The 230158-nt window shown below is 39.2% G+C and overlaps 1 protein-coding gene across 1 annotated transcript; it reads right to left on the bottom strand.

The window, feature by feature from the left end:
- Positions 1 to 5381: 5381 nt before the first annotated feature.
- LDAH (lipid droplet associated hydrolase) lies at positions 5382 to 106404 on the bottom strand. Its single transcript, XM_072332916.1, has 7 exons — positions 106209 to 106404; positions 97533 to 97691; positions 78839 to 78973; positions 64272 to 64441; positions 42336 to 42576; positions 20463 to 20545; positions 5382 to 8648 (listed from the first exon to the last, which is right to left on the bottom strand). Exons 1-7 carry the CDS (start codon positions 106240 to 106242, stop codon positions 8457 to 8459), a joined length of 1014 nt encoding a protein of 337 aa, XP_072189017.1. The 5' UTR covers positions 106243 to 106404; the 3' UTR covers positions 5382 to 8456.
- Positions 106405 to 230158: the final 123754 nt, after the last annotated feature.

Here is a 230158-nt window from a genome sequence, read left to right as displayed (position 1 = left end):
GAGCTGAGCGCCAGCCGCTTCTGCGTGTGTTCGCACCATATGGATTTTAGCTCACATCTTGCTCGCGTGGCTCTCACTGCTGGGGAGAGCAGGGAAGGCCGGCAGTGATTTATTGGTCACACTCCCTTTGCAAAGCAAGCAGCCACTTCTGCTGCTGGCAGCTTCAGGGCCCTCTCCCATAGATCCTGAAGTGTGTGTTTAGTGGCAGCCACCCTGCCAGCTCCCCTAGAACCGCAGGCATAGGGAGCTCTCTGCCCCTCCTTTCCTTAAATGGGTCTTTGGTTGGCAAGAGTGATGTGTTGTACCAGCCTGGTGCGCCTACCATGCTGAATTTTGCCACAAGCTGGTTTATCTTCTCTGTGACAAAACCAGCTGCAGTCAGTGTTATGAAGCTCCTTGTGCCATTAATGCCTTGCTGCACACACGAGAATGTGCAGCACTCTGAGATATCCGTACTGCATCAACAGTTGTCCTGGGTGTTCAAGAAATGACCAAAATCTGGAGCTCCTGCTGGTGGAGGAGGACCGACCAAAGAGCCCAGCCTTCATTACTGAGGATGTTTTACAGCCTCAGGATGTGTAGGTTGTGCTGCTGCTCCCCCTTTTGCTGGTTACCACTATTAGAGCGGTCCTCCTGAATTGGCTGTGTTGGAAGGAGCCTGGGGGAAAGCACGGGCAGGGTGATGTACCTGTGTTCAGCTTCTGGCTGAGGCGCCCAGAGAGGTGGTGAATGTCCCATCCCTGGTGACACTCAAGGTCAGGCTGGATGGGGCTCTAAGCATTTGATGGAGCTGTAGGTGCCGCTGTTCATTGCAGAAGTGTTGGACTAGATGGCCTTTGAGGGTCCCTTCCAACTCAAATGATTCTATGATTCTATGACCAGGGTGGGCAGCAGAGCATTTTCAAGTGCATTGGTATTATACACCTTTAAACCAAAGCTTGATCTGTTCCCAGAAATGACACCAAATGAATCTCACCCACTCTTTGGGTTGTTGTTCTTGTTGTCTCCACTCTAGAGTTTGTTCTTGCATTGGTGAGCTTGCTTTTTAGTTTTGATACGTGCTCTTATTTTGGCTTTTCGGGATGAGGAGCTCTGGGATTTGTGATGGCTGGGGAACAGAGAGCAAGTGAGGAAGGGAATCATACCATATCATAGAACGGCTTAGGTTGGAGGATGCCTTAAAGCCCATCCAGTTCCAGCTCCTCTGACGTGGGCTGGTTGTGCCACAACAGATCAAGTCACTTAGAGACCCATCCAACCTGACCTTGAGTGCCTCCAGAGAGCATCCACAGCTTTTCTGGGCAGCCTGTTTCTGAAGGCTGAGGCCTACCAGCATGAGTTGTAGACATGGACCCTTCATGCCATGGGTCTTGCTGGGCTCAAGGTGGAGAGAGGAGAGGTCCTCCTCACACATTCAAGTATTTTCCCAATAGAAGGTGGTAGTGTTTGGGTCTTCTCACTGAACACTCTGGGTGCTGTGGAATTGGCTTTGATCTTAGCTATGGGATGAGATGGCTGTGTTCTCCATGGTGTTCTTCCATGGAGAAGCTTTTCTACTCTCTCAGTCCTACCTTGAAGAACCGCATCCCCGAGAAGAGAGAGGAAGGGAACAGGAGGAAGAGGCCAAGAGCCCCAGCTGAGGATTGAGTGCTCACACTGGCTGGGCTGGCAGCCCTGAGGTGTTAGAGAACTTCCATGGGGCAGGAGAAGGGATGGCACCAGGCTCTGGGCACTGGGGAGGTGCTGAAGTGATGTGGTCCTGTTGGCTGTGACCAACTGAGAGTGGGGCACCTTCCTTGGGTGTGGAGAGGTGATTGTGCTGGTTTTATTCACCCCATGTGCTGTGAGCAGGTTAACCTGTAGGATTAAATAGTGCATGAAAGAAAGATCTGAGCATTTGAAGAGCTGTACCTTTGTAAATCAAGCTCTTGGCCCTGTGGTTTATGGGCCTGACTCCGAAGGCCTTTCTGTGCATGGAAGAGCTGCTCTGTGGTGCTGCCCAGTTTAGATGCAGCCTGGGGCAGTGTCAGTCCTTGTTAATCCCATCTGCTAAACTACCACATATCTTACCCTTGCCCATTCTTTTTCTGAAGTCAAGTCAAGACTATCCGGAGCTCTTTTTGTGACAAAATGAGCCTCTCTGCTGGTCAGTCATGGTTTTATTTATGTCTTATTTTCTTTGGTTAGAAAGGAAAATACCAGTAAATGAAAAAGGACTCAAGTTTCCAATAGCCGTATCTCTAGTAGTTAATTTCTTTGAAGCAATACTTGTATCCCTACGCGTGCCTCTAACCTTTCCATGTATCTGTTCATCTTTGTCAGGTCTGAGTGTGGGATATCTCTGAAGAAGATTGCTCTGTAAGTGATGGTGTAAATGCCTTGTTTGTATGTATTCTAAAGTCTAAATAGATTGTACATATTGGATTGTAAATGAACTGTAAACAGCAATCTATATTTTCTTGAATATATTATATAGCAGTATATATTTGTTAAATAAGTATTCTTGTATACTCTTCAATAACCTTTTTAATATTTTGTACAGATAAGTTTATTAAATATTTTATTGATAAATAGATCTCGGCAATAGTTTTTCTTTCTAAGACTTGTATCTGTGTGCCAAAACCAGATGGTTCATTTCAGAGTACCTTTACTAAGTCATTTTGGCTTCCTGGGCTATTGAAGTTACTAAAGGAAACGTTGAAAAAGCTGGTCATTTTACAGCTCTTTCCTTGGTAAGCTCAGGTATTTTAGAAAGGGAAAAAGATGGGAGAACACTGAGTGTTTGCAATGCGTTTCTCATCAGAAGGTTCATCCCTTTTCTTCACTTCTCCTGCCTTGACTAGGAGCAAACCAGCTCCAGCCAACCAAGCAGAGTATTCTCCATTAACCTGAACATGAAACTGTAGAAGCTAAGGAACACTAAATTGAAGGGGTAAATATGACAACTGTAAGACTCTCCCCTGCTCACATTATGCTTGTGGACTTACAAAACCCTTTGGATGGGTTTGATTTGAGTCCAGGTCACTGCCCTGACAGGTGCAGAGGGAGCCTGAGGCGATGGCCTTCCTAAGGGAAGGAATGTACCCAGTCTATTCACACCTGGTGAAAACATCCCTGTAGGAAACGAGGAAGAAATGTTGCATTTAAAAACTTGGGGAATGAAAAGGTATGGGGAAAAATGTAGTAGAAAAGTATTTTCATTCGTGTTAGATATTCCTGGTACGCATGGTACACATCCTTCTGCTCTAGAGATTAGATATTACTACAGAAGTATCAGAAGTATTATTTCTATTATACAGCTTTTAATTAAATATATTTCTTTTTCTCACTCTCCTTTCCTGTTTCTTTTACCCATTCTTTCAATTAAATATATATATATATATATATATATGCATATATATAAATTTTATCTAAAAGCTTAATAAAGCACAATGGGATGTGAAACCCTTCTGCATTCTTAGGTGAACTTCAAAAGTTATGGGGCGTCCAGGACACGGGGCATCTGTAAGATCAGGCTGTCTTTGTGTGAAGTGCAGTGAGGGAAGGTCTTTAGCTGTAAGTGCTCTTCCTCATCCACTTTCATTCACAAGGACCTTCTAGCTGCAATGGCAGAAGTTTCAGGCCAAGCTGCTTTAGCAATGGTTCCTGCAGTGGACTTCACCAAAGTGACTTGGGGACAGCGAATGAATGTGATGGAGTTAAGACTGCCTCCGGTATGAACAGCACACAGTAGATGCAGATGTGTAGTAAGGCACATTTGGAAGCATGGAAGAAGTCTTCATGGCACCAGGTGTAGGTTTCAGCCAAAACAGAGCAACCTCTTCCCAAAACCAGGGGAAAAGTGGAGAACTGATGATGGAGGTTTGCCTAAAGGACTTTGGAGTTAATAACTACAGTGGTGGTATGTCCTAGGCTTTCCCTCCATCACAGACAGCACACCAGGGGTGCATGGGGTGACACACCAGGCACGAGTCCCCTTTTTGCACTCCTGTGTAATAATTTCCAGTGCACCTCTATGATGAGAGTTAATGATCTTAACACTTCAAAACAGATTCTGTCAATGTTTTTCTCAATTCCAAGCCACCTGGTCTTCATACAGAAGGATTTACTCAGGGTATGGTGAGACACTGGCACAGCTGCCCAGAGATATGTGGATATCCCATCGCTGAGGGGTACCCAAGGCCACGTGGGATGGGGTCCTGGGCAGCCTGAGCTGGTGGGCATCAACCAGCCCATGGCAGGGTGTTGGAACTGGGTGGGCTTTAAGATCTCTTCCAAACTCCACCATTCTGTCATTTCACTTAATAAAGGAAACACAGTATTTTAGAGCTGGGTGTTAAAGTGAGTTTGATCAAGTACTCGTCAGCCCCTCAACATCAAATGAAGGGCACTCCCCTGCTGCCTCTTCCATTGTCAGTTGTTTCAAATGGGATGGCCAAAATTCTCCAATATCTGACTGGCAAACACTGCGCTGCAGGATGAGTCAGATGCCTTAGACAACATTCTGTGTTTCATTAGCTACTGCAAACTGCTAAGAAACCACAACACAACTGCGTGTTCCTGCAGTACGTGGAATGGAAAAACCGAGCCCATTTACTATCAGCATAAGCACTTAAAAACAGTCTCCAATTAGATGTCCCCCTGCCTATGCCATCTGAGCATGCGTATTGTTTCATAACTTCTGTGTGATGCTACCGAGCAATGATTGCTCCTGGCAGCTGGATTGTATTTCTGATATTATCTTTTGCTTGCAATAAACCCTCTCAGCTGCTTCAGAAATCTCTGCTGTTTGTATATGGCTCCTGGTCACTTCTAAATGCTCTCAAGATTTTTATGTTGTAGAAGTGCCAGAAAAGAGAATGTTTACCTGTAAGCGATGAGCCTCAGCAGCGTACCCAGGTTGGTAGTATGAGCATGACCTGTGACATGGAATAACACGGGTCTGGCCGATAGCTAGACTAAATACAGGGCTGGGGGGTTGGGGAGTGGGTGCACAGACAAACACATTGTCTGTAAGACCAATACATACCAATACATGATCTGAACTGCAGGAAAGAGATGATCGCTGTGGCTCATGTATGCAATCTGTCTCCTGTGAGGCAAGAAACTGATGTTTAGCTTGGAGTCCAGCTCCAAATTCTTCACCGTAAACACTGGGAAAGCACTCACTCTCCTAAAGGAACAGCCCTTCCTGGCCTGCATGCACTGTAGCTCAGAGAAGCAAACACTGAATGGAGGGAGCAAGGGGAAAACACTGTTTTGGAGTGGCTCCGGATAAAAATGCTTCATTGTGTCAAGTGCCTCCCACCCACCCACTGACCTCTTGTGAGTTTGGGCACCTAAATGGCAGGTAAAATCTGGGCTTTGACAAGTATTTTGTTAAGTTGTATTTTTGTAAATGTCACGAGGGTGGTAAATAGCTAACCAAGTTATTAAAGACTTGACTTACATTTTACAACAAATTTCTTTATTTTTCTTACTGGATTTGTGTACTTATCACAAAAGGTATCGATCTAGCAAAACACGAGCATGAGTCCAAGTCATTGCAGCTAGCAGGTTTACTCACGTGGTGACAAAGCACGAAAGTGTGAACGACACAGATCAGATGCTACTGCATACGGTCAAATGCATGTGTGATAGGATTCCCAGTAACTCTAAAATAGCCTAAGACAGGCAGATTACACTGTGTTTTTATGGCGAGTTGGCGCATCTGGACCACAAGCACTTCTGACGCTCTTTGCCTCGGGTCATGGCAAACACCACCGGATTCCCATCGTGTGAGATCTACTGCTCTTAGGAAACACAGCTGTGACAATCAGGTCCATGCTTTTCTGTTTTTTGCAATGAACAGAGTAGCAAATTTTCTTCGCCTTATGATAACAGCTTCGAGGAGGAAGGACGCAACTGGATCGCTACGGTTTCAATCATTGCAGAGAAAACTCCCTTAAGGCATTATCCTGCGGTAGATCTGGTCATCGCTGACCAGGTCTCATCTCAGTTTAGGTGTTAATGCAGTCAGTAGGATTTATAACAGATTAGCATTTGTATAAAAGGAATACACAAGTATTGCTAAGTTAATTGCTCATACAAAGTATACGAATAATGCACTGTAAACAACCGCCTCTGATAGGTACTTCAGTTCCCAGGCTGTAATAGCTGCTTGTCGTCTTTGGTTAATGCAAGACTTTTTCTGTCCTCAGAAGATCCACTACAACAGCTGAATTTTTAGACTGATTCCTTGCTCAATTCCCGATTCCATGTACTGCAAAGAACAAATGTTTTCTCCAGCAGTATCAACGTGTAAACCAAAATGACCAAACTGACTGTATTCTTTCTGTTGCTGCCCTGCACACATGCATTACGCATGTGTATAAACACGTATACACAGATCTATACTCAGATCTATACGCACACACTTAGATGCAAACACACATCCTCACTCTGCCACAGGGAGCACCCAGGCCAGCCAATGCACTTTGCACCTGCCATTAAGGAGAACACTCAAGAGGACTGCATGCCAACATCCGGGGGCTGCTAGAACAGACACACAGACACACAGAACTGTGTATTTCCAAAGTGAGCACAGGAGTTGTCTCTATCACCACTGACTATGAGCCTCTGGAAAGAAGGAACGTTCCAGGGCTCCCCAATAACCTGAATCAGTTGCACAGGCACAGATCCTTCACTTTGGACACACTGATAGGGGTCTCAGCATTCCTGCCCCCAACATCACTACCTGTTTCGTTATGTGGCAGTGTAATCTGAAAAGCCACTGGCTGGTCTCCAAAGGCAAACTGCAAAAAAGGGCACTTAAATCCACTGGCTGTCAGCAGGTTTGAAAATTGGTCCACAATATCCAGAAACTGAATTCTACAAATTGCTCTGAATAACAGTAAAAGAGTTAAGTGGGATCTAGAGAGAAGTGGATGGTATGTATACAGTAGTGCAAGATAAGCTAGCAGTTAATCATTCAGTCCTACAGCATCAGAGAATGCTCTCTAGCACCGTTCTCAGTAGTACCACATTAATGCTGCTAATTACTTGTGTAAGGTAGATACTTCATGCATTATCTGAATTCATTTGGTTGTTAGGGCCGGACTTCCTGTGACTATGTTCTGTAGTGTTTCTATTTATTTATCTCTTTATAAATGTCTCTAGGGACTCTACAGGGAGACTATTTCACAGGTTCACAGCTAGAAAGCCTTTCCTGATTGCACTTGGCTCTGTTCCCCTTACTTAACGCTGTTTTCATTTCTAGCTTTAGGCTTTAACCTCTTGTATTATCACAACTTGTATTATCACAGCTCATAGGATATTTCTGCATATTTTTCCCTCCTATATGTTGAGGGTAGGGATGACGAAATGTAAGGAAGAGCATACTTGTCATCAGCGTGCTACAGATGGGATCTGGTCCTAAATACTAACATTTCATGCACTTCCATGGGTGCAACAATGGCAGAACAGCCATTTTCTCACTTATCTAATCCGTGGCTTGGCAGAAAAATTCATGCTTCAGTCCTTAGAGCAAAGAACTGAAATTTACGCATGCATCAAAAGTGATTTAACTCTTCAAAGCTGCTGAGCAAACACTGTTCCCATGGGCTTCATTGTGAGAATGACAGCTCAGAGAGCTAGGGCACTTACAAGTAGTTACACATGGATTCTGAATCGACTTCAACCTTGTAGCACTGGCACTTGTGACAAGGGTTCTTTACTTTCTTTACAATCACAAAATGAACCAAAGGCTCCAAATATATTCCCCAGCTGAGCAGCCACACTTACCTTATGTTAAGTTTAATGCACTGTGGAGTTCTGGTAGCACTCTGAACCCCACTCGAGACTTGGAGGATCTTGTCTTCACCTCATATTCACATCTCCCTCATAAAAAGCCCAACCTCAGCCTGATCTCTGAAGCCCAGCAGCCCTATCCCACCTGAAGGAGACAATGCTGGCCCTTGGGCTGTCCTGGCTGTCTATTATTCTCGTGCCAGGGAAACATAGAGATGAAATGGGTGGAGAGGGTCAGACCTTTCAGAGCATACCAAGATCAGTTGGCACAGAACAGCCTGATATTTCTTTCTAAACCAGGCCAAATGGGCTGCCCTAAATCCAGCCCTGACAGTTCTTCAGCGAGCAGCTGAGGTGACAGTAACTCAGTCAGTGAATCTACTATCAGTGTTGTCTAGAGTGCCAGAAGACAATAAATATTCCATACTTTTCTGAGTCCTTCAGAGTGCTGAAGACTTGGGATCAAAGTACATCGCTATCAATCGATAAAACTATAGTTTGGACCAGCCAGTCTCTCTTTAACTTTCTCTAAAACTTCTCATTAGAAAACAAGCCATAATCTGTAATAAACAGAAAAAAATAAAAAAAAAAAAAAATAGGACAGACTCTCTCACAAAAAATTACACGGTCACAAAATAATTACATCGTTTTCTTGTTAATCACTGGGTTTATAATTTGGTCAGATCATCCCGTAACCAGTCCGTAATCATGGCAGCCATCTCCTTGCTGGCATCCAGCACGAACGCGTGGCGGAGCCCTTTCTCACAAAGTCGAATGTCCCCATCTGGAAAATCCATTTTGATCTCATCGTAGTAGTTCTGCGGACACCAGCTGTCTCCAGTTCCATAGTAAAAAATCAGCTAGAAATCAAAGCATATCAAACCATTAACTTAAAAAGTTACTGATGAAGCAACAAACACCCAAGCAAAGAGCAGTGAATTATTTGGAAAGAAGTGACGCTTCACAACCCAACACATACTGTGAGAAGTAGCAGATTGGTAACTCTTACTTACTTCCAAGTCTACAATGACAGTTGAGTCAATCAAATGGATTCTAACTCAGTTTCCTCATCTGTAAAACCATGGATCGTGATATACGCTTACTTCCAGAAACAGAGGTCTGCTGAAGGCCCAGCTGTTCTGAGAAATCTGTTACCATGAACTAAGCATCTTGTTCATCACCTTCACCTCTCCACAGACATGCTATTGTGTTTTCACTAGCTATTTGCTATTTTTTTTCTATAATAGCCTTCTAACTTCTTAATGAAATAACAAAATTGAGGCCATATCCCAGCTGAGTGGACAAACCACTATGTTTCTTTCTTTTTTTCGGCGTATGAACAAAGTGAAAGCAAGAGGTTCCTCCATATTTGTGTAGCTCGTTTTGGCATGTCAGATGTGGTCTCAAAACATCTGCCTAGTTAGGGTATTAGGTGTTGGAACATCTGTGTTCCTGTTCTTAGTGTTAGACATAAACTAGAGGTGAATCACTCAGTCATGTCAGAATAATGGCAACTATCACAGTCATAGAAGGGTCTGGGTTGGAAAGGACCTCTAATTTGGGTCATTCTCAGAAGCAAAACTTTTTTTTGCTTGGAGCATTTTATCTTTCTGAAATACTGCGCATGTAAAGCACAGACAGGTTCCTTCAGATTGATGAGCCATTTTCTTTCATGAAAGAATGTGGAACTATAATTCTATCAAAGACCATTTTGTTCTGAACTTACTCCAATAAATTTGGTTAACAACAAGCCATCATTTTCCCCCTCAACTTTGTGTGCTAGCGCTATATTTTTGATTTCCATAAAGTAAATCAAGGGAGAGTGGTTGTCCAGGAGTGAGTAAAACTCATTCAAACCTATACAAGAACAAGATTAATTATGAGGATTCTTTATACTAGAATGCTTGACTGCAGGTACCAGAAGGATGTTGATTGCTCAACCCATCACACACACAGCTTGGCCCAATTCCATTACACTCATTTGTTTCATATTTCATTTCAGTACTTCAGTGAATAATTGAGCAACGCTAACATAAATTAGAGGTCAAGACTTTTTCCTTTAATCACAGAAATCTTCAGTTCCATCATTTTTGTAGCCACGTGAAATAGAAGTAAATGTACCCTACTGGCCCACTGGGGTAGAGGTGGGCTATGAGCCCAGACTGCATTTCACAAAATGTTACAAGTTTCTGTCTTGCTTTTCTCTTATTGAAGCCTACCCAAATCTTAGACATTACTATTGACTGTATCCAAAACACAACATCTCGGTTACATAGACACTAACCCAAGTTATACTTCCAAGTATACATGCATAAAACACAAGCCATCCCATGTTAGCAAACATCACTGCTTTTGTCACTAAGTAATTGCTGAAAACAAGGTATGTCATTTGTTTGAGCAGAAATTTTCCTTTGATCTTGCCTTCAATGGTGACTATTCATAAATCACACGGTGTCACATTGGCAAAAATTCTTCAAAAAAGCCAATGTGAAGTGGCCAGCTGCATTCAGATCTTCTGAAAGCCAAACATCTGACCAAGTTATGTTCAACCTTGGACTCTGTTACCAACAGATACAAAAATAAAGAATATGAAACTGACGAGAAAATTAAACTGGAGCAATTCCAGTTTAATGGAGTTCTCCTTGAAATCATTAGGCATTTTGATGGAGTACTCCTAGAATCTCATCACATGATTGTTTAGAAAAAAAAGATGAAAAGTCATTTACACTTACATAGGTGGATAATGTACTTGGCTTAGTCTGCGTGAACAGAGAAACGGGCTGTTCTCCAGATAGGGTTGTAACCTTGAGAACTCACAGCTTTGGAAATGCCTAAACAAAAGATTTATGTGCATTCTTAGTTTGCCTCTAGTATATTTGTATTATGGTTTAATCTTTCACGGCATGATCCAAAGGATCCTTGACTCATTCAGTCCACTGACAGGATGACATTCAGCTGATGAGCTGCTATTTGATAGTAGTTTTCTTTTTAAATTCTGTGTGTGGTCTCAGGATTTATTTACTACACATTTAAAGGTTTACAGGCAGAATTTATTTTCTTATGTGCATTCCCCCAACATGCACCATTTGTTAATTTATTTGCAAGCTCGCGTTTGTTAATTTATTTCTGCAACACCTTAGTGGCCATTTTAATCTCCATTCTGCAGATGCTAATGTCAGATTACATACATTAATACGAATGTGTTCTCTGTAACACCTACAAGCTGGTTTTCCAGTGTGCTCAACATTATTCTTTCAGGAGAAACTAAGTCAAAGCGTGCTCTTCAGGATCAAGTCTGAGCTCCATCCTCTACTGAGCATTCAGTCCATGGGAACAGGCAACTGTTGGTTAAAGTACTAACCCTCTGAAATGCTTACATCGGGAACATCAGGATCTCACAACCTACTACTCTGCTCTACAAATTCTCCTCTGTTGTGCTGCTCCTGCTGTGAACAGGAGCGATAAGACTTCACAAACTTAGGTTCCACTCAGCAAGAAAGGCCAGTACATTTACCAGCTGCAGGCCTTGTCCAGTCTTTTGTCCAGTCTTCCCAAGTGCCACTTCTGTTTCTCCCACCCAACCTTTCTGGTCTCAGCCTGTTCATCATTGGCTCATTGTTTTAGCCCTATCCTCCATACCATATCATTTCCAATTTCTAATAGTTCTGCTTCTTATCTGCTCTCAGTTTCTCACCCTGCAAGTTCAAATTATAGTCTTCTTACCTCTTCATCCCATTCTGAGTCTCAATTCCAACACTTCTTCTTTCCCATGGAATTCCCCGCTTTTTAAAATCAGTCTAGAACCTCTGCCCCCTTATTTTGTGTGCAGATGTTGGTGTGTGTGTTTTGTGTGTCTATGTATGTCTGCCAGTCTACAACTTAAATATGCATGTTTCTTAATTAGAAGCTGCCAACAGCATTCAAAATTGCTTTCAAAATGCTTTCCAATTAATGGATTACTCTATAAAATCTAACAGTGGAATTGTGACTAAAGTGGAAACTTTCAGTGATAGAGAATACAGTAGGAAAGCTGACAGAACTACACTGCCACTTGTGGCACTGTTGGGATTCCCAGTGACAAGTTCTCTGTTCATTGCCTACACCACACACACACACACACACACACAGAATCGATGTTAGGATGTTACCCATTTTCCTCATATATTACAGGATATTTGTTTTAGACATATTTGTACCAATGCATTCAGAACTCAAATGTTCTCATCTTCATTTTAACACCAGTAGCTTTGCTACCGCAGCACATAGGCAGACATACTTAATGAGCCATGTGTAACCAGAGGCACATGGAATCTTCATTAACGATAGGAAACACTGGCGTGCAGTATATGATTTGCATGGATCTGTATAGTACATATTTTCCTGTGGACTGTGCATGGCTGTAAAGACATCCTGAGTCAGCACAACCACTATACCAGCGATGATATACTGTTGCCAACCTAAGCATTCAGAAATGGTGAGTCAGGTCCCCAAAATAATGCAACTAGCTTAAAAATAATCAGATTTACAAAACAATAAATAGAAGGTTCTATTTTTCAACTGTGCTTGAAGCTTTCAGTATTTGTGGTTTTTAACTTTTCTGCCATCAGACCCGACTATGGGGTCAGAGTAAAGGGGATGTGTGTTATCTTTGCCATTCCAACACTGTGTTTTAAACAGGTAGGCAATTTCATATAGTTTAAAGTAACAGCAGAGTTCTTGTAAGCCTTTCTACAATTCAATTGTTCAGAACTACTTTCAGACTTTGCTTCTGTAAAATAAAACACAAGTCAGACTATGGCTCTGTCAGTTGTGTACCATGTAATACGGTATGTGTATGCAGACACTGCACAATGACGGCAGCTGTTAAGTAAACATCAGAAGAATCTGAGATTCGTATCAACAGGATGTTTACATTTTAAAGCGTTTCTAAGAAAATAATAAAGATTTCCTGCAGTTGACTCCATTGGCACTTGTTTTAGTATGTATGACATTTCACAGAAGTATAAATTACAGAGATATATATTTTTTTATGCCTCTTCTGTGGCCATCATAGGTCAACGCTGAAAAAGAAATCCAAAAAAGTTAAAAAAATATTAATTGAGTTTCCTCTATCTCTCTGGAATTTGGTATATGTTATAACATTAGGATCCTATTACTTTGGCAGGCACCAGTCCAGATGATGGCAAAGAGTGAAGGACTGATCACTGTGGATATGAACTGATGGTACATGTGCAACGGCAAGCAAGACTGGACCAGTGTCCTTGCTGAAATCCTTGTGTCTGAGGCAGTAATTTTTATCAGTGTCACCCTCACATGCATTCTGGAGAAGGCAGTAATTTCTCCCTGGTGACATCTCTCTGCAGTAACCAGTGAATAGTTTCATTTGCTCTTGAATTAAAACTAGTTGAAAAGGCATTAGCTCTGAATTAATTGTAGCTCCAGTCAAGGTTTATAAAAAATGACTTAGGTTCTCCGGACTTATGAAAGTGCCTCCACCTTATCCTGCTAAAAGAATAGTGTAAGTGACACTGGGACATCCTGATTTGGGACACACTGGGTTTTTTGTGTTTTGGGTTTATTTTTGTGTGTGTGGTTTTTTTTTTGTTTTTTTTTTGGACTTTTATCCTTTGTGCTTTAGCTTTACTTATCAGTTTCTGGTAAGAATTCAAAGAGCTGGCATTGCCTTAGGAAGCACTAAATGCTTTGGGATCTGGTTCTCCAAGACACCATCTCTCTCTCTTTGTGATCCTGCCATGGTTGAGATCAGTTGGTTTGACAGCACGGTCTTTGGAACTTGCTTCTCACCTTGTTTAACCAGAACTGGGGAAGCCAAACTTCTGATGGACCACTTTGAGTGGAGGAAGCTGACAACCTGGGGTGCATAATGGCATTTTTACATATTAACCTGTATGGTTAAGCTGTAATGGGGAGTTCAAGCACTGGTGGTGATTTTATTTAACATAAATATTGTGGCCAGTTTTGCTAGACTAACATAAATAATAGACAAAACCAGCTTCCTCACTGGAAAGCAGTGGATAAATATTTTGCTTTCATTGAAATTAAGATGCAAGGCCTTAGACGCAGCCAGGTAGAGTGGCTACTTTGCACATGAGTGCATGTTTATCATCTCCTCCCTGTCACGTACAGTGTTATACCAAATGGACTGAGCATAGGCTCCCTCCTCTCATGCTTTTGTCAGTGCCAACTGGAAATTCAGTAAACTGAGGAAGTGGATAGGGTTTCTCTGTTTGGCTACCTCCGTAACTTCTGTTAGCAATGTTACTGGCAGCTCTGCACGTAGGCCCAAGAGATCAAGCAAGCCAATTCTATTTCCACTTTCTTACAACCAACAGAAGTCCAAACTCTACGCAACGTAAAAATGCACTTTTAAGAAGGATGAAGAAGCCTTACCAACAAACCAGGGCGATTAACTTATTTATTTTGAAGACTTAGAAACCTTTCAAAGGTATATATTTAGATGTGTCAGCAACATGAATATTTCAGAAGTCAAGGCTGTATAGTTATGAAAATAAAAACAAACATACCTGAAACCACTATTTGGGCAATACTACTGCGAGGCCAGATTTTTCCAACCGTATTTACTGTAAAAAGTCTCTCTCTCTCAGCACCAACCTGACACTACCTACATGTTCTGGGAACTTTATCTCAAGTGACTCACTCAGATCTCTCTTGCATCAACAGGATCAGCAACGGGCCATAAATGACAGCTTTGTTCACTTCTGTGAAATGAGCTCTGTGACACAGTGAGGGATGGAAAGTATCTCCTTGGTGTTTAAGGTTGCCCAGAGAGCCGGTGGATTCCCCATTCCTGGGGACACCAAAGGTCGGGCCGGATGGGGCTCTGAGCACTGATGGAGCTATAGGTGTCCCTGCTCATTGCAGGGGAGTTGGACCAGATGGCCTTTAAAAGTCCCTTCCAACTCAAACAATTCTATGATTCAATGATAGTACCAGTCAGACGGTAACTTCTTTTTAGGTACTCTTCAGAAGGCTATGGAAATATTGCTGCCTTTGATAGTTTTGAGGGGCACACACTTTATGCCCATTACACTACAAGATCCTGGAAGTCCGTGTCACTGCCTTTTTATTGGAATACCACACAGCAAGAATGACGCTAAGAGAAGTTCAGCTATATGAAAAAATATAATATCACAGAAGAAGTACCCTGTGGCCCACTAAGCTTCTTGAAACTTCACTGAGATCCTTTTCCATTGAGCAGAGAAAGTGTTGATCCCTGATCAGGCATTCTGGGTGCTTCAAAGAGAAGGTTGTTTTTGTGGCTAAATGACACAGGCACCAAAATCCCCGAGCACTTGTGTAACTTCCTCAACTTCAACTCTGCACCTCCAGGGAGTGCAGGCCAAAGAGGATGTGAGTCCAGCCAAAGAAGAGGTGTTCTTGGCTCAGGAGAGCACTTTGCACCTATTCAAAAAAAGCGTTTGGAAGGTTTTTCACAAACGTAGGCAAGCAACTCATTGAAGCTGTCGGCGGGCAAAATATTTGTAGTATTCTTTTAACTGCTTATCTTCAGATCGTGCTTCTCTCACTGAGAATAATGATTAAACTCGCATGGATGCCTACTGAGATCAGACCAAAAACACTGAGCGACATCAAACCAAATGCTTTAGGCGTCAAAATAGTTCTTGGTTGCTCAGGTTTTTAAACTTTACTTAATAAATACAAGTTTTCCAAAAGAAAAACACAGCACTTCACATTTCTGTGGGGAGAAAATACCTCATATTTTGCTATTTTTACTTCTAATATCTGTGTATCGTTATCAGCTTAGTTCATACTCTTGGACAACGCTTTTTCTGTGGTTATGGTTGATGAGATATGAACTTGCATTACTTTGAATTCTAAATTCACCACAGAAATATGCAGGAAATGGTAAACATGCACTTCATTCCTTTATTTTTTCAAATGATAATTTCTTCCCCACCTAAACAAGCTAAGTTATTAGCCGCCCACAACACAAACTTCCTCAATGTGAGAGAAAATATTAATGTGTCCCTACATGTCCAGTATATATTTTTCCCATAAGATTAAAAATCATTCTTCTCAGACAACGTACTTTTCCACCTTTGTAACACAGCTTGAGATGTTTCCTGTCTTTTTCCTTACACAATCAATGTATCTGCGTCACCAAATCATTGTCAGAACTAATCTGAAGAAGCAGATTGACATTTTTGTCATTTCATAGAATCACAGAATCACAAGGTTGGAAAGGACCTACAAGATCATCTAGTCCCACTGCCCTCCCTTTACTGTACCTACAGCAAACCACTAAACCATCTCTCGTAGCTCCTGATCCAGATGCCTCTTGAACACTGCCAGGGATGGCGACTCCACCACCTCCCTGGGCAGCCATTCCAGTGCCTGACCACCCTCTGAGAGAAAAAGTTCTTTCTTATGTCTAGTCCAAACCTCATCTGATACCATATTATATGATATTATTTAATATGCTAATCGAAATAATGATTTTCAGTTGCTGGAGGAGATGACTTATGGTCTTAAGTAATTATGATCCACCATGGGAAGATCACTGCCTAACAGATCCATGACTTGATGAAGTCTGTTGGAGCTTCTGCATCGGTTTAGATGAGCTTTGGAATGGATCCTATCTTTCAAAGTAGGACTAATGTGTATTTTACACAGTGTAATGAATTAAAAAAAAAAAAAAATCACAATAAATAATCACTATAAAAGGTTTTAAAATAAAAAAATGTTTTAAAAATATCACAATAAAAGGTGATTTTCTTTTACAAAATGTCCTTTCCAAACACCCTTAATGCAATTCCTTTTTGATTACAACAGTATTACTGATTTACCTGCCCCAAAGAAAGGCAATAAAGCTGAGGCCTAAAATAAAGCAATCAGTGTGGCATAATGCAAAGTATGGAGCTCTTCAATAAAGATATCACTGTCTGCCCCAAGCATGCCAGTGAATGTCCAGTGTAACCATTCTCACTTCTAAAATTGTTATTCTATACGTAAGGCCTCAATGGTGCTCAGTGCTGACCCATTTTTTTTTTCAGAAATGCTGAATTACACCCACTTCCTTTTTGTGCAAGAAATACAATAAACTTCCTCTAGTACGTTAGTATCTTTCCCTCCAGTTTCTGTTAGGAAAGAGAGCTGGTGTTATTACAGCAAAAGAAAGAAGCTCTGCTGGTTTAGACATAATCAGCTAATTAGTTCTCATAGCTGAGCAAATCTTACATTAGCACCCCCTGCACTTTTTGTTTGGATTTTGTGATTGCTCACAACTCCCTGTGTTGGTAAGAAGCCCACTCTCACGCACTGCTTGATCCAGATGTGACTTTAGAGCCTGTATTTTAAATGCTCTATCATATATTATTTTGTCAGAAGATAGGTCTCAGTCCTCTTCATACAATTCCATTGCTATTTAATGTGCATACCATCTGTTTTTAGATTATAAGTGAAATACCTCAATTAACTTCCCCCCAAATATGCCAGCTCCTATTCTTTCAACACAAATCTGAGCAATTAGCATGGTTTGAATCTGGGATCTGAAGGTAATATTTCTCCCGGCTCCTAACTAGCAATAATTATAGTCAAACCTGGACACATGGAAAGACTGGAATAATTTAGTGTCTCTTCTTCTTTCTTCTTCAGATCACAGAATGCAAATATGATCCAGAAATAACTTTTCGATTCCACAGCAGCTGGCAAAGTCAGGTGTTAAGGTTGGCTTCTAGAGCATGATCACAGCGACCACTAAACAGTATAAATTTTTTGAAGTGACAGCTCGCCAGTTCTATAGCAACTTGGACTATAGTTCCTGTTTTTATAAACTTCCAACCTTCATAAGTGAAGCCCATTTTTATTGTCAATACACTTCAAATTTAACATAATGCCAACTCAAAAGAAAATTTTCCTTCATTCATACATTCCCTGAAACTGCTAGAAGAAAAAGAAGAGAAGTATTTTGCTTCCCTTTTAGACCTGCTTTCTCTTTGGTTTTCCAGCTGTTTGTAAGCTCGCTTCAGCGTCCTGTTTACTTGAATACGTTTGCCGCTTTTAAAGTATGAGGACACAGAAGAATCAATAAAGGAAAGTTAACACGGGTTTGAAAACGCTGCTGTGTGCCAAGGCTGTGCTTAAACTGACAGAGTCAACAACAGCACAGATGAAGCAGAGACACCTGCAAACTTTTACTGCTGGCTGCTGACCTTTATTCAGCAAAAGAAATAAGCATTTTGGTAATCCGGAGCATCTGAGCAGACCTTCTGAATTCACTGAAGCTACAGCGAATTGTTAGCTCTATCATCTTCATCCAGCCAAGCTTTTATGCTTAACTCTAAGCATCTGCTTGTGATTAAAATCTCCACAAGCACCCAAAGTCCTGACTTTGGAAACTCTTCACTTTTGTATCCTGACTAATCCCATGCCCTGAAACCCAGGGTTTCAGGGCCCTGAAAGTGCTATTAGGTCCTTAGTAGCCCCATGTGGCACCTTCACCCATAATCCCTGTCTGTGTGCCCAGGCTCTCCATCATTATACACCTCCATCACCATATCCCTGGGACTTCAGCCTTTACCTGAGCTTTGAACCTTTGCCCCGGGCCTTTAGCATTTGCCCATGCTACTAGTTCTGCTAAGATCTAGTTTCTACCCCTTTCTCCTACTGATAGTGGACCTACACTGTACACAGTTTGTTGCCTGGATGGCTCCCACCTCACAGCTTGCCTCCTGCCATAGAAAAGAACCACAGAATTATTTGAGCTGGAAGGGACTCTTAGAGGCCATTGATCAGGGATACCTACAGCTTGATCAGGTCACTCTAGCCTGACCAGGGATTGGGCTTCTACCACCTCTTTGAGCAACCTGACCCAGTATCTTTGGTCAGTTCTCCTGGACAGACTTCATACCCATGTTGTAGCCCTGTCTCTGGGGCTGCCATCTCTTGCTCCTGATTGGATTCTCTTCCTCATTGCTTTGCTTTGCCTGGGAGAGTTGATGGAATCTGTTGCCATCAGTGCACTCCCACTCTGTGGGAGAGCACCCTGTTTGGTTCAGGGTCACTCTCAGCTCTCAGAGCCACTCCCTTAACAAGCAGGCAGACCTTGCTGCTCCCTGACACTCAGAGAGGCAATTCAGTCAGTAAAATTAATAGTTTCCCTTGAGATCATTAGGCTTTGGATTGACCCATGGAAAGTTTTATTTAAGACAATGAGAATATTTGTCTTCTGCAAGATGAGCCTTTCAGTTTCTTCACTGAAATTTCTCCCTAGGTGCAGGAGAACTTCAAATACTCTGCAATAACAGTGCAAGGAAATATGAACGCCTAGTGCAGTGTCATGCTTCTTAGTCATGTGTGCTATTTTGACTTCTTTTTAAACAAATTAGAACTGAACCATCTGAACATACCTTTCAAATTGCAGAGAATGCAGTGGGATGTCAAAAATATATCAGTTCTTGGCCAAAAAAAGAAAGACTGATTTATTAAGTGAACTTTGTACCTTATCTACTTACAAGGCACAAAGTAATCTCATAGAGATCTAGGACCTCTGTTCCAGAGAACTGAATTCTCCAAGGAAAATCTCTGCCAGCGCAAGGAGCTGGAATCGTTCTCTCATTATAAAGTCAGGGATGATATAACAAAGAAGGGAAGGAAGGGGACACTACAGAGTAAGACATGTTATATCGATTATCTTATCACACAGCAGCTACACCAATAGTGTTTTATTAGATGTGTCAGTTTTCTGGCTTATCAGCCTTCTTGGAATGGTCTGGCTATTAAATTCTCTCAGCCTCAAAACAGGGTGACCACATCAAAACTGCAGATTAGGAACAGTTCCTGGCCTGTGTCAACCCCAGAAACGTGTCTGGGAATTGATTGAGAGAATGCTAATCGATGTAGACCAAAACTGTACCAGAACCTGTTTCAGTGATTAATCTGTACAGCTGAGAAAGTTCACTACAGGGGGAAAGGTCCTTGGAACTATTTTGTTTATAGCAGTAGCTTCAGTCTCCCAGCAATGCACTATTCGTCTTCACCTTTTACAGCTGAATGGCTGAACGGTGCACATTTTGCTGACCCCCCTCTTGTAAGTTTTGATACCACGGTAAAATCAAGCTTGTAGAATCCCTTGATATTAACTGATCACAAGTTGAAAATGTCACGGATCAGATTCTACTCTTGGTCACAGTGACCTAGATGACTTGAGCACACACCATGCAGTGTGACTGCATGACTACACACCATGCAGTGCAGGAGGTGCAAAGCAGAGGATCTGCTCAATCAGTCTGAACTTATGCTCTGGCCAGCTGTCTGCCTGTCTTATTAGAACCCACGTTAACTACTGGCCTCACTGCATACCACATCTCAGGCTTAGTCAGAACACGTGTGTACCTTCACCGAGGACACCATACAAGCAAGGACAGAAGGAGGAAGGAGTGCTGTGACATACTAGATGTACTGGTGGTGAATACTACATCTACAAATGTATAGATCAGTGATACTTCAATGACCTGCAATTCTTTGATGGTTTCTCCAAACCAATGGAAAGGGTTGAACATAAAATCAGAATCGATTCTAATGAAATTCTGGTTTTGCAATTATATATTAGGATATAACATTTTCCCATGCATGTGGGCTCCCCATGAAAACTCTGAGAATTAAGAAGTTACCTTCTTTAAGTTTTGCTTTATGGTTGTACTGTCTCTCTCCACAACCTTCATCATTTCTTGGCTGGCCATATACAAGATGTTGGCTGCAGAAAAAGAAACACACAGCAAAGCAATTACATGGCAAATCTTGTACAAAAAACTATGTGGGTCCAATCCTGCAAAAAGGTAAGGCAATTAGGGCAGTCCTCAACTTGACAATCCCACTGAAAAGAAGACCACTAACAGAAATGGCTGGATATACCTCACTTAACTTAATAGCCAAGAAAGAATACAGAAAACAAGTCACTCTGACTCCTTATTTAATTAATGGAAACAGAAAGCCAACATTGGAACGTGACTCCATCCACTTGTCTCACAGTCTTCTGAATCAGCCTGTGGTGATGGCTCTTTCCCGACTAGAGAAGGAACTTGGATGACTACCTGTCACTACATACTCTAGAGGGGTAAACACACGTATGACAAATCATCAGTTAAGTGTGGGCTTATAAATACAAAGCACATGTTAAACGACACTATTAATCACTATATTATTAAATCACTGACTTTTCCAAATGAAAGTCATTCAAATATTCAATGCAAAAAAACCAAACCAAACCAAACCAAACCAAAACAAAAACCATACTGAAAATAATGGTAAATAAAATATCATCAAAACTTGCCATTCTAAATAATATTGATGCTACTTACCCAAGCAGGACTAGACACAGTTTATAAAACCAAGGGAAGACTACTAAAGGATAAATAACTCTGAAGTATTTCTATTTTCAGGTCCCAGATTAACTGAAAGCATTCTAAACTACTGATCCATTTGCTGAAGAAAAAGGAGAAAATGGTCACACTCATGATTTCTTTAAATACAAACCAAAAAAGTTTTGTGTGCAAATAGTTAATGACAGCATTGGGCCCGAAATTGCTATGAGACAGGGGTAATACATTCTCAAAATGTGTCATAGCAAAGGAAATGGCAATTGTACAGTTCTTTGGTGGTGGTCAAAACATGGAGCTGGCTAACTTCCAGCAACGCTCTAAAGAAACAGAATGCCACTGGAGAGATGAGCGATGGCTCCAAAGAGCAAATGTTAAAAGAACAACACCAGTGCTCTCAAGTGAAAAACAACATCCTGGGAAGAACTATCCACTTCTGAGTCAGCCAAAGAAGATGCAATTCTGTTCTATGCCTGCAGAGTTCTGGCTTTTTCAATTAAATGCTGAATGCAGCTAATGTCAGACAAAAGGGTCGCAGATCTGACAGCATATAAACAATTCAGCAAATCATGCAAAAATATACTTATCCCGCTCTATTCTGCCAGGCAGAAGGACCTCAGTGTGGCTTTGTGTCCTGCAACCTTGTCATCTAACCCTGTGGTATGAGTGGCACAGTTGGTGTTCCCATCTACATCTAAGTTCAAGTCCTGATATTTGTCTTCTTTTTCCTAATTCAGCCCCAGACACTGCTCAAACAATTACACACCTTTGCACCTTTGTTTTTAGAACATCTTAGAGTGCGCCTTCAAAAATCACCTCAGAAAACCTTAAATAAGAGGTACAAAAGAACACCAAGAATTCCCAATGTATTTCATTAACTTCAGATTGATTCCTGTTTCTAATGTGTCAAATGTGACTTTAATGTTCAAAATTCTCACCTATAAATGAAGCTATCTGCCTGTTAAAAGCACTACTCTGTGCTAGAAAGAAAAGCAATACATCTAGTTCAGCTCCCCTGTGGTGAACAGAGACACCTAGAGCTTGACCAGGTGCTCAGAGCCCCATCCAGCCTGACTTTGAGTGTCTCCAGAGATGTGGCACCTACCACTGCACTGGGCAAGATGTTCAGAAAAAGGTTTTCATTAGTAGGACACAATGAACAGCCAGCTTACAGTCAGAACTTCTGCCATTACCTTGCAAAATCTGCAGTGAATGAAAGGCAAGGATGAACATCTTGTTTGTTTGGAGAACCTGGCACATATCAGTGTGCTCAGTGTTACTGGGATTCTGTATGTAGCTCTTGACTCCCAGATCAGGCATACAGCACAAATGGGAGCGTGGGCAATACATAAGTAAGTGCTCCTGTGCTCCCCATCCCTCATCTGACAAGTTCATATTCCTGCATTAAGAAAATAAGGAATGAAGCGGAATTCACACACTCAGTAAGTAATTAGTCAGAAAGATCCTAAAAGTAAACTTGCAGAATAGTAACTGCAAAGGTAATAATGACACTAATTGGAACTGCCTCTGAAGACTTGTGTAATGTGTAAGAAGAGGAACTGGGAAGGCAGGATTAAGCTGAACCGGATGAATGGCAACATTCAAGAGTCTCTTTCAACCAAATAGAAATCTTTAAAATTTGGGAAACCTGATCTCAGGGAAGCCAATAAACAGGAACTTAAACTTCAGCAGGCGTTAAGTAAGAGGAAATTGCAAAGAGTGAAAGTAGGTTTCGAAGAACAAACATCACAAGAATTAAAAATAAACAATAAAATATTCTTTAATCATATCAGAAACAAGAAGCCTGCAGCAGAACTGAGGAGTCTGACGGAGAGTCACAGGCTAAGGGAGCTGCCAAAGAGGATAGTTACACCGTTTGGAAGTTAAATGACTTTCCTTTTTATGCATCCATCCTTCTTGTTCAAAACATTCGGGTGGTTTCTACTCTGTACGCTCTATATGCTTTTCCTGGCCATAACAATGATTTCTCTTTGCATAACGAGGTACCATGAAGTATCAACAGTGGAGAATACAGAATACATTAGAAAAGTCAGGGTAAGACAGAACCTATCAAGAGTTTTAAAGAACCTTAAATACAGAATTGCTGAGTTCATGGCATTCCTACTGCATAAGAAAATAGCGTCCAATCCCTACTGATTTTACAAAGGAAAATAGCATTTTCCTGATCCATAATTTCTTGAACACTTCAGTAAACACAACCAGGCGACAATAATTATTGGTCTTCCAAATGCTCTCTGTTACAGTTTCACACCATAAACTGTAGATGAAGGTACTCAACTGTGAAGTGAAAGGATTAAGCGAATGGATTAAGGAATATTTTGGAAGCAAAGAAAAAAGATTAGATCATTTTAATCACAGAAAGGAATAAAGTCTAAATTCACCCCAAATGTGGTTAAGCAGTGATTACTACCAATACCTGTAAATAATCACTGAACACAACTAGTGAATCGATCATTTATGGGGTGGGTTAATTCACCTCCTCAGATGGCTTTTTACCCTTAGACCTTAACCATCTCGAGTTAAACGTCTGAACTAAGATGAGTCCTGGCCTGAGATTTAATCCAGCTTCATGTATAAAGTCATGGGCTACTTATTCCTTAATGATCTGATGTTTACTAACAGCATTTGTTCAGGTAATTTACGCTAGTCAGTTTGTGAGGCAGGCAGTGAGAAATGTGAAAGTGACCTAAAAAGCAGCGAGAAAACATCAACTCAGCAAACAAAATTCAAATTCATGAAATCTTAAGTAGTTTATGTGCATAAAACTATGCACGAACTACTCTTTTCCCTTAGAAGCTTCTAAATTAATGCAAGGAAGGAAATCAGAAATTCTGAGACCCATAAGATGAATGTTATTCGCTGTGCACATTTACTCAAAAATACAATGAAATTGTGCATTGTGTTCCATAAACAGCAGGAATTTGACAATAGAGAATTCTGCAGTAACATTACATATGCCCTATAACACGACTGCATCTGAAGCAGTGAGCACACTGAGTGTGCCACAACCGCTGCGGGATACGGCACAATGAAGAGCAGAGGTGTAGTCAGAGAAGCAAAGTTAAAGCCATGTTGTTACCAACAGAGTCACATTATTTATTATACAACTGTTTTTCCATGTCTCATGCCATTAAGTTGTATGCCTTTAACTATGAACCTTACTGCCACAGAAAGTGCTAAGCATGGATCTTTGCCATGGAGGCATTCTCATCCAAGCATGCTGCTGCCCTAAACTCATCTCACAGCAAATGAAATGAATGTAAGTAATCTTAGGGCAAATATATACGAAAAGGTGGTTAATTTACATTTCTAATCATCTTCCTCTTTCCTGATCCCTACTTAACAGTCACACAGTTGTCTGACAGTTGTTTCAGGTATGTCATACTTCTTGAATGTTGTTATAAGGATACTGTGGGAGACAATCTAAAAATCCTCACTAAAGTCAAAATATCTACTGCTTTCCTCTAAACCACATTACATCGTAAAGCTACACTGAAAGAGATACCGTTCCAGAGCACAAACAGTAACTCTCTTCTCTCTTGCTGATGCAACTTCTTCAGAAAAGCTATTTTTCTCATAAGCAAAAGTCACAAGTTCAGGGAGAAATCTCTCTGCTATTTCCTAAACTATACTCTGCTAACCTTGGCATTTTTTGAATATTTATCTCTTTCCTTAAAAAAAAAAAAGCTTTTCTGTTTCATTACTACATGAATTATTACCGAGATGCTTTTTCAAAGGAAATAATTGAAATAATTCAGAAGAATTCACTTCTTTTTTTGTGCCTAATTATAAAGCCATCTCAAAGGGCTTCCAGGGACTTTTACTTTGAGCAGCTCTGAAACTCAGGCTGTGTAGTGGCCACAGTAAGAGAAGACGAGACATATAAAAGGAATGACCTCAGAAATCTTTCCTTAGCCCGTGTGAAGGAAGGTTGCCTTGTGCGATCTCCTGGTCAGTGCCTGTTACCTGTTATACCGGCTCTTGAAAATTTCCCATCAAGTGCAAATGTTTGTCTTGGCTGCACGTCTGTTAAGATTCCCAGGATCATTATCAGGACTCCTACAGCCCCGAAAAATGTTCACTGGTTTTGACTGCCATGATTTCAAGGAAGACCTAAAATGCAACCCAGAGCCCGCGTGCTGAAATTCCTGAATGACAAAGCAGCCTCACCGAAACTTGCAGTATGAGTCACTGCACAAAATAAAGCCCATCCAGGAGCTTGCAGGAACCCGGTTCAAAATGCTAACATGGGAAATCCCCATAACTGATGATGTGGAAGTTGTATCATGGTTGTCACCTTGGCATCTGTGCTGAAACTTGGAGAAACATAGCTTTGGTGTTTTGGCATTTACTACTGTATCTCACCACTTGCTGAAGTGAGAAATGTATCAGCCTTAATAAAGGGAATCTAAGATTGAAATCAGTATTCTGAGAAATCATGTGAAAGATAAGACTGAATGTGGGATGCCATGACAACGTGGGTTTTGCAGACTTAACAATTCTTGATGTGAAAAGCGTTGTAAAATATAAGAACTATTAATTAGCCCTTAAAAAAATACATGTATTTATTATTTAACAGCAGTGAAATGTATAGAGCCAAACTGGTTATGTCCCTTTAGAGCAGCTCGTTACTACCTTTAGAGTTGCATTTTAAAATCATCAAAGAATAAAATCTTCAAAGTAACCTGATAAAGAATACATCAAAACCAGTGCTAATGCCTAAGTATCCAAAGTCAGGATACACCTTATGTTATTTAATTTGTAGGTCTTCAATCAAGCTATAATTGATATTTGGTTCAACTGTAATAAATTCATCTTGTCATAAAATGATGGTGTATACACCAGTGTTGGCATGAGCTTTACAGTGTTCTATATGAAGCAAGACAGTTCAACCTCCTTTCTGAAGGGCAAAACTAACTTATGATTAAGCATGAAAATATTTGTCACTTAGAGGACTCACTGAGGCACAGCAACAATGGGACGTGTGAAGATGATGATCACCAAACTCATCGGTTCCTTTGGAAACCTGGATATATAGATCTCAAAATGAGAACTGAGCTCTCACGGAAATGAAAGTGATCACTTCAGAACTCTACTAAAAAGCAAACATGAGGAATGGAAAGCACGTTACCCAGCAAAGACAGGTTGGAAGAATGAGGCCAGGGCTGAACCCTAAATCCTGGCTGACAGTGATGAATCATCTCCATCAACTGAGAATGCATGAACTCCAGTGCTCTTCTGAAGATAATCTGGAAGGAGCATTATTTTTGCATCCTTTGCATGAATGGCAAAAGCCCTTTACCTTTACGTTCTCTGTATAGGAAACAAGATCTTAAAGGGTTGGTCTTGAAGAAGTCTAAGACTTCTGAAGGCATAGAAGCTCTTCAGTTTCTCCTGCTGAAGTACTTTTGTTCATCAAGTTTCACAGCCTAAGGCCAATGTTATCAATTTTTTCTTCCCTTGAATTTTCTTGGTTTAATTCCATTCTTTTAAATCCTTATGCAGGTCTGATACATTACAACATGGCCTGGGTCACTGGAATAATCCAAAACACGGAAAGCAGAGAACATAACATCAGTCTCCACAGAGCTCAGGCGTCTGCAAATATCCACTCATGTGGGTATTTTACATAGTAATTAGGAAAGGAAAAGGAATTATCATGCACAAATGAAAGAAAAGAATGAAAAAGAAACAGAGGAAAGAAACATGTCAGTGTACTTGGAAAAGCTGTACAACCCCACATCATTTTTTATAGTCAATTTCACTTCAAGCTGCTGATGCCTCTTGTAATTTATAACCAAGTAATTAGAATTTAATAATGAAAAAAATCTATTGTTAATTATATATAATCATAAATAATAAGGTCTAACAAGTTAGAAGTGAAATCAACGTTTCAAAAGGCAAATACTATAGACACCATGATTTTAACTCATAATAACTTCTCAAAATAGCAGAACTTCTTTCTATGCAGATTTTTTATACAAGCCGCTTCACAGACTAACCTGAAATGGAAGACTTTCATTTATTCACAGGTCAGATTTAAGAAATTAACTGCCAACTTACTTTCTCCCCATGATCCTGCCAATGACCTTTCTCCTGCCCCAGTAGGATCATTCCCTCTCCATGGATTAAAGGTGATTAAGGATCAGTGTCAGTTTAGTCTCACACATTTGCTAAGCAGAGACGACAAACTGTGCCAAAACATGTTTGATTTATTTGTGGTGTTTTTGTGATAGAGGAACTCTGATTGGGCTCAAATCAAGGATCCAGAAAAGAAAAGAGTGCTTTATATCATTGGTAGCTCTTTAACCCAGGGTGTCACAGCAAGGATTTAATATCCTTCAACTAAATTATTAGTTTTCACAAACAATAATGACTGAAATCAATCAAGCTTTTCAGTGCTTAGAGTTATTTAACCACCAATTCAATTAGCCAGTTGTTAGGTGAATACCTGCATCTACTGAGCTCAAGCAGACTGATGTATCCACAATGCAGTCAAACAAATGGAATATGAAATAAAAGATTTCCTGATTCAGAAGAAACACGTGTTTAGCAGCATTGTTATTACTTTCTGAAGATTTTAGAACTAAACCCTGAGCTGATACATTGTCAGTTGTCTCTATGGATATGCTGGAAGCTGGAAAGCTGTGCTAAAGTGAAGAAACATGATTCCGACTTGGGAGAGATAAACTTTCTTTTTACATTTGAATCTTGAAGCGAGACAGAGATTTCCTGTTCTGGCACTGAGGTATGTGTTTTTTCCTCAAGACTTTGAACTTCTTGTTTACTGAATGTCCAAAGATCATTTGCTTGCTTATTTGCAAGAAAAAGATTAGATTAAGGCTAGATTAATTATAAACTCACACTGGAAACTGAGTGGTCACATAATGCTGTCTGTGGAAATGAAAGATATTCCATAAGGACAACTACGTTTCAACACAGAAAAAAATGACTTCCCCATGGTTGCACATATCAATAAAATATAAACTGGAGTTAACTATCAGACCTCGCCCTGATAAACTTTGAGGGACATACATGCCCCTAAACATTTAAATACTGAATCTGTGCTGTGGTGGCACGTCTATCTTCTTCTGTGTGGCTTCACACTCAGCATCTTAACTACGTAAAAACAATACTGCATTCTTTGCTATGCTAAGGAGGTGAATTTACTGTGACAGGAATAATAGACAGAAAGAGATGCCATACGAGTGAAACAGAAGAAACAATACAAAGGACAAAAAGATTGACTCAATTGGCTAAATACTTAAGGAAATAATCAGAACAGTTCCTTTTCCAACAAAAACGAGTGGTTATGAAGATAGCTCCAATCTAGACGCTTTAATGGATACACACACACATTCTTCAACAGCTTGTTCAACAGACTAATATAAATTTTACCCTACAAAGGGTTACACGAGCTCATTTCATTTCTCCACTGCTGCTGGCTTCAGATAATGTTGACTCTATCAACAAGATTGTGGCTGTAGGTGTAAATTTATTATGCCCCACACATCAAAATATTGCTCTATTTTGTAACTTAGTAGGAGCTATGCTCTGGAATGGATACAAGTTGAAACACGAAGCCAGATTTTTACTTCAAGGCCTTGATAGTGCAATTTCAACAGCATTAAATTTGGAAGAACGCTCTATGTGATTTTCCAAGATGGACAAATTCACTCACACGAATGGAGTGGAAAAGGACTTCATATGCCTCCTACTTCTGGCTTCCCCTGATTCTGTTCTTCACTTACAGAGAACATGTTTCAGATGTATTTTTTCCCCTCATTTTTCCAAGTTGAATGTCATTTAGCCATTGTAGTTTTCAAATACCACTTTCCAACTGGCTTCCGTCTTCCCTCATGTTTTAGGTATTCAATATGTACGATTAAAACCCATAAATCTGAAATGCAACCAGGCCCACATCAGATCCCTTTGGTTCTTCACAAATTTTGGCAACTCATTTGTAATATAAAGGAATATTAGAAGGTTGAAGTACCAGAGCCAGTAAAAGGACATCCATTTTACAACATGTATCATACAGCTGTAGAACCTTGTAGAACCTAAAAGCTTGTTAAGGCAAAGAATAAACAAGTGACAACAAAGACTTTCGAAATCAACAAATATTTAGAACTCTCTTAACGAACTAGAACCAAAATTTAAAGCTCCATATTATCGAAAAGGCCTCAGGCCTTTAAGGTTCTACCTCTAAGAACAATGCCTCTATTAACTGGCAGGATGTTTAATAGAACATTTAAGTCAGTGTGTTAATTCTTACGTTTGTCCAATTTCTAACTAATTTCTGCACACAACCTGTCACTGTGGATGAGAAAATTGCACCAGTTCCCCAGGAAATCCCATGAAGAATTCCATTCTTATAACTAACAGAAGTCTACTCTGAATCTACTCTTTTGCACTTTATTTCTTGCTAACACCGATATTAAGTTATTCTCCTTTATTTGAAGACTCTTACGTTCTTGACTTCTCTCCTGTTTAATAAAAAAAAATCTAATTTATTATTTTTTCAATATCTGTCATGGGATTCACATACAAGATGTGGATATCTGAAGTTTAATTTTTCTCCCTTCACATCTGTCCTATTCCCCTCTCTGAGCCTCTTGTTCCTGAGCGAGTTACATCTCTTCATATTGATAATCTGATTCTGTTAGTTAACCCATTTAGGTCTGCTATACCAATTAATAAATAGTATTGTATTTTATTAAGGCTTGCCACACTACTTCATTTTTCATACTTTAGTAATTTACATTACCCGCATACTACCTAGCTCAGCCACTATTTCTTCACAGCACTGCTTTGAACTCTTAGAAGACATAAGAGTCTACCTTAATTTCACAATGTCCAGGAGGGCACTTTTGCTCATAACTATATGCAAGTTTGTTTTTTATTATTTTATTTTTAATTTTTCCTGATAAATTCTTAATCAAGTATTATTTACTCAATATGTCATTGTGAGTAATATCTTTATACCTTAAGAAGCCAAAGCCCCCATGATGTTGGTCTCATTGACAGTGATCCAGCCTCTGTAAACCCATGCATACTTGCAAATATTCCTTTTAGGAAGTACAGTGGTTTTAATAACCACGTCTTGAGCCTTGTCAAGAACAAGAAATCTCATTCCATTGTGATTAGTTGTAACAATCTTTCACTACCTATAGTTTGTTTCCATGCATCTTTCTTTCTCACTCTGACTTTCCAGTTTCCCAGGACATTTATGATGCATTTATGCCTTGGAAAACCATCATTTACTGTCTTTATTATTACTATTATTATTATTATTATTTCACAGAACGCATCTGCTATTTCACCATTTGCCATTTAATTGCTTATTGCTGTTACTTTAGACTACTATTTGTGTTGGCCAAGGGCTGCAGTAAAGACTGGGGACACATTTTGTCAGGTACTGGCAGTGCTACACATAGAAAAGCCTGAAATGATGCTTTCTTATGTCACACAAGGGAATTCCAAAGAACCTCCAAAAATTCTTGGTTTCCCTCTCCCACAGTGCTTCACTGAGGCCTCCCTTAGTAAATCTGCCTGGCCGCAGTATAATTTCACAATAATCTGGTATTATGAAATGCCTGAGAAATAGTTTAAAGCACACAAAACATTGGCAAGTTTTAATCCCCATTCCTGGCTTCATCAAAGGTAAATTGTACAGCATTTAAGTAAATTTACAATTTGTTGGTAAATGTAGCAAAAGGGAAGAGTTCTTACTGAAAACTGACTGCCTGGTTATAATTATTTCTTAGTTAAGAATGAGGTGCACTGTGCGGGACTGCTTACTCTCAGAGTAAAGAACTTCCCTCTGACATCCAACCTAAATTTGCCCTCCTTCAAACCATTTCCCCTTGTCCTGCTGTTATCCACCCTTTCAAAGAGTTGACTCCCCTCCTGTCTGTAGGCTCCCTTTAGGTCCTGGAAGGCTACAATGAGGTCACCCTGCAGCCTTCTCTTCTCCAGGTCCCAGTCAGGAGTTTGGCTTTCAGTGTGTTAGAGGCTATTCAAGCTACCAGGAAAAACATCCTTTCTATCCCACAGATTTAACAGTCTACTTCTAAATCCGCGGCTGTACAGCACTGAACTGTAGATATGCAGGCAGAGGTTGGCTTGTTTTTCTGGGTGAGGGAAATGAGGTAGAAGAAGAAAATAGTTTAATTTCAATGGGAAGATTCTTGCCAAGGATTACTATTTTCATGTGCAACAGAAAATCTGCACCTTGAAGTGTTGTAATACGACTCTTTCAAATGTTCTCTCAACTCAAAAGTCAACTTGCTTAAATTGCAAAATGCTTAATCATTTCTAAGTTGGATTCTGATGCTAAACTGAAGTGCCTTGCATAAAGCAAACCGAGCTTCTGAAAATATTTTTCCTCAGGGACCGTACTACTATCTGGTTGGAGCTTTTTTCCTGGTCAGTTGCCTATCTTATTGTAAGGGTCTTCACAGGAGTGTGACACCAGTTTCCTTTCCAGCTGATCCTTTGCTCTTAAGGAAGCAATCTCTGTCATTCCTCAGACAGACTCAGAACACAGCGGTACAAACTAATAATACCAAACAGCAGTGTAATTTCCTATGGGGAAAACATATTTTCTGCTGGTAATTATTGCCAACAGCAATCTTGGAAATATCGTATAACATTGTTTAAAACATCAAACAGAAGGAACTGCTTAGTATCAAGGATGACTAAAGCAGGAACATGGGCATCCATGTATGCACACACACATTAGATAAAATGTTGATGTTTAGAGGCCTGAAGATGTAAACACTGACTTTCAGTGTTGGTTCAGTTTACACTTGAATTTAGAATGAAAATATACCAATTAATACAGAACGATTAAAACAAATAGGCAAAACTAGCTGCATTTGCTATGACAGACTTATTTAATCTGCTTGGTATTAAAGCTGCAGAAAGATCAGAACTACACAAGAAAACCAGTCAGCTGTGCTTGAGGAAGCATAGTAGCAGCTGATGGCAAAAAACAAACAGAAAGTAATTCAACAGTTACATCCAGGCGCTTTACCAACAATAGGTGCTTTGTTAAGGAGTGTGAAAAACACGAATTTACTTTGTGTGGTGAAGCATGTGCGCTAGAAGTGAGGTGTGTGACCGAAACCGAAATGTCTGTGGACTTAATCCTGCCCTGAATTACTTGGAAGCAACTCCCATTATCTTCAAATGAAAGAACTAGCCTTCAGCTGGGGAAATTAATCTTCGGTTTAAGTTTTCACACAGAGAACAGTTGGCTGGGATGGTGAGATTTGGTTGTGATGTGGTTGGACTCAATGATCTTCGAGGTCTTTTCCAACCTGGGTAGTTCTATGATTCTATGATTTCAGCTCTGATCCAGACTTTTGGTTGTAGCCAGTATCTGCTCACTTCTTCTGTAAGAGGGAAGGGACGGCAGTGGTGTTGGTGGTGCTTAGTCCTTCAGGGAGAGGACAGGATGGACAGTGCACAGCAAGTTAGCGTTGCCACACCGTGCCTTCTGCATGGGCTCCACTGGGAATAAATATGCCTTTCTAGACAAGTGTTGAAGCCATTGATTAGCGTTATGGAGATCTGTTTTAAGTGGCTTTCTGGATTAGAAGCTGATGCTGAACTCCCCTTGTGGATGCTGAATGGAGTTTTAAGAACTCCCTCCTATGAATGGGGTGAACTTCTCACAGGTGGAGTGGATTTTATTGTCATGAAAACTCATTGTAAATACATTTAACCATTGCTCTAACCAGTAAGCAATCTCCCACATCACTGGAATTGGTCAAGATAAACCAGCATTTCCTCTAAAAACCTATAACAGTGCAATACGGAGATATTCATCATGTCAAAGAGCTAGGAGAGCAGACAGTGAGCACTGGTGAACATTGTCCTGACAAAAAAAAGCAAAGCATGTCATGGATGGTTAGTCTTTTTCAGGAGAGACAGGCCAGCAAGGCCAGGCACTGGGGTTTCTTTTTATGAGACAGTAATAAAACTGTATTGAGCTCCACCTGGGCGTGAATGATAATGGAGTGGAGACCTTGTGGGTGAGAATTAAGGGGCAGGCTAATATGGGTGACACTGTTGTGGGTGCGTACTATAGGCCACCTGATCAGGAAGAGGAAGCTGATTAGACTTTCTACAAACAACTGGAAGCAGGCTTGTGATTCTGGGGACTGGTTCTTATGGGGGGACTTCAACCATCCTGATATTTGTAGGATTAGCAACACCGCCAGGTATGCACAGTCCAAGAGGCTCCTGCAATGTACTGAAGATAACTTTATAATGCAGGTGGTAAGTGAGCCAATAAGAAGAGGTGGGCTGCTGGACCTTGACCTTACAAACAAGGAAAGGCTATTTGGGGATATGAGTTAGCTGACATTCAAACACCACTTTTTCCACACTCAAGATCAATGCATCCCTCAGAGTTAGAAATCAGGGAAAAGGGGCAGGAGACCTGTATGGATAAGCAAGGAGCTTATGGAGAAACTCAAAGGGAAGAAGAAGGTCCACAAAATGTGGAAAAAGGGTCTGTCCACTTGGGAAAAATACAGGAATGTTGTCAGGGCGTGTAAGGATGCAATGAGGAAGGGTAAGGCTCACTGGGAATTTTATCTGGTGAAGGAGGTAAAGGATAACAAGAAAAGTGTTTTTTAAGCATGGCAACAATAAAAGGAAAACTAGAGAAAATGAGGTGGGTGCCCTGATAAGAGTTTGCTGAGACGGCAGAGATACTAAACACATTCTTTGCTTCTGACTTTACTACAAAGGCTACCTCTTGGGAATCCCAGACCCTGGAAATCAGAGAGGCAGTCAGAGGGCAAGGGAAGACTTCACTTTGGTTAAGCAGGACGTGGTCAGAGACCATCTAGCCAAAATCAGTGTGCACAAATCATGAGCCCCAATGGGATGCACCCACACTGCTGGATGAATCAGCAGAAGTGATCGCTGAACCTTTCTCAAACATCTTTGAAAGGTCATGGAGAATGGGAGAAGTGCTTGAGGATTGGAGAGCAGGCAATGATGCTCCAGTCTTCAAAAAGGGCAAGAAGGACAATGCAGGAAACTACATGCCAGTCAGCTTCACTGATATCCCTGGAAAGGTGATGGAACAGCTTGTTTCTGATACCATCTCCAAGCAACTGGAAAAGAAGAAGGTTATCAGGAGTAGTCAGCATGAATTCACAAAGGGAAAATTGTCCTTGACCAACCTGGTAGCCTTCTACAATGTCATCACTGGCTGGGTAGATGGGGAAAGAGCAGTGGATGTTGTGTACCTTGACTTCAGCAAAGCTTCTGACACTTTCTCACAGCATCCTTGTAATGAAGCTTGGAAAGTGTGGGACACATAAGTGGACAGTAAGGTGGGTTGAGAACTGGCAGACAGGCAAAGCTCAGAGACTTATGATTAGCGGCACAGAGTCTAGCTGAAGGTCTGTAACTAGTGGTGTTCCCCAGGGGTCAATGCTGTTCACCATCTTCATTAATGACCTGAATGGATGGTATCTATCCTCATAAAGTTTGGTGATGATACAGAGCTGGGAGGAATGGCTGACACACCTGAAGGCTGTGCTACCATTCAGCAAGACCTGGATAGACTGGAGAGCTGGGTGGAAAAGAACCTGATGAAGTTCAGCAAGAGCAAGTGTAGAATCCTGAAGCTGGGGAGAAATAACTGCATGCACCAGTACAGGTTAGAGGGATGACCTGCTGGAGGTGAGTTTGCAGAGAAGGATCTCAGTGTTCTGGTGGACAACAGATTGGCCATGAGCCAGTAGTGTGCTCTCATGGCCAGGAAGGCCAATGGTATCCTGGGATGCCTTAAAAAGAACATGGCCAGGAGGTCGAGGGAAGTGATCCTTCCCCTCTATTCTGCCTTGATGGGGCCACATCTGGAGTACTGTGGAGTACTTTAGGAAGAGTCCAGCAGAGGGTGACAGAAATGATTTAGGTCCTGGAGCACCTCCGATATGAGGGAAGGCTAAGAGACCTGAGTCTGTTTAGCCTAGAGAATACTGAGAGGGGACATGATCAATGTTTATAAATATCTTACGTGATGGAGGTAATTGGATGAGGCCAGACTCTTTTAAGTGGTGTGTAGTGATAGAATCATAGAACCATAGAATTGGTTCTATCATTGAACACAAGTTATGACAGAACTGTGAGCTCTACTTTCGATATTACTTGGAGAACTTCAGGGAGACACCTCTCAGGGAAGAAGCACGAGTCTCCCCTGGGATCTTTTATCTGAACTCAGGGAGCTTTGTACTGAGCCTTGGGAAAACAAGGTGACAACAGACAGATGACAGTGGATAACCAAAAGCAACTGCTGGCATTTAACTGGCACTTACTTATTTTCAACATCCTTTCCACTTCGCTGGTTACCCTTTCTTTTTAACTCCATTTGCAAGGTATTGCTAGACTCCTTGCAAGTCTGTGGGAATAAATCAGATCCCTAGGGATGAAACCCCACCAGGGGGTGAATAAACAATCTCCCCTTCCCAAGCCAAATCCCAAATGGGCCTCACATTTCACGGAAATTATCAGCAGTTCCGCTATCAAAACATTCACGCCTTATGAGTAATATTTATGATGGGAGTCTTTTACATTGAGTTCTTCCCCCCAAAAGAGGAATAATTAACAAAAATAAAACCAATGAGAAATTTCCACATTATTACTATTATTTTCATAAGATTTTCACAGGAAAGTAAAAGGTTTTGCAAGTAATAAAAGTCCTTGTTAAATGTCTTTCTTTCTTTTGGAAATAGGATAAATTATGAAGCAGATTGACTTTAAAAATAAATAGGACTATAAATATATAAAAGTCATTGCTTTCCTCCAGTAATTTAATATGAGCATCCTACTTCTAAATGAGGAAAACTTTAGTTCGCTCCCAGAAAGAATAAAGCAGATGTGAGCTTTTTCCATCGGCTGAAGTGCAGCCTTGGTAAGGTGAGTTGTCCGACAACATTAAACAAACATTTTAGTCAGGCATCACACAGGAAAATAAACAGTAGCAGAGGAAACATGAAAATATTAAAGACTGTTATTCTTTGGCCCCTTTTCCTGTGAAGCAGGTGATAAAATATTACTATGTTTCCACAGGTAAGGAAACACTCTTAAACACTTTGCAGAAATACATATTACGATCATCACTTAAAATGTCAGAAGTGGATAGGACTCAACTGTGACAGCACACAGGAGCCTGCAGAGAAACACGGCAGGAACAGATTTAGCACACTGGGTCAGAAATGTGGGCTGCCTACAGCAGCCTTCTCACCCTGGGCAGTGTGTGGTGGTTGTAAGTTCGGATACAGGCAAAAAGCATCTTGTCAGAGATGACTCCTGATTTCAGGAAATTCTTCTCCTGAATATTACTTAGAAGCCGGTGAGAAGGAGAGAGGTTGTCTGATGTGTTGTTTTGACCTCTTTATGCCTCATGGAGTATCAAGCAATGCATACAAGAAGAATGGAGATCTGCTGAGCTTCATCCTTGCGTGCACGCTATGCTACACTACACTGTCCAGATATAAACATATTTAGTTTACATAGATACAGTTTGCTCATCGTGCTGGCAACTTCTGCTCTTCTTGAAGTTCTATCTACCTATACATCATCTCTGAAAATCTATACAAATTTAGCTATATAAGTAGAACAAATATCCTTAGAATGATTTATTCACTTAGGCAGAAGTTTACCTGTCTAGCTGATGAGGTTTGTGCAAGTTGCTAATGACGAACATGTCTAAATATTTATTTATAAGGTTAGACTAATGGTCGAGAAGGCTTAAGATCTAAAACTGTTTCCTTGAGATATACCTCATTGTACATTTCTGCCTATGATCAGCTATGGGGTGCGGGGCAATAGCTCACTGCTTGTCTTGTGCGATGCTCCTTGATGCTCACTGGTTGCCTTGAATATCAAGTTATTTTTAAAATGGTTTTGAAATAAAATGGCATTACTAGTTCAATGTGAACTAAGAAGGTAAATTTGAATAACTCTGCATAAACTGCTGGTAATTAAAAACCCACAGATCCCACAGATGAAATTGTAGAATATAATATGCAATACCCCCTTGGCCTTACATGCCTCAATGGAGAGTTTAGTTCCATACATCTCCAACCAAAAGATCTCTGCCTTCTTTGCTGGAGTTAGAAGGGCTCATTGCATTCCCCATTCCTTTAAAAAGTTTGGGTTTAATTTCAGTGTGAGAAAACACCACTGTACATAGCTTTCTAAGGAATTCATTAGAGTGAGCAAAGCGCTCTTATTTCACCACTTCACATGAATCTGTTTATAAAATGCTTGCCTAATACTTTAAAAATAATATATATGGCTCTGAAAAATAACAACTGGATAACTGGAATGGCTCAGGAGTGTCAGAAAAGTAATGCCACGCTGCCCTTACCTATGTATTTTAGTTAGATAGATGCTTCTACTAGAGTTCTCAGAAAGTTTCCTGTTTTTCTTGTCAGGAAATGGAAGCAAAGATATGAAATGAGTTTTCAAATAAGGTAGGAAGCAAACAATAGGACTGTGCCACTATAAACCAGTATCTGTAAATTTTAATGCAGTCAAAGCTTAGGATATCTGGCTGTCCTTCCAACAGCAGGGATACAACTCAGATCACACTGTTTTCTGATGCCAGCAGCAAGATGAACAGCCGGTAGCTACAGAGAGGGATTTATCTCTTCTAAGTTCAGATAGTTTTGAGGCACCACAATTTCAGAAGGACATATAAATATTAGAGAGCATCCAAAGGAGGGCTATGAAGATGGCAATGGATTTGGAATGCAAGCTGTATGAGGGGAGCAGGTATGCCCGCACATGGGCAGATGAAGACCAATCATATCATATTTAACATCTCTTCTTTTAAGAAGAGAGAAATGGAATAGAAACAGATCTCAAGATATGGTAACTCCCGTGGTGGGGATAATTCAAACATAGTATTAAATTTGCCAGTTGGAGACGAAGTTTTATAACAGCTGAGTTAATGCAAAGGCTTACATTCCATCATCACAGAAGTAACTAGAAGCCTACATTTCACTGGCTTTTGATACAGATTTGTCTTCCAGAAGCTACTTGCTAGTTCAGAAAATTTTATCCTATGACAGAACTTCTTTCTCTGCGGCACTGCAGGCACTACTGTCCGGTATAGACAGGAACAGGAACAGAAGTAGCCTAGGTTCTCTCAGCTGGCCATCTAATTTACCAGACAGCACTGTGGGCTGTATGCAGTTCCCTAACTTAAGTTTCAGAGTAGTTTGCCTAACACTGCCTTAGCGCTTTTTTTTCTCTGTAAAATGAATGAAATACAAACACTTCGCATGAAATCCGAATGCCTTCACACCTGGCACAAGACAGGGTTTAAATCTAATCTCTGATGCTTAATCTTCACTCCCTGTCTTCTTACAACATCACTTGGACTCATAAAATAAAATGAAAATCTACCGTTTCCAGCTTTCATTTGTGTGACAGCTGAAGCCACTCTGAAACTTTCATATTTCTGAGTTACCCCTTCCCAACCTTCATGAATTCCACAAAGCAGACCTTTTCCCCCCTCCATTGCTCTCCAGAATTCTGTATTCCCCTGCTCAGTGAATAGGTTAAACAAACAGGGAGATTCCTCAAGGGAAGTCACAGGTTCAAGATCACAAAGGACGACCACGTTTGGGCCAGTTGGAGGTTTTTCTTGCTATTGTGCTTATCTGTATCTTCCCTGTCATCCAGACGTTAACCTCTGACCTGCGAGTCCGCCTCTCGAAAAAGCCTTGCGGTGTTTACCTATTATGTAATGTCTGTGCTTTTGTGGAAATTCTGCAGAAACAAATGGAGGAAGTTTGCCAGTCAAACTGGTGGACAATAAATCCTGTCCTATGTAGATAGAATGGTTTACTGTCACTGCAAGTCTGCTACTGGCATCTGTCATCAAAGAAATGTTTACAAATTTCAACAGGCTGGAATGCCAAAGCGTTCCAGTATTGAACAACTATACAATATTTGTGGAATAAGCATTGCTGTACAGTACAGGGGTATCCTTGTTTGGCCAGCATGAATACACAGAATGACATTTCAGATAACTCAAGGTCACTGATGTTCCATTTTTCTGCCTATTCATCCCAGTCATTCAGGAATGCAAGCATCCCAATTCCAGTTAGTTGTCATACTTCTTCTGCTCTAAAGTGTCTTTGCCAAATACTTAAAACCTCAAACCTTCAGACCCCTTTGCTTACTCTAATAGGTTCATTTTCATATATATATATTTTAAATGTGGTCTCCCTGTCCTACCCTACAATCACTTTTCTTTGCAATCCTTGCTATCTTTCCTCTTTCTGCATCATTTCCCCCTCGGGACTAGACTTTATATCCCGTTACCTTTCTGAACAGTGTAATCACGATGCTTCTGCTGCTTGACTGGGACTTCTCCATGCTGTCAGTTGCAAGGTTGGGTCAATGGAAAGCTTAATTTGCATAAGAAGACGGAGCAAACACAATCTGAAACAATGGGATGGGCAAATAATACAATTCTTCCTTCACAGCACCCTAACCTCTCTGTTTCACCTAAGGGCTCAATTTTGTTGCCAATGTAGAACTTCATCCCATTGGCCTCAGCCCAGCTATCCAGACTGTCCAATTCCCTCTGTATGGCCTTACTACCTCCAGGCAAATCGACACTTTCTCCATGCTTTTTGTCATCTTCAAACTTACTGAGGGAGCACTCAATGCCCTCATTCAGGTCATCAATAAAGATACCGAACAGGACAGGCCTGACCCTTGAGGAACACGACTTGTGACTGGGAACACCACTCATGACTCTTGATCTCAATGGGAGCAGCACTAGGTCTTATAGTTCCACTATAATTAAGTTTTCAAGCCTCATTTCCTTTCAGAGGAGAGAAAACATTGTTGTGACTAAGCTTTGGATGTAGTAACAAATCCCTGGCAGGTTGGTTTGTTTTAACGGACGTATTAGTTTTAAGGAAACTTTTACCATCTTTTCTGCCCTTAATCACAGCTTTTATTACAATTACAGCAATGCAACAGATGTACATGCCAAAGGCAATACGTGTATTTTTAATGAGTTGACATGCAACCTTTCTGGAGAGGAGGAACATCTTAATTTGCTCAACATTTCTCAACCATATCTAGCAGTTTATTAAGGTACAGGAAGCAAATCAGAAAAGTATTTATCACAAATTCAGGGGCTTCACTATGTCACAGATGGGCAGTTCTGTAGGACAGTCTCCATTTTTGTGCTAAGCTTAGCATAGTTTTGCTGAAGCGTTACACTATTGTCCACAAAGAATACAGGAGAAGGCCAACAGGCAATATCCAGAAAGCCCTAAGGTTATTAATCCATGCATGTGGTCCTGAGTCACTGGACTGTAAAATATCATCACTTTCCAAAGATGGAATTGAAGAAGAATTCTGCCTAACAGATGATATCACAAGCCCAGAGGAACTAGCTGCATCATAAGGCCTATTTATTCAAGTTTTACAAGACATTGGCTCATAGGGACTTTCATTCTGGTACAATGAATTCAGTCAATAAATTGAACATAAAGATCACATCCTATGAGAGCAAGCCCCTTTGGCCTGCCTTCTTGCTTCAATTTTCCTTGCAGTTTGGACACAGTGGTGCACCCAGAAAAATTACCTCTGGCTGTAATGCTAGGACAGATACACTTGGGGACTGAAAAGCTGAAGAGCTGGGCTCCAACAGCAGCACGTCAAATCCGCCCTCTTAAAATATTCCTGGCACTGCAGTGGTCTGTGCCAAACAGCACTCACAAACAATGACTGGCCACAATTTTCTGGAGGTTAATGCAGGCCAAGGACCATTTCCACCACAATCCTGGATGCTGCTACCTGCTTTGAGAGGTAGAATTTTATCAGTGTGGACCAGAGTATTCCTGGCTTGTAGCGATATGACCCCACAGACCTTCACATACCTTTCTCTGAGACTAAACTAGCAAAGGAAGAAGCCTGAATTCCTACTATACGTATGAACACAGGGATGTTTTCTCCTTCATCGTCACAAAATTTCCATAAATTAACGGGAACTCAAGCAGCAGACCATATGACTTCCATCAGGAGTTTACATTATCAACAAGCAGCCTGACTTTGTCAGGTACAGGGTGCTGCAACAGAGCCACTATTCTTAGGGTAGTTCTGTACAACATAAACAGCACTTTCTGGGTTTGTCAGCAAAAACCCTGACTGCCCATCCTGCTTGCAGCCTCTGTACAGCCCTACAGGCAAGTCTTTGGTACAGAGCAGCACATTCACAAATGAGGTTAAAGGGACTTGCTGCAAGCACAGAGTCACTCTGGCACATCTGTTTGGACGATTAGGAGGTAAAATTAACTGATAGAAGACAGAACACAACTGGAAATCTAGGAATGTGTTTTTACTACTATTAATGCAATCTAAACTTCCTCCTTGCTGTTATTACTGTGTTAGCATGTCAATTCTATTCCAAATTGTTTTCAACTGCTAACTTACTAAAATACCTGGAGTATAGCACAATCCACGTTCTGGTTTTCATTCTGAATGTAACATAATTTATCTGAAATTATTCCCTTTCTTAAAGCTGTTCCTGTTGTTAGAATGTGCAAACTATGCATACGGTGTGCCATATCAATGGAAGGACATTAATCTTCTGTCTTTGCCCAAAAAAAGCATTGAAATTCTTCTGTGCACAAAGTAACTTCTATGCAACTCTTTAGGCTGAAGGCTTTTTCCTAAATTCACCGGTGCTCCAATTCAGATTACAAAAGTGACAGAGAGTTAAATCACAGCTTAATGAAACTTATGTGGAACAACCTTCGTCAAACTGATAATTGATTTATTTCACTACCCAGAATGAGGGAAAAGCAAAAAGTAAGGAGGGATGAATGAAGAGATGCTGCTAACAGTACAGGTCAGGGTGTTCTTAACAAGTATAGATGCTTAGGGAAAGTATTTTATTTCTTATTTTCCTTTGAAGATTATTTTTTCTTTCTTAGTTGACAAATTGAGATTTTCCTGTACTCCTTAATTTTCCAATTTACAATTTATTTGTGCTTCAGTACTAAGCTTTTGTCTACAGAAAGCTCAATCTACATTCACTAAATGAGAAAAACACAAAAGCTGAGGCAATCAAGTGCTCACCGATGCAATCCACGCTGAAGAGATTTACTGAGGTCGTTATTGAAGATTCATCGCAGGTCTTCATGCCCCGCAGAGCAAAGCGCACGAGGGAGGCCTTGACGCCCTCGGGCAGGAAGGACAGCAGGTAGACGGGCATGTAGAGGGCGTAGCGCAGCTTGCACAGCAGTGGGGTCATCAGCTTGCCCTGCGGGGACTGGGCCATGCGTTCTATCGTGGGAAACAGCAGCACGGAGCGGAGGACCTGTGGGACAAGGAGAAAAGTCAGCAACACCTGAGGCACCCAACCAAGCCTTGTAGGCATTGTTACCCGGCTGTCACTTGGGTTTGCCACATGCAGAATATAGATAGGCTTTTTGTGTGCTCTCACCACAGAATCATAGCGTTACTTGAGTTGGAAGGGACCCTTAGAGGTCACCTGGTCCAACTCCCCTACAATGAACAGGAGCACCTACAGCTCCATCAGGTGCTCAGAGCCCCATCCAACTTGACCTTGGGTATCTCCAGAGCTGGGGCATCCACCACATCTCTGGGCAACCTGTTCCAGTGCCTCCCCACCCTTATTGTAATACACTTCTTCCTTATATCCATCCTCAATCTCCTGTCTTCACATTTGAAATCGTTTCTCCTTGTCCCATCTCAACAGACCCTGCTGAAGAGTCTGTCCTCTTCTTTCTTATGATAGATGCTGAAAGGTTGCTTCCATCTAAAGATGGCTATCAACTTAATGTTTTCCAAAGACAAAGTTGGGTTGGGAAATGTGGACAAAGAATAGGAGCACACAGTGGGGAGCCCATCTGGGACAGAAGGCGCCAGTGTCCAGCAGGCATTGCCCCACCAGAGGGCAGCAGGCAGCCCTACATCCAGCATCCGGACTGTCTGACAGCACACAGGATTGTCAATGGGCAGTTCCATATTGATACGCCTGGCAAGGACAGGAGCATGAGAGCACGACCCCACCACTGAGACGTACACAGTGATGCACATCACTGCTTTTAGCATGCTAAAGTGAAAGAGATGTGTTTTAAAGCAGTTACAGTATTTTATATTATGATAACAGAATACACGGCAGCCTTAAACTAGCATAAGAGTAATTAAAAATGCCGCCCACAGTAACTACAAGCAAATTAATGAATGCACTCTGCATTGTTCCTCCGCGTTAATATCAAACCAACATTCTCAAAGCATACCTGCCACTTTTTCCTGGATGTCAAACATGACTACAATAATTCCTATATGATAAAGCCTCAAAGATATACAACTACTGGACCTAATGAAGCATCAAGAAGGAGAAATAACAGAGATTTTGGATATTGCCTTTGCAGATAAGTAAGTATAAAGCACAGTGCTTTGTTGGCTACTACCACAGATAGATGCAGTTATACATGCAGTTATATGTATGTCTGTTCGCTGCATTTATCACAGATTGCTCAGGTTAGATTAATACATTAAAAATGTTCTAGATCTATTTCATAATGAATGTCTTTGCTCACCTGTCAGCCCCAGCTCATGCATGCCAGTGCACCTGTGAGCAGCATCATGCTTTCATAAGATGCTTACAAAATCTGGGCACTGTAACACAGCAAAGTAACTCAGGAAATATCAGTAACTTGCCTGACTGGACTTTCCGCAGTATTTTAAAAGCAGACTTTGGAAACATTATTTATAGCCAATACAGAACTATTTAAAGAAATCCTTCCACTTTCCAGCTGATACTACTTTGGTTTTAGACAAAGAAAAATATATTCTCAGAGAAATCAGTTCTGGGCCTCTTTTTATTAAAGGCAACCAGCAGCTGAAGTACAGCAATGCAAGACTTGTACTAAATTATATGGCAGTTTCGTGATATTTCAGCTAGGAGCTGAACTCCAGCTCTTGTGATCTAAAGCAGATTTGACCTGTGTTCCCAGGCACACATTAATCCTTTGACATTAGAGTTTACAGATACAGGATTAGTTGCTTGGAGTGCTCCACTAACCACTGGGGGAAGTCGCTAAACCTTGGAGGTAAAAGAAAGACAAACCAAGAAAGCTGTCAGAATGTCCCTTGCATTCCTGCATCTTTTAATGGCATATAAAGTTAAAAGATGGTGGTAATACGGAGCATAATTTAATTTAATTTCTTTCTTTAATCTCTGTCAGAGAATAACATAGAAACTCAAAATCTGTACTTATTCTTAGCAAATTTTAGCTTAGTGCTATTTCTTAGCTTAGTGCTATTCTATTTCTTAGCTTAGTGCTAGATTCTGAGCCAGGATTCTGAAACATGCATTTGCCTTCAGAATGGCTTAAAGATGTAGTTCAGCTTCTTTGCAAAACGACTGTGGATACAGCAGACTTAACATCTTTTGTTATAATAACACACATGTTTGTAAAAGTGGTATGCTATTTTTGTGCCTTGGAATAAGTGAATTAGAAACGAAGGAAAATGGTAGATTCAAACACCTGACATCAGTTAATCACTTTTGTCTTGTCAAATGCCAAGATCTCATCTTGCAATTGACACCAGCTGAAATCACGCAGTGGGCACTCAATTATATTCCCTGTTACAACTCCCAGAAATGTTATAAATGAGTAGTTCTGATAACAGAGGCCAGTACGTATTAAAGCACCAGGTATTGTCAGAGCTATAAATGCAACTGTAGATATCACTGACTAACCTGTAAGGCACAGCAATCCCTTTGTATACAGAAATTCTTCTCATATGTAATAATTCAAGTTTCTTGGGGTAACAATCAGTCAAAACATCACAAACATTACAGACATCTAGCCTGAGAAACCCGTATCTCCTGATTCAAGCTACCCCTCATTAAAAGTCTACTGAGGCTTATTGGTTAAGCACTGGCCAACTAGAGATACTGCTCATAGAGACTTGAATGGATACAGTGACTTCGGCAAGCTGACTGGTGAACCTTCTGAGGGCAAACATGCCCTGTGCTCATCATGGTCTGAGAGCTATAGGTCACACCACAGCCTTGTCTGTGCTTTGGTCAACCTGCCAAAAACCATGCTTACCTTCTTGCATGATACCGAAATAGTCACTGCTGATTGTTGTCATGATACACAGTATCTGTGAAGCTTTTTTTTTTACTTGCTTGACAGTTATTTATTTAAAATGCTATTTAAGTGCAAGATTTCAGCCCTCAGGATGACACATACATTCACAGTTAAAGTTCAAGGTGCTCCTCTTCGGTTTTGTCACCAGGCAGCTTCTTGTGCTTTCATTATCTATTTTTAACTCTTCAAATTACACAGGGCTCAAGACCTGAAAGGTTAGAAGGACTGAAATATGATGCAGCATCTCACAAATTTTAGTGTTTTAGCCTTTGTTAACAACAGAAACCTAACATTATCTGCAAGCACATCTCATAATTTAATGTGGGTGTCAAGGCAGCTCCTAGTCACTTGTCACACTGTATTATCTATCACTGGAAGAATGCAGAGGATACAGCTGGGGTCTGCATTCAGTGAACAAACTGCCTTAAGTCCTCAGTACATTTTACCTTACAATGCACATCACAGTAGGAAGGTGTACAGACTTCTGGAGCTTTATTTTTGTCCCTCTTCATGTATTTCAGTGTCTAGAACTATCAGTCTGTCAACTCCAGGTGTGTATAATCTACACAACTTCTACAAGACATAGAGATGAGAAACTACTTGAGTAAAGTGAGCCCTCAAGAACACAATGATGGCCAAGGAGCGCTGGTTAGGCAGAACCACTAAGTGAGTATGATTCACCTTACGCCATCACTGCTTCATGCAAACATTAAATAGTAAAACAAAGGTTTCCTCCAAGCTACCTACAGAAAGAACTCATACATTCCTGTATGTTTGGACAGTCTATCCACATTTTCATCTCTTTAAATCAAGACAGTGATACGAAAACTAAGAGCAATCCCAGTGGGAGGACATCCCCTTTGCTAACTATGATGGGAACTCAGGCAGTTCATTTGTACTCTACCACCCAGCATTTTCTCTTGTAAAACACAAAAAATCCTACCCTCTTAGCAGAGGTGAGTACATAAGCATAGGACAGGACATCCAAATCCAGACACCTGCTATGACTCTCAGAGCCCACTGTTTCCTACATTCAGTTTTCAGTGCATAATGGTTACTTCCACATTTTTGGATCTGTGAAAACAGTCGGAAGGTTTTTCTTCTGATTAAAATGAGAACAGAGAACAAAACATCCAACCATTATATTTACAACAAAATGGTTTTTATCACTGCACAATTTATTAGTCCTGAACACAGTATCGTGGGATTTTTGTAAGATGTTTAAATAGTTTCTATATAAAGACACTGAAAGCACGAAGATCGGATCCAGCCAACAAAACACATCCCTATTTTTCATTAGTGTCTCTTGTTGTAAGAGTTGAAATGCACCTGTCAGCTATGATTTCACATTTAAAAAAATGGGATGTCACTTCACAATCGGTGTTCAAAAAAGTGCCATGATTTTCAGAGCTGTTAACTCCTGTGATGTCAATGAGAGGAGTTCAACACCTCTGAAACTGAACAGTTTTGACTACGCATAAGAAATGCAGGCTGAAAATTCAGGCAGCTGTGATTATGCAGACACTTAAAGTGAAAAGACAGATACAAGTGTCAGAGCAAGACAGGAGACAGTTTAAAGACTTTTCCTTTCCTTCCCCAGAAGAAACCCCAAGCAGGTGTTGGCTGCAGCTTGACTCTGTTGGTGGCACGCCTTGGCTCCCAATGGATAGGCTGTCCCTACCCATGCTCATATCTTTCTAATGAAGATGTAAAGAAACAAAACTCTGATCCACTGAAAAAAATATTCTTCCTACACTATCAGAAATGAGCACTTCCCCAAAACAGTCCTGATGGTTCCCTTTGCTCTGGTTGATGCTAGACACTTGCTTTTGACTCGTGAGATTTTGAAGTCTTCACTCCTGTTGTGTAATTTGCTCATACTTGGGTGCAGGAACCGCTAATGCAACAACTACCAATAAAAGAACATCAGATTAGGATTCCACACCATTTACACAACTTTTTGTATGTGTCGTAGTTTTGTAATTTTTGCTATTGGTATTTCCCATCATAACAACACGTGGAGCACAGAGAAGAAGAACTACACGTCCCAGAGGACCCCACGGTTGGAGAGGGAAATACATCATGGAAGTGACACTGGCTCTCTCACTCACTGCCTGGCAGTGGGTGTGGGTGTGCTTCCAAGTGGTGGCACCTTCAATTTCAAAGTAGGCTTCTTGGTCTTCGGAAAGCTCTCTCTTATTGTACTTGATTTATTAGCCTGAATTTCATTCAGATTGTATTATATTGTGTTACCTTGCATTCCAATATCATAGATAGTAAAATAAGTTTTCCTCCTTAGACCACTGCCGCTGCTCTGTTTGTTTCCTTGAGCCCACCTCCCTATCCCTTTCCCTTTTTCCTTCCCATTTTCTGGGGGCCGGGGGGCCCATGGGCCTACTGTCCCCCCTGTCACAGACATAGATTGATCTAGATAACTCCATGACAATATGCGAGCCATTGCCCTGACCCATGGCAAGGAACACAGCAGCCCAGAATCACTCTGCAGCCACACAGCCCTGACCCATACCAAGAGCATCAGGATGTGGGAAGGAGGACTTCAAATCTTACGGCTGGAAAGAGAACGGGAGCAACTTTTACTTTAAAATCCTTCAAAAAAGCCTATGAGAAGCAACAGCCATTTTGCTGTCAAACGTAACACTTCTTTTAATGTATCTTGTTCAGCCCATGTATTAGTTTATTATTCCTCTGTTGTGCTGGCAAAGGAAAAGCTATTATCTGTCAGGTGAAACCTAGTAAATTTTTCAAAGATAACATAATGATGCACTTACTGGTAATCTACAGCCTACCCTTGACACAGAGTGCCACATTAATCACGATTTCTTTTACTTGGTCTGCAGAGACGTGTAGGCAAAACAGTTTGGGTCAGGGGAGTGCATCCTGCTTTATTAGCACAGCTGTGCTGTGAGGATTTCCAGGAAAATACATAGGGCAAAACTGCAGGCGCTTGCCTACACCTTCCCTGCCCAAAACAGGGCTTCCTAGGCTTGCCACTTCACTTTGCTCTGTTGCTTTTCTAAGCACACTCTTCTATTTGTTTTTCTGTCTGTGTATGCTGTCAACAGCAAATTCTATTTTAAGATCTTCAATAATTTCTTAGAATCATAGAATTATTTGAGTTGGAAGGGACCCTTAAAGGTCACCTGACCCAACTCCCCTGCAATGAACAGGGGCACCTACAGCTCCATCAGGTGCACAGCCTGACCTTGAGTGTCTCCAGAAATGGGGCGTCCACCACAGATCTGAGCAACCTGTTTCAGGTCCTCATTATCCTTAGTGCAAAAAACCTCTTCCTTATATCCAACCTAAGCATTCCCTCTTTACGTTTGAAACCATTTCCCCTTATCCTGTCGCAACAGACCCTGCTGAAGAGTCCATCCTCTTCTTTCTCACAGCCCCCCTTTACATACATCAAAATATATACCATTAAAGAGAGAGATTAAAATCAACTGTATGAATACAAACAATATTGCCTAAGACTCAAAACACTAGAATATAAATATCAAATATCCTTTTAAGGACTAAGCATAAACACATGCAAGCTCTCCCTAAGATTCATTTACCAAATGGACTCTGGCGTGAATTTTGCTTGATAAGTTTTGTGCTGTTAGCTGTAAGGCCCAGTCCCTGTGTTGGGCACACGCCAAGTCCAACACATGCACACACCTCATGTACACACTGCTCACATACATCCTCCTAATTCTTAGCTGAAACCTAAGGATCCCCATCCAGCACACTGGTTACATGAATATTAATGACAGCTTACAGAAAAAGAGCAAATTCATAATTAGACACAGTGAAGCAGCACAGAGCTGAGCTATGGCCCAAATAAGAGTACAGCAAACACTTTTCAGTACAGAAATAACCTAGGATTTATCATATCGGAGGCAATAATTATTGATTATTTCACATATATTTCTCCATGTATGCATTCCATAAACAGCAAATTGAAAACAGCAAAAGCATTATAACTGCCTAAGCTTGCAGCTCCCAGATTACATTGCAGCATAAGAGCTGGTAAAAAAGAAAAACACAGGGCCAGATTCAAGGCTCCAGAAATGCTACTTTTTACTATATTCGCTGGCATGACTTTGGCCAAAGCCAGCAGCACCTTCCCTGATGCTGTCTCAGCACAGGTTAGATGGCCTTGTTTAGTCTTGGATGTTTCAGAATTATTAAGCATCACTTCATGTAGTGTCTGTAAGGTGTATGCAAAGACAAAAAATAAATAAATGCCAACTGTCACCATTTACATCAGTATGTGATGACTGTGAGTGCTGAGATTCCATACTGTGATACTACACAGGAAACAAAAGTTGGTGCAGTTAATTTTAGTATTTCATTTGGTTAATTTTGGTGTTTTAATTCTCAGCTCATGGAACAAACTCAAAAACTACTGCTACCTTTAAGTATCCCAGTGAAAAATAATACAGAGCATAAACAACTAAAAAAAAAACCAACCAAACCAACTGATAAGTCATGCAAATGATGGGATGTAGCGGATGCCAAAGAGCTGAGTTTGCAACATGATATGGCAGAGAAAGCAAAAGAAAGAGATGCTTTAGAAGTTATTCTTACACAAAGAGAAGAAGCATGTCACAGATGTCAGAGGAAGACCTGCTTCCCTGGGAGATGGCTAAGATTGTATTCTATGCTCTATATCCTAAAAAGAAAGGTTTCATTCCAAAGCCAGCCACAAGTAAAACTAACACTAATGAAGAGCTCAGATGATAACATTTCTGAAGGAAGTTATGTTTATGTAGTGTAATATGAATAGCTTGACAAAATGGGAACAAAGAGATAATGGTGCAGTAAGAAATAACTACTATTTTGTGGGCTATAAACGTGAAAGATGAGAAACAAAATTTGGGGTGGATCAAGTGAAAGCGTGTTTCAGCTATATAGCATTCTGGCACAGTCACTGCAGCATGGTTATGCCCAGGAAAGAAGTGCAAAATGCCATGCTGGTGGGCTGTCAGATGAACTCGGACCATGGTGTTGAGAACTGCAGTCCTATAAGAACAGAAAGAAAGAGGAAATATTAACTTTATTAACTTTTGATTTTTCTCTTCATCCTTTCAGTAGGGAAAAAAAAAACAACAAAACCCAAAACAATCAAATCTTATTTGCCAAGTTTTTAGTCCTTCTCTAAAAATGAAGGAAACGTGAAGTTGAGAATGCTACCCAAAAAATGTTTTCCTTTAATTGGTAGAATCCTGTTAATGAAATGAACTGCTTTAAACACTTGAGCACAAGAGACTGATCACTAAATGCAGTCCACAACCATTCTGCATTTCCTTACTGTCAAGTCATAAGAAACCTTCTAGCACCCAATGACACATTTATGATGCTTTAGAAGAAGATCCTAAACCCCAAATCTGTGATACCGAAAAGGATGCAGGATGAGAAGATGACAGGCTCACAGCTCTACTGCAGACACAGGCCCTCTTTTCTGATAAAATCATCAAATTATTCAGAAAATCCCATCTTTTCTTTTTTTTTTTTTTTCTTTTTCTTTTTCTTTTGTTAGCCACTGAAAATGCCCCTAAGAAAACCAGAGATCAGTGCAGATGAATTCCTTTCCTCCCACAGTTAATGTTCCTCATTATCCTTGTAGGTTTTTCCTCTACCTTTTTCAGTTTGAATTCCTCTCTTGAACCAAGGTTGGCAAGAGACGAAGTTGTACAGTAGTACTAATGGTTTCCTGCCCTATAAACTGTATTATGCCAAACCAAAATGGGGACAAGTTCTCTCTGTGGCGACATCTGTCATTCATCTTCATAAATGCATTAATGGAAGCCCTTAGCCCTCTGCTACACTTTGTTACTCCACATCTACAGTATGAAAAGCAGATTTTTCACGCATCTTGCCTCTTCTCTGTCTTGATAGCTCTCCATGAATGCTCTATATTTTGAAATCTTTTTCCTGCTCACCCAAGCTTTTAATTCTTACATGATGTGCCCAATAGATGACATAGCCACCATAAAATGCTGTGCTGACGTGGTTGTCTCCACAGCCTTTTCACTCTTGTTCCTTGGCCAGATTGTCACACAGAGGTCAAACCAGAGCCCAGGGAGCAAAAGCTGACGCTGTGGAGAAGTGGTAGCCAAGCTCCAACCAATGTCTCCCTTCTCAAGAGATCTGCAAAGCTAAGCAACTAGAAATTCATAACATATTTTAACAAACTAATATTGCCTTCATATTGTGTTGCATCACATCCTAAGCTGAAGTTGGCAGCCTGACAAGGGCTGTTTCCTGTTTGAGCACTGTTTTCCGTTTATCTTAGCTTGATGTCAAAGATGCCTCTGTCTCTTGGCGTTTGAGGCACTCTTCTTTGTTCATACTTTGTGTTTTTATAGATAGAATTACTTACAGTCTAATAGTTTGGGGTAGAATCTGAATCCAAACCCTATTCTGGATTTGAAAAAAAAAAACAGACAAAATGAGAATTAATGGTGTGTATGAGAGAGTCCATCCTTGTTTCTCTGGGACCACAGGTACAATCCTGATAGACTCCTTCTCACCTCTACAAAACATCATCACTGAACTGGCTCTAAGGGAGCTGGTCCACTTAGGCCAGACACATCTCTAACACTCTGGATTGCAACAAAGAGATTTTAGAACTGTGGGAGATTCTGTTCTGAGAACACTACAACAGGTTGGATTTAGGATAAAATAAATTCAAATAATCATACAGAGAAACTTTTATCTAAGCCTATTTCTATTCGGACATATTCATAAAGCAGCTGCTATATGGGTTCTTCAGGAGACAGCATGCATCCAAATACTTCAAAAGAATAAGCATCCTCAAAGATAGAGGGTAATTAAAGATATAGGCAACACCAATACTGTTTTTGTGAAATTGTGTATAATCCTCACACTTTGACAGTATCTCACTGTATTATTAACTGGGGTAAAAGATAAGGACATATAACTCTTATTTTTTATGAAAAGATTAAACTGCAGTAAAAACAATCTTGTCCTCAGTAACAGCAAACAAATCCATTTTTTTGTAGCTTGCACACAAATGTGGGTAAGCCCAGAAACAGTAAATGAAATTTAAGGGGAAATCTCCTTTTTAAGTAGGTTCATGATTTCTTGTATCTTCCTCTTGAAGTAGTGCAGTGTAACACAACAGCTTACAACAACCTCACTTTTCCGTTTCCCCACCCTACAGACTCATTCCCAATGCCAAATCTTTGCCTTATTTTTTCATGACTTAATCAGAAAAATATTATTAGAAAAAACTTAAGGAGCTTGCTCAGCTTTCATATTCTGTTCCTGGTATATTCTTTGCCTGAAGTATGTCACTGTTTCTGGGAGAAGTTAGTCTAAGGCATTCTTTTAGCTGCAGCACAAACACTAGCCAAGAATAGCCATGCTACTCCTTACTAATGAAATGCAGCAGCAAAATGAATATACCAACGCACCTCACAGGCACCTCACCTCTGTTATACTTTCACAGACTATCCTGGAAAAAGAAGATGGCAACGCTTTAAAGTATAAATAGATGTTAACTCTCAGCTAATGATGTTTAATGTCAAGAAAACAGACAAACTCAACTTTCCAGCTGATGGAAAATGGCAGAACTCCTCCATGTAAACCAACAATATCCTACTGGTCATGACATGATTTCATTTACTGTAAGGCAATGTGAGTGAAATTGGTCCTGTCAAAAACTAGTGGCAAACTTTCTATCAATTTACTTAATTCTGCCTTGTTAATAAATTCAGATTAAAAATATTATTTATCAATTATTAAATATGACTGTTCACAGCCAATGTAAATCCAATCAAAGCCACAATCGGAAGACTAAGATCCTCTCACTGTTCTTATGGAGACAGATGAAGGCCAAGACTACCCTAACACACTTATCACAGTAGTCACAGAGTATCTTCTTGGATTGAGAACTAAATTGAGAACTCTGACCCTTCAATTTTAAAACCATAAGCCAAGAATAAGTCGTATCTTGTGCCCCAGGCTGCAGGTCCCCCTTTCAAAAGGATGTCCGTATCTTTCTTAATACCTGACTTCCAATGCTGGAACCTGTTCAGTGGCAACAGGAAAGGGACCATCCATACCTCACCTTAAAATGAGTCACGGCACAAGAAAAAATAATCTGTTGTTTCACATTATTTGAAATATTTTCCAAACAGAAGTACTTCTAGAATTTTCCCAGTCCAAGTCCAGAATTCTGCTAGACATCCAAAAGACTCTAACACAGGAGTGTTCCCTACAGGCACCACAAACTACTTCTCAATAGGTCAGCTCTACGTACCGAACTAGTTGCAAATTATTAAAAACATTAAGAATATTAAATATACAGACTGTTCATTACACTTACTAGTCTCACAGGGCTGAAATGCAAATTACGCTGTACTACAAATATTTGGGTAACTGAAGACTTGCCCAAAATGTTAAAAGAAAAAAAAAAAAATTAAAAAAAAAAGCTTTTTTATGGTTTAAGGTAATAATGAGAAAACTGTTCTCCCAAAAAGCTGTATCTTATTGTTGGACTGGAAATAGTTTAATAGAGAAAATATTCATTGACAGAGCAATATTTTACATTGAGAATTAAGCCCCATCAAAGTGGGCAATATCATTCCATCTACAAGGAAGGTGCCAAAGGAGACAGCCAAAATTTGCAACGGTGTGATAATACCGGCAGGGATGGATTTGTTGCTATTATGATTAAAGCATATAAACAGAAGAAGATTAGGAGGGGTGAGAGTGAAAAGAGAGGAAGAATAGTTTATTGGTTGGAAGAAGGGCAGGGAGAAGCTTATGTTGGAATGCAGTGTCACAGTTACACACCATAAAGCTTTCAGTTGCTCCCATTACATGAATGTCAGAACGCAGCTGCCACTTTCCAGAAGAAATTCTTTCCATTTTCATGTTGGAAGTACAGGGTGGGATTTTTTTTTTCAGTGTAGCACTCACAAGAGACCACTTCATTCCATCTGCAGGTACCCTTATGGTAGCCGCAACTTTGGTCCTTCTAGACATGATCTGGGAGGCTTACCACTGTGGATGAACCTTAACGTGTGTGATGAAGACATAGATGGTTCAACACAAAGAAAGTATTAAGAATCAGATTCTCTGCTGTCTTGAACCAACTGCTTTTACAGTCGTCAGCATAATAAATCTCAATGAGAATGCATTTAAGGAAAAGGGGCTGAACAAGGTGAATGAGAAACCAGCCTCACAATTATAATCTCATTTTGCTGGTGAAAAAGGAAAGTCATGATTTTCCAACTGTGCCTTGAGATCCTTAGACTTCTATTTATAAGAACTTTGCTTGAGACGCTGTTGGGGTATCACCATCCTCCACTGAAATCAGGCTTCAAAAAGGAATCCTGTCAATCCTAGTTCTTGCCTAGAAGAGCTAGCAGACAGACAAGGAAAACCAAGATGAGATTTAAAATTGGATAAGTCCTGATTTACTTAATCTGAAAGAAACAGAACACCAAACTTTCTGCCTTGCATTTTTGTGAATGGAAGAAACAAGGTATACATCTTAAGTATCTTTCAGAATCAGAAATAGAGGAATCAGCGCATTTTCCCTTCCTTCTACTGACTTCCCCATTATTGTATGTATTTTGAATAACAAAGGAAGAATAAAAATTTCCTGTAGCAATGCTACAGACTGCCATAGTCTTAATTGTATTACAAAGAGTGGAATATGGGCAGGTATGCTAAAAGAGCATACACAGCAACTCTAATTTATCATGCAAATAAAACTGGTCATCAGGTTAGGAGGGCATTAGCGTAACTAAAAATGACAATCTGGTGAGCTTTTTCAATTGCCAGTGCCAGATAAAAAAAATCCAGACTCTTCCAGCTGCCATTAAAGGTCACAATTCAAATTGTATTTATTCAGATCTGTTTTACTGTACTTTTGGTTTTAGTCAAATTTACTTACAGTAGCCATACTGTTTTTTTTATAACAGAGAAGCAGAAATTCACTCTAATGTTTTCAAGTACAATTAGGACTCAGTGAATTCTACTCACACAGAATTATACTTCATTTTGGAATTTGAAATGGAGCAGGGTGTTCTTACAATTTTCCAGTGACTTGAAATGTTGTAAGAAAGTTATTAGAGGCATATTTTCATTAGCATTAATTGAACTTTCTTATGGGACTCCAAAGGTAACGGGTTTATTAAATACATTTGTGGCTTCTGGATTTTCACTTAAATGTATATTTAACACTAAATTCCACATGAAAGGGCAAATTCAATTTTTTTTTTCTTTTTTTTCAAGTGCCCTAGTTAAGTAGCATTCTATCCAAACAGCAGAAATCAAGAATTTCAAATATTTACAGACTTAAATAAATGGAAAAGGAAACTGACTTCTGTTACACTCAATTCTGAAGATGACCTCACTCAAAGGAGCACAGAAGGTGATTCTTGAGAAGAAATCTAGGGCTGATCTAGCTCACTAGACATAGTCGTACAGTCACTCAGCATATCCTCAGGGACATGAAATGACTCATTGTTGATACCTGCATAAACTCTCCTACAATTAAAAGCAATAAAGGTAACAGTAAAAAGCCAGGAAAAAAAAAAATTAAAATTAAGTCTTTATCTGAACTTAGTTCGGTGGTACATCAGAAATGTCCTCAATGCAGTGAGTGTGCACTCTTAGTTGTTTTGTATCCTGGTTGTGTCTGTTTCCAGTGCCTTTCACTCTTCACATAGGACCCACCATTCTCAGCACACAAGTTAATGCACACGAACGTATTTTTTCCACTCTCGCCTTCAAAGCAAGCTTTCATAAACTTCACCATAGACCACAGAGAATGAACAAATTAGGAATATGGCACAGTAGGAAATAGTTTAATTGTGACACTCTCCACTCTAAGAAACTTTGTCTAAGCTGAAGACCCAAACCAAGTCCTCTCCACATGGAATAACTGTGTCACATACAATGAAGCACAAAAGCCAATGAAGCAGTTCAGCTTCTTTGTTAAGAGTGCAGGGTTACAGGAGAAATTACAGTTTAATCATAGAGTCATAGAATGGCCTGGGTTGAACAGGACCTCAAAGATCATCTAGTTACAACCCCCCCGCCATGGACAGGGTCACCAACCAGTAGACCAGCCTGCCCAATTTAACACAAATCTTCTGGGAGGAGATATTGGTGATGGGAGTTAGTGGCTGCACTCAAAGTTTAACTGAGTGTATGGAAAGTGTATGCTCAAAAACTCCACAAAATTCTTCCAAGTGCTCGTTTCATAAACAGTTCCTTAATGCTCTTATTGACTTTCTCTATTCAATTTTACATTTAGTACAGTAAATTAAAGTCCTGATTCCTAGCTCGACTTACTTCTGTAAAGGCACACTAAATGGTGCAAAACAAAACCAAATTCAACTCTGTGCAACACATCTTGATAGTGAATTTTGATTGTTTGGACCAGCTCCCCAAAGGTGTTGGGCTTTGATTTTCAAGTCCTACCCACAGACATCTGCAGCCAGACTTTCAAAAGATCTCACCGCCCAGCTGAAGAAGTTCTTTGGGAAACCTGGCTTTCAAAAGGGTGTTGAGCTCTTTTGAAAACATGTGCTATAAATCCTAATTGTTTTTGAAATTCACTTCTTGCTACGTGTTTATGATACCCTCATTTTTATAGAATCCTTTAACTTAGTTATTACTGTACAAATCCAAATTTTTGGAGATTCAAAGTAACGAGATTTTATGACCAAATGTGTAAAAATCCACAGTACTTCATAAATCCTGTTGTGCTATTCACTATTCTAGCCATCTTTTTATTTTTAGTCCTTCATTTCCTCTTCATTCTCATGTTTTACTTTGGATTCTTGATGAATGACCAAAGATTCCGGTTTTCAGTTTATTTTTATTCGTTTTCTGTTTGTACATTTGGCTACTTTAATATCTTTTAACTTCCTAGAAAAAATATTTTTTTATAGGTGCATTTGAATTCTAACTACATATATCTGAAAAGAAATCAGATGTTTCATTAGTAACCAAATAAACACGTTATTAAAACAAAATCAAGCCTCTCCAAATCAACACTTATGCTTCCTTACTCTGAATCATCGCAGACAACAATCTCAGCTATCACGCACATTAAAGTCAGTGGTAGAAGCTGTAAACTTCTGTGAACATTATGAATAAAATACAATTCTCCTTAGAAAGCCTTGAGACCTAGTTTTTCCCTTTTTTCCTGCGGCCTTCTTGTCACATACTTAGAATCTGAACAAGCTAATCTGATAGCAATGTTGTTATTTACTCTGGATCCTCACTCTTAAAAATGTGGTCATTGTTAAAATGAAGCCTGCACACGTACACTAGGTAACGACACTGAGACATACGCACTGCTGATGATTTTGTCAAGACTCTATTTTTATTGCACTAGAAATCAATTTTTACTAAATTAGTACTTGCACTATCTATTATCACTCTACTATTTACAGGTCTCATTTGATCTTCAAGACTTCTGGACTATAAATTTTCCTCATTAAGAAGAGTACTGAACTATATGTAATCTATATTTCCCTTAAAGTTTCAGGACTGAGCAAGGGATATCTACCTGCCTTACCCACTCAGAAAGCATATACTGTAAGACAGCACTGTTCAGAGATGCTTTATTTGCTTGAATAACACATACATTATTAAGAATAAATGAAATGTATATTTCAAAAAAATTTATTAGAAGCAAAAATAGAGCTTCAGTTGCCACTGTACCTTGAAGTAGCCCTAATTTCTGTTTTAGAGGAGACACTTAGTAATCAAATAAAGAAAATTGTCAGTGTGTAGTCTTTGGTCTATATTCTGTAAATATGGGTGGTTTTATCAACCAGTTTTGCTAAGTATATATCCACTTTTTTTATTTTCTTTTTCTTATTAGCCACATTGCCATCCTTAATCTTTTTGTTATCTAAACTGAGTTTCTGTATTTAAAACTGGTCAGGTACTGAACTCAGTCAGGCAAATCTAGGACCCAAGTGCCCACTTTCAGGTGTTGACAGCATGATGAACTATAGCTTCCATTTGTGGTTAATGTGAACTGAGCCATGGTGTGATCACACAGAGCAAGAGAAATATTGCACAAGACATTAGTGAGGAAAACAAAACAATCAAATCAATGTAAGGTTAATGTTAAAAAGCTTTCCTTGGACCAGATAACCAGGAATGAGCTTGGGCCAAGTAAAGTGACAAGCACCATAAGCCTAATCTTCCACTCATGCCTCCTTGGCATGCTCTAAACTTTGGTTTGGAAGTTAGCGTCTCAGCAGCTACAACACAGACCTTAAGAAATGGCATAATATAGGTAATTAGATAATCCTGCCTAACACAAAACTCTGAAAATTCCTCATGTTCCTAATCCTAATGTTTTGTGTTGCAAAAAAAGTTCAGAATTCACCATTCATGTCGGTCACTTCTCAACTTTCATGGTTTCTTGCTCACTCCTCCACAGCTATAAGCAAGTAGAAGACTAGACTGGTGATCAGGCAGATGTACAAAGTAGAGACTCTTGGAAATCTCTTTAACTTAATACTGAGGCGTTACTACCATGCAGCAAGCATGAGTGAACAACTTACTGCTCTGTTTCTCAATGCATGAAGCAGCAAGGCTGAGCAGAATTACTGAGAGGTGAGAGGAAAGAAATCTCTTGCTGTGCTTAAGAGACTGATGATTTAGCAGTTCCCTCTTCTGAAGAATGAGGAGAAAAATGAAAATCCACGTAATAGTGAAGAGAGTATGTGAGAACAGATTAAGGGGCTGGACACAGAATCATAGAATCATTTATGCTTGAGGAGACCCTGAAGATCACCAGGCACAAACATCAACCTAACACTACCATGCTCACCACTAAACCACATTCCTGACTACAGGGCATCCACTACATTAGAAGATAAAAGCTTGAACATTCCTTTCTTCTGGTTAGTCTTTTATTACAGTTTAGAAATGTGAAGCTCTCTCCACAAGATGCATGTGTATTTGAAATATGTACTGATTCCCCTGTGAGATCTGCTAAGTTTAGCCACCTGTTTTTTCTGCATAATAATTTTGCCAGTGTTGTCACTGTGTTTGTGTTACCGGCTACCCATTTTTTAATGCCCCATTTTTATCATTTCTGTCTGCAACTCACATAAAATTTAAATACAAATAGTTTCTTCAGATCATGACCCCTACTGTTGGACATGACCACATACCCACATTACACCCATCACTGCAATCCATTAAGGAGCTAACAGCATAAAATCTCAGCCAGGAGAACTCAAAACAAAACTGCACAAGCCCAAGACATTCTTCATGTTTTGGCCCTGTTGTTGGTGACACCACACACCAGTGAGAAGGTCTACAAAGTATAATCCTCTGTGTGAGAAAAGCCATCATACCCTCTTGACAGTATTGAAGATTGCAGAATTATTCATTTTTCACTGATCACATTTTAATCTTTATAATTTTGAGACAAATTATCAGAAATGAATTTACCTAGACAGGAGCTACACAAACTGATTTTGTTAGATACTATTATGATGGAACTTAGGTAATCAGCACTTCAACTTGATGCCACCGTGTTAAATAAAACTGTAAAACATGCAATGGAAAATTTCTGTTCCTCTTTATTTCAGCTGCTTTCATTTTCTTTTTACTTCCAAAACAACTTCTAAGCACTTCAGGATCTGCCAGTGTCCTTTCAGAATATATTTTCTGTCACAATGGCACTATTTGCCTTTGATTACACGTATAGGCTCTAATCTTATCAAAATGGAAGATGGTACTGCCTTAATTCACTTTTTCTCTCATCCATTTATGAAAAGATTCTCTTATTATTTCAAATGTCAGACATGCTTAACAGTTCCTGCACTGTTACTAAACCTGCTGCTTTTAATCCCACAGTCTTCATGGATTCCCAGTAATTCTACATAAAAAAGAATTTTGTTTTCAAGTAGAAGTACCCATCTTTAAAATCATGGTGATTTTCTTTTTTCCTGTCATCAAGAAAGCGCTTCCCAAATTCATATAGAATCGCAGAATGGCCTGGGTTGAAAGGGACCACAATGATCATCTAGTTTCAATCCAAAACCAAGCTCTCAACACAACTTAAACTAACTTATTATTGTAAAGTGTCACTAAACTGAATTTTGTATCATAATATATCACTTAGGAGAAGAACTCAGGCTTGTTTCTCTCTTATGGCCTCATGCTACCTTCACTGAAGCCAAGGGGAGCTTTTAAAGGGTACAGATAACTCCTCACACACCCTGAACAAAAGGAATTTCCTGACTAAGAAATGGCAAAGAGATGATGGCTTCTGAAATGTGATTTCCTTATCAGTGCCTTTGTCAGAGGGGTAACATGCAGAGCTGTCTTCTCCTACTAAGCTGTGTTATGTAGGGCTGCAAGTTGTTCACAACAGATGGAACACAGCCCTTCAGTTCAGGAATGGAAATAGGAAACGAGAACCATGAATGTCAAACTAAAGGCGCAGTCTAGAAGAGCACAGAAGTTAATGAAAGTCCCTATTGCTATCAGTGCAATAGGAAATTTTGGACTGACAGAAGAAATAGTCCAGTATAAGCTACATTTGAAAAGAAAAAGGAGCGATAAAATAATTTTCTAAATTTTTCTAACATAAAAAGTAACAACAATAATGTTTTGTAGATAACAGCTCCTTCTCTTTCCCTTTTTTTTAATCTAAGCACTTTGAAAAAGAAAGGAAGTTAATGTATACATAAGAGTACCACCCAGAATAACCGTATTCAAAAATGCTCCAACAAAATGTTCTATGTGGGAGTCATTCAATCGCTGTGACCACTAATAATATCAATAACCGGCAAGAGAATCATTTTAATGTGAATTTAAAACTGGCTAAGAGAATAGAAAATGAACAGCTAGGCTATACAGGCAATTTCAGTTGTACCTCTTGTTAAGCATATTTAATTCTTTTCTTAAATGGGAACAAGTAGCACCTCTCACCATTGCTCTCACTATAAGGATGCATTCCGTGTTGTACAAGGGATGGAGCACTGGCACAGGCTGCCCTGGAGCAGTGGGGTCTCTTCCTTGGAGTTCTCCAAAGGCCACCTGGACATGGCTTTTTATTTGCTTAAGCTTACAGAAACTCATAGATATTAAACCCTCTCTTCAGTGAGCTTTATAGGAAGGAAAACATTTGTACTGCATAATAATTTAATTCATTACTGTTAATTCACTACCAAAAAGATGCCAGCATTTCGATAGCGACATCATATAAGATATAATTTATCATAAGATAAATTCTGGAATAGAATGAATTTCATGAGCTAGGAAACGTGTCAGTCTTTTGATTAAATTAACAAAGAATTTCAGTGCTTTAGGAAACAGTAAAAACACATCAGCAAAACACAAAGAATTAGTCCAAGTAAGGATTTGTATTTTAGGAGAGAATGCCTGGAGGATGTAGTGTATTTGTGAGTTAGGCTCAAGCTCCAACAACTGTGAAAACAATCTGTTAGCGTCTTTCTTCAGTGCTACTAGCTGAATGAAGCATGAAGAATATTATGAGGTTAAGACCAAGCATCAGTTGAGCTTCAGAGTACATTCCTGCATTTTTCCATCCACAAAGTGTAAGGATGATTAATATTGTGAGCACCATGAGAAAAATTCAGAGCAGTCTGACAAGCTCTGAATGCTCTACTTCCCACAAAGAGGAGACTCTTACAGGATCTGACTCCCACCATGGTAACTGAAAAGTGTCCTTGGTCAGATGAGTACCACCAAACAGAGCAACCAGGAGCTACTCCCTGATCCTGAGATTAAGAAGGATAGCATAGAATCACAGAACCGTAGAATTGCTCAAGTTGGAAAAGACCTTCAGGATCATGGGATGGTCAATCACAGCCATGTATCAGTTCTTTCCACCTCAAAACAGAACGTCTGTACCCAAACTATTGTGAATGGAACACATCCTCTGCCAAACTCAGACCCATGTCAGATGGGTTTCACACTAGCAGTTCTTGTTTCTTTTTTAATAAAAGATAGCAGTGCTTCACAGAAGCATAGGAAAAAAAAAAATAGCACAGCAATCCCTCAATCTGCAGAGCAAAGGGCTTATGAAGTTAAAAGCCACCAAGAAGGACAGAAGTGGAAGCAGTGCTTCATCCTTGTCATGCCTTCCATGATCATCAAGTTCCCTCATCACTGCACAGAAAGTTTAGTCTACTTTTGGATAGACTACGAAAGGGATTTAAATGGGGCAACAAAAATGAAGCCTGCAGAATGACCATTCCAAATACAAATGTTTACTGAATCATTAGAGCACTAAGTTCAATGCGTTAACCTCTAGCTCAAAATAATAAACTGAAAGTAATAAAGGCCTTTAAAAGCAGAGAATTTAAGACCAAAAGCAAAGCTCATATAATAAAAGAATATCACATAAGAACTACACAAAAATAAAATCAAATGATCTAGCTACTAAAATACACATATGTGCTCAAAATCTTGTGGAAATCAAATATTCCAGTAAAAACAAAGGGAGAGATGGAAACACAAGTTTCTTATTATCACACTTCATATGTTATAAAACCTAACAGTTAACTTATTTTTGGCAAAGGGACAAAGGTTGCACAACACTCTGGCTTATACAAATATTTTCTATTGTTAAATGCATCTTAAATGTGGTTTATCATACAATTTCATGCACACAGTGCACTATGAAGTCTAAATGTGTCCCAGAGATACCTACATTGCAAAACACTGATAAGTAACATGCTGCCAACATCCAGTGGGTGAAGTGTAAAAAAATGACTCAACAATTCATAGTTCAATTGAAACCAGGTAAAACCATTTGTGTAATAAGGACTGTACAGAAAGAAAAGTTGGTATTTTTGGACAAATTACTACATGTGATATTTTCTGGAACACTCCCTCCTGAAAAGACAAAACAGTAATAAAAGTTATCTCAAAAAAAAACAAACAACACCTTTTCTTATTTTTAATCCCAAAGCGAAATAAGCTTGGGGAAATACAGAAGGTTAACACATAAGGTTACATTCATGTTTCACTTTTTCAGTTGACATTTTCTCTAAAAGGAAAAAAAAAAAAAGTTAGACGTGCAGTGGAAATGGTTATGAAGATCTGGAAGAACCTACTCATGCATATGTTAAACACAGACTTTATGTTAACACTGCACTCCCTTCCACTGAAGTGCTTATAATGTAAAGGAAGAGGCGATGATTTAGCAAGAGTGAATATTTAAGAACAAATAAATTCAGCCTTCTTCATTGACCATCCACTAGCAGAGTGAGTTATTACTGAGCTCTAACAGTTCACTATCTCCCAAGTTGCAAAGACAGCGTCCGTCCTCACATTTCCTGCTGCTTCATAGCGAGAAAGAAAACTGTTCCAATGAACAAAGGCAAGAATCTGCAGTTACACCACTAATTCTTATTACACAAACCAGGACTGTGCTGCAGAAGCACTGATATTTGCATATGTATTAAGATTTTAAAACTTCTAGAGCACTTCTCATCACAGTTCATTTTATTGTTATTTTCCATGTAATCTCCCACCTGATCCTTGAGAAGCTCTAATTAAAATCATAACCAGTTCTATTTTTTGGTGTAGTAACATAAGTTAATTACCATGTATATAGCATCTGTTTACAAATAATTTAAAGATAAAACAATAAAGCCTTAAATGTATTTATCACCATTAATAATCATTTGTATTACTTGGGCATTTCCAAATTTAGAACAATTTAATCATTAATGTTTTTATTTCATTTTAATGAGAACTAGGATTGAAAGCTCATCTATAGAAGAATACAGCTTCTACAGGAAAGTCCTGGCCATACCCATAATGTGCACCGTTCTGCTAATAATGCAACTCCCGTGCTTCAAAGTTGATGTACCTGAAGTTCTGATGCTCGCTTCATCATCTCCAGTGTGATGTAGCAACCAATAGAATGAGCAATCAGTACCAGCTTTATATCTTTTGATACGTTCTTTTTAAGGAAGTTCAGCTTATGCTCTACTTGTCCATTAAGTCCAAACACATCCTCCAGCTCCTTAATATCTGTGTCTGAAACAAAAGAGAAGAAAAAAAGTCCTTTGTTTTAATAAAAGTTTCAGGTATCTCAGTTTTCTCTACTTTTTGGGGGGAAAATTCTGAAAGAAATACAACTTTTGATTAAAAGAAAAAAAAAATAAGTTAACAGAGCTGGTACATGGCAGACCATTGTTAAATATACAACTAGACAATTAGAGAAGGATACAGCAACCCATGGAGCTTGATGGTCCATCACCTAGTATGGTATTTGTTTGGTACAAGGCCCAACTCACAATAATGACTCAGACTAAATTAACCCAACTTTATTTTGCAAGTTCAGGACCTAATACAGCAATACTGCCCAGGAACAAGAGATCCTTCACTCAAGACAAATGATAAGCAATGTTATCATGCGCTGAGGACAGTCAGATACCTAAAATTTCTTGTCTTAATAAATGCACAGAAAAGAAAATCCCATCGGGCGAGGAAAAATATGGCCAGTCAAGAAGATTAGGATAATCCAGTGACTGTAAGAATCTGCAGCAATTAGGGCATCGTTAGCACTGGCCTATGACGTGGGTGACATTGCTCTGAAATTCTAAGTCTAAGGGGACTCACTTTAATCTGCTAGGAAAAGTTCTCCACCTGCTAAACTAAAAGGTGTGTTAAGGATATACCACCCCAGTTTAAGCTGGGCTGCAATATGGAAAAGAATGCAAGAAGAAACAAGAATGAAAAACAAGGGGCAGAAAGCATGAAAAAACATATTCCTACAAACTCCACAAGAGATGTTCTGGTACTAATATCACTTGATCCCTGAAACCCACGCTGTTATCTCAGAGCTCAGTGCTACACTCCTGCATAGCCCCCTAATCTGTTACACACTTCACACATTGACTTGCAGAGCAGCTTCATTCTGGAACCAGCCCAGTCTCACGGCAGCAAGATTCAGAGAGGATGGAGACTGGCTCCTTACCCAGCTACAGCCCTACACGAAGCATACAGCTTCCCAACAGAAGCTCAACAAAAGCACAATTAAAGAATCTGAAAGGCACTCAAAACCTGCTGTAAGAGAAAGCTAGCTCAGAGAGTAGGCCCACTTCAGATGTAGCTGGTTTTGTACCTACGAGGAGGAAGTGATAATAGAAACCTTTCTAACTGTCCATTATCAAATTACGATGACTTACAGGTCCTTTAATCTCTGTGTAGTAAATCTGTAACCTCAAACGCCAGAAATTACTAATACAAATGAGTTATGGGAATCTTGGCCACAACAGTGGTAACTGGTAGCATGAGTTGGTGCTAAATTGCCTCTTCAATGATCTGTATAATACATAATGTTTTAAAGCAAAATAATTGCTCTTCTAATGTGCTCTGATGCCTTTTTCCTGAGCTTAAAATATTACCACAGAGGCAACAACAAGCACATTTTTCTTCAGTTAAACCAGTATTTCTACTAAAACTACTTATGATCACATCCCCACATAATTTATAGTAGTTTACTCTGAATGAAAAAGACTAAAACACGCTTAAGGAATGTAAAATTGGATTAGAAGTAATATATTACCTATTAGGCTTTCTACAAGTAACGTGAAACAAGAAGCTTGTTCTGTTTCCCAAAACCCTAAGGCCAACACATTGTTTTTAATCCGAGTTTCTATTTTTAGTGAGAACTACTTTTTATTTATTTATACAGTACTTAACCTCATGCAGGAGTGGGCTGTCTACACTGCAAGGCTAATTAAGGGTATCTGTAAAACACAGAAAACAGAACACTAGAAATATAGTGACCCACTGAATACAGGAACAAGTGACAGAGCATATTACATTGAGCACAACTGTATTACCATCTGATGGGCTGAAGAGGTGAATTTTCCTCTGTAAACATCATCTACCATTCCCATACTTTATTTCTCAGGCGCTGCCATCTTCAACAATTTATCAGCAAGTCTTTTAATGTTGGACATTCCATTCATAGCTTTTGTTCTTAAAAAAAGGGGGATTTAACGAGAATTTCAGCTTCTTCTAGGTTAAAGGAAGGGAAAAGCAGTAAAGTAGGAGTAGAAATCTTTTGGACAACCTCTCCAGGTTCATAAGAGTACAGAGACCAAGCAGGAAAGAACACTAATTCTATTTGTATTCTTCATACAACCTTATGATTTTGAAGCAATTTTATGATACCAGTGTCAACGCACATGACAGATAATTATACATGTCCAGGTTAATGGCTGCTTTTCTCAGCAAAAACTCAATATCTGCTACAAGCAAAATGCTGAAAGTTACTGCAATATTGTTAATGAACAATAAGCAAACACAACTTTGCGCAGTCTCAATGCTTTCCAAGTCAAGGTTATTTGTCTAACAGAGTTAATTAATTGATTAATTAAACAGTTTCTTAAGACCCTAGATATCCAGTTCAATATTTATTTACCCACTAAAATAGCAGCGTAGAATTCAGGGTAACATACTCAAAATTATTATTGATTTTATTAGTGATGTGCCTATTGAGAACCAGTTTTGTTGCCAAAGTAAGAAAGTCAAGGAAGGGTAAGGACTGCGCATATAGGATTAAAAACAGAGAACAAGGGCTTTTTCCTCCTGCTGTTTGCCCAGGCTGGAGTTTACGACTCGAACATACTGAAAGCGAGTCCTAACAACCAGTGCTGACTCAATAGAATTGTTCTAGAAGTTTAATACAACTTTTCCTTCTCTTCTGCAACACTGGTTTGTTGCCAAACCAAATTGGATTGGTTTTGCTTCCAGAAAATCCACCCCAGATATGCATGCAGCACAGGGTCTGGAGATACACACACCGAGTTCCTGTCATCCCAATAGAACCAGAGCTCTTGTCAGCTGAACTCCAGTGTCACATAACTCTACACTAAAATACATATTTTATTTTACTTCTAGGCAAATATAAAACTGCCCATGTCTCATGGTAATTCTTGTTTCCCCAGTACAAATGATGTGCTTATAACAGTCCAAAATATGTGGAGCTGGGCTGTGTCATACGTCTGAAAGATTTATTTATTTATTTTATAGAATAATATCGTCCGGGGATTATCCAAAATCAACATGAATTTCTTGGGTGGAGGAGCTTAAATTGGTTCTTTGTATAAGCAAACAGACTTGCACAAACACACTGGCAGTCAGCTCTCTGATGGCTGTACATCAGAGGAGGGACCAGAGAATGAATTACTTCACCTCAGGTGTGGAACAAATGGCATGGCTGAAATAAACTTCATTTAAGCTCTTTTCAGATAGTAGAAATTATATGACTCGTACCTTATGCCACAAACACCCCATCTGGGCCAAGGCGTGTGATCGCAAGACTTTACTGAGCTGAAGCGTATTAAAAGAAATACTGTACTTCTTTATTTTCTTTGGCAAAACATCAATCTTCTGATGTGCTTTTGGAAAAACAAATGCACAATCACTTTAATGAATCTCTTTTTCTGACCTCTGCTAAACCCAGTGTCAGAAAACAATGACAGATTAAAATAAAGTGTTTGCTCTGAGATTAGTCGACAAGTTAATCTTCCTGGGGAAGAAGACTTTGGTTTTTAGAGAAATAACATAATTTTGTTTGTTTTTCTGCTGTGTATGCATGGGAAATTCTTAGGCAAAAACAAACAAAACCAACCTATATATGCTGTAGATTCCTGAAATTGATAATTATTCAGAAATCATAGATTCTCTTTTCCTTCAATGATTCAAAAAGATACTGGAGGCGAGATTTTCCAGTGCTACTACTAAAGTGAACACACTTTGCACATGCTGTGCACCTCCCTCATTTCACAATGGAGTGTTTGGACATCCAAACGCCCAGCTACCCTGCTCACAGAGGATGACAGTACTGCAGCTAAGTATGCAGGCACTCATCTGACTGTCAGAGAGCGACTCGAAGTCTGTCCCAGGATCCACTTGTACATGAGATCTGGGAATTCCTCAGCAACAACGAGGCAAAATATACTTTTATTCTGCTTTTCTAAGAAAGGGAAGAAGATAAGCATCCTGAAAACTATGAAGCAGAAAAAGAAAACCAACAACCCACACACACTCCCCAAATTTTTTGTCCCTTACACAAATATAGGTGGCATTTTTTGGGCCAAGACAAAAGACTAACCACATCACTGATGTAGTACAATCATGGGCTGCTCCACATAGCTTAGTTGAAAAAAAATCCTGCTTTATGAAGAAACAGAACAAGCAAATCAGAAACCATAATTAAAATAAGAAATGAAATAACCAATCCAACTCATTGTGCTCGGTTACTATGCATCTGAAAAACTGCTTTGTCCAGAGAGTGTTCCACCAAAGGCTCCTGTTGCTGTCTTGCCTTGAATCCCAAAAAGAAAGAAAAAGTTTTCCACTTTCTTCACTTTGCTTGTATGAAATAAATTGATCACAGATAGGCTAATAAGTGAATGGGAAAAGAGAAGACAAAGCAGCACATTTTACATCAGCTTCTGAAAATAGCACAATGTTTTTTTTCTATATCTTACTGCAAGCCTGGCTTTCCTGGAATGAAAACACCTCCATTTGCCCTGCACTGAAAGGATGAGTGAGAAATCCCAGACACAAGTGTTTCTATGACCAGGAGACCACGATCCCTTGAAGGCAGAACAAAGGTTTTACTTTATCTTTACTTCTGGGGATGTACTGCAGTGAAAACGGCATGATGCCAGTGACCATGGAACCCACAGGTCACAATGCTATTGCCAGTGAGACCCATAAGGTGTTGTAAGATTGTGATGATACCTGTCTTGAACAAAACCAAGGGGCTGCTTATTGCCTAAGAAGAATATTAACCTAGGAGGATTCTCATAAGGTCTGATAATGTAGCCCACATACGCTTCTGCATTTGGTAGCTGCCTTTTCACAGGTGTGGTCTACATCAGGGCACTGTAACAGCAAAGAGGAATAGTTAGGTTACAGGAGGAAAATACTGTCTGCAACCTTGTAACACTGACAACCTCAACACTGGACAGGGCCCCTGAATCAGGCATCAGCATCTGTGTGAAGAGGTGCCATGAGGGAAAGCAAAGTAAAAAGCACCCCCAGTCCTGTATCTGTCCCTTTACCAGTCATTCACTCTAGAAGGCAGCACCAGGATATCCAAGGACAAACTGTAATGGACTTAGAACATGGATAAGAATTTTCAGAACTGAATCTTTTACAGGAAAAGAATGTAACTGGAAACTGAGCTCAGAGCTGGAAAGGGGTTCACTTCTTCCTCTTCTACATGGCTCCTTTCAGGTGGATGACATCCCCATACTACTTAGTGATAACAGTGAGGAGAAAGGTTTCAACACATGAACACGTCATGAGAAAGTATCGAAAGGAAAGAAAACAAACCTGGAAAAGATACTTGACAGGTCAGTGATGATACCAAAGCTTAGGAAAGGGAAGGTACAAGGCATCACTGTGACCAAGCAGTTAGCACAGGGTCACCTTAGGTGCATTTCATCCTCAGAGACCATAAGTGAACACAACACACTGGCCCAAGCGTTTTAGACTTAAAGTACCACCTCCCTTTTCCAACACAACCTATACAAACACTGGGGAGAGAAGCAGCAACTGAGACTGTGTAACTGGTGTTAAGATGGAGCAGTCAGTGGAAGGTTTAATCTTTACCTTCACATGGAGACAGACAGAAAGCTGCCTAAAAAAGTGACTAAATTATCTAGGAGGATTACTTGCTTAACTTGGCTGCATAGTCAGAAATCTAATTCTGTAAATCAAATAATCCATGTGATTGTTTTTGTTCTTACAGCAAAACACAGTAATTTGTTACCACTGGATGATGCCATCTGAAAACGTTTAAAGAGAACTGGAAGCTTAAAAATGGAGGTTTCCGGTTTGTGGGTCTAAGATGGGAAAATCTTTTAGAAAATACATCCCCTAAAGATATATTGCTTGAAGCCTGAATGCTTCACCCAATCTTTCATTTGATTACTGAACCCTGGATAATTTGTATCAGCGAGTGATAAAATGCCAATGAAATGGGATGGAAACCGTGAAAGAATGTTCAATAAACACTGAAGAACTCCTACTGACACCAGGAACCAGGTTTTAAAGCGCTGTGTTTTAGATTAACCCTTAGACCTTCATCTAGCCCTGGTACCCTCAGGAACTGTTCATGCAACTTTTAAGATAAACATTCCGCTCATTAGTGTTTATTGGAGTAATTACTTTTTGTAAAGGTATCCTCTACAAATAAATTACCATTTACTCAAGCCACTGTAGTGGTCATTGGCAGTATTTTCTTTATTAGAAAAACAACCCTTCATTTGTAGATTAAACTAATGATTTCCTTTGCTATCTGTACCGATTGCTGGGTATATGCTTCTTTAACATCTAATCTGTTGTCGAAAGGAAGCTGTAGCGTAATTAAATTAGTATTGGTGTAGCCTGACACAATGGACTAACATAACATAAACTAAAAAAGAATTTTTGATTCAAAACATACAGGAGAACATTGAAATTCCTATATGAAGACATTTCTGAGAGACATCTTTTTACTTTGCATTCCCAGACTTGCTTCCCCCTGGTGAGAGCAGCTGTTACTGAGTATAATGAGATAATAGCGCAAGTGTTGAGACAAAGTTGTGTTGATTGCTTTTAATTTAGACAAAGCAAGCAACTTTAAGCAGCTTTATTGTGAAGTTCCATGCCAATGTTTACTTCCATTATCATTTTTACATACATTAGCCAAATCTAATATCCACTATAAATGGGCTTTTCTGTATCTGAATGACTGCGCTTTACTGTCAAGCTGAATAACTGCAGAAAGTGCATTTTATAAGATTTTTCAGTGTTTTTATAACAAAAATAACAAAAAGCAAAATAAAACAAACAGAACTTGAGAGAGATGGGGGACTAGAGAACCATTTCCATTATCTGGCTGACTTACTGAGCTAGGCTGCAAAAAATCAGTCCAGGTCCAACACATCCCACTTTCATGCCCCCAGAAGTCTGTTTGCCGTGCTTTGGCTGGTAGGTGGTACTCTTTCATATGTCTATCTTGTTTCCCTTAGGAATACTCATCTCACATATGGTCTGAAATATCACTGAGTTTTACAAGGGTAAATGTTTTTTACTGGTTTTTGAATTATCTTGCACCATCAGCCTGAGGCATGTGATGTTTGAGTCCATCCAGAAAAAACACACACACAGGGCGTTGCTCCCTAAGGTAGTTCTGTACTGCGAAGCACATCAGTATCAAGATCTTTCTGAGTCTGGCCAGACCTAACATCTTCCAGTTTCACACGGTGAAAATACAGTCTTGAAACTAAAGCACAGGACTTTCTTACTGAATGAAGCAACAAAAAGCAACTTCGGTAAAAAGCACACTTCAACAACAACTTGTGTTGACACAGGTTGACAGTGGAAGTAAACTGAAATAATGATATGCTGTGCATCTTCAAGACTGGCTACATCTAGCATGACAACAAGAAACAAAGAAAGGATAGTGGCAATTGTATGAGCATTGAAATGAACAAAAAATACTGGATGTCATTTAATAGGAACGGATTCAATAGGTGCGTGATAAATAAAACATTGCGCCATAGTAGGTAAGTCTAACAGTCACACCTACTGAAAACAGCATTTCAGAAGTTCGGGAAGTTTAAACAGATAAAAGTAGAGAAATAGAGGTTGAGATCAAATAAAGGAGAGCTGAAGCTTGGAGCAAAGGCAGACAGCTGGCCAAGGAAGACAACCTGTGTTATTCCAAAGACAGGGAGTAAAAAGAATTATTTTAGGGGTGGGAGAAAATGGCAAGGAATACAGCATGGAATTAAGAGGGGGAAAGCAGAACAAGCGAGCAGGTAAGAAGGTAACTGGATATGCAGCTATAGAGTAACAGAAATAACAATATGGGATTTTACAGCCACGTGCAGCAAGGTGTAACTGAACAGATCAATGGGTGACATTTGCTGAAGCACTCAACACTTTGCTGAAACCACGATAAAATGTTTGGTTTGTTAGATCAGCCCTAATTTCTCTAGGAAATCTATCCCTAAATTGTATTTAGAACTGATATAGACAAAGGCTGAAAGGTTCAAATAAGGGTAAGTTTTTCAAGTAATACTAAATAACAAGACTGCATTTCCTATCATAGTGGCACCAGCTATATTTTGCATCTGGAATAACCTCCTGAAATAAGCAGGTCCAGATGATATAATAACACTGACCAGCATCCTTCTTATTTTAAGGAACAAATGACCCACCACTTAGGCAAACATAACATTGTTCCATCTTTAACTCGTATTCTTCAAAAATGGCAGATCGTAAGAAGTTTTCAAAATTATATTCTAGCTTCTGTCATGGTTTTGGCTGGGATAAAGTTGAATTTTCTTTGAAGAGGCTTGTATGATGCATTGTTTATGAAAACAGTGATGACAGCACACCGGTGTTTTAGCTGTCACTGAGCAGTGCTGCACAAAGCCAAGGACATTCCAGCTTCTCACAGCAAGGAGATGAGGGGCACAAGGAGCTGGGAGAGGACAGAACCAGGACAGCTGACCCTCACTGGCCAAAAAAAAGGATGCCCTATTCCATAGGGTGTCATGATGGGCAATAAAAGTTGGGGGGAAGAAAACATGTAAAAACCTGGTTGTATTAAAAGCAGTAGCAAAGCCAAAGAGATAAAGTCTAATTTCACTTTGTACTTTCCTAAAATACAGCCGATTTCCTTATCACTTGCTGACGTTTTAAGTAACAACATGAAAGTAAGACTGAGTGCAAATTGTCTACCTTTGGGGAAGAAACACATTTCTGTCAAATTAACCACCTTAAATTATGATTTATGCCTTTCGCACTGCTAAATTGTTTTAAAACTGACAGACTCATTCCCTAAAATCATGACAGCAGTTTCCTTTCTAACCCTTGTGATGAAAACGCTGTAGGTTTTATTCACAGTCACCTGGCTGAACTACCCAGCAGAGCAGGTATGGCATCAAGCCAAAGATTCTGTGATGACTTTATTTTTTCCTCTTAAGTTTTACATTATAACTGAAATGGAAACTAAAGCATTACGGGTACAAAGCTGATTGATCATAGATGAAACTACCTGTGGCTTTTTAACATCATTTCTATTGAAAGATAGCGACTGAATTTGAACCATGCTCTACACATGAACAGATTTAAATGTGATCATGTTTAATACATATCGATGTGCATTCAGGACTATGAAAAGTAGTCTCTTCATGATTAACTGGAGGATTAAGTTTCTCTCAATGATGTAGACAGTAGTCAATTAGTCAATGGAGTCTCGGAGGTAATATGTCTGAAAAGTTTTATTCTCAAAAAAAAAACTCCACAAACCCAACAAACAACCCACTAAATAAACAAAACAAAAACAGAAGCACTACAGCAGCAATCCTAGAGAACTTCAGTAGAGTCTATTGTATGGTTTAACCCAACAGTGGTTAACTTAGCAACCAAGCAGCCACCTGACCTTGCTAATAATTTGAGAGCTGTAGTAAGTAAGATTTTAATTGCCGTATTACTCCACAAAACATAGTATTTAATCTTCAGAACAAGAAGAGTATATCCAGCCTAAAGCAAAAGAACAGTCCCATGCTGTATCAAAGGGAGGTAAAAAAAAAAGCTCCTTCATCCAACAAGAAACGTGAGCCCCTCATGCATCCTGCTTCCACAACACTGCAACCACGTAGTCCTTGCTCACTTCTCAAAGCAAACAGCCCTTGCCCACATCTTGGTAAGAGATGTAACAGGGTGCACTATAGCTATAAGTAATTCATTAATGACACTGACTTCCTAAGTGTGAGGCCACCTGCATTTCCTGCCTCCCTCTACTCTATGTTACCCCGAAACACCCAAGTTTCTCCTTAAAGAAAAGGAAAGCCGTAAAACCTCAGCAAGCAGAGGCTGAAGTTTCAAATCTGAATATTTTCTGCATCTGGAATTCTGCTGTGCACTCCTGATAGTTCCTCAGCCTTATGACTGGAAAAGGAAGTGAAATAAAAACCAAATTACCATGACACAGTGGATTGACTGAATTAGAATCTGCACCATTTTTTGGCAAGCTTTGTGGTATCAAAATTAAATTTAAGGCCTCTACACCCAAGTAGAAATTGGAATTAATAAATTAATATATATTTTTATATTTAATATTAATATAAAATATAAAATATTAATATATGCATATATATATATATATATATATATGTATATGTATATGTATATGTATATGTATATCTATAGAGAGATTTTTCCCCCCCCCAGAAGTAACCTACATAAGTGAATAAAATTTTGGTTCAACTATTGAAACAAACCCAGGCCTGATAAACCTTCAGAGAGCAGTATTTTCTGTTATGGAGATTGTCCATTTTCAGTCATTTAGCAAATGTAAATGTATTTTTCAGTCTGATTTGTATTAAAGGATTCTTAAGCATTTTCTCTTGGGAAAATAATCAGAACCATTTCAATATTTTGTTTATTGAATCATTTCATTTTTTAACTTTCCCTACAATAGAATGGCAAAACATCACATCACTCTCATTTCAGTGAACTACGACACACCTTCTAAAGTCAAGACACCAGAAGATATGTTACCTTTTCATAGGGTTCAAATTCTTAAACGTTTTTTTCCCCTTCACTAAACAGCCATCTGTGTCTAATTAGAAGAGATGGTATCAGCTGAAGAACATACCTAAGTCATGGAGTGAAAGGCAGAAAATGACCCATAAACAATCTCAAAACCTACATCCAAAGTTTCCTGGAATGCACTGAAGACATTACACTCTCCAAGAGATGTTGGGCTTTTTTTCTCTAATGTCCTGTTTTGTGGATAAGGATCCAGAAGAATGTATCAGGTTTCAAATATTGTTACTATAAAAAAATGTCCCTGAATTAGAATTATATTAACCTTATGTGTAGATACTGATAAACAAAGCTCTAACAGGGGAATTGCTTGGATAAAGCGGTAGAATAGATTCTAAAGCTCTTCAAGTATTTTAAAAATAATATACATACAGACACAATGCTGACAGATGCAGTGACAAACCTTCAACAAAACAGAGAACCTGTTTGTCATATTGCTATAACAAAAGTAGAGGCAAAGCCCTCTTCTGAGTAACACCAGCAAAAACTGGTCACTACTCCATCAAAGGCAAAGGAATACAGAGCTGTGCTTTAGGTGGTACAAGAGTCGTCTGAATAGCGTTTAAGTAACCATTATGAATAAATAAATGGCCAATAAAGCATGATGTTATGAGCAGTTAAAATTGATAACATTTTTGTTGGCCAGAAAAGAAAATAATAAAACAATTTAGAAAATACTGCACATATGGGAAAGTTTTATTTTTTTTTTTTTTTTTTTAGTTTTGATTCTGACTTGAACAAGATTTTTCAACACATGCTTAGAATTAAGCAGAACTGATTAAAACAATGCCAAATGCCAACATTTCACTCAAAGGATTCATTTGCATAATTACAGGCATTGATAATAGCTCCTGTATGAATAATTAACTGAACGTGGCACGTGGGAAAGAAGTATTACAGTAAATGGAGTACTGCAGCATCTCTAGGGCTGCCTGCTTCTCACATATTTCAATTTAAAACATTCCAGTGTGTTCCTACCATGAAGATCTGAAGATCAAAGACCTCCTAGAGCACCACAGATGCTAATTCTGAGGTGTTTTAATACTGACAGAATAAAAAGCTGGTAGCTCTTATATCATAGAATGGCCTGGGGTGGAAGGAATCACAATTCAAACCCCCTGCTATGTGCAGGGTCGCCAACCACCAGACCAGGCTGCCCAGAGCCACATCCAGACTGGCCTTCATTGCCTCTGGGGATGGGGCATCCACAGCCTCCTTGGGCAACCTGTTCCAGTGCATCACCACCCTCGGTGTGATAAACTTTCTCCTAATACCTAACCTAAACCTGCCTTGTCTCAGGTTAAAACCATTCCCCCTGGTCCTATTACTGTCCACCATCATAAACAGCCATTCCATCTTCTGTTTATATGCTCCTTTCAAGTACTGGAAAGGCCACCATGAGATCTCCTTGGAGTGTTCTCTTCTCCAAGCTAAACAAGCTCAGCTCCCTCAGCCTTTTCTCATAGAAGAGGTGCTCCAGCCCTATGATCATCTTAGTTCCCCTCCTCTGTACCTGCTCTAAGAGCTCCATGTCCTTCCTGTTCTTGGTGCCCCAGGTCTGGACGCAGTACTGTAGATAGGGCCTCACAAGAACTGAACAGAGGGGGACAATCACCTCCCAGAACACAGCTGGCCTTCCAGGCTGCAAGCTCACACTGCTGGCTCATGTACAGCATCTTGTCCACCAGGACCCCCAAGTATTCTCCACAGGGCTGCTTTCAAGGAGATCCTCTCCCAGTTAGTATAAATATGTGGGACTGCCCCGACCCAAGTGCAGCACCCCACACTTGGCCTTATTGGAGTGGACTTATTTGGTGGACAACTACCTAACAACCAAGGAGATGATTAACTTGCTCAAGTATAAGTTCAGGTTTCCACAAATGATTTTATTAAATGTTTTTGGTATTTTAATGTCACCTCAGCTAGAGGCAGCGTCTCAGTCAATTCTGCAGTTTCATTAGCAGTCAGGGGCTGGACAAACTGACTACTCAGAGGAGTAGCAACAGTAAAGAACACAGCTAAGAAGCAATCAATATACCATATAATTATGTGCACGGGACTTTCAGGTTTTCCATTAACATTAACATTTGGGATTGCATAATGAATGTCTTCTCGGACTTACTGACTCTTTTCCTATATTGCTCCTTAATGATGTATCTCAATTTCAAAATGGTCTTCAAAGATCAAGTACTGGAATAGGCTCCCCAGGGAGGTGGTTGAATTGCCTTCCCTGGATGTTTTTAAGAGCCGTTTTGCTGTGGTGCTCAGGAATATGATTTAGCAGAGGGTTGTTAAGAGTTAGAGTACTATGGTTAGGTTATGGCTGTGGTTGGACTTGATCTTCAAAGTCTTTTCCAACCTGGGTAATTCTATGATTCTAGGATTCAATGATCCTACTTTCTCTGCTGAAGAGAAATCAACAGAAACAATCTTTTGATGGACTGTAATTCCAAGATAGAACTGGCAGCCTACCTACCTTTTTTGTCACGCACAATGAACTAAGAACAGTTTAACACATTTTAAATACAGGAAGGCACATTAATTATTGTCTGCAGTGCATGGGACATAAAAGATGGGACTAGAAAATTACCTTGCAACTTTTTAATTAAGAATGTCATTCCAGCTTCCCTGTCATTCAAATGCTACTCAATACTGATTCAGAAAGAACAGAAAATACAGGAAAGAATCTTCTTCAAGGGATAGTCATGCTTTGTTAAATCAATAAAAGTCTTTATTCCTGTTATGATTCTTTACAGCCCAAAACTTCAATGTACACTTTAGAAAATTCCTGAGATGCACCATGAACAACAAAATATCATGTGAGCAGTCCTGTATCATTAAGACATGGCCATCTGCTAGCCATTTTATCAACTATATTTCAATTCTTCAACTGTATCTCTAAGATCTAAATCACATTACTTTGTATTTCCATAGCACTTCACATACATAGAATATGAGCAAAAATCAGTAAATAATTAATTCTGTTTTCACTTTACTTTTTATTCTTGATCTTATTTTGCTACAAAGAAAAGCACCTTGGTTGTCTTGAGTAGAAACAAAACCACAGCCATGGTCTCTTATTCTTATTTTGGTCTGAGACATTGTATTTTCTATTTATTAACGAGTCAGAACAAATGTCCAGAGAATTAAACCACTCTAAGATATGGCTGTATACAGGTATGTACACCTGCCTTTACTGACAAGAGCTGGCCAGAGAAAAAAAACAGATGGAATGCATTGGAGGAACTTAGCTTCAAGGAGCTGCTATCCGACCTCTCATTTTTAACGTGCTTTTAAAGGAACTTGAGGCAAGACTATATATTTTAGTCCCTGTGATGGCCGTAACACAGCACTGAATCAGCTGTAAGTCTCAAACTAGCAATGAGCAATTTCAGGATTGGTTCACTGATATGTGTTAGCTTTAACTAACATTTTGTTTCCTATCAAAAGGAGTTGAAGGGCTGTTGAAAAGTTTCCAACTGGCACACTCAAAAACATCCATTACTGATGGAGGTGCATAATCAAAGAAGTTCATAGATTACTGTTCTAAATGCATCAATGTATAATCCTTCTTTCCTCTTAAGTTTGCAAACAGCAAACTCTGCTATGCTCTTCACAGACTTTATTTGACTAACAAATCTAATTGACCTAAAAATATTCTTTTCCTTAGTAACTTCCCTTTTCATAAGACTGTTCTGAGGAAATAAAAAACTCAACATCTTTGGAACAAGTTATGCAGAAAAAACAATAAAAGAGGGGTGTGACAAACATCAGTGTGTAGGATTTACAGTATAGTACCTTCTATCATCTCCATACCACTAGGAGGCTTACAGTGTCCAGCATGGCTCACAACCCAGACAGGATACTGTTGATTTAGTCCACAATATAACGCCTTTATAAAGGTCCTGTAATAACCTGCCAGCCCAGGGTTACCTGCCAAAAGAAACACACCAGCACAGTCAATATTAACCGTTCAAAAGCAAGCAATGTACTTCAAAGCAAACTAAATGGCATTATGTATGAACTTGTTAATTTAATTTCTCCAATACATTTCCAATTTCTGTTCTCCCAATAGTAGGGACTATGCTATTGAACTGTCCTAATTCCACTACCATGGCACAAATGAGGAGCATATTATAGAAAACGCTGAAGATCAAAATGTAATGTAGAAGCTAAAATTGAAGCTCTGCTAAAGAGAAAATCTCCTCTTAAAGTTCAAGCAGCTCGCTCATGTATCTCGTCAAGTTACAACATGAAAATTGGGCAGATACAAAGAAATCTCCAACCACACTTATATAAAAATGCGCATTTTCTTCCTATTAATTTATTCCTCTCTCAGGGTAGTCCCACTGGTTTCTTGTTATTACTTAGATAGCAAGGAAGCCCACCATCATAGACAGGACTGCTCAGTTGCACGTTCTTCACTTGTATACCAGCAATGCTTAGTTTGGATATCATCAACAGCAAGAGGAAGCTTGTGCAAAAAGTCATTCAATTTTTAAGACAAAGGCATCACAAAATAACAGAAATGTATTGCTGCAAGAGTATGAAGGAAAAAAAAAGACAAACATTAAAACTGTGTAAAATCCTTTGTAAAAGTCTGATGGAAATAACAGAGAGCGGCCCAGCGTAAGTGGTGACTGGGAAAGAGTCCGGGCTGTTGTCAAACTAGTACGCATAGAAGTGGCATACAGAAATAACACCGAGTTTATCCCACTTCTTCCCTTCAAATAGTGGGCATCTGGCTTTCTCTTTTGCTCTTCAGATAGCACAAAGTAAGTTCATTGCTCTCCAAAGAGGCCCATTCCCTCAATGAAGGGTTTCCAAAGTAGCATTTACTGACTCCAGAGTAGCAGTTTAGCAGGTACCCTGAGTCTACCAGAACAGACGTATTCAGAAGCTCACTCCAGTACCGACACATGACAGAATATCAAAGTCCTTCACCCTGGGTCATATATTACGCAGCTTAGTCCCCTGCTTATATGTAATAGACTCATCTCAGATGCTCAAAGGTTTTCTTTTTATCTTATAAAACAAACAAACAACAACAACAAAAAAAACACCGATCTTAAAACAGTATTATTTTTACTGAAGACACAGATTTAGAAAGGGGGAAAAAAAAAGTATCCATTCTTTCATGCTTCTAAGTATCTCTTCACAAGCTTGAAGTGAATTAAAAAAAAGATCTACGAACATACAACCACATTTTTGCAAGCTGCTTTCCAAAACATCAACAACCTAAAATTCCCATGGGATACACAGACAAGGCCATCCTTTTGAATCCTTCCTACACCCTATTCAGCACCTATTCAGCATTAACTGCATTTTCTTTTCTCATTTTTATGCCTCAAAAATACATCAATTATAGGGCTTCAGAGAAAATAAATCTACACATCATTTGTGAAGCTATTTGAAGAATGGAGGAAGCCTGTTGTTCAGCAAGGCCGACAATGAAAGTAGCAGGAATCCAAAATAAAGTGCAACACAAAATGTAAGGATTCTCATCACAGAGTCATCAGCTGAAGAAGAAAGAAGTAAGAAATGTGCTGGGAAGGATCAGGTTGGGTATTGGGAAACACTTCTCTGAAATGGACTGGAATCCAGTGGCGCAGGCAGCCCAGGAAGGTGGAAGGTGGGGGAGTCACCATCCATGGAGGTGCTCAAGAACCATGGAGATGGGGCACTGAGGGACATGGTTGGTAGGCACGGTGGGGATGGGTTGATGGTTGGACTTGATGACCTTAGAGATCTTTTTCAACCTTAATGATTCTATGATTCTATTCCATGACAAACCATAGGATGATCAAATATGACACATAACTCTCAGAGTTCTCTCAAAGCTCAGTGATACTTTTTGGGGATAATGAGATTTTTATCCTGTAATAAATGGAAGGCGCATGTCAGACAGATAAAGGAAGATCCATGAATGCGAAGGCAATTCTCTTCTCCTATTCTTGATACACACCAGCTCATGGTAAAAGACACGCTTGAGGGTCAGCTGTTAGATTTGTTGTTGATGAAAAAGTCTTGAAGAGTATGAATGAGAACCAACTTCATCACAAGGGTGCAGAGGTCCTGCAGCACTTACTCATGCATTTTAAGGATTTCCCAGTATGTCAGAACAAACCTACGCTCTTGCACTCAGCCCCTAAGTGTCAAATATGGAAGCTGTAAGCAAATGCAATGCTAACCTTTATGATTTGAAGGCTACTCCAATCATTTGAAAACCACATTAATTCTCAGACACCCTAGAGCACCTGAATCATCCATGCATGCCAGCAAGCCTCATGTTACAGTCATCTGAACCAAGAAGCACATCTTAAGCAGTCACTCTCAACTGTGCTTAATTTTAAACTGCACTTACATTGCTTCATAGAAAAAAAATTCAACAATATATGTAAGTGGTGACCAGGTTAAAGACACAAGTGTAAGACACTACAGATTAGGTTCATTTGCAAACATTTAAGCATTTTATGGGAAGAATGTTTTAAGTGGACAATTTACTCAGCCAGTCAGAACACAGTAAGGCCACTTTATTTGGTGCACATACAAAGTTCAGTAACAAGGAAATCCCTTCCTTCACTGTCCTTCCCCATAACACAACTCAGTTCGTCCATCTATTTTATTACACCTCTAAGTCTCTCAATTTTTAACTTCAAGATAAAACTTGCTTGAATTCCATTCTTGTTAGAGCTCTTTCCAATAAACTAACATTTTAAATACCAGTGGCTTCCTTCTTATAAAGACAGATGCAGTGAAGAGACAGTACCTTCTGTAAGTAAGGTATTTAACTCAGTGTATCACTAATCATCACTTTCGTCCTAATCACCTCTATAAGGTGTCAAAAGGACAAACTTTGCCTGCCTACACAATTGTGAAATACTTCAGGTTATAAAGACATACACCAAATCATACAGGAAAAGCTTTCTATCCTGCAAGGGGCAGCTCAGAAACGTACAGAGTTCATGTAAATGAAACAGAGACTGAAAGAAAAAGTGAAAGTAATTCTTAGCAGCTCTGGAAGGGAAATCTAAACTGTGAAGTATTTATTTCATCAGCCTACAGAAAACGCCAAAGAACGTGGGGAGCAAAGATTACTGTGCAGCTAAATCACCCCAAAGCACTATGGGATTTCTTGCACCTTGTTCTGAACTGAGCTTTTGGGCCCTGAACTGTCCTGCAGGATATCCCTTGGTACGTTCAGCTGTCTCCAAAACCAGATCATCTGCAACAGCAGTAGCTGGCACCGGGCTGCAGAGCTCCACGCACTCCTCAAGCAGTTGTCTTCTGTTTCCTTTGGGACCTCAGCAGGACCATAAAGAATAGAAGCAGCTACATGAATAGAAGAAGGGAAACACACAGCCAGCAGTAGGCTTACAGAGACCTTTGAGGAACTGGAAAGCATGCCAGTAATTACCATGAGTTTAATTTTAGAAATAATCCACAGTTTCAGAATTAAGTATGTATACCACAGTATAATATCCTGCAACAAAAGCAACTGCAGGCCTTTTTTTGTTTGTTTGTTTTGAAATGAGCAGCCATAAATCACATTTGAAATCCAGGGGCGCACAGCAGGATCACACAAAAGTCATTTTTGTGGCAATGGTTCCAAGTGCCTCCTCATAGAGCTGCCAAAGCTCCCCAGCTCCAGCCAGAAGGATCGACATGACAAGTTCCTCACTCAAGGAGACATAATCCTTTTTTTGGCATCTGACCAGCCACCATGGAAGAAGATGCAACTCCGCTATGTTAATGAATGGAAAGCAGCCCACGCAGATGTTGGGAGGATTTAAATGGAGCATGTAAAAAATATAAATACATATGAAATACAATGATGTTCTCACACTTGGGAAAAAAAGTGCATAAACTGACACTGCAGTTGACACTCAGGCCTTAAAAGGAAACACACATTTCTATGCCACGCAGGGTCAACAAGCTTCAACTAAACCTGTCAATAACTACTGAATGATCATCACAACCTCCCATCAATTAAACTTCCACCTGCTTGCAGATGCAGGGGACTGAGATTCTTAGCTCTGTGCTCTGCTTAGAGACTGTGTGCTAAGGGAGCAACATCAGCCAAGGAGCAAACAATTACAAGGATGTGTTTCTGCAGAAACACATGTGAAAGCTCCGTTTGATCCTCTCTAACTGTGGGATCATGAATTTGGCTGGGAAGCACCTTAATATACTGGCGAGAGGTGTGAAAACAGGGAATCTCTGAAGGATTCATCCAGGTGCCAGTAACTGCTTATTACAGAGGTTTTTCAGGAATATTTCACATTTTCTCTCTGTAAATATAGATGAAAATATGTAAGATTTTTGCCTGATACAGCTGTAAAACTTACATATGAATTTTTATAACATGCATTCTTCATACACAATTCACAGAGCAAATATATTTGCCTGTTATTCTCAATCACTGTTCCACCTTCAGGGCAAACATGGGTTCATGTACTTCTGAAGAGATCCTATGGACATCCCAAGAAAACCTGAACTGAACAAACAACATTGCTTTTGCCTGTGAGAACAGTGCCTTGAGCCCATGAATAAGAATTCACAGCTAGAAACTGTGATGGGAAAACACATGCTTGTTTCTTCACATGAATGACTGAAAACATTTATCCAGACAGATAAGACACGAAGTCTGGAATGGAAGCACAGTGAATTTTATCTGTGATGACATGATATTGCAGGGGTCTAACACAGTTACAAAGTCCACAGACTCACTTAAATATTTACCTTTAATATCTCAATCAGGTGAGACATATGCAGATATATACACATATGAATGATTCTTTTCACACACCTGTAAAGAAATGGTTCTTGGAAGAGTTAAGACCTATGAAACAAACTGAAAAAAATAAAGAAGGAATTTGTTTCTGTAAAACAGTGGAATTTTAAAAGCATGAACCTGGATTTCCTTGGGTACACAATTAACTAATACTCGCATGCAGATTAGACATTAACCTTTTTAATTAGTTCTCCTGGTACACACCTGCACATACAAAGCCTCTTGTGCTCTTAAGCAGATGAAGACATTTTACTACTTTAGACATATAAAAGTGGTTGACCCCATCTGTACTGCAACCCCTCCTGCAGGCTTTACATTGGGTCTCAAGTTCCCAGAGGGACTTGAGTTCAGTGACTGAAGCAGACTTGCACCGACAGAAAACTATCTTCTTCCAAAGGAAACAAAGGAAAACAAAGGATGTAGCAGAAGAGGAACATGAGACTTGGTGTCACATGGGTTCACAACAATGTCAATGAAACATCTGAATAACAACACAACACTGATGAGACAAATTCAGCCAGAAAAAGACAAAGACAAAAAAAAAAAAAAAAAAAACAATTCAAAAAACAAGATCACCACAAATTGTTTTGTTTGGATAAATAGCTCCGCAGACTCTATCACTTTTGAATACTGTACAAGAAGGAAGTAAACAAATTCAGAAGGCAGCAGAAAATACATGTTCCAATCTGTATCAGGTATTTGTCTATGCTGTACTGTTGCTCAAAGTACAAAAAAAGTATAAGTTTGTGGGCTTCAACGAGTTTATTTTGTCTTAAGATAAAATTTTTCATCTATAAGCAAGTGAAAATTGGTTATGGCAGCATGGAGACAGTTAATATGGGATAAAAGCCTGGAACTGTGTTGCTGTAGTTTCTATGGAAAGGAAAGATTTCTTTTTGAGGCTCAGGGATGTCAAAAGAATGCAACATTTGAGAGAACAGTCTAAGGTTATTTTTGTTTGTTTTCGGTCTCCTGAAGCAGAGAAAGGCGAAGCAATAAGCCTAAGAGTGAGACCATGCAGTTAAGGACGTTTGTAGCAGCCCTGAGTAGACGTTCCATGAAGACTTCAACTGAAACACTTCCAACACCTTCCTTCTCCATCGGCACAAGTCACCGTGTACAAGCACAGATTTTAGCCATTTCCGACCTACTGTGAAGAGCTTCTGTTTCATAAGACTTTAATAGCAAATATAAAAGATTTAAAACTTAAAGGGGCGATGGCATTACATAATTACATATTACTACACATCTATTTATTCTTACTGAGTCTTAAGATCCATCGAGAATAATCAAGAGTTGCTTTCAAAAAGATGGACAGCGCGACAATAATCAAAATCCTCCATTGCACTCATAATGGGAAAACAACAGACCAAGAGCAATGATTTACTGAATTTCTGGTTTTATTGTCCTCATAATCTAGTTACTGAATGTAACAGGGGACATTATTTTGAGTAATGCTGCAGCAATCAATAGAAGCTGCTATCAAGATAGAAATAAGGCCACAACTTATCTACAGTTTGAAAGGAGAAAGCTATTTTTCCTGATTTCCAGAGAGACCACTAAATAAAAATATGATTTCCACTGGTGCTATATATCAGCTCAGGCACTTCTAGCCGTAGCTACTAGGAAGGAGATGTACATTACACACATTTTATATGAATTATTAGCACAAGATTCACATAGAAAAACTGGATTTACATCATAGGTAGGTATGTGAGCTTCCCTTCTGCCTTAGATATCACATGAAGAGAAACAGATTCTTCTTTAAATGGTCAAATCAAGCAAAATAGCACACAACACAATATTTCCATAACCCAGGCCAAGTCGAGCTTCTGCACATTGCAGGGGAGGGATTACTTCCTCTCTTGATTATGCTTTGTGGCCAGGGAGGCAGGAAGAACCATGCTGAAAACGCCTCATTAATAGGGAGAGGACATGGAGAGAAGACTGCAGATTGAGAAATTTCAGTCAGTCACTTCAGTAAGTCACATCTGCCACCCAGATTTAGTGGAGGGAATTACTATCAAGCACAGCTGGATCTTCAACCATCATGTCATTACTCTGCCTCCTCAAACTTAACAAGCCTAAATGTGCCAAACCCCTGTCAGAGGTACTTGTGGAGAGCTGGGAAATTCAACAAAAGTGGCATATTTTGAGCCTAGATCTGACATACGGGCTCCTCTTTGCATGAGGAAGTTTTTATTTTTAATGATTTTTTTTTCCTTCTTTTCTAAAGACAATGGAAGCTGACCCAGTAAACAAAGCAAAACTGTCAGCAAATTTTAAAACATTACTCACAAACAAGTACTCCATAAGCAGCTAAATAATGAAGTGTAGCATCCCAATAATTGAATTTTCTGATATCTAATACAGGACAGAAGACTTCTTTCCTTTGGGGAGTATTTTACTGGTCTGTATATCTTCCATCCAAATTATTATCTTTTTTGTATCTTTGAGGACCCTATTATTCACACATATTTGGGGAAGTCAGCTGATACCTTCAAAGTTTTACATACAAATTACTTTTATCCGCAAGGAGCAATTTTCACTAAAAGTCTAACTATTTAGCATAGTGAAATACAGAGAGCCTCAAATAAACTGGATCTCAATCCGGACAGCACATCTCATTGACAAATCCACAAGAACTTGACCCAGAAAGATTTCATTAAATCCCAGTCAGAGAACAGAAACAACAGACTGCTGTGGTTTAACCCCGCATGCAGCTCAGCACCACGCAGCCATTGGCTCATTCATTTACTGGTGATGTGGTGGAGAGAAAGGGAAAAAATATAAAACTCATGGGTTAAGATACAGGCAGTCTGATAGAAAAGGAAGGCAAAATGACAATTGTTGCTATAAAAGAACATACAAAGCAGGTGATGATCAGTGCAATTGCTGACCACTTGCTGACTGATGCTCAGTTGGTTCCCTCCAGTCAACTCCTCAAGCTGATTACTGGGTCCCCCCGGTAATGCTCAGCATGGAACCACATGAACATTATTTTGGCCAGTTTCAGTAACCTGTCCTGGTCCTGCCCTCCCAGCTCCTGGTGCATGTTCATCTCTTCAGCCTCTCACACTGATCTGTCAAAGAGATGCCCTTGGGTTTGTAGAGCCATCACTCAGCAACAACTAAAACATCACCGTATTATCAACATTATTCTCCTCCTAAATCCAAAACACAGCACCATACCAGACACCAGGAAGGAAAACTGACTAATCCAGCCAAAACCAGATAAAATGACTGCATGAAAGTTGAAGTGCTACTAACCACTAAGAACTCCACCGCTTGTGAAAAGTTAACAGCACCTTACACACATGGTCATCTAAGCACGTACATGGTCAACTGAAAATAAGATTGAGCCTACAACTGAGCCATGAACCTTCCTGCTACTGATGGAGCAGGTACCTAGAAAAGTTGGAAGAAAACATTTTGTCATCAGGAGTTTTGTTTTTTGGTCACCGATCTTGTTTTATTTCAACAATAAACTTAGAAAATGTAACAGTATACAACACCCATCCCATAGAAGCATGCAAATAAAAAACGTTCTGCTGCATTGATATCCCACTGAAATAGAAAGCTGTGCTCTTATTTCTTTATCTCAGAAACCCTGAATCGTAGGAGCTGAAAGAAACCTCTGGAGATCATTAAGTCCAACTCCTCCTTCCAAAGCAGGGTGACTATAGCAGGTCCATAGGAAAGCACATTAACTTGTCCCACATAAACTCTTCCATCTAGACTGTTATACTACACAGACTTTGAACTCTTGGAGTGCAATCTGTTGTCATTGATTGCTTTTGTACTGTGTATACCAGCTACTGGAGAGTGAGAAACTCCTTCAACTCCATCAATTTCTTCTTCAGGCAAAAGAAATTCAAATTAAAGTAACATACAAATTCACCATGTCAAAAAACTCAAAATTCAGGGTCAAATATAGACTGCTGGCAGCTTCATCTGGAGCTGCAGAATAAACAAAAGCAGAAGCTGCAAGGAAGGGGCACCGCATTCCCAGCGAATCACTACCACCTGGTGTGACCAGTGGGGTACCAGCTCCTTCCAGAAAAGCATGAGGATGGAGTGTGTGAAACCACAGGGGCTGTGTGTGCTGGGGACTGACACCATAATTTAACATCAGAAAGTTCTGCAGCACGTTCAACTGAAGGAACTCCCTCCCACCTTCCTCCTGCCATTCCCACCCCCCTACCACAGCTCACCAGCCTGACTTACACTGGCAGAGCCCTACGGGGCCATGCTGTGAACCCAGACAGAGAACTGCTCCAGCTCCAAAAAAGACCCTAGAAGTAACTGTATGTATTTATTTAATTCACAGCACGACCTCTTAAACTATTGTTTTGGCATAACCAAGGGGTGGAGTGGCACAGTGCGGTGGGAACAGGAATACCTCATGCCACTATTGTTGACAAACATTTGGATTGTGCAAGTATGGCCTTACAAAGTATTTTAAGTGCTTTACGCAGTAAACTATTGGATTTCCCTGTGGGTTTCAACATACGCTCTATGGTTTTTAACTACTATACTGCTTCAGGCTTGGGATCATAAAGCAGATGTTCCTAAGGCAAGAGCACAATGGATACTCAGGCTTGCCCTCCAGTGCCCTGACAAAGTGCTCAAATCCAAATGGATGTTCAGTTACATCCTAACTTCTAATACAAAAAGGAAGCATGGAAACTCACCAGGAGGGTGTTTCTTACCTGACATTGATCATATGAGATCATTAGACAGACAAATGGAATACAGGAAAAGAGTTTCAGGAACACCAGCTGGCTTTCCCAGAACCAGCCTGAGGAGCAGCACAGCAGCCAAGTAACACACTCAGAGCACCACATGGTTGCCTCAAGCCCTCTGCTATAGTCATTATAACAGCATAGAGTTCACCTTCCCTCCACAGAAAGGGCAGTGAACTCATTGCAGTTCCCTTGGTTAACTCACTGTCATAAACGTCAGGCACACTGTCTACAGGGAATGCTCTGCTCAGCTAAACCTTGTCCTGAAGATCACTGTAATTTCACATACTGCCAATACCAGAGAACAGATCAATGCTGCTGTTCAGCTACTACATACTTTCTTTCTTTACTTTCTTTCTTTACTTTCTTTACTTTACTTTCTTTACTTTACTTTACTTTCTTATGAAGATATATAAAGTAAAGGCACTATCTGTACATACAGTAAAGAGATCCTGCTCAGCCTTTTGGATATAAACACCTACTCCTGGGACAGAATTCTAGATGCGAAATGAAGATATTTTGGGCTCCTGTTGACCAGCCATGTGATTTATGTATGAGCTGGACACCACTCTGGGGTGCCTGACTTTCCACACACCATGTCACGGCAGCCAAGACTCAACACAAGATTATGAAGTCGATCACCTTCATTTTTGTGCCCCCAAATTGCCCTTTCCTTTCCATTTCATTCCTTCAGCTGAGATCCTGTCAACAGCAGCACTGCTCTGCTTGGAAAGGTATGGGGAGGATGGACACAGGTAAGAATGAGTGCCTTGTACCTCTAACGAGCAGAGGTAAGTGAAGATTAAGGAAAAAACATAGTGTTAGCAGGATGGAAGACATACATCCACACAGAAAACAGCAGGTGAAGACATATACATGAGAAAAACAACCTGTTAAACTCAGCTTGAGATAATAAAAACTAAGTTACCCTACAATGCAGCTATTTTCAATATTAACCGGAATGAAGTAACGCTATGACTTTCATCTAAAATTTCTCGCTGCAACTACAAGTATTACTTAATTCAAGCCATTAACATCCAAAGTGAAAAGATTCCCTTTTTTTTTTACATAATAAAGAGTTGAAGTATTTAATTGTTTTATTTTCTTTAATGTCCTTTGGGTGCTTAGTGCTGAACAAACAGAAGATGATATATGTCCTAGCCCAAGGATTTCATGAAATGGAAAAAGCGGAGCTGCTCAGAGTTAAACATTCTAAGAGAGGAAGCATTTGTTGTCTCCCTCTATCCAGTTGTGCTTTTATTGTTAATTTATCTACTCGTTGTTAGCTGATCATTACTGAACACTAACTTAGAGACTCTGGTGATAGATTAGATAAATTTTCCAAATGGGAACAAAGATTTGTTTGGTACACAATTTGCGGGGATAGCTGAAGCATCTATTGAAAAGCAACCCAGTGGCGAGGCTGGGAACAAAAGCTCCAGCATTCCAGTCCTTCCATTTGCTGCTCTAACTGGGTCTCCATTATTTCATTCTCCATAACACAAGTTGAAGGCATTTTTATGACCCTCAACAACCAACAGAACCAATTAATCACTGTCATACGAATGGTCTTACAAAACTATTTTTCTAGCGTGTGGGTGAGATGCACAAGAGAAGAAACTGCCTACATATGCATTCAGGTAGCATGAAGCCTGCTTGCATTTGATACTGCTGACTACTACAGCAAAAAGCTTTCCAAAAACACTGTATTTTTTTCTAATCTTTAAAACAGCTCCCTCTTCTGGCATACCTCTTCCAACAAAACCTCATTTCAGAGTTAAGGCACTTAATATGCAATATGGCTGTGAAGGCAAGAAGCAGACAGCTTAAACTACCATTCTTGCACAACTGACTAATTCTAATCAAGTATTTATCTATGATTATCCATATAATTATGTCTGCTACCATTTATACTCCTAAAAATATAATAGATAAATCAACTGAGATCCAAATCCAGACTGGGACAAAAAGCCTGAATGACCAGCCCTTGAGCTTTATTCACAGAACCACTGAGATTGGCAGTGACCTCTTGAGACCACCCAGTTCATCCTCCCATTCACACAACGTTAGCTAAACCAGTTGTCCAGCTATGTGCCCAGCTGGGTTTTGACCACCCCCACAGCATCTGAGCAACCTCATCCCTCAGTAGGTAGAAACAGTCCTGATAGTGCCCATCCCCGGCTCCCAATCACACAAAAATTCCTAGGAAATGATGTTTCTTATCATAAACATTCATGTTCCATCATCTTGACTAGTTGTGTTATATTAAGCTAATCCTCTTTAAGAACCAGGTCTCACAGAACCATACTGAATCTTAATAAATAAATAATTCAATTTCCCTTTCATAGCCAGCTTGTTAGTGCTAAAACCACAGAAGAAAATGGTAGCATTCAGTCCTAAATAAATACATAAATAAATCTCACTGCTTAATGCAGAGAGAACAGGTACTTGATTTTGTTCATAGAAATATTGCTGGAGCTAGCTTCTTCAGTGACTATGTATACAGCACTAGAACAGGTGCCAGAACCTAAAGGTGCCCTCAGCCAAGAGGCAGAGTCATCTTCCCTTTTCACCTGTCTTTATTTCTCATTGCCAGCAGCATTCTCCTGTTGTCCAGCTGTATTTTCAAGACAAAGTGAATGCTACTGTGTGCTGGGGTATACTGACTGCTGACATAAGTAATACCTGCTCCTTGAGAGGATGAAAGAACTTCCCTAGGGTGACTGAGTGATCTCGACTCCAAAACCTGATTTCACTTGACTAGCAGTTCAGTTCTGTCACTGGTTTAAGCACACATTAAGTACCAAAGTTCACGTGCTAGATTCTGAATTACAGTCTGCCCAAGGCTGCATACCCTGCATCCTAATCAGCTAATACTGGGAGTCCTTACTACATCTCACGTCGTTCTTGCTGGGAAATGGTTACCACACCAACAAATCAATTTAAACCCATGGATTTTGTTCAAATTAAAGCATACACTAAAATCCAATGGATTTACACATTTTATGTAGTTTCTAGAGTCATGAACTAATCTTCACTGATAAGCAAAGCCGCGGTCTTGGTGGTAGCAGTAGATCCTTCAGTAGACCACTGAAAAACTATTCACTACAGCAATTGCTCAGCAGAGGGAATGATTAACAACCCTATGAAAGCAGTTCTAGTGGAAGCAAAAGAACCCACACCAATCAACTGAAATGTAAAAACCCTCCACAAAATACAAAGAAATTAAGTCTCAGAGCTATGCAATCAGATCTAATGCAAATTACTACTACATGGCGGCATTTAATAAACTTAGCAAATGTTGAAAGATGATGTTTAAACACTAAAATGAGGAGAGGTGAAGACAAAGCCAGATAAAGTACTGAGAGCTTTTCAGAGTCCTTGCAGCACAGTCAAAAATAGAACTTCAAAGACTGTAAAAGGAAGCTTCACTTCAAGGCAGAACCCATTAGAGACTTGTCATAATCCACAAAGATTGTTTGTACCATTTTCACTACTGAAAAAGTAGTCTTCAAGTGACAATGGTGACGGGGGAGTCAGTCATGCAGCTACTCTATAGAGAAGATCAAAATCCAACCATCTGTTGTGGGGAAATACAAAAACAACACTTGACTTGGAGGATTAGCTCATAAGATTAAATCCTTATACTATAAAGTAAGCATCTGTTTAAAGCCTCTATTTAAAGCCTGTAAGGACTTAAACACCACAAAGTCACTGCTTGTGTTGGTGAAACAATGATGATCCAATAACCCAGCAGCAATGAGACTGCAAGAAAGTAGATCAGGAAACTTGGCAAGCAGAGGGAATAGCCTGTGTGCATGCCAAATAAATTTTGAGGTTTTTGTATATTAATGAACAAAATTTTCACAGTATTCTCCACCAGAAAAAAAACAAATGTTATTTACATTATACATTATCAACCATAAAGTAAGCTTTTCGAGTACAGGCCTGCAAATAACAAAGTTGCCTAGATTATAGCAATGGTCATAAAAATGATGAAGTCTGGAAAGATGGTATTACAATGCACTCCAGCAACGAAATGCAAGAAGAACTTTGAGAAGGCTGGTCTAACAGCACAGTGGTTTTAAAATGTGCACTGTATTTATTTACAAGGTCCAATGTTTCATAAATACACAGATGTAAATAGACACTTAAAACAGTAAAAAAAAAAAAAATATTCCATTACACTCTGTGGATCCTGGCTTCCAAAAACACAAGCAATGTTAAATACTACTGCAGTAGATTTTATACCTCATTGCTAATTTTACACTCAACAAACATTGCAAAAGGAAAAAACAGACCTTTATGACACAAGAGGGGAAAAAAAAGTAATTCCTGTCTTTCCCCATAACGCCTACATTTCCAGAAAACCAGGGACCTGATCCTTCAACTGTATACGTTTAACTTTACTCTCAGGGGAAAATTTAATTATTTTAATAGAAAAAAAAATAAATTATATTAAGAACAGTAAACAAGTACACATGTATTCTGGACTGAGGACAAGAGAACAAGTTGGGCCTTTTGCACAGTAATTGCTTCAATAAACAGATTTCACTTACACGAGGAAAAAGGTTACAAAACAACCAAGTGTACAATAAACATTTCAACGTGTCGATTCATTGAAGTATACACAGGCCACCATATATAAAAGCCCTGCTCTGCTGTGGCATGAGACTGAACTCCACTGATCACGGTGCATTTTAACTGCTTCAAGCACAGTTAAAATCAATCCAAACTCTGTAAGAAATTTTCCATTGATTTTGGAGTACGAAGGCATGGAGTCGGCTCCCATGAGCTCCTCCACACCAGGGAGAAATCCAACTAACAAGAAGAAAATAAGCACATAAGAGTTACTCTCAAGTGTCTTGTGATAAGATTCTGTCAGAAGTTGAGGATTTCATCATTCCTCTCTTCCTCCCCCTCCATGTCCTGTTTTGATATGGAAATGAGTTTCATTTAAACTGGAAGGGCATGCACCAAATAAGTTGAACACGCAAAACAATGCACCACATACAGTAGGACTAAGCATGGTCAACCACTGAAAACCTGGCTGCATATACTTTGCTTTTTGAGTGAGAGTTGCCATTGGCTGGGTGTTCCTTTCACTGACCTGTACCAGTTGTCCCTTTTGTTCTTCATTACTTTGTTCCATAAGGAATCTGAATTAGGGATACATGCCTAATACATCCCTAGATATCCAGACTCCTAAAGGGTTCTGCATTTCATACTTCAAAAACCATGAGGAGAATGCTATCTACTCCTGTCTAGGTATATGAATATGTTGCCAGATGGCCCAAGTGTCCAGATCTCCCCTTGAACTGTGCTTTTTGTGTAGGCAGATAAATGTCCTTGAAGGCCAAAACCAAAGTATAGAGCAAACAAAAAAAACCACCAAACATCTAATTTACAAGAAGCAAAATGGCAGTAGGCAATGCTACCTCCTAGCCAGTGCTAGCTCCTAGCCAGTCCCACAACAACTGCAGAAGAGAACTTGAATGACTGGATTGACCGCCAAATTTGGGTGCCCAAAACAAAGATAACATCACTGTGGTTTTGCCCTCACTACAGTGCCAAGGTCAACGGAGTTTTTGGTTTTTTTCTTCCAATGAAGAGCTGTGGCACTGCAGCCATAAGTGTGTTGGCAATTATCTCACGGTAATACACATAAGAGCAGAGTATAAACCAAGTCATTCAAGGCAAATGCCTTAAAATAGCCATTTCTCTTGACCTAGTTTCTGAATTAAATATCAACTAGCAATAGCATATTACTAGATGAACTGCACATTTATAGATGAGGTCCATCAGATACGACATGGCTTCTTCCCTAAAGACAGCCAGTATATAACACACTTCTTTTTCAGGACAGCAAAGACACAGAGGGGGAAAAAAACAACCCAAAATATTCTATTCAGAAGAACTGAAAAGTACTTAGTATTTACACGATAAAGGAAAAGAAGAGGGCAACTTCGTTCCCGTTGATACTGTGAAAAAATGTAAGGTTTTCCTTAAAACTGTCCTATAATGTATCACTGCCAGCTTCCATTTTTCTGATCAGGAAGAGGAATCACAAACATACAATACAGAGTCTGCCCTACAAACTCGTACAGTATCCTAGGAAACAATGAAAGTAGGACCTTCAACAAACTGCAGCTAGGGAAACAGCAGGAAAGAAGATGCTGAAGTATTATCAGCACTCATTAGTTAAAGAAGAGAAGCACCATTCAAAACAAAATTGGTATCTTGGCCATAACATTCAACATAGAACCTCTTTTGTATTAACAAACAAGTTAGAAATCAATGGAAATGTTCTGCCTGCTTTGATGGTTTTTTAGAGTTTCCACCCTCACTGATGTTCAGGCAACAAGATATTCTCTGGGAACAGAAACAAACTCTTCCCTGACTTATTTATGGCCACAAATTGTACCAGAGGAGGTTTAGATTAGACATAAGAAGAAACTTCTTCTCTCATAGAGTGGTCAGGCACTGGAATGGCTGCCCAGGGAGGTGGTGGAGTCGCCATCCCTTGCAGTGTTCAAAAGGCATCCGGATGAGGAGCTATGAAATGTGGTTTAGTGGCTTGCAGTAGCAATGGTAATGGGAGGACAGTTAGACTAGATGGTCTTGTAGGTCCTTTCCAACCTTGTGATTCTATGATTGTATTCCAAAATGCAGGTGGCAGGCATGGATATGGAAGCGAAGAACACTTTTACAGGCAATCACAAGTCATTAATATAAATTTCCCCTTAAAAATACAGTAAAGAAAGTACACAGTTATAACAGAAAGCTTTTTAATTCCAGCAAAATAAGCTTTATAATGAAAACAAAAACAAAAGCTCTAGTTGCTTTTTGCTTACTATAATACAATCGTTAAAAAAGAGGAGCACCATAAATAAAACAATAACCATAACAGCATCACTCATCTTTTAGGTTCTGCTTGTAAAGAATTCTTTGCCTTTCTGCTGTTTGTGTTAGCAAAAAGGAACCCCTTCCCTTAACAGGACATCACACATGGCATTTCACTGAGACCAAGGGACTTGGAGGAAAAGCTGAGGAGCTAGGTACTCTAATGGCTGGCTAGGCTACCAGAAAACACCCTCATCATCAATTATTTCTAATCTAGCCACTTTGCAGCCTGGCAGCTCTTGCTGCTGCATTTTATTTTTAATAGTTCTCTCAGCGAAAGAACTCCCAGTGTTACCAACACAGTTCTGAAATTAGAGCAAACACATCAGTGAGCTGCTCACAAAAGCTTGCAGATCACTACAGATCGCTTTGAATATTCTTCTGATGTTTATCTCTGATCATCTATCTAGTTAATACGAAATGCTACATCCCCATAGAAGTATTCTGCAGGAAGCAAGACTCAGCCTTGCTACTCCATTTTCTTATAGACAAGCTTTCTATGATAAACATAGAGTCTATAAGGTCTGCATGTCCTGGTGCACTTCAAGCAAAATAATGTGAAAACAGACCAAGGCTCCAGAACCCAAAGGGAAAAGAAACAGATCTGTTCATTTAAGGATTTTTTGAAATGCCTTAGCTGTATGAAATGAACAATGAAAAAGCATCAACTCACACTTCACAGGATCATGGAATGGCCGGGGCTGGAAGAGACATCAAGTATCACAAATGCTCCACCCCCACAGGCAGGCAGTGCCACCAACTTCCCCATCTATAATACTAAACCAGGCTGCCCAGGGCCCCATCCAGCCTGGCCTTGAACATTTTCAGGGATGGGGCATCCACAACCTCTCTGGGCAGCTGTTCCAGCACCTCACCACTATCATTGTAAAGAACTCCAGAAGAGGTTCAGATTAGACATAAGAAAGAACTTTTTCCTCCCAGAGAGTGGTCAGGCACTGGAATGGCTGCCCAGGGAGGTGGTGGAGTCGCCGTCCCTGGCAGTGTTCAAGAGGCATCTGGATGAGGAGCTACGAGATATGATTTAGTAGCTTGTGGTAGCAATGGTAATGGGAGGACAGTTGGACTAGAAGATCTTGTAGGTCCTTTCCAACCTTGTGATTCTATGAACTTCCCCGATATCCAACCCAAATCTTCCCTCCTTCAACTAAAAACCAATTCTCCTTGTCATGCTGTTATCTACCCTTTCAAAGAGTTGGCTCCCCTCCTGTTTATAGACTTCCTTTAGGTACTGAAAGGCTGCAATTAGGTCACCCCGCTGCCTTCTCTTTTTGAGGCTGAAAAAACCCATTTCCCCCAGCCTGTCTTCATAACTTAAACCTCTGGAAAACAGTTTCACAATTTGGATCCAAACAGTCTGTTATACAGAAAAAAAAGTTACTCTGCACTGCATCTGGCTTAAAAAGCTGTTCCCATGAAGCAGCAATGACAAACTCATTGGAGCCTTATTTCTTCCTTTCACTTGCAGGAAGAATTTAAACGTCACCACGATTGTGGGAAAAGTTATGCTCCTAGTAAACTCCAGCAGGCAAAGACATAAAATCATTGTGCCTGAAGAAAGTAACAAAACATTCCGTGGTGCTTCCAAAACCTTGTAAAAACTGAAAAATGGGATCCGGTCACCATCTCACCATGAAGCAAAGAGCAGCCTACACACTGACTGGCCTATAAACAGCAGAGTACATTCAAACAGCTTGCACAAGGCTGACATCGCAACATCACTTTCACAAACAATAAATAAATAGAGTGCAATTAATATTATGCTGTCAGCAAACAACCACCACAGTATAAATAACTGAGACATTCTGATTTCTCAGTTTCATCTTAAACAGGAATATAGAAAACTTCTTGCTGAGATTACAGATAACAGTACGAATTCAAACCCAACAAAGAAATTTCACCATTGCTATACCACTGATTTTTAGCCACAGGTGTGCCAGACTTATGTAGGAACATTTCTGACACTGAAATTGAGTGTTCCTGTTCCAATTCATCACCTTTCCAAACTTAAAATGAACAAAAAGACACTTACCAGGAATAATCATAAACAAGAGCCTGGGAAGATTTTTACTTTCATCATTTGAGAGGTCTTTCCAGGGACCACACTTTAAAACATGGGTAGCAGCTCCACAACAGTAGATAAATTCTTCATGTAATGGGACTGGCTCTTCTGATACCGACCTCATGCTGGCTGTTAGAAAGAACACGACACTGTTATAACAAATTGGCAAATACTTACATATCTGGCTCTTTGCTACTGTATCTTCCCGTAGAATAATTGGGGAAAAAACAAGAAACCATGCTCCCAAAGAGTATATCATGAGGAAATGGATGATGACATCCAGTCTACTTTAAAGGCAAATAACTTTACATTTCTTATTCACACAATCCAGTGAAAAGATTCATCCAAAACACATTTGAAGATTAAAAAAAAAATAAAAATAAAACAAAGAAGCTTGAAAACTTTTTGTAACCCTCACTTGAAATTAACAGAAGTAGCATCACTTTTAAAGTTGCTTAGAAAAATGATTTCCAAGTTCAGCAGCCACTATTCAGTGTATAGTTTATATGGCAGCAACCCATCAGCACGTGGAATTAGGATAAAGAATTTGAATGACAATATGATTAAATAAGATGCTACAACGAATAGCATTACAATAAAACTGTATATTTTTGTGTAACAGCATAATCTTCCAGTTTCCAGCTAAGGATAAAATTGGTACGTTCAATTTGTTTTGCTTAGTGAAAAAAAAGAAGTAATTCATTGCCAAATATAGGGATACACATTCTGTTTACTATCAGTTTGTCAAGTCTTAGGTATCTAAACTGAACGCTCTAGGAAGCGTCAAAATGTTTACTGGACTACCATACAGAAACATTACACTCTCAGAAACACTCAAAGCACGGATATCTGTACTGATGGAACTTCAGATCAGCTGCAAGGAAAAGGAAATCTAAAGCCAAAAGACTCCACAGCTCTGGTGGGGTACAAGGCAGTACATTCAGGCAGGATACGGGGAAATGGTTTTAAGTTGAAGGAGGGAAGATTTAGGTTGGATACTGGGGGAAGTTCTTTACTACGAGGGTGGTGAGGTGCTGGAACAGGATGCTCAGAGAAAGCAAATTCCTATTAGAGAATACAGAGACCTAATTTACAGCATGTGGACTGACTACTGAACAGCCATAGGACACACTATGTTTCTACCTTAGGATAAAGCAAGCAATCCTCTAGTCAGCAAAGCCTACTGTGAGACCTTGAACACATCTGACATACTTAAAGGCACTTACAAACAGATCTGTACATTCGGGTGTTCTACAACTGATCGGGATTCCATCTATCACCATTACATTGGGTGAGAATACTCAGAACAGTTATCCAACAGAAACAGAACACTGATGCCACGCAGCTAGGACTCTTCAACATTCATCCTTATTTCAGTTGACTCCAAAGTAAAACATTAACAGCAAAAATAACCTTCCTTTGCATGCACAATTTTTAGTTACATACATAGCCATCCTAATAGAACAATAATCACGCTATCTTACAGCGTTACTTAGACTTGTAATTACTTGGATTTGAAAGACTGCTTGGTATCAACATTTACGATCTTCATTTAAGATAGTGTTTTTGATAGTACTTTCATCAAATTCATAGCAGTGCATGACATAACCAGAGTAAGCCATTTAAAATTTCACCTATAAGTCACAAGACTGGACAAACTGGCTGCTGTATCTCTTCTGAAGAATGCCACGTAAGTGAGAGAGACAGTGGTAATCACAAGGGCAACAGTAAGCCTCAGAGAGTGCTGTGGGAACTGAAGTAAAGGAGAAAGGAACAGCAAAGCAGTTGATATATGCAACTTCACAGAAGCATGTAAAACACACCCCAGGGTGCCCAGGAAGCTGTCAGGATTACTGTGAATCCACTCTCTATCCTTTTTGCTACAGAATGATGACTGAAGAGGTGCCCAAAACTTGCAAGAAGGCAACAAAAAGCTATAGTTCCCCCTCAGGCTTCAAAAGAAGCCTTAAAGAATTTTCCTGTTACTGGCATCTGTCTTTGGAATGAACTGCCTGTCCCCAAAAACACTGTGAGAGAGCACTTGCTCATGCGCTTGCTCAAGACAGAGGATGCAGGGAGCTACAGGTCAGTCAGCCTCACCCCAGATCTCACTGAGCTACCAAGGAAAAAAGTTAGAAGCACATAAATGTGACTGAGAGCACCCAGAAAGAATTTGGCATAGGCATAATCTGTTCGAATAACTTCATTACCTTCTACAAAGAGACAAATCACTCAGTAGCTGATGGAAGGAATTTTTATGTTGCTTAGTGTACCTTGAGCAAGACTGCCTCCCATAGCATTCTTATAATCAGATTGGCAAGATGGAGATTAGGCAAGTAGACTATAAAGTACTGCTGGGGGAAAAAATAGCACAAAACTACACAAAAAGAACACAACAAGGAAAAACACAGCAGCAGTGTCCCTCAGGGATCAATATTGTGCTGTTCTGTGTCTTCATTAAGCACCTGGACAATGTAGTATGAAGCACTTGTCAGGAGGTTTGTGCATGATACCCACGTGGGAGGAAGAGCAAAAATCACTGAATATTCCGAGTTAGAAGGGACCCGCAAGGATCATCGTCTCCAACACCAGGCTCCAAACAGAATCACCCAAAATTCAAACCCTATGCCAGAAAGCACTGTCCAACTGCTACTTGAACTCCAGCAGTTTGGAGCTGAAACTACTGCCCCAGGGAGCCTAGGTCAGGCTACGACCACCCTCTGTTGAAGAACATTTTCCTAACAGCCACCTGCCATTCCCCTGGCTCCACGCCATTCCTTTGGGTCCTATCACTGTCATCACAGAGATGACTGCCTGCCCTGTGCTCCCCACATGATGCTGTGTGCTGAACAAAACAAGGGACCATTTTTCCTCTAGACAGTGTTGCTCTCCAAATGGACCTTGGCCCAACAGGAACCACATGAAATCCAATGGCAAATGGAAAGTCCTACACCTACAATTCAATACTTCAATGTAGCAGTAGAGGCTGGGTGCTCACAGGCAAGAGTAGCTTTCCAGAAAAGGCAAGCACAGGGACATTGCATGTAGTCTCCATTTTGGTGGCCCAGCTACAACCCCACCCCCCTTCGTACCTAGTTTAAAGCCCTCTGGATGAACCTACCCAATTCTGACCGGTGGGAGCCAAGGTTAAAAAACCCAAACCCCTGCCAGGCACACCAAGCTCAGAGCCAGGTATTGATCTCTTGGACCATTATATTGAATCCCTCATTCTTCCCTGAAACAGGAGGGATAGAGGTGAACACAACTTGTGCTCCCGAACCCTTTACCTGTCTCCCCAAGGCTCTGAAATCCTTTTTCAGAGTCCTCATGGAAGTTCTGCCTAACTCATCACTACCAAAAATGATGACCCGTCGTTTTTTCTTAGTTGGTGACATTCTAATGGTGGGAGAAGAGTGGTTAGACTCAGGGGGCACCACCAACTGAGTAGTACCGTCAGAGGGCCTAATCAGCTTAGGGACTTCCCTTTTAGGCAGTTCCTCCATCCTCTCTCCACTCACCTCCTCTTTGATTTCCAGTGCCTGAAACCTGTTGCTCAGGGAGAATGGTGGACACGAGGCAGGCAGGCAGAGGTGATATTCACGATGGCAAGTCGGGACTCTCTGCCAGCCCTCCTCAACAGTAGGGACTGTCCCCCCGTGACAGGGCAGGGGGAGTCCACGACTTTTCTAGTGTTTTCTCCATGGTCCTCACCCTGCTTCTTCCTCTCCCATTCCCTGGTGGCCCTTAGCCGCTGCACTTCCTCCCTGAGCTCCACCACCAGGCTTAGCAGCTCATCCACCTGCTCACATCTCACACAGGTGGAATCCCTGCCACCCTCCCCAGGCAGCAACAACTCCAGGCACTCCAGACAGCCAGAAACCTGAACCACAACATTTCTGGGCTGGCCCTCCATCTCGGTTGCCACAGTTTTGGAGGAGTAGAATCTCTTCCTGGTAGAGACCATGATTAGGCTGCAGTCTCAGAGAACAGCAGGAGGAGAACAGGAAAAGCTAAAAAAAAGGCTAATACTGACAGCCCTCACCACTTGAGCCATTGCCTTCAAGCACAGTTGTGCCACCCAGCAGGAGCAATGCTCACTCACTGAACAACTCAGCTCACTATGAGCAAAAACAGTGGCTACCAAGCTAGGATAAGCTGTGGGTGGAAGCCGGCATCTGCCCTCCTTGAGTCTCTTTAAAGCTTGTTGCCAGGTGCTGACATTAATGGCCAGAAACAACAACATGTTTGCAGGCTGTTTAAACTGCCCGGCTGTGTCAGTTCCACCCCTGATGACTCAGGAGCCTGTCTACAGCTGACAGCTCCCCAGCACAGGCAAAGCATTGTTACTGCCTTCAGAAAAGCCTTAAAAAAGAGCTTTTCTTAAGGAAAAAGAGCTTGACACAATGTGAGGCCACTTCCTCTAGCCCTACCACTAGTTACACAGGAGAAGAGGCCAGCCCTCCCTTCACCACTACCTCCCTTCAGGGAGTTGCAGAGTTCTAAGCTCTCATTTCTTATCTAACATCCTACAAAAGCCACATTTCTGTTGGGTTGCTGCGTAAGTCATGTAAGTAGTCTGGACAACAGTCAACAGCAACAAAGAAATAAGCACAAATTTAAAGTAATGGTAATTTATTCACCCTTTTAAACCAGGGCACCCAAAAATGATGAAAAAACTTCCATCTTTCAGCTGCATTAACAACAAGCAAAAAATAAATAAATAAATGTTACCTGTCACTTCACCTAATGTCAAAATAACTCCTTTTTCACCACTTTTTAGATTCAAGGAGGTCTACACATTCTTTGTTCTTGCTAAGCAGGCAGAGCTCAAACAGCATAATGAATACAGGATAGAAACTGACATCAAAGCAAAAGAAACCAAAACAACCCTACACCATTCAATTAGCACCAGGCTGTTCTTCACTTGGCTTCCCCTACCCAGTACTGTACTTCCTCCTGTACTGTTAAGCATCTATCTTCCTATATACAGTAAAAAGAAACAGATACTCCTTTTTACTGTGTTTCTTCCATATTTTTTGCCTCCTCTGTTCTAACACATGCTCAAACTCAGAAATCTTTTTTCTACTTCTCATTTTATTCTTTCAAATTACACGTCTTCTCACATCAGTGGTTCATCTCACCTTCATTTTCAGTATCCAGCTATTGCTGTTTTTCTTGCTTTCTAACGAGAACAAACAACGAATCAAAATACTGCTTAACTATAGCAGGCCAACTTACTGTACTCTGAGTACCACCACACAATTACCTCTCTACCTGTGTTTGCTGCTTACCACCTCCTGTCTATCTTCTGCAGCACTTCTCCATTCATTTATTAACCTAGACAGGTTACCACGAGGCATGACAATAAATAGGCCTTACGCAGCTCTGAGCAAAAGACAATAAAAATTAAAACAGAAGAATCAATGAACATGACATATAAACAAAGAAAAGTATCAATCGGCATTAAATCTCTTCCAGAGTCACTACAATAACATACTGTAATCAACTGCACTAACCTTAGAGTCTACACTGTTCCTAGCAAGGAACAATGGTGAGGTTCATCAATCTAATGAGGTGGATAGGACAGCAGCTGAGCAGTCAGGCTAGACAGAAGTGCTACGGTAGCTGAAAAGCTTCTCCACGCATCTGTGCTCTGACAGACTGACAACTCTAGAAACAAGAGAATTCGCCATACTGGAAGCAGCACCAGCTGCACAACCACTCACGTACCACTATTTTGCACAGGAACCCAGCTCCTTCCACCCAAACATCGCCACCAAACCCTGATAACACAACCAAGTACAAACATACATACCAAGCGTGTGTTCATCAAAGGTGCAAATAATAACCCAGTTAACACCCAACAATTTTATCTCCAATTAGCGCTCCAATTCATTTTGAAAGGTAAAATTTGATTGTGTGGATTTCCTCGGAACGTTTCTATTAGTAAAGTTTATGGGTTCGGTTTTTTTGTTTGGGTTTTTTTGAACAAGAAAACTTGAGTAGAGGACACATCTAAATAAAGGGGAACATCAGTTGTAAACAGAAGCATGAGATGAGACAGAAAAGGGAAAGAACAGCATGGCTATTGGCAGTAGCAGAAAGTGAGTACCCTGAAGGAAGAAATCCTGCCATGCTTATGTTTGCAGCGTGTCTGGTGAGACAGTGCTCTGGCACATCAGAATTACCTAATACATGAAAACAAGGCACTTACACAATGCACAGCCTCATCAGGCAGTTGCGCAGATCTAGCCAGGTAAACAAATAGTTTTCTGATTCATTGCACTTATCTGCTGCACAGTCAGAATGGCTTTTCAGAGCAACACCAGGTTTGCTTCAAGCTTATGATTCAGTTTAATTCAGACCTTTCACATAACACATTTGCTCTTGTCGTGATTTATTTGTTCTTTTGTTATTTGTTCTCTATTATTAATATTCTTTTATGTAGAATGACTTCCCTCCCATGTTGCCTGTTTCTAAATCTTACTGCATATCTAAATACCATCAAACCATGCACTGGAAGCAAATTTGGTCAAACATTTTAATGAAAATCCAGCCTTACACAGTGGTTCAAGAGCAGAAATGATGGTTAAGCCAAGCCACTACTAACAGCACACCTAAATTTAATAACCAAATACTGGCCTTTATACCCCACTTATCTGTTTTCTGTGTAAGTACATGCAAAACGCTGCTAAAACTTACACGTCCAAATTTATTCCTAATACTTGGCAAATGTAACCTCGACACTGTTTGAAACTCAAGACCTTTTCTGTTTCCAGATAAGATACCAACATTATAATAAGCCATAATAAGGGAAAAAACATTGTTTAAAATCCAAAGCTTTCTAAAATATATATATATATATATATATATATAAAATATATAAACATATATGTGTGTATATATATACATATATATAAGTATGACTAATGCAGGTAAGAAGCTTTCAAGTAAGTCTGGTCAACTTAATTGATAAACTCTTTGGGTTGGCAGCCATGATGGAATTGATTTTCTTTAAATGATTAGCAATACACAATTTATTGTCATTGTAAATTATATGAAGGAGATGAACAGGTAATGACTCATCGTTACCTTCTGGAATTTAAGGAGGAGTAAATGTCAAATTAAGAATATAAACTAAGCAGAAAGGAAATTCAAAATGAATGGAATTGCCTCCTTAATTAGATTGACATTTGAGCCATAGAACTTGATGCTGGATGCTGAGTACACCAGAGCTTCATGTGTGCACAAGGCAAGAACGAGTTCACGGAGCTGAAATTCAGAGGAAACTTAGGCCTTCAGTGCATCTGTGTCTGAACGTTCCGGGGCTGCAGGTTGTTGCATGCTGAGTAAATCCTTACAGGGCAGGGCCAGGTAAAAAAGTATACGCTCACCTCTTTCACACATCCATCTGCTTGGGGTATTGCTAAAGGCTCTTGAGAGATCACTGATTACACATGCTTTTACGTAACCTTTGTAGTAATTCCATGATGGAAAACATTAATTGTCAACACTAGGACTTATCCAGACCTGAAAGTGTGTAGCTGCCTCCTGCATGAGCATCGTAAGCAAGCTCCACAAGAAGAATGGGGACTATAATAATAGTTTGAAGGCCTCTAAAACACCCACAATGCAAATTCATAATCATATGCTGCAAGAGGGCCATGCAAATGGACTTTCAGACCTCAGCTGAGTCTCAGAGGGCCTGCAGCATACCACATCTCAGTGAATGAGGAGATGCAGCATCTGAGCACTTCAAGTCTACAGAAGATACGACTTCAATACTATCCTTCTGTTGCAAAAACAAAACTGCTTCATCACCCCCGCAAGCACAGTGAACAGGTTAAGAGGAGGAAAGCCTCCAGCAACTACTGCTTCCTCATGACCTCCATTTTCTCTCTCCACCCATTTCCATGCCATCACCTCCATGGCTCCCTGACCCTGATGCTCCCCACTTGCCTGGCACATCCCTTCTGCAGCATCAACCTCCAAGGTGACATCTGGGGTCTGCGGTGATGCTCTGGGGCCACCCAGACATGACTGAGGGTTCCTGGAGCAGGGCATGGGGTTCCGCTCCGCCCAACCACCTGAGCTATTCTAATAAAAAACCAATATTTCACGTTCAGCATCTCATCTTGTTTTTCACTATTAGGTAGGTATAACTGTATAGTTCCCATTTACTGGCCATTCTATCCCTACCTGCTTAAAAACCTGCTGCTCAGATAAGGAGCATCGCTCAGAGCTGCAAGAGATGTCCACAGAAACACACACTGCCACTCTAAGCCCTGCAAGCAGCACTGCTGCAACTATTTTCTGGAAAGAAAAAGAAACCGAGCTTAGGATTTGCTTCTCGAAGTTCCCTAGTGAGCTAAAGGGAAAAACATAAAATAAAGGGAGCACGGGGATGTGTTATCGCTACCCAGCGCTATTCAGTGGAACACCATTACAGGACTTGGCCCCAGCGTTACGTAAGGGCGGGTGATCCCCCCCAACCCCGCCAGCACCACGGCAGCAAGAGGGACGAGGGCTCCCACCCCCCCCGTTACCGAGGCCGCCGCATAACCCCAAAGCACGGGCGGGCAGCTCGGCGGCCGCCCCCGCCCTAAACGAGAGCAGGCGGGGAAGTGAAGGGAGATAGGCACGTACCTTCCCCTTTGGCCGGCTCCGCGATACCCAGCATAGGGGCGGCGAACTGACGGCCCGACGTCTGCCTCAGCCGGGCGGAAACAGACAGCCGGGCCACCGCGGGAGCAACGAGCAAAGGGCGGCGGCGGAGCCGCTCCTTCCGCCTCGGGCCTCCCGGGGTGGGCTGAGGACGGCTCGTCTCGACTCAGCTCCGCCTGGCCGTGGAACTACCCGCCTCCTCACAGCGCTCCGCCCCACCGTGCTCGGCGGCCGCGTTTAGAATGAGCCTGATAAAGCCGAGTTCCTAAAGCTTGGAGGAGGGAAGGGAGTAGCCAAAGCCTGAGTGCTCCCTTCAGTGTGTTACGTCTTGGGTCTACACCAGGAGTGTGGATAACAGCGTGAGTGGCCTCCCAGAATGCAAAAACGCATGAAAGCAGACTGAAAATACAAGATTTTGAGGGTCAACTTGCAAAAAAGCCAAAGAAAAGTAGCAATAAATCTGTTCTCAAAGCACAAGAATGCTGTCTGATTCCATCCCATGAGGTGTGAGCAGGGTTCAGGGCGGGTAAGACCCTGTCACAGCAATGAATCACAGAAGGATGGAAGGGGCTGATGGAGATGCTCGAGTCCAGCCCACTGCTTAGGCTAATTCATGTGTTGAATGAAGTGATAAAAAGAAAAGCATATCTGTCATGTGGCAACAGCATGTAATGGGATATTGGTGGGAAGGTTCAGCTCCTGCTGCCATACCACCAGCATCCACCTCTGACTGGCATTACTTTCAGAGCAGCCCTCAAACATCTCATTGCGTGAATCCCTGGTATTCTTTGGAGGATGACCACATCTGGACAAGGGATGAACATGGAAAACCCAAAAGATGTTTTTTTGAGAGGAGCCTTCATTGAAGGCTCTTAGAAAGCCAAGCTGTCATGGGATAGAAGTTATGACCTTCAGAGAGATAAACTCCAGGCAGAAAGGTAGGATTAAATCACCATTTTTTATTTATTTATTTATTTTTAATCAAATACTGTGGCATAGCAGGTAAGGTTGTAGAGGAATTTGTGCTAAAATAAGTCCTGTTCAACATAATAATACTCCAGAAAAGGAGGTGAAAAGCGGAGTAGTAACATCTGTGGTACATACTGAATTACTGTAGTTAGTAAAAATTATTTATCACTGCAGAAGGACCTCTGAATTCTTACTGATGGAGCAGTAAAATGATAGATACATGCAGATGCATGAGACTGAAATCCAGGTCCTTCAACAGAGTAGGCTTTAAATGAGTGGCTGTTGCTCATGAGCAATCTGGGTGTCACAACAGGTTCTCAATGAAATCCCAGTGCCATGTGCTCCGTTGTGGTCAAAATTGAGTGAGCTTTATTAACCATCAGGAAATGGGCACCCTAATTCTCTATAAGCAACTATGATGCACTCATCTCTTGCAAGCGGTCTGCAGTTCTAGCAGGTCCCATCCCTTGGAAAGGGTATAGAACACTACAAAAGCTATAAATGTGGCAGTGTTTTTTGGATATGTGAAGTTTTTTCTGTATATGGAGCACTAAAAGAAACAGATATCTGAAGATGAAGTTTCCATATTTACAACCAGCATCACTATTTCTGAAATCCTCATCAAGGTCACTTTGCATTTTAGGACTTAGATTGTATAGTATGTGTGTAAATGATCCAAGGGCCATCCGGATGCTTGAGATACTATTGGTCAGAGTACATTTTGTTTAAGTGCTGATAGAACCTGATTGTCAGCAGGAAGTAAATTCATGGGTGTGTGTTACAATGATTACGTTTTATCAGAGCTGGAGTTGATAACTTCCTGCAGCCAAGTTCCAGGTGAGGACTTTGCTTTACATGGTAGAAGAGCAAGATGACATTTGCCCTGGTCTGTTTTGTATGGACTTTAAGAAGAATTACTCATTTTTGTTCTGGATTTTACACGTGAATTGCTCTTCTTGAAGAAATCATTTCAGTGTTTTCATATTCAAGTTCCCCACTTAAAAACGTTACTAAAATTGCCCCAAACCACAATGATAAGGTGTAAATCCCAAGACTTCTGGCTTTTCCTCCCTTCAAGAATATTAGCATTAGGCTTTTGCTCTACTGTTTGTGATCTGATGGCTGGCTGTGATGAGGACAGATGGCAGAAAGAAGGAGGATGGCATTCGAGTGATCAATGGCAGCATGATCATGCCAAGTGATAAACTGTGGAAGGTATAGGCACAGGAGAAGTATAAGCCATGGTTTTATGTGAAATCTGGTATACGGTTTTTACATTGCATGTTCTCAATGACTTTTAATTTACTAAGTGAGTCCATAAGGTTGCTTATTACCATAAATTTTCACTATGGTTTCCCTGGTGGAATGGAATGCATGAACAACTCTCACTTTGCTTGAGCTGCAGAGGAGTGGCTTAAAGCATTCTCACCTGTATTCTGTTCTAATTGGGTTCTGTGAACCCAATATCCTTAGTGGTAATAATAACTGTAGTAGTTCTGTATAAGATAACTGTTCTTTGATGTGTTTTCTGGCATATTTGTAATGTGTTCTTTTTGAATTAACAAATATGTATAATACACGAACTTCGTGTATTACAGACTTGTAGTTGATTTGGGTATTTTAATAGGTAGTAAACAAATAACAGAAGTAGAGGTTAATTTAAACAGTATCTGTGCTGAAGAATCAGTAATTTAATGATTTAACCCCTTAAGAGCATCTCCAGTTGATGAACTTACTTCTTAAGCCAAATTTCTGTCCGTGGTGTAGGCATGGGAGGTTTGCTGTCTGCAGTGTTCAAACATCATTTGATGTGAAGAAAGCATTTTTAGGAGATCACAAATTGTTCTCTATTTCTGCAGGTATAAGTTCTAAATGTAGGAGGAAAGTAGTACAGTATGCATGAATACATGTATACATATCAGTAAGACACCCAATGATTTATCTGGTAAATTATCAGTAAATATGAAAAATTATCTTTTTTTTTACATTTGTCAGAGGATATAAAGGCAGTTATTCTCCAGGTGTTCAGTTCTTCTCTGGTGTTCTGAGTGCAATGAAAAGGCATTTCTGGTCTCTGTTACTCTTCCTTAATACATACACAGAAGTGAATATAATAAATTAAGGTGTTAAGAGAGACCCGTAACAGGTCATGAGTGGTGTTCCCCATGGGTCAGTGCTGGGACCTGTCCTCTTCAATGTCTTTATTAATGACCTGGATGAGGGCACTGAGTGAACCCTCAGTAAGTTTGCAGATGACACCAAGTTGGCTGGAAGTGTAGACCTGCCTGGGTGTAGCAAGGCCCTACAGAGGGATCTGGACAGGCTGGAGAGATGGGCTGAAGCCAATCCCCTCCCCTCCTCTACCTTCACTTCACTTCCCTTCACTTCCTTTTATTTTTTTTTATTGACTCTTGCGGAATTCACTATCTTAAATCTCTTTATAAACCAGATTTTAAAACTGAAATGTATAAAGTGTGCATGAATCATATAAATATTTAAGTCATTCATGGATATATGTTCTATTCAGGCTGAGGGAGCTGGGCTTGTTCAGGCTGCAGAAGAGAAGGCTGAGGGGTGACCTCATTACAGCCTTCCAGTACCTAAAGGGGAGCCTATAAACTGGAGGGGAGTAAACTCTTTGAAAGGATAGATAATAGTAGGACAAGGGGAAATGGTTTTAAGGGAAGATCTAGGTTGGATGTCAGGGGGAGGTTTTTTACTATGAGAGTGGTGAGGTGCTGGAACAGCTGCCCAGAGAGGCTGTGGATGTCCTGTCCCTGGAGATGTTCAAGGCCAGGTTGGATGGGGCTCAGGGCGGCCTGGTCTAGTATCAGATATGGAGGTTGGTGGCCCTGCCTGCAGCAGGGCGGAGGGGTGGAGATTCATGATCTTTGAGGTACCTTCCAACCCAAGCCATTCTGTGATTCTGTGATTCTATGATTCCACACACAACAGTTAAGCTGTTGTATATGTACTCTTTTTGTCTAAAGAGATGTTCTCAGAGGTATATAATGTTTGCTGTGGTTTTCAAGTTACTTATTTTTTATTACAGAGCAATTGAAAATGGACGTATTTTAAAATAATGGCTTAGAAATGATGTCCTGGAGACAGCAAAGTGCTTCAAGAAGTAGTTTCCTCTTGAGTTTCTGAAATAACTGAGAAAAGAGGTTGTAAATAAACAAAGTTCTTCAGAAGCTTAAGCTTTATAGGTGATGAATGTAAGAAAAGGGAACAGAAGGTAGGAAAAGGTTACTGTTCCACATTACTGTGGAGAAAAATAATTGGCTCATTGTGTCCTTATGTGTGGGCACATGAGGACCCCATGGTATGCCTTGAAGTGTGTATATTCACATCATAAATGGCAGCAATAATACTTTAGTATATATTCCTATATTATATGGTTAAAAAAAAAAAACCTAATAGCAAGCATTTTGAAGTAGAAGTTAATTGGAGATTGTATATTTTTTATATAGTGTATATGGTATTGCTCTCATGTGATTCTTATTTCTAGTGTGTAAAGTCAGCATACAGCAAGCATAAAACTTTGAGCATGCGACTGGTCTTAAATGAAACAATGGGCCCAAGACTTCCCAGCGTGCATCAAACTGCTTATTCAAACAGCCCCTTTGAAAAAAGCAAGCTGAAGGTGACTCGCATGCATGAATATTTTGCTAGATCAGGTTTGAATAAAATTAGTGCGTTTACGGGCCAGTTTAACTCAGGGATATGATGGGCAGTGATTTTGAATGCTGAGAGCTTGGGGTAGCACTTTATAAGGCCTTTCAGAGTGTTTTTGGTGACTTTCCCAGTTGAGTTCTTACCGAGAAATGAAACAGAACCAGCGAGTGCACCTGAGTACTGGGCCACTGCTTGTTGAGGCCATTTAACACTTACCCTGTGCCCTGGCACACTTTCAACTTGTGAACAATTTTGTGAACAGTCCAGGGCACAGTTCAGAGTACACTGTCCACCTAAAGTTATTCCCAATGCACAGTATGAACAAGACTTGGCCAAACTTGTCATTCTTCACCTCACACAGTCTTCCAAAGCTGACCTAGCAGGCTTGGCACCCTTAGCCATCACAGACTCCTCTGATTCATAAAAACCTGTTTCATGAAATGGAGAAATCACAGTGCAGAGCTGCAACACAGTCTTTTCATTTTTCAGACACTTATAAATGAAAAACAAAAAACAAAAAACAAAACAACAACAAAAAAAGAAAAACACAAAACCAACCACACAGTATGGCAATGTTACCTTATGGCCTTAGAGGTGCCACCAGGGTCCATCATGACTAAAGCCAAGTACTAGGAAGCACAGAATGGACTGGACTGTCACTTGACTCCCTGTCTCATTAATGGTTCCTGATGCTATTTCGTTCCGTTGCGGTGCGTAGCCCAAGCACAAACATCTTATACAACCAGATACCAGGATGGCATCTATAAATGTTAGTGTTGAAACACACAAGCCTGAAGTATTTTTGCTGGCAACAAACCCTAGGTGCAGCGACATTTAAACAGGTTTTAGAAGTTGGTAGTATCTCAAAGCACCACATAAATCTGCTGAAGGTAGGTTCTTCTGGCCAAGGTCCTGGAGGCCATCTGCTGGGTAGTTGTTTAGGAATGCAAACAACACAATAATTTCTATGGCCTATATATTTAAGGCTGTTTTCCTAGTTCAGTTTAATATACTTAATCCAAAGAAAGCACTATTGAAGGCCAATCAAAATATAAAATACTCTTTTCGTGTCACCTGTTATATGATAGCAAATCCTGTCTGGATACAGAACGTGTTACCATTGTTAACTTTGCCCCACAGATGAGTGGAAATAAGAATTCAGAGATCAGATAGAAGAAAAAAAAAGTTCATATGTGTGGAGAGTAACATACAGAATTAGCTGGAACTGAATAAACACATGAGGAAAAAAGTTACTAGTGGAGTTTCCTGAAAAGCTTTGAGTACTCTTGAGTGTAAATTGTATTCCTAGTTAGCAGCTGTGTGTACTGGAACAACTCACACAGCAACTGCATCGTATTTAATAGCTACAAACTATAATATGAAATAAAACATTGAATTTCATGAGAGTAGATTTCAGTTATAAATACATTTGAGAGCTAGACATCTTTTTTCTCTTGCCTTCCCTTGTTTCTGTCTAAAACCAATCTTGAAAACAGTAGGTCATGAATCAATCAGATTTTGGCCAAGAATCTTCATCAGAGATTTTATGATCTTAATGAGGGTGCAAATTTCAGCTCAGGTGTAGAATTTATTCTGTACAAAAAAATCACCCCAAGCCCTAAGTAATGCCCAAAGCCCATGAATCGCTTTTATGTTTACTCTTTGCAGAACAGTCGATTTTAGTCAGAACTGTTATTTATGGTTACCTGTATGCAGACTCCCAGGAAGCAATCATAGGCTGATATGCAGAGTGAGAGGAAGACAGTGAAATCTAAAGTACTAGAAAGTGATAAATGCTACAAACATCTTCCTCCTTATTGTTACTGATGGGACCAACTACATTTCCCTTGTTAAAATTCTCATTGCTTCAGTCATGTTTTAGTACATGAAATTATTTTCCTTTACCACAGATAAACAGGTTAAATTTCCTAAAAGGCTGTGTGTGTTGTGTCTGTATCATTTGGCTGTGCCAAAAGGAATTTCCTGCCTGAGATTTTCGAGCTCCTTTGGAAGTGCTTTCTGCATTGGGGTGCCGACTCCTCATTGAGCGAAGCAAAGCTTGTTCAAGAAACTGCTTTTTGCTGTGCTTCCTAGAAAAGGGACATTGGTCACATTTTTCTTAAGGCTCAGAAGTTGGTAGCTTGAGATCTGACCACCTTGTGGTGGATTTTTCAACCTTTCCCCCTTCCCTTGGATTTTTATTTGCTGTCTGTATAATTCACTTAGAATAAGCATGTTGAAGAATTCGCTATCAGCTCTTTTGACAGCATATTTCTCAAGACCTCGCAGGCAACACTGTGCCATTTGCAAAAAAAATTAGCATAAGATTAAATAAAGTGCTGGTGTATGGCTGGAAGAAGCCTGAGTGAGTGCAGTGTGTAAATAATCAGCAGGCGTTCAGCTTCTGCCCTGTTCTAAAGGTGTTTCCTTTGCTACGAAAAGATCCTTAATGTTTGAATATCCCACAACATTCTTTTGATCACCGTAGCCTTCATTCCCCATAACTTCTTAATTTCTTGAATGAAGTAGAAAAGAAAAAAAGCATGCTTACGTTGATGAAAAATGGAGAAGAAAGTTAGAAGTGATAAAAATTAACCCAGCTGGATAGAAACATTTTCAAATACTTTTTGTCATTAAATTGAAACGATGAGCAGACATCCAGAATTTCTCAGCATTTGAACTGAATAAATCTAGCTCCAGATCTATTTTAAGCACAGAACCCCATTACTGATTAATGTGTTTATCTTCACAGTATCCCTGTGAATGCATAAATTGATATCCTCACAAGTGGCACATAGATGGTGTTAAGTACTAAAAGATCTTCAAATCTAGCCTGATGTAGAAAAGTCCAGCTTTTTATATACAGCTTGTTTCTTGCCTGAGTTCTCAAAGTTATATTTGAATTATTTATGAAAATCAAAACTCTGTGATATTTCCAGAAACAGTCTTTGGGATCACTTTGTCATGAGTAAGTTAACTGCCACCCAAGGCAGAACAGTGCTGTGAACCAATTCTTCTATCTAGGAGTGAATGGAATTTCACAGAGTGAAGCTTTTCCTGATTTGGGGGATTTGTTTATTCTAATTTGAGGATGAAAGCCTCTTCTCAACCTACCATGCTCTCCGGGGACAGAATCTGAGTCTTGCTTGGCTACAGCTGAACTCTTGTCCCTTTCCTTATCTGTACTTGTCTATCAGATGATGGCAGATTAGCCAACTGCAATCTCTTATTTGCTCAGTTAACCTCTGCACAGCCAGATGTTAGCTGCAGGAGCAAAGGGATATGATTTATATACAGTTTTGTTTTAGCTTGCAGGTGCCGTGCATGAGCAAGCTTTGAATCAACACTGCGAGCATCTGATTGCTGATGCTGAAATCCTCATTTTAGATTATCAGAACAGAAAGTAGCAAAATACGGGGGGTTCAGATGGTTTGAAGAAGACTTCTGCTCCGAGGTTACCTTTCCCTACACTTCTACTTAGAAAAAATGAAATTAAGCTTTAATATTCTGGATACATTTTTTAAAGTGAAGCCTGTGTTGATATTATTTGTCTAATGAGTGAAATGGCCACCACCTGCATTTAATTTATCCTGTGTAATGTCTTTCTTGCCATGATCTAAAATTCTTCAGAACACACAAAAAAATCATTATTTGCTGCTTGGACTTTGCTGGCTAGCTCCAGTTTGATTCTTGTGGGCCTCTGAGAGCCTAAACAGATAGCATGCACTCAGCACACAGTTTTATAACTAATTGCTAATGTTCCTAGAGCACTTTGAAGAGAAAAAGTGCAGTCCATGTGTTAATTATTATTAAGAGCCTTGGCTTTGAACATCATGTTCTGAAAGGAGCAAAGTTTAGTGAGTCCTCACCAAATCATAGCATTATAAATGTATTTCATTAAGAGATCATTAAGACATTAAAAGAGATCATTATTAATCTACACATGATCTAAGCTTGGCAAACCTTTGTAATCCAGACTCATTATATTAGCACGAGTGCCTTTCCGGCCAAAAACATGCTGAGATTTTGCATGGTAGCATTTCAATTTATCAACGATATTACAGATGAAATAAAAACTCTGATTTTTGGAAAATCTCCCCTTCTAGCACCATTACTTTTTCCTGGGCTTGATATAGTGCAGTTGTTGTTTCTGGCATTAATGCCTTTCAGGTTCAGCACTGCACGCATTATTTGAATTGAGCAGTCTTATACATGAAGTGCAAAAGATCTTCAGCAGGCTCTATCCAGGGGCTGCTTGGATATGCATCAGTTGATTTTGTGGGAGAAACAAAAAAATTCCTCTGGTAAATAGGAGTTACACATTTCTTTGATAATATGTTCTAGGGAAGCTGCTAATTTTTCTAGAGTACTAATTGTGATGTGTAGCACAATGAAGAGACTGTTGAAAATCATGGCGATTTTGTTTAAAGTATGATGGAAAGAAAACCCACCAAGATTAAATGATAAACTTCCAATGTTAGAAATCCTCAAAGAAATCTACCCTGAAAATCCAAAGAACTGAGGAGGTTGCCTTCTCAGTCCCCCTGCAAGCTTTTATTTGCAGTTTGTAAGTGTGCGCTCATTTCTTAATATTGGTTAGAGCTTTTCTGCTTTGAGAACTGCAAATGCAGCCAGCTGTTGGCATGTGAAGAATCCCAATTTTCTACTTATTATGTTTAATTATTCTAAAACACATTGAATAAAAGGAAATGTTTTTGTAAAATGTGAAAGCAATTTTGCAAAACAAATTTGAATCCTTCCAGACGTGACCATGAAGTTTCTGGGGTAATTTGATGTACTGTAAGAAGGCGGTAACAGATATTAACAAATATGGGAAATGAGTATAAGAGAAAATGTGTTCGTTTAGTAGAATGATTGAGGAGCCCCATAAATCTTTTACACGTAATTACACCATGTAGTAATGTTGCTAACATCATGTCAGTATTCCTGCTTATGAATTCCAAAGTATTACAGCAAAATCTTCTAGTCTGGCCAGTGTATTTACTTTATTGTTAAATTTATTCAGAAGAATGCAGAAGATTTTTTGGAGTCCTACACTTGCAGGCTCTCAATTACTAGGCAGTTTTACTGTCATCACTTAATATACCAAAGGACCGAAATACATAGACTGGATTTTGCAACTCTTGTAATTGTCTAGTTCTAGGTATCTCATAAAAATCTAGTGGTTTTTAGCAATGACTTCCTTTAAGCTTTTGGTAACGGAGTTCTGGTTAATTTGCTGTATTGGAAAATCATTTCTTTCCAGTTACAGAAATGAGAACCTAATATTAGATGAAATTTTTGTGATGCCATGTCAATGTTCCTGATGGGATTCAGATGCAGGCATCTAAATTCAGATGTCTATAGCATAGGTACCTATGTATATCTATATATCTCAAGTTGGATATTGGGAAAAATTTCTCTCAGGAAGAGTTGTGATGTGTTGGAACAGGCTGCTCAGGTAGGTGGTGGATTCACCATCCCAGGTGGTGCTCAAGAAGCATGGAGATGTGGCACTGAGGGATATGAAGCTATCAGTGGTCATGGAAAGGATGTGTTGGCAGTTATACTAGATGACCTTAGTGGTCTTTCCAACCTTAATGATTCAGTGATTCTATAGGGCCTAGGTATGTAAACAAAATGTAGAGGCTTGACTCATTTGTCCATAAGCAGATATCTGCCGTCACCTGAGATGCATTTGGGCATTTGAGGTAGTTATCTCAAATGTTACTGGAAAATGTGACACAAGATCTGTGGGAGCTCCTTGGCTTTTCTAGGCAGGTGGCTGGAGCCAAGGAGAATGCCCTGAACCTTTGAAATGGAGCCTGGACACTGAGGTAGATGAGTCTGCACTGGGCTGCAGTGACCCTTTGGAGTTGATCTCACTGGCTATACTGGGAGCTTGGACATCTCAGTCGCTATATGTGGTGATAATTAAGCTGTCTGAATCAGAATCCCAGTGCGTGCACTCTGTTCATCTGCCTCAAATTGTGTACATTGCTATTTGAGATGCTGTAGATTATCTGAGTCATCTACTTTAGGATGTAGACTGCAGGGAAGGCACGTGCTTTAGTCAAGCAGCATCTACATGCTAAATCCTGTTTCACCTAAAATGACATGAGCAGCTTATGTTTATACATAACCGAATCCAGCTCTTTCTACTTGTGGTAAAGATGTATCTTTCATCCAAATCTGAGCACAGTGGGGAAGGTTACTTTTGAGTGAGTGGTGAAGAGTCCTGAGTACAGACAAAAATGTCTGTGGCAATCAAGAGAGGAAATCCCAATAAATACCTGCTAGACTGAGGCACTTACATTGGCAGCTGTGGAATTTCACTGTTTCTCCAGTAGGATAACATCTGTCAACTGCAGAATATGATATCTGTGCTGAAGTTTTGCAATACAAAGAAGTATCCACTAGAGGCTCTGGTGGTACCAGCCAAGTGAGTTGAAGTCCTGTTTGCAAAGGTGACAAAGCACTTTCTAGGCTAAGGTGTTTGTCTGTGTTAAGAGATTCTTGATCTGTTTCCAAATAAGCTGGCAGCCTGTAGAGCACAGCACTTTTGAAAAATGATACCCTGAGTCTTGTGGCTCAAGCCAGACAGGGTTTGACAAATACTCTACAGTGAGGAAAAGTTAATAACTAAAAAAAGATAAATATTTTCTGTAGAATGTCATGCTGGAACTTTATTGATAACTGCATAGTAAATACTAGGAGATTGATTACTCCTTTTATTTTAACTTTCGGTTTGTGGAAGATAATGCAAATGTGATCAATTTGTTGTTGGTATTAAAGCTATCTAAAATTGGATTTTCTACCAGAAGTAAGAAGCGCTTTGTCCTGCCCAGCTCCTCATAAGATGACCTGCTCAGTCAGTTGAACATGTTAGACCAGTTGTGGCTGCACTATCTGGTTGTCATAAAGTGACTGTTTGATCCATTTATTCCAGTCACATCTGTTGAGTAACAGCTCAGCGTTCCAGTGCACACTCTCAGGTTGGGTGTCAGATAACAGTCTAATATAGCACAGATTACCTTAATCTTGTTATCTCATCCTCTCTGCCTGTTTTTCCACATTTTTTTCTGGTTTTGAGACCATGTTTTCACTGTTCAAAGATTATCTTTACAAGACACAATCAGTAATTATATATACACATTGTTTCCTTTATCATTTACCTATGTCTGATACTTGAACTTCATCTTCCTTTGCTTCAGTATATAAATTTAGTAAAGAATAACTTTAAAAACTTGCCTGATTTATAAGTGTTTATCACCCAGAACAAAGCCCAAGAGCACTTAGCTATGATATTAAACACCTAGTTATGGTTGAATTCAGACTTCTTTTGTCAGCACTCACTTAGATTTTAATATATTAAGGCACCACACATCAACCAATGGAGGACTGGTAGTTTTATTTCACAGTTATGTGCTGGAGAAATAGAGCTGACAGGACTGGAAATTTGTCTCTTGGCCTAAGAAGGTGTGTTACCACCAAGTTCTCTGGCAGTTTAAGGGCAAAGGAAGAAATGAGATGGTTCACACCTTTCCTCTTCCAGTGAAGCTAAAACTGTGCACATGTGAATGAGAAAACAGGGAGGAGAGGAGGCATGAGGAAGCTTGACTTCGTGGTTTGCTCAGTATTTTCTGCAGAGGAATACAGGAACTGGTTTTGTGTTATCCAATGCCTGTCTAATGGAAAACATCAACAACCCTAGGGTCAGTGACTAACCTTCCAGCTGGGTGCTCTTTTCTTGCTGTACTGAGTTTTCTATCAGTCCCTTGTTAGAGCTGCTTTGATTTTATAGTTGTATCATGAGAGAGACCAGCAAGGAGAGAAGAGAGCTAATTAAATTGAAGGACAACTAGATTTATACAAGTCATGACTAAATTTAGGTTAGGCATCAGAAAGAAACTCATGGCCTTCGCAAGAGTTAGGAATACAGAGCAGTCTCCAACTTTGCAGGTAGTTGGGGCAAATAAATCTTTCTAACATGGATTTTTGAAAGCTTATGGAAGTAATTTATGAGGTACATCTTTTATCAGCAAGTAGCTGGATGGGGTTGCATGGGTTGTCCTTTTATCCCTGAAGTTTCAAAGAGTGTAATATAAATTTGCAAATGGTCCGCAGTATTGTTTGTTAATAGAACATGAAATTCTTTTGTATAATTTGGTAATAAGCAGCTATTTGGTAATTAAAGGTTAAGCTATGAATGATCACGAATAATGAATTCAAAGAAATAGTCAAAAATGTCTTGCAAATGGCAGAAAAGCCATTGCTACCACCTCTTGAAGGTCTGTTATCAGTCAAGATTCTTCAGACTGATCCTGAAAGAACGAAGGATATAAAGATAACTGCTTTCCTGCAGGAAGTGATAATTATGTAAGGTTGAATCTAGACTGGATTTTTCAGATGAATGAATTTCTGCTAAAATGCAGTGCTGATCTCTTGAAAAGTGTTCGCCCTGACGTTTTGTATGTTGAAAGATCTTTATGGTCCCTAATTTAATTACATTTAGCTTAAAAGTAGGAAAAAAATATTAAAATAAATCTCCTATTATGCAGCAAACTTTTGTTTACAGCGTGACATTTTTATTTCTCTTCCTCTCATGGTGTCATCTGAAAAAATAATAGCCGTATTCCATCTTCTTTTATCTAGATCGTTAATGAAAGTATACAGTGTGGTGCTGCTCACGTGCTTGGGATTAATTGGTCGCATAAATGTTTGCAGGACAGATTCCTCTGTGGTACATCAGTCTCAGAGGTTTTGGCAATTTTATACTTCTTTTTTTTAAGCAATGGAGGCTTTTGGTTTTTTTAATAAAGCCATAAATTGCAAAACAGGCTTTTTGAACATTTCTGATATTCCCTTGTTCTGACCCATTTGAAAGACTATATAAATCTTATCTGCAAAGTTTGGAATTTCCCATTAATAATAATGAAGAAAGAGAAAAGAACAATAAATTGTTCAAGAAGAGCCTGGAATTTTTCACTGCGAGTTGTCCAATAGAGTAGAGAACTGAACAAAGATATAAACATCAAACAAATGAAACTTTGATTGTCATTTATGAGGAGAAAACATCTGTAATGGATATAACAAGCAATCTTGAATCTTAATATTCAGACTTTAATGAGTAAACAGATATTTCACCATCTTGTAAAACAATAGTATTATGAGCTCAGTCTGGTTAGAACTACTCTGGTGCTTAAAGACAGGCTTAAGTGTTTTTCTGGATCAGGCCAGAATGGTCAGTGCTCTGCCAGCTTAATTCTTGGAAGAGTATACAGAAGAATAGCGAGAAAACTTCTTGTGGATAGCAAGAAATCCAAAACAGTGACCAGACTTAATCTGCATTAACAGTAGGGTAAGCCAAGTTCTTGAAGAGAATGCTTTGAGATACAAAGCATCAAAGAAAGCATGGATTTTATCCTGTTTGGTGGTGGTGATTATCTATCTATCTATCTATCTATCTATCTATCTATCTATCTATCTATCTATCTATTTATTTCTGAAAAAAAGCACTCTGGTTCATGAAATCCCACCTCCATTTGCATGGGTGAGCTCACTTGTGGTTGAGTCTCTGGGAAATAATAACCTAAAGAAAATCACCACTTTCTCTCCTATAAGAGTGCAAGAGGCAGCGAGATACATAGAAATAACTCTAGATATATGGAAACAGCTCAAAATAGGAAGAACAATGAAATAAGTTGCCTGACTTGCTATCTTGGTAATACCTCCTCCTAAGAAGGAATTTGAATGCATTATTCATAACGCAGTGTTTTCATGAAAATGCTTGCCAGATTACAGTTTCTGCCTTCCCTTCTTCCCACAGAATGGGAAAACTGCCAGTTCTGTGTTATTATATGATGCTGATATCCTTTACCTTAGAAACTCCTTACTTTCTGCTCCCTTCCCACTTTTCTGGTTACCAAGGTCCCTGCAGCTTGTTGTACAATTGGATCCTCAGTTAAGTCCCAATATATTGGTAGTTGGTGACACTTCCAGACCCAGGGAATTAGGATCATAAAGTCATCAACGATCGTAAAGTCTTCATCCTACTTCCACTATTTATCATCCACCAGTTATTCTTGAATTAGTCAAGAATATTGACTAATATAGATACATAGATGTCCAGCCAGTTTCTGGTTGGTTTGGCTTTCTGGGCTGGAGAAAACTTTCTCCATAGCAGCTCATATGGTGCTGTGTTTTGGACTTGTGGCTGAAACACACTAATATTATGGCTGTTGCTGAACAGGACTTGTACAGCTTAAGGCTTTCTCCCCACACACACCTGTCCCAGAAAGCTGGGGAGATAACGCTAGGACATCTAAACTCAACTGACCAAAGTTGATTCAATGACATGATGTACTTCGCAATAGAAGCTTGGAGAAAGAAATAGGAAGCAGGGAGATTTGGAGTTATAGTGTTTGTCTCCTCACATAATCATTACATATGCTGAAGCTCTACTTCCTGGGAAGTGGCTGGATGTCTGCCTGCAGATGGGAAGCAATGAGTAAATTTCATGTTTTGAGCTACTTGTGGGTGCAGTTTTTGCTTTCCCTATTAAGCTGTCATTATCTCAGTCCACAGGTCTTCTCGGCTTCCTTCTGCTTTCTCCCCTTTCCATGGGAGAGAATAGAGAGAAAGAGGGTGGGTGTTTGGCTGCTAGCCAGCCTACTACACTGGCTGATTAAGTGCTCAAATTAGTTAAGAGCCATTCTATTGTATAATCATGGAAATTTATCTGTTGAATTGTTCCTAAAAATATAATTCACTATAAAGTGCATAAAACGCTACTTTTCTTGATTCATTGTATCGTAGATTTGTTCTATAATGTTTAAATCTCTTGCGTGTTTTCAGCTCTGTAGAAGAAAGCTGTGTTGGCAAAATCGCAGCAGTTTTATAGGCTCCAGTCTCGGTCACGTATTTCATGTTTTCAGAGTTCTTTCACTACCTATGGTGTATCTGGAAACCTTGTCAGATTGTATCCAACTTTACACATGTTTTTGCACTCTCTGGATAGACCTTGACCTATTTTTCAAAAAGAGAGAGATGATCTTGCCTTTGAAGTCAGGTAACACTGTTAGAAAGATCAACTATTAAAGGAAAGGAGGCAGAGTGCCCGCTATTATGGAGGTTTGGTCCACACATTGAGGTCTTTGATATTATCAGAAAGCAAATAATCCTGATGGCACGAACGATCTGCTCTAGGTAATCTTTAAAGCTGATCCAGACTTACCAAAGCAGAGATGGTAGACTCAGTGAAGTGTATGTAACCTGTGTTATGCTGCATTTACTCAACTCTGAATATTGCAGTGATTGCTTGTCAAGGTAATGAATATCAATACATGTAGATAGATAAACTTCTATTATTTAATGTCGCCCATATAGGCTTGTGGAAAATTTGCACTGAGAAGTCAAAAATAATGGAAAACTATAATCTGTGATTTAGGTGATTTCATTGATTACTGGAATAGCATTAGTGATATAATAATTAGTGCTATATAATTAGTGATAGAATAGGATTAGTGATTTTTTTTTAATTATTATTATTTTTTGTTTTGTTTTGTACAGGATTATAAAAGGCACTGAAATTATTAACTGTTTAAATACAGAAATAGATCATCTAGTTGTGACTGTTGTTTCAGGCAACCACTGGTAATCAAGAAAACACTGATAGTAAAACTCCATGAACAAAGACACAATTCTGACCCAAGTGAAGTCAATGATTTTTAAATATAAATAATTTAAATATGGTAAGAGTTTAGTTTCAGAGAAACACAAGCAAATCTTCCTTTTGGCAATGAAGTCTGGATCAGGCACAACTCTTACTGTTAATTCTTTGGACTAGAATTTTGTGATACAACTGAACATAACATTGCCTTGCCATATTTTGCTCTGCCAACCTTATCATAGTTTGGCATATGTGTGGAGCTTGCTAGATGAATGGTTCAAAAATTCTGGAAGCTTTATCTTACTTTTCTTTTTTTTTCTTTCTTTTCTTTTTCTTTTCTTTTTTGTAGTGTTATTGGCAGTATATCCCACTGAAACTTCCATAAGAGTTCACTTCCATAATTCTGTAATAAAACCAATGTGCTTTTTAATGATAGTTGACAGAACTGGTGGAGGCTACCAGCGTTAAAGCGGCTGCAGATCCTGAAGGTCAGCTTCACTTACTTTGAAAATAACTTTTAGACCAAACCTACTGACAGTGATTTAGGGAAACAAATGTGAAGACACAACCTTGTACACACTTCTGCCCAACGTTTTGTCTATTTAAAAACATCCCATACCCAAAGGATGTAAGTATTACTTCTTATCATAACCTAATTTTTATTCAGTTTTGTGATGACTTTTAACTGTGCTTGCCTTCCCCCCCCCCGTATTTTCTCAGAGAGAATAAATTTGAAACAGTACAATGCAGTGAAGACGGAACAGAAAAGTTAGAGTCGTCTTTCTATTCAGTAAAAGCACCATAAATATCACTGGGCATCACCTTATTACTGTGCTTTTTACTTTTTTACTGTTTAAAATTGAGACAGGGGAGGTTTAGGTTAGATATTAGGAAGAAGTTTTTCACACAGAGGGTGGTCACGCACTGGAACAGGTTGCCCAAGGAGGTTGTGGATGCCCCATCCCTGGAAGCATTCAAAGCCAGGCTGGATGTGGCTCTGGGCAGCCTGATCTGGTGGTTGGCGACCCTGCATGTAGCAGGGGGTTGAAACCAGATGATCATTGTGGTCCTTTTCAACCCAGGCCATTCTGTGATTCTATGATTCTATGATAAAATTTCTAGAAACAAGATTGTGTGTCATTCAGTTTAGTCAACTCTATGTATTTCATCAATGTAAATTCAATTAGATGTAACACTGGAAAATATGGCGTTCATGATGCTTATGAAAAGCATTTCCTGTTTTCCTAAAAAAGAAAGAGCAATAATGTTCATGTTTCCAATGTTTAACATTTCATTTTCTAGCTCTGCTAATATTGATAGTATCTCTTTATCTGCTTCTCATCAAATAATTCATAAGTATCCTCAAGCATCTTTAAACCTATGATGCACAATGTGGAGTGTGGATCTTTGCAGAGGAACATAATCTTGTTATGCTTAAGTCTGTAGTGTCTTAAGACAACATTTTTTTCCAAGCAGAGGCAAATTGTAATGACTTTTTGCTACAGACTATGTTTTTTACTTTGTAATTACCTGTAAAATACTACTTCTTACCATGTTTAACTATATTTTGTGAACACTATGTTCTGAATCATTGACTTAGCCTAATATATTTAATATCCTTCTGATATTTTGCAGCTTCCTTGAAGGAGGCAAAATTCTTATATGCTTCAGAAAAAAAAGGTTCTGAAAGGGCTACTGTGGGTTTATTAAAATGTCCATCTTTGACATAGATGTTACAGAGTTATCTGAAATGGCAAAATACAAAAATATTTAAGGAAGCCACAGATCCTTTCAACTGATTGCTAGGGCATCATGACCGCAAGTCTGGAACTGCAAGAAACAAGTCATAAACCTCTGAACCTTGGAATTAAGAAATCTGGCACAAAAAGGCAGAGCCTATCTGTTCATCCATAGTTAATAGTTATGCCTTTTTCACAAGTGTATGTGCAGAAAGAAAACATTTTTTGTTGAATAAGAAGTGCTTACTTCAAGCAAAAACAACTCATGACATTAGGAAAGTGTGAAGGTCAGTGAGGAATAAAATGATTATCCAGTTGGAGAGAAACATGGAAAAGAAGTACATGACAGACAATCAGGTGTTTTGACCGGTACACTTAATTTCATTCATTGTCTTATTCCTTAGTTTCTAATGCTAATGTGTGAGTTAAAATTGAGAGTAAGGTAAAAGCAGAGCTTCAAGCGAAAGCACAGAAAAGGGAAAAGAAAGAAACTAGGCAAAAATGACCTTGAAGAAAAAGAAAATGGAGGGGATAGTGCTAATAGGAAAGGAGGAAAAATAGGAAATAGGAAGGTGAAAATAAAAATGATGTAGAATTGCTCATAAGGGTAAGGAATGTAGTAGAAAGTTGAAAGAATCTGCAAGAGGAAAAGAGGAAAATAAATAATGAGAAAATGGGCAGGCTTTAATGTTCTGGGGTGTAAGCAAGAAAAACAACAACACAAGAAGTAGGTATAGTACCATTGAATGAAATGGAATGTCTGAATACAAAAGAACAGAGAATAATTGATCAAAAGTGCTTGAACTAGAACATGCATGAAGAACCATCAGTAGATGTAAACTGAATAGATAAGCAGTCCAAGTTGCCAAAATATCTGGATGGGGCCATACCTGCTACAAGTCAGTCCTTCCTATTGATGCAGTGATCTTCACACTTGGAAACTGGAGTTTCAGAAGTGCCACTTTGCAGTTCTTCCTCATTACTAGTGGCTTTTTCCAAATCATTTGCCTTTGTATTGTTCTGTCAGTTAGATCATAAGGTTTAAGTAAGCCTGCCAATTACTTTTCCTTCTCATATTCTCTGTGCATGATGCAGTGAGAAACTACTCTGGAGAAGACTGATAAAAAGGGGAAAAATATGCCAGTGGCTGCACTTACTGTATACACTTTCTTATTGATTTCCTATTAATAAAGGGAGATGAAGACTAAATTAGACCTGAAATATGATGTTGGAGGCCTTTCTTAATTTTTTCTGCTAAATAAAATAAAATGGGTCATCATTTAATCTTAGGGTAGCATTGAGCAAATGATAAAAGGGATCAGTAGGGAGAAAGAGCAAAAATCAATTAGAAGAGGAAAAGTAATTCCTTTAAACAGGAAATCCTGTGGAGAGAAGTACCGTTGTTCATAAATTGCTTCTCCATCTGAGCTAATTAAAAAACATTTTTTTGTAGTGCAGTTAGGCCTTAGCTGGATGGAATACAAAATCCAGTCAAGTGTGGCTTGATGAATTAAAGTCAGTTTGTCTTGTGTATTTGGCATGCAATGTTTTCCCCGTGTTTCATTTATTTAAAAACAACAACAACAAAAAACCAACAAAACAAAAAACAAATAAAACTCTCAAAGCTTTCCTTCTGTATTATTTTGTTTTGTTTTAAGTTGATAGCAATGAAATGTTTTGGTGAGTCTCTATGCTGTCTTTTATCACCGATTCCAGCCAATAAACTATGTATGACTTCAACAGATGTTTCTTCTATTTCGGACAGTGAGATGTTTTGAAGTCTTCAGAAGCAAATTAAAGTAAGAAGAAGAAGTTAGAGAGTCATATGGAAATGAGAGCCATTTTTCCACGCAGATTTAAAAAAAAATAATCTTTGATGTCCCATTTGAGCCTAATAATAAAAAGCAGAAAGATATCCAGGTAAAGACATAACTGCGTAGGAAGGAAACATCTACAGTATTCACAATTAGTCACAGTGAATGTTCTATCTGAAGTTTAGATACACTGTGCCAGATTTTCCTTTGGTGTAAGTGTGGCTTCTTTGATTTTGATAAAACTAGACTGTTTTATATCAGGTGAAAATCTGCCCCTCTGAGTCATGTTGTGAACAAGAAGAAAGAAGGGTTGAAGCCTGAAGAAGGACTAAAAGAAGTCTGGTTTTTATCTCATTTAAATTCTCATTGCTTTTCTAAAACATCAGGATGTCTTTTGTATTATGTGGCATCTCGTGCTGTATGTAGTATTATTAAAGGTACCTGTAACATAAATCTCCTTCAAGTAGAAAGTATTTCAATTTGGTTGTCAGATATATATTGAGATATATATGAAATTTATCTTTTTACTTTCTTGTATTGTCCTTGCTGGGATTAGCCCTAATATTTCCCATGATTACCTACTTCTATAACATTTTAGGCTTGAAATAATTCTGATTGTGCTTAATCAATCATTTTATATAGAAATTTAGAAGACTCCAAATTCTGTATTCAGTGTTTGTAGGATTTAGTCTTGAAACTACACAGAAGTGTTGTATTTCTAACAGCATTAGTTGTAGCATGTTGTCCATTAGAACACAAAACCGTGAAATATCATCTAGTGAGGCAGATTTTCTGGGAAGCAGCATCATGCCTTGAATTGAGAAATCATCCTCCAGAGAGCTGTGGGAAAAACATTAGTGAGAAGGTGAAATGGATTTGGTGTTCAATTATTCAAAGAAAAACTTCCATACCACAGAGCTCCTACGAACAGTCCAAGTGCTTCTACCAGCTGATGGACTTAAGATCAAACCCCAAGTGGGGATGGCAGTAGGTTATATGGATGGAATTCGTGAGATATTATCTGTGGTATCCCACCTGGCAAGTTGCTGAAAGATCTGATTTTCCATAGGTTCTGTTTAATGCCTGTCAAATCCATGCAGAAGTTTCAGGTATCTAAAGTGGCACCAAAGATGGCTCCTAGTGCCAAGAACATAAGATGACCTTAGTTTATTTGCAGCCTAGCTGCTGCTACAGAGAGCTAAGGCCTTTCCCACTTCCCCTAAATCTTAACAATTTCCATCACCATGTGATCATTTCAAACACAACAGGGAATGTAAAGTGACACAAGACAGTAGGCAAATTAATGGAGCCTTAGGTTTCAACATCTAAGTCAACCAAATCCAATCAAAGAACATTTTTTGCTTCCAATGGAGAGGAAGGCTTACTTCACCTGTTCTATTCAACACAACTCTACTGCATGGTACTCTCAGAGGATACTCCCAAAACCCAGTGTCAGCAGGATGCTTATAATTAACTGCGTCCTGCCCTGGATGTATCAGGTGTGTTGAATTTTTCTTTCAGTGCCACTGGCTGTGCCATATAAATTTCACTGACTGTACTGGAAATTCCGATTATAATGCAATCCACTGATTATAGCAGTAATGTAATTTTCCTGATTGGTCTCCAGCTGCTGCCACAGAAGACTCTATGTGGTACATAATTGCTGCCAGCTCTCTAGGTATATTCATGTCCAGCATCTTAACCTAAGCATAGGACACGTAAATTTAAATGACTGAATCAGCTCCCTAGTATTCAGAGTAATAAAAGTAAGTGAGAGGAATCCTACCCTAAGTGCATTTCGACATAATTATTTAAAAAGAAAAGGATATTACAGTCTTCCAATGTCTAAAGGGGGCTACAAGAAAGCTGGAGAGGCAGCACAGGCATAGCTGCCAAGAGAGTTTGTGGATGTCTCAGCCCTGAAGGTGCTCAAAGTCTGGTTGGCTGGGGTGCTGGGCAGCGTGATCTGGTAGATGGTGTCCCTGCCCATGACATGGATGGAGTTAGAAAATCTTTAAGGTCCCTTCCAAATCAAGCATTCTGTGATTATATTTATGTCATGGAAAATTTAGTATTTAGGTATTCCCTTCTAGTTCTAGCTTCATAAAATATATTTCAAGGAGATATTGTTGGTTCTCAGTCAATGAAGTCTCTACTGTTATTTGGGTACCATGTTAATAAAAATTATGACAGAAAAGTGGAAAGAGAGTTTAGTTATTCACTGCCATAGCTAATCATGGTGCAAGTATAGGTATGGAGGTACATAATATAGTTTTTAAGCAGTTCACAATGCAAATAAACTGATGCCATATTAAAAACATTTCCAGGAGAAAAAGAATTATAGCATATAGTCAGATTTGGGCTTTAATTATTTTAAATGAAAATACATAAGGAACATTTTCCATCATATTATTTTAGGATGAGTTTGGTTGGCGCTGAAGTGGCATCACTTAACATCTTCAACTATGACAGTTTCCAGAAGATGACACATAAAATGGATCCTGCAGTCATCACACGCACGACAAATCAAAGCTGCTCATCAGCTAATCAGATGGAGTTCAGTAGCACTGGAATTGATCACGGTGGGGCTGGAGCTGGATTTGTTTGGTTGTTTTTTTTTTCCTGTTTTAGAAAATCTCTTTCTATATATTAGAATATAAGTGTCTGAAACTTCTCTAAAGTGCATTTTTGGTGAATTGTGGAAAAATCTTTAAAGCAATAAACGTTGCCATTCTTATAAAGAAAATATTATTCTTACACTGATGTCAGCATTTTTTTCTATAACATTAAAAGCAGCGATCAGCTTTGTGAAATGAAATGAAGCCTCATTCTTTGCAATGACTGAATCATTTTTCTTCAACCAGAAAGAAATTTTAACTGTTTGAACCTACATTGCAATGTTCTGAGGAGGTACATGTGGAGCTAATCTTAATTTTTTGGGTTCTCCACTGAACTCAGTTAAGCACATCCCCTCAAATCGCCTGCACAGATCCTCGTTTCTAAATGATGCATTACAATAATTAGTCCTATATTTCTTTCTATCTGTTGGTGGATAAATATATCTGACCTTAGTATATAAACCTATAGGTTATAAGTTTTCAGAATTCTACACAAACCCAATTCAAACAAAATTACTTAATTTTCAATTGCAGTAAAATATTGCTAAAATACTATGCAGGTGTACTGTCTGGAGAGAAGCCAGGAAAAATATTCTGAAAACTTGCACAGTGAAGTTGCTGTATTCTAAATGAATTTGTAAATGATGATGGGCTGTGTTTTTAATTATACAAAGAGGCATGCCTACGAGCAGGCAAAAAGGATTTTAATCTTGGCTGGATGAGTCTGAGGAAATGCCATCTTGTTTTAGATGTTATGTAGATCACAAATCTACTTGATCTTTTTGCTTTTCTGTTTAATAATCCAGATTGTTTCCAACATACTTTTAACAAATAACAGTTGCTGTCTCTAAGGTAAAGCTTTTCCTGAAGCAGAAGCAGTGCTGCCTGTGAATTATACGGGTATTGGGCTCTGAAGCGGTCTGAATGTTTACTGAATTTATTTGAATAACTTTGTCCCACAAATTTAGCTTGTATATAAAAGCATATGGGTTTAATCCTCCACTTCAGTCCAACAGTTTTACACTGGTGTAACTTCGTTAGAGCTGCAGTGGTGTACAGTTGGAATAACAAAGTGGCGAATCAGACCCACATGTGTTTCATATCCCCTGGGAGCTATGTCTCACATGCTTCTCAGATACAGGGCATGTGCAGTGCCATGTCATATCTGCGGGACAGATACTATATCACGTAAGTTCACGTGGGCCAAAGTATTGTCACGTACATTGCACTGGATAAAATACAGACTGTACAGGTTTAGCCTATATGAAACAGGAGGAAAAATGGCTATAAAATTAAGCAAGATCTGCAATTGGGATAAGCTGTAAGTTTTTGCAGCTCTGTGGGTGTGTTTAAGCATACATTCAAGTCTTTCAGACAAGGAGTCAATGCTCTGGTCCAGGTGATAGATATGGCTCACCTCTGCAAGGCAGGATGACTAAACACGGCACTGATTTTCATAGCATGTGCAGAAGTGAAGTGAAAAACATTGCTTATGGAAGAATATCACCACTTCCAAAACCCATGGGAATAGATTCTTTGAGGTTTTTGTCTGTTTGTTTCTGTTTTGTTTTCTAAAATCTTCGACCCAACCCAAGCCTGTTTATGTTATGAGATCTGATGGGACCGTAGCACAAGGCAACAAGATTTGACTAACAGCTGTAGAAAAACATCGCGGAGTCCTGATCTGTGTAAGAGATTCACAGCATATGTTAAATAGTTATTGTGTACAATGGAATGAATTTAATTGTATTTAGCCATGCTGTAATTTGCGAACCAATTGTTAAAACATGCTGCAGGATGTCAAACTCATATTTTTAATAATCTAGGCAAACTATCAAGTGGTCAGTGTTCTTCTGCTTCAGCCTTTTTTGATTAGTTGCCTTGCAGGCGGATTTGGACAGTTATATGGAAACAATACAGGGATGAACAAAGAATGAACTGGAGTGATAATTTGAGAGAGTAACTGGGAAATTGGTCAAAGGAGAAAAAAGCATGATGTAGACGGTTCACGGCATGTTGCTTTTTATCCTGTTCACTTAAAAACAATGTGCTGTAATTTATGAGTAGACAGACCTAGTTAATCCCTGCTTGGTTTATGTAGATGCTTGGGTGTCCAAAAGCTCTAAATCAGTTTTATAGTATGCATTACATGTACTGTTGACTGGCTGACCTGAATAAAATGAAGTTTACAAACTGGTTTTGATTAACCATGTCTGAATGTAGACATTTAGCCTATTATTAAATTTAGAAGCCATTGGTTTATATTTTGTTTTATTGCTGATCATCTTTTACGTTACTGTCAGAGTTTCCATAATGTCCAATTAAAAAACAAACATTGTGCTCAGAAAAATAAAAGCTTTCCAGGCTTGTGAGAATAGCGTAGACTGAATCTGAATAGCACCCATTCAACTGCATTTCATTACTATGGATGCATTGCTGCCAAGGACAAAAGATATTTGTGCTTCTTTTCTCTACAGCAGACTGGATGGATGGTCTATTCGTTTGACCAATACTGCTCCACTGAGTTTAGTTTTAACAAGAACTACTGGAAGCACATCTTGCCCAGGCGATTCATTCTGATGCGTGAGCATCATCCTAGAGATTTGGAATGTGTTCATTTCAATATTTCTATTTGGAGGCTTGGAGGGACCAAAAAGTTGTTCTAAGTTGTTCTGAAGGTTTCCCAGGCCAGTACTTTCATGGCTACCATAGAATAGGCAGACCTAAATGCATTGTCTCACCTTCTAAATAGCCAGGGCTACCACAGGCCCATACAGTTAGTCTGCAGAGAAATATGACTGAAGTTCCTGAGGGATATATCTGCCTCAGAGAAGACTTTGAATGATCTGGTTGTATGTTTGGCTCTTTGTAAGGGAAAACATAGAGTCTGAACAGCTACTACATTTCTAGATGCTTACTGACATCCCCTTGAAATCTATTGTTCCTGGTTCTGTGCCTGGGAAATGGCAACGCATTAAGATATCAAGTATCTTAGTATACATCACCAGCAAAAATACAAACTATAGAATAAAATCTGTTTTGAATTGAACCTGTGGGACTAAAGAATTCCACTCCCACTCCAACTAACTCCCAACATTTACTCTGAGCCTGTGAAGGGGCAGAGAGGGCTATGTGCTAAAAAGGACTGACCTCACAGCGTCTGCAGTTGATTTTCAGCTTCCATATTCAGAAATATATAAACATTTTTCCTATAAAAGTATTCAAAAGAGAAGCAAAGCAAAACATGATGTGCTGACATCCAGTGAAAAGTGAGAAGGGAAGACAGCAGCATGCACATCTCATGCACTTTTCACTTAGAAGTTGACTGAGTCTCACTGCACGTACCTCACAATCACTGCTTTGGCCTTGTTTCATATTTGTCACTGGGCAATAGGACATAGAATTGTAGGAAGGTGGTAAAGGAATCATGCATTGTTTGTTCCCCAGATCCTCTGTTCATTGAGATTTTTCAGACCTTTGTAAGTATTGTTTGCAGTTCCCCTGAGACATACACAAGAATGCAGCCCTTATTGCCTCCAGCCTTCTCTCTCCCTCAGCTGAGACTCAACTTGTGTATCTTAGAGCAAGTTCCTGAGAACTCACATCCCTGCCAGCTTCTTGACATCCACAAAATAAATGTTCCATCTCATAAAAGAGACCAAAGCTCCAAAAAGAGCAATTGCAAGGAATCTCTTGCCCTACTGTAGCCTGGAGGCCACAGAGCTTAAAATGTGATGAAAGTTGGGAACACGCTTCTTAACTAATAGGTCAGAAGGGGATTTCTACTTCCCTGTCACCACACCTGCAGAGTCCAAACAGGGCATATTTCTGCAAACAGGAGGAAAATGAATGCTGTGTGAGTAAAAACTCCTGATTTCCATCTGCACAACCATTAAAACTGGCCTACCTTTGTCATCCATGTTCTATCCATCAACTCGTGACCAGAATACACAGGGAAGATGGAACTCTATATTCAATTCATTTTAGGAAGTTCAGGAAAATACCGGAGAACTAGAGAATTAAACTGATGAATTCCTTTGTTATCACAGAAGCAGGCTTTCTTCTGAAAAGGTTTCATATACCTCTGCTTGGATGGACATTTTTTTTGCCTTAACATCTTGGCAGAAGATTGTTGACCTGTGTCAAGAATTTCAACTTACTTGTGTGGGACTTTTTTTCCCCAAAATTTGGAACTGTAGATTTTACTGTGCTTGCATTTTACTGTATCACAATCACATGTGAATTTTAAAATAAAATAATTGATATTATCATGAACTGCCATAAGTACATCTGAAAAAGTTCACAGAGTTCATAGCCAGAGTAATATTATATTATTAAATATAATTTTATTATGCAGTACATAGATAGCAAATATGCTCTTACTTCCTGAACGTGATACCTTGTGGTTGGTTAATCTACAGTTAGAGTTGAGATATGAAGACATAAAGAGACAAAAATGACATCTCTTGAGAAATTCTGCCCATAAATTCTGCTACAAAAAAAATACTTTTTCCAAATCTGAGTTTTCTGACTTAGTATTGCACTTGTTTGTAGGTAGATATGTTGTCAAACAAGAGCTTGGTTTACCAGAGGTTCACTTTTGACCTGGGCATTTGTTAACTTTTGAATTATTAGCCTTTGGGACATTAACACTGATGTTTAACAAAATAAAGGTTATGGACATTACAAAACTCATTAAAAGAGTGGGATCATTCTCATAAGTTCAGCTGTAGCTCAGTTATAGCAAATTATTATCTACCTCCATTAAAATTCACTAAGGAAATCTCAAGTAGAGCAAATCTCTTTCCCATTTGCGAGCATAGAAGGGGCAGCAGGGAAAAGAGCACGATCTGACAGAGCTGATTATCGTGTAGTAGGCCTGAAAGTCATAACTGCGTATTCCAAAGTTGTGTGTATGATGCGGTAATGTCAAAACACCTGGGTGAAACTCTGCCAGCTCCTTGTCTTCTGTTTATGTGATTCCCGTGTGGCTGTCAGACTGTGCAAGTTGTCGTTTTTAATAAAAGAAATGAGTGAAAGAGATGAAGAAATTGCAGAGCCATTCAGCTGAAAGCAGGTCCTTCACAAATGATTGGATAATTAAAAATATGAATGTGGCTAATCCATGTTGACATTTTTATAGCCTTTACATGAAACAACCTTTAAGGGTATGGTGGAGTGGTGAGATAAGATTCTACGGGAGGACCACTGGCAGTTGATCACAGAAAAAGAAGAAATCCTGTGAAGAAAATGCTGGTTTAAACTGAGGATAAGAAAACAAACCAAATGGCTAAAAATAAACATCAATGGGAATCTCCTACATGGAAAATCACCGCTAGAGTAATTATCTGTATAATGATGGAGCCATAGCAACAAACAGCAAGACGTCTCAGCGATGGCTGAGGTGTGGAGTTGTATACCATTGGTGACATGGAGACTGACATTGGTCAGAAGTGTGGACAGGATTTGTCTTGAGTTTCATGTGTAGCTTCTGCACTTAATGTAGCCCCTTCTGGCATGTTCTGTCCATTCCATGCATCCATATTTTTGTAGAGCGAAACATTTAACCATGAACCAAAAGAACAGATCATAATTTGGAAAACAAAACATATTGGAGTTCATTGGTATATAAACCAAACTGATATGAAGCCCATCTGTGTGTACATGCAGCGAAATCACAGAATCACAGAATTGTAGGGGTTGGAAGGGACCTCTAGAGATCATCGATTTCATCATAATATTTATTATTCCACCATTCTGTAGTGTAGCAAAGAAAGGCATGAAACGATACAACACTGCTGTATCTGGAGTTTAGGAAAAACATGGAAGTAATGCTGCTTGATATTCACAGTCATGCAATTCTCAGTGAGCAGTGCATAGTGAAGGCTGTGATGGATTTGATATAATGTAAACAAACAAACAAACAAATATTGATGGTCTTTCTAGCTGTTAAACTTTAGCTGCCTGTTGCTTAACTTTGAGACTTGGTAAATCTGCGATTCCTGAATAGCCTGTGCTGTTCAACTGCTGAAATCTTAATGCTGTGCGTTGGAAGATGTTGGATTCTTTGTCTTCTAGTCTTACTCGTGTGATTACATTAAGACATTTGAAATCAATCAGAGAAAAAGTCCAAAACAGGATTTACACACAGGTTCTTTCTAATCAGTATTGTTGCATATGAGCTGGCAATGGCTGGGGACTGCTGAGTAAGAACAGCATAACGTCTTTATCTGCAGCATCAAACCTCTATGAAAATAGAAGTGACAGGGGAAAGGCTCCCAAACTTTGGAAGCTAGGCTTTGTGGGTTTTTGATATATTTGCTTTACCTCAACCATATGGTAAACTAGTCCTTCAGAATAATTTAATATATCAAGGGATTTCCTCAACTGCCCATGCCTGGCTCTTGGAGTTGATGGTACCTAGAATGTGCACTGCTATGCTTGCATTTTAACTCTTTTAAACTCTTTTAACTCTTCCTTCAAATCTGGCCAGGATCTCCTTCAAGCCAGGGTACCTGATGGTAGTAAAACATTAAAAACAAAGCTGGCCATAGACTTTCTAGGTTGAATTTGGTCTGGTAATACAGAACAGCAGTTGCTTTGAGTCACCTATACAGAATCTGAACTGTCACAAGTCGTAATAACAAAAAAGGAGAAAACAAACCAGAGAAGTTGTTCTTTACAGAAGAGGTAATAAAATTCTGAGATGTGCTGCCCCAGGATTTTGTGGAGGCAGTGTCAGCAGGTTTAAAAAAGGATTAATTGAATTAAAGAACAGATATTAGAAGGACTGGAGAGGTTTGTATTCACCGGCATCCTTCATGAGACAGCTATGGGAGTTTTTGATGGGCATGTACTATAACAGAAGTCCTTTTGTATGCATCTCCTTTTGGCACCTTGGGAGACAGAATACTGGGTTAGGTACTCTCAGGACAAGTTCTTTGCTCCAGGAATGCAAGAGAAAAACAGTGAGGGAACAATCTAATTTTACATTTGTAGATGACTTCAGTATATAAATCAACACATTGAGATTTCAAGGAATATATAACAAATGGGACACAAAATATCCCAAAGGAAAAAAAAAAATCAAAACACAAAAACAACAAACACAACCACATAACTATGAAGAGAAAATGAGTAACTTACATATACATAATACTCTCCTTATTTCTTTATGATAAGAGAAAGAAATAACAGTCATTTAATAATAGTCATTTCTCATCTGTGTAAATCGACAGAGGTCACTCGAATTCAGTGTAACTGTTCTGCTATGCACAAGCTGTACCACTGACTTCAGATTTTGAAGTCCCAGCTCTGTGCATTACCTCTCAAATGTATGAATCAACTACTGAGCTAACTCTGAAATTGTGGAAACTTTGACAAAGGGTGGAGCCCAAGAAATTTAAGTGAATTAGGCTCATTTCATGTGGAAAATTGGAGAGAAATATGCATACATTAAGGAAATATGTGAGCTAATGTTCTAGATGTTTATTGTTTCCATGTGTTTATTTCTAAACAGTAATTTAAGAAAGTCGCTTTGAACATATGGAAAAAATATGGAACAAAATCTGAACATAAAAATAGGGAAGTAAAGCTAAAATGAGAAGCTTGCTGAGCTTTTTCTTCAGTTCTTTCCATCTGCAGGAGGGATTTTTAGTACTAAGTTCCCAAGGCCACTGACATTCCTAATCAGTGCACTGATGATATCTCCATGCTTTCTGCATTTCCCCCTTCTCCTTGTCCCTGTGTCCCTTTCCCCTACCTTGCTGTGCCTTCCCATTCCCTGCTGGCAGCCTCCTTGCCTGGCCATCTCCCCACTTTGGTTTTTCATTGTATGGCGAAACATTCCATCCTCACAGCAGAATCAGTCACAGCAGAACCAGTTGCTTTCCTTCCCACCTGCCCACGTCTCTGATAGCACCTGCTCACAGCTGCCCATCTTCATGTGGTGGATGATATTTTCTCTCTTCTGATTACTGTCATCACTTTCTCCTTTGCGAGAAATCATTCCTACCCATTTATGTTATTACAAAATACTACTTCATTTCTGCTTTCTAATCCTTTCCCTCACAGCAGCCACCTCAGATGCATGTTACTGTATTCTTTGTCTGTGAATATGGACAGTGAGAATGTGGAAGCAGCACATTTAATACCACACAAATGCATTTTGTGTCTCTTGCTCCTCCTTGGGTCTAACCACAGAATTATTTTGAATCCCTATTCTAAAGTATTGGCTGTTTGATGTCTCAGAAGTGAGAAGTTTTCTCCCTAGTGGAAGAGAGGGGTCATTTAACATCTTATGGGACAAGTTTGTCTGGAAATCCCCTCTAATTATTGGATGCTCTGTATTGGATGCCAGGTTTTTAATTGCACACTTGTGACACGGGAATGACTTGAGTTGATCTATTAGGTGTGGGCATTCTCAATGAAGTAGGTAAAGAAAAGTTATGAACTTAACTAGAAGCAGAGATATAATAAACATATAAAACTATTAGAGAGCATGCAAAGCAAGGCTGTGGTGGTGATGGAGGGTCTGGAGGACAAGCTGTATGAGGAGGAGCTGAGGTGCCTTGGTTGTTCAGCTCAGAGCACAGCAGGCTGAGTGGAGGCCTCATGGCAGCTGCAGCTCCTGTGAGGGCCCAAGGGAATGGCATGGAGCTGTGTCAGGGGAGGGTGAGGTGGAGTTTAGGGAAAGGTTCTATGCTGGAGGGCAGTGGGCATGGAAGAGACCACCTGGGGCAGTGGGCACGGCCCCAAGGATTTGGGCACTGCCCTCAAATTCTTGGGTGGTCCTGTGTGGAGCCAGGAGCTGGACTCAATGAACCCTTTGGATCCCTTTCAACTCAGAATAGTCTATGATTCTGTGATTCTAGAATGCCATATCCTATTATCCCTAATAATAATTTCCGCTGAGTTCAGCTGTGTGTAGCAGGCAGAGAGCTCATCTGGACAAATCTGTTGTGTTGGAATGACCACACACTCAACCCAACCCTAGTAATAGGAGCTGTGTGAACAATGCTGAAAGGAGATAGAGAAGATGAGCTGTAAAGATAAACCTTTTCTTTCCCTGTCTTTACAGATTTGTAGTAAAACACACAGGACTGAACACAAAAGATATCATTACTGGACTGAGTATTATTGAAATGTCTGAGATCTTTGGGGTCCTGTCATGATAAGTGCTGTAAAAACAAAGAAAAAGGCTTCCTGAAAGAATTTGAAATCTGGTTATGAGATGAGACAACAGATAGCTATAGAGGAGAGCAGGGAAACTATTAAAATCGTGTTGGTCATCATGACAAATAGTGATCTCAGCACTCTAGCATTCTCACCAGCGTTAAGTGTTTTGCAGACATCATGGAAAATGCTGGGTGGAAATGAAACTCCTGTTTGTTATTATAAACAGAGTGTTCAGAAATCTTCTGTGGTCTGTTACCATTGTAGAGCAATCCATGTAAAATGGTCTGATACCATGTTTGCTCTTTGTGTAGCAATGGGATGAGTAACTTAATACCAGTAACTACAGCGCTGGGACTGAGCGTTGTCTTGCAAACAAAATTCCAAGTGAGGTACACCAGAATAAGAGTTACTGAGCAAAATGTAGCTTTGCTGATATATAAGCATTGTGGCAAGGGCTGTAATTAAGACCATGTCATGGCATAGGCATGCTATTGTAAAAGTAATTGTTTTGTACCATATGAATAGTATCTCTGGGTATTTTTATAGAAAGTAAAACTTCATGTGTTCTGAACGGGTCTCTTTGAAATGCCTGGAACCATGGACTCAGGCTGCAGACTCCTCATACAGAGAGGAAAGTGATACAGCTGAGGCAGAAGCCTGGAGCACTGGGGTTTGTTTCTTCTGCCACCATCACAACAGAACTAGAGGAGCCAAGAAGCAGTTCACACTGCCAGATCAACAGACGTTATTGCTAGTTCCCATTCAGCGTACTCTATTGCCCCTGCTAACATGGCTCTCATGAGATGGGTCTTCAAAAGGCTAAAACAACATGGGATCGAGATCCTAATGACACTAAATACTGACAGGACAGCATTTTTTGCAAAGGAAAACTGTTTGCTTGCGTGATCTGTTTTTCACTGCTGCACTTAAAAAGCTTAACATTATTTTTCGAGCTACAGATATCATTTGAAAAAATATCTTAGATGATCAAAAGATGAGAAAAATATCTCAGTCCAATTTTTCTTATGGTGTTTAAATTCCTGAACAGGAACGCATACATCCTAAGTGTCACAGTGCTGAAACTCTTGGGCTCATTTCAGACACCTCCCTGCACAACTCAGTAGAAAACCTGAAGCACCAGGGTACTGCAGGAGTTAACAGCAGGAGCTCGAGGTCTGATTAGTTATAGGTGCCTAAGATGAGATCCAAACTAACACCAAGCTGTCCACAACATGACAGATATGCAACATCTACGTCCAAGAGTAATAACCCAGAGTGTTACAGGGCTTTAAATATGCTAGTAAAAGCTTTAAGTATCTAAGGTTCTGCTACAGCACGTGATTTAAGGCACATTTTTCTGCAGCTGGATATTTTGAAATCATGATCCCAGAAGGCTGTACCACTTTTATACAAATTAACAGCTTGTGGTGCCTGAGCTGCCTGATTCTTAGGCAATAAGAAACCCAGTATGGAGTACGGCAGCTTCAGCTCCATTTAAAACACAAAGCTGAGGGAGAAGATGGGGAATTCATTTCAGTGCCCTCTGCTTCACAGGGCGGTGGGTTGCCCAGCAGATTACACAACCAGCTTGGGTAACTGTCTGCCTGGCCCCATTAATCCTGGATTCCTGGCTGCGGCTCAGAGCAGATTTCAACACCTTCTCCTTCCCACCCTGTGCATGCACACTTGCACAGATCACAGTGCACAGCCTGCTGCTCAGAGGGCTGGGCAAGGAGGATTCAGGCTCTTGTTGGCCGAAGCAGGATCTCCAGGTGTGTTCCTCCTGCTTCTGTGCTCTCCTTGCGAGGCTACAGTGATGTGAAACAGTGAGAATTCACTTCAAGGTCGTCTGCTCCAAAATGAGCAAAGCAGTGTAAAGCTGTGCCTCTTATCAGGGAAGGGTGATCTGGGTTTATGAATGAGTGGATCTGTCTTTGAGAAGTCAGAGTGACATCACAGTTTGAGTTAATAGTTTCACATTAATTGACTAGAAAATAAAGCTGATGTCAAATGGGCTGTGTGTCCTGTGGAGATTGCCACGCATGCCTGAGTGGTGCAGTGCAACATATGAACACAGTTATCAACTGAGAGAGCTTTGATTAGCGTGGCTGACATCAACCCATGGCTGAACTGGTTCTTCAAACATTGCAGGAGTAGCCCTCATCTGGATTGTCAAAAGCCTCTCAAAGATCCAACAAAAGCAGGAACAAAGCACCGATAATTGTTACCATGTTTATTTGATGTTTCTTAGTTTCATAAAATAATTATGTTCCAATGAAAAAATACATGTGTAAAATATATGAATTGAGGATTAAGATGGCAGTGTCGTCAGGATAACTCCCACAAAATAAGACAGATACGGAATATGGCAGACAGGCCGAGGGCAGAAAGTAGGAAGATAGCATCTGTTTTTTTCTGTTTGGTCCCCATTTCTCTTTCCGTTCTTGACTCCCCGTCCTCCTCTCTCATCTCTCATTCCTCATTAGGAAAGTGGAGTCTCATCTTGGATATGCTTTCTAAAATGGCTGGAAAGGGGCAAATGCTGGACCAAACAGATGGCTAATTTATTCTAATCAAATTCAAAACACTTAATTAATGCAAAGTTCAGATTACAGAAGTCAGCCAAGTCTCTGTTTCTGTTGGAACCTCAGCATGTAGATTTCTTTACTGTTTATGATTTCTAACTGTACAAGCCTATCAGGAAAATATTCTTCCTCTCTATTTCTCTTTCTTTTCCCAGATAAAAAAGATTAGGGCTTTGGGTGCAGGGGGAGGTTGGGGCTTAAGAAAATGAGGGAAAAAGTTTAACTAGGAAAGATCATTGCCTTTTTTGTTAAGAAGGTGGATACTGAGCAGCCACTGCTGGCTGTATCTGAGGTGACATTGTCCCCACCTGTGGGGAGCTGATGTGCCACCTGTGGACCAACGTGCAGGAGAAATTCCTACAGAAGAACTGTGAAGGCAGGCTGGAAATGGTGAAAATACAGGAGAAAAGGAGAGAGAAGGAAGTCAGTGAAGAGAAACGTCTTATACAATACAGTGTGGTTGTTCCCTTGTGTTCTCTGCAGCATAAAGAAGAGGATGCCCAGAGGAAAGAGAGTGTAGTATTATTTTTGCATATGTCTCACTGCAAATGTAGACTCTGCTTCTTCTACATAACTGTGGAAGTCACTCAAAAGATGCTGACATAAAATATCTCAGCTTTTAATTGAGTTCTGGCTGTCTACATTCCTTAGGTTTCTTGGAAATCAAAGCCTTATTTTGTGCAGGGAGCTTCAACGTAACATTTGAAGAAGAACCAAAAGTCTAACATAGGTGAGCCAAGAAGAAAAAAAAGAAGGAAAAAAAGGCAGAATCAGAGCAATAACAAAAGTACCTCACTGTTCTACAGCTGCAAACAGTTTCTCTGCCTGATCCCTCTTTTGAGAAGTTCTCATGGGCTGTTCCATCCACCACTCCTGGCTTTCCTGACTCCCTCCAAATGGCTTCCAAGGATCTCTGGGCAATTAGCCTTGGTCTCCTGTGCTAAGACCATCATGACCAACCTGGATCTTTGGGACAGACCTACACGTTGCTCTGGCAAATACTGAAAAGAGAAAAATAACTTAAAAAATGAAAAGGGCAATGTATTTCTTCTCATTCTCAAGCGTTACTTCTGCTCACCCATTTCTCTAACAGAAGGCTGCACAGGACAGAGTTCAGTCAGCAGCAAAGGCTCCTTCCTGAGCACAATGAGCGATTACAAAGAAATAGGAATTGTTATTATATTTTTGTTTGTCTGCTTCAAAATAAAAATTGAGAGACATCCACGTGATGCATGACTAATCAAGTTCTTTTGTTTCAAGCAGTGCATGAAATACTTAAAGTCCCCAGTTGGCTTTGATATCATGGTTGGTAAACAGCAGTTGAGCTGAAGGGCTTGCAGAGGACTGCAGCAACTCAGGTAGCATCAGTTTTCCTTAAGGCTTTTTCAGAAGCCTTGAATACAAAAGAATGTTTGGAGAAGCTTAATAAGCAGAGGAGAAGAACTGTGCTCTTCTGAGATAAATTGAGTACATAACGAGCAATGACAGTGCTTTTTGCTTTTACTTTTCTTTCTTTTTTTTTGGTCACAAATAAGCAAAATAATTAACCAAGTCCTCTCAAAAGAGCTTTTTTTTTTTTTTTTTTTTTTTTTTCTTTCCCCTCAGTGAGCATCACTGATGACTGTTTTTTCAGCTGTGCTGATTCAGAGTATTTTGTATCACCTTTTACAAAGCCAAACAAAGCTTAATGGCGTTGTCGTTAAATTTCAATTGAAATACTTCCAAAACAGTTCTTCCACTAAGACAGGCTATTTGTCCTGATACAGCTCTCTGATAAGACATTATCTGGAATAGCATGTACTGTTCTGGTAAGCATTTTCAAGGAAGCAGAGAAATCTGGGACAGCAAGGGGAATTATGTTCTTATCAGATGAAGTGGAAGCACCAAGCTTACCCAGTGCAGGAATCAGAGGCAAGCAGCACACACTTGCGGTCTGGGAGTTTATCAGAAAGGGATGAATGCACACAAGGAACAGTGTTGGCACAAGAACAGATTGAGATGAACTGGTCACGAAAGCTGACGTAGCGATTTGAAAGGGTTATAAGCACAGTGTTCTTGGATGACATTCTGGTAGTTGCAAAGGGCTTTACGTAGGATAGGACTTGGATAGACCTTTCTCGATTCACGAAAGAAATTGCATAATATAATTCCCTCTGACAAAAGTGGGTGTTCCATTCAGTCACATGTTCCCAGTGGCAGCAATGTCCTAATGAACTCATTCCATAATATCTCCCATCTTCCTTAGCCAGAAATACTGATTTTTGAAGTGAGGCCAGCCAAATGGCAAGGGCAAATATTGACTCCCTCTGAAGAGAACATGTTATTAAAAACACAAGAAATTCTGTCTCTCTCACCATGCTACCATTCCATCGTAAACCAAAGAGCTCGAAGTTGCATCAGGGAGAGGAGAGGAAATGGATTTCATGACTTTGTTTTTCATCTCATTGGTGTTAATAGTAATGACTGAAATAAATAGGATTCTATCAGTGAGACAGAACAAAATCCAGCCTTTGTATGAGAAAAAAAAAAATAGCAAAAATGCACTTGGTGAGACATAGAAGGTTACCAGATTTGATTGTGTCTTGCTAAAAATCCAGCTTTCCAAAAGAGAAATGTTGTTGAGAAAACATCATTTCATTTCCAGCTAATGAAATTAATATGTGGGAATTCAAAGTCAGATGCATGTTGATGGGAAAACTGTATTAAAACTTGCAAAACTGTCAATTCTTGCAGGAGTTTGTGATGGGCTCACAACAACTTTAAAAGATAACAACTCTTCTTCATTCATGTTCTGTAAGTAGTGGTCCTCATAGAGATATCCCTTTTCCTATTTCACATAGACTTCATTCTATTGGATTTTAGAGGAAATACTGTTTTCTTCCTTGAATTATAAGTAAGGTATTTTCTTAGATGTTGTTAACTGTTAGTATAATTGGAGTGGGTGGATTTTTTATATGGGAAAGGCAGATTTTTTGTTTCCAATTGTGACAGTAAAAATTGTCATCAAGACAACAAATTTAGCAAGACGGTATTTGCTATTTTAGAGAGGCAGAATGTTATTCCCAGACACACTCTGACAATCTGTCCTCCTGATGAAGACTCATTTTTTTACGTGAGCTCTGCAAAACCGGTGGCCTTCATGAGTTTTGAACTGATATTCCCTTTGAAAAGTTTTAATGTGGTGCTTGAAGAATATATTGTATTAATATCAACACATGTATAATAGTAATATATGGTTAATACAAGCTCTAGAAATCATATCCTTCAGCATCCTTTTTGGCAGTTACCAAAACATATGTCTCACCTTTTATACATATAAACCCAGAATTTCCTTTGTTCATTTATGCTGGCCTTCATGTTTCTTCTCCTCTCTGCCTCTGATGGTTCAGCTTCCAACCCCATGAGTGGAGAAGGGTGTCACATTTCACAACAAAATGGGGATGTTTTCGCAATGCTCCTCCCTAGATGTGGGTTTGAAAATCTCTGCCGCGGTTGAATGAGTGTCATCATGTGCAAAACTGTGGACAACTTTATTTGACATCTCCTATCATGGTGTATAGCTGGCTTAAACCCTTGAAGACTGACCACAGAGCAGACACTTTGCAGGAAGCAGCGGAAGGCCTTGCACAAAGCAGCAGGTCAGAGTTAATGCAGCACAACTTTCACATGAAGGTACATGCGTGAAAGCAGATGAAAGCAGAAAGCAGAAAGAAGATGTCCCTTTATCTCCTAAATCAGGAAAGTGATTTCAAAGTTTTCATCTGTCGTTTGGAAAGATAATAAATCATCTAAACGATTCTTTTCCTTTGAATGTTGTGCCGTAAGAGTGATGGATCTCTTCAGCCACTATAAAAGTAAAACTTAATTTCATTTAAAGCATAGATCTTAGGTTTGCCAGTTCAAACCCCTGTTCTTCATCCAGAAAGTCTTCGCCTTCTCCATCCCCCAGTTTCAGAGAAGTAGAAAGGTCATTGCAGAATACATGCTCGTATCTTTTATACTATTGCACGTTGACCGAGAGTTTAAATGTGGAAAGTATTACAGTACTATGCTATGTTACATGATTAGAAGCACATTTTACTGGAGATATTATCTATGTTACCAACAAAATAAGTATGTATAGGATCTGGCTTAACTTAGTTATCCTTTTGTCCTTTTTTTTCTGCTTATTGTTATGTAACAGTTATGATGGTGAAATGTATAATAACTGTTCTGGACAGTATGATAGAGCATTGAATGGCATTTATATTGGAGGGTAAAGCATATAAGCATATGAAAGTCATTTAGAGATACAATTAAACTTCTAAACAAAGGACTTCATAAATATTTCATTTGAAAACTCAGTATCAAGCAACTACCTGAGGGCTAAGGGGACTTTTTTAATACAACATAATAAAGATTTAATAAAAATGCTGTTGTTAGAGGTGCAAGTGTGTTAACTCTCTCTGACAGATGGCTATTAAAATGTATCCTTCAGTCAATTTTTTTTTGCATTTTATTTAAACCAGCAAGGTCCTGTGAGTTTTCTGCCTGGGATTATGGTAAACAATAGAAACAGTATTTACAAGTTATAGTGCATTGCGTATATAAACCTTTAATTTAGATAACCCTCTCTTCATCCTAGGGATTTTCTGCTGGTGTGTAAAAATTCTGAACTATCTGCATATTTTATGATCAGTTTTATTCAAGTCAATGCTTTGCTGCACTCAGTACGTCAGAACTGACTTAGTGGGTTATCTGTCAGTGCAGGGCTAAAGATGGATTGCCTGTTTTTCATGCTTAAATCCACCACTCCAAAGACATGGCATATTTGACAACACGTGAAGATTTTAAATCCAGAATCAATATGATTCTGAATCGTGTTCTGTAGCAAATAAGACAATTATGTGAGTAATGTAGAAATGATTGGGGGAAATTTATAGTCTGTTATGCAAGTCATAATAATCAGTAATAAAACCCTCTCTGTCTTTAAAATAGGAACTATAGATTAAATGGAATTTTTAACTATCATAAGCACTCCAGAGAGACCATGATACTTCTTGAATAGCACTACTGTATTTCATTCCAGGCCAATGTTTCATAATAAAACTGATAAAAAGTCAGTAAATGACATTTTAAAGTTTTGAAGTAAATGCTGGCCCATGAGATTGGAATCCAGGGGAATCAAATTTTCTTTAATATTTTGCATATTGACAGAATGGGAGCAGGAGAGAGAAAGATGGAAAGGAGGCTTCACCAGATTTTAAGACACACCAAAAGGAAAACAGTTTATCTGGAGGTTCATTATAAAACAATGAAGCAGCCAGGTGGATGTCAAAGTTTAGGCTCAGGCTATATCCACACTTTAATACTGGGAAGCAAGGAAGCTCAAGGAAGCTTAAGGATACTATCTTAATATTTACTTCTTTATTTTTCCTGGCAGATTAAAGTCATGTTTTGTTTTCTTCTCTTTTTGGAATGAAGTGGAAAAAGCTCAAGACATTTGCTATGTTAAGCAGCGGAGAAGCACCGTTGTCTTTGTTCTTCAGGGTCAGGATGTGATATTTCTTACTTTTGCTTTTTGTTGTTGTTGTTGTTTTTATTTCACTGGGACACTTTTTAACAAGACTTCTGTTAATATTTGTGCACATAATATTTTGTTATGTTTCGAGGTTTTATAGGTGATAGAACTGCCTATTATTAAAATTACCTAATGCTTCCTATTATGAAACCTTGATTTCATCTCCTTATAATACTGCCAAACTGTAACTGTTTTGACTGAAGTTCTCCATGCCAAGTAGCTGTCTCAATCTGTACTTTTCTGGAAAGCTCCAGCCAAAACAACTCAGCCACTTCTAGGAATGATGCAAGGAAAAAATATGTATTTTTGCCCATGTCAATGAAGTCCTTGAAATCCTTGCTTTGAACTGTGTCAGTGCGTCAAAACCTTGGGAAATAAAAGTGAAAATGTTCGGAAGTTGTTTAGGCATGAAAAGGTATGCCTCTGCTGAGGATTTTATTGCTACTTCAGTGAAGATGCAGGTAAAACCCTTGAGTTTAATCAATTGAAAATTTCAAAACATGCTCAAGGGTATTCGTATTCCTAAATCTTCTTTTATTCTATAGGCATCAACCCCCACCAAAAGCTCACAGTGACAGGCAAGGATGGGACTGCAGACTAACATGGGCACTCAAATGAGAACATTATACTCTTTCTGACAGTTTTCTGTTTTTAGCTATAACCTTTCTTCTAGCACAAAACAATGAAAGAACTGCATGTTCAGATGCAATAGAGAGGAAATATGAATTTGAGAAAGAAAAAGGCTGGGCTGTATCAATATATATAGAGAAGCAAGGGATGCAAGGGAGAAATAAAAGAAAATGGAAAACTGAAGGCAGGGAGTTAAGACTGTCTGGGCAAGGAGTCTAGGACTAGGAGTAATAGGGAAGACTGAAAATGGGAATTGTAACTTTATTAGGGCTGAAAATTCAGGTCATGTAAGAGGAGAAAAAATTACTTTAAAATTAAAAGATACACACCTGTGAATCATGGCATAACCATTAGTTCAACATCTGCAGACTTTTCTCCTCTGTGATCCCTGTCCCATTCAGGGGGCAGAGGTTCTCCCTCTAAAGTTTGCATCACAGATATGTTTGTCTTCGTATCCCATTTCTTGCAGAAATGGAAGAAACGTAAAGCTGAAACAAATGATTTCAGTAAAAGAAAGGGAGAAATTTATAAGGAAGGTGTGAGTGCTAGTCCAGTCAGTTAAATTTCCTTGCCTTCTCAGCCAGAAATATGTGATAACTATGGAAGTTACTTAAAATTTTGTAGATTATGCTTCACTTTTTTTTTTTTTTTTTAATATCTGGTCTGAGAGTGTGGAAACAAATTTGAAGAAGTGCTGAAGACTCCTAACTGCAGCTTTGGTCAATGGGAATTATAAATCAGAGCTTTTCAAACTCAGTGCTCAAAGTTCATGGTTATTATTAACCATAATCTCTCAACTTCAGTTCGGTTTTTGTAGGATGGGCATAGAACCCATTATCTCACAAGGATGTTGTGGGCATAATTAGTATTTGTAAAGCTTTCACAACTATACTGATGAGCATCATAAAAGGGAACTCATGAGGAAGTTAATAATTGTCTTTAGAGAAGGGTTTGAATAGTGTGCAACAAAGATGGCATGAGGCCATGAATTGAACAATGGGACCATGTAATGAACAATGAACTAAATATTGAACAGCTGTTCATTAAGTAAGCACCATTCAGTCTGGACACTGGAATGGCTGGGGTGCTGTAGAAAAAAAGTTTGTGACTGCTTAATTACAACTTGTATCTGCTCAGAATAAATCAGCAGAGGTTGTATGAGTGAAGTTATTTCTGGCAGGCTCACACTTGGTTGAATGAGCCTTAATACATCTGTTAATGATATTTTTTGTACTTCATCTTCGATTAAAAAAAATAAATGCTCACCTGTTAATGAACACTTTAAATGGTAGAGGAAAAAAGATGGAGTACAAAAAAAACCACATAAAAGTAGTACATTCACAGATAGACACTCATTCATGTACTTGCTCATTTAGTTAACATCAGCTATCATGTTTGAATGACAGTCTTTTCTTACAAATATCTTGGATCTTTACATATCTTACAACTTAATATCTTAAGATATATATTATCTTTACATATAATATATGATATATAATATCTTATAAGATATATAAAGATATATATATAAAGATATATAAAGATATATAAGATATGTAATAAGATATATAATATCTTAACAACAAAATATCTTACAACTGATGCTGAAGATCTTTTCCCTTTTACTGTGAAGCAAACTAATAATTTACATAAGAGTTGACAGCAGAGGATCACACAGAGCACATTATGATGAGCATTCAATGAGTTGTTTTTTGTAGTCAGAGTGTGTTGTTCATTTTTGTTCTCATCGGACACACGTCTGTACTCCCCTTTTTTTAGTTACATCTCAGTTATGGTCACTGAGGAATTGCTGTCCATAATCCTTTCATTGCTACTTTATGCTCTCTGTTTCCTGGGCTCATTAGTTTATCATCTCCTGCCTAAGAATGGATACTCTGGTACAGATACTGTTGTTTTTTCATTATTTTATAATCTTCATTCTGACAAACTTGGAGCTTCTACTTACCCTGACAACGGTATATAAAAAGGTTAATCCACAGTGAATTTGTTTCAATACTTTTTTAGACTGAGACTAAACTAAATATTATCCTTAACCCTTCTCAAAAGTAAATGACCAAAAGCACAAAGAGTAAAAGAAAGCGAGAGAGAGAGACATCTGGACAACTGACATTCTAGAAGTGCTGTTATGATTTGATCTTTCGAGAGTTCACTCTAAGTAAAAGTTGTACTGAAGATATTAAAAGGTATTTCTATACACAGTGATTAAATTTTAACAGAAATAGGAGTGATCATAATGACTTTGGAAGTCTCTAGGTCAGAACTACAGGCTCTTTAATAAAAGGATTTTAGTTCATATGGCTTGACCTTTTTACTGAGGTTTTATTATTTCTATAACATATGCTTTTCTTGTAATTACTTGTGCTTCTATAAAATACTTACTTTAACTATTTTGAATGATGAATGGTAACAGAGACTTTCTATGGTAGTATTAGAAAACAGGAAGAGAAACCTTTTTAAAGAGACTAGTATTACCCTCTGTAACACAGGGCACTACATTGAATACATCAAATTTCTCCTCAGTACACATGATACAACTTCATCTTTAAACTGTGTTTTGAGTTTTCTGTACTTTACTTACATTGTGTCAGTGGGCAATCATTCCCAGGATCGTTCTGAAACAAAGGGTCGTTTCAGTTCTAGATAACACTACTCCTTCAGAATACTCTTTACCAATCATCATGCCATGTTCTGGCCTAAAATTTAATAGCCATATTATGCTAAAGAAGAGAAGGACACAAATCGTGGGAATACAGTATTTTTGGATTGTGTAAATGAGCACTAGCAATATTGTTTTTGTAACATATAACTCATGAAAAGAGAAAAAATACAGAATCAAATAAAAGATTAATGGACACATGCAGGGGGTGAATATTAAGGTAAATGCAGAACAAAACACCCATACTGCTTCAAGAATTTTAATGAGGCAATTATCCATAACATATTTCTGATGAATTACATGGATTTTTACTTACTTTGCAACTTAAGAAATTTGGAATTCAAAGCAGAGTGTAAAAATAAATAAAAGGAATACTAAGTAAAATAAAGATGATATTTTTAGTTTATATCAGATCTCTTTGTAAATCAAATTACTTGAGACAATGGGGCTCAATGGTATATTTTCCTAATTTTATAGAATTGCAAAATAGTAATTTTGATGTTAAAATAAAACTTGAAATCTAGCCTCTCCCATCAAGATTTTTACTCAGGTTACCAGTGAGGTTTTAAGATGTCTGGAATTTATGGGACTGTGTATGATCCCATAAATAGTAGAATTAAAGGGAAATCTCACGATTAAACATTAGAAATTTAAACTACTGAAACCAGTTCAAATATACTTTCTTAAATTGTAAGAATGTATAGCTATGATTTTTTCCCTGTAGTCAAAACAACACGTACTTATTCTAAGATCTAGTATTATATATTGGTATATACAGCACAGTTATTTGGTAGTAGGTGTTCTTGTGTAGCTATTCAGTAATAGTTTAGTTAAGTTCTTTAGTGAATAAATGAATCTTCTTGAAAATAAAACCATGACGTTTAAACAACAACAACAAAAACCCCAACGAGTTATTGGTGAGTGGATACAGTAGAATATACATCAATGTCCCCAGATAAAGAAATCAGTATTATGTATTTTTTATTAAAATTGCTCCAAATTGTTATTAAAATTTTGCTTTGCTTTATGTTAACTCACTGGTAGATACAACAGCTAGAAATTTGTGCTTGGCTTATTTTGATATAGCTCTTCCTTTATTTGATAAAATTTTAAAGCAACTGGAAATTCATTACTTTAGAGTTCATTCTTGTCTTAAGTCAAGTTGCTTCTTCTTGGAGTGGTGATTACTTTCAGATGACGCTACAAGCATGTGATGGGTTCTGCTTTATATTTGAGTGATGCAACTCTTGTCTTTTTGAATGCAAACATGGTTTTAAGTTAAAACTTATTTATAATATGTAAGATATTCCCTGTACTCATTTTTCTCCAGTTGTTCAGCTTATTAAATTAATGTTATGTGTAAGTTAATTCCAAATTCAGCTCTGACTAAGATCTGTCTTAGAATAAACAAATTAACCTTTTGTAGAACAGAGGTATACAGACTCTACCTGGCTTGCTGGGGAGTCTTCTATGTAATACTGTTCTACTTAGGGAACTTACCTACCTGGGAGTTAAGAACTTCCTCATGGAGGTGTGGTCGAGCATTGGAATGCACTGCTCAGGGGAAGAGTGGAGTCTCCATTCCTGGAGGTATTTAAGAAACATGTGGACACAACTCTAAAGGACGTGGTTTAGTGATGGGACTCACAGGTCAGGTGGCTGGTTGCTACTCAATGATCTTGAAATCGTTTTCCAAATTAGATAATTCAGTGATTCTATTATTCAGTGTCTAACATGAAGTCACATTTCAACCTAAGCTACATGCCTCAGCAAAAGTATTGATCAGCAATCTTTGATTTATCCCTAGAAAAGTTTCCAGCATCCAGCTTCTTGACCTCACTTACTGATTTGATTCATAATGTTTTCAGAGGTTTTTGGAAGTCGTCAGGTGTTTTCCATCTACTGTTCTACTTGCCCTCCTCCTTTTAAAATATCATGTCTGGGTAGGCCTCAATCCCTGGAAGAGGAGTTAGAAGCATGTTCTGAAACAGTAATTTATAGATCAGTGGATGAGTTGCACCATAGGCAGGCACAGTAGAGTAGGATTCTTGCAGTGTGTATAATCATACTCAGGGATGAGACCAGTCATAAATGAAGACCTGAGAAGAGCAGTCAACCTGACATGGTGAGGGAATTTTTGACACAAGCCTAATGAATGTTTACAGTTAAAAACAATCCACAAGATGTTCATCACTCTATATGGGAAGATATGGAAGACATGCAACCGAAGACATCTGTAGCAAGCAGGAGAGATAAACATGTCTACTTTTTGCAAATTCATGCTCCTTCAAGTCCTTCTCCAGGCTTTTAATCACTCTTTGAGGTACTCTCTCTTCCCTTCTGCTGATAACATGAAAAATCTGTAAGTTAGATGAAAGAGATGCTGGTTGCTTTGAAACATTTCACGCCTATAATTGTATATTCTGGGGGTATTGTCTTCCTGGGTGCAAAATGTTAGTGGATTACATTACCAAAGTACATCAATCTATCTTATTTTGGACTTTCTTGCTTTGCCATCCTCCTCTTAAAGTGTGTTGTGTAGCTTCCATTAGCCCTTTCTTTTCAAAGTAACTAAGTTTCTTAGTCCCCGTGTGCCTTCTGAGGTTAAAATTTTTATGTCAGTAACTTTTATTTCTCCTCAAAAAAAAAACCAATAACAAAACATTCTGAAGTTCCATGGAATTTAGGGAGAGTCTTTCCATGCTCTTTGAGTTTTATTTAATTGTTTTCCTCATAAATCACGTAGTTTGTTTTGATGCAAAACACAGTGACAGAAGAGAATCTGACATTTTATGTAACTAGCTTGTCATTTATAAGTTATCCATTAGACAAAACATTTGTTTAGATACTCTGTTATTCATTTATTTTCATGTCAACACCAAAACCAACTGCAGAAGTGAACAGAGATGAATAATAAGACAAACTGTTTTAGTATCAACGTTCTCTGCCTAAGGCAATATACTGTGCAACTGGTGAAGAATGCTTATTTCCTTCCCAAAACCTCTGCTGAGAGCTAGTTCTTATAAACAACCTCTTGCTCTTTTGTCTTAAAGGAGTATTTTAATCTATCACCAAGACAGAGTTTCAGTTGATATTTCACTTAAAAGATTTGTATGGTAAATTGGTAAATAATATCTATCAATTACAACTGTATTCTACTGTTGCATTATCTTTCCTGTGTCTGCTCTTCCCCAATTGTTTTTCTCTGTTTGGTAAATAAAAAAGACAGCATACTGGAAATAAAAGGTAATGGCCCGTTTAGAAGACAGATATTACAATATATAGCTTCTGAGATATATATGTAAATCTGAATGATAGACATTAAAACATATACAAATGTTTCTAGTGATATAACGTGATGTTTCTCTCATTAAAGTTGTTACTTGAAGAAAGGTTCTGGCTAGGAAGCAGCTGAGGTTGCCCTTGAAACATACATACTCCCAAGCTGCCATTGGAAGAAAAGGTAGCCAGCAGTCTGTCCAGCTGTCAACAGCAGAAGTAGCTCATTCTTAGACAACATCCTTGATAACCAGCTAGGACTTCTCAGAGTTTTCATACTGTGCTTGTGTAATTTACATGTGGTAACTTTACAGGTTCCAAGACCAGCATTAATCCAGGTTTCAGGTATGTGGAAGTAACGTATGTATAGTTCAGATGGCTTACAGATACACAGTTCCTTTGCAGCTTTGTGGGAGCTCTGCGCCCATACAAAAATAAGGATTGAACATGTGAAATTCACAGTTGGGAAATATTTGTGATAGGTGGATGGTTGGACTGGATGATCTTGGAAGTCTTTTCCAACCTTGGGGATTCTACAATTCTATGATTCTATGAAATAAATCTGTTAAATGTAAAGCATATATGTATCCAACTATTGATAAAATATGTGACTTACCTGGCCAGAATGGTTAGACAGCAGTCACCTTGTTTATTTGTTTGCAAAAATCAAATTATTATTTGAAGATTAACTTTGAATAGATTACATTGCCCAATTGTTTAAATATTCAGTCTTGAAGCTTCCTTTTCTTCTTCTGTTCAGCGCTAAATGGATCAGTTTTGCCTTAATGCTCACTTTGCTGTTGTCATCCTACTCCCCAACTCAAGCTTTTCAGATGATCCTGAATAATTATGTTGCAACTGTGTTTGAGATTTCAGATATTGCATATTGTTATTATAGTCTCACTTTGCTAAGTGTTCAAACTTCTGATGTCAACATACAAGTTTTAAATCAACAATTATAAAACCCTGGACACTTTATATACTTTCTCATGAATTCCTTCCAATTTGTCAATAACTTCCAATGATCAAGATAGAACCATTGGAAACTCCAGGATATAAAAGGAAAAGGAACATTCCTTCTTCCCTACATATATTTGTAATTCAGAATTGTGTTTGCTTCTGTTATGGACATATACATTCGAAAACTTGCATTGACTCTATAGTTGACTTTCATACCAAAGTCTTTGCAGGATTGCTTCTGGCTGGAGATCTTCCTCAATGTGAAATGATTTAAATGTTGTTTTTTGTTGTTATTGTTCTTGTTGTTTTTCCAATGAAATGACACCGACATATTTTACCTTGATTTTTACTTTCCACAATACCTTTGTCTTAATTAGTTATGTTCAAGGGTCTTAAAAAATGTTAAATAATTTGATGCTTAGGGAGTTTTATTTCTATGCTCACCAAAAGTTATACACTGATGGCATTCCTCTGCCATGTTGTTACTTCTGTGGAACACTGGTAAACATGCTGCTCTTTCCTTCTCTTATTTTACTGTATTAAAAATTAATTAATTAAAAATTAATTAACAAATTCTTCTCATGAAAAATCTTTTGCAGCCATCTGGCATCCTACTGAGTTAAAGAAAGAGAATTTCTTTCTGCCAGATTTTCATATGAGCAGCATAGCCACCCACACTCAGAATTCTAAATTTTCTCTTCTTGAGTGTCATTATGAAAGCAAAAGGTTGAGCAGTTTCTATAAAGGGCAGAGAATATGGCTTCCAGATTTGGACTGGGTAAGAAATAGTTCAGGAGTGGCTCACTCACATTGTTATCTGGTTAGTCTGAAATAGTATGTATGTTGGTATATGCCAGCTGCTTTCAGTGTGGAGGCTGAGAAGTTACCAAACTATTCCAGGTTTCACAGAGTTCTAGAAGAGAGTGAGGGTCCTGCTTTCTCATAAGATAATTGCTAAGTTTTCACTTATGTTGCAGGCCATCAAAGCTGAACTGGAGCACTGAGAGGTAAAGGGCACTCTACAAAAGAATTCATTTAATTCTGTAATTAAAACTTCCTCAGTATTTGTGACAAAACTTTGTTCAACATTTAGTTAATTACTGTTTGAGGTGTGCGTACAGTCTTTACCCAGCTTTTGGTTTGCTATTTAATGCTGATTTCTTTTTCTGTATGAATCTGTTTACTATGTGTTTCTGTAAGAATCTTAAGTGTTATATCCCCACTTTTTAAGCATGGATTTCAATATTGGTAGGGATTCTTCATGAAATCTTTTAGAAACACTGAGATTCAGGAATCAACTCATCACAAATCCACCAACTCATATTGAAATAATTCCTTATAGACGTATTGATTAAGCATAGTACGAAGGCAAGAAGATTCTGTGAATAATTTATCTGCATATATTCATGTCTGCGTTGATCATCACAACTAGTCAATAAATGTGACAATTCAAATATTTCCAACCTATCTGAAGAGTGCTTTTCAAATAATAAAGTTAAGTACAGGACTGCCAGGAAAAATGCCTCCTCTGGTTAAATAAACTGCTTCTTCTAGTTTTTTATACATGTATGTATGCACATGTTTTATTCTTTATAGTACAGAAAAGTCAATAAAGGATGTAGATTTTGCCAGCTGGAAGAGTTTGTCTACTTTTTATTTTAAGGAGATGTGCAGTAGATAGGAACTTCCTAGATTTCCACCTGTTTCTGGTAAACAGGGCGGCTGTATACTTCTGCCAGATGTCTTTTTTTCTACTGATCTTTGAAGGCTGGTAAGTGTTTTCATTGGAATTCAGTATTCAGGTTAATTATGCTTAAAAATAAGGCAGAAAATTATTCAATGCATGTAATATTTGGAACAACTCAGATTGGGTCATAATACCTTCTTGTTATCACCAAATATCTTTTCAGGTGTGTTTAATGTCATTCTAAGAGTTAAAAGTTCAAGGCAAATGTTAAACAACACAATACACTTGTTATTGATCATGCCCTGTAATTTGAGAATTCATTCTCATTCTTCACTTTCTACATGTATACAAATTGCTGTCACAGGACTAATATGTTTCATATTGATTGTTTTACTTTCCAACATGAAATTAAATATAATGTCATGTGTTATATGGACTAATTAGAAGAATAGTGAGCAAAAATCTTAAATACAGTAGCATTAATGAGGGATCTTGTAAGAAAATTAGTTGTTTATTTTTCTTTAAGTTAGAAATGGTAAATTTTTGCTTTCCCAGTGCCATGTTTGGACATTGTCAGCTATGGCACTTCTCTCTTTCACATACCACATAACTTGGGTTTACAGATTTTCATCTGTACCATTTTCCTTTCTCCTCATATAAGTTGTTTACCATGTCCCCATGATAAAGGACTGGCATTGCCTCAGCTGTAATTTTGGTGTGGTGTTAACTTATCTTGTGGTCACACCTGAATGAAGTGATGGCTTTGTTGAAGGGTTTTTCCCCTTTGCCAGTAATGACAGATGATTTCCTAACCTCTTGATGTGTTTTACTAAAAAATGGATTAATGTGTGGTTACATTTGCTGTCCAAAATGAGACTGCTTTTTTACAGTGTTCTGGCTCTACTGCTGATATGTTCTTTTATGGTTTGAACCTACTCCACTGGAATCGGTGGAGAAGTTCCCATTTCTTTATTGAAAGTAGTATTGTAGTCTCACTTGCTAATATGAGTAGTTGTACTGTTTATTACATTCCTGTGCCAAACCTCTGTATTGGACTTGTAGCTCTGCTGAAGTCACCAGAGGCAGAGGGATTCAATACCAGCTGAGAATCTCTGTGCCTTGCAGTCATATCTTGCTTTTCTTCATGCACTTTCCCAGATATTGTTTTCTTTGAGCGTATGGTTTCCAGCACTAAACTCTGTCTTTAACAGCTATTCGCTCTATACAAATAGAGGGAAGGAATTGTTTTAGTGGCTGTACTTAGTGTTTGATACGGTGTCAAACTGATATTGGGAAGAAGTCTGCAGTATAGTTCGCTTGCCATCCCAGCTGGGTTTTGCTGATCATCTGCCAGATTTTTCTTGTTTTTGTTTTTTTGTTTTTGTTTTTTCTTTCTTTTTATTTTTATTACTTTTTTTAATTTAAAATAAAAATGGTCAAATGGAAATAAAAATGACAGTTACCAGAGCAATAAAAAACAAGAATTCAATGCATACATGTATTAAGTCCTGTTGTACCAAAAAGTTAACTCTCCTCAGGCAAAAAAAAAGTGGAATGGTAAAAGTCTGAACTTGACCCGACAGATTGTATACACCTTATCTAGCAATATTAACATGCACTTGAAAGTTATTAGTGCCCCAAACCTTTCAATACCAAAGTGTACCCTAAATGTTATTTGATACTAGATGTTACATAAATCTGTATTTTCATTACTAAGCAACTTTAGGATATGTAGCGTGTGTCTGAAAAAAGGCACGGTAATAACTCACTAATAATGGGTGCCATGTGGGGGGAAAAAGGCAATATTACCTACCAAAGAAATATAAAACATGGTTTATATTTTCAACAGTTTGAAAATGAAATGAAAACAGAATATTTGGTGCACCTGTAAAAACATATTTGATCATAATGGCAAGTACAGCATTCTTAGTGTGGGATTCATATTTCATAACTCATGTTCAAACAAGAAAAATGATTATAATGTTAAGTATTTCCTGAGTTTATTTTGATGGATGGCAGAATAAGTATCTTTTACTCATTAAAATACAGATTGGTATAATTTAATAAATGAATTTAATACACAGATGTTCGAGACTGTTTGAGTAGAGTGCATATTAATCAACTTCCCTATAACTGATCCTCTTTTATATTTTTTAAAAGAAATTTGCAGGAGCCAAAAGTTTATTAGATCTGTATGATCTCGGTCTGGTATCAGATATCAAGTACGTTGTTTGAATAATGTCAGGTGATCAAAGTGTTTCTTTTTGATTGATGAACCTGTAAACACCAAACTATTTGAGCGGTCGTTGCTTTTGCATCTGTCAGAGACACTGACACATCCTTTGAAAAAATGGCCAAGATTTTTCAGAGGGACTTGCAGTACTGGAACCTCAGTTATGGGTGCCCTACAGAATTCTGATCTTTAGACAGTATTAAGTGCTTCAGTTTGAAAAGCTGTTTCAAGATAGCTACTTTAAAAACAGGGTCCCCAGAATCATTTGTCACTTATAAGAATTGTAATCCACAAATGAAGATCTTGATTTTTCCTACTTTTTAGTGAGGCTTTTGGGTCACCAGGTTCACTGGGGTTTCACCAGGCTTATACTCACATAAACGAGAAAAGAAATAGAACTGCCATTTTTTAAAGTAAGATAGGAATATGTGGAGCTGCAAGGCATCTAAATGAGCTTACAGGAGGAATCTGCAGGAAAGGCTTGATACTATAGAAGATTTGGCCTGACAAAAGAATGTAACTCTTCTGCTATGCTTGAAGGAGCCTGGCCTCTTGAATACTGTAGGCCTGAGGGAGTGCCTGAGTGTCCTGAGTAGAGATGCATTCTTTTCTTGAGAGACCATGACTGAGCATGTCTGAAGTAGGCTGGAAATGAAAACAAAGAGGCATGGTGTTTTCAATTGATTTCACAGGCCTGTTAAAGACCTGACTCCATCCTAATCTTGAAGACAGCTGGATAACTTCCTGGCAAATGACAAGCTGACTTGTCTTTCCACAGATTTTGCCACATTCCACTTAACTAGAGTGAACTCTTCTGCATGATCTTAGATGCATTCCCTGTTGCCAGGTAAAGCATCTGGGAACAGGATGGTAAGGAGGTTGTAGGTGGCCACACAGGTTTCCATCCAGATGCTGCTAAGCCTCAATGTTCAAAAGAAAAGATTCTGCATCTTCATAGCAGCAGTTCCATTCACCTTGACATCAAAAACTGGTACCTAGGTGGGGTACTGGCAGCTTTGTGTTTACCAGATCTGTAGGGAGATGGTGCAGTAATGACTCGTCTGAGTTAATCTAGGGGTTGACAGTGATCAGGATGGCTTGACTGACATGTCCACAAGTTCTCCAGTCTTTGCAATGTGAATGCTCTTGCTCCTTCACCACCAGCACCTTGTAACCATTTGCACCTGTACAAAGCGACTGTAAAAAGCTGCCAGTCCAGATGGCAACACTTCTCACCTACTTTGCCCAGGTTTTAAAGCCTTCACAAGCTGCAGGGCAGCAGAAAATTGTGCTGATGGACTTTTCCATTTCTTCAGAGACTCATTCCAAGGTACATGTTCCCACTTCCCCAGAATGGGAGGGAGGAGAGATGGGTATGTGGAAGGGATTCTCTGAGGCAAGATTTTCATCTCTAATAGTCAACAGGAAAAGTGCAGCTTTGCTTTGTTTTTCAGATATCTTAGCCATGATATCATAATGATAAGAAGTTTGCCTTAATGTCCACTTCTGCAACGTATCAGCCAGATAATCAGTTTCTGCTCCAAGAATTTTAACAAGACATTTGCGGTCTGCAATCAGAACAGATTCTTCCAATGTAAAGACTCGTGGAATGTCCTCATACCAAAATACAATAGTCAGAGAGTGACTCTTGTTTCATATGTTTCATGAAAGTGGAAGCAATTAGCCTCTTTGTTCCGTTATTTTTTTAGGTGGGAAGCGTCGATGCCTACAACCGAATCACCATGAACTCAGACAGAAAGGGAAAGGTAAGGATTTTTTTCAAACCTTCTTCTTGACATCATTAAATGAATTCTTAAAGTTTTCAGCTCCAAACTTTCCAAGTAACATTATTACCACTGGATTTATTAATATAGATATGTCAGTGAATTTCACTACAATAACTAACTGTATGTAGAGGATCTGTGACAATGTATTCCTTCGCCCTGTGCTTTTTTTTTTGTTATAATTGTTCTTTCTCTGAAAGGAGTTTAATGCCTTACACATCGCCTTCATAAAACAGTCAGTTGCTTATGAATGGAAAAAGCTGTATTTGTCATTTTTCTTACCTTTTCCAAATTGTGCTAGCCTTTTCAGCATAGATACTGGATTTATACAGGTTTCCTCATTTACACTGGAATAAAAATCTCTCTCCACTTATACCTTGCATGTTCTATTATAAATTGAGTTAGCACTTGTACACCTGCTATGGGCTTCTATTCCAGAAGAGAACCTGAAGAGAGTTAATGATTGTGCATATCAAGACCCTGTTTCCAACTCCATCTGCTGGTAAGCCTGAGACAATCCAAACTCTGTAAGCTGCTCACCATTTAGTAATGGCAGTGTTCTATAGAGACTTTTGCATAGGACGAGGGGGTAATAGCTATATATGCCACGTCACATCATTCTGAAATTTTACTTTACTAGTGAATGTGATCTTTGTTTCAGAAAGAGACATTACCTGGGATAATCTTCAGAGATCCAATCTCTGGTTTTAAGAACTGGATTTGTAAAATACTGAGTTACCAAGTTCTCAAAACTTGATATTCTAGTTATATTAACTGATTTTATACTAACTGAAGAATATGTGACCAAGGATTAGCCAATGAGACTTATGTACAATAGCTGACTAATTTACATCTGTGTAAAAGAACAGCATACAAATTCAAGGACAAATATTCTTGGATTGCTCATGGGCTATTTACTGCTGAGTCCTGAGCTGAACAGCTAATGTTCTAATTGTGAAACAAATGTCCTGTCTCTGAACACCACATTGCCTTCTCATCCCTTCTTCCTTTCTCATACCTTTGAAGAACCATGTGTGCTGTTGACAGAACTGACCTACCTCTAATGTGTTGTTTACATAAATGTGTGTTCGCTTCTGAAGTTAAAAGGGACAGAGGCTTTAATGGAAGGGTTTAAATAAGGAATACTTTGGTGTACTGGTGGCATCAGTGAGTTAAGAACCATTCCCATGGTGGGCTCTTTGGTTAAGAGTATTGGGCTGCAGTGGGCAGGTTAGGATTAAGATTTGAAGATCTGCAGTTTTGATTCTTGTAAAATCAAAGACTCAGAAATCTGGGCATTCTTGGCAAAATTTAACCCAACATGCAACCCACTGAGAAATCTGTTTGCAGATTTTGGTGAAATAACTTGAAGATTTTTTTCCAAATGATATTAAAACCCAAGGTAAGCTGAACAACAAGCCCCAGTTATTAGGGTTTTTTTTTTTTTTATAACTCCCCCATCTTTTGTTCCTTTGGCACTCCAGCTCTTCCAACAACAGATATCAGGTACTTCACTTAAGAACTGCTTATTGAAGCAATAATCACTGATCTTCACAGTGTGAACTGCAGTACTGTGCCAAGGTCACAGGTGCCAACTCCACCATATTTGGCAGCAGATCTTTACACATCATCTACAGTCCTGCTGCTTTTTTGGCTGTTAGTCTAGGAATTCCAGGCAATTGGCAGGCTTGTTGGAGAAGTTGCCTTAGCTCTAGTGAGGCTGCCTTGTGCTCAGATATCTTGAGCAAATGGCCACTGCAGATATACAAATTGACCTCACATTTATCTGATGGACTGGATAGCTGCATAAGTGCTGCAGTGGCACAGCAAGTTGAATTCTGTGCTCGTGCTAGTACATTAATCAGCGTCAAGGGACATTTCTGAAGTCTAGTACTTGGTTGTGTACCAGCAGAGATGAAATCAGGAGCAAAGCATAGAGAAAGAGGGAGCTCAGACGCAAGAACTGGAGGTGTGTCTCGTGCACAGCATGTATGAAGGCAATGTCTAGAGACAGCTATGCTAGGAACTACATCATCTGGTAATACACATCCTACAGCCTGGCACCATGACTAGGAGCAGAATCACACAGATCCACAGACAGGCCTGGGTTGGAAGGGACCTCAAGGATCATGAAGCTCCAACCCCCCCACCACTGGCAGGGCCACCAACCCCTCCCCATTTAATACCAGACCAGGCTGCACAGGGCCCCGCTCAGCCTGACCTTGGAGACTTCCAGGGATGGAGCATCCACAAACTCTCTGGGCAACTGTTCCAGCTCCAGCACCTCACTACTCTCATAGTTAAGAACTTCCCCCTGATATCCAACCTAAGGAGGAGGTCGGTTCTAAAATCAGGGGAGTCACTTAAGTCACACCTGTCTCTGCTGATGAGAAGCTGGGCTCATCTTCTTGTACTGTGCAATATCTCAGTGTTGCTGCATTACTGCTGGTTCTGGGTGTCACAAAGCCTAGGAGATTTGTCTTGAACTCTAGTGAACAAGGAAGGCATGTTTTAAGGTTAGCGTGGATCATAAAGTAGACTTTCCAACTTGATATGTGTACCATCAAAGTCACTACAGTTGTGACTTATGTGTGCACACCATACCTGTTCTGCCACTTATGTCAGAATGGAATTGGATCAGAAGTACACAACTGCCACAAGTTAGTTAGTTCCGCTATTAAAAGTTGTCTTACTAGGCTTCTGCAAAGCAATTTTAAAGGCTTTTTAAAGATTTAACTACTGCTAAGCTGTAAATTATCTTCTTTATCCAGTGAAGAAAATAAGAAAATTTCAGTTATTAAGAATTACCTTCTGTTTAGTTGTGTTTTTATTTTTTCTCCCTTGATTATTACAAGCTTCACTGGAGTTATAGCAGTATTACTGTGGTGACAAATGAGTAGTGACGTCATTACAAGAGAAAGGGAGTAGGGCTGAGCATGGCCTTCCAGGTGGCTGGAAATTTGCCTTTTGCTTCAGCTACAGTGAAACATTACAGCAAAGGTTAAAACTGTATTTTGTAATCAAAATACAAAAGTGTAGATGTGTGGTGATTGTCATTTTGTTTTAATTCTGATCAAACCAGAAAGAAGTTTGTAAGTGCTTTGCTTTATACATATCATTGCTATCAAAAATTATAACAAGATCTTTAGTGAAAAAGCTGTTTCCAAAGCTGTGCTTCTTGAAGTACAGGTACACACCTATCACAGATTCCTGGTCAAATTCCATCTTGTTGGTTTTTTTTCCTTTACAGACTCAGTTTGAATTTCCACCAGCTTTTCCTGACATATATCCAACAAAAAGGCTAGAAGGAATATTGCATGTTTTAGTACATTACAGTGAAAATAATGGACTTTGTTTAAGTGTGGCAGATTAGAAAACAAGGAATTAATTCTGAGTCAAAGCAGTTTAAATTATTCTGCTTTTTATTCGAACAGAACAAAATGGAAACTACTCCAAGTCAAAAACGCTGTGTTGCACTTGAAATGAATTATTTGGATTTCTCAGACATTTTAATTTTTGACATTTGAATAAATGCATTTGAAATACATTTCAAATCTAGAAGTCACATCAATTGGGAAACCAGAAATCTTCTAGAGTGTTTTCCAGTTCTTTTTTTTTTTTTTTTCTTGTTAATGAACAATTAGTTGGAATTGATTAGAAGTCATAAATGTTCAGTCTATGTGGACCTACATTTGCTACAGAAAAGGAAAAATGCTCTAATCTATTGATTTGTCTACCAGAGGTAAAAAAGAAAGGAAGAACAAAACAAAGTGAAGGCCACGTAAGCAGCTCTTGAGGACTTTCTTTCCCTTGGTTACACATTTTCCTTCCTCTGCTGACAGATTCCCCTCATCCAGCATATGGAGAGGGAAGGAAGCAGCACACATTCCTTTCCAAATGAACTAGCTGGTCACACCTTCACTGCCTTTTATTTTATTTCTTTACTCATTTTCAGAAACGTGTGTTTCAGCTCCTGAGTTTGTGGCACATAATGTGCTCTGTTGTGTTTGGTTACACCTCATCCGACGCAGCAGTACGAAATCGTACAGTGTGACTGCTGGTAGCCAATCGTAACTTGGAAAGTTGCACAGCTGGGAGGGGTAGATGTTCACAATTCCTTTGGAAGATCACTTCATAAAGCACAAAAATGTTAACGTGACACAAAAATAAAAGTGTAGTCACTTTATTACACGTTAACTTTGTAGAATGATATTTGCTGAATGCTGCTCAGTTTGCATATCAGGAAAAAAACTATTCTCAGAAAGAGTGGTGAGGCATTGGCACAGGCTGCCAGAGTCGCTGTCCCTGGAAGTGTTCAAGAGATGTGGAGATGTGGTTCTTAGGGACACAGTTAGTGGGCAATATTGGTGGTGGGTAGGTGGTTAGACTGGATGTTCTTAGAGGTCTTTTTCGAACTTAATGACTGTATGTGTTTCTCTTAAAAAAAAAAATGTACAGTACATAATCTTTAAACCTTTATATTTAAACAGCTGGAGAAATGGAACCACTGAGATTCTCCAAATCCAAGGCAAAATCAGTTTTATGTTTGTAAAGTAGTAAGTTTCAGAATGGCACAGATGATCCAAACAGATAGACTTAATTCCTAGTGACACATCAATCTAAACGCTGGCATCCTTCAGTGCAGAAAAAGGGCAGATTCCCAAATTATATCCTACATTTCGTATTTTTCATATTACTAAGAAAGGTTTTCTTTATAAACTAGCTTTTAACAGACAGTTGTTGGTGGATCACATGTCTACTTTTGTTTTTTCTCCCTATAAACACGGGGAAGACCTGAATAAAGTAATAGGGCATCTGCAGTGAGAGCCAGCGCAGATGAGCAATGTTCAATCACACATGCACTCTTCTCATTTAAATCATTTGCTGCGCCTGGCTTTGGAACACTGTCTGTGCCTTTACTGGAGCTAGGAGGTTCCCGGGTTGATTCCACATTGAGCAGGTGATTCCCAATGAGAGGGAGGACTTCATGTGCTGACAAGGAGTTCTGTACACCATGGCTCTGAAGATCTTTGAGGTTCTTTCCAACTGAAGCCATGCTGTGATTCTGTGATTCTATGATTCTATGATTTACACTCCTCAAAGCAAGAGTGGTCAGAATTGAAGTCTGACTTCTCAGAAAGCATTTGCTTTCCTGTGTGAAAGCTGCATCACATCGTGTTTTTCTATACTGCAGTTCGGCATTTCCATGTTCTGACTTTGAAGTTTCGTGTTTCAATACTCATAGCTGACATTTAAATACTTCCCAGTTAATTAGGCGTGTTGTATAATGGAGTTAGAGAACGCATATGATTTCAGTGTATAACACACATAAAAGTGAATTATATTTGCAAAAGCTCTTCATGAGCAGATAAATAAACACATAAAAAGTAGTGTGTACAAAGGAATATGAATTTCCTGAGTCGAGGCGAGGTTCCTTATGCACCTACACAGATTTCATAGAATAAAGCTCTGCTGGAATTTGCCTGAAAATAACAGGGGGCAAATTAAATTTTGAAGTGGAATTCAGAACAATAGTAATATTTCCTGAAAGGCTACTAATTCTAGTGGAGCTATTTCAAAGGCCACATTCTTTGCAGGTCTCTATGGAGGGCTAGCTCATGTTATAAAATGATAGCACCCTTTTGTGCTCTGAGCTCTCTTACACCTGCTGTGTCCACTTTTTTTTTCTCTCTCATTTTCAGTTCTGCTTGGTCTAGCATGGATTGGTGCTGAATGAATAGAAAGCAGCAATATAAAGAACTCTGCCCCATATCTCAGGGATTTATATATTTTTTTTACTCTGTCAAAGATGCAATTAACTTCTCATAAGGCATAAAATAACAACAGTCAAAGCCAAAGTTGCTAACTACTATTATTCCATGTGTTAAGTTACCAGAACAGAGAAGCTAAAGAGGGGAAACACCCTAATAAAATAACTCATTGTGAACAATGCAAGTTTTCTCTTCTTGTTATTTTGGGTTTGCACATCCCTTTGATAAATGTAGTTTAGATAAGAGAGACAATGCACTCACTCTAGTGCTGAGGGCAACAAGAAAAAGCCTGTTCCCATCATAAAATATTTTCAGATGAACCAGGGTGTGGGCTCTGGGTCTATTTTATATTTATCTGGGCTCCTCTGATGATGCCAACATATCAATCACACTTTTAAATAAGCTTGCTCAGCCTGGTGTGCAAAATCTGTTCTGAGCCTGTACATGCTTGGAGGGTTAACCCAAGCTGAACTCCCTCTTCTGCTTCTAAACTGGTAACAGAACAGTTTGAGTCACAGCAATGCACCTGCTTGTTTTAATGGCTTTCTCCAGTATTCTTCTACAGAAGCTTCCTTACTTGTGCTAGGTGTGGAATTGCTCTCTTATTGGAAGGAATCAAAGGAATGGGAAAAGCAGAAACTAATGTTTTCAGGGTACCTACAATATTGTCCTGAATACCAGCGCTAAAATATCAAGGTAAAATATGAAAGTTAAATTAATAGGTATTTGAGGCAGACAGACATTCCTCTCAAGAGGCAGTGCTGAATGACATAGAAAATTATTTTTGGACTTAGATAAGAAAGCAGTATTGTATCTCCTTTGTGTAGTTTTGTGACTTCTCCTCCATTCTGCTCAGTTCTGAAAACAGCATTGTCATAAAATACTGACAGCTGGGTCAGAAATAATGCAAATTGTAAAATCTAGTAGAGCATTCTGGTTTCCTATGGATGCATTGTGTGGCTCTTCTCATCACCCACATCCATCCACTCTAATTTTCCCAGTTCTTTCATTTCTGTGATCACCTCCTCCTCAGTGTCACTGGAGTATCTCCCACTCTCTGCCTCATGTCTGCTGGACCGTCTCCTAAGCGAGGAAGGAAACACCAAGTCTTTCTCATGGTGGGCACTTTTCTATGGTGGACTGGATCATTTTCCTCTGCCGAGTCCCTTATTTTTCCAAAACTACCCAACATGTCCACTGCAAACCACGAATCTGGCTGGTGGGCTCAAGTGTTTTCAAAGGAGAGCTGCAAGATAAACACTTTTGCAATCATTTAACTTTCATTTGTGTAGGAAACTAGGCTGAAACTAGGCTCAAATAATAGATTTATGAGGAAAGATGATCACTGTGGTATGAGGTAGGTCTTTCTCTCTCTCTTTGTGGTTTTGACCAAAATTTCCATTCTGAACATAAAAAAGCTTTTCCTATTGAAAGTCTGTTAAATTTGTATGTTCCCATGAAACATGTCAGTTTAAGGGATTGGCATTATTCCGATTAAAAAATATATATTTTTTGAAACACTTGACCATCTCTAGTGACCACGTGAGTTATACTAACTTATATTTACAGTCCAGGCGGACTAGAATAGCAGAAAATGTTAAACCAAACAGCATCCACCCAAGCTGGAATAACTAAGAAGAATTATCAATCCTTAAATCACAGGAAAGTTCTTCATCCCAGCGAGGGACTTGGAACGCTTTCATTCACGAGCAAAATGTTACAGATCCAGGATCCTACCTGATAAAAGAACTTATTTTGCATTACTTCAGAACTGAAAAGCCTGAAAAGTCCCTGTTTACTTTGAGGAAAAGTCTTACAGTGATTTTTTCACTGCTTTTCTTGGGTGTAATCTCTACTGTTGGACACGTCCGTTCCCTTGTCCAGTGGCACCTCATTCCCTTTTAGTGTTTTTCAGCAGAAGTGATGGCATTGAAACTTGTCCCTGCATGAGGAGTAGCCACTCATAGCAGAGAACTCACTGACAGGAATGATCCCAAATTGTGATGAGCTATAATTCAGCAAAGGAAGTCATTTCCACTTGTGTGCTGTTTGTTTGTTTGTTCTAGATAAAATTGTTAAGAGTTTAGCTCAAATCTTGCTCTTAGCATGTCTAGATTGTTTACTTTACTAAAAGGTTGCAGTCCAACCCTTGCAAAACAATAATTAGAGAGCTTTGCTTTTTACTGTTGTATTTAAGTGTTCCTGGAGCAGTGGCTGCTCTGCTGGAGGAGAAGGAACAGATGATTGTGTATGTTTTGCTTCTTTTTAATCTGTCATCCAGTGTCACTACTATTCTAACAGTGGGCCTGCTGACTTGGTTCCTAAATCATTAGCTGGGAGAGACTAGCCATTTTGGAGCATTTGTGTATTTTCCAGTGCCTACAATGAAAGAACCTGGAGGGTTTTCTTTTCTTTGTCTCTTTCCATTTGAATCTTTTGCAAGCGGAGCCTCTACTGACATCCACTGGTAGCTCCAGGACAGCTGCAGTCCTGCAGACCGCCTGCAGCCCACTCGCACTAATCCCGTCTCCTGAGCCAAAGCATTGATTTAGTGCTGCACTAGATGTCAGCTCAATTGTAAGGTCAAAATAATGTAATCCTTCCAGTTTCTCCCCCTTTCCCAGAGGAATGGCCCCTTTCCCCTTCCATGGTGGTAAATAAATTCAAGAGATGAAAACCTGCTAGCAATTTCTTTGGCTGCACTCACCAATTAGCAACACAGAAAATCAAACCACAGTTTCCTAGGTGTAGTGGGAATTTATAAGGAATGAGAGCTACTAGGAACATGAGCTTGTATGTTACTCATTATATATATATTTTGGTTTCTACTGCAATAAATTAAGAGTTAATGATCAAGGGTGCAGGAATGAGGATTAGAGACCAGATGGGAAGAGCTGAGGACTCACTGTACACACTGTCCCATCGATTCTTTCTAGTCGTTAAACCCTGAGCCCTGCACTGCGCACACTGCAGCTTGAGATCAATGTGAAGATAAGTGAGAATATACCAGTTGCTGTTAACTTCTTCTGGCTCTGTGCCACTTGCTTTCCAGACTGTGTGGGCATGTCTACACCCTAAATTCACGGATGTGTGGGACTTTGGGTTGGGTCCCTGTGAATTTACATGGCTTTGCTTGGAGGAAACAGAGAGGAGACTACGTTGAAGAGGCTGTGGGACTTAGCAGAACAGGGTGCTCAGTAAGGTTTTGCCAAGTACACGACTTTATGTAGATTTTTAGCTAGTTCTTTGCTTACAGACTTTGTCATCTGTGCATTTCTTTGGGAGCCGTAGTCATTCAGTGAAGAAATGTCAACTCATACAGTTACATGTGATCTCTATTCATTTCTTGCATGCATTTATTTATTAAATTTATTTATTTTCTGTTACCAACGTGTAGTCAACTTTTTCGCACACCATTGTTTATTATCTCTGATTTGATAAAAGTAATTATTAAGGAGACCTGGAACAAAAAAGCCACAAACCAAACCATTCATTTTCCACTTTTGCAGAAGGTGCAGTGGTTACAGTAAGAATTAGAAAGATATAATAGAAATCAAGGCCTTTCCTTTTCTAGGTCATGATATCGGTGCTGACCTCTGTCACTGCAGCTGGACCACAGAGATTGATGTGCTCAGAAAAACATTTTGCCAGCATATTTTCATTGCAGATGTAGAAGTTGTCATACCAAAATCAAGGGCTGTGGATGCTCCTGTTCACTGCCGGGGATTTGGACTACTTGACCTTTAAAGATCCCTTTCCATCTCTAATGATTCTGTAATTCCATGATTTTATGACTGTTATCATCAAATTCAATGTGCTTGCTCCTCACACTGAAAGCAGCTGTTGAGGTGATGAGCACAAGTAAATTTGAGGCATTGTCCTGCACACCTTGTGGCACTAATACTGCAGTGATATAGCCAGTGTTGGTGTAACCTGTGCTTGTAGGCTTTGCCAGGAGCAAGAAAGCCACTTCAGGCCTGGAGAACAAGCAAATGGGTAGCTGGTAAGAATGTCTGCAGGTGAACGCATCATTGCCATCTAGACATGGGCCTGGGCATCCTGATATAGGTGTCTCTGCTTGAGTATGAATTGGACGAGATGGACCTAGAGGTCCTGACTGACCTCCATCACTTTGTGGTTCCTGTCCCTCTCAGGAAACATAAAGCATGAAGACATCTTTCTCTTTTTTCCACTGGCGAGACACTCTTAGCCCACTTACAGAAGTGTTTCTCCAGCCTTTTGTCCTTGGGTGATGCAGGATTTAGGCCTGTTTTGCTTAATGGCCTCAAATGAGCCCTGCAGCAAATGAACAGTAGTTTTTTGTCTGCTGAGGTGCAGAAAGGTCTTTTGTTCCTCAGTTTCTACAGATATTTATGATTTATACATTTTTAAGTGCATATAATTTATCTGCAAGAAAATGAAGCTGAGCGGACAAGTGTTGGGATTCCCAGGGAGATGAAAGGGGCTGTCCAAGCAGGCTCTCAGTAGAACCTAACTTACTTGGCCCAGTCTTTGAGCTCCTCCATTCCCCCAAGCTATTTGATGCTCTTTTCCTCTGTGCATATGCATCTGTTCATGCAATTTAGAAATTAATAGTTTAAAAACACTCCAGAAATTTACTTAGTATATTTCAACTACTTTTTAAATAAAGCCTATAAATTCTCCATGATCTAAATGTAGAGGAAACTCAGGCATACCTATTTCATTACCTGGGCTTTGTTGTGCTGACTGAGCCATGCCTATCATATTAATTAAGGCATCCACAGACTAACAGCATAAGGATAAATGCCAGCAGTTTTCCCTGCACCCCAAGCAGTATTTAAATTGGAAGTTAGACCGTCAAAGCAGAGGGATCTGAGTGTGCCTTTTCCTTATGAAAAGTTCAATGCTTGGGAGTTCTTAATCAAGATTGTCAGACATTTCCTGCTCATTTTCAGCCACCAACGGCAGGCATAGGTGACTCCCTCCTTGCTGTCGAGGGGCGGACAGAGCAGTACTGTGTGATCTGTTGCCCACTGAGCCACCTGCAAGTCGTTTCTCTCCAGCTGTGGCAGACCTCATGCAGAAACACAGCCTGGAAAGAGCTGGCTCCTGGCCAACGACACTGTTAGGGGTTTTTAGCTTAATTCTTTCACTGACCTCCTCCTGAGGAGCATAATTCATTAAGTACAGTATCATAAAGGCCATGGCGATTAGAAACAGAAAACACTGCCACCAGTGTAGACCATGAAGGAGAGATCTACAACAGAGTATATGTATATATATAGATTTGTATATATATATAAAGTTCCTTTTAGTTTACTCTCATATTTGGAGCTGAGAAGGAAACATCTCCATCTTTGCTTGTTGGAGATCTCTAGGTGTACACTGAAATGGATAATATTTATTCTGTGCTACTGTAAATCCTGATGTAGGGCACAGCAGGCTGTCCAGAGGGATTGTGCTCCTAAGCAGTGATGTGTGGTGAGGATAAGGGTCACAGGTCAGAACACTCCATTGAGGTCTCTGCTGTGAATGGAAATGCAGAATCTCACACCATTTCACAGAGTCACCACTTAGCAGGGAAAAGAAAAGCAAAAGAAAAGGAAAAAAAAAAAAAAGAGAAAAGAAAAAAAAAAAGGAAAGAAAAGAGAAAAAAATGGAGAGGAGAGCAGAGGAAAAAAAAAGAGAGGAGAGGAGAGGAGAGGAGAGGAGAGGAGAGGAGAGGAGAGGAGAGGAGAGGAGAGGAGAGGAGAGGAGAGGAGAGGAGAGGAGAGGAGAGGAGAGGAGAGGAGAGGAGAGGAGAGGAGAGGAGAGGAGAGGAGAGGAGAGGAGAGGAGAGGAGAGGAGAGGGAAAGGAAGGGAAGGGAAAGGAAGGGAAGGGAAGGTTACACAGGGTTAAGTATTAAAATTCATTTTGCACATTTTCACACACTGATCCAGAAAAAGGTATGCTTAAACACACACAACATTTTGTTATCCTGCTGATGATTTTTTGGTAACTAAAGGCTATGACTGCCAGGCAAAGTGTCTGATTGATGATAATCATTTTGAGACATTCTGAAGAAGGAAAGCACTGGAAATCCTGTTTGATTGATCATTCTTATTTTAAGTGAGGCTGTCAGTAGGCTATGACTAGGTAATACATGTATTTGATTTTAGATTGCAGCCAAAAGACGAAATTTTGTTCATCTTCAGAGCATGATGATGTGCAATGATGATTAGCAGTAGCAGACTTTGAGTGTTTGCCATGTAAAACCCGAAGGAATCTGAAGCTTTATTTAAGTACTCATAGTTGCTTTTGTCTAATGGTTAAAAAAAAAAAAAGAAAGAAAAAAAAGAAAAAAGAAAAAAAAAGAAAGACTTGTAATACTATTGAACTTCATATCTTCATATCCATTGTGTTAATGTTATATGTTTTATTACAACTACTATGCTTCCTCTTACTCATTTTCTGGTTTCTCTGCTCAGTATCATTGTGGGTTTTTTTGAATGAATCTATCGTGTCTTCTGGGAGTTCTTTATTCTTCTTCAACCTGTGTGTGCTTTTTCATTGAAACAACGAAATGAGTCATATTTTAGTGCAGAGGAAACAACATCTTGTGTGAGCGTAATTCAGACTTCATGTCTGACACAATGCATAGATACTTGGAATTACTAATGGTAAAGTGGGGCTGACTTTAATTATATAAACACTGACTTAACCTCATTAGCACAAAGCTCAAACCTTCATGGAGTTATTGCCCTTCTCTGAACACACTCCAAGGCCTCCATGTCTTTATTTTAGTGAGGAGCCCAAAACTGAACACAGTGCATGAGGTGCAGCTTCATCAGGGCTGAGTACATGGGATGATCACCTCCCTAACCCTTCTGGCAAGACTGGGGTGAACTTTGGATATTATCGCTTAAATTGAAATAGTGATCAATATAGGCTTCACTGATTAAGGATGCTGTCTGGATGTGCAGGGATGGAATAAGAAAACCCAAGATGCAGATAGATGGAATAGAACTTGTCAAGGAATGTGAGAAACAAAAGAAGGATATGATCCAGGTTTATAAATACCTGAAGTGTGGGAGCCTAGTGGCGAGGCTGGTCTGTTTTCAGTAGTGCGTGGGGACAGGACTAGGGGAAATGGGCTGAAACTTCAGCATAGGAAGTTCCGCACGAATGTGCGCAAGAACTTCTTTACAGTGAGGGTGACGGAGCACTGGAACAGGCTGCCCAGGGAGGTGGTGGAGTCTCCTTCTCTGGAGATATTCAAGACCCACCTGGATGCCTACCTGTGTGACGTGGTGTAGGGAGCCTGCTTTGGCAGGGGGTTGGACTCAATGATCTCTAGAGGTCCCTTCCAACCCCTACAATTCTGTGATTCTGTGATTTTTTTTTAGATACGCTGGGCTTGAAATTGCTTATTTGATCCTGGCACAGCCTGCGAGTAGAGGTTACATCAATACAGGCTGCATCACTGCAGTATTATTATGTCAAGATACACTGGGTGACACCTCAGATTTACTTGTTCTCATCACCTCAACAGCGGAGTTCAGTGTGAGGAGCAAGCACATTGAATGTATGATAAAAGTCATAAAATCATGGAATTGTAGAATCGTTAGAGTTGGAAAGGGATCTTTAAAGGTCATGTAGTCCAAATCCCCAGCAATGAATAGGATCATCCACAGCCCTGATTTTGGTATGACAGCTTTTACATCTGCAATCAAAAAATACAACACTGCTACCATTTAGTCCTTGGTCAGTTCTCAAAGCAAACAGCCCTTATCCAGATCTTGGTAAGTGATGTAGCACAGTGAACTACAGCTATGAGTAATTCGTTAATGATGCTGACTACGTAAGAGTGAGGCCACATGCATTTCCTGCATTACTCTTTTCTACATTTCCCTGAAACACCCACGTTTTTCCTTAAAGAAAAGGTAACTCCTAAAACCACAGCAAGCAGAGGCTGAAGTTTCAAATCTGAATATTTTTTGAATCTGAAATTCTGCTGTGTGCTGCTGATAGTTCCTCAGCCTTATGACTGTAGATGACAGTGAAATAAAAATCACATTACCATGAAACACTGGATTGATTACATTTTGTCCAGCCCTGGGGTCCCCAATACAGGAGGGATGTGGAGCTGTTGGAATGGATCCTGAGGAGGGTCATGAAGATGATCAGAGGGCTGGAGTCCCCCCTTATGAGGAAAGGTTGAGGGAGTTGGGCTTGTTTAGCTTGGAGAAGGCTCTGGGGAGACCTCACTGCATCTTCCAGCACTTGAAGGGAGCTTACAAGCAGGAGGGGGACAGAATTTTTCCATGGTCTGATAGTGATAGGGCAGGGGAGGGATGGCTTTAAACTAAAAGAGGGGAGATTTAGGTTAGATGTTAGGAAGAAATATTTTTCTCAGAGAGTGGTGAAGCTCTGGCACAGGCTGCTCAAAGAGGTTGTGGATGCCCCATTTCTGGACGCAATCAAAGCCAGATAGGATGGGGTCCTAATCAGCATGATCTGGTGGGTGGCAAACTTTCCCATGGTAGGGGGCTGGAACTAGATTATCTTTAATGTCCCCTCCAACCTAAGCTGTTTTTTGATTCTATGAGCTATGATTCTACGACCTGCCCTCTAGAACTGTGTTTATTAGTAAACAGTTCCAAGGCTGTCTCTTTGGCCCTTTAGATCAGCTGGACATTTAGTATGGACATCTGATAATGTCCATACTAATAAATTCTCTTATTTTCCAAAAATAGGATATCCTTGGCCAAAGCACCCATGGCAAAAGATTGTTGCCCTGTGGTAATTCTCAGATTGCTCCTAGGATTTGTTTGGGTGAGTACAAGTTGATTTGGGTCAGAATAATCCATGGACTACCAGTTTGACAATTAGCATGGTGAGGCTATTGTGCCTATGCTTACGCCTTGCTCCATGAACAGAAGTAGCAAGTTGTACTTCTTTTTCTTTGTTGTCTTTAGAGTGATTCTAGAGCGACTGATATTCTTGCTAGGGAAGTCACCGAGGTGCATAAAATCAATAGAATATACATGGGTCCAAGCTGTTTCCAAAACTGTTGTACTGGGTGCACTGTGTTATTCAAATGCAAATGATCACCACTTTGATCATCATATGAAATAATTATCATGTCTGCACATTGATATGACTCCATTTCTGGACTGATTCAAGCTTTTCTCTTACCAGTTAAAGCACATCTGGAAGTCCTGTTAGTAAAAGCCATGTTAATATGAAAAGAATGATATCGCTTTCATGTGGTGGACACATCTCTGACATCTTTATGTTCTGTTTTGTTATCCATTCCTCTCTCATTATTGGTGATAGATGAAAGTCTGGAAAGCAAAGAAAATGGTTTGAAAAATAGTGATCTTTTTTTTCCTCTCCTTCATGTCTTTTTGCTCATAATAAACATATATTTAGCAGCTATGTTCTGGGGATGTTTCTTTAATATATTTTATTGTTATTATTATTATTTATTATTTTATTTGCTTTTTTTTCTGTGAAGATTAATATTGTTTGAAAGTTAATCCGTAACAAAGCAGGTGGAGAGTACAGTTTCACAAAGTTTATAATCTCTGTTTTGGAATAGCACTCTATAGTCATTGGCAATCTTGGAATGACATTTCTAGTTGGTATCTGTGGTTCTACTATATCACCTATGCTATTCTTATACTTGCTTGTTGTGTGTTATTTCCTTATTTGCATCCACAAATACAAAGGCAAATACAAATACGGAATCAGTTCATAGTAGGAAGATCTACTGGAACTTGATTTTAAAGTGGAGCACATGAGAATGAAAATCTTTTCTCTTTCTTGCATTGTTTTCGTTAATATCTGAACCTTACTATTATAGACATTACAACAGATTTGTGATCAAAGTGAATTGAAGTGTGGAAGCTAGCCATGTTTTCCCTTGGTTTTGCTAAAATTTTCATTTATTCGAGGTGCCCCACTCTTTGCTGGTTGATTTGATGCTCAGTGATGCATCCAACTTGCCATTGACTCTAGAGGGAGAATATGGTGTCATTGGCTCAGCAAGGTGCTTAAAGTTAAGTGATATAATTCAGGCTTATGGATACAACATGTTTTTGGATCAGTCAGGTAAGTGAGCAAAACCAACTTTCTTATTGGCTGAGGAAAAGCAGATCTTTGAGGAAATCTATTTGTTTCATCCCAGGAGAGCAGGAAGAGTTAACCCTTCAGCGTTCACTGGGACCACTTAACAAGTCATTTCCTATGGCAACAGTGCAAAGCATATGCTGCTGGTTAATGCAGTTGAGCAGTGAACTAGATAGACATTTTAAAGTCTTTCCATGCTACAGTGGTACACTGAGAAGACACACCCTTTTGCAAATCTGAAGTATGTTTGTGCACAGTTTCATTACTGTATGTGTCTGAGTTAGTGTCTTCATTAAAATGATAAGTTTCTCTAAAAGCTGCAGATGACAAGTGACCTTATAATGTAACATGGTCCTGCTTAGTCTGCAGGAAAGTATTAAATGTCAGGACTTATAATTGTAAGGATTTGATATTTATGAAGGTCAGTTCAAGTGTGAGTAATATAACATAATATTACATTTAAACTAAGATCTGTGTTCGTAGGAACCTTTTAAAAACACTCAACTGCCACTGCTGAAATAGTGCAATGATAGATGATGATTTTTTTAGACTTAACACATATAGTGAGTTTGCAGCTCATGTAGGGTTTGTATTAAAAGCTGACACGATACTTTAATTTAAACAGAGTTTAGATTATTAAAGTTGGCAAACAGCCAGAAACATATCAATGTTAAAAAATGTCCATTTACTTGACTTTTGCTCTTGTTTGTTTTCACATGGTAAAATACATGAATAAATCCACCTGAATATGTGCTCATAATATGTTTAATGTTTTTCATTCAAAAATAATATAGCACATTTTGCCTTTACTTGAGGCTTGACATTGCAAGCTACAGTATAATGAAACTTTCTCAAAGTCTAAATAGAATAAATAAAATAATAATGAAAGGGGAAAGAAACCCCGTTCCATAGACTGTATCTCGTTAGCATTGGATTTCTTCAAGTCAATTCACTGTTGAAAATGATGGAAATGAAGGACTTGGATTAGTATCTCTAGCGTGTGTTTTCGTGAAGAATAATCTATTGGAGGGACTCTGTTGCCTGGAAGCTGATATCCTAATGTTTTATGCAGGTACAGAGATAGCACATTTCAGAGTCCTGATGGATACATAATGTACACTGTTTTCTTAGCTGTAAATCTGATTGGATGCTCAACGCTATTCAGCACCTGACCAGATTAGAATTTGTCCTTTTTTTTTCTATCAACAAAGCACTGAATATCTAATGACTATGACTAAGATATGACAGGGATCTGTAGTAGATATAATGGATCAGAACACCTTTGATAGTTTTCCTACTATCCATAGTATATTTGAGCTTTTCTGCTGAGTTGTTGTGGAATAAACATGTGTAATTAATAATTTGCTGTTTGGTCTAATAATTTCAGTGACCACTGCATTCACTGGGACCACTGAGCTGTGAGGGAAGGAGACTTCTCTGCAGCAAATGCCATAAAAATAAAAGACAGGTAGGATCTCCAGTGATTCAACAGACAAGTAAATTACAAGGATGGACAAGTTTTTTAGTTACGGAGAAAAGAAGTTAAATAAATGAGGAAAAGTTTGGAGCTGGGTCCTTTATAGTTGTAGATTTATTGGTAGACTTGCAGCATGTTATTTGAGGAGGGTCGAGTGATGTACTCCTTGCTTTTTAAATTCCACAAGCCTCCTGTCAAAAGATGTAGATATTAGGACAACATTCATATAGCCAAATGTAGGTATCTATAATGCAGACAAGTCTGAGCAAATCATCAAAATGTCTAGTATAGTCAGTAGAGGAGAGGAACAGAGACATTTTATGATGCAATTACCAAAACAGACCTCCACATTAAATGAATCATTTTCCTAAAGTCTGTTTCTCTCTCTTGTCAAAAAGACAATTTACAATGAATATTTTAAATACAAATTTAGCTTTTTATACCCTCTTTCTATATATCATGGTAAAACATCAGATTCAGAAGTAATGGGGCATTGTTCTTCATGGATGACTGTTCATCCATGGCCCAGCTTTCTCTTGTCCGTTTGCAATCCCAGATTCTACTTTCTCTACCCATTTTTCTTCAGACTTGAATCTACTTTAGCTGTATCACCTTCCTCTTCCATACCTCCTGTTGGGTCAAGTTGCCATTCCTTTCTCTAGGGATTTTCACCATAAGCAGATAACAGTGGGATGAAATAAGTACAGTTTTACCATGCAACACAGCAGAGGCAGGAAGAGAGGTTGTTGTCTTGGTTTTCTGGAGACCTTCTTTGCTCTTTGTCCTGAAGTTTACTACCTTTGCAATGTCATAATCTTCTGAGGAGACAGAAGACTATAGCACTGTAAAGATTCTATCTGTGAGAGGTAAATGAGTAGACAGATCAGCCCACCAGTGAAGCTATCTCTTCCTTCCTCTTTACAAGGACTAAAATGTGAGAACTGGTTGGTAGTAATATTTTGTAATTAGCATCTCCCATTAGCATTTTTAACTGCAGCCTCATTATCTGTGTGCACTGAAAAATAATGACTCATAGAAGTTCAGCAGTAAAGTGAAATATGGATACCACGCTAGAGAGTTGTCAATGCACATGTACTGTCTGAGAGCAAGTCTGAAAACAAGGAAAGAATATCCGATCTACCTAAAAAATCTTTCTATACAAACAGGATTCATTTGCAGGACCTTCACATCTTCTGTTAATGGACCCATTGGAAAGATGGTAGATATAGTAGATGTATAGAGGAGGGAGCGAGGAGGAAAGAGGAGCCTGAGCAGCACTGTGGCAGGTGAAAACATTTTTTCAGTAGTACAGGCTGGGGAGAAAAAAAAAGGTAGGACCTTGCAAATTGAAAGGGAAATTTATCAAGTGGTAGAGTGCAGGTAAAAAGGATGATAGATGTGGCAGAAACTATGAGTTTCATGGTGCTTCTGGGCAGTGCAAAGAGGAACGACTCATGAAGAGGAAGCAAACCCCCCATTAAAACCAGCTTAGTTTAAAAAAGGGGTGTTAAGTATATTCCATGTAAGTTAGGAAATTACTGGCATAAATAAGAAGTGCAGATGGAGAAGGTGATTCCATGGGTGAAAAGCAAAGTGTGTCCTTTCTTAATAGGAGAAAGTAACTTGTAAAAGATTATGGAGTTGCACATATTTCAGGAGAAGGGATACGGCACATCTTTTGCATTGGAAGTACATTGTGTCAGAAAGTCTATGATATTGAGTAGCTGGGGACTTGTGTTGGGATGAGTAAAGTGTGGCAGTGTGGTGGATCAGAAGTGCGCATGCACTGTCATGGACAGTTCTCAGTAGGGGTTGTGGTGTTGTATTGAGTGCTGTTATCTCATAAAAAAGTAATGTCACTGAGTTTCAGTAATTACAGTGATAGGAGAGACTGTCAAGTTTGAGTATGATCTGAATTAGTCCATGTACATGGCAACTGAGATTAATTCAGCTATCGTATTCTAATCTACCAGGGTAATAAGCACAGTTGCTTTTTCAATGTTTGCTTTTTGTGTTCTAGTAGGATTAAAACGGGTTATGAAAACATTGGTTGGCTCAGGCCTCCAGCTCCAGCACCATTCATTTTGACTGCAGATGAACGTAATGATGAGGTGAAGGACTAGCTCTGATGTATGGGAAAGAAATGAAGCATTTCCTTCTGCAAGGACCATGTGTTGTCTTTCACAGGAAAGTGTACATGCTTTTTTTCCTTTTGATCTTTATACAGTATTTTCTCTGTACTGCTGAACTACACCAAATGTCTTTTTGAGAGTTCGGCAAACAAATGTCAACCTTTTGCCAACTGGTGTGAAATTTTAAAAAAGGATATTTTAGAATCTATTTCAACTGCTTTTCTGTCAGACAGTGATTGTATAATTGAAAGACATCCAGTTGATAAAAAAGAACATATTTTTTATTGGCAGCCCAGTAACATGAGTTCAAAGACTGTATTTGCCAAGAGTGCATAACTCTGTAATGGCCGGCATACTTTTACAAGTGTTCAGTGGTATTACTGACAGAAAGATCGCTTTGGTCCAAGACAGATGTAAAATACTTCATTTAACAAATATTTACCCCACGATTATCTGAAAATGTAGAAAGTACAACCTGACATGTTTGAATATCTAAAGAACCTGTTTATGGGGTATTCTATTATTGTTCCTACATAATAATCCAAAAAATATAGTTGTAGGGGAGGCTGGATGATTTAGGATATTGGTAATAGGATACAAAGCCTTTCACTTTTTGGTCAGCAGTTCAAATCTGGCTTAGGTTGGTAGGAACTCAGAATGATTGCTGGACAATATGACTAGGGTTAATAATAGGTTGCTGCCTTCTAGGTTTCAGAGTCCACCACCAAACCGACTAAATTGGCATGATGACCAGATACCACTTTTGCAGAAATTACTGCTCTCAAAGGGAAGACCATGAAGGTGACTGCAGAGGTCTGGGACCTAAGCAGCTCTTGCACTGCCTTTATTTTTTCCTCCAGGAACCTGCCAGGAGTTTGCGCTTAACTCAGCAGTGGTGGAGATTGGAAAAAATTCTGCAGATTGAACATCACTCAATCTTAGTCTGGAAGAATTAGGGAACAGGGCTACCATTATAGGTTCTCTTGATAGGGAACTGTGTGGCATAATTGTTAAGAGGTAATGAGAAGACCAGCTATAATGTGAGAGTTTTTCTTGGATTTATTTCTTGTTTCAAGCTGAGGAAGCAACAGGATGGTGAGGTTTTGATGTAGATTTTAGTCTGAAAAAGGAAAACAGTTGCATCTTTCAGATGTACAGAGGGATTGGAGTCATTCCAGTCCAGTGCCTATTACTGACTCTTTGTGGCCATGCCCCTGGGAAGAAAAACAAGGCACCCATTTCTTGTCACTGAGACCAGATGGCTTTAGCTAGTTCACATCCACCTTCTTTAACTCTCTTGCTGTTCAAAACAGGACATCATCACAAAACTACTCAGTAGTCCCTGATCCATGCTATTGCCCAGGGAGTGTTGGGAACAGTTGTGGGAAGTATTAGCAAAGAACAAGGACAAGCCAGCAACCCCCTGCTGATGTGACAGTACAGACAGTCAAGTCCTGGTACCAGGCATATCCCCAGGTGCTTACTTTGGTAGTGCAAGGAAAGCTGTGGAACCTTAGCGAAGAGGTCTTATATTCCTTAAATACCTCTGAAGTAGAAATATCTGCCTCTTTATTTCTAATTTACTTAGAGTTTCAACAAGTGTTGTCAGTTGTTTGAGTCATGCTTCATAAAAAGCAACAATTTGTAAAGAGTTGATTCCCTTCCTTTTTATAATCCCCTTTTTAAATACTGGAAGGCTGCAATAAGATCTCCTCACAGCCTTCTCTTCTCCATGCTGAACAAGTCCAGCTCCCTCAGCCTGTCTTTGTAGGGGAAATGCTGCAGATCCCTGATCATCGTTCCTTGATTTCAAACTCAACCACTTAGCAATAGAAAGGAGTATCCTGACAGCACTACTTGTGGGAGTTTTCCCCAGTGATTCAATGTGTTTCTGCCATTTCAGTCCCAAAGTTCTTCAGTTGTTTTAAATTACATTATTTCTCACACATGGATGTTGTGTCCTCTACAAAAGACTGATGACTGAAAGCAGAATGAAAGTAGACATTTAAAAATATGCATACCATTACAGGCGATATCTTAAGTGACTTGTGTTTAAATAAAGATATTTAAATAGAGACCTGAATTGAGGTAACCTAACTGAGGTGCCTGAGTTATGCTTATGGATACAGTATGGATACAGTATGGATACAGTATGGATACAGTGTGGATACAGATACCCTTTCTAATTACTGGAGAAAAAGGCACCACCATCAGTAATTCAGCCTTCTTCAGCACATGGATTACTCTGCAAAGCTGAACTGCTTTCTGGAGATAACTGCCTCTGTGCTGACTGATGGATGAAGGCAAGAACAATCATATTCATGAATGTGCTGCCTCAGTGTGGCATGAATCCAGACCGCTGTGACTGAGGCTTTTGGACTGCTAATTACATTCTGAGTACTGATTTTTGATGACCTGGAGAAGGCTGACTTTCTTTGCTTCCAGCTTCTTTTAGAGTATTTCAAACTGGACATAGGTCATTATGGAAAACTTGGCTTACACTTTTACCCATGACACTTTCTGAATCGTGAATCTCTTTAAACAGAGACAGCAGTTATAGACGACTGCCCAGTAAAAGGCAGAGTAATCCTCTCCTACATCATGGAGGCAACGAACAAAGAGAGGTCAGGTCACTCACTAGACCCCTGTCCTGGACGTCTCTATTTGTTTGTCTTATTGATTGGCTCTACCACATGACAGTAGTCAACAGTACTTTTTAATCTGCATGGAAAGAAAGCAAACTACAGCAGCCAGCACTAGAGCTCTGTGTTCTGACTGATTCATGCTGGTTTCTTTCTGTCTCCTTCTTTACTGCCCCAAGGGATTTCTTCTCTGTTCTTCTGAAAATTCCACTCTGGCAGCCTCGTGGGACTCTCACACAGAATCACAGAATGACCCGGGTTGGAAGGGACCTCAAGGATCATGAAGCTCCAACCCCCCTGCCTGTCAGGGCCACCAAACTTCCTTGTTTACTAGGTCGGGTTGCCTAGGGCCCCATCTGACCTGGCCTTGAAAAGGACTCTGTGTCCTTTATCCTGCATTGTGCCAGACCAGTGCAGATCTGTGCCACCAAATTATAGAATCATAGAATAGCTTGGGTTGGAAGGGCCCTTAAAGATCATTTAGTTCTAAATGCAAAACCAGGGTATTTTTCAGGTACTCTGTATTCATTTGCAGTGTACAGCCCTCTGCTAACCCACAGGCAAAATCCTCCTTGTCTTACACCTGTGTATCTACATTGATTTGATCATGGTTACTCAGTTACAGAAGATAATGAAGTTAGACCCAGTGATACTGCATAGCCGTACCATTGAAAGACGTTTTGCTTTTGCGCACATATTTGTAAATGAAAGAGGAAAAATAGATTATATCCTTTGAAAATGAAAAACAGACTTGAAAAAGTTGGTCTATTGATTTTTTTTTTTTTTTTTAAGCATGGTTCTACTGACAGAGCTTATAAAAACATTCCAAAGTAATGTAGTGTGATGACCCTTGCTCATAATCACAGAAAGCCTCTCCAAGTTTTTGATTTTTTAATAAGCCTATCATTAATCTTCAATGAAAATAATATAGATTTTATGAAGAAAGCTCACCAAGGTTCTTGGAAAACTTACAAGACATTTAACAGCTGAACAGTGTATCTCGCAAATGGACTTTAAAGGTGCTCTTTCAAACTGAAGCCTTTATTTGATCTGGTTTTATAGTTAGCAATTGCTTTGGTCTGAAACCTCACCCATCCTTTCCAACTAATAACCAAAAGAATCCTGAAATATAGCACTTGTTGGAGGTACAGCATGGCAGCCTCTAACCCAATTTGTATTACACATAGACTCCTGAGATTTGATTTATTATTTGTTCTGAGACATCTTACTTTACCAGACCAGCATATATGCTTATCGTGATCAAAATAATGATTAACAGTACTTACGGATATATAAAAAATATGCAGCTGAAGTTATGGTCAATTTAATTCTTTCTTTTGTGAGGGTTTTTTTGTGTTGTTGGTTTCTGTTTTTTTTTTTTTTTGTTTGTATCTTTCTTTCTTTCTTTCTTTCTTTCTTTCTTTCTTTCTTTCTTTCTTTCTTTCTTTCTTTCTTTCTTTCTTTCTTTCTTTCTTTCTTTCTTTCTTTCTTTCTTTCTTTCTTTCTTTCTTTCTTTCTTTCTTTCTTTCTTTCTTTCTTTCTTTCTTTCTTTCTTTTTTAAATGGATCGTTACTCAAATGTTTTCTCCAATAACTTTAATCTGGATTTCCTCTCTGATAAAGCTCTGGTTGTTTGCAGATCCACCCGTCAGTTTTATGAGGATATCTTTGAGACATCACAATTGTAAAACAAACTGGAAGGAAGAGCAGCTGTACTTACAAACAAACATCACAGGCACAATTAATCTGTTTAAAGATTTTATGAGGGGAAGCATAAAATATCAAATAAAGGCTAATGGGAAATATTTAAAAAATGCTGAAGCTGGTAACAATCCACTGAGCAAAGCAGCCAATGCGTGTTCAGGAAACATCATGTAGCTGGTAACTCCTTTGTTTGCAAGCCACCAGCTCTCTACCTCCCAATCTGAACTTAGAACTGTTTCATGTTTCTAAACCAGATACACTTCTAGATATACTTTATTTACTTTGTAGATCACAAATTAAAAAATCTTCCTTTTTTAAAAAAAGAGTGTAGATTGTAATGAAGTCTCAGGAGGCCGGGTTTTCTCCCCATTGTTCAATTTAAACCTAGTACAGTCCCTTTCTTGTAGTTCAAGCTTATGTCCTGGTTTCATAGGAGAAAAGCGTATGCATGCACATGTTCTTTCTCTCTCTTGCTTTCTCTCACACACGTGCACACACACCCATGCCAAGAGGCACTGAATCAAGAAGGTGGATGACTATAATCCAATATGCTCACACAGTATCCTTTAGATGTAGACAAACGCTGCTGTATCTAACAACATGCATTATCTTTAGCACTGAGAACTGAGTGTAGAATCTGAATATGCTGGATAATACATCTGAGATTTTCTTACATAGCAGAAAGCTTCAGCATGTATATGTATATATGTATGTATATATATAGTATAACTGAAGTGTTATACTATGTCATTGTATCTTCAAGTTTAATATATGAGACCACATCTTCTCATACCACATGTAGAACATATTTATCTCTTTATTTCTCTCTGTTCATAGTGTCGTGTCAGCACCAAAGAGAATCTGGAAGGGTAAGGTTTACTACCTTAACTACCATTTTTCTTTAATCACTCTTTTTAATTTGCAAGAATGTGCACTAGCAGATAAATACAGGCATCGTGCAGTGCCTGTATGATACAAATTCCTGTTATCCTGAGAGTTTTTGTCATCATACAACACAAATAGAATCAGAACTGTTTTCTAAAGAAAAGTCTTTTCTCCAATTATGGGAGCACAGGACAGGAAGGTTCCTTATATATAATAAAGTTTATTTGACTTTAATTTAAGTACAGTTTTTATCAATGGGCCGTTAGCTTGGAACACTTCCTACTGGCTGGTGGACTGTCGGACATGCTCTCAAAGAAGGCTGTGCATTTGATCTTTCTTGTTGTAGCTTGTTGTAGCCGTGTAAGCATTGAGGATTTCATCGCAGGGACAGTTCCAATTAAAACTTTGGTTTCAAAGGCTGGTTTAATTAGTGGTTCTGAAAGAACCTGTCTGTGCTTTGGTTCTGATCTCACTTAAACTGATGCAGTTGTGTGAAAGTAGTATGAGATCCTGCTGTCTTGTAAAGCAATTACTTGTTGCTTATTCTGAAAAAATAAAAATAATTAAAAAAAATCATAAAAAGAAAAGTTTAACAGAGAAAACAAATCAGCTTAAGAAATAAAATAAAATAAAAATCCATGCAAAAGAACACCAGTCCAAAGAGTTTTCCAGGAAGATGAAGGCATAGTGCCTTTGGATTTCTGCCTGTTTGTGCACATGAGGAATGTTGCTATCTATAGTCACACTTCTTGTCATGTATTATGCTTTATATGGACTCAGAACTGTCATCACGATGCACATAAACGTATTTTATTTTCTTCACCTGCTCATGTGGCGCACACCTGGGGCTTGCTGGCAGTGTTCTTGGCTTCAGCAAGCAAATGAGACGCTGCCAGGTTGGAAAGCAAGTCCCGTTCGCTTCGCTTTGCAAGTAAGTAAAGCTGAGTCGATCTCCCACTGTTTTTATGGAGTGGTTAAGGACAGGGCTGAAAAACTTTAACTTCTACTGAAAATTCCAAAATGTGAGAAAAAGTAAACTTTTAGAAGCTCAAACAGAGACATTGGACCTCTAGAGCAGAAGTCCTTTTCTTTTGCCTGGTGGTTCCAAAGCCCCTGGTGACTCCTGAGATTTCTGCTTATGCAACACCATCAGCATCAGTGCAGACTGCCCTGGCAGGTATGCTCAGAACCTTCAGAAACCAGCTGGATGGCACAGCACTCTCTCTGTTGTTCCGCTAACCAGCTGGATGGCACAGCACTCTGTTGTTGTTCCGCTAACCACGTAGTTTGGACTGGAACCTTTGTAGCTGGTCAGTGCTTCCTGGAGTAAAGGAAGTGTCAGCTGTGTGTTGCTCAGACCTGGCTGAAATGTTTATAGAGGAACTGAAATTTTCATTGATTTGAGTTCATGGGCATGACATAAAAATGCACCGCTTCCTGCTAGGTTTTTTGCAATAGTAAACATTTTGTTGAAATGCTTTCCGATGCCTGGTTGCCCATCTGCTAGGCCTGAAAGCTGTAGGAGAATGGAAATAGTGAGAGAGGAAGCTGTTGGGAGGTGTCTTTTGATGAGTGAAGAGTTGAAATTCATTGCTAAGGCATCCTCTGGACCATGAACAAATACAGACATGCACACAGACATGCGCCAACATATGTGCATGGGGCCATTAGGGGACTAGAAGCTTATTTCTGCTCAGAAGGAAGCAGTGTTATATCTTCCTGTGAAAAAAATGGCACTGTTATAGGGCCTCTTTGATCCTCTGTCCAACGTTTTGGACATTTGGGGTAGGAAAAGTCAGTCCTGTCCCTGCTCTTGCCTGCCTACTCCTTGGTCATGTGAATAGATCTTCCCTCTTTTGCTTCAGTAGGAGTTGTTTTCTCAGGCAAAAAAATGATTTTAGGTTCTTTATTGCTGCAGGTGCAAGACATTGTGATCATAATTGGGTCTGAAATATAAGAATTCTTTTTCTTTTCCTTTCTAGGCAAGATTATAAGGCCCATGTTATCTTTCAAACTGCAAAGGAAAATATCTGGCCAAACACCGATTTCATTTACATGTGTGTAATTCTTCTGAGTGTTGTCAAGAGAAATCTTTTCTTATTGTAAGAATTAAAGGAACAAAAGTATCCAATGTGATGGGTGAAGTGTGAAGAATTAGCTTTTCACCTCTGCACACTTGGGCTTAAGCTTTCTTTTTGCTTGCAAAAGTGCTAAATTTGTGCTTAGTTGATTTATTCTAAGAGGACAATTTGTACTTGGTTTTAATATCAAGATTCTTTTTTGGTAGGGGTGAGCAAATTGAGCACATGTCAATTCACTTTATAGGTGTGCATTTTGAAAGTGAAACTCTGCAAAGCTGGTCATAATATAAACAGCAACACTTGTTTGGAAGAATCTGTGTACCTCCAGCTTCCTGTTTCTACTATCAGCCCCAGTTATCCAGAGGATGAATGCTTATGTGTATTTTTAACCAAACTAATCCACGGCTGTACAAGTGATCCAAGTATTTTCAGGTGCAGTTCTTTATGAACAGCATTCTGATTTCAGTAATCCCTGCAAGGCTGACTTGGACAAGAGTCTTCCCACACACGATGTGTGGCATTCTGCTGCTAGAAAACAAGGGTGTTTCCAGTTAAAATCTGGCCTTCGCATAAAGTCCATCCTTTGGCTGAAGATTTTATATTATGTCATGAAGAAGTCCAGTAATCCTATAAAGGCACATCCTTGAGGTATGGAGCTATTTTAAAAACAGGAGTATTTACAGTGTTATCAACATTTATTCAGCTGGCCAGAAAATGAAAAGATGGAGAATGAGAGAGTACGCAAATATATACATGGCTTTAACAGATTATTGAAACAAGCAGCAGAATGATTCAACTCTACTGAGCCAATTTCAGGATGTTTTAAAAGCGGTGTTTGTTACAAAACATGGAGTTCAAGCTGTGGAATTCGTCTCTTTTCTTCCTGACTCTTTCCACTTGCTTATACTGACACACTCTGAATGCAGTGCCTTCCAACAGGAAAGGGGGGTTGCAGTGCCAGAAAGGGATTGACTGGACTTGTTCTAGGGGCAGAAGGTCTTTGAATAATTTTTGGATTTCAAAGTTCATGGCTGTTCAGATCTCTGCTTTTGATTTTCATCCATTCCTCTTTATTAACATTTTGCTACTGGTCACTATCAGAGAAAAGATTTTTGACTAGATAGATCTTTGATATGACCCAGTACAGCTGTTCCGTTGCGCATTGCACGGGAAGTAGATAATACAGCTTCATGGATAGCTGGTTAGTTCCAGTCTGGAATTAAAGATGCTCACATTTTTCCCCCTGTAAAGCTAAAAATGTTTTGAATTTTGGCTGCCACATAGATGTCTCTCTTTCCTTCAGAGACACCCCGACTAGTTGTTCTCTGATGGGAGATAAGGTCTGTTATATATACACTCTCTGCCTCACTGAAACAAATTTTTCTGCTTTGTCCAATAAAATACTGATTTGTGGATATTTGGAATATTCTGTCTGGTTTCTTTATTGATTTATTCTGTGTCAGTGTGGAGGCTGGTCACAAGCATTGTTCCTCAGTGGTTGGTCTTGGGACTGGTGCTCTTCAACATCTTCATCAGTGACACAGAGGATGGGATCGAATGCACCCTCAGCAAGTTTGCAGATGACACCAAGCTGAGTGGTGCAGTTGATACACTGGAAGGAAGAGAAGCCACCCAGAGTGACCTGGACAGGCTGGAGAAATGAACCCATGCAAACCTAATAAGTTCGGTAAGCTTAGGTGCAGGGTGCAGGACTTGGGTTGGGGCAATCCCAGGTATTTATAAAAACTGGGGGAAGATCTCCTTGAGAGCAGCCTTGCGGAGAAGGACTTGGGGGTCCTGGTGGATGCAGAACTGAGCCAGCAGTGTGTTCTTGCAGCCCGGAAGGCCAACTGTGCTCTGGGCTGCGTTAAAAAAGGGGTGGCCAGCAGGGAGAGGGAGAGGATTATATCCCTCTACTCAGCTCTTGTGGGGCCCCATCTGGAGTACTGTGTCCAGGTCTGGGGCCTCTAATACAGGAAGAACATGGAGCTCTTAAAGCTGGTCCAGAAGTGGGCCACTAAGATGATCAGAGGTCTGGAGCACCTCTCCTATGAGGAAAGGTTGAGGGAACTGGGCTTCTTTAGCTTGGAGAAGAGAAGGCTTTGGGGAGACCTCATTGTGGCCTTCCAGTACTTGAAGGGAAGATATAAACTGGAGGGGGAACTGCTGTTGATGAGGGTGGATAGTGACAGGACAAGGGGAATAGTTTTAAATTGTGACAGGGGAGGTTTAGGTTAGATATTAGGAGGAAGTCTTTCACTCAGAGGGTTGTGATGCACTGGAACAGGTTGCCCAAGGAGGCTGTGGATGCCCCATCCCTGGAGGCATTCAAGGCCAGTCTGGATGTTACTCTGGGTAGCCTGGTCTGGTGGTTGGAGGCCGTGCACATAGCAGGGGGTTGAAACAAGATGAGCATTGTGGTCCTTTTCAACCCAAGCCATTTCTATGATTCAATGATTCTATGATTTATTTATTTATTTTTCCTGACAGAAGGACAAAAGTTGCTTATTTGTAGGACTTAGATTTTGATATTTACTTTGAATTATATTCATTAAACTCTATTACTAAGAATTTCTGGATTTAAACACCTGGAAGAGGTGGGGAGAGAGATTCTTAAGATATTCCACTGGATTCTTTGCTACTACATTAGCAGACAAAAAAAGATGGAGCCTATTGGCTCAAGTACTGACTTGCAAGCATTCATATTGCTGTGTTGTTCATACAGTCCCATGCCTGACAGAGTTTCCCAGATGATAGTATGTAGGTATGGTTTGGGGTTGCTACCAGCCAGGAAACATTCACAATTGAAAGTGTGATGAGGCCATCAGCTGTGGATGGGTTTTAACTGTAAGAGTATGTACTGGGTTGTGTGTAAGAATATATACTGGGTTGTGATGTGCCAGTTCACCTCAGTACCAAGAATGTTTCTTCCTTAGGGCTCTAACATCTATTTCTGATGTATATTTTCACTGTCTTCAAAAAGCACTGGATCTAGTCTTTCTTTATTGTACAATTCATTTTGCTGTGCAAAGGAGTGAACCTTTCCTTCTTAGCAGACTGGAGGCTTTTAAACCATCCAGTCACAACCATCTGTTCTTGCAGATGATCCCCTTAAATAATTTCTTCAAATACATCCCACGTTGTAATTTTCTAAATGAGTATATCTCATCCATTGTTTATACTCTTCAAATATTTTTACCCTACTATCAAGTTCATTCTTACCCAAATTAAATACTCAGTACTCCCCTAGATGTCAATTTCTTATCAGTTATTTTTTCTGATGTGAACAATCTTGCTGAAAAGGAACAGACAAACTAATTTGAAACTTAGCAATTATTCCCTTCTGTTTGACATTTGGAATATCACGTCAAGAGTACCGCATCCAGCACAAGAAAGAAAATGACACAGTTTGGTGGGAAGGGCCATTCTAAGGTACTGTTTATGGTTGGCAACCCTGTGCATATCAAGAGGGTTGAAACTAGATGATCATTGTGATCCATTTCAATTCAGGCCATTCTGTGATTCTATGAAGATCATCTAGTCCATCTGGGCATACTGGAACATGTCCAGTAAAGAAGTGTCAGAGTCTTCCTTCTGCCTACAACTTCCTAAAGTGTTAGTATACAGAAGACAGACAAAGCTAGAATCTCCTTAGACATGCTCAGCGTTAAATTTTAGGTCAAAAAAACACATGAAATTCCAACTACATATTGGGAAATACATTTTCAGGGTGGTCAAACCTTGGTACAGATTGTCCAGAGAGTCTGTGGAATCATTGTCAATGGTGATATTCACAGCTTGAATAGGAAAGGCCCTAAGCAGCCATGTTTGATTTGACCCTATTATGAGCAGAGGTTTGCATGGGAGAACTGTGAAGGTTCTTTCCAGCCCAAATTAGTCTATAAACATAGCCAAGAGATAAATCTAATGGAAACTTAGATTCCCTTTCCCCTCAGAAACTATTAACACTTGAAGTTTCTATATGCAGAAGGGCATACATTTAGTTACTAGTTTGGACTTCTTTTTCTTTGCTATTTTCAGTTTTGGTTTGTGGGTTTTCTATGTAAAGAAAAGTAGAGTAAATACTGAGGAATATGGCGCTCATTTGGAAAAGATTTTTGACACGCCTCAGATGAATTTAATTTAGATTCATTTAATTTAAATTCTTTAATTCATCTAATAATTATTTTTAAAATGCAGTGCTTTTAATAGAGGCTTTGGTCAGCTGTACTTTTACTGAAGTTAACAAAAGCAGCAAATAAATCATCTTGTCCACAAAATAGAAAATGATACGCAAAACCAGAGTCTTTCAAAGTCTGAGTTTCTATCTGAAAATCTGATGAGCAGAAGGAAGTTAAACCCAATAATCAGAATAAATGCAGTATACAGTAGAGTTTTTGTTTTTTGGTTAGTTGGTTTTGTAATCAGTATAATATCCTAATGAAGTTGGAGCATTAGTCATTTAGAATGTTAGATGTATTCTTCCTATTCAGATATTAATTTCTAGTGTAGATAGATCCTCAAGTTTCAAAATTAACCATGGAAATAATGTGATGAAGAATAATAGAGGATGTGATTTACAGTGGTAATTCACTGAGCCAAACTGGTGTGAACTAGATGTTCCCTGAGACTTGAGCACAATTATTCTTATTTGACTATTTATGGAGTCAATAAAATGAAGGAACTGTGTCTTCCCTCCAGCCAGCTGACCTCATGAGTGTATGTGGGATCTCAGAAAGGGGAGGGTTACGACTATAAAATAGTGTTTTGCAGAAAGAAGACAGAGGGGAGATTTAGAATCTCAGCTGGCCTTTAGACTTGAAAAAAAATCAGTAAGGGAGAAATTTGAATGATAGCTCTGAACATGTTCCCTCTTTTCTCAATCTCTTTGTTCTCCTTTTTCTCAAGTAAACATAAATAAAGAAGGAATAAAGTAATTAACTGATTATTTTTTTCCATTTAAATATTCATAGCTATTGCATGACGGATAATCCTAGATGTTCTCTAACAATTGGATGCAATGTGCTTTTTTATTTCGCTAGCTCTGTGTGTGTACATGCACTTGTATTGTTGTGAGTGGCAGGGAGGCCTCCAAGCAAAACAAAAGGCTGCAATCCAGTGAAATTAGAAGAACACTTACTTTGAAACATCAGCTTGGTCTGATGTTATGAAAATACTAGAATGTAAATACAAACGATTTTCATGCCGACATCCTGGCCCTTATGAAAAGTGGCGTTCATTTCCCAGGCCTTTCTCCTGAGTAATCTGCAGTAAATTATAGCCACTGTGAATAGCCACATCTCCTTTGACTGGGACACATTTATTTGAATTATTAATCAGTGCCTTGAAAGGAATTGCATTTTTTGAATGCTTCCTACTGATAGATGACAGAATAAGCAGCCATTACTCTTTTCTGTGGTTTCGTAAAGGGTTGTTTTTCCTCCCATTTTTGCATCAGAAAGATGGAAGGCTTTTTCAACACCTGATACAGTAGCTCTAAAATGAGAAATCAGAAGACCATCTGCTTGATGGCCATTCCTCTTGTTAGCATGTTTACATCAGCTTCTCTGAAAACCCAACCAATGTTTCTTTTGTAGAAGCATTCTAAATTTCTGAAGAATGAGTTAACTAAGGGGATTAACACAATTTTGTTTGCAGTTCAGTTTTTATATTTCATGTTGGGCTGAGCCATATGCAAGTGTCACCTTTACACTGGACCTTTACCATGGCTACCCAAAATATATAAGGAAAGGATTGGAACCATACATCTGAGTTTTAGACAATGAACACTAGGCATGTTTAATATGTGTCTTTATGTATTAAATTGTCATATGCTATCCAAAACTATGCTGGTGGCTCAGAGATATGCTAAGGAACAGCAAAACACCAGCAGGAAGTTAGTATCAAAGTTAGTGAAGAACTCCAGTGTCTAACCAAAAACAAACCAAAAAGAATATCCTGAGTTGATATTTAACAGCACTAACAATTTTTTACTTCTGTCTTCATTTCAAATGAGGATTATTTTTATTTGGTATAAGCAAAACTAAAGATATACCAGGAACTGTTGTCTGGTTCCTTCTACAAAGTATCATTCCTGTGGAGTTTGATTTTGATTATCTGTATGGTTAAATTGTTAAAGGCTATGGGCAAAGTAGATCTTTTAAGCAACTCATAGAGCCCTGTTACAGAGTTTGCATGGGTCAGAGAGCATTCACATTAGGTAAGAAGATCCTAGAGTAATATGGATCTGGCACTTTTGCTATACATATTTCACATACACAGTAATTTATCCATGGCTAGTTTTCCTTCTGCAACTGACATGTTCATCTTAATCATCTGTTTCCAAATTACAAGGCATTGATTATTACATGGACAGTAGTAAACACACCACTCTGTAGTTCTTCCAAGAGATAAATTTGATTGTTTTCTTTTTCATAATTATACATTTTCTGTGTTCCTATAGGGCAAAGTTGAGCACTAGAACAAAGAGAGAGAAATTTCACTGTCAAAGAGTCTAGAAATGGAAGGTTCATGCAGAGAAAATCTGTCTTATTTGCAATTTCACTGCCAGGAATGCTCCAAATCTTCTTTCTTAACAGTTATCATTCAGCCACAGGCAGGAGTGAGTCATGATCATCAAAAAATAGTAAAATGATAATAATTAAAAAATCCATTGGAACAAACAAATCATTCAAGCCATAACTGATCAACAGAAACTCTGAGATTCCATTTGTTAATTTTAGAAGAGATGTGACCCAGACAGTCTCTCAAGACCTCTTAGACACATTGTCATCGCTGTTCATAGCACCGAAGATGTTTGAAGATATCATGCTGTGCAAACATGTAACACTTAAAGATGGATGAAATCCTACTGCCAGAAATTAATAACAAAGTTTTCCCAGGGCAACTCTTGCAATCTTGCATTTATTAATTTAATCTCACATTTGCAATGAAGTTTCTTTCATCATTTGTCCAACTATTCCAGAATTTTTGTACTAATACTTTGATGAGCCACTATCTTTGACACAGAGAGAGTTTGCCTAGGAAATGAGTTTTAAGTTCATTTAGTGCATTCTATGAGCTATACCTACATTGTTAAACAGGACAAATTAGTTAGTTAATCAATCATAATGTTCATCAGATCCTGTGTCTTATAGTTCCCTTTTATTGAGAAAACTAGAGTAAGAACAGACAAATAATGTGTTAGAGCAGATTGAAAAATAACTCTAATACATTTATGCTTTTCACACCAACATACTCAAACTCAGACACTACTTAACAGTGAAGAGAATTCAAGTATTGCATTTGAGAAAACTACTATACAGGACCTACCCAGAAGTCCCCAAACAATCATTTGTGTTATGCTGAATATGTCTAGTTATCTTCCATTAGCTCTCCGTCTTTTTCTCAGATGCTTGCAAAAGGAAGCCAGGATGTGAGCCAGCTTAAATTAAGGTGTTGCTAAGAAATCAAGAACAAGGTGGGAAAACAGAAGCTGTGGGCAGAGGTCAGAGTTATGATGAGACCAGAAATGCCACGTAATAGCAAGGGATGAATTTTCAAAGATACAAGAGAGAGTAAAGCAAAGCATCAATGATCTAATTTCATGAAAAAAGGAAAAGCTTAAACAGGAGAGATTTAGGCTGGATATAAGGAAAACGTCTTTTGTAGTGAGGGTGGTAAGGTACTGGAACAGGTTGCCGAGTGATGTGGTGGATGCCCTGTCCCTATTTAGAATTCTATGATTCTAAATAGCAAGGTCATATCAGCTAAAAAGAGAATTAAAAAAATATAAGTGAGTGGGTTGTGAAAGCATGAAGAGCTAGGAAACAAGGGAAAGGGAAATGGGCCAGCTAGTCCAACTCCCCTGCAATGAACAGGGACACCTCAGCTAGATAGGGTTGCCCAGGGCCTGATCCAGCCTCACCTTGAAAGTCTCCAGGGTCTGAACATCCACCACATCTCTGGGCAATCTGTTCCAGTGTCTCACCACCCTCACTGTAAGATACTTTTTTCTTATATCCAACCTAAGTCTACCCTATTTAAACCTGACACCATTTCCCCTTGTTCTATCACAACAGACCTGCTTGAAATTCTGATTTCTTTGTTCCTGTCTACTTAACATGGCCAGAACTGCAACTCATGCCCAATGTGTATTCATTAATATTATTCAGTAGTTGCTGGATTTATGATTTGAAGTGTACAGGAGCTTTTTTGCTCATAACCTGGAAGCAGGATTTGTTGGTGCAATAAAAAAAAGATTCACAAATATTTCTTTCAAATCCAAGCAGCTCTTCATTTCAAATTTGTGTTTGTACAATATTCTTATTAAGTAGTGGTTCTTCTTACCCAATTGCCAGTATTTGGCTCTGACTTTTTTTGCTCTTCTCTGCTTTTATCAGCATTATGGAATAATCTCAGGCATAGTATTAATATTTGTTACTGTTTTTCTAAGAACGGTTTACCTCTCCTGGAAGCCAGGAAAGCAATGATCTCTACAGTGGGCATTATCATCAAGCTCCCTTGAAAATATTCCAGGTGTGATTAAATTAGTTGCTATGTAAAAGAGATGCCATTTTGAAGGTATTCATTGGAGCTGCTGTTTGTATGCCACAGGCTTCTAGAGTTTTGGTGGACAACTGCGAAAGAAAAAACTAAGAGAATTTCTTTTTCTTTTTCTTTTTTTCTTTTTCTTTTTCTTTTTCTTTTTCTTTTTCTTTTTCTTTTTCTTTTTCTTTTTCTTTTTCTTTTTCTTTTTCTTTTTCTTTTTCTTTTTCTTTTTCTTTTTCTTTTTCTTTTTCTTTTTCTTTTTCTTTTTCTTTCTCTTTTTCTTTTTCTTTCTCTTTTTCTTTTTCTATTTCTTTTTCTTTTTCTTTTTTTTCTTTTTCTTTTTTTTTTTTTTTTTTTTTTTTAGTGTTATACAGATTCTGGCAAAACATTGGAATGTGTACAATGATTGTTTATATCCTTGATATCAAATGAAGGAACATCTACCACCTTACTACCTGTAAATGTTTGATAGGATTTTAGCACTATATGCACATTATCATTCCAATGGATGTAGTGTAATCGGGTTATCTAGATTTACCTGTGATAGAGGCTGCTGCCCCTGGAAGGAGGGCAATGAACAAAAACAATGGCAGCAATTTAAGGAGAAAACTTATTTTACTAAATATGAATAATATTGGAATACAAGATGACACAATATGATACAATATAACTGCAACTACTAAATCAAACAAGACAGAGAAAGAGAGAGAGAGAAAAAGAGTCCCCGAGAACCGGGGGCCTACTGTGATCTCTAGGCGACAGTTGCTGATAGAGGGAGACGGCAGGGATGGAGTGCTCCAAAGCGATAGATAGAGTGAAAAGAAGAATGTTCCAGCCTGGGAGTGAGATTATATATGTGTCCTCCTCCTCTGGTGATTCGTCTCTGGCCGCGTCGTCCCCTGGGATATGTAGTTCTCCTCCAAGAGCTGAGTACTCGGGATGCTGCCATTCCACAGAACTGGAGCATGAACCTTCCACACTTCCGCATACCCTCTGTTACACTTCCACATACCCTCTGTTACACTTCTGTATGCCATTAACAACTACACTTTCTTATACCACCAAAACAGTTTACCACTATTTGTACCCTCAGTTAATGATTCATACTGCACATGATGTCAAGATGTAGAATATTGACAGCAACAGCACAAAACCATGACAATGTAGAAAAAAATTTTGTAGCAAATTTGCCTCCTCATGGCCACAGAGGTCACAATCCTGAGGGCAGTGACTTTTCATATTATACAGTTGTTGTTTAAACAAGTGCAAATCGTTTAGCACAGAACAGATAACTGTTGTAAAAATGAGCCCCCAGTACAGCTTGTGATGCACATAGCCTGGACAAAAGTTCTCGTCTTAAATTTTTCCAAAATTCAAATATTCTCTTCTTGGCCATTCCTCTGCTTTAACTTTATTCTTGAAAAAAACTAATATTCCTCTACTTGGCTGAAGTGTTTCAGAGAGGCTTCCCCCATTTGACTCCCTGATGCTGTATTCCAGAATTGTCGGTCACTTAACACATATGGACCCCAGAATATTAGCTTTGGCAACATCCCCAGGCTCTTTGCAAAATAAGAATTCACACTTCCCAAGCCAAGTGTAAGTGGAAGGTTCCCACAATGCTGGTGAATCCAGAAAGATTCTTGTAGGCCATTCACATCCAAACAACCAAAGGGCTTAAAGCTGTTGATTGGCAATACCACTTAAGGTCCATTCTTGTGGTAAGATGCAAGTTATTAAATTTTCCTTTTGAAGGCATATTGCTTGAAGGTGCCAGAAAATTAGGGCTTTTCTTAGCCAGTGTTAATAACGTGCAGTTTAAGCTGGAGAATTTGAATCTATTCAATTTCATTTTACTTTGCATGGAAGAAAACCTATTCCTTAGCAACAACTTGAGTATGGTAAAAATAAAGGTTCTGTGGAATTTTTTGTCTGTGACTTCCCTACCTGCTTATCCAGCAAAAACATGCATACATCAGTCCATCTCAGTGCCTGGAGCTGGAATCAGCAGGAAGAAAATCACAAGCAGTGGAAAATTATACCCCCTATTGGCTCTGGGTTCACTTTAGCAAGCCACCCTTTTTCAGCTATGTTGGTATCCTGCCTGCTAACCCCCGATTCAGAGGCAAATTTTAAAAGCACTTCTGACACTGGGCTTTGCAACTTTTTAAACAAAGAGCACATGATTAAAACCCTCTGATAGTGCACTGATGTTGATCCAAGAAGGCAAAACTGCAAGCCATTTAAGTACCGCGACCTGAGAGTTACGACTGAAAGCAAAGAGAGGAATTTCTCCTTGGGATTCTTCAGGCACATGGCCTTGCACACCACTCTTCTACAGGAGGTTCATTCTGTCTCCAGGAGGTTCCTACTGGGGTTTATTCAGGGGAGATGAAAGTTGTTCTGTGGTTTCTTCTTTACTGATGGCATAAAGATTCCCGCATGACTTTTTAACAAGATACTAGGATTTAGACATTCTGTCTTACAGATTCTGTTAATATGCATAATACATATATATCCATACATTTTACCTTTCCATTGATGCTGGTACTGTATCAAGATGCTGTAGCACATTGCACTGACTAATCTGGTGCCTGATTTACTTTTGTACTGAATAGAGTGAATCCTCATCAGTTTTCATATTCTTACTTTTAATAGGGAATAATTACAGGAAAGATAAAGTAGCTTTACTTCTGTTTCACTCATTTTCCACAGGCCAGACAGTAAGAACTAAATAAAAAATCCGACTGAATATTATGCCTTTATGGTAGTTTTCAAACTAAAGTAACCATCAAAGCAGTAGAGGTGAAATATTCCTCCTCCAATAAGAAGATTCTCACAGGACTTACTTTTATGTCCTGTTAAAATATATACCTAACTGTGTATATCTCTATCTGTAATTTAAATAAAGCTTATATTTTATTACAGTGATGTTTCACAACTGCAGTAAAGTAAATGCATGCAAAGTAAAATGAAATTGAATAGATTTATACAGTCCATAATTCCAGTATCTTTTCAACTGAGTGAAGTACCAATAGCCATCTATAAATGGTAGCATACATCTGAGCATGGGCGGTTTGACTGTATCTTTTTGCTGTTCTCTTCAATGGATATAGGAGAAAAAATAGCTTTAGGTGTGAAATGTAATCAAGAGCTTCTTCATCAGGGCTATATACATAAATGAAATTGACAGCAAGTACAGAAAAACAGATAAAGAACCTCCTGATGTTATTGGAAAACATCTTTACTAGCTAAATACTGACATACATAAGTAGGAGAATAATTCAAAGAACAATAATAGGTTCTGCAGTATTGCCTTGCTTTCTCTGGGAGCTAAGTACAAACAGCACTGCTCAAGGGTTCTTTCCTTGTCTATATGTGTGTGAGCGCATTTATTATCTCCTAACCATACAGTTTGCCAAAGTATGAAGTGATAGAGCAAACCAAATCCCCACAGAGAAATGGGAGCCTATCTGCAAATAATCGTGTGTGCTGGAAAAAACAACAACAAAAACAAAAAAAACAACAAACAAATAAACAACAAAAAATAGCCCCAAACAAAAAACAAACAGTGTGCATGGCTTATTTGAAAATTATAACCTAAAGACATTACTGTCTCATAGCCAATTGCTCATGTCAAATGCATTTATAGTCTCAGCCCAGTTCCTAACAGACAGGTGCCCACACCACTGGAGTCACCAGGTGGAGATGACTAAATTTTTCCTATAAAAAAGGCGATTATAGCTAACACAGTGTAAAACATTAATATAAAGTACTTATAGTTCCCACAGCAGATGTTACAGTAACTTGGAATCTTGCTCACTGGAGAAAATTGTGCCCAGATGCTTGTACTTAAACTTTATGGCCTGAACTCTGCCCTCAGATGTACTCAAAACTCCCAGAGATTTCAGAGCAACTATTGTACATATATGTCAGTGTAGTGTCTAACTCCTTTCAAAGTTCACGTTGACCTTCAGACATATTGTGGGACACTGGATCAGAAACCATCCAGCATGGCTGAGGATGACAATGACAGTATTCCATTGGTTTGTAGGAGACCTACCCAACATCAAGGCCAGAATGAACCAGGCATTTCTCAAACATAAATCAAAAGTCAGACTGCTGTATAAGCAGAAAAAATAAGACAGAAAGAAAAAGCTGGGAACAACTTCAGAGTGTTAAATGAATTGCACAAGACCAAAGAGTAGCTGGATGGCAAAAACATGATTGGCGCAACTGTATACCATTGAAAAGTTCTAATCAACTTCTGTAGCTATTTAAATATCCTTAAAGATGAGAACGGAGTCAAAACAAGCAGAAATTCATGATCTTATTAAAATTCCATCAAAATCACTGTGCTTTTATTGCCTCTTTGGATTTCTGATCAGTCCTTGCAGCAGAGTGTCGCTGTAGAGCACAGAAACTCTCAGTTCTTGATCAGCCTACAGATAGAAGCATTTTGGAGAGATGGTGCACAGCAAGAAATAATGTGTAAGGTATCCAAAGAAAATGAAGCAGAGAAAGGCAGGGGCTAATAAGTAAAGATGGTTGGGTCTAGGCACCTAACCTGTAACCTGATAGAGGGAAATGCTGAAGTTAGAAAGCTGGATGGGAGAAAAGAACTTGCCATATTAAGATATGATGGGTTAAGACTAAGGTTAAGTCAAGACTGATTTCGAACTCTTTTACCATTTAACTTCTTTTGCTGGTTTAATGCTTTGTGTTCTGATACAACACAGTTTCAGGGTCTGAGAGAATTCAGACAGTTCTACTTTCAAGGAAAGACATCTGGACGTGGTGCTTGGCACCCTGCTTGAAGGGGTTGGAGCAGATGGACCCAAGGGTCCCTGCCAACCTCATCCATGCTGTGATTCTGTTAAAGGTGTTCCAGCTCACAATTGCTACTGATGATGACAAACTCTGCTTGTGTACTGACAGCTCCCCAGGAGTGTAAATATGGTTCAAGACATCAATGCATGACAACACAGGTTCATTTCAGATCACATACTGCACCTGTTGTCATTGCATCTGAAGACAGCAGTTTTAACCACTGTGAAAACTACTTTTTGTTATGATAAATTTATCCTGATTTATAATATTTTATAATGTTTATAATATTTTATAAATATTAGGGCATCAGAAGAGCCCAAAAGAAAACTATGTTTACATTGAAGATTAAGGCACACTCTTTTTCATATTTGTAATGTTTAAGATGTGATATGGTGTACCATAAATCTAGTTAACAAATCTTGCTTGATTAGCCAGCCAGTATAATCAGTTTCCTAAGTGCTGCTGTATGTCAAGCTCTTAACGAAGACAGAGGCTAGACGTAATTTTCCTTTGTTGTAATTTATAGAGAAGGGGATTCCTTTCTTTAATGTTAAGGGCGGAATTCTTTCTACTTCATCTGACTAAGTAGTATATGTCTGACATCCACAACTATGTGCTCCCTGTAGGGAAATAGATACGTCAGAAAGTTAATTCTATCCTGAAAAGTGGGGAAAGAAGTCTCCTTGGAGTTTCCTTCATCTTTCTCTGATGACCACTGAGGGGTCCCAATACAACCCAACTAAATGCATCTGTGAATTTTTACCTGGCCCCTCATGGAGAAGATTATGCTAGGAGTGTACATTTGCCATGGCTACATTTGCCTCTGAGCACAATAACATCTATAAAAATATAGTCTTTAAACAGATATTTTAGTTCAAAATCACAGTGGGCTAAAAGCACATCTGGAATGTATGTGGTTCCTCTGATGAGCAATTGTGGTCTTCAATTCCTTTTTTTTGGCTCACAAAATGAAATGATTTCTGTTTTCATAGAATCACAGAATTGTAGGGGTTGGGCATGACCTCTGGAGATCCTGTAGGCCAACCTCCTGCTAAAGCAGGTTCCCTGCAGTAGGTTGCCCAAGAAAATGTCCAGGTGGGTCTTGAATATCTCAGAGAAAGAGAATTCACAGCCTCTCTTGGCAGCTGGTTCCAGTGCTGTAACCTACATAGTAAAGAACTCCTTCCTTGTGTTTGTATGGAACCTTCTGTGTTCTAGTTTGTGCCCATTGACCTTTGTTATGTTACTAGGTACAACTGAAAAGAACTCAAACCAATCTACTTGACTCCCACCCTTAGGTATTTATTAGTATTGATAAGGTCCCTGTGTCAGTCACTCTTCCCAGCTTTGTATCATCAGCAAACTTGCTGAGGGTGGACTCTTTCCCTTCATTCAGGTCACTGATGAAGATGTTGAACAAGATCAGACCCTGTGCCAACCCCTGAGGAAGACCACTAGTTACAGGCCTCCAACCAGACTCTACCACACTGATGGCAACCCTCTGAGCTCTACCAGCTGAATGGTTCTCAGTCCACCTCACAGGTCTCTCATCTGTCCCTCACTTAACCAGATTCATTACAAGCAAGGATGTTGTGGGAGACAGTGTCAGATTCCTTCCTGAAGTCAAGGTATGCAACATCCACTGCTCTTCCCCCATCTACCCAGCCAGTGATTGACATCATAGAAAGCTTACCAGATTGGTTGAGCTCAATTTCCCCATAGTGAATCCATGTTGACTACTCCTGATAACAATTTCTTTCAGTTTTCTGGAGATGACATTCAGAACAAGCTGTTCCATCACCTTTCAATAGATGGAGGTGAGGCTGACAGGCCTGTAGGTTCCTGTTCCCCCCTTTTTGCCCTTTTGGTGTGACTGATGTGACACTAGCTTTCTCCTAGTCTTCAGGCACCTCTTCTTCCTTTCTCCAATCACTTTTGCCAGCTCCATCTGCACACGTGGATGCATCTCCCTGACAAATTTGTGTGCATCAAGTTTGCATAGAGGAACTCTGACCAGATTATGCTCGACCAAGGGGAAGTTGTCCTTTCTCCATACTCCCTCACTTACCAGAGTATGGGATTCCTGTGTTTAATATTTTCTTAAGTCCAACCATTCTGATTTAGCCACAGATGAGAGTGAACACAAATCAAAAAGAGAGTAAGTTGAAAATTCATGAGAAGTAGCCATCATCTCTCAAAAAGAAACCCTGCCTATCCAACCCAAAGTTTGAATTGGTTAGTGGGATTCTGTTCCTTGAATGTGGATGCCCAGGGACATTTAAGGTGCCTCAAAATCTCTGAGATAGCTGAGTGGACCTGGAAAGGAAGCCTCAAGATGTGTGGAAACTTTGTTCCCTTCTGCAGAAGCAGACGGAGGCCTTAAATGCCTGAATCCTTTTATTCATTCAGTGCAAACTCTCCCCAGATTTCAAAGCAGATCCTGGGTAACTGCTGAGGGTCCCTTATGTAAAAGGTACAGAAGCAAAATTAGACGGCAGCAATAAGTTCAACTCTTCTTTTATTAATTCACCAAAGATAAAGATTTATATTCCCTGTATTCAGAAAAATCTAATGCTGAATTACCTTTATCTGCATAAGGCAGATGTATTTATTTCTAATTTCTAATACAGAATTATTCTACCTGAGATCACAGGGTATAGAGCTTTTGGTTGTGTTTGGCCAGATTGATTGTCCATCTTACTATTGTTTATTTCAACTTCTGAATCATAAATATTTTCTGATCATCTCACTTAGCATATTTCAATAATGGAGAAATCTGTAATTTGCATTTGTATTCTGCTGTGCTATCTATACTGTGATCTTAATTTATTTCTAATATTATCTTATACTATTTACATATTATGACCTATGTAATTAATAAAGGTTAAAAGATCTACAGACTAAGTGAATAGTCATTTAGAAAGTTTTCTGCTATTCCGCACAGCAAAATCAACATTTCTGTTCATTGCAGATGAATGCTGTTCAGTGCAGGGGAGTTGGACTAGATGACTTGTAAGGGTTCTTTCCATCTCAAATGACTCTGTGATTCAGTGATCAAGGATTTAGGCAACAAGCAAAATATTCAGAGCATGAATGTATGGAAGAAAAGGAGTTAATGCCATTAATTGTGAAAAACAATACAGCTTTCTTTCTGGCTTGCTGGTTGCAGACATCCTTTTGACTTCTCATAGAATGATGTGACACCAGAGCAAGTGGGAGCACTTGGTCACTCTCACCAAACTGATTTAGAAGCAGCCATCTCCGGGGCATGGAGGAAAATGGGGGGTTTCCTATGGAAGACTTCAGAAAGCTGGGAAATGCTGGCTGCACCATTCCATTCAGTGCTGAATGTCCTGAGCCCTGCAGGGTATCAGAAATGGCAGTTGCCCAATTCAGAAAGCACTGCAGACAGCATGAGGCAGCTCTGCACTAGGCATAAAGTTAGTGCTGGAATTTACCAGTATTTGTGGTTGAGCTCAAGTGTTTGTGACTTGATTATAGCAGCTTTGTATAAACATAATAAAATCCCAACCATCTGTGTGAGGTTGTACAGTGCCCATATGCAAACACGGCCGCACGCATGCCGAAGTGCTCACACACACATGCATGTCTTCATGTCTGCATGCGTGTGTGTGTGCACAGACCCTTTGTGCTTTAGGAGGATCGATTTCATGATGCTGAAAGTGATTATGAACTAAATCAGCTGGGAGGAAAAAAAACTATCAGAAAAATGTGAATGGAACTTAAAAGTTGTTTACTTCTAAGCCCGGACAGCATAATCCCACAACTGAACAAAACGGGAAGCCTTTTAAAAGAACCAAAATGCTTAGCAATGAAAGCATCAGTAACAGTAGCTAGCTCTGTAATGGGTTTAGTAAGGAAACTATTAATACTGATTCATACTGATATATATTTTTTATGTTGGAAACTGGAGAAAACTGGCACCATGAAGAAGAAATATCTGGTGAGGCAGTGCCCAAAGAAGTAGTGGGTGCCGCATCCCTGGAGACAAAGTCAGGCTGAATGGGGCTCTGAACACTGATGTAGATGTAGGTGTCCCTGTTCATTGCAGGGGAGTTGGACTAGATGGCCTTTGAGGGGCCCTTACAAGCACATCGTGTAATTATTCTTGACCATGCCTATAGATTGCTTCTTTGTGACAAACTTATATGCATTGCCTTGGCCTTGCAGGTGGCTAAAATGCTGCATCATGGGAAGGTAAAAACTTCTTGAATCCCAGTAATTCTTCCAGTTGAGAGGAAAACTGTCCTGTTTGCACAGGGTCTGTTATTTTCCTACAAATACCCAGATGCTTCCAACAAACACCTCTTAGTACAACGGAAGAACTGGAGCCTGCATGATTATTTTCAACACACCAGTATATATGAAGAATACTTAAAAATGTGAATTGTGACAAAAACAGAATTATGTAAACTCTGACACTCCGTTACCATTTGCTGCCTTTTGACTGTGAAACATCAGCTTGTATGTCCTTGGTGCAAAATGAGAAAGAATGTTGTTTTCAGCAAGCTGCACTTTTTACAAGTTGCATAATACAACAATTTGTACTGTGGAAGAAATATCCCGAGCCTGAAAAAGAGAGACAATACCATTATTTATCTTTCCTCATTTTCCAAGAAATTTTCACAGTTACAAAATCAGAGGAAATGTGTCGTCAATGTCATTTCACAGAAATACAGAAATACTGTGTTCCCATTTGTAGATAATGCACAGTCTGGTATATTCCATGCAAAGAGGAAAACTTCTATGTTAATTTCAGGCTGTTAGAAGATTTTCCTTTGTGCATCAGTTGGTTATTAGACTAACACTGCATGTCGAGAAAGATGGAAATAAGCACTTATGGGAGAGTAAATGGTTCACAGAGCAAAATGGGCTTTCTCCTTTGTTTCCCTTAAAATAAGGTGTTTCTCATTTGCTTAAAACAGACTTGTTGAGGACAAAGTATATGTGTGCTGGTGACAAAATAATTCCAACCAACTGGATGTGACAATTCTATAGCTGTCCTGAAAATTGTTTCCCATAAAATCTGGGACATTTCCTCAACATCTACTCAGAAAAAGTATTTCATCATAATAAATAAACACTGTAAGCATCCAGCTCCCTTAGAAGGCCTTGAGCAAGCAGCCACTAAATGAAAACAAAATGCAAATACTTCTCATGACAACCAGAATCACAGAATCATAGTTATCGTATAATAGTAGAATGGGTTGAGTTGAAAGGGACCTTTAAGCTCATGTAGTTCCAACCCCCTGCTGTAGGCAGGGGCACCTCCCTCTAGATCAGGTTGCTCACAGCCCCATCCAGCCTGGCCTTGAATGCTTCCAGGGAGGGGGCATCCACAGCCTCACTGGGCAACCTGTTCAGTGCCTTACCACCCTCACAGTAAAGAATTTCTTCCTAATATCTAAATCTACCCTATTCCAGTTTAAAGGCATTTCCCTTGTCACTTTCTGCCCTTCTAAAGAGTCCCTCCCCAGCTTTCCTGTAGGCACCTACGGTTACTAAAAGGCCAGTATAAGGTCTCAGAGGCTTCTGTTCTTCAGGCTGAAGATTCCCAGCTCTCTCAGCCCTTTCCTCATAGGAGAGGCTCCAGCCCTCTGATCATCTTCGTGGCCCTCCTCTGGACTGCTCCAACAGCTCCATGTCCTTCTTGTGTTGGGGTCACCAGGAATAGATGTAAATATATATGCCTTGCTACATAACTGAATATGCCTTGTTTTAAGTGGGGAATTTTCAGAGTAGATTCTCTGGTGTCTAGCATGGAAATGGCTTACAACAAACTGTGAGATTGCACCTGTTGAAGTTGTACCTACAGGTCTCTTTATTTGCATTTGCAGAAGCATGGTCTCATCTTCTCTTGGCTTCCTTGGCACTGGGAGAGGACCAGAAGGTAAAGCCCCTTCTCAGTTGCAGCTGAACTCTGTGGCCCCCTGCCCACTCTCTGTCTCCAGGTCATGGGTGAAAGTCCTCTGCAGATCACAGAGCAGAGCAAGAAATCCAGCATGAACAGCCTTTAAAAGGAAAGTTGAACTAGAACCACATTCAGTGTAGGCTCTTATGCTCAAACAAAACTTTTTGTTGATTTTCAAATGCATTTGTTACATGTTAGCACCCCGTTTTCCCAATAGCATTGTGAAGATCAAAGTAAAACCAAACACCCATAAATGCTATAATTTGTGGATCCTGTATTTTCACTGTACTAATGAAGTTTCAGTTCCCAGATGAATCACAGCCATCAATTAAAGTAGCCTTTAAAATGTGAATTTGCACTTAACAATAAATATGAAAAAACATAGCAGAGAATGACTTTCTTTCTCTCTCCTTCATTATCTTAACCTAAGGAAATATCGTGGATTCCTATTATTTCTATTTGTATTTCCCCCCCCCCCCCCCCCCCTCCCCCAAGGTTATTGTTATATTTTCATTCATAAATCACTTCCAGCTCTCAGGCTGAGATTAATGCAGTCACAGATGTGTGTTACCACTGCTACCTGCATCTCCACCTGCACACAGAGGAACTCCTCTGCAGTGAGACAAAAAAGTCAGGGGGCTTTTCTTCAGTGTAAGCCTTGAATGGCATCTTGCTCTTTAGTATCGGCAAAATAATTAATTGTTGGTTTTTCTATCAGAGATTTCATCAAAGATCATCAAGTCGAAATTACCTTCTATTCTTATCTTTGTCTATAGACTTTTATCTAATATTCTACATTTTATCCCACTGAGATTTCTTCTGTGTTATCATGACTGGAGAACTGGAAAACCACACTTAAGGTTTCATATTCTCACTTATGAATTTCTTTACTAAATATTCTATGTATTACATCAAAATGGCCTATTTTATTTTGGCAAATTTAAACAACGTAGGCATTTTAAAAACATGCTGGAGGTGATGTATTTTGAAGATGATTTCAAAATTCAAACAATCCTGGAACCTTGTTTCTGTCTGAAATAGTGTTTTTTTCCCATTGCCTAATACTCATGTGAATATTAGACTAATGTTCATAAACCGAACTGATATTTTAATGAGTAGAACACAGACTTGGTGCAGTCTAAAATTTTTATTAAAAAAGTCATATTTCTTGTTGTGCTGTTTCAGATGTTAATAGCAGCTAATTCTTCTGAACGTTTCCCTCAGCAAACAAGAAAATAAAAAGAGACTTCTCATCAGTTGCAAAATATAAGGATTGGTACTGTAATTACAGGTCTTGCATAACGTTGTATGCCAGTTGTCAGACTGAGCCAAGCACTTTTAATGGATGAGGTTGAAGAAGTTAAGCAAACATTTTGCAAAACAAGTCAAAGATCTTCTTAGCTGAGCCTTGATGATGGTTAAAGTCTGGTCCTCTGGGACACCAGGAGCTGGTTATAAGCATTCAGTGTAGATGATTTTGAGTAATTTCCTTTTTGACTTTCATAAATCATGCAGTACTTTAATTATGAATACATTACCAGCAGACCATAGCCTAAGAAGGATTATGGATTTTCATTTGTTCATAAGATTAGCCCATGTTTTTCTAGTTTACTTAAGATCTTTTGAAATTCTTTTGCCTTATCTCTAAACTATAATAGTGATTGCACTTCAGACTGCTTAATTGTTACTCTTTATCTAATAGACGTTGTAATTAAATATTATTTGGTATAAAACATGCTTTTGTTGAACACTGAGTTCATTTTCTGGCTAAATGAAATAAGAAGAGGGAGAAAAGACAAATACTGGACTTTTCTCAGCTAAGCCTCACTTTTTTCCAAGGTCACAAAGTAGTTGTAAAAATTGATTAATTCTGATATTTTTTTCAGTGATATTTCCATCCAAAATACAATTGGTCTGCAAGTTCTGGGAATGTTTTTGTCAGTCTAGTTTGAAATAGGTAATTTAGTTCAAACTGATCAAGCAAATGACATGACGTCATTTCAGTTAATCGAGTCATTCCAGATAGGATGAATCTAGATCATGCAGTTGGGGAGATATACATGTATCAAAAGACAATGCAGAGGCTGAACTCTGAAGTTGAGGAAAAGCCTGTCTTGCAGAGCAATGAGGACAGAAGTAAAGGATCTTTCCTACAGTGAGAGACATTGCTGAAAAGAGTGGGCCAGAAAACAAAGCCAAAACAACAGAGGGGTTCAATTCAAATCATGCACAAACAGGAGGGAACACCATAAGCACAGAAATTGTAAGTGTAAAATAAACTGTGACAGGCAGCTTGCCAAAATAGGAAGGAGTATTTCTTGTTCTCTTTGAAATTAGGGTAAAAAGTCCTAAAACCCAACCCATATGTTTTAACTATTTTATCATGCACTCAGTCTGGCCTTCTGAAAATGCAAGCTTTTCTGATAAATGCATGGGGTCAGAGAATACATGCAACTGAAGCAAAGCTTTATTTTTATTTCTATTTATTTATTTATTTTCCTTTTCATGAGGTAGTGAAGAAATTGTTTGACCCCCCCCCCAAAAAAAAAAAAAAATAAATAAAAATATATATATAGAAATAAATAAAATAAAATAATAATAATAATAAATCACTCCAAATCATAGAATCATAGAATTACCCAGGTTGGAAAAGACCTTGAAGATCATCAAGTCCAACCACAGCCTAACCATAGTACTGCAACTCTAAAAGCCCTCTGCTAAATCATATCCCTGAGCCCCACAGCACTCCAAAACCTGAGAAACCTGAGTATCCTTCAGAGAACATTAGAGAAAAAAGTTAAATATGGGCTCACTGAAAAAATGTGTGCCCCAGAAATAAAGAACCCTGTACATTTAAGGTTAGGTAGTACCAGCTGAAAACTACAGACAGAAGAAGTCATCTACTTGTCAAGTTTTTCTGGAGAAAATAGTCAACTTCAGAAAGAGCACAATAAAAATTTGAAGAATATGATATTATTTTTACATGCATCTGCAGAAAGTTTTATGCATATGTATCTGATGTGTATGAGTGTTTACATGCATATTATTTGCACATTATTTGGAAAATAATATGCATGATTTTGGGGTTACAAACATAATTGTTGCTGACAGTGAAATGGGTGGTTTTAGAGCTGTACTGAGGTGGAAATAGAATCAGGGAGATGTTGAACAGGACCTATAAAGAGGCAGATACCTGTTCCCAAAGAATGATTTATTGCCTCATAAACCAACAGAAAGTGCATGTCCTGTGACCACTGCCCCCTTCCCCCCAGCAAAGCCTTTTGGTATTTCATCTGAGATCCCTAGTTCCATGGCCAGTACAGTCTTAAAAAGAAAATACAAAGATACAAAGAGTGTCCTAATACTTCAAAGCAATCAGTTGCTGATAAAAAAGTCAGGCAGATATAAGTCCCTATGAAGCATCCAGAACAGTCAGAGCCACTGGAATACAGACTGCTTGAGAAGCTCCATCCTGACTCTTTGTACTAAGGGTTTCTGCTAAGTAAGATCATAGAACTGTAAAATCATAGTATTTCTTGAGTTGAAAGGGGCCCTTAAAGGCCATGTGGATCAACTCCACCACAATGAATAGGGATACCTACAGCTCCATCAGGTGCTCAGAGCCCCATTCAGCCTGAATCGGAATGTCTCCAGGGATGGGGCATCCACCACCCCTCTGGACAACCTGTTCCAGTGCTTCATTACTCTTATTATAAAAAGCTTTTTGTTTATATCTGATTTAAATCACTCCTTATTTAGTTTGAAACATTTTCCCCTTGTCTAGTCACAATAGAATCTGCTAAAGTGTCTGTCCCTTCTTATAGCCCTCCTTCAGATACTGAAAGGCTGCTATCAACTATCAGGTCTCAGATCAAAGGACAACTATAGAAAGGATCTCGGGAGGTCATGAAAACCCTCCAGTTCAATCAATTTATCTATCCACTTCTCTTCTGAAGAGGATTAATGCAAAATGTGGTGGAAGTGTATATGTTTTCCTCTCTTCCTCTAGGCTCACCACAATGTTGCACAACCTTCCTAAAGGGTGAAGCAACCAAAGGAGAGCAATGCAGCTTTTTCCATACTGCACACTGAACATTGTTTGCAGATATTGATCATGTGCAAAGTTAAGAAGTGTGTTTAGCCCATATTCTTCCACTTGGAGTTACTGTTCAGCAGGCTGCTGGTCCCTAAGACAACACGAGGGCCATGGTATGTGACTCACCCATGGGTCTCAGGGAACCCAACTGTCCATCCTGGTGGACCTGCTGAGTGAAAATGAGCAAATGGGCAGAGACGAATCCAGGTCAGCACATTGCATGTCATTTGGTGGTCTTTCACTTGTTGATTGCTTTCTCCATCGTAAGGTCTTTGATTTTAATCGGATCATTGTGTGCACATATGGATATTCCTGGTGGCCTAACCAGTGAACATAATTAAAAGAAATGATTGCCTTTCACTTTAAGCAAACATCTGGTTTTACTTGAAACAAGATGACTTAGCTGTTTCAGAAACATTCTTGTAACCCTGGATTCACATTTTCATCTTAAAATATATATTTTCTCTGTTCAAGCAGCATGTTAATGTAAACACTATATATAACTGACAACGAAAATTTTCAGAAGTATTTGGTGCTCTGAGCATTAATGAAACCACAAGAATTATTACATTTTTGATTTGATCTCTGTAAATCTGTTTCAACAGTCGCTCTGATTTAAACAATTATTCTGATTTATTCTCCAAGAACTATAATTTGCAGAAAATGTAACCATGTGAAAACATGTTTTTGTATAGTATATCTTGGCAACCTTGTTTTGTTGTGATGTCATTGCCTTAGGTTTCATGGAAATACTGAGGGAATAAAAGCAAAACAAGACCCTCTCTTTGAAGTATATTCACATATCCCCTCTCTCTACCCCTAAAAAGGTTTTAATGGCTTTTTTCCATAATGACACTGAGTTTTATGTTATTGCTTGACTGACATTATAGTCAGAAATGTACTAAAGACTCTCATGAAAAGAATTTAATTGAGAGGGAAGGATTTATCACCTTTCACTCCTCCCTATCAGTTACAGATAACTGTTTGTATAATGACTCGTTTAAAGATCTTGGGGTTCTTTGCTTTCTTATCATTACAGTGCCAGATTCTAAACAGTTAAACATAGATACACAGAGCAGAGAAAATGAAATTTCAGACCATTTATGAACAGCAGAAGTAACACTGGAGCTTTCTCCATTAGAACTCTATCTAATCTGGTTTATTGTAACATCTGAGGGAAGATGACTGTGCTTTATTAAACCAATAGCTCTCATTCACTTCATCACATCTGCTATTTCTGAAGAGAAAATAAAAAATAAATAAATACAAGGTTATTAAGAGTAGCCCTCCATTATAAAAAGCATACGTTACAGACACTTACAATAGAATGAAAAACGGCAAAAGAAAATGTCTTCATATGGAAGCAATCCATCTGGATACACCTAGATATGGTATAGAGGGATTTCCAGTGCTATTAAAAAGGTTATCCCTAGTACAAGATATTAAAAATGTGTCTCATATGATTTAGGGATTTTAAACATCTCCCATGATTTTACTGAGAGGAAGGAAAAAAAAAAAACCCACAAAAACTAGTGGGGAGAAAAGAAGAGCATCACATTCAGAAACATTCCTACCTAGCTTCACATTTTTCTTCTTTCCAATACTGACAAGCATTGGACACAACCTCATGCTTGTCAGATGTGATCATACACTAAAACAAATGATACCATTTGCTAATTTCCTCACCACATGGGTTTGTGTGTGTGTCTGGGAAGTTGAAATCAGGAGCTTTTTCCTATCTGTTGAGCTTCAAACAGTGTGATAGTAAACTTTCTTACTGGACACTGATTCTGCACTCAGTCACCCTGCTCTTAATCCTCACCAATATATTGATTCCAATATCAACTTCACTGATTATGATCATAGCTGGAATATCGGGTTGTTAACTCTGTAAATATCAGCCACAACAACTTCACTATTGTATGTAGCCCCTTTTGGTATCCTCTACCAGACATGGTGCTAGTCAGGTAAAGTGTCCTTTGTCTAATGTTTGGTCTTCATAGGGTTGGCCCATTAATGAGTATATATTTACTATTTTTTGAGGATAAAGAATCTTAAATGTTGATTCTGAGTTTATGTGTTTGCTATTGAGAAATAACTTTATTTAGTCTACCTTTGCAAACCATTTTTTCAATATATGTAGGTCACTCCAAAAATAATGTCTTCTATTTATTTTCATGGAAACCACAACAGGTACAAAACAGCACAATAACATCACTTGATAGAGCAAATTCTCAGCTACAAAACACTATTTTTCAACATAGTCACCACAACTATCTGTGCACTTTTGCCTGTTACGAACAGCCTGCATGTTGTGCTCATAAACATCTGCACAAGCAGAGGCAACCCACTGTTTCACAGCTGTTATGATGGCATCGTTACTAAGAAAATGTTGCCTACACAGTCAAGCTTTTATTGTGTTAACATTCACGGCTTGATCTCCATAAATGTTCAGCTAGCATCAGTTAATGTCCTTGGTGCCATTTTTTGAACATGGAGGAATTCACAGACACACCTTTTCTTCATACTCACTTCATTGTCAGCTGCTATTCAGTCACACGGCCCCTCTGCTGCCATCTGCCACATGGCAACAACATGTAATGGAATACTGGTGGGAAGGTTCAATGTCTGCTGCTGTACCACCAACATCTGCCTCTGACTTCATGATTCAACATAATAAAATAGGAGGTGTGACTTTAGGAGCATCCCTCATTACTAAAACAAACAAACAAACAAAAACCCAAACTGAAACCAAAGTGAAAAACTCCAGACTTTCGTTTTTTGAACTGGCAACTATCTCTACTCAACCTGCAAAAGTTAATGAGTAAAATGAGCATTGGCCATGAGTTCAGTACTAGTCATATATCATGTTCTACTATTGAAAGCAATGTTTCATAATTCTCTATAGCTAAATCCACAGATATGAGTAATTTGCTATATTTCCTTCAAAATGCCAGTCGCTGCCTATGTCTCTAGTAAATCTGATTCTTAGTACAATAAATAAAATTAATGTTCATGTATTAAGAAGAGTTACTGTAAATTATTGCTCCCTCTTTCACAACTATTGCATTAGCAGTGGTGTAGGAAATGAAGTCGTTTTGGGGAGTAGGAAACAGCAAGAGTTGTAGAGCACTTTTGAAACTCAAGTTTTAGCTGATCTCAGCCTGCCTCTGTGTTCGTCATTTCAAGGTCTACTGCAGGTGGTCTTCACACAGTAGCTCAAAAGAGGCCAATGTGCCAAAACCTGGAGCTGGGAGGGATGTGTGATGGAGCATTCACAAGGAACAATAAAGCTTTCATGCTACAGAGAGAGTGGAGAACCAAGCTGAACAACTTGTAAAGTGCTAAAACGTATAACATGAAAATAGGTAAATAGCTAAAAAGACATGTAAGAACAGGAAGAATGGGCTTTCATTTTTGGTACAAGGACTGAAGCTTGAAGATAACATTCAGAAAAGACGTTGCTGAACTGCTTTTGTTCTGCTGAAGTGTTCATGAAATAAAAGAATCCAGTCCAACTCCAACGGCACTGTCAGTATTGACAATTTTTCTCAGTTCAATCAAAGTTGTAATTCATTTTTAATTTTTATTGCACCCTCAACTTTCCAATTCCTCATTTTTTTAAATTATTTTTTATTTTTTTTCCTGGTCCCATGTCTTTCTCAAAAAGTCTGGCTTTCTACCCTGCTGGAACTTAAAACTGAGGGTGAAATCTTGGCACTGCTGAAGTTAATATAAGTTTGGCCTCTGCAATGAGGTCTGGATTTTACATAGATGTGTAAGTTCTGTGGGAGAATTCACGTCTTCACTCAGGCGTATGGCAGTTAGGTATTAAAGTCTCTTTCTTTCCACTGACATACAAGGAACCAGTTTATTATTTCAGATTAGGTAGTTACTGAATGCCTCAGATTAGAAGTTACTGAATTACGAAGGATCGTTACTATTATTTTACTCTAAATGTCAATAGTTAAGACTTGAAGGGGGAGCTATGAGCAAACTATTGCTGCATCCTTCAAGCATTGTGTAAACCTGGGCTAAAGGAGGCAGTAATCCATCTAGATATGGTGGGCATGTGTTGAAAGAAGACAAGTAGCCTAGGAAGAGAGTAAATAATATCATGGTCACAAACATCAAACAATTTTTGTGACTGGAAGGAGCTGAAGTTAGTGAAAATGATGGATATCCTACTAGGGAATATGTCTTCTCATAACTGTCTATGCCATGCTTTCCCCAAAAAGGCCCTATCTAGTTGTGGTAGAGGCAAATGGAGTCAGGAGATCTCACGTTGCATTGAAGCAAATAGTTCAAAAAGTTGTTTACTTTCAGACAAACTGTGTTTGAGGTTAATGGTCGGGTCTTTGCCAACATCTCCTGGATGGACAATTTGTTGTTCCTCCTCTCTATGGTTAAGTTCAGAGTCATGTTGTATCTCAGAACGGAATGAGGAATCAGATTCTATAACTCACTTTCTCTGGGTAAAAACTTACTACATCCTCTTAGTGCAGCAGATTAGATTTTGTTCCACAGGTATGGATTCACTGAGGCAAAGCAAATGTTACTCATGAGCTGGAAGCTAGCCCCTAGCTTAGATTTTTGTGGAACAGGAGCATAATTCTGCTGTTGTCTTTTCAGAAGATATTTAAGGCAAATCTGCAATTAATCAGTATAAAAAGAACATGGCAACTGATATTCCCTATGACAAAACTAATGAATTTTCCTGCGGAAGTTGTCTGTGGCTGAGTTTGCTTTTAAACAGTCACTGATGTAAGTAGCATGTGTAATGCCAGTTCGAGGTGAAAGATTCACTGCAGTGCAATGAGTTCTATAAGTATGATCATTAAAACAAGTATATGAATGAAAGACCAACAGTGTCATTCATCCATTTTAATGGAACCGTAATGCTGTTTTGATAGAAATGTAGAATAATAGAATATCCTGAGTTGGAAGGGATCCACACAGACAGCTGAGTCTGACTCCTGCCTCCACATAGCACTACACAAAATTCATACCCTGTGTCTGAGAGAGGTGTCCAAATGCTCCTTGAAATCCAGCAGCTTGGGGCCATACCTACTGCCTAGGGTAGCCTGTTCCCTGCCCACTGCCCTCTGGGGCAGAGCCTTTCCCTGACCCCTAGCTGCCTCTCCCCTGACACAGCTCCATGCCATTCCATTGGGCCCTTTTGCTGCCCAAAGAGCAGAGCTCAGAGCTGCCCTTCTGCTCCCTGTGAGGAGATGCAGCTGCACCAGCAGTCCTCCCCTCAGCTCCTCTGCTCTGGGCTGAACAAATCCAGGGACCTCAGCTGCTCCTCACGTCTTGCCCTCCAGGCCCTTCAGTGTCTTTGTAGCCTTCCTTTGGATGCTCTGTAGTAGTTTCATGTGGTTTTCTATCGTAGCACCCAAAACTGTATGCTAGAGAGACCGTCTACACAAAACTTGAAGTTCAGTAATGGAGAAAACCCACAATATTTGTAAGCCTCAGAGACAATGCTATTGGCATCCTCAGATGCTATTACTACTATGGCATAGTACAGCTGAGTGACCCAAAGCTATGCGTTGTCAACATTATAGAGCACTTCGCCAAGTCTTTCATAGAGCCAAAGGAATCTGTTTGGGTTATTTGTAGCACACCAAAATGAGTTGTTTTACTGCTTCTGACCAAGAATTCATTGAATGGAGTCACACAAAGGTACTGACTGCAAATTCAAGGTTGTAACTCTGAAAATTGTCATGGTCTCTTCTGTATCCAAAACTGAATCACTCTTTCACTATCTGGGTTGTAAGGACTTCTGAACTTTGGCAAAGCTCATTATGGACCTGTATCCAATTAAATTCATTTGTGAATCTGTAACTAGTGTTACAACTAAGTGGGCATGAGATTTCAGTGCATGTAAACTGTTGCTGCTGTGATGATATGTGTTTAAAAAAGGGTACAGAGTACTTGTAGGGCTGGTGGAAGCATTTGTTATGTGTTTAACAGTGCCCAACAAGGTAGAATTGGAAGGCAAAAGCATCACTGTGCTCTATAACATAATGTGAGAGCCTGTGACATTCTGCTACTACAAAGAAAAAGCCTTGGTTACTGAATACTGCTCTGGCTAGAAAAATTGACATCCTCTCCAGCTATATCATGGATGATCTACACTGTCTTCTCTTCTCATGAAAGTCATACATTCTCACAAGTGTGGATGGCTGTGCAGACATATATGCTTATACTGGCTTATTGCCCTGTCATGTAGGAAGGGGAGTGTGGAAGAATGATTTGAAACACTTATATGCCTGTGTGCATGCCAGCCTATCTGTATAATGTTCCTTACGGTGTGAAAACTACACCCTGAATTCCTCACAAAGGAATCAATTTATGTAGAGTTCAGTTGAGCCATTTAACTGAGGCAAGTAGGGCATCAGAATATCACAACTGCTAAGAAGTACTAGGGCATCAGTAGTGAACCAGTGTGAAAGTAAGAACAGTAATTGGTTATGGCTCCTTGCAGACATGCCATCACCCCTGATCAGCCTATGTTAGTGGGTGCTGGTTGTCCTTACAGTTCTGCATAATAAATTCCTCTTATGGGGCTGGAACTGTAATTTGTCTGACAGCGCTGTGTGGAGGCTGTATGACAGCCTTGCTTTCCCCTCATACAGCAGACCTTTCTGTTTGCGTGGGAATCAAACCGGTTATGTGAAAAATCCCCCAAGTCTGTCTGTGAGTCAGGTCCAAGCTGGAGCACATTAGCATACCTCCATTAGTGTTAATTGGAGTTCAGACAAGCTGAAGGTCAAATGAAACAAGTATTACACACCCAGAACAAAGAAAGAGAAACAACGGGGCAGGTGTATTTTTTGAAATATTTCCAAGTTATTAAATAAACTAACTTAAATTTAAATTGGTATCCTTGTAAATTTGACAGCTTTGCTTGATACTGTGCAAACCTGAGAACTTCGTACCAGTGAATAGGGGAAATGATCACATTGTTCTGATAACTTTTTAAGCTATTTCTCTTCGTGAATGAACAGGTAAGACATAGCAGTCCCATACCCAAGTATACTGAAAGAGATTTCATATATTCTCTTCCCTTGCTTCTGTAGGACCTCAAGAGAATATTGCATTCAAATTGCATGGCATGCTACAAAGGACAGTACAAAAAATTCTTCAAGTCAGGTTTGTGTCAGTTGTGTTCCCCATGTGAGCCAAGAGATAGCATTGCAAAGACCTTCAGTCTTTGGTCAGTGAATGGAAATTCTGTCCTATAAAAGTCGTTTCAGCTATTACTCTGACTGCATGAGACACTTGTCTTGCTTCTACACTGAACACTGATGGAGACATTTTCAAGTTGCGCACATTTGCACCACAATGAATTAAATAATACATTAAATTGAGCATTTCTAAAGTAGACATGCAGGGCTGTGTCCCCCCCATCATCCCTGAGATGTGCCAGTTATACACAGTCCATCACACCTTTTTGCTATTGGCTTAGATAATAGTACTCACGGAGAACTGCAGAAACAACTGTAGCACTGTAGAAGTAATGCTATCTTCTTGCTCCTTAAACTTCTTTTAAATGATGAAAGAGCTAGGGCTACAAAATAAAGCTGTTTCTGGCTTCCAGGACTATTCTATTCTCCTAATTCCTGTAACTGTAGATTTGCATTACACCTATGTATTGTAGACATCTATTTCCATTTTATAAATCATTTTAAATATATAGTTCTCTCTATATAGTAAACTATATAAAAATCAGAGTCTTCAGTCTGACAAAAAAGCATCACCTGTTGAACAAAACCAGGAAACATTTCAAGATCACGTATATCCCTGGCCTTTCTGCAGATACCATCATATGTGTTCAGATCTTTAGCTTCCTCTTCATGCTTAAGTTTTGGATTGGATGAATATAGTAGTTTCAAAGCTAAAAAGCCTTGGCTTCTATGAATCTTACTCCTTTAGCTTTAAAGGAATTCCTTTCCTTTCAGAGCAGCACAGTCTGTTGCAGTTTTGCTGTCATCCTCACCAGTTCGTAGTGAAAATGGAATGAGCTAAGGTATTTCACAAAATCCAAAAATACCCCTCAGATTCATCTCTTGCAAACATTTCTGTTGGTTTGACAATTTCTTATTTATAGGAATTCTGCCTTCAAAATATGTTGAACTATTAAGTACTTAAGAACACCTTCAATATTATATGTCTGAATTGGATGAATACAAACAAACTTTCAGGGAATAAATGCAATCAAATAATGTATTTCCCAAGCATTGAAGCAAAGTGAAGCCTCTTTTAATGGATAATTATTAGAGAGAAGCTTGTGCTGACCAAAACTTAAAGAACAATGAAAGACTGAGCTGAGATGCATTAAACTTCTGCATATTTTACATATTGAACCATGAAACAATGGTGCTCTCTTTAACAAAACTCTATAAAGAAAGAGACCTGTCAGGGGAACTCATTTTTCAGTCCAGTTAGGTTTTGTATTTAACATATTCCCACTTTGTATATTTTTCTGTGGTAGCTGCTAAGTAAAGTATATATACTCCTGAATATTTGCATACTTCTGGAATGGGAAATTTCCACACAATTTAGTGATTTAAGAACTGTTTCAAACGTAATAAAAAAACCTCTGGGAATACTTAGTGTTACTCAATCTGTGGAACAGACCTTGTTCATTTAGGGCACCATTCAATTCCCAGAATCTTTCCATGGATTTCAAGGGGGCTGAACTACACCCTTCAGCCACCAGTGGGCAAATTGCATATCTTCCCAATATTCAAACTTCATTAGATCTTCTGAAGAACAGCTCTAGGAGCTGATCGCCCTTTAGTTATTACTCAGTCATTCTTTCTTGAAGAAATCAAAATTCAGAAGGAAGCACAAGGAGGCTCAAATAGGTCATCATGTTCCTTGACAAGGTGTGGTTTATCTGTACTGCTGCAACTGACTGTGAACATACTGTTAACACACAGAGAGTGCAAGGTAGTGCAACTTGGCTATCACAGGAAGAACATTTAAAGATCAATCATGCTATATTTTCAATAGGAAAGAGTGCATACATGGAAAATTGTAGCGTCTCCATTGACTCAACTTGTTGACTAAGTATCAGGTGCTGGAGCACCTTGTGGCTTCAAAGTGCTCTGTGGGCAAGTCATACAGGTAATCACTCCTTAGAATTTTCTGAAAAAGATACCCTAGAGGACAACTCACTGATGGAAATCCTGCCCACCTGATATCAACCAGATCAATCGTGTGCAATACTTCTGAATAGCAACCTTTTGATTATAGACTTGCAAGACAAAGTGCAAGCAAAGCTCATAATTGTCTTCCCAATTACCGTTCCAATAGATAGCAGCAGCTTATAAATTATAGTTTACTAATCAGAGAATTACAAAATAATTTAGGACATCATCTGATCCAATAAGTTCTGTGAGCAGTGCTGAATCCAAAGCTAGACTTTATTGCTCAGTGATGAACACATCCACAGATTGATATGTAGTATGGTATTTACGGTCTTCCTTTTAGTGAACATTTATTATAAATTGGTGTTGCATTCTAAAATCTTAGCCTGATAGATAAGATAGTTACTTTTAGCCTCTGAACTGTAACTTCAAGTTTAACACAAAAAGTGATACAGGATTTATGTTGAATCATAGAATCATTGAATCATTAAGGATTGAAAAGACCTCTAAGATCATCTAGTCTGCCAACCACCAATATTGCCTACTAAACCATGTCCCTAAGTACCACTACATCTACCCCTTCCAACACCTCCAGGGACAGTGACTCCACCACTTCCTTGGCAGCCTGTGCCGATCTACCACCACTTTTACTGAGAAGGAATTCTTCCTAATATCCAGCCTGAAGGAGAATAGAAATGTTTTCGTGTTTCATGGCTCAGAGCCCTGATGATGGTGTTTGGGAGTTTTCTCCATCTCAGACACTCTTGCATGACTGTCCAGCACTCATTGCTATGCTGAGGTAAGTGGGCAGAGAGGATTTCATTTAAAGATTATTTTTTCCTGAATGATCAAAATTAATCATGCCTTTGAAACTTAAACTCACAAAACACAAAATTCCAACCTGAGTGTTAAAGGTTATCTTAATAGTAGAAAGAGCAGAAAAGTTGTAAAGTGCAAGGTTCAGATCATTGCATGAGATTAATCAGTATTTTTTTCTTCAACCAAGTAAATCAGCCACTTTGCTACTCCTCTCCTTGTTTTTTTTTTTTTTTTTTAACATAAAATTCTTCCTATTCTGTACTCAGGAAAAAAAACACCTATGCTTCTTTTATTTAATCTACTATACATGTGTTAACAAAATCATGGAATCTTAGTATCACTTGAGTTGAAAGACTATAGCCTTTAAAGGCTATTTAGTCCAATTTCTCTGCAATGAACAGGGACACCTACAGCTTGATCAGGTTGCTCAGAGCTCCATCCAGGGACGAAGCATACAGCAGCACTGTTGACTGCATCCCATAGCTTGGTGTCGTTTGCAGGCTTGCTGAGAGTCCTCTCGATCCCTCTGTCAATGTCACTGATTGAAGACATCCAAGAGCACCAGTCCCAGTACTGACCCCTGAGTGACAACAATTGTCATTGACCTCCATCCAGACACTGAATCATTGACTACTACTCTCTGGGTACAATCTCACAACCAGTTCCTCATCCATCAAACAATCCATCCATTAAATCAACAGCTTTTCAATTTAGAGAGCAGTATGTTGTAGACCTTACTGAAGTCCAGACAGCTGGCATGAGCGGCTCTTCCCTTATCCACTGACACAGTTGTACCATTATATAAGATCACTAAGATCAGGGGAGCTAGGAGCTGACAGTTTCACTTATGATTCCAGCCATCTTACCACTTTTGAAAAATGATAATGTAAAATTAGTCATAAGTAATCTGCAAATACCTCACATAGTGCTTGATTCACAGCAAAGCGATTAGGAATACTGAAGGATATTTAATGAAAATCAGAAAGCGTCACTGATAACATTCAGCTACCCTTTCCAGGTTCTTGAAATCCTTGTTCTGTAAGTAGCACCAGACATGTGCAAGCATGAGTAGTAAACCACAGTAAAGCTGCTGCTTTTTCTCAGTATCAAAAGTGCAAGATGCCACAGTGTAGCTGAGAAATGTCATCTTTTGCTTTCTCCCCTGAGGCCAAAACAGCTTTGCGTGAATAAGAGCCTTTCTCTTAAAACTTAACAGCACTGAGGATTCATAGCCTCTATTTTATAAAATATTCTATAAAGTATGTATGAAATGTTCTGGCAATGTAAAGAGGCCACAAGACACCCGTTATATTTATTTCAAGGTCTTTTTACACTGGTAAAGCAGGTATTACAGTATAGCCTATGGCACGAATGAGAAAAACTGCAATGGATTCTAAAGTCTTTATGGACAGAGGATGGGAAATGTCAGCATCTATAAATCCTGAATCACTCATTGCCTTGGCATAGAACTTACTGACTGGCCCATTCCAGTACAACTGTACAAGCTAGTTTCTACTTCAAGCACATCCTTATGTTAAGTGATCTAGGGATTCCCATAGTTGCAGAACAAAAAAGGATTTTTCCAGCAGAACGCATATAAAAGGGGAAGAAGAAGAACAGGGAAAAGGCACTTGTGAGACAATTTCCCTACTCAACATTTTCTAGATGTGCTTATATCAGTTTCATTTATTTATACCTTCGCTGGAGCTGAGCACTTCACTGAAACATCTCATTCTCTGCACCACTTTATTTACAGAGGAAGATGAGACTGAAACCACTTGGTCCAGTTTTGCTGAAATTTTTTCTTAAGTGATTTTTCTTTAACTGTTTGTTTTCATTTCTCCTCAGCAGACTTGCAGAATGTGTCGTGTTTTGTTGCCAGCAGTGAACATCGATTATCAGACATTGAGGCTACAGAGTGCAAATGTATTTCTGCATGGCATTTCAATCAGTTTTTCCCAGAAGATAAATGAACAATGCTCCTTGGGTTAGCCATTTAACTGGAATCCCCAGATAAGTATGGTAAAGAACAAGGCCAGCTCCTCTCATCTAGTTCGTAGTAATGAATGCAAGGAACTGCTTGCAGCTTCTTTTATACTTTTTCCAATTCTGTTAGGTGGTCAAGACTTTAGAACAAACAGCATCAGGAAACAAACACAAACAGGGCTGGATTCATGCAATTACATGAAAGAGACAGACTGGGTGATCCTGTGGGCCTTTTCCAACCTTGATGATTCCACAATCATATACTTCACACTGGGAGTCACTATGCAAAGTGGATAATGAACAGTTGCTAAGTTGAAGCTATGCTTCATTTCTATTTCCTCCTATTACAGGTTCTACACAGGTATTGCTTTGACATATTACTTGTTTGAAGGGTGAACGGAAGGGGACAAAATCCTACACCTAAATGCAATATCTTTTGCTATGTTTATGTGTCTGGGTGTGTGTGGTAGGCTGGGTGTGGTGGGCTGCCCCTGTTCAACAGCCAAAACCCACCCACCCACTTTCTCATTGTTCCTCAGCAGGATGGGGAGAAAGCAGGAGGAAAGCAAAAATACCCGTAGATTAAGGTAGCAATTTAGTAGAGAAAGCAAAAGCTGAGTGCAGAAGCAAATCAACAAGAGGAACTTTTCCTATCTGCAGGCAGGTGTCCAGCCACCTCACTGAGAGTAATGATTGTTTGGGACGATGGATGCGATAACCACATATCTCCCCTCTCCTCCCTCCTCCTTTCCCAGGGCATTACTGAGCAGTTTCACAAGGTTATTGAAAATCACCTTGATCTGTTGGGGTCAGTTGTCTGCTTCCCTCCCCACGTATTGCCTTTGGACCCTGCTTTTATTTCAAGTCTACTATCTTTCTTACCTTCAGTGAAGCCATATTGCAGCATTGTGATGATCCCTGACTTATACCACATCTGGGTGAAAAAGGAAAAACAAACAAACAAACAAACAAAAAACAGCTTTAAAGTATAGCAGAACACCCATCAGGAAAATATATGTATACATATGAGAAAGTGGGTATAGTTACCTAACCACTGATAATCATTTTTCCAGCTCTGCCAAACCCATTTCTAATCCTGCCAGAAATGTTTCTTTCATAGGGTAGTTCACCTGTAGAGGCCCTGAGTCTTCCACAGCAAGTTCTACACGGGTATGAGGAATGTGGGCAATGAGGCATGAAGTAGTAATTTCCAGCCCTGGCCAAGCCTGGGTGTATCTGGGTGCTGCTGACATGACAGCTTTATGCCTGCTCTGTTAGTACCTCTCAAATGCGTGCTAGCAGCCAGATAGTTTAGATGCTGAGTAATTTTGGCAGCCTTGATTTAAATTGTAAATCCACATAAACATTATTTCTATTGGAGAAATAATGGTGTGAATGTAAAATGTATATTCCAGAAGAATTATAACTCTTGACGTTTTTTTCTGCTGGCTGGCAAGTAGCATTTCTGACAGCATTGCTTCAGAAAGGATTGAAGTTGTGCTGAATCACAAGAGAAGAGGGCAGCTGGAACTGACCTGTCTAGGGGGCTGATGTGGATGTGGTAGCCCTGTCTGGAGACAGAAAGTGTGGGATGCACAAGAAGAAGATCTCAATGTTTAATCATGTTAATTAGCTGTTAGATTCTGTATGAAAGGGTGAGGCAGTCATTCTTGAGATGTCCAGGGGTGCATCTGCTGCTGTGGAAATGCAGAAACCTTACCTAGCAATCTGTCCCACCCATGGACAGGGTTCCCTTGCTGCAGGTGAAGGACATCCCTAGAGTTTGTGGTTAAATCCTCCCATCCAGACATGGCTTCTTGCAAACTGTTTGATAATTTATTAGCACTTAAATGTTGCTGAAAAACGCATAATTCATAGCTTTAGCACCTGAGTAAGTGTTAAATGGCTGGCAGGAGGGCTATCTGGGGGAACAGGGCTGGTGTTTAACACCTCGTTATCGCTTTCCAGTGTCCTCTGGCTAGATAACTGAGAACTGCAACATGGAAAGGTTTCAGAAGGATTTTGGAAATATTATTACTTAACTAACAGAAAACTAAAATGCAGCAAGTCCTCCTTGCTGTCCTTTTGAAAGTGATCTCTGTTTCCCTATTTTCTGGAAATAGGAATTGGCAGAAGGAAGGTAAATTGCTGTGGTGCAGAGCAGTGACAGTCTTCTCTCTTTCTATAGAAGAGGGGTTGACGCTTTTACTGTAAAGCAAGAAAAAGAAATATTATACCCAGAAATAATATCGAAAGAGAAGAGGTACTCAGCAATGGCATGTGACAAGTAGGTAGCAAAAGAATATGAAAAAGTAAAAGGGTGAGACATGGTCCATGACATCATCTTCATCCTTTTTAGGCCTCATGGGGAAGCCAGTTGGGTGACTTGGCACCAAAGTCCTTGGTCTGGGTGCAGGAGCAAAAAGATAAGCCTGGAAGAGACTGCCAAGCCCATTGCTGTTACAGTGACAGCGTTTTATCAGCTGTGCTGATAAAATTATAAACTCTAGAATGTGGTTAGAAATTATTTTTATTCCATCATTTAAGCATTGCCCAACTTTGGGATTAAAATCCACTAAATATTTTTAGAGTATTTTTTTCTTCTATTTTTTTTTCCCCCTCCTTTTCTTTCAACCAGTGTTCTCCTATGGAGAATTTATACCCATTTCTTTTTCTATCACATATTTTTCAGCTTCAAGCATATTTCTTTTCCCAGTACCTATGTCTCTCCTATAGATTTAAAGAATAATTACATCTTTGCTCCTTTTCTAAACCTAGATGATCAGGTCTAGACTTCATGGTTTCTGATTGCATCTTCCTATAAAAACAGACTTTGTTCCAGCCTACATTCATCTTTATTGAATGGAGATTCAGAAAGGTTTTCTGATAATCCAGTCACACATCTCTCCCCAGCACCATTATTGCTGTTCTGTACAGTCCTGCTGGAGCTATTCCTTGCTGTCTAGTGTGCTATGTCAGGAAACAGTTACTGTGAAAAATTACCCAGAGAAATCAGAGGAAGAAGCTCCTGGAAGAACTGGTGGTCTGCTGGGAGCCTGAGGAAATGAGCTGTAAGCTGGAAGGTTGGATGGCTCCTCTCTCGCAGTGAAGATTTATGGGATAAGCAAGCTACCGATTAAAGGCAGCTGAAAAGGGGATTATCAACAGTAAGGAACCAGTTCATGGATGGTGTTTTCAGCAAGAGACTTTCTGAAGCAAAAGGATAATTAAATATGTAATATAGAAGGTCATTGTGATGGTATAACAGGAGCTTTACCACGAAGGAGGTGGAAATATTTTTAGCACCATGCTGTGTAGGTCACACACCTGTGATCAGTAATTTCCATAATTATCGCCCCCAACAGACCTTGTGGTAATGGGACAACTTGGGGTCTAGATCTTGCCAATTTTATGCTAAAGACTCCAGATGTTGCTTTAAGGAGAAAGGGCCTCTCTAGGAGCAACTGCAATGGTAAATCTTTGGAACGTCAAAATCAGCCCTAAGACACGAGTGGCAGCTTGTATCACAGAATAAAGTGGAGACCAGTGTGCCCATGTCAGGAGGTGCAGCCTTACTTAGATAGTGCACACAGTTCTCTTTCCACCTTATCACTGAGGTGTCTGAACACTGGACTTCAGTGCATTTTACTATGGAGGGCACTGTATACAAATAGCTGCTATATAAAATTACAACAGGTCAGAAGAAAGATGACGCTGTAACTAAATCGCACAGCAATACTGACACTTCTTAGTCTGCAAGTCTGAGGCTATAATGCTGAATACTAACATTCCCATTTAGGCTGATGTTTGACAGCATTAGAAAAAATGGTGATGTCAAAAGGACTACTGTTCCTGCAGCTGACAAGGAAACCATTTCATATAATTGTTTCAGCCTACAGAAGAGGGTAATTCCTTTGGACGTTGCTGGGTTTTATTTTTGTAAAGAGTGAATAAATTATCTCAGTCCCCTGGATCAGAGGATGTTAAGTTCAAATCCTGTTGCTAGAATAATCACTACAAAATACTTCAGTGTTGATTCTGCAATTTGTGGGTAGTTTTGGTGGGAAAGGCGTTTTTCCAAGTGTGCTCTCTTGATGTGTTGAAATTACAGAAAAACTGAATAGTCTAAAGGGTGGCCGGGATAGTCAAAATGGCAATTGGCTGTAAGATGTACAATAAAAGTAGACTAAATTCAGTAAAATACTACTCCACTGCTAGATTTTGGTCTCTCCCAAAAACCTACAGCAACTTAACTAGATTTGTTCATTTTAACAGTTCTTCAGGTATCTCCTTTAGAAGTTGTAGGTAAAGAGCCCCTGTAAGTATTAGAAAATCTCACATTTCGTTTCTGCAGAATATAAAGGTGTTCACTTGTGAGGTTCTGCTTCACAGAAGGTTAGAAAAAATAGTGGTTGCTTATGTTGAAACATCTGATCCCTATTACTATATTTAATATGGGCTACTTTTACAAAATTCACATTTTTATATGATTCCAACTTCAAATTTATTGAATTCTTGTTTCCATATTATTTTTGACAAATCGTTTACTTGGGAAGTGAATGGCAGGTGCATGTTAGTTTACATACAACTTTATAAAGAAATTAAAGGATCAATAAATCAATATAGAAACAGAGAACAGTGAAAATCCCTCACTGTCTAGTGATTGATGGTGCTGATACCATGAAAATGTTTTTGTATTATTCCAGTTGGTTTGTCTTCCCCCCTGAAGAAACAAAAGAGTATTTTTTGGATGTTATGAGGTAGATGAGGTTGCTGAGATTTCTCTCAGGTGCTTTATTATAAGAACTACTGATTCTCACCACCCTGTGATCACTGCTGTAAACCAAGAGCTGACTCTTTCTGCCATTGTGCACCCAGCGGGTGCAGACAGCACAGCAAATGAAACGTGAGTTCATTTGGTATGTGAACTTGGTTCCTTTTTCTTGGGGAAAAACTTTCTTAAATAAGATATAAAATATTGATGCGAAATTTTCCCTTTGTCCAGCTCTGAAGAATACAGAAATGAACATTTGGCACTTGAGGTAATGCTTGATGATAAAATGATGTCTGCTGGGCCACAGTTAGAATCACAGAATCACTGAGGTTGGAAAAGACCTCTAAATCATCCAGGCCAACCATCCGCCTACCACTAAAATTGCCCACTACACCACATCCCTCTGTGCCACATCTACCTTTTTCATGTACACCTCCAGGGATGGTGATTCCACCATCTCCCTGGGCAGCCTGTTCCAATTCCTCATCACTCTGTCTGAGAAGAAATTCTTTATAATATCCAACCTGAACCTTCCCTGGTGCTACTTGAGGCCATTCCCCCTCATCCTGTCATTTTTACCTGAGAGGCAAGGCTGACCCCCACCTCTCCACAACCTCCTTTCAGGAAGTTTTAGAGAACAATAAGGTCTTCCCTGAGCCAAGATCTTGATTATCCACAATCTTGTCTCCATCCATCAAAATGAGAGTGATCGTATTTAGGTTAATTTTGCTTCAAATGTTGAAAGAGAAGGAACTGGCTACATGTTGCTTATTAATATTAATAGTTTTTTTTCAGTATCATAACTAAGTGGCCTTTTAGAATCTTATTAATTTGGCTGGTTTTATGCTGAGCGTTTCTTTCATGGGCAGCCCCTTCTCAGCAACCTGCAAGACCACTGTCAGTTGTAACAACAGAGGAGTCATAGAGGTTTGAGTGGTGAGTAGTTAACTGTTTTGTTATGATTGTGTCTAATTACTATTCAAGCTCTGCTACTTCACAGGGATTTCACTCTTAGGGTCTCTAAACAGAAATCTGTTATTTTTGGCAGCCTCTGGTCTGCTGTGTAACATTCATCAGTGTCTTTCTCTGGAGTTTCAAAGGCAACACTTATATGTAATGGTTTTGCTGTGAAACAAAACAGAGAATGAGTATTGTGGTGTTGAAAACACATTTCACAGAGTTGTTACAGGTCTTCTGGAAGGCTGCCCTTTATTTAATTAATCTTTCTGCATTTTGTTGTTGCGTTTTCCCTCACTGTTTTATTTTTCTCTGAAGGACTCGGTCCCCTGAGCCTGCTGCAGGAAAAGGTCTGCTGGATTAGATGTGGTGCCTTCCACCTGGTGCATTTCCACGAGCCCTTCATGATTAGCAGTGTGGTGTGCAGACCTACTGTGAACGATCAAATGATCTGTTTTCTTTTCCCTTGAGGTGAACCACATTCGCTTGTACAAGAAAGCAAAACCTCCTCAGCAGACCTGAAAAGCAGCCTACTGCTTTGGAGAGGGCTCTAATAGGCACTGATGTAAAACCCTGACCCCTGTTAATGTGATTCTATTGCCATGAAGCCTTTTTTAGACATTTATTTATTAGATGTGTATTTATTATATAAGTAGGTGATGCCAGCGTGCTCTGCTGGATTAAAGCTTGTTGAGTTAAATGATTATTCTAGAAAGATTTATTTTCCTCTGAATGTAATTACACACCAGCCCAGTGAAATGAGCGCAGTGGAAAATCTCACTCCACTGCTTTGATGGACTAAACTGGTGCCATCCGCACTCGGCAGACAAGGGCTTAACAAACTGGGACTTTTTCATAACGTCACCAAATGACAGCTTAGGTGTTAAGTAATTTCTGTGGTAGACAAACACCTGGAAGCAAAGAAGCAGTTTGTCTTTGGCAGAGCTCTGGCTGAACTCATTGTCCAGCCTGGGATCTATCCAGGCAGCTCATGGCTTTGGCTACATCTAAATAAACAGCTTTGAATGCTGGCTTAGAGATATTAATGGGTTTCTTGCATCATTTATGACTATGTGTAGTGGCAATTGTGCTCCAACAAATCCACCGCGTAAATCAGGTGTGTATTTTGGCATGGTCAACCCTGTGTGGAAGAGAGCTTTTAACTAAGGAAAAGTTGCCTCATAAATGTCAATTGGATATTCCATCAGACTCCAGGAGAATATGACAGGGTTACCATCCATGAATGCAGATGAATGATTAGAAACTGAATGTACCCTCAACATGATTTTTCATCATCATTACTACTTAGTCTGAGGGAATAAAGTTCCCATCACTTTCTTTTATTATATGTAGGGTTTATATACATCTCTATGTACATAGTTGTCACCTGAGAATCAAAGTGCAGTTTATTTGATATGTTTGATGCATCATATATCTTACAGTTGGTTTAACTTCTATTTGTGCACCAACTAAGGGTTGAAAACAGCTGTAGTGTGAGACTGAGAGAAAAGTAAAAACTGTGTCAAGGAGAAAGAATGTCATAATTTTCATACCTGTTGGCTGTGTAACCTCATTACTGTCAGTGAATTGATGAAAGAGAGTTAAATTAACAACTAGGCAGTGATGCTTAAGTAGCTAATGAGTTGGTGGGCCACACTTCAGGATCATGTGATAGTGGTCTCTAGTTTTCTTCTGAAGGTGGTTTGGACAAGAAGTTTGACCTAAATTGTTTTGACTTCACTTTCTGGAAAAAATAGACTTATTTCAAGAATGATAAAGGGATTCTAAAGAGATGATTAATAGCTGTTAGAGGTAGAAGTCTTGTACAACTATGCGAATTCTACAGAAACTGGTACAGATATAGGACTTCAGTCCTTACCTTCATAAAATAGTTGATGAATGTTCAGGCCTCTAAAATAATTGCACAAAGAGAAACCAGGTCCTTTTTTATGTAAAGATTGCTCCAAAAGTAACGTCTCCTAATTATTTCCACAGAAAGTACAAGACATACAAAGACCACAATATTATTTGATAGAACAAATTCTCAGCCACAAAACAAAACACTGTTTTTCAGCATAGTCACCACCATTGGTTGTACATTTTTTGCCAGTGATGAACAAGTGCCTGCGTGCCGTGCTTGTGAAAATGTGTTCTCACTGTCACTAGTGATGAAACACAGCACCTGGTGCCTCACTGTGCTCACACCCACTGTTTGATCTCCAGAAATGTTCAGAAAGTATTAAGGAATGCCAATAGATGCCATTTTTCTTCATGGAGGAATTTAGGATCCACCCCTTCACTTCATACTCACTTCCATGTCAGACACCACTTTGTCAGAGTACCTCTCTGCTACCATCTGTCCCGTGGTAACAACATGTAATACTGGGATACTGGTGTGTTGGTTCAACCTCTGCTCCCATACTACCAACATCCACCTCTGATGTTATGGGCCAACATAATAAGAGGCAGTGGTTTCTGACAAAGAACTGGCTCATGTTAAGACTTTTTCACAGGGCAAGCCTACATCTCTCTTTGTCACCATAGTGTTTTTTTACCCCATTAACTCAAAATTTGTGAAGTAGAGGTCTCTTTACGTTACAAAAGCAGTCATTCTTTGTAATTAGGATGGATTCTATTTTACCCTCTCCTTTTGAAGTAAAAGTTGAGGAATCTGAGGATGCTCTTCATCTGCTTCTACCCTAGTATTTGCTTCCCACTCAGCACTGGGTCTCCTAGCTTGTCCTCCATCTCTTTTTCTGGCACTTGCACTGTGAAGGAACACAACTGATATTGGTTGTGACGTGATGAAGTATGTCAGTACATGGCATGCTTTTACCTGAGAAAGAATGAATGACATCTGGGCATCGTTCACTGGTTTTATACCCACGTTGTTCTTCTCAGAACACTTCTGGTCTATGGACAAATATTCATTTTTATAAGCTGAAGGGAGACTGGACTTTGCATGTTCAATAATCTGTG

Source organism: Excalfactoria chinensis, chromosome 3 (genome assembly GCF_039878825.1).
Source record: "Excalfactoria chinensis isolate bCotChi1 chromosome 3, bCotChi1.hap2, whole genome shotgun sequence".
Classification (NCBI taxonomy): domain Eukaryota; kingdom Metazoa; phylum Chordata; class Aves; order Galliformes; family Phasianidae; genus Excalfactoria; species Excalfactoria chinensis.
This window is presented reverse-complemented; position numbering and strand designations above follow the sequence as displayed.

Coding starts and splice junctions, on each gene's coding strand:
- LDAH (XM_072332916.1), bottom strand. CDS start 106,242: ATGCTGGGTATCGCGGAGCCGGCCAAAGGGGAAG. Junction 97,692..106,208: donor GGAGCCGGCCAAAGGGGAAG/GTACGTGCCTAT, acceptor TCTTTCTAACAG/CCAGCATGAGGTCGGTATCA. Junction 8,649..20,462: donor TAAAGCAAAACTTAAAGAAG/GTAACTTCTTAA, acceptor TTTGATTTCTAG/CTGATTTTTTACTATGGAAC.